Genomic DNA, 288358 nt, shown 5'->3' on the forward strand with positions numbered 1-288358 from the left:
GTGTGTTCAACTGAGGGGAGTGGGTGCTTCTCTCTCATAACTGATTTGTTCAGCTGTGTGAGATCGGTGCATATTCTCACCTTGCCTGTGCGTTTCGGCACCACCACCATAGGCGCACACCATTCAGTGGGCCCCTCCACCTTTGAGATAACACCCTGCTGCTCCATACGGTCCAGCTCCTCTCTGACCTTTGGCAGGAGTGGGAGGGAGATGCGCCTAGGAGTTGAGAGGGAGAAAGGCTGAGCGCCTGGTTTCAGTACTATGTTGTACTCGCCCTCCATTTTACCAAGTCCACAGAAAAGCTTTGGGAACTCCCTTTTTACTGTCTCTTTGGAGTCAAGGCTGACATTATTTATTCTTGCGACCAACTGCAGTGCCACTGCGGCAAGCCCGTCTAGCAGTGGTGTACACAGCCCCTCCACAACGTAAATTTCCTCTTTAGTACTTTTACTGTTTTTTCTGAGAGTGGCGGTGAACTTGCCCTTCACATCCAGACGAGTCCATCCTGGCCCCAGCAGAACCCTTGTTGACTTTTCCAGCTTGCTGAACTGGCCCTGGTTATACAGCGTTTCAGATATAGCGGTGACGTCCGCGCCAGTGGCGATTTTAAAGCGTGCTTTGAGATTCTCGACCTGTATGTCTGTCATCCATGGGCTGTCATTTGCATCTGCTGACAGTGAACCCAGAAATGCAACTTCCTCACCAGTGTCCTCAATCACTGTAGCTACATGCATTTCACACATTCTTTTGGTTTTGCACACTCTGGCATAATGTCCCTTTTTTCTGCAGTTATTGCAAATTACCTCTTTAGCTGGACATTGCTGTTGGCTATGCCATCTTGAATCACCGCATCTGCTGCATTGTGCTTGTCTTTCCTTCTGTTTTCTCTCTGTTTGTTTGTATTGTGGCTTGGGTTGTTTTGGTATGCTTTGTTTTGCGCGTGCGCCGATGCGCTGCCGCGCGTGCACGCTGTCGAGCTGAGCGTTAGATATCTCCGTTTTGAAGTTCATTTTTAGCATTTCTTGTTGCTTCTTCACTTGCTCGCTTTGTCTAGCTCTGTTAATTGCTTTCTCTAAAGTCAGTTCGGGGTCAAGTTGAAGCTGTTCTGACAAGCGTTATCTCTCAGACCCACAACAAGTCTATCTCTTACCATTTCGTCATGCAGAGCCCCGTATCCGCAGTGCTCTGCTAGACAGTGCAGCGCTGTGTGAAAGCTGTCTGCCGACTCGCCCATTTCTTGCTGCCTCTGGTTAAACTTTGCCCTCTCAAAGATCACATTTCTGCGAGTTACGAAATGAGCATCCAGCTTTCTCTTAACTGTCTCGTACTCACTCGCTTCCTCTGGGCTGAGGTGCAGGGAAACCAGTTTATCCTCCGCCTCCTCCCCCATTGTGTAAATCAGTGCATTCACTTGATTTTCATCCGCTTGTGTCTCCAATCCAGACGCGATGCGGAATCTGTCGAAGCGTTTAATCCATTTAGTCCAGTCTTCGGCTTTAAATGTGAACTTCTCTGGTGGAGAGACTTGAAACTGATTCATTTTGCCGTCCGTAAGCTCGCTAGCATTAGCGTTAGCCCTCAAAACTTCCGGTAATCGGCAGAGAGAAAACAAATAAACAACTAGCCTGTGTCCTGTGTTATCTCTTACTTGTTCGACGTCCGTTAATATTACGCTTTTACTTCTGACACAATGTTACGTCGTTTATATGTACATTATAAGGAGGCTCGACACAAGGAAGACATCCGTATCTCCATTGAACCCACGGCTTTATTGCCCCCCCCTCAACAACCACCTACACAAGGTTCCTACCCCAGTAGTTAACCTGATACTACACCTATCTCACCAAAATATTCCAGAATACAATACTTCATGGCATTTTTTGATTGACAATTATATTAGTGCTATAATTGCAATAATAAATGTTGATTGATGAGATGGGCTTTCCATGCAGAGTCTCCTCCCAAAGTTTCTTCCTATCTACTTCTAACATCTCAGGTAATCAGTTTTCACTGTTGCCTTTGGCCAGTTTAATGGGGAATTCGTAAGGCTGCTTTGGAATGATTTGGATTATGAATTATGATGCACACCACAAATACATTTGCCGAGTTTAAGCATGATTTTAGCTGCACAAAAGTTGATGAGGTTGCAATGCATAATGTAGCTCTGTTACACACTGTTAATCACATAATTTAAAGCAGAGGGTCAAATCCTGCGTGTGAAGTATGAATGTCTTGCAGAGGTTAGTACTAACTTGCCTGAAACACACTAAGTTCAAAGGAGTTCAGCACATTGAATTACCTTGCATTACAAGAATCTGATCATCTGGGTTTCGTTTATGATTCACAATGTCTGTATGTGCCATCGTTAAAAAAAGATTGTTATAATCACTCTTTTGTCAGTGCTAAGGTGTGCACATATATAATTACTTGTGTAGCAGTGCAGAAAAGGTGTATGTGAAAGTAGAGTTGTAAAAAAAATCTCAGCATTAGTGATTAGAGTCATTAGAGTGATTAGGGTCATATGCCCTGAGTTAACCCCCTGGGGACCAAGGTGTATTTGGGGTCCTTGAGATGTTCTGACAATCCCTGACATCTTTGTTTTTTTCAGCTGCTTATAAACATTTTAATGGCACAGGTGAAATTGCACTATATTTAGCAGAAACAGGGCAACCATGATATATGGGCAAAATGTTTGTACATGTTTGTATTTTTGAGAGAATATTGTATATGCGTGGTTATTGTAAAAACTAAAAATGAAAGTTTCTGAAATAAGGCCACAAAACACATGCTGAATATGCAACATGACGTCATGACTTTTGCGTAAACATATACGCCACTTTCGAGTCAGGTGACGTGTCATCTCTCCGCATTTTGAGCTATCCGCGTGTATCCGCGTGTATGTCTACGCCATTAACGCCCGCGTCATTCCGCGTGTCTGTACACGCAGTCAAATCTCCAGTCATAAATGCCATTAACCCCAGTGACGGTTAAGTTTAGGGATGGGGTTGAAGTAAGTCGTATCTTTTTTTTACCTAGGATGGTAAGGGAACAGTCATACATGCCATTAACCCCAGTGACGGTAAGGTTTAGGGACGGGGTTGAGGTAAGTCATATATTTATATAACGTTAAGTCAATGGCGTTCATAAACACGCTGAAAGGTGATTATGCTTCTTGATAGCACGCCAAAAATGGAAATACGAATTGGCGTGTCATACACACGCTACTTCATGAGATCAGTCTGAAATATGCATTCTCAAGACTTTTGACTAATTGATGTTGTTGCCTAGGGTTTTTTCTTCACAATGATCTGAAAATCGTCCTCCTAATCGTTCACATAAAACTCTGAATTGGGTTATATTGTGAAAAACATTTTTTTTGTTTGCCAAGGCAATATACGAATGGGCGTGAACAGGCCAGCCCCATCATGAATAATGAGGTGATTCTCACCTGAGAGACAAAGACACGCATAATAATGAGCCTTTCATTCAGGCAAGAAAAAAATGAAAGGACAACACACACACACACACACATATATATATATATATATATATATACACACACACACACACACATATATATATACACACACACATATATATATATATATATATATATATATGAGAAGTTCAGATGCAAAAGCCTCTAAGTGCCATTTAAAATTCCACAGGGGTGTCAAACTCATTTTTACCCCGGGCCACATCAGCATTATGGTTTGCCTCAAAGGGCCAGTTGTAACTATAAAACTGTGTAAATGTAGCTACTACTTAACATATTGTTAAATAACTCTTTCTGCATTTGTCATCCAGGTGGATGCTGCACATTAGTGGTGGTTGAGGTGATCCCCCCTTCAATGTAAAGCACTTTGAGTACCTGGAAAAGTGCTATAAATTATTATTATTATATTATTATTTGATTTGATAACTATGTATTCAAGTTTATACAGTAAATGCATTCAAATAAATGTAAAATATATGTAAGTAAATTGCTCTTTGTTATTTCAACATATTTATCTAAGTTATTTAATTTATCAGGTTAAGAAAAGATCATATTTGTCAAGTGAATAACAAAGACAATTAAAGCTGCAAGCAGCGATGGGCGGGCCCTCGCACCTGTATCGCGTCGGGGTGTGAGGCGGCCGCGTTGTATATTTTGCAGCTCAGCCGGTGCGGCTGTGAATTTGCTGCGCTGCTTCATTAAAGGTAACTTCCTGTTGCCAGCAGGTGGCGCTATGACTGTGGGTGAATGTCTGCATGTAGATTTGTTCAGGCCGGGACTCTTGTCAAATGTGTACAATTTCATGCAGATCTGGGCATTTACAGCCAAGTTACTACAACTTCCTGTTTCATGGCGAATCTTCGACGCTACGGACACGCCCGTCGATGAAAACGCGCAGATAGCACAATTTTACATCGTCAATGCCTTTAGAAGGGACAGCAGAAATTTGAAGTCGATCCAACTAAAGCCCTAGGAGGAGTTAGTTAAAGTACGTAATGAGTAAATCATCCAAAAATGGCAGTAAAATTCGGAATGGCCGACTTCCTGTTGAGTTTAGGGCATCGCTCCATGATACTTTTCTGTGCGTCTGGACATGGTAGATGTACCACAGAAATTTCGTACATGTCGGTCAAACGTGCGGCGGGGGCTGCTTTGTTAAAGGTCACTTCCTGTTGCCACTAGGTGGCGCTATGACTGTGGGTGAATGTCGGCATATAGATTTGTTCAGGGCGGGACTCTTGTCAAATGTGTAAAATTTCGTGCAGATCTGGGCATTTACAGCCAAGTTACTACAACTTCCTGTTTCATGGCGAATCATCGACGCCACGGACACGCCCATCGACGAAAACTCGCAGATAGCACAACTTTACATCGTCAATGCCTTTAGAAGGCACAGCAAAAATGTGAAGTCGATCCGACTAAATCCCTAGGAGGAGTTCGTTAAAGTACGTAATGAGTAAATCATCCAAAAATGGCGGTAAAATTAGAAATGGCCGACTTCCTGTTGAGTTTAGGGCATCGCTCCAAGAGACTTTTCTTTGCGTCTGGACATGGTAGATGTACCACAGAAATTTCGAACATGTCGGTCAAACATGCGGTGGGGGCTGCTTCTTTAAATGTTACTTCTTGTTGCCATTAGGTGGCGCTATGACTGTGGGTGAATATCGGCATGCAGATTTGTTCAGGGCGGGACTCTTGTCAAATGTGTAAAATTTCGTGCAGATCTGGGAATTTACAGCCAAGTTACTACAACTTCCTGTTTCATGGCGAATCATCGACGCCACGGACACGCCCATCGATGAAAACGCGCAAATAGCACAACTTTACATTGTCAATGCCTTTAGAAGGCACAGCAGAAATTTGAAGTTGATCCGACTAAATCCCTAGGAGGAGTTCGTTAAAGTACGGAGTGTGTAAATCGTCCCAAATCGGTCGCCAAATTCAAAATGGCGGTCTTCCTGTCGAGTTTAGGGTATGGGTTCTTGAGGCTTTTTTGTGCGTCTGGCCATGGTAGATGTACCACAGAAATTTCGTACATGTCGGTCAAACAAGCGGCGGGGGCTGCTTCGTTAAAGGTGACTTCCTGTTGCCAGCAAGTGGCGCTTTGACTGTGGGTGAATGTCAGCATGTAGATTAAGGGCGGGACTCTTGTCAAATGTGTACAATTTCGTGCAGATCTGGGAATTTACAGCCAAGTTACTACAACTTCCTGTTTCATGGCGAATCATCGATGCCACGGACACGCCCATCGACGAAAAAGCGCAGATAGCACAACATTACATCACCAATGCCTTTGGAAGGCACAGCAGAAATTCTGGAGCTCAGCCGGGCCGGCTGTGAATTTGCTACGCTTCATTAAAGGTCACTTCCTGTTGCCAGCAGTTGGCGCTATGACTGTGGTCTAATTTCGGCATGGATATGTGTTCAGGGCGGGACTGTTGTATAATGTATAAAATTTCGCACTGGTCTGAGGATGTACACTGAAGTCACAACAACTTCCTGTTTCATGGCGAATCATCAACGCCACGGACACGCCCATCGACGAAAATGCGCAGATAGCACAACTTTACATCATCAATGCCTTTAGAAGGCACAGCAGAAATTTGAAGTCGATCCGACAAAATCCTTAGGAGGAGTTATTTAAAGTACGTAATGAGTAAATCATCCAAAAATGGCAGTAAAATTAGAAATGGCCGACTTCCTGTTGAGTTCAGGGCATCGCTCCAAGAGACTTTTCTGTGCGTCTGGATATGGTAGATGTACCACAGAAATTTCGTACCTGTCGGTCAAACATATGGCGGGGGCTGCGTCTTTAAAGGTCACTTCCTCTCGCTACTAGGTGGCGCTATGACTTAGGGTGAATGTCGGCATGTAGATTTGTTCAGGGCGGGATTCTTGTCAAATGTGTCAAATTCCGTGCAGATCTGGGCATTTACAGCCAAGTTGCTACAACTTCCTGTTTCATGGCGAATCATCAACGCCACGGACACGCCCATCGACGAAAACGCGCAGATAGCACAACTTTACATCGTCAATGCCTTTAGAAGGTACAGCAGAAATTTGAAGTTGATCTGAATAAATCCCTAGGAGGAGTTCGTTAAAGTACGTAATGAGTAAATCATCCAAAACTGGCGGTAAAATTAGCAATGGCGGACTTCCTGTCGAGTTTAGGGAATCGCTCCAAGAGACTCTTCTGTGCGTCTGGACATGATAGATGTAGCACTGAAATTTCGTACAGGTCGGTCAAACATGCGGCCGGGGCTGCTTCGTTAAAGGTCACTTCCTGTTGCCAGCAGGTGGCGCTATGACTGTTGGTGAATGTCGGCATAAAGATTTGTTCAGGGCGGGACTCTTGTCAAATGTGTCGAATTTCATGCAGATCTGGGCATTTACAGCCAAGTTACTACAACTTCCTGTTTCATGGCGAATCATCGACGTCACGGACACGCCCATCGATGAAAACTCGCAGATAGCACAACTTTACATCGTCAATGCCTTTAGAAGGCACAGCAGAAATGTGAAGTCGATCCGACTAAATCCCTAGGAGGAGTTAGTTAAAGTACGGAGTGTGTAAATCGTCCCAAAATGGCCGCCAAATTCAAAATGGCGGACTTCCTGTCGAGTTTAGGGTATGGGTTCTTGAGGCTTTTTTGTGCGTCTTGATATGATACACATCCCCACCAAATTTCGTGCTTGTAGGTTGAATGTGGACAAGGGGCTAATTTTTAGCAATTTTCTAGGTGGCGCTAGGGAGCCATTTTGCCACGCCAACAGTTTCAATAGGGTCCTCGCACTGTTAGTGCTCGGGCCCAAATAATCCTAACAGTTTCAATAGGGTCCTCGCACTGTTAGTGCTCGGGCCCTAAAAATAACCCTAACAGTTTCAATAGGGTCCTCGCACTGTTAGTGCTCGGGCCCTAATAACCCTAACAGTTTCAATAGGGTCCTCGCACTGTTAGTGCTCGGGCTCTAAAAATAACCCTAACAGTTTCAATAGGGTCCTCGCACTGTTAGTGCTCGGGCCCTAATAACCCTAACAGTTTCAATAGGGTCCTCGCACTGTTAGTGCTCGAGCCCTAATAACCCTAACAGTTTCAATAGGGTCCTCGCACTGTTAGTGCTCGGGCCCTAATAACCCTAACAGTTTCAATAGGGTCCTCGCACTGTTAGTGCTCGAGCCCTAATAACCCTAACAGTTTCAATAGGGTCCTCGCACTGTTAGTGCTCGGGCCCTAAATATCATTAAACACAAGTTATCAACACAAGTAAATCAACTTTGTTCAAAACTTTGTCACAGTTGAGAGGGGCAGAAACTATCGGTCCAACACATCCAGTACCGTATTTTCCGCTCTTTAAGGGGCACCGGATTATAAGGCGCACGCGCACCTTCAATGAATGACCTTTTTTAGTGCAAAAGGCAATGTAGCCAGTGCGCGGTGCCGGAGGTGAGGCGTTTATTAGTTAAGGCCAATTTATACTTCTGCGTCGAGGGTACACCGTAGTGTACGGCGTTGGCTATGCACGTAGGCGACGCCTTTGTGAGCATTTATACTTCTGCGTTCAGGTCTTGGTTGCTCTGCAGTACTGCTCCGAAACGCTAGTTGGCGGCGGAGGGTTTTAATGTTCCACTGTTTAGATTCCTCGAGTTGCGGCTAGGTTACTACAAGCCTGAAAGAGAGCGGATCATGTTGGAGTTGGAGCTTATTGAGGTGGAAAAACAGTTAATTTTAGTGAAATTACTAAAACTGAAAGGCAGAAATGAGAGAAGACGTCGGAGGAGATGGTACGTGTGGAAATGCGTGAGAAGGTACGTGTGGAAATGTGTAGGAGGAAATGCGATGCTACCAAGCCGACCAATCACCGATCTTGCGGTCCGCGTCGTCGCGACGTGTAGTTACATTTTTGAGGACATGCGCGTCAGGCTACGGGCAAAGGGTACGCGGTATGGGACGCGTCTCTGCGTATGCTACGCCGTACCTACTGCGCGCACCCTATGCAGAAGTATAAATTGGCCTTTAGCGTGAGCGCGCTGGGGCGGGCACGTAACTTACATTCGCAGCCTGACTCATATGAGTATTCAATGTGCAGCGGGTCGCTGACAGCAACAGCTGGCTATTTTGAATGAGACGACCCGGTTACAGTGAACGGGGAGCGCTTTATGAACATTCTGTGAGCAGCGCGGGGGACAGTCTCTGTTAAGAGTGATCGCTCGTGAGCGGGCACGTGACTTAACACACATAACCTGGTTTATACGAGGTTGAACTGGCCGTGTGACAAAGCGGGCATAAGATGGATACAAGCGCGACTTCGCGGGCGAATTTAATAACACAGATACTCCCCCGGGGAGATTTTTTTCCCATTTACGTCAGCTAAATGCACTATTTTTTTCAGGCTGTTTGAGATAATAGAATGCCTATATATATATATATATATATATATATATATATATATATATTAGGGATGGGGCCGATCCGATCCAGTATCGGTATCGGGACCGATACCAGCGTAATTCATGTATCGGATTTTTCCGATCCAACCTGCGGAGAAATCCGATATTTATGAGCCATGTCTGCACTTTAACGTTGTTGCTGAAATGACTCCAAAAGTGATTCCCGCCGGGCCTGCTAGTCTGCTAGCTGGCTGCAAACTGTGGAATGGATATCCTGAACGGAGGTGCAGCTCAATCATAGACTGTAAAAAATAGCGCTCAATGAGACACCCCCGCTCAGGAAATCCATTCCGCAGTTTGCAGCCAGCTAGCAGGATAGCATTGAGCTTCCTACCAACATGTTCGCTGTGAGGAAATGCTACGGTGGATATACTTCACACTGGAAACATCGCAGCAGAACAAGACAGCAAAATGCAATGTTTGCAAAGCGATATTAATTAAACTATTTGTCTGTGATGCATGTTTGCAATTCGCAGTCCAGAAGAGAAAGAGAGAGATTTCACGCGGTGCCACAGCAAGCACAACACAACAGACAGCCCTGCTTAATGAGTGACGACAGAGGAAACGTAGCCTGGTTACACTTTAGATATGTGATAATACTCTGATTTCCAAAGATTAAAGAATATATTGAGGTAAAAAACCATTAAAAACAATAGCCGCATTCTGTCTAGCCAACTTCCTTCCCATCGCGGCGGTGCACTGTCATTTCTCCCTAAAACTCAAACTTTTAAGACAGAATCAGCACGATTGGTGATTGTTGTAAAATGCAGTCTCTGCTGTTGCTAAATGGCAGGATGCTTTTAATAATAAAAAGAGCTATTAAAAGCACAAAATTTGCGCAAGAGATTCTGTTCCCAGTGCGGCGCGCGCTCCGAAACAAACCGCAACAAGACAAGCAAATTATACTCTGGGCTTCATATGCGATTAAACGATCAAATGTAGCCTGCACAAGAAAAATGTCAAACCGACCGGCTTGGAGACCGTTTATGTCTAAAATGAACGTAGTTATGGAAATAGTTGGGAGAAAATATGGTGCATCAGTAGACTATGAAATCTGAACTCGTTCTTAAAGGGTTAGTTCACCCAAAAATGAAAATTAAGTCATTAATTACTCACCCCCATGCTGTACCAACCCCGTAAGACCTTCGTTCATCTTCGGAACACAAATAAATATATTTTTGATTGAATCTGAGAGCTGGATCAGTCCTATATAGACTGCCTAAAGGACTGGCTCTTGACGGCCCATAAAGTCATTAAAGAAAAGGTTTAAATATTCCATGTGCCTACAGCGGCTCAACTATAAGTTTATCAAGCGACGAGACTACTTTTTGTGCGAAAAAAACATAAATAACGACTTAATTCGACTATTCTATTACTTCCTAATTGGCGCATGCGCGAGAACTGAGACGAGGACGTTCTCCTTCGACTACTTTTTGTTACCGGCTGCTCCGCTTAGGAGTATTACCGCCCCCTACCGTATAAGATGATGTGCTGATATAGCTGGAAGCGCAAAACTTTCTGTTTACAAGCAGAGGAAGATGCGCGCTGTACATACGCTTTTCAATTTGCGTATTTTCCGCACTACAAGGTGCACTTAAAAGCCTTTAATCTTCTCAAAAAACGACAGTGTTCCTTATAATCCGGAGCGCCTTATATATGGATCATCATCTTATACAGTAGGGGGCGGTAAAACTCCTAAGCGGTGAGCAGCCGGTAACAAAAAGTAGACGAATAAGAACGTCCTCGTCTCAGTTCTCGCACATGCGCCCATAAGGAAGTAATGGAATAGTCGAATAAAGCCGTTATTTATGTTTTTTTCGCAAAAAAGTAGTCTCGTCGCTTGATAAACTTATAATTGAGCCGCTGTAGGCACATGGAATATTTAAACCTTTTCTTTAATGACTTTATGGCCCGTCAAGAGCCAGTCCCTTAGGCTTTCTATGTAGGACTGATCTAGCTCTCAGATTCAATCAAAAATATCTTTATTTGTGTTCTGAAGATGAACGACGGTCTTACGGGGTTGGTGCAGCATGGGGGTGAGTAATTAATGACTTAATTTTCATTTTTGGGTGAACTAACCCTTTAAAGGGGCAGCAGTATAAATGTGACGATTGCGACATTACTGAGAATCAAACAACAAAAGGAAAAGAGAAAATCAGTCACAGCTCTTGAATGAATTACTTCAGCTTTAATAAGCATAAATCTATTTATGATAAACTTTGCAGTGCCATTTATAGCCTACTTTTGATTACTTTATTATAATTCTTTTTAGACCATACCTGAATAATGTTAGTAGACCTTCCTGAAATTAAAGCACTGTGTAGGCCTGTATAATGTGTATCTTTGTTTAATTGTCTATTGTTTAATATATATATATTGACATACCTACATATCATCTTTGCCTGTAGAGAGGAGTTTATTTCAGCATCATATAAAATCAACAATAATGATAAATAAAATTAAAGCAAACACAGCTCTGGTATCGGAAAAGTATCGGTATCGGCCGATATCCAAAGTCGGGTATCGGGATCGGAAGTGAAAAAATGTGGATCGGTGCATCCCTAATATATATATATATATATATATATATATATATATACTATCTGGGAAAATGATGGTTAATCAGTATAAAATAATAATAATAAAAAAAATAAAATATATATAAATAAAAAAGCCAAGCTATTTTGTATTGCATATATATGGTTTGTTGTATTCCTTCCGCTAAAGAAAATAGTCCATTCCGTCTCTGAATGCGTCCATGGTAACCCTCTGTTTTTCATGGTAACGGTGTTATTGTCACGGATCCATCTGCGTCAGCACCAGATACCTTCACTCCGCCTACTCGTTCCGGTTCCCCTGACTACTAATCATCACCACCTGTCGTCACCACCTGCCACCACTTATCCGGACTATCATTCACTCCATATATACTCACCTCATTCAGTCACTCACTGTCTGGTCTCGTCTCTACCACGATTACAGACTCTCTATCGCTACCTTACGTTCCTGATTCTACTTACCTGCATTGTATCTCCAACCCGTCAGTCTCCCGTCTGTTCCTGTCCTTGGTCCCCGTCTGCTGCCAGTCCCCTTCAGTCTCCAGCTCCGCTGTTCCGGTCAGCTCTCCATTCTCCCGCTCCTGTTCAGATAAGGAAAACATCATCAGACTGTTCATAACCCTCATCAACTTCAACTAGCACTCTACTTACCATCCTGTGACTGTCATTCAATAAACCTTGCTCATACTCACCCGTCTGTGCCATTCTGTTCTGTGACAGAAGACCAGACCAACCTAAACATGCTTCAACCTACGCCCGCCACCACCACGGACACGAGTTCCCCATCGACAGCAACCCTTCCCCGGACTAGTGCATCTGTGCTCGCTACTTCCACCGTAGCCTTTTCCTCTGCCGCTGCCTCTGTATGTCCCATGGCCCAACCAGCGCCCTTCTCTGGCGAGGAGGAGGAGTGCAGCGGCTTCCTTCTGCAGTGCGAGCTCTACATGAAAATGATTCCATCCTCGTTCCCCACTGAAGAATCGAAGGTCGCTTTCTTTATCTCCCTTCTCCGGGGTCGGGCTCTTCAATGGGCTCATGCCCTATGGAAAGATCGTGGGCCCGTCACCAGAACCTTCGCCTCATTCTCCAATCACTTCCTGGAAGTGTTCTCACAATCTCTGCACTCGATCTCCGTGCAGGATCAGCTGTTTCGTTTGAAGCAAGGGAGATCGTCAGTGGCTGCATATGCTCTGCAGTTCCGGACCCTCGCCGCTTCGCTGGGATGGAATGAGTCTGCACTCATCACTGCATACCGCCACGGTTTGAATCCCGACATTCGTCTTCAGTTAGCCATCTACGATGACACAGTGGGTATCGAGAGCATTATACAGCGATCCATCCGCATCGACCAACGCCGCACTGCTTGCCAGCTAGATAGCCCTGCACCTCCGTCTCCTCGCCCATCTGCCGCTTACAGTCCTCCAGCACCAGAGCCGATGGAGATCGGGTCTGCTCGCCTACCGATCTCCGAGCGCAATCGCCGTATAACCAACGGACTATGTCTATATTGCGGAGCTGCTGGACATATGTTATCCACCTGTCCCATTCGTCCACCTCGACCCGCAGTGAGTACGGTTCAGTTACCCCTATCCATATCGAATATGAAATATACATCTGCTACTATCACTTATATGAATCGTTCCCTTCCAGTTCAAGCGCTAATTGACTCCGGATCCGCCGGTAACTTCATCTCACTCACCACTCTCCATCGGCTCCAAACGAAGCAACGTACCATTCCTCACACCCTTCACGTTCAATCCATCGTCGGAAAACCTCTTGGCCGTGGCCGGATTGGACACCGCAGCCCGGATCTAGGGCTAGAGATCGGCTGGCTTCACAAGGAGGCAATTTCCTTTCTGGTGCTGGAGGGCTCGACGGCCGAGATCATCCTGGGACGCCCGTGGTTGGAACTCCATTCACCACATATTCAATGGTCAACCGGTGAGGTCCTACAGTGGGGTGAAGAATGCCATCATCATTGTCTGCCTGTCATTTCCAAGTCCATTCTCCGTCCAGTCACTCCGGTTCAGAAAATCTCTCTCTCCGCCACCTCCGTGGAAGATTCCTCTGCTGTGTCCCTCACGGACATTCCTCCACCTTACCGGGCGTTCCAGGAGATCTTTGATAAACAGCTGGCAACCACTTTACCACCTCATCGGCCATGGGACTGTGCGATCGACCTGCTGCCTGGGGCGGTCCTCCCGCGAGGTAAGATCTATTCTCTGTCCATCCCGGAGCAGAAGGCCATGGAGGAGTACATCCAGGAAGCCTTAAGTCAAGGATTTATTCGACCATCCACGTCCCCTGCTGCATCAAGCTTCTTCTTCGTGGGCAAGAAGGACGGAGGCTTGCGCCCCTGCATCGATTATCGTATCCTCAATCAATCCACCGTCAAATACCGCTATCCCCTTCCTCTGGTCCCCGCCGCTCTGGAACAACTCCGTGGGGCTACTGTCTACTCCAAACTCGATCTCTGGAGCGCGTACAATCTCATCCGCATCCGTGAAGGTGACGAGTGGAAGACAGCTTTCATCACCCCTGCGGGGCACTACGAGTACCTCGTCATGCCCTTCGGATTGTCCAACGCACCCGCCGTGTTCCAGGGGTTCATGAACGAGATCTTCAGAGACTTACTACACCAATTTGTCATCATCTATATCGATGATATCCTCATATACTCTCCCGATCTACCCACTCATATCCGCCATGTCCAAACCGTACTCCAACGCCTCAGAGACCATCAACTCTTCCTGAAACTAGAAAAGTGCGAATTCCACCGAGACACCGTTCAGTTCCTGGGCTACCTCATCACTCCCCGCGGTATAACCATGGACCAGAGGAAGGTGGATGCCGTCAACAACTGGCCACAACCCACCTCTCGGAAAGACCTTCAACGGTTCCTTGGGTTTGCTAACTTCTATCGACGCTTCATCAAAAACTTCAGTCAGACCTGCTCCCCTCTCACTAATCTCCTCAAGGGCGGGGCCAAGTCTCTGTCCTGGAACACCGACTCCACACGGGCGTTTGACAGCTTGAAAAGGGCCTTCAGTTCCGCTCCTACCCTCTCCCTTCCCAATCCAGCTCTACCCTTCATCGTGGAAGTGGATGCCTCCACCTCTGGGGTAGGAGCGGTTCTTTCCCAGCGGCAGGGGACTCCAGTGCAACTCCATCCATGTGCCTTCTATTCCAAGAAACTGTCCCCGGCGGAGCAGAACTATGATATCGGCAACCGAGAGCTGCTAGCCATCAAACTGGCCTTGGAGGAATGGAGACACTGGCTGGAGGGGGCTCAACACCCGTTTACAGTTATCACGGACCACCGGAATCTCGAATACCTCCGGGAGGCTAGAAGACTCAATCCCCGTCAAGCTCGCTGGGCCCTCTTCTTCACCCGCTTCAACTTCTCCGTCACCTACCGCCCTGGACACAAAAATGTAAAAGCAGACGCATTATCACGACAGTTCCAGCCCAATTCTCCTCCTCTAAGTCCCGAGACCATCCTCCCTCCAGCCATCGTCGTAAGTCCCATTCAGTGGAGTATGGACGATCACATTACAGACGCCACTCAAGCCGAACCTGCTCCGCCGGGAGGTCCAGAGGGACGGGTTTACGTCCCGACACGTCTACGCCTGTCCCTCATGGACTCAGTACATACCTCTCCGGGCTCTGGACACCCAGGCAGCCAAGGAACTCTCTCGCTCGTCCAACAGCGTTACTGGTGGCCGGGTATGGCCCAGGATATCTCCCGATACGTCAGGGGATGCTCAGTCTGTGCCATGGCCAAGGTTCCCCGTCATCTTCCTGAAGGCAAGCTCACTCCCCTACCAATTCCCACTCGACCCTGGTCCCATCTGGGGGTCGACTTTGTCACCGACCTTCCCCGTTCCCACAATCACACCTGCATTCTTGTGGTAGTCGACCGATTCTCCAAGGCCTGCAAACTCATTCCTCTCCCCGGCCTTCCTACGGCCTTTGAGACCGCTGAAGCCCTATTCCAATACGTTTTCAGAAACTTTGGAATCCCCGAGGATGTCGTATCTGACAGAGGTCCACAATTTATCTCCCGTGTGTGGAAGGCCTTCTTCAATCTCCTGGGCGTTTCCGTCAGCCTTACGTCAGGATACCACCCCCAGTCCAACGGCCAGACTGAGCGGAAGATCCAGGAAATCGGGAGATACTTACGGTCATACTGCCACGACCATCAGGACTGCTGGAGCCGCTACCTGCCGTGGGCCGAGTATGCACAAAACTCTCTCCGTCAATCCACCACAGGGCTCACACCCTTCCAGTGCATACTCGGGTACCAACCTCCACTGTTTCCCTGGTCCGGTGAACCATCAGATGTTCCAGCAGTCCACCACTGGTTCCAGACGAGCGAGAGGGTCTGGGACTCAGCTCACACTCACCTCCAGCGGGCTGTCCGCAGACACAAGACCCAGGCGGATGTTCGACGTGCCTCAACTCCCCAATACCATCCGGGTCAACTGGTCTGGCTCTCCACCCGGGACATCCGTCTCCGACAGCCCTGTCGTAAGCTGAGTCCCAGATACATCGGTCCGTTCGCCATACAGAGGCAGATCAACCCCGTCACCTATCGACTCACTCTTCCTGCTCACTACCGCATCGCACCTACATTCCATGTCTCCCTCCTCAAGCCCTATACTAATCCTCTCACTCCTTCCTCCCCAGGGTCTGGTGCTGCGGACGTGCCCCCTCCTCCTGTGGATCCGGAGGATGATAACATCTACCAAGTGCGAGAAATCCTCGACTCCCGGCGACGGGGCGGCCTTCTGGAATACCTCGTCGACTGGGAAGGCTTTGGGGTGGAAGAGAGATGTTGGGTTCAGCGGGAGGACATTCTTGATCCCACCCTACTCCAGGACTTCCATTCGGCCCATCCAGGTCGTCCTGCACCCAGGGGCCGTGGCCGTCGTCGGTCCCGCCCGCCAGCTGGAGCTGGCCGTGGGGGGGGGGGGTACTGTCACGGATCCATCTGCGTCAGCACCAGATACCTTCACTCCGCCTACTCGTTCCGGTTCCCCTGACTACTAATCATCACCACCTGTCGTCACCACCTGCCACCACTTATCCGGACTATCATTCACTCCATATATACTCACCTCATTCAGTCACTCACTGTCTGGTCTCGTCTCTACCACGATTACAGACTCTCTATCGCTACCTTACGTTCCTGATTCTACTTACCTGCATTGTATCTCCAACCCGTCAGTCTCCCGTCTGTTCCTGTCCTTGGTCCCCGTCTGCTGCCAGTCCCCTTCAGTCTCCAGCTCCGCTGTTCCGGTCAGCTCTCCATTCTCCCGCTCCTGTTCAGATAAGGAAAACATCATCAGACTGTTCATAACCCTCATCAACTTCAACTAGCACTCTACTTACCATCCTGTGACTGTCATTCAATAAACCTTGCTCATACTCACCCGTCTGTGCCATTCTGTTCTGTGACAGTTATACTAAGCAGCATCTGTTCTCAAGAAATAACAGACCGCATTCTACATTAAATTTCTACCAAGCCATGTAATAAAGTAAAATAATGATGCGTTGTCCAAAAAGCTTACATACAAAATTGTGGATGGTGATATTAATTTAATTAGCAATACGCTGCTGCTACTATTTATTGATTATTACTGTTCACCATACCAATTTCTTTGAAAATACTAATAATACATTTATTACATTATTGCAGGCGCATCTCAAGTGTATTATAAATATTGTGCTGCACCACTAGAACAAGAATGAAAGATTAAATTCTCAGGAATCCTTTGTAGGTGTTTTAAGTTGATTAGCTGATTAGAGATCTTGTCAGGTCGCATAAAAAATTATTTGTTCTAAAATTCTAATACAATTTGAGATTACTAACGTTAGGTACTGGAATTTTAATTTTCATGAGCTGCATCCCTTATCATCAAGATTAAAACCATAAAAGGCTTGAAATATTTGACTTTTTTGTAATGAATGTAGAATATATTAAATATTTACTTTATAAATTAAAGTATGGGGGAAAAAATACTTATTAACGATATTGATGCATCTAACATGACTTGCTAATTGTTGTCATCAGGATGACTTTCTCATGTCTTCTTCTTTAGCAATATAATAATTCTCAATTTTCAATTCTCTCTTCTTATTCCACTAATGTGCAGAGATTACTGTAGATATGCCCCCAAATCATCAAGGTGGTTCGCACCAGTCTATGGTTCGCACCGGACGCGAATAGCGCGTCATGCAGGCGCGAGTGATTTCAATGTTAAAGGAACACTCCGACTTTTTGGGATTTTAGCCTATTCACCTTATCCCCCAGAGTTAGATAAGTCCATACATACCTTTTTCATCTCCGTGCGTGCTATAAGTCTGTTTGACGCACCCACCGCTAGCCTAGCTTAGCACAAAGACTGGATGTGAATGGTTGCAGCTTTCACACTAATCCAAATGAGTGACAAAATAACGCAAACGTTTTCCTATTTACATGTTGTGGTTTGTATAGTCACAGACTGTACAAATATCAAGGCCATATGAGACACAGACATCTTTTAACCGAATAAATACTATATTTTCTGAAGGCGAAGCACTGCTACTTGGGCAGAGTGATAACCATCACGTGAGACGCACCGTGACGAGGAGCAGAGAGTTCGCTCAGTGTTGCAGTAAAGAGTCCCAGATAGCAAACTGACATTGAATCAACGTGGAAATATGACATCGAAACAACGTTGATCTGATATTGTTTTGCTCATCAAATTAACATCAAACCAATTTTCGATTTTCATTTCACTTTGAAGAATGCCGCGTCTGACGTTGGTTCAACGTTAATTCGATGAGCAAAATCAACGTTGTTTCAATGTCATGAGAGATGTCGTTTCCACGTTGATTCAATGTCAGTTTGCTGTCTGGGAGTCAGCAATTACTAACGTTAGATAGAAAAGCATAGTTTATCATGGGTGTTTGCGAAAACAATATGATACATTTTTTGATAAATTATATATTTTAATTTAAAATATAAGCGATTACAAAGGAAATGTTTTGTTTACAGTTCATTTTTGTTTACAGTTCATTTTTTGTGTACAGTTCAAAATGTTTACAGTTCATTTTTTTAAATTTTATTTATTGTATGGAAAAATCCCGCCAAAAACAGACCGCCATTACATTTTTCCTCTCGCGCACCCCCTGGTGGCACCACAGTTTATCCCTGTTTAGAGTGTAGTATAGGAGAATTGAGATGCATCATTTGTACATGGTACTTTCATATTCTCTTTTTGTTAGTGTAAATATTAAGTTGAATGAGTTGATGATCTGTACACACATTTAAACAGTGGCTTACCTCCAAAAGCACTGCTATTTTCTCTTGGCAGATGGCAAGCCTAGCAACCTGTTTGTCCTGTTTTAGCTGAAGGTAAAAATTAGGTGGAACTTCATGGCTGTTTTCTGTCTGCTGAATAGCCACTCCCAGGCTTCTGTCTCAAGGGCTTTTGTGTTGGCAGATGACTCATTGTATTCAAAGACACTGTTTAAACACACACATAAACACACGAACATCCCCATAGACGCTCTAAATTGCACAAATGCACACAAAAGGTGTGAGATGGCTGTTTAGTTTTACACTTAAACCATAAAGGGTCATTTCCACAGGTGCTGATCTGACATTTTGAGAGCGCCGGCTAACAGGAGTGCAGCAACATGACCAAGGGCACATTTTTCCTGTTTCTACTTGCTGTGAGTAAACCTGAGTCAACTTTAATCACAATAGTAAGCTGTAATGAATGATTGATATCATACTTAATCGGTTTATTTGATAATGGTGACTACTGGACTTAATCTAATCCTTAATGTAATCTTTTTTTTAAAAGTCATTATTTCTTATTTTTTTGCTAAGGTTTTGAGCACTGTCTAATTGGAGCTTTTACAAATCTCACATATAATAAACCAGATAAATAAAATGATGTTAGATTAGGAATGACGTTAAAAATATGAAAGGTATTAGAGCAACTGGTAACACTTTATTTTGATGGTCCTTTTTGATGGTCCCTAATGTAATTTTGTCTATTGCAACTCCATGTTAACTGCCTCTCATTAGAGTATTAGTAGATTGTCTGCTTAATATCTCCTAACTCTTTCTTGTAATGGTCCTCCAACAGACAATCTACTGACTATACATAACTTTGCTTCGAAATTCACATTGTGATCTGTGTGAAATATTGGTGATCCAAAAGGTAGTGTTTCATGCTTTAGTAGCCTACAGCATGAAGCAGTTAAAGTGTGTCATAAAAGTTTCATAAACGCATTAAAGAGAAACTAAGTTATGTACAGTATGAAACACAGATTAATCCGTAGTTTATAAAACACATTTGTTGTTCTTATCAAGTGACATTTCTATAGTGACAGATGACATTTTTAGGTGATTTGTTTATCTGTGATGTTGCTTCCTTGTGTTTTGCATACTGTAGATAGTGCGGTGTGAGTCTTTTTTTGAGTGGTTTTTATGAATTAGCAACCATACATTTTTCTAAAGACTTCTATCTTGTAGTTCATCTTTAGCAGAAAGTATAAACAATAGTATTTAATCTGAGGGAAGCAGAGTGGTGTTGTCTTGCATGCACAAACACCATTCTCATTGTGTCACCTATGTAAAGGGTTACGTTACCCCAAAATGAGTCAGTAATTACTCTCCCTAATGTTGTTACAACCCCATAAGACTTTCGTTCATCTTCAGAACACAAATCAAGATTTTTTTCTGTCTATATTTTTCTGTTACTATAGAATTATTATTATTTTTGATTAAATCTGAGAGCTGGATCACTCCTCCATAGGCTTCGTAGGGATCGAAACTTGATGGTATCGTTAAAATAGTCAGAGTGACTACAGTGGATCAATTTTTAAGTTTATCAAGTGACAAGAATACTTTTTGTGCGCAAAAAACAATTATTCAACTATTAATTTCCTTCTCTGTGGGCCGTGAGATTTCACATAGTGAAACTGCGCAACACTTCTAGTTTGTACGTCACACGCATCACACACATGACCAGTTTCGGCCAATAGTGAGCCAGAGCCTATGTTTAACGTGCAACACAGAAGCGCTGTGCTGTACGTGAAATCTCGGTGCCGCAAAAGCACTTAAGCTTCAAATTTACTAAAACTTTAGATTTAAATTTTACTGTGATGTGGACAAATCAAATTAGTGTGTGTTCAAGTGCAGATATAATGTATAACCAAAGGCTCCACCATAAAAAGAATAGCAATGTATACATGAAACATTTAAAATTATTTACAAGTCATCACTTTTACAATTCGTTTGAATGAAATTTCTCAAATATATTGATACAATTTTTTTCCCTAGTAAATTTAATTATGAGTCTGCAGTTCCATTGCACGTATTTTGAAATACCATATTTTTGTCCCATGCTATGGTTATTATCCCTATAATTGCAATTGCAATTTCGAGAGTGAATCACGCATTTTTATGTGGATGTCACTTCCTAAACTTTGCAGCGTGTAATTGGCCATCAGTCCATTATTTCCGATTTGTTATAGGGTTTTGATAAAGCTCAACTTTAAATTAATCAAATCCAGTTCACTCAAAGTTAATTCAAAAAAAGAACAAGCTGCAAGTGACCTCAGTGCTTTTTCATGTTCACAATGGAACATCATACGAACCAAGTATTTTGTTTGTACTTGTTTTGTATGAACCATCATACAAAAAAGTACATACTGAAATGCCATAATTTTTCAATTACATTATGTACAAGAAATTGCTAATGATTTTGATGACAACAGCCACATCTGAACCATGTATGAATAATTTGAACAAATGTTAAATAATGGGTGTGAGCATTTATTTTTACAATGCCACCTATGTGAGTAAGGCATTTGGCATGAGGTTGTTTATGTATTGTTGTTTCTCGTGTTGGTCCTGATTCTCAGTCTTAAAACAAGCTAGACAACGTGACACAGTATTAAAAGAAAACAGAAAAAAAATTATCTCATTTGAATCAGACAAACACTTATTTATTTATTTTTTTATTTTTTTTTGGACATAGAAAGTTAAGTGGATGTTAACAGTGTATTATGTAAAAAATATTTACATACCAATACAACCTCAGGTGTTGAGAGGGATGTTCTATCACTATTGATTGTATGTTTTTCACTTAGCATTATCCTGTTTTTGTCTATTCATCAGCTTGTTGAAGTGACCGCTTCCAGCAAAAATTATTCCGGCAATCGTGAAAAGCGGGTAGGTAACCTAAAAAACAAATTCGAAAGTTATGTCTCAGCTCACTGTCTTGACTGAACATGTCCCTTAAAACAACAAATTCCCACCTGTCACCAGATCATAAAACAAGACTTTGTTTAGAATAGAATACATATGTATTACATCCTGTAACATAAAAACAGAGACATATACAGAAACATAGAGATAGAAATATGTTTTTTTAAAGACACATTCAAACTGGAGATCAGAGAAAATCATCAGACTTCATCCATAATGTCTTCCCATATTGGGTCCAATGAGTTATTCAAGGTCACTCAGGATCTGTTGAGCTTAATGTTTTCCTAATAATTTAAAGTAATTGCACTGTAAAAACAAACACATATTTTCAACCATCAAAAGAATGGAATTTTACTGAAATGTTTTTAAATGTATTTTTAATTTCCTTATTATTATTATTTTGTTATTATTGTTATTACTATGTAGCATACAATTTTTGGTAGTCTACTTGCTTTTTAAGTTATCTGTTCTTAAATATTTAAGTTAATTCAATGGGAAGATTGAAACAAGTGTGGTGAATGCAAGATACATAATTCACCTTTGTTAAGCGTAGTTCTATACACTGTTGGTTGTAAACACAGCACTCTGTTCTTCACGACTGTTAAGGGATCGCGTTCCCTTTAAATGCTCTGAACGTGTGTTCACGTGGGACGCATGTCAGCGCCATTGGCTATTATTATGTTTTCTTTCTAATAATAAACGACACACGCATTCGTGTGCTCAAAGTGAGAAGTTGTCTGTCGCAATTTACTGCAATTTCCACACTGGTGACCCCGACATTAGTCTGCTGGACGTATCCAGAGACACGACACGACCATGACCGCGAACGCTGTCACGCTTAAACTCCCCGAATTCTGGGAATCGTCAGCATCTGCATGGTTCGCCCAGACTGAAGCGCAGTTCGCGTTACGTGAGATCACCGCGGATACAACGAAATACTACTATGTTGTGTCGGCTCTCGGAAATTCAACAGCATCCAGAGTGGTGAGCCTTCTTACAAATCCTCCCGAAAATGAGAAGTATGCAGCACTCAAAGCCCACCTATTGAAAACGTTTGAATTGACGGACACTGAGAGAGCCAACAGGCTTTTCTCACTTCAAGGACTGGGTGACAGCAAACCGTCTGAGCTCATGGACCGCATGCTGGATGTTTTAGGTGAGCACAGACCAGATTTTCTATTCACACAGTTATTCCTGCGTCAGCTACCTACCCAAGTGAGAGCTGCATTAGCTAACACCACAATCACTGACTGTCGGAGACTGGCTGAAGAGGCCGATAAATTTTTTCTGGCGAGTCAAGGAGGGACGTAGGACGATTCCACACTCATCGGTGCAAAAACTTCTGGTCGGCAGCAGTCTTCTGGCCCCCAACAGCTTTCAGGCTTGTGTTTTTATCATGCAAAGTTTGGAAGTAAGGCTACCAAATGCCGTTCACCATGCAGTTTTGGTGGTTTGGGAAACGCCAGGGCCGGCGCTCAGTAGTGGCCATGAGTGTCGGCCGCGTAGACAGGCTGCTTTTCATCCGTGACAGCATCTCCGGACGCCGCTTTCTGTGTGACACGGGAGCACAGAGGAGCATCCTGCCTGCATCCCGTTTGGACATGGTGGCCGACAGCCACGGCCCCCCTATGGAAGCTGCCAATGGTAGCCCCATCCGCACATATGGAACGAGGTACGTCGAATTGTGTTTCGAAAGGAAAAGCAGTTCGGCTGGGATTTTGTTACAGCAAAGGTAGCCATCCCCCTCCTCGGTGCTGATTTTTTGTGTGCACATGGATTGTTGGTGGATGTTAAGAACCACCGTCTGATTGACGCCGTTACGTTCTGTTCATATACGTGCACGCTCAGCGAGGCCGACTCCATACGACTGTCTAGCATGCTTTCAGCTTCCGATGATTTCCACCGACTACTGGCCAGTTTCCCAGCCCTCACTCAGCCCACTTTCTCTGCATCTGCCGTCAAGCATGGTGTGGAGCACCATCTCGCCACTTCTGGCCCACCCGTCTACGCCCGTGCTCGGCGCCTTGACCCGACCAAGCTGGCCGTTGCAAAGGCTGAGTTTGCGAATATGGAACGTCTGGGTATAGTCCGCCAATCTGACAGCCCGTGGGCGTCACCCCTCCACATCGTCCCCAAACCGGGCGGTGGCTGGCGGCCGTGTGGTGACTACAGGCGTCTTAATGAAGTAACGACACCTGACCGATACCCTGTCCCGAACATACAGGATTTTTCTGCACACCTGGCTGGAAAGGTGATTTTTTCCAAAGTGGACCTCATCCGGGGATACCATCAGGTGCCAGTACACCCACGGGACATTCCCAAAACTGCAGTGATCACGCCATTTGGGCTTTTTGAGTTCCTGCGCATGCCGTTCGGCCTTAAAAATGCTGCCCAATCTTTTCAGCGCCTCATGGACTCTGTTTTGCGGGACCTGCCTTTCCTTTTTGTGTACTTGGATGACATCCTGGTAGCGAGCACGTCCAAGTCTCAGCACCTGGCACACCTCCGAACCCTTTTCGAGCGGCTTAGCCAACATGGATTAATTGTCAATCCCGCCAAGTGCCAGTTCGGTCTCTCCACCATCGACTTCCTGGGACACAGAGTCACTAAGGACGGGGCAGTCCCCCTCCCATCAAAGGTGGAGGCAGTCACACAGTTCCCACGTCCGCTCACTGTCAAATCCCTGCAGGAGTTCCTTGGGATGGTGAATTTTTACCACCGCTTCATTCCTCGGGCTGCTCAGCTCATGCGGCCCTTGCACGAGGCCTTGAAAGGTAAACCCAAGCAAGATGTGGACTGGACTGATAGCAGGGACGAGGCATTTGCTGCCACTAAGGCTGCCCTAGCGAATGCCACCATGCTGGCACATCCTTCTCCTACAGCCCCCATCGCCATCACCTCGGACGCCTCAGACTACGCTGTGGGTGCTGTTTATGAACAGTGGGTAGGTGGGGCCTGGCAGCCGCTGGCTTTCTTTAGCCATCAGCTGCGCCCCTGTGAGCGGAAGTACAGCACTTTCGATCGGGAGCTGCTGGGTCTCTACTTAGCCATCAGACACTTTCGTTCAATGCTGGAAGGCCGACATTTCACTGCTTTTGTGGACCACAAGCCACTAACTTTTGCCATGGCCAAGGTAGCTGAGCCGTGGTCCGCCCGCCAGCAACGTCAACTGTCCTACATTTCAGAGTTCACCACGGACTTGCAGCACGTTGCTGGTAAGAACAACTGTGTGGCGGATTGCCTATCACGAGCTGTGGCAGGAGCAGTCCATCTTGGTTTGGATTACGAACGCATGGCGGCGACTCAGTCCACAGACCCGGATGTGCAACTCCTGAAGACCTCAAATACAGGGCTGCAGATCGAAGACGTGGTTTTTGGTGATGCTGGCACTACACTCCTGTGTGACATCTCTTTAGGTAGTCCCCGGCCGGTCGTTCCCTCAGGATGGAGACGACAAGTTTTTGATGCCATCCATGGTCTCTCCCACCCAGGTTCAAAAGCGTCACAGAGACTGGTTGCAGCAAAGTTCGTTTGGCACGGTCTCAAGAAGGATGTTAGGGACTGGGCTAACACCTGTGTTGAGTGCCAACGTGCCAAAGTACACCGCCACACTAAAGCCCCGTTAGAGACTTTCCCGGTTCCTGAGAGGCGTTTTGACCATGTAAACGTGGACCTGGTTGGTCCTCTGCCCTCCTCTCATGGTTTCACGTATCTGTTAACCATGGTTGACAGGACCACCCGTTGGCCTGAGGTTGTGCCACTGACGTCAGTGGCGTCCGTCGAGATGACACGGGCATTTATTGCCACCTGGGTTGCCCGTTTCGGCACCCCTTCGGACATATCCTCTGACCGAGGTGCGCAGTTCACGTCTGAGCTGTGGGGCGCTGTCGCACGGAGCCTCGGAGTAAAACTCCACCACACGACCGCATATCATCCGCAGGCTAACGGACTCTGTGAACGTTTTCATAGGGCAATGAAGGCTGCCCTGCGTGCCAGCCTCAAAGACAGCAACTGGGTCGACAAGCTCCCGTGGGTGATGTTGGGCATCAGGACTGCACCTAAGGAGGACCTTCAGTCCTCATCCGCTGAGCTTGTTTATGGACAGCCGTTGCGGGTGCCAGGGGATTTCGTCCCTAACACCACAGTTCCCTGGTCTGCTACTCTTCAGCGATCTACTCTATTGGACAATGCGAGGCTTTTCGCACCTGTCCCAACTTCCCGTCACGGCCTCCCTCAGTCGCACATTCCTACTGGTCTTCAGACGGCTGACTATGTTTTCATTCGCCACGATGCCCACAGGGGACCGCTACGCCCACCCTACGAGGGCCCGTTCCGGGTTCTGGAGACAGGGGACAAACATTTTGTGGTGGACAGGGGTGGCATACCGGAGCGACTCTCCATTGATCGCCTTAAGCCCGCTCACTTGGACATAGCTAGGCCTATTGACCTGGCTCAGCCCCCATGACGTGGACGGCCTCCTGCTCTGCCCCCACCCCTTGCTCCCCTACATCCCACACTCAGTGCCCCACACCCGTGTCATAACGGGACGCAGGTTGCAGTGGGGTCTCCTCGACCTCCGGCACAGCGCAGCCGTTGTGGCCGGCTGATACGCCCACCTCCCCGTTGACTGTTTAGTTCTTTTCCTGATACGGTGAATTCTGGGGGGACGTGTGTGGTGAATGCAAGATACATAATTCACCGTTGTTAAGCGTAGTTCTATACACTGTTGGTTGTAAACACAGCACTCTGTTCTTCACGACTGTTAAGGGATCGCGTTCCCTTTAAATGCTCTGAACATGTGTTCACGTGGGACGCATGTCAGCGCCATTGGCTATTATTATGTTTTCTTTCTAATAATAAACGACACACGCATTCGTGTGCTCAAAGTGAGAAGTTGTCTGTCGCAATTTACTGAAATTTCCACACAAGTTTTGTTAGGCACTATTTTACTAAATTAAAATTAGGTAATGCGTTTCCTCAATTAATTTGAGTAGATAAGACTTTTTAAGCTTTACGGTGCAAAATCAGAAAGGAAACTGATCATCACTCAATATATCTCTTTCTATCTCAAAGGAAGCTGTTCTTATTCGTTCAAAGAGAAGATGGGTTCTGTCCACCATTGATCTTGAGGAGAACAGGCCTGGACCGTATCCCATTGAGCTTACACAGGTAACTTTACACAGTCACTGATTCCAGTGGTGAGTTCAGCCTTTTCCTGAAAACGTACAGACCTCATGAAATCTCTTGATGATAGAAGTTTTATTTTCTGTGCTATGCATGTTGGAGGGTTTGGGTAAGACAAATGTCACATATTGGTAACATTTGGGTGGGCAAAGTCAGATTTCAGAATTCAGAACTCCTATGCATCCCTAGATAATGTTTTGACATGATAACACTTGCCAACCCCTGTAAGTGGAAAAATGGCAAAAGTACCTTCCTCGGAAATAATCTGGTTCATCCAGTTAATAATTCATCAAGTAGTTCATTCATCACAAATAAAGTAGGTTCCAAATTAGTGAAATAATGAGATAAAGGCAATAATTACAAAATAAATGGCAAAAATTTTAGATTTAGCATGTCAAACCGTAATACCCCAATATCATGAAATAGTCTAGCCAACTAGGTGAACCTGGAAATGTTGAGTACACCAAAGTTTTATTGCAAAAATGTTCTGTATCCAGTATACAGAAACTGCCAGATGCTAATTTGCTATGTTGAGCAATTTGCATAATTAGCATTATAGGCTTAATCGTCCATTTTCACCAGATATTTTGCACTCTATGGTCAATTTCTATACAATATCTGGAATGTTGAAATGATGGAAATGATCTAAGATTATTAATAAACTGAATTAAGATTATTAACAAAGCAATCTTTAGTGGCAGAAGTGATAGGTCTAACATATTTGTAACACAAAGTCGGCTTTTCAACCTTGGCTAAAGTTTACATGAGACTAGATAATGATTTGAGATGTCATCACTCTGCTGCAGAATTTCAACGGCATCAACATTGATTCCATGTAACAATATTAGAACAGTGAGTAGGTCCTGACACGTGTTGTGTAACTCCAATAGAGTAAAGAATATCTTTAGATGCCAATCCCAATGGATCTTTTTCGTTATATACATGTATATTAAAATAACCAACAATTAGGACTTTATCTGCAGCCAGTCAGCAAATTCTTTGATAGAAAGTCAGCAAATTCTTTGATAAAGTCTGTATGGTGCCCTGTATACAAGAAAAAAAAAAGAAAAATTATCTCTTTATGTATATTTTAGGCAACAATAAAATGAAATATGCTACAACTCTGGCCTTTTTCGTCAAGAATAAAACTAAAAAACACCATTCTGCCTCATTTCATTAAAAAAACTTAAACATATTAGCCATACTGTTAGCCATATCTTAAACATATTAGCCTAATATCTTCACTGCATATATTTATATATTTGATCATTTAAAAACAAAAATGAAATATTGTTGATTTTTATTGACATTTAAAAAAACAGGGTTGTGTCATTTTATTTTATTGTACATATAGTGAAGATAATATTAAAATATATAAGTATATTAAATAAAATTACACAACCCTGTTGTGATGATTATTGGTTATTGAGTTCCTTATTTAAGCCTGAGTTTTCCCTGTGTCCCGTGCGAAGTCTTGTTACCCTGCTTTTCTTCGTCCGTACCTTACACCTGTCTCTTTTTGTTAAATGTCAGTTTTAATGATCAATAATATCTACACTCTAAAAAATAAGATGTTGTATTTAATTAATAAAGTTATGTCAACCGGTCCCACAAAACTTAGTTGCTTAAATGTAAAGGGTAATATACAATTAATCCTAACATAATGTTTTAAGTAAATCGTTCATAACTGTGTTAATTAAATGGAACAATGCACAATTATTTTGAATAAATGTAAATTATTGCCTTGCATTTAATGACTATAGCTTGAACTAACATGACCTGATTAAGTTAAATTTATTAAACAGAAGCTTAGCTATGTAGTCCATTTGTGTTGATTGTACTTAATGACTAGAACTTAGTTGCTGTTAAGTCAAGTCAAATTTATTTATATAGCGCATTTTACAATACAGATTGTATCAAAGCAGCTTCACAATGATAACATGAAATATACAACACAGATCAATAATATAAACTGTTAATAAAAATACTCAAGTCACTTTAACTTTATTCACCTTTGGTTTTGAAATATTAGTCAAAGTAATTTTGACCTTCAATGTGCATTACTATAGCTGGCACTGTCATGACTGACACAATTATGCAAAGTAAGCAAAACTTACAAATGCAAAGTGTACAAATAAAATTGAAGACACCAACATAAATACACATAAAATGCAAATAGACTAATTTAAATTAATCAACTACAGTCTTGTTTGCTTATTCCAAACATTATTGATCACAGCTTTACCTTGTCCAGCAGCAGTCCAAAAATAAAGCAGCAGTCAACAAAAGGCCAGGTCCAGTCTTGCCTGGTGCAGGTGATTTTACTCATGCAGTTTGTTTTTGAGGACCTGCACTTTAGTGGAGAGCTTGTTCTCATCCATCCATTTCCATTAACACTTCCTGAAGAAATTCGAAAGTATCGCAGCTCCATGGGATAGCTCAAGTTTAAACAGTAGATCAAGCCAAACAGGACTGCACATCCATTTGTAACCTCTCTCAGATCTCGCAGCACTGTGCAGCCTTCAATGACGATGCCAACATCCTCAGGTGGATCTGTAGCATCTGCTCCATCATGTCGAACAACATAGAGACCCAAAGCCAGTTTCTCCATTTCCGTCATTGCATCAATACCAATATCCTCGATAGCCTATGACAAACAAAGAGACCCATTATTAATTATGCATATTTGACACTAGTAACAAACTAAAAAGATGTTGAACATTCCACCATTTTTTATATTAAACTATGTTATTCCCTTAACTAAGATGAGTTGATGGATACCTCTCTCATCTCAGTGCTCAGTGCTCCTTAATAAGGCTGCCAGGCTTTTCATTTCAGTCCGTCGTACTTCAACACTGGGATTCTGTGGGAAACCAACAACTGATTTTGAACATTTTATTTGAGGAAACTGCCATTATCACATTGACAAATCTAGTATGACCTTATTCTACCAAGTTTTTAATTAATTGATTTATGCAATTTTAATTAAATATCAATTGTAAATCTGTAGTTTATTTGTCATTAATTTGTCAACTGCGTGATATACACACTCATTCCATTTAAGGATAATATTTTGAGAAAATAATTTCACTATTTAGCAAGCCCTAATTTACACAGATACCTCAAGTGTTTCTCAAGCTTATACCATTGACACATTGAAGGAGGCAGTATTGTTCAGTTTGAACTAAAATATACGTAATTGAATGGACAAATGAACAATTGCATCAGGCAATTCAGAAAAGCAGATTCAACATTTCACAAGCAGAATTACAGATGTACAACTGACATTTCATGATAAATCTGCACAGAATATAAAGCATCCTTTTCGTAAATTAAAAACATTTACAGAAATACCTCTATTTGTACAAATCATAGAATTTTGTATTTGTGATAGCAAGTCATATTTAGAGTAATTAGTTTTAATGTAGTAATTATGTTTAGAGTAAATGTTAAACCCCCAGGGTCAGAGCCCAAAATACACCCAAAACACATACCTTGTCCATTTCCACAATGATTATGTCGATATCGTGTCTTGCTGTTCCCCCCTTCTTTTTGAATACCCTCAATGGCTGGTTGGAGTAATGATCCAGTCGGGACATAAAGGTTGAGAACAGGGGGGCTGTGGTGATGAAGGTGAGTTCTGCATTTACCTGAAACGTATTAAAACACAAATTCAAGTTAAAACAAAATATGTCAAACTCTGTGGGCTACATCTGGCCGTGGTACAATTATATCCAGTTTGCCTCGATGGTGGAGCTGGCGTGGCCATAATAATAATATTAAGACAGCATAACAGTACCAGTTCTTAATTTTGGCCCTCTCTGTAACTTTGAGTTTGACACCCCAAGGGAACATGAGTTTGCTTTTGGCTAAATGTTTTTAGTTGGAGGTTCAATGTGGGCTATCTGTAACCATTTTATATGGATGTTTGTGTAATGTGCATTGTAGGCCTAATATAGAGCAGAACAACCATATGCATGGATTCTTACAACATTGCCTCCAAACCTTTGTCAATTAAATATTACTCATTTGTTTAAAATTAATACCCTAATACAGTATTTAGACATTAATTACACATATTTAAATTAAATACAGATGATGAATAATACTTTACCTGGCTCTCAGAAAACAGGGCTGGCCATCTGTTTTTGAACTCTGCTATGAAGGGCATATCTTTAACAACTTCCTGTCTTCTATAGGCAAAGGTTCTTTCCATTTTACTTTTGATTAGCTGTTGGTTGTTCTTCTTTTTCACCTCCAATATCAGTGCTTTCCTTTCTTCCTCAGACATAACAGACAGACAGCAGCACTTATTTAATAAAGAGCTTAAAAAACAACAAAAACAATATTAGTTTAATACTATAGCCTACTGGAGGTAAAAAAAAACATTAAAAAAGAATATATCTAGGCCATGTGTTATGTTAAGCTAAAGTTAAATGTCAATAAAAAAGTTTAAAGCTAAATTACAACTAAACTAAAAAAAACCCCCACCAAATTCTCACTATTTCCACTTCTAACACACTTACTATGACAAGGATACATGCTAATGCTGTGTAAATTAAGCTAGCAAGAGATCGTTTTAAAAGGTGTGCATGCTCCTGCCGATCGACTGTCCTGCACAGTTTAAAACCTAATCAAACACACCTGAAGCAACCAATTAAGGTCTTCAGGATCACTTGAATTCACAAATTCAAGGCAGGTGTGTTTGATTAGAATTGGAGATGAACTGTGCAGGACAGTCGATCGGCAGGAGCAGGGTTGGGCACAAGTTTACAGCTAAGCGCAAAAAACATCATCTGTTGTCACAAATGTAAAATTGTAAAATATATTACAAAAAAAAAACATTCTACTTACCAAATAGTTTATGGATGATAATGGATTCAAAAGTTGCCCAAGGACAGGTGGAAAATGCTATCTTCTCGTGCATCATGTGCGAGATTGAATGTACGGAAAGCGCTTTGGGACAATCTTCAACCGCTAGTTGGTTTAAAATGATCTGGTTACGTTGGTTTAAATCTGTGACATTTTGTTGACTTGAAATATTATACTATTAATTTGATGCTATGAAACTCGCTTATTTTTACTGCATAAACATAATACTTTTAGTAATTTTACCATAAAACTAGTATTTAAATTAAACTACACCCATGCTTCATTTCTTAGAGTGTAGCCTAAAAGGTATAGAAGCTACAATGTGAAATAAAGAAGGCAAACAATTCAAACTGTGTGGCAAACAATTGTGCAAATGTGTATGCAAATGTCCAGAGTCTCTCCCGCTCTCGCGTATAATCCTTCAGTCAATGCAGGAGTGCGCAACAGTGAGAAGTGAGGTTCACTTTCTCACAATAAGTAAGCTCTCTAATAGGCTACAAAGTTAAGTTAAAGAGCCTAAATATATAGTTATGAAACTTTACTTTGCCTTCAGCCATCAATATATTCTAAAACCATTAATAGGTAACCATAATCACCTGATCTCATTCCACTTTAGCTTTCTTTGCTACTATAAATGTGTTTGATAAATACACTGTAATAGCAGCCAAAGAAGATGATATGAGTTTAGAGCTCAACTAATGGAAAAACTAATCACTGTCGTGGTGACTTCAAATGAAACACATAGTTAAACTCCAGTTAATTCTCAATAAAACCTTTTGTAGACGTCAGACAGAAATAAAGTCAGTCTGGTTATTAATAAGTAAAACCTGTTATGCTATTTTTACAATTGAGTTGTTTAATCCTCCTCTGCTGAGATCTTTAGAGATTTAATATTTTCTTTTATCTTCAGTGGATTTCATCTAAGGCTGTTTCTGAAGTCATTTGTAGTTCTTGTGTTTCTGCTCATCTCTTTTTATGTTCTCGTCTTTCCTTCAGTTATTCTGCTTGTAACAGGTTTATTAAGGCTTATTAAGTCAAGTCACATTTATTTAAATTGTAGATGGTAAATGGACTGTATTTATATAGCGCTTTCATAGACCTAATGGCCACCAAAGCGCTTTACATTTGCCTCACATTCACCCATACACACTCATTCATACACCGACTGCGGTGTCAGCCATGCAAGGTCGGGAGCAGCTGGGGTTAGGTGTCTTGCTCATGGACACCTCGACATTTGGTCGAGGTGGAACCGAGGATTGAACCACTTGAATCACACGGTTTGTAGACAACCCACATGAACCACTGAGCCACTGCCGCCCCAATACAGATTGTATTAAAGCAGCTTATTAAAGGGCACCTAATATGCCCCTTTTTACAAGATGTAATATTGGCCTCTGGTGTCCCTAGAATGTATTTGTGAAGTTTCAGCTCAAAATACCCCACAGTTAATTTATTATAACCATTTGAAAATGTCATTTTGGGGCCTGCTTAAAAATGAGCTGTTTCGGAGGTATACGGCTTTAAATGCAAATGAGCTGCATATCCCCGCCCTGCCTTTGGATGAGGGCGTAACTTGATACCTATGGCAGTCGGTAAGCAGAAGGGGAGAGTGAGAGACGCGCTGTTTTGAATGTCATTCAGTTTGAATCGGAATATATAAACAGTACGAAGAGACTCCGGCAGAATAAACACAAATGAGAAAGGAACAGTACGTCTCGGTATGGTTATTTGATACATATGATACATACATATTATGTACTTTAGCGTTGTAATCGCATCCCCTTTGAAATGATGGGCCTGTGCAACACACACACACAGACACACATAAACACTAATCCTGGCGCAATTTTTTTTGAAATTACATACACATACTGTGATAAAGTTTGCTACGTACAAGCGAAATTACATTTATGCGAGGGACCTGTGGCCAGGGGCGGAGCTACATGGTGGCCAGGGGGGGCCACGGCCACCATTGGTCAAGGCTCGGCCCCCCCTCCCAACCTCACGGGAAAATAAATTTAATAATAATAAAAAATAAAAACTCCAGTAACGGTCTAAAAAGGAAGCTGAAATGTATGCATTTTTTAATCAAGTCATTGATTCGTCACTTGTTGGGTCTCGCCCCCATCAACAGTGCGAGGCGAGACGCCTGCATTCTGACAGCGCTTGGGCTGTTTACACCTGGCCACTTCGCGTCTTCTCAGATCGGATAGCTATCTGATTTATCAAAACGATTCCTAATTTCAAAATCAGCAAAGACGGTGATAAGAGAGAGCGGCAACAGAACTGGTAAGATCATTTCGTTTCTTTACTTTTAATGAAGATGGTAGTGTTAATCGTCTGCGACTTACTTTCACTTTGATTTGCGATAGATTGCGGCGCGTTGGCTTGCGTTCAGCCGCTCATCTGATCTGAGGTGATGATGCGCGTCGCAGTAGCGTCGTCATATCTGACTAAAATAGCATGACATGTAGCCTGTAACACGCTCTCACGCGTTTCTTTTTCTTTTCTTTTTTTAGCATTTTTGGGAGTATTAACATTTACATAGGCCTATGTGGTTTCAAGAACAAGATGCATTTACACTTGTCCAGTTTCGTCTGGAATGCGGCCCAGACCACCTTCTGAAGTGGTTTCACTCAAACCGTTTGAGTGATCGGATTCAAATCCGTCTCGAATGCGTTTCGGGGGGCATTTACACCAGGTCTTTTCACGATCTGATAGCTATCCGATCACAGAAAACGCATGAAGTGGCCAGGTGTAAACGGCCCATAGGGTTCTTTAATCAATTCCGAAGAACATTTTATGCTAAAAAAGGTTCAAAACTGACAAGAAAGAACCCTTTTGGCTCAAAGGTTTTTTAAAGGCTATTATTCATTAATATATTACATTATTCTGCAACATTTGTAGTTGTTATTAAATTATTGTTTATTAAACTGTTGTAGTAACTTAATATCACATTTTAATCATGCAGATTTTTAGAGGATAAAAAGTGAAATGGCACTCTTCGTCTGATATTGATTAATTACATTTTTTAACCACCATATATTGAATTTTGTGATCATTCACATGCAATGCATTTTAAGGGTTCCAAATACGTAACGCTTTAGAACCTTTTAAGGTTCTATATTGAACCTTTTCTTCTAAGAGTGTAATTGTTACAGCAGACACAAAGCGAACAGAACATTTCAGGGTAACACTTTAGAATACGGTTCCTTCGTTAATGAATAACTACACAAGAACTAATGAGTAACACAATATTAACGATCTTGTAACTATTATTAACTAACAAGAAACTCTGATTAACAAACTAGTAAGTAATAGCGCACAGATGAAAGTGGTAGTTCACTATTAAGTAATCAATAACTTCTATTTTTTAATACTTCCCAGAGAACTACTGAAAAAGTTTATTAACAATCTAGTAACTATTAACTAAAATAAACTCTTATTAACGAATTAGTAAGTAATAGCTCACAGAGGAAAGTGTTACTAGATACTTCTGTGGGAATTACTAATTATTTGGATCCGTATTATAAAGTGAAGATCATTGGAACTAACTAATGACTCAAGTGTTACTACATGATCTAGTCATGATCTGTGCAACCGTTGTAACTTGTTGTATTATCACAAATAAATTGGATGTTGCACTTAAAATGCAATGGTTTACCTAAATAAATTATCGCCTAATATGACAATTCATATTGTGTCTTTTTGTCATTTGCACTAAAAACATCCCTGTCTCATGTTAAGGTCCCTAACCCCTCACATAATGATGACACATTGCACTCGCACATTTATCAATTAGACATTATTAGTGTCATAAGGGAGTTCAATCCATTGTTTATGGCCTGACGAGCCGCATGTGAGTTTTAGTAGTAGTTTTTGACAATCAAGTGCCACCCCAAATAAAAGACTGGCACAAGCTGGCCCCCCCAGAAATAATGTCCTGGCTACGCCCCTGCCTGTGGCGTCATGTTTACTTGTCATACGGGTGCTTCTTTGGCAAATGTGAGGAGATGGCTAACGTACAGAACAAGAACATATATGCAGTTTTTAATACAATATCTTTAAATATATATAAACGTGTGGTTACACACTATACAAACAAGGTTTAAATTATATAGCCTACACAGACATCCTACGACGACAACAACTTTAGGCGCATTTGTTGTTGAATTGGCTGACATTGACTGAAAAGACTATTTGCTCAAAAATCATAAAACACACTTACTGTTACTGGATGTGACGGTGGATCGCAAACAGTAGATGACGATCCACAGTTGAGGATTAACTAAGCTACAACAACAGGATTAACCCACGAGTCCACGACAGAACACTTATGTTTCCAAGAGATATTACCGGCTGTCGTTGAAACAATGGAGGATGTGTGTACAGATCACCAAGGGCGGGGTCTATGCCACAACCACACTGTCAATCAAACCCCTTTCTCACTTTCTATGTCACAAAGAGCTGGATCTCAGAACAGCTCGTTCTGAGGCAGTGCATATGATTTATTGAGTAAAAAAAACACTGGGTGGATTTTTATCATTATAGGGTGTAGGGCTGAAACGATTCCTCGAGTTACTCGAGTTACTCGATTACAAAAATTCCTCGAGGCAAAAAATCTGCCTCGAAGCCTCGTTAAATTCTTATGACGTGCACTTTACGCGCACGCAGGGATCTGATTGTTTCACACGGACCGTTATTCAGGAAGCACACCATAGCGCATGATACATTTGACTTCATAAATGGCAGAGAATGTCTAAAGTTTGGGATCATTGTATGTTTATAAAGGGAGAGAACATGCAATGTGTCTGCAAAGTATACCTGGCAGGGCTGCCAACTCTCACGCATTCAGCGTGAGACTCGCGCAATTCGATTTCTCACGCTGAAGTGTCAATCCCTTCGGTCAAATGCCTGAAAGATGATTTCGTCTATAGATCTACCTGTTGAGCCACTCGTGTTCGACTAGTTTTACCGCCGCATATTAATTCGCAAGTTAAAATATCCTGTAATCTAGTGCGAGCGCGCATGCGAGATGTTGAGCTCCTAACCGCGCCTCGCGCACGACGGCAGAGAGGTAAGCAAGCGCGTGCACCCATGTCTCTCTCACGCGCCTGTCAGACCAATTGCGGCAATTCATCATATGCTTAAACTTTTATGTAGCCACGCAACAAAAATTTCAGCATACATTCACCGGGACGTGATGGAGGAACAAATATTGTGAGACACACAGACACACACTGATGTTTGTCTTGAGATTACAGTTGAAAAACTCTGATTCTTATTTATAATTGTTTTATTTCCATTTATTTTTTTTTATAAATTGTACACATTTGTGTACCTGCTTGGGTTGATATTTTATATTAATTTATTTTTGTTTCCAGGTGGGTAATTTGCAGAAGGTGCAATCCTTTTTTTGTAATGTTGTATTAAGAAGACAAAACTAAGGCCAAATGGGCTTTACTATTTAAGTTTTTGTATTCAAAGTTGTCCATGTTATGGGCTACATGTAACAGGTTTTACAGTAAATTGTTTTAACTGTATTGTTATATAATTGTTGGCACTGGCACTTATAAACTAAATGGGTAAAAATTGCAATAATTAGTTGTGGAGCCAAATGTTGCAGTTGGAATAAATACCTCTATTTTTTTAAAGAAATAAAAGCCAAACACCTTATCATTTTCGTAATACATTATTTGTTTTGGTTGCTTAAAAACACACATAAACAAATTATCCGATTACTCGATTAATCGATCGATTAAGTGCTAGATTAATCGATTACAAAAAGAATCGATAGCTGCAGCCCTAATAAGGTGGTTTTGCTCACACACTGCCAACACACATTTATGTTCAAACACCATGTAAAAGTGAATTTTCCATAATAGGTGCCCTTTAAGGCTGAGATGACTCCATATTGGATATACACAGACTTTGTGGCTCCGATAAGGTCCAGTTCTGGTTTATTTCTTTGCTCTTGGCTGATATGTGGCATTTACATGGCCTGCTTGTCGCCCAGATCTGGCAAACATTAGTGGTCCACACTGCATGTTGGCCAGATTAGTATTCCACAAGTGCCAGATGTGGGCCGGATCTAGGCCGAAACAATGTTGCTATCTGGGTAGGGTGGATAAATTAACGTAATTGTTTGGTTTTAGCTAGGTTTCTGTCAAATACAGCACATCTAGGGCTACGTTCACACTGCAGGCTGAAACGACCTAATTCCGATTTTTTTGCCCCTATGCGACCTGTATCTGATTTTTTCATGACAGTCTGAACGACACAGATCCGACCTTTTCAAATGCGACCCAGGCCACTTGGGTATGTGGTCCAAATCCGATATGTATCCGGTCTTTTGAAATGCGACTTCAATCTGAACGGCCAGGTCACATATGTCCGACCCGCACGTCATTGCACGCACCTGTAGCTAGCCAATACACGCTAACTCCAACGAGTTTCTGCACTGTTATGGGCCGCTGCAGACGACTCTCTTCCCCAGTGTTGTGCCTAAACGCGTTCAATGAACGAAAGTGCATGAATGCCTTCATAAACATACTGTAATACTGCCTGATGAACATTACTGTGAACATGTTCATTCTGGTGTCTGTGAACGTGCGATCTCTGTCAGTTTAACTTCGTACAGTAGGGTGCCAGATTTTTATAGAGCCTTTCAGGCAAAAACCTGGCTAAAACACATGTAAACATGCCTTAAAACGTAGCGAAAAAACACCCAATCTGGCAACACCAGCCACCAGTGTCGCACCGCGGCCGCCGGTGACAAAGCAAGGAGCGCCGAGGACACGCACTATCAATTAAACGGGTTTTATGACGAGGTCGGTGAGGATCTGAAAAATCGTACATTTACGTGCAAACTTTGCCCGTCGATAAAATAATTATTGTCTGTGTTTGTATATGGGCTGTGGCAATAATAATAATAAAACAAAAGCTCGCAACATATGGAAAAAAAGAACTATTCCGCAAACAACCCAAACAACAAGTGACGTCGCTGACCGTTGATTACTCTTCTGCGCATGTGGGTCACTTCTGGGTCATCACAAAAGTTCACACAGGAGATCACAAAAGGTCGCATTTAATTGGAAATGTGAATGGCCTTGCAAAAAAATCAAATTTTTTCAAAAAATCGTAATTGAGCATTAACCCTGCAGTGTGAACGTAGCCTAGGTTATTATCTGTAATCATGTCATTAACAGCTAGTACCCAGGGGGCAAAAGGGGGTTTAGCAGACATGGGCTGCTGTAAAAGGTTGTCATATAAAAATGAAATCTATGATGTCTGAGGATCACAACCTGGGTGGACAACCCGGTGAACAAGCTGCTGGAAACTTGTAATTAGGGTCAAAACAATGCTACCTCAAATTCTGCTTTAACTTCCCGGAATCACCCAAACATGCTAAAAAGATTTAATTATATTCATGAATCCTGAGCCATATCTCCCTGATACTTTTATGCTAGAAACAAACCGAGCACACCTTTCAAAAGAGTAGAAGGTAAGCTTTCATCTGATGCATTGACTGTACATGTAATTAGAAAGTAAGAGTGAACAATGCCTCTTAATTCATAGGTAGGCAAAAAAAAAAAAGAAAACAATATTGAACATTCCATTTGTAATCGGTAGCATTCCTTACCCTTTGTTGTTGTTAAAATAAACAAATTACCATGTGAAGTTAACTTTTCCTAGATGAAATCATATTTTGATCATTTTCACTAACCATACAGTCCCCCTGGTCCATAACACATTTAGAGGGAATTCAATTTCAAGCCTATAATAGCCTGTCAATTCAAACAAGTTCCCAGAAAGAAGTTTACCATTAACTGATGTTAATTGTATACTGCTCTGTTTGTACATTGTATAGTTTGCATATTTATGCAATATATATTATTTGTATTGCAATGTCTAGTATTTGTAATATTCTTTCACAAGTGGGATAGCTTTATTCTATCGAAAAAAAAAAAAGGATTTGAGGATTTTGGGTTAGGCTGGTTACTGTTCAATCCAGGTGTTTGGAGTGTGAGACAAAGGTACTGACAATAAATATTGAAATACCAAAACACACAGGAATCATGTGTGGAGTACTTTTAAAAGTATTTAATGATTAACTGTTACATTAAGTAGCAATTTGTAAATAATAATAATAACTAGAATGTACATTTCCAGAGGAAAATGTGAAGTGGTGCTTGCAGTGGCAAAACTCACCACCCGGTTGCTAGGGTGTTATGGCTGGTTGCTATGGTGTTCTGGGTGGTTGCTAGGCGGTTGCTAGGGTATTATTGTTGGTTGCTAAGTTGTTCTGGGTGTTGCTAGGTGGTTGCTATGTGGTTGCTAGGGTATTCTGGGTGGTTGCTAGGGTGTTGCTAGGTGGTTGCTAGGGTGTTTTGGGTGGTTGCTAGGGTGTTGCTAGGCGGTTGCTAGGGTGTTCTGGGTGGTTGCTAGGGTGTTGCTAGGCAGTTGCTAGGGTGTTCTGAGTGGTTGCTAGGGTGTTGCTAGGTGGTTGCTAGGGTGTTCTGGGTGGTTGCTAGGGTGTTATGGGTGGTTGCTATGGTGTTGATGGGCGGTTGCTAGGGTGTTCTTGGTGGTTGCTAGGGTGTTCTGGGTGGTTGCTATGGTGTTGTTAGGCGGTTGCTAGGCTATTCTGGGTGGTTGCTAGGGTGTTGCTAGCGTGTTCTGGTTGGTTGCTAGGTTGTTGCTAGGAGGTTGGTAGTTGTCACAGATGGTTACTATGAAGTTTGTAGCATTTTCTTGGCATGATTTAGCACTTAGCTAATCAATATTAGCATGTAGCTATTCTCTGCTAGAATGTGTAGCATGTAGCAAGTCATGTTTGCTAGCATGAGTAAAAAGAGCCAACCCCCATCTCTGTACGATGTTTTGATGCAGAGATGTAGGTCTTACAAAATGGTTGCTAGGGTACTCTGTTTGGTTGCTAGGGAGTGGCTTGGCAGCTGCCAATCATGAAGCTCCAAAGTCAATGTGAATGTATAAACCAACCCCCATCTCTATACGATGTTTTGATGCAGAGATATAGGTTGTGCAAAATGGTTGCTAGGGTACTCTGTTTGGTTGCTAGGGAGTGGCTTGTCAGCTGCCAATCATGAAACTCCACAGGATGCTTGTCAGTATGAATGATATAAACCAACTCCCATGCCTCTATGACATTCAGAATGGAAGATATCCCTCTTTGGATTTTGGTTGCTAAGGTGCTCTACAATGGTTGCTAGGGCGTTGCCAGTAAGTGTTGAGGTGATTCAGGATTGGCTGTTTGCTGGCCCAAGTCAAACGAGCCCACCCTCATGTTTCTATGACACTTATATCCTGAGATATCCCTTTGATCTATTTCAATGGAAGTCTATGGGAGTTGTTGCTAATGTGCTCTAAATGGTTGCTAGGGCGTGGCTTAATAGCTTCATAATGATCCTGAGAGACTGATTGGTCGTCTGAGTAAAATGAGCCTGCCCCCTTGTCTCTATGACACTGTGATCCAGAGCTATGTTCAATAAAAAATCCCTATGCAATTTACCATAGTAGGAAAAACACATGCATTTGATGGGACGTCCTTCACCATAGTAAGTCAATGGGGAAACTTTGGGCAGCTCCTGCCCCCCAGGGGTGCAACTTTTACCCCATTGTGTGGTATGTTCTTAAAGAGCCTGCCAGCCTCTTTAAATGTGGAAAATCTCACATTTGTCCGAAATCCTTGTTTGGAGCTACGAGTCGTCAAAGTTTGTCTCAATGTTAAGTCTATGGGATTTTTTGGAAATTTGTTCGCCCCTGGGTCGAACACCGTACCCCCGATCTCTGATAAAAGTGACAGGACACTTCTCTTCAATAGGCCGCACGATTTGATGCCTCATTCATGGGTCTGTGACAAAAACTGTGGACGTAGGAGTGCTCCAAACTTTTTCCTGGAATAGTAAAATGCTATACTAGAAATTTTTCAATGGGAAAAATTTGGGGAGCTCCTGCCCCCAAGGGGTGCAACTTTTACCCCATTGTGAGGTATTTTCTTACAGAGCCTGTCACCCTCTTCAAATGTGGTAAATCACAGGTTTCTGCGAAATCCGATCTCAGAGCTATGACTCGTCAAATTTTGTCGTAATGTTAAGTCTATGGGATTTTTTGGGCCGTTTTTCGCCCCTGGGGCGACCATCGTACCCCCGATCGCTTAGAAAAGTCATAGCACACCATTCCCGAACAAGCCGCACGTTTTGAGACCTCATTCATGGGTCTGTGACAAAAACTGCGGGAGGAGTAGCGCGCCGAAATTTGTACGGAATAAGAAGAAGAAGAAAAAGAATAACTAGAATGTACATTTCCAGAGGAAAATGTGAAGTGGTGCTTGCAGTGGCAAAACTCACCACCCGGTTGCTAGGGTGTTATGGCTGGTTGCTAGGTGGTTGCTAGGGTGTTGCTAGGTGGTTGCTAGGGTGTTCTGTGTGGTTGCTAGGGTGTTGCTAGGTGGTTGATAGGGTGTTCTGGGTGGTTGCTATGGTGTTGCTAAGCGGTTGCTAGGGTGTTCTGAGTGGTTGCTAGGGTGTTGCTAGTTGGTTGCTAGGGTATTCTGGGTGGTTGCTAGGGTGTTATGGGTGGTTGCTATGGTGTTGTTAGGCAGTTGCTAGGGTATTCTGGGTGGTTGCTAGGGAGTTCTTGGTGGTTGCTAGGGTGTTCTGGGTGGTTGCTAGGGTGTTGCTAGGTGGTTGCTAGGGTGTTTTAGGTGGTTGCTATGGTATTTTGGGTGGTTGCTATGGTGTTACTAGGATGTTGGTAGTGTTCATATATGGTTACTATAGAGTTTTTATAATGTTCATGGCATGATTTAGCACTTAGCTAATCAATATTAGCATGTAGCTATTCACAGCTAGCATGTTTAACATTTTGAAAGTTCTATGTGCTAGCATGAGTCAAAAGACCCAACCCCCATCGCGATACAATGTTCTGATGCTGAGATATAGCTGTTACAAAATGGTTGCTAGGGTACTCTGTTTGGTTGCTAGGGAGTGGCTTGGCAGCTGCCAATCATAAAGCTCCAAAGTCAATGTGAATGGATAAACCAACCCCCATCTCTATACGATGTTTTGATGCAGAGATATAGGTCTTGCAAAACGGTTGCTAGGGTACTCTGTTTGGTTGCTAGGGAGTGGCTTGGCAGCTTCCAATCATGAAGCTCCAAAGTCAATGTGAATGTATAAACCAACCCCCATCTCTATACGATGTTCTGATGCAGAGATGTAGGCCTTGCAAAATGGTTGCTAGGGTACTCTTTTTGGTTGCTAGGGAGTGGCTTGGCAGCTGCCAATCATGAATCTCCAAAGGCTGCTTGTCAGTATAATTGATATAATACAACTCCCAAGCCTGTATGACATTCAGAATGGAAGATATCCCTCTTTAAAATTTGGTTGCTAAGGTGCTCGATAATGGTTGCTAGGGTGTGGCCAGAAATTGTTGAGGTGATTCATGATTGGCTGTTTGCTACCCCGAGTCAAACGAGACCACCCTTGTGTTTCTATGACACTTCTATCCGGAGATATCCCTTTGATCTCTTTCAATGGAAGTCTATGGGAGTTGTTGCTAAGGTGCTCTATATGGTTGCTAGGGCGTGGCTTGATAGCATCACAATGATCCTGAGAGACTGATTGGTCGTCTGAGTAAAATGAGCCCGCCCCCTTGTCTCTATGACACTGTGATCCAGAGCTATGTTCAATACAAAATCCCTATGCAATTTACCATAGTAGGAAAAACACATGCATTTGATGGGACGTCCTTCACCATAGTAAGTCAATGGGGAAAAATTTTGGGCAGCTCCTGCCCCCCAGGGGTGCAACTTTTACCCCATTGTGAGGTATATTCTTACAGAGCCTGCAAGCCTCTTCAAATGTGGAAAATCACACATTTTTCCGAAATCGTTGTTCGGAGCTATGAGTCGTCAAAGTTTGTCTCAATGTTAAGTCTATGGGATTTTTGGGAAATTTGTTCGCCCCTGGGGCGAGCACCGTACCCCTGATCTCTTATAAAATTCATTTGACACTTCTCCTCAATAGGCCGCACGATTTGATGCCTCATTCATGGGTCTGTGACAAAAAATGTGGACGTAGGAGTGCTCCAAACTTTTTCCTGGAATAGTAAAATGCTATACTAGAAAATTTCAATGGGAAAAATATTTGGGGAGCTCCTGCCCCCCAGGGGTGCAACCTTTACCCCATTGTGAGGTATTTTCTTAAAGAGCCTGTCAGCCTCTTCAAATGTGGTAAATTGCAAGTTTCTGCGAAATCCTCGCTCAGAGCTATGACTCGTCAAATTTTTTCGCCATGTTAAGTCTATGGGATTTTTTTTGGCCGTTTTTCGCCCCTGGGGCGAACATCGTACCCCCGATCTCTTAGAAAAGTCATAGCACACCTCTCCTAAATGAGCCGGTCGATTTGACACCTCACCCATGGGTCTGTGACAAAATCTGCGGGAGGAGTAGCGAACCAAAAAGTGGCCAGAATAATAAGAAGAAGAATAATAAATAACATGGGGGTCAATGGGGGAAAATTTGGGCAGCTCCTGCCCCCCAGGGGTGCAACTTTTACCCCATTGTGAGGTATGTTCTTACAGAGCCCGTCAGCCTCTTCAAATGTGGTGAATCACAGGCTTCTGTGAAATCCTCGCTCGGAGCTATGAGTCGTCAAAGTTTGTCGCAATGTTAAGTCTATGGGATTTTTGGGAAATTTGTTCGCCCTTCGGGCGAACATCGTACCCCCGATCGCTTAGAAAAGTCATAGCACACCATTCCCGAATATTCCGCACGTTTTGAGACCTCATTCATGGGTGTGTGACAAAAACTGCGGGAGGAGTAGCGCGTCAAACTTTTGGGCCGGCTCAAAAAACACAATAGTAATAGTGTTGCCTTGCTTTCAGCAAGCACCACTAATAACTAGAATGTACATTTCCAGAGGAAAATGTGAAGTGGTGCTTGCAGTGGCAAAACTCACCACCCGGTTGCTAGGGTGTTATGGCTGGTTGCTATGGTGTTCTGGGTGGTTGCTAGGCGGTTGTTAGGGTATTCTGGGTGGTTGCTATGGTGTTGCTATGCGGTTGCTAGGGTATTATTGTTGGTTTCTAAGTTGTTCTGGGTGTTGCTAGGTGGTTGCTATGTGGTTGCTAGGGTATTCTGGGTGGTTGCTAGGGTGTTGCTAGGTGGTTGCTAGGGTGTTTTGGGTGGTTGCTAGGGTGTTGCTAGGCGGTTGCTAGGGTGTTCTGGGTGGTTGCTAGGGTGTTGCTAGGCAGTTGCTAGGGTGTTCTGAGTGGTTGCTAGGGTGTTGCTAGGTGGTTGCTAGGGTGTTCTGGGTGGTTGCTAGGGTGTTGCTAGGTGGTTGCTAGGGTGTTGCTAAGGTGTTCTGGATGGTTGCTAGGCGGTTGCTATGGTATTCTGGGTGGTTGCTAGGGTGTTGCTAGCGTGTTCTGGTTGGTTGCTAGGTGGTTGCTAGGGTGTTGCTAGGAGGTTGCTTGGATGTTCTGGTATAGGTGGTTGGTAGTTGTCACAGATGGTTACTATGAAATTTGTAGCATTTTCTTGGCATGATTTAGCACTTAGCTAATCAATATTAGCATGTAGCTATTCTCTGTTAGCATGTTTAGCATTTTGAACGTTCTATGTGCTAGCATGAGTCAAAAGACCCAACCCCCATCGTGATACAATGTTCTGATGCTGAGATATAGCTTTTACAAAATGGTTGCTAGGGTACTCTGTTTGGTTGCTAGGGAGTGGCTTGGCAGCTTCCAATCATGAAGCTCCAAAGTCAATGTGAATGTATAAACCAACCCCCATCTCTATACGATGTTTTGATGCAGAGATAATGTCTTGCAAAATGGTTGCTAGGGTATTCTGTTTGGTTGCTAGGGAGTGGCTTGGTAGCTGCCAATCATGAAACTCCAAAGGCTGCTTGTCAGTATGAATGATATAAACCAACTCCTATGCCTGTATGACATTCAGAATGGAAGATATCCCTCTTTAAAATTTGGTTGCTAAGGTGCTCGATAATGGTTGCTAGGGTGTGGCCAGAAATTGTTGAGGTGATTCATGATTGGCTGTTTGCTACCCCGAGTCAAACGAGACCACCCTCATGTTTCTATGACACTTCTATCCTGAGATATCCCTTTGATCTCTTTTAATGGAAGTCTATGGGAGTTGTTGCTAAGGTGCTCTAAATGGTTGCTAGGGCGTGGCTTAATAGCTTCACAATGATCCTGAGAGACTGATTGGTCGTCTGAGTAAAATGAGCCCGCCCCCTTGTCTCTATGACACTGTGATCCAGAGCTATGTTCAATACAAAATCCCTTTGCAATTTACCATAGTAGGAAAAACACATGCATTTGATGGGACATCCTTCACCATAGTAAGTCAATGGGGAAAATTTTGGGTAGCTCCTGCCCCCCAGGGGTGCAACTTTTACCCCATTGTGTGGTATGTTCTTAAAGAGCCTGCCAGCCTCTTCAAATGTGGCAAATCACACGTTTTTCCGAAATCGTTGTTCGGAGCTACGAGTCGTCAAAGTTTGTCTCAATGTTAAGTCTATGGGATTTTTTGGAAATTTTTTCGCCCCTGGGTCGAACACCGTACCCCCGATCTCTGATAAAAGTGATAGGACACTTCTCTTCAATAGGCCGCACGATTTGATGCCTCATTCATGGGTCTGTGACAAAAACTGTGGACGTAGGAGTGCGCCAAACTTTTTCCTGGAATAGTATAATGCTATACTAGAAATTTTAAATAACATTGGGGTCAATGGGGGAAAATTTGGGCAGCTCCTGCCCCCCAGGGGTGCAACTTTTACCCCATTGTGAGGTATGTTCTTACAGAGCCTGTCAGCCTCTTCAAATGTGGTAAATCGCAGGCTTCTGTGAAATCCTCGCTCGGAGCTATGAGTCGTCAAAGTTTGTCGCAATGTTAAGTCTATGGGATTTTTGGGAAATTTGTTCGCCCTTCGGGCGAACATCGTACCCCCGATCGCTTAGAAAAGTCATAGCACACCATTCCCGAATATTCCGCACGATTTGAGACCTCATTCATGGGTGTGTGACAAAAACTGCGGGAGGAGTAGCGCGCCAAACTTTTTGGCCGACTCAAAAAACACAATAGTAATAGTGTTGCCTTGCTTTCAGCAAGCACCACTAATAAATAACATGGGGGTCAATGGGGAAAATTTGGGCAGCTCCTGCCCCCCAGGGGTGCAACTTTTACCCCATTGTGAGGTATGTTCTTACAGAGCCTGTCAGCCTCTTCAAATGTGGTAAATCGCAGGCTTCTGTGAAATTCTCGCTCGGAGCTATGAGTCGTCAAAGTTTGTCGCAATGTTAAGTCTATGGGATTTTTGGGAAATTTGTTCGCCCTTCGGGCGAACATCGTACCCCCGATCGCTTAGAAAAGTCATAGCACACCATTCCCGAATATTCCGCACGTTTTGAGACCTCATTCATGGGTGTGTGACAAAAACTGCGGGAGGAGTAGCGTGCCAAACTTTTGGGCCGACTCAAAAAACACAATAGTAATAGTGTTGCCTTGCTTTCAGCAAGCACCACTAATTAATGAAACAGACAAACAGATTACAATTCAGGGTGATAACTAATTTCTGTAATAATGTTTATACAATTTGTTTAGCTGTTTTCGGAGTCACTGCTGCTGTCGCTGCTATCTAGTGTTTCAGCATGCTGTATCCTACTACATTTGGTTGCCAACCCCTGGCAACGGCATCCTATGTAGCATGGAATTGCCCTCTTTGCACAGGAGCAGTTCTTCTGACAACCTTTAACACAACCACATGATATTACCATGGCCAATGACTCAGGCCAGGCAGGCTGTGTAGATGGAATTGGAACTTCAACTCCTTGGCCCTCATCCAGAGACCATCCAAAATTCCTGAAGGGGGGGGATTTCTGGCTTGGCAATATGTGCATTCTTGTCAATAATGGTTGCCAGAGCTGCTCGTTTAAGATGGAAGAGAAATGCGTTTTCAGTCGGAGGAAGTAGCTTTAAGAGTGTTGATTTGTTGTTCAGGAACTTGTATGCTCTCAGTGTCCCCAGATCAGAATCTTCAAAGTGATCAGCTGAGGATGTATACACATCTATGATGAGGCCTCGTGCCTGGTGAAGCAGGTCATCTGTTATGTCATCAGTTGTGTTTCGACCAAACTCTTCAAGTGCAGGTATGTCCATTCTCATGCTGCTTTTGAACCAAGACTTCTTACCAGTGAAATAAGGATAACTAGTTGTATCTCTTCCACTAAGACTGTGGACAAACGGCAAAGCACAGCATAGTGAAGGTCCCAGTGCTGCTACCATTTCATGAATGGGCAGATAGGCATTCTGCGTTGTTCTCACCCACAGCTCTGGGAGAGTACTGAGGTATGTTGAACCATAGTACAGGCACATGACAATGATGTCTGTGTCATTGGCATGGATGACAACTCTGCCAACTCCTTCATTCTGGACACTGTAGAGGGTGTGGAGTATTATCCTTGTGTCTGCCTCCTTCTGTGTGGACTCAAGAGCAGGAACATCCCTGACAGAACCATCTGCAAGCACAACGGTCTTTGTCTCTTCTTTAAATCCACCACCCAGGTAGATACGAGTCAGGCCAATAGGAGGCTTGAGTTGTTCATGCTCACACCACCTCTCACAGAGGAATTGTAGGAGATTTGCTTTATTGGCTGATACAGAAAAAAACTCCTGTGGATCTGGAGCTGTGAACTGCTCACTAACTTCATATACTTTGGCAGATTTTGGTGTGTACCTCCGGCTTTGCTCAACAGACTTAAGGCTTGGTCCACTGTATCTGTCACAACAGAAGTGTATAATCTCAGTGCCAGCAGGTACATCATTCATCAGCATTTTTTTGTATCTATCAGCAATGTGTCCAAATGTTTCACCTTTGTGAAAAGACCAGTGGCGTATGGCACACATAGCGTCGATGACAACTGATGTTTTTCTGTCACTTTGAGGCAGATCAGGAATGATGGTCACTCTGGTCTCCTCTTTCAGGATCTTCACTAAGCTCGCCTTGGTACCAGTCCTCATACTGCCATCTTCCTGGAAGAGGGATGGGGGGAAGTCACTGCACTCATGTTTGCCAATAAAGTCAATAATGTTGAGTTCTCCACCACTGGCAATGATCTGTGTCATACGCAGAAGGACAGTAACTTCTTGGCTCTTGCCAGGTGCTGAAGATTTTCCACCAGATGTCTTTATTTTTTTGTTTTGTGTGTGGAATGTGTTGAGCTTCACGATGCTTGTTCTCTTCTGAACATTGGACAGTGACTCGGACAACGCATGTAGACCCAATTCCTTCACATGTGTTAAGTTGTCCTTGACTGTGGGTTCTGCACACTGTCCTGTTGATATGTTTATCAAGCATGGTGTGGCTACTGTGAATGGGTTCGTCTCCACTGCTGCAATAACCTTGATAACCATTTCTGCATCCCTGGTGACACGACTATGGCCAGATTCATGGTGTGGGCTGGATGAATGGAGATGTAACATGGACTTTAGCTCTGCAGAGACAGCTGCAGTGAGAGGTTTGGTGTAGACCCACTTTATTCGGGCTGCAGGGTTGAGTGTAATGCCATCTAGTCCACTTCCTTCCTTGGCATCTGCATTGTAAGTCTGCTCTAGAAGCATGTCTGGAGACACTCCGTTATAGCTACCGTCAGCTCTCCGTCCAACGAATGCCCCTGTCATCATAGCTGCATGTACCTCTGGGGCCGTTTCAGGCAGTTTCTTCATCTCGGCCAAATACAGAGGCAAAGACTGTTGCCCATATTTGTAGTGACCTGCTGCAGTGAGGTACGGTAGCATTCGCGCTGATTCACAGAGATGTCCTACCCAGTCACCCTCCCTCTCATAATAGATAAATCTATGCAGAATGTCTGACATCTCCAGAAACATTGACCAGAAGGTTGCAGTTGGATGTCCATGCAGTGATTTCTGAAAAAGCAGCATCTGTTCTCGTAGGATTGACAAGTGTGGGTGTGACTCTTGGATGACCTTTAGCTTCTGAGTACCCGTGGTGTCTTTTTTAAACAACATCTTCATGACTGTTTCTACCTGTGACTGCCAATGCTCTGTGCCTGTCTCTGTGACCCATGCCTCAAATGCTTCCCAGTACAGGCGCCACATGGCTTCACTGAGAATCCTCATGGCGTGTATAGTTTGGTAATAGTCAGCTTTTTCACCAAACATTTTCTTGATGGTCCCTTCCTGACACAGACCTGCTGAAACCAGAAGATCTTCAGCACCAGCATCCCTGATAATTTTGCAAACAGCCTTCATGTAATTGTGCGCTAGGTGAAATCCCCCCAGCAGTAAGACTACATTGCAAAACTCTTCTCTGTGTTTGTCTCTGATTGTAACTGCTAGTTCATATGTGGCCTGATCTCCAGTAATGATGGTATACTTATCCCCAAGTGCATGTGATGTCTTTACCAGCCTCTTCATCTCTTCTTTGAGGACAGATGGATCAGTTGGAGATGCTGGGATAAGAGGAAGATAACTAATGGTGCTGGCCTCTCTGTGTGGATGGAGATCCGCACAGAAGGCAGAGAAGCCCGGAATTACCGTTTCGGCCTCTGGAGGAGAATCCAGCAATTGTGAAGTTGTAGTTATCCTTGCTAGGCGCCACACAAGCAAAAGGTCTTCAGCTCTGCCATCTGAGGAAGTCATCACACTGTCAAGGCTCTTAATGTGTTCAAGTGACCTGGATCTCTGTCTGTCTTTAGTTGAAATGTGGCATATAGGAGCTGATCGGTCAGGGACATCAGAAAGGGTCTTTCTCCTGTCGGATGTTGAAGTAGGGAGTCTGACACCCTCCTGCACTCTACTACTCTCTCTATTTTCAACAATGAGTGCTGTTGTGGCATGGAAACTTCCCCCATCCAGCGTCTTCTTTTTCCAATCCAAATTGTCCATGGCAAAGACATGGGGAATCTTGCAGTTCTTGGTCATGGCCTCAGGAATATAGACACCATCTGTCTCTACCTGCAGCAGCACCTTTTCACCTTCTGCTGTCAGCTGACGTTGCAGACGCTCATAGCTGATCCCCAGCCCAAGTCTATTGTTCATTGTAATTAACGACTTGCTGCGTGTCTGATTGAATATATGGTACGCAGTGGCTATGCTCAAAGGTGTTGGTACTCCAAAGAAATTCTGCAGAATGTGCTGTGAGGTGATGAGGGATTTCTCTGTTGTTGCCTGATCGACAATGACTCTTCCTGCTTCAGAAAGTTCGAGCACCCGGTCATGGAGTAGCATAGCTGTAAAGTTGAATAATGAGTCTGGCACCATATGACTTGCAGATGTTAAGGATATGTCAGTTGAGTGCTTCTCACGACTTTGATTTTTGCACTTATGACAATCTGCACGAATGATCTTAGCTGCTTTCTGTAGGATGTGGTGTTTCTCATCCATATTACCCTCTAGTCGTCTCAACTTCTCAAGAGCATCACCAAGGGGTACACTGGATGCACATATGAAGCCTGAACCCCATGTCTGGTCAAGGACTGATATGCGTGATCCAAAGTGTCGCTGTAACTTTAATTTCAGTGTGTGGGTTCGGTAAAGATCTGCGGTTTTAACATTAAGCTCCCTCAGTATGTCACGGTAGTGTTCACATAGTGACTTCACATGGAATCCCGACAGGTCTTGGAAAAGAGGGGCCTCCAGTTCTGCAACAAGACGACTAAATGCAGCATCATGAGGGTTTGGCTTAGACTCTCCAGATGGAACACGCTGAGCCTTAAATTTATTCATGCATGAATTGTGATAGGCTATATCATTTGCTATCATGTCATGGCCTTGCCCAATCAGTCTTACTAATATGTCATTTCTCCCCAGTTTTTTTGCCTTTTCTTCTATGGCATTTTGGCTGCTTTTCGTAGAGACTTTAGACATTGGCTGCTTTCCCTGAAACCACTGTTTATTGCAGATGATACACATCGTCTTTGGATCAAATACCCCACTATTCTGCCTGGTGACCTTGACAGCATCATGCTGTGATGAACTGCATCCTCCAGTTGCTTCACCCAGTATCTTCCTCTCAGCATATTTAACGCTCTTCTCATTCAAATACAAGTTTCGACATTTCCTGTGCCATCTTGGTGCATTGTCTTCCAACCAGTCCTCCAAAGATGCGTCATGACACAATCTCAGAAATACCTCATCTTGCCGAGCATTCATGGCTTGGATGAAATTGGTTGTTGTCGAGGCCTGAATCGACTGCAGCTCTTTGGTGCACTGACCTTGACATATAATGCACTTGGTGTAGTCTGTGCGTGAAGGTCTTTTGACCTCATGCTTCAGTGACACGGCAACTTCTGCCACACGTTTCCTCTGGCTTGTCATAGTGCAGGAACCAAATCTGAAAATTGAGTTGAAATTAGCATAGTTATATGTGCAATGTGCATATGTTATAGTGAATAATCATATGTTCATTCGTATGTGAATATTTATAATGCTTGTTTATTTTTTTCCATTTAATTATGTAACAGTCTGATGCTTGTACTGTGCAAAAAAAAAGAAAAAAAGAAAAGAAAAGAAATTAGCATAGTTATTTGACTAGTTCAAGTCGAATAAATCGATAGCAAAAACATGAGGCAATTAATTTTCTGACAATAGTTAATGTGGTCAAGATATCAGTGTCAATGTTTATTGTACATGCTACTCTCTTATCTAAAGAGCCACAGGATTGTAGTATGCCTATTTTTCAGGATTGTAGTATGCCTATTTTTCTAGGTATAACTAGGCTACGCACACATTTCTTATGTGGTCCGGAGATTTGATCATTTAAATACAGTTGAATAGCATTGTCAAGCAACTACAGCCCACAATTAGGCTACAACAATCATGTATTAAATTAATGATAGGAAGGCTACCCTATATCTATAAGATACGATTAACTGTTAGCTAGCCTATAGCTAGCATTATGGGTAACATTAGCAATCTGATACTATCTTGAGGTAATACATTTTTAAATATTGAGTTAATATATTATGTCTAAAACACTAAGCCAATGTGTCTAGCAAACACAATGGATGTGGATGTCAGGACACATAACATGGCCATTTTAATTAGGATGGAAAGAAACAATGCCCCCATGGGGTATTTACGGGCTATTACTGTTTTTTTTTTTTTTTAAAGTCCGTGAAACACTGTTTTCGGTGAGGATCTAATTTTTTACTGCCCAAGCTATTCATCATTATTATAGTGTCCATATTATAGCGACTTGATATAAGATTGTTTGATAATGAAAACTGAAAAGCACTTACCATGAAATTCTTGACCTTGAATTTGCCAGCTTCTCGTATCGCTGCTAACGGTCCATAGCAACAATAAGTGGTTATTTAGTGCCATCTAGTGGTGTAATGAAAATTCATGCCTAACATGAGAGTTTCAACAATACAGGAAGTAACGTTAGCGTTAACACAATCGTGCAAACCACTGCAGAAGAAGTTGTGTTTTTGATGTGTTTGTTTGTGGACTAAATTCGCAGTAAAAGTGCAAGGATACAAAGACAGAACTGACTGATGTGTTATTTGTTTTAACTTTGCATGGTAAGGTCACCTTTTTATGGTAATTAAGTATAGCCTATGTAAAACTATTTGACCAATCAAAAACTATTTTCTATGCAGTAGACTAAGCTAGAACTAGTGCTAGTGGAGAAAGATGGAATACAATTATCAACAACATAAGTTCCCTTTCGTAGTCACTTCGAGTTACGTCAGAAGTGACGGAGATTGGGGGTTTCGCATAGAAAGCCAATCCTCTTCGAGTATTTAAAAACGAGCCAATGGCATGCAATGCCTTGGGGCTGCGGAAATTTGCATAGCGTACTCCGCCCTACTCCGTGAGTATAAAAGGAGGAAGTGAACGCAACCGCAGTATGTTTTCGCTTCGGAGCCAAGAGAACCTCTTCACTCCTGAAAGCTATTACAAGACTCTTCGAGACGAGCGTCCTCTTCAGTGTTGGTGTGACGGCGGTACCCAGCGAGTTTCTGCATTGCCTGCGATCTGTGCAGTGGTCTGCCAGACTTTGCGCTTCTCCCTGGTCGCCTCAGCGCTGAAAGAGTGAATTTCCTCCTCTCTGTAAAAGAGCTACACGCGGCACGTCTTTTTAAAGACGGTTCGCCCGTGTTCTTCTGGATGCGGTCGATTTCTGTCGTCATCTGATGGTCGCGATCGCTGCTCTGTATGCCTGGGCATTCAGCATGCAGCAGCAGCGTTCGTGGATGACTCATGTTCCTGCTATGGGGACATGACCATCTCCACACTGAGGTTAAAAAAAAAATATATATATATATATATATAAAAAGATATATATATATATTATATATAAAATATATATTTTTATATATGAAAAAAAAAAAAAATCTCACTAGAGTGAGCGCCCCGGTCCCCCTTACTCGATCGGCTTCCTTCACGAAAGGGGGCCCGTCGACCGGGGACCCGGCGAATTAACGGTGACGGTGTGGCATAAAGCCCCGACGATTTCTCGGGCCACACCTCCCGCCTCAGTGCGTGAGCCAGCGAGCGTTAGTTCGATTCAGTCGGCTGCCTCTTCAGTGGTACCGGCTGCTTCGAGCAGCGCTCCAGATGATGATGTGATGTCGATCGCAGCATCACTAGGCGGGCTACAGTCCTCGGGAGATGAGGATGCGGCTGCACTGCCCCCTTCGGGAGAGCCAGCGCTGCCCGTGTCGGATCCCGAGCTGACGGCATGCTGTCTCAAGCCGCTGGGAGTATTGGGTTAGAGTGGCATCTTCCATTCTCCCCCGATCTCTCACGGAGGGATAATTGGTTTTTGGACAAAGCTGCCGCCGCGAGGCCACGGCCAACTCCATTGCCTTTTTTTCCCCGAGCTGCATGCGGAGTTATCGCGCTCTTGGGGGACTCCTCTGTCCACTCGAGAGCGCGATCTCTCCCCCGCCTTTCCCCCCTCGATGGGGGGGCCGCCCGTGGGTGCACTGGGATGCCCCCGCTGGAGCGTTCTGTTGCGATACAGCTGTGTCCACGGAGCGCCTCCTCCGTGGTCCTCCTAGGCACCCATCCAAAGCCTTTAGGTTCTCGTCTGCCATGGCGGCGCGTTCCTGTAGAGCGGCGGGACGGGCGGCCTCCGCTTTGCATGCGATGAGCACTGTGCAAGCGCAGATGCTCAGAGATATGCTCGAGGGCGGGACTGGTCCAAAGGCATTTGAAGATTTGCGGTCCGCCACTGACCTTGCTCTCCAAAAGGGCAACGAAAGTGGCCGCTCGCGCCGTTGGTCAGGTGATGGCCACTAGTGTGGTCCAGGAGCGTCAACCTGGCAGACACTCGGAGCGCTGAGCGGATTCGTCTGCTCGACGCCCTTCTCTCCCAGGTTGGCCTTTTTTGGCGGTGCAGTCGAGAACTCTTGCCCAGCAGTCTCCACTGCCCAGGAGCAGACGGAGGCAATCAAACATGTTCTGCCCCGACGACCAGCTGCTGCCTCCACCCAGTCGTCGGCACAGATGCCTCCCGCTGCTCGCCGCCGAGGACGCCCCCCCGCGGCTCCCCTGCCTCCCGCCCCGCCCCAGCAGCAGCCTTCATCCGGGCCACGGCGTGGAGGAGGCCGCCGGCAGGCGTCACAGCCCCCTCAGGCCGCACACCCCGCTAAACGCCAGGTAAGCGATGATCCTGATACGGGCTGCTCAGTGATGGAGTTGAGTTTTTCCCCAGGAGGCGGGAGCAGGCCCCCTCCTGCCCCCGGTGGAGGGCCGGGGGGAAAATCTTTCGTTTTCAGTTCCCGCTGCTCGCCCACGGGTGGGCAGCGCCCTGAGTTGGTTAAGAAAGACTTGACATCATCACTGAGCCCACAGACTGGAATGAGTGCGCTCGACGTTCCAGTGCGTCAGCCCACACATTCCTCTCTGTCTCTGAGGGTGCGGAAGGGTGCGAGTGTCGTCCCTGGGCTACGCCAATCCCTTCCCCCTCTGTCGCCAGACCCCCGGCGGAACGGACCCCCGTGGAACGCTCCGCTTTCCCTGGTCCCTTCCGTCGGGGAGCGGGCTTCGACGCATCCGAGCGGGGTCATCCCTGCACGCGTGCCAGTCGACCCGCCACGCTGCCCCTCCGGGGGGACGTCTGTGGTTCACATGACCCCGTTGGCTCACTTCCTGGAAGCCTGGCTAGTGCTTCCCGGGATATCCCGCTGGGTCATCAGAACGATCAGATTCGGCTACGCGATTCAGTTCGCACGGTCTCCTCCCCGCTTCAGGGGAGTTCGCTCCACGATAGTTGGTGGCAATGCCCCACTCCTGAGAGCGGAGATTGCGACCCTGCTGGCGAAGGGTGCAATCGAGACGGTCCCTCCAGCCGAGGTGGAGTCCGGGGTTTTACAGCCCCTACTTCATTGTCCCCAAGAAGACCGGTGGGTCACGACCGATCCTGGACCTGCGCATTTTGAACCGTTCTCTCCATCGACTACCGTTCAAAATGCTCACGGCCAAACGCATTTTCGAATGTGTTCGGTATCAGGATTGGTTTGCAGCGATCGACCTGAAGGACGCGTACTTCCATGTGTCCATCTTACCTCGACACAGACCGTTTCTTCGGTTGGCCTTCGAGGGCCAGGCATATCAGTACGCCGTTCTCCCATTCGGGTTAGCTCTGTCCCCTCGCGTCTTCACGAAGATCGTCGAGGCAGCCCTTGTTCCCCTTCGCGAACACGGGGTTCGCATCCTGAATTATCTCGACGACTGGCTGATACTAGCACACTCTCGAGCTCAGCTTTGCGAACACAGAGACTTGGTGCTCCGGCACCTAGCCCGTTTGGGCCTTCGGGTCAACCGGGAAAAGAGCAAACTTTGCCCCGTGCAGAGGATCTCTTTTCTCGGCATGGAGATAGACTCGGTCGCCATGTCCGCGCAGCTCACGAACGAGCGCGCCCACTCACTGCTGACTTGTCTTCGACAGTTCGAGGGCAAGAGTGCGGTTCCACTGAAACTTTTCAGAGGCTCCTGGGGCATATGGCATCCGCGGCCGCGGCAACGCCGCTCGGTTTGCTTCATATGAGACCGCTTCAGCTGTGGCTTCGCGATCGAGTCCCGAGGTGGGCATGGCATCGCGGCTCGCCCCGAGTCCCAGTGACTCCGGCATGCCGGCGAACCTTCTTCCCGTGGTCGAACCTCAGCTTTTTACGGACAGGGTCCCTATTCAGCGAGTTTCCAGACATCTCGTCGTCTCCACGGATGCATCTACCACGGGTTGGGGTGCCATGTGCAATGGGCTTGCAGCCACCGGTTCCTGGACAGGAGCCCAGCGCCTCATGCACATCAATTGCCTCGAGCTGCTGGCAGTACGGCTCGCCCTGCACCGCTTCAGAGCGTTGCTCAAGGGCCAGCATGTGCTTGTCCGCTCAGGCAACACTACGGCTGTAGCGTACATCAACCACCAGGGGGGTCTACGCTCGCGCCAGTAGTCGCAGCTCGCCCGCCACCTCTTGATATGGAGTCAGAAGCACCTGAGGTCCCTTCGTGCAGTTTACATTCCTGGAGACCGGAACTGGGCAGCCCACGAGCTGTCTCGGGTCCGTTCCATCTCCGGCGAATGGCGACTCCATCCCCAGTCGGTCCAGCTGATTTGGGACCAGTTCGGGGAGGCACAGATAGACCTGTTCGCCTCTCGGGACTCGTCCCACTGCGCCCAGTTTATTCTCTGACTCGCGGCTCGGCTCGGATGCGCTGCCGCACAGCTGGCCACGGGGCCCACGCAAGTGTGCGTTCCCCCAGTGAGCCTCCTTGCACGGGTGTTGTGCAAGATCTAGGAGGACGAGGAGCAGGTCTTGCTGGTAGCCCCCTACTGGCCCACCAAGACGTGGTTCTCCGAACTCATGCTCCTCGCGACAGCACCTCCTTGGCCTATCCCTCTGAGACCGGCTACTCTCTCAGAGACGGGGCACTCTGTGGCACCCTCGTCCCGATCTTGGAAGCTGCACGTGTGGCTCCAGGACGGGACGAGGCAGGTTTGAGTTCGCTGCCACCTGCGGTGGTGGCAACCATCACTTCCGCAAGAGCGTCGTCCACGAGACACCTTATGCGTTGAAGTGGAACCTCTTCGTCAATTGGTGTTCTTCTCGCTGAGAAGACCCCCGGAGATGTTCGATCGGAGTCGTGCTTCCTTCCTGCAAGAGGGGTTGGAGCGTAGGCTGTCGCCCTCCACCCCTTGGATTTATGTCGCGGCCATTGCCGCGTCTCAGGATGCAGTGAAAGGTAAGTCTATGGGAAGCATGACCTGGTCATCAGGTTCCTGAGGGGAGCGAGGGGGCTAAATCCGCCTCCCTCCCCTCCTGCCCTCTGGGGACCTCTCAGTAGACCTGGGTGCTCTGCAGAGGCCTCCCCTGGAGCCTTTGCAGTCGGTAGAGTTTTGCCCTGTCCTATGTGACAGCACTCCTGATTGCATTGGTCTCCATCAGGAGAGTAAGGGACCTGCACGCACTCTCTGTTGACGAAGTGTGCCTGGAGTTCGGGCCGGCTTACTCTCACGTATTCCTGAGACCCCGGCCTGGATATATGCCCAAGGTTCCTACCACTCCCCTCCGGGACCTGGTGGTGAACCTGCAAGCGCTGCCCCTGGAGGAGGCAGACCCAGCCTTGGCACTGCTCTGTCCGGTACGTGCTCTCCGCACCTATGTCGACAGAACGCGGTGTTTCAGGACCTCAGACCAGCTCTTTGTCTGTCATGGGGGGAGCCAGAAGGGAAGGGCTCTCTCAAAGCAACGGCTGTCCCACTGGATAGTGGATGCCATTGCTTTGTCTTACCAGCAGCAAGGCCTTCCGTGCCCCCTTGGTGTGACGGCCCATTCCACTCGGAGTGTAGCCTCCTCTTGGGCTTAGCGCACGGCGCCTCGCTAACAGACATCTGCAGAGCTGCAGGCTGGGCGACACCCAACACCTTCGCCAGATTCTTAATCTGCGAATTGAGCCGGTATCCTCTCACGTACTCGTTTCGGCCAATTCTGGATCCGCTCAGGTGTCTTCGCTTGCTCGCCACTCCACTCCCCGGACTGGATAAGTGCGATATTTCCTCAGTTCTTCCATTGAAGTCTTGAGTCCTCCAGCACCGACGATGCGGGCACCACTGATGTTGCTCTGGAAGCTGGCTAGGTGCCTCCATGCGCACGGTTCCCCTTGGTAACCGTCTCATGTGTATTTTCCACTGTAAGCCTCTCTGAGCATGTGTCTTCCCTTGGCAAGCCATCTGCCACCCCTGGAGTTGAAATTAGTAGCCACCTGCAGTTGGTACTCCAGTGTTCCATATGTGTTCCTATGTGGCCATATGTGTATTCGTAAGTCCTCCCTTCGGTAGGCAGCTGGTAGCATGTCCCTTCCGGGATATGTTTCCCAGTGTACCTTGGTAATCCTGTGTCAAAGTCGGATCCCCAAAAAAAAAAAAAAAAAAAAAAAAAGAGGTAAGTCTCGGGGGTCCAGACTTTCGCAGGGCACTGGAAGACAGCTCGAAGATGGCGTGATGGCACAGACCCCCAATCTCCGTCACTTCTGACGTAACTCGAAGTGACTACGAAAGGGAACGTCTCGGTTACGTATGTAACCCTCGTTCCCTGAGTAGGGAACGGAGACGTTACGTCTCCCTGCCACTTCTGCTGTATCGCTGGGTAGACGCCGAGTTCAGTCTTGGCTCCTCAGCGAAGACATACTGCGGTTGCGTTCACTTCCTCCTTTTATACTCACGGAGTAGGGCGGAGTACGCTATGCAAATTTCCGCAGCCCCAAGGCATTGCATGCCATTGGCTCGTTTTTAAATACTCGAAGAGGATTGGCTTTCTATGCGAAACCCCCAATCTCCGTCACTTCTGACGTAACGTCTCCGTTCCCTACTCAGGGAACGAGGGTTACATACGTAACCGAGACGTTTTTTAATGTAGCCTACATGAATCATGATCACAACTTTATTTCGTACTGCTTGTACAATCAAGATATCGTTTGAAAGCTGTATTCCCGTTGTGTCGGTAGGGCTGCTGATTTCATAAATAAAATGATCTATAGCAGAGATATGAAAGCAGTTATGGATGATGGCATCTTCTGCTAGCTGCATGGTAGGGAACTGCGCGAGTTCAAAAGCGATTTTTTTTGCGGGGGGACACGCATACTTTGAACACATCCAACAAGTTTCCAGCAGCTTGTTCACCGGGTTGTCCACCCAGGTTGTGATCCTCAGACATCATAGATTTCATTTTTATATGACAACCTTTTACAGCAGCCCATGTCTGATTTCCTAAAAAACAGGTGTTTTGCCCTCTGGGTATAGTGCTTTTAAAGTAAGGGATTGAATATTAAAGGAGGGGGGGGGAGGAACTTTTTTCATTTTTAATGAACTTTTTTCATTTTAAATAGTGTGTAATGTATCTGTTGGTGCATGAACAGTATCTGCAAAGTTGCAGCGCTGAAAGTTCAATGTAAGCAGAGATATCGTCTTTTAAAAATCAGGAAGTATATTGCCTACAAAAACGACTCGATTGGGACTACAGCTGGGTTTTAGACGTCACTAACCCACACATTTACATCAACCCCTCCCTCCGGAATATGCAGAAAAGGGCATGATCATATTTCTGCGGGCTCGTCGAGTGTGTTGTGTATGTCTGTTCACCCAGCTGTCAGGTCTTCTGTGTTTCGGGCTTCCCACGGACGCTGTACTTCGTCAACAATGGATACAATTTATGTTTGATTATGTTCCTGAAAATGACGATCGTAATCTAGCTCTCTGTGCTGCGCATTTACGGAAGACAGCTTCCAGAATCTCCACGAATTCAATGCCGGATTCAACAAGACATTTTTTCTAAAACATGAAGCAGTTTCAACTTTAAAACCAGAGGCAGTAGTTGTTGGGCCACAACCTGTAAGTAGGCTAAGACTTAATCAGTTTAAATGTACTGTATGTATTTGCATGTACAATTTCAGATGTAAAGTTTTAGTTTTGTCAAATGCCAGCGCTGGCTTTATATCCACTTAGTTATGCTATTTTGTGTCTACGACAAACGCGTACAAACATTTTGGACCTGAATTTGTATATGTACTCATTTTATAAATGTATTTTTCATGTATATATACACGTTATCATTGCTTTGTGATGTAAGAACAGGTTTGCTATGTGTGGGTGATGAAAGGAGACAGGGTCAGCGAATACTGGGACTCGTGCACTTTCATTTACACCACTCTTTTCACAGCACGAGGTCGTGTTCAAATAAAGTTAACTCAGAATGTCAAAGGCAAAAATAAATAATAGGTGATAATACTCTTCCCACTGAACACAGCTTTGCTGAACACGGTTGCAGTGAAAACTCTTCCCGCTGAATACAGCTTTCAAATGTCACACGTTCGGTAACAGGATAGGATACGAGCTGCCAGTCTCTCTCTCTGTCAAACTGTTGTCCGCACGGCCCGCTTATATGCGCTCTCCTCACGCCAATCACTGAAATCACAGACAGGTGTTTGTCATTTGAACTTATTTATTTATTTATTTATTTGTTTCAAGGATAGCCCTTGAGATGAACTCATTTTCGAGGGGGTCCCTTCTTTACAACAAACAAGATCTTAATAGAAGTTCATAAATAAAGTAAATACAACACAAAACTATTACAAACATTTAAATACATTGACATTCTCATACATACACACACACTTTCAAACAATGCTCCCATAATACTCCCTTTCCCTTTTGTCCCCTACCATCATCAAAAACAAGTCAAAAAACCATCTGCGAAAAATAAAAAAAATACACAATCAAAATAAGGATATGCTTACAAACATCCATAAACCCATACAGGTTTCCCCGAGAGAAAAAAAAACAAAACAAAATAAAATAAATAAAATAAATAAATAAATAATAATAATAAAAATAATAATATAAAAATGAAGTTAATAAGTAAAAATGAATCAAAAACAAGAACATGTTGTTTGAAGATAAGTAAAAAGTGATGATTTAAAAACATAAAAAGAAGATATAGATCTGAGCGAGCAGGGAAGATTATTCCAATCTGATGGAGCGTTAAACTTAAACGCTCGACGACCAACTCCTTTATGAGTTCTAGGTATATGAAAAAATAACTGTACTCTATGCCTTAAATTGTATTGAGTGTTGAAAGGAATTAGGTACTATTTCAAGTATGAAGGGAGATTAAAATGAATACATTTAAAAATAAGTAATGACCAATGAAATTGCCTCCTTGACTTGGGTGCCAGCCAGTTCAAAGACTCATACAATTGACAGTGGTGAGTTCTGTAGGGACATCGGAGCACAAATCTACAAAGACTATTATATAGAACAGAAATAGGTTGAAGATTTAAGTCAGTGGTGTTCCCATAAATGGCATCCGCATAGTCAAGTATTGGGAATATTAAATGAGTAATAATTCTTTTGCGAACCTGTTGTGAAAAGCAATCAGCAGAGCGATAAAGTGACTTCAATTGCCCATATACTTTCTTGCAAATAGAGTTAATATGAGGTTTGAATGAAAGCTGAGTATCAAGCCAGAGACCCAGATATTTAAATTCTTCAACTTTTGATAAAGTTGTTCCATCCTGTAAACTAATTGACCAATTATTCAATAAATGTAACAAATTACGTCGAGTGCAAAACAACATACTTTTAGATTTGCTCCTGTTCAATAAAAGTTTATTGGAGAAAAAACATTTCTGCACTAAGTTGAAGTCCAATTGTAAAGAATGTTGAATTTGTAGAATGTCAGAGCTGGAAAAGTATAATACAGTGTCATCTGCGTATAGATGAATTGAACTGTTTGAACAAATTTGCGGTAAATCATTAATAAAAATAGAAAATAAAAGAGGACCTAGAGCTGAACCTTGTGGAACACCTTTATCTATCATTTTGAAGCTTGACTGACTGCCTTGGATAGTAACACACTGACTTCTGTGATGAAGAAAAGAATTAAAGAATAATAAGGAGTCAGAAGAGAGTCCAATAGCATTCAATTTATCCAAAAGAAGGTAATGATCAACCATATCAAATGCTTTGGTAAGATCAATAAATATAGCTCCTGTTGGCATATTACTGTCTGATGCTGACAATATGTCATTTGTGAATTTTAGAAGAGCAGTGGTGGTTGAAAAGTTTGATCGAAAACCTGATTGATGTGGAGATAATAGATTTTGAACATTGAGATATTGAGAAAGTTGGTTAAAAATTATTTTTTCAAATATTTTTGCTACACAATTGATAATTGAGATAGGTCTGTAATTATTAATATCTGTAATATCACCTCCTTTAGGAAGAGGAATTACTCTGGCGCATTTCCATGAATTGGGTATTTCACAAGTTGCCAATGATAAATTAAATAATTCAGCCAGTGGAAATGATAGAACACAAGAGGCAAGTTTATAAAACTTAATCTCCAGCCCATCTGGGCCAGCACTGCATCCAGAGTTTATACCATCAATAACCTTCTGAACATCCGCGGGAGTAACAGTATAAAAGCAGAAGGAACTATTGCACCTGTTCAGGGTCACAAAAGAATCCAAGTAAGAGGTAAAGGAGGAAGAACTGCCAATCGTAGAGAAGTGCTGACTGAAAGCTTCTGCAATTAATAAAGGTTCACTGATAGTATCATTATTTACTCTTGTGTGAGAAAAAAGACTTTTTGTGGGTTTATTGGTTATAGAATTGATTTTCTTCAGAATTGCTTTGGATTCTTAAAGTTAGTTGATAAACAGTTATTGTAATAGTTTGCTTTGGCATTTCTAGTATAAGTTTTACATTTATTTCTTTATTCTTTGTAAGCACCCCAATCAGCAGGATCATTGGATGAACGATATTTTTTCCATGCCTTATCTCTTTGTTTGAATAAGCATATGAGATCTCCTTTGATCCATGGTAAGTGTCTACCCTTAACTCTAATTGATGTCCAAGGAGCATGTTTATCTATTATCTCAACAAATTCAGAGTAAAAGTAGTTCCACACATCTTCAGCAGATGGAATTAACTGAAATCTCTCCCAATTTATGTTTATTATATCTTGAATAAAATGTTCAGGAATAAAATTATTTGATTTTCTTACTCTGATTAATTTAGGATGAAGATTAGGCATTTTAATTTTCCAGATGCAAAAAACTATAGAATGGTCACTAAGAGAATCAGATAATACCCCAGATTTTAAAATTCTATCAGGATGAGAAACTAGAATCCAGTCGATCAAGGAAGAAGAGCTATGACCAATTCTGGTAGGTTCAGTTATAAGTTGAGTTAAATTTATACTGTTAAAGAGATTGCGGTCTTTATTAGAAGAATGAGCTAACCAATTAGAGTTAAAATCCCCCAATAAAATGTTCTCCTTAGCACCGTTTAAAGAGTTAACGGTAGACAGAATACATTCAGTGGTTTCAGCTGGAGCATTTGGAGGTTTATAAATATTTCCTATGATAAGTAGTTTATTTTCATGAAGAATTAATTTAACAAAGAGACCTTCAAAGTGCTGAGGATTCACAGTTGGCACTACAAGTTCTGCAGTCAAATTTGAAGATACATAAGTTAGAAGGCCCCCACCTCTTGTGCCCCTGTCTTTCCTGAATAAAACATAGTTATCAAGTTTGATTTCATCATCAGAAATATCACTGTTTAACCAGGTTTCAGAGAGAGTAATTATATGTGGTTTATTGTAAGTGAGCGAAACTTTTAATAAATCAATTTTGGATGGCAAACTCCTAATATTCAAGTGAATAACTAGTAAACCTATAGTGTTGGAAGTCATTACTCATAAATAATAGGATACATACGTGTAAGTAAAAATGCATATAAAGCAACAACGCAGATTATAGTATTGTAGGGCAGATGAAGAGGAGGGCAATAGGAGACCAAAAAAAAAAACACACACACACATACACACACATACCCACACACACACACACACACACAAAGAAAATATATACATAAGTGTGAACAGAGTGCACAGCTCTGACTGCCTGCCCCATTAATGTATAAAATAAAAGTTCTAGGTCTATTAAAGCTAGCATAGTAGCATAATTAATACTGAATGAAATCATCGGAAAATAACAGAACCTAGGCCTATCAATAGTATAGTGCTAAAGATCGAAATAAGAAAATACAAAAGGAGACTAGATGCTATACTAATTAATATGTTAAATAATAATAATAATAATAATATATTTAAAAAAAAACTTGACCCACTTATTCACCGTTCGGCTCCGTCCGTCCATGCTCTCCCACAGTCCCACTACAGGACCTGTACATCGGAGCGCAGGCACGTTTCGCCTGTAAAGATAATAGGCGTTAACCTTCAGGACAACGTGAGCAGACAGTTTAGCCAGAGTTTGGCCATAGTTTTAGCCAGACAGAGGAGAACGCGGCTTACAATAAAGGTGAAGTTTATGAAATATAAGACTTTTTAAAAAAGAAAAACCACGAATACATGTTATATTGCACCCCATAAACAAAATCATGCAAAGAAAAAAAGCAGTCAACCCCCCCTTTAAGCAACCCTAGCTTTATCATTTGCTCAATTGTATTATATCTGTTCTTTATTTGTTGAACTTCCATTAAACCCTTAGATAGGTTTGGAAGTTTTTTGTATTTTCATAATTTGGTGGGTGTGACGTAACTGGCGGGAGAGCGGTCAATTCAAACAACAGGAAAACAATGGATCACAATGACCTTTCGGACGCTGAGGAAATTGTTCATAGTTACTCGTATAACGGACCACAGCCATACAATTATAACTCTGCTATGCTGCCTAGAGAGCAGGGATATGCCAGGATTAATGTTAGACAGAGCGCTTTAGAGACAAATTGAGTTGTGGTGTGAGGAGAACCAGAGGAGAACAGGGCAGGTGTCTTGGTGCTTATAATATGCATCCAAATTGAATCAAGATCGGAATAAAACCACAAGAATTAACTTGAAATTGTAAAATTTGTATCGAGCAATAATAAAAGCTGTAGCCTATAGCAATTATTGCACCATGCTGTCACTAAACTTAATAAAAGTATGTGTAGTTAGGCTACCAAATGTTTTGAAAACGTCTCGGGTTATGACTATAACCCTTGTTCCCTGAGAAGGGAACGAGACACTGCGTCGATAAAATCGACTCTTTGGGGACGCTCCCTAAGCGTGCGCCTCTGAAGTATGAATGAAACTAATCCAATCCTGATTGGTGTTGCGTCGTGACGTAACATGTGACGGCATACCCGGAAGTATAAAAGTGACGCTGTCACAACACACACTAGCCTCGCGATGAAGCAAGACGCTCAAGGGTCTGAAAAGGGGGCGTGGCAACACGACGCAGTGTCTCGTTCCCTTCTCAGGGAACAAGGGTTATAGTCATAACCCGAGACGTTCCCTATCGAGGGAACTCAACACTGCGTCGATAAAATCGACTCTTTGGGGAACGAGTACCCACTAGGCCACGCACCGAACAGACCCGCCCCAGAGTGAAACTGATTAGGCACTCAGCAAGGGCCGAGTACGTGTGCACCGGGCGTACTGGGAAGGCTGAGACTGTAAAACCTGATGAAAGTATGCGGGGTAGCCCAGCCGGCTGCCTCACAAATCTCCTGCAGAGGTACTCCCGACAGAAGGGCCCTAGAGGAAGCCATGCCTCTAGTCGAGTGAGCCCTTAAGGCCAAAGGTGAAGGAACCCCACGCACCTTGTAAGCCTCAGTAATAGCCTGGACAATCCAGTTACTTATAGTTTGTTTGGTCGCCGGGAGCCCCCTCTTAGGTGACCCAAAGCATACTAACAACTGGTCAGATCTTCTCCAAGAAGCAGACTTTTCCAAGTATACACTCAAAGCTCTGACGGGGCAGAGCAAGTGAAGCCTCTCTTCTCCCGCCGACACATGAGGTGGAGGATGGAATGCCTGAAGGACTACAGAGCGAGCCGTACTCGAAGGAACTTTAGGCACGTAGCCCGGACTCGGGTGCAAAAAGGCCTTTACTTTGCCAGGGGCAAACTCCAAGCAAGCTGGCGTTACCGCCAGGGCCTGGAGATCTCCCACCCTCTTAAGAGAGGTAATCGCTAAGAGAAAGACCATTTTCAACGTTAAGTCCTTAGGCGAAGCCGACTCTAAAGGTTCGAAGGGAGCGAGGGACAACCCTTCCAGAACTATTGCCAGATCCCAGGCAGGCACCCTGGACCTGATCGCCGGCCTCATCCTCCAAGCACCACGGAGAAACCTAATGACCAACTGGTGCCTCCCCAGAGGTCCACCATCTACTGGCGCGTGGAAAGCCGAAACGGCAGCCACGTACACCTTAAGAGTGGACGGGGAGAGACCCGCAGAGAAACGATCCTGAAGGAATTCCAGAACTGAAGCCACTGGGCAGTTTACTGGATCCAACCTTCGTTCTCCACACCAAGTGTGAAACACCTTCCACTTGAGGCCATATAATCTCCTGGTAGATGGGGCCCTAGAGCTAAGTATGGTTTCAACCACCTCAGCTGATAAGCCAGCATTTAGGTACTGAACCCCCTCAGAGGCCAGACCCACAGCTTCCACAACTCTGGGCGAGGGTGGAAGATTGTGCCCTCCGCCTGAGACAATAGATCCCTCCTCAGAGGAATCGGCCATGGCGGAGCTATGAGGAGTGATATTATATCCGAGAACCATACTCGTGTCGGCCATCTCGGGGCAACCAGAAGTAGACTGATGCCCTCTTGACGGACCCTCTCCAGGACCCCTGGGAGCAGAGCGATCGGGGGGAAAGCATACAGGCGAAGCCTCGGCCAAGCCTGTACCATGGCATCCAACCCCAGCGGGGCTGGATGTGAGAGGGAGAACCAAAGTGGACAGTGGGACGTCTCTCGAGACGCAAACAGATCCACTTCCATCGGTCCGAACCTCTCCCATATCGACTTCACCACATCCGGATGAAGTCTCCATTCCCCGGGCCTCAGCCCCTGCCCCGACAGGATGTCTGCTCCCCGATTCTGAACCCCTGGGATATACATTGCCCTTATTGACAATATCTTTCCCTGGGACCAAAGGATAATCTGATGCGCCAGTTTGCACAGAGGGCGCGATCTGAGTCCCCCCTGTCGGTTCAGATAGGCCACCACTGACGTATTGTCTGTCCGTATAAGGACGTGGCGACCCTCGATGTCTGGGAGGAAGCTCCTCAAAGCCTTGAATACCGCCATCATCTCCAGGCAATTTATATGCCAAGTGCGATGATGGTCCTGCCACAGACCCCTGGTAAAGCGGCCGTCCATGACCGCGCCCCAGCCCGTAAGGGAGGCGTCTTTTCCTAGAGGGCCCCGTTGTGAGAACAACCTCGGTTGTCTCACTGCGGAGGGGGCAGCCCTCTGAAGTCCTGCCTTGGCTAGGACCTCTTTTCCGAAGTCCTCTTAGCCTGAATGACGTCCCTCAGGTCGCCCCTCTGGCTGGAGGACTTCGGTTTTTGGGAGCGTTTCCTCTGTTGCCAAGACCCCGGAGGGGGGGCTCTAGAGGAAACGCTCTCCTTCTGCTCTGCCCTGTGGGAGGAGCTGGCTGATGGCTGGGGCTGATTGCTTTGCCCCCCCCTACTAGATTTGGCCTTCGCTTTCCGGGGGAGGTACTGCTGGAACGCCGCAGATTGTTTTCTCGACTCCTGAAACCTGTCGACAACCGAATTAACGGCGTCGCCGAACAGGCCAGAAGCCGAAAGCGGCGCATCCAGCAGGAAGGACCTATCCTTTTCTTTAATACCGGATAAGTTCAGCCACAGATGCCTCTCCGTGGCCACCATGGCCGCCATAGAGCGGCCAATAGCGCTGGCCGCTTCCCTAGTGGCCCGGAGAGACAAATCTGCGGCCTTCCTCAACTCCGCGACATCTTCAGGAGTAGGCCCCTCCCCCTCATCCAAATCTTTCAGGAGGTCGGCCTGGTATGCCTGCAAAATCGCCATTGAGTGCAGACACGAACCAGCCCGACCCGCCGCCATGTAAGCCCTGCCCACCAATGCAGATGTCTCTCTGCAGGGCTTACTAGGCAACACCGGGGTCTTTAGGGAAGACGCCGATTCGGGAGAGAGATAGCTCGCTAAAGCCTCCTCCACCTTCGGCATCTTCCCATATCCCATATCTCGAGCCCCCATAACATTGCTGTAATCTATTACATTGGGACTCGAAATACGGGACGAATGCGGTCTTTCCCACGTTCTCGAGATCTCTTTATGGAGATCAGGGAAAAACGGCAGACCCCGGCGGTGAGGCTGTGACCTGCGCTGCAGGTAACGCTCGTCCATTTTACTGGTGACTTGCGTTTCCTGCTCATGTTGTGGCCAGCTGATGTTTAGTCTGGCCACAGCGCGTGTCACAACCTCCACCAGCTCCTCATAACCCAGGCCGCGTGATGGCGTGCTGAGATCACGGTCGTCCGCATCGATGCTGAGCACGTCCCCTTCCTCAGAAGTAGACAGCTCAAGCACCGGGACCTGATCGCGGGTAGGAGAAACCGCAGCGCGGGCTCCCACACCACTCTCAGAGGCTGCGGGACCAGCCGATGGCGAGCGAGAAAATGCCTCAGCATTCTCACTCTCCTCCGCCAGATCCCGCTGCGAACCCCAGGATCTCAGTCGCCGCATCGCCTCGACATATGCGGGACCGGAACCCTGGGGAACGCGAGCCTGACCGTGCTCGTCAAAGCACGCCAGCCGGGAGCGCAGCACTCTAATAGGCAAAGCCTCACACATTTCACAAGCAGCCCCCTCGAGAGCTGCCCGTGCGTGCTGCACTCCCAAACAATACACACAGAGAGAGTGTGCGTCCCCACCCGTGATGAAACGAGGGCAGGGATGCACACACCTCTTGAATTGTTCACTGGCCATACTTTCTTTCAATAATAAGACAAACAACACCAAATAAGACAGACAGTTTCAACATAAAGCGCTTGCTGAAGAGCGAAAGCTAGTGTGTGTTGTGACAGCGTCACTTTTATACTTCCGGGTATGCCGTCACATGTTACGTCACGACGCAACACCAATCAGGATTGGATTAGTTTCATTCATACTTCAGAGGCGCACGCTTAGGGAGCGTCCCCAAAGAGTCGATTTTATCGACGCAGTGTTGAGTTCCCTCGATAGGGAACCACAATAGCCACAACTTATAGTGATGCAAATTTTAAAACAAATTTTTTACATAGACTTTTTTTTAGAAATATCTTTGTTCATTTTCAATCGTGTCTAATCGTACTCCATGGGAGGGCCAATTTCCTGCACAGTTTAGCACAAACACACTTGGCTGGAAGTTTCTACTGATCCTAATGCTAATACTACACTAAAAGTGGATGTCTGTGAATTTTCTGTTTCTAAATGAATCTAAAACGGAAGTGATGTTATTTGGTCCTTCTGAGTCTGCAGACTTAGCTAAAATAGAATTAGGTACACTATCCCCTTATCTGAAACATCAAGTAAAAAATCTAGGTATAACTTGTGATAGTGCTTTAAGATTCGATAAACAGATCAATCTAGCAGTTAAAACGAGTTTCTTCCAGCTAAGATTAGTTGCTAAAATTAAGCCATTTGTAGCACAGAAAGACCTGGAAAAAATGGTTCATGCGTTAATTTTCTCTGGACTGGACTATGGAAATGCATTGTACTACGGTGTTCAACAAAAAAGTTTACATTGATTATAACTGGTACAAAAGGCAGCCGCTAGACTCCTGACAGGCACTCGAAAATTCGAGCATATCACTCCAATATTACAAAAACTACATTGGTTGCCAGTGCCATACAGGATAAATTTTAAAATACTTTTATTTTGTTTCAAAGCATTACACGGTCTTGCCCCTACTTATATAGCGGATCTTATCCAGGTACATAAACCAAAAAGAACCTTGAGGTCAGAATCAACGAATCTCCTGGTGGTACCGCGTACATTCAGGAAACTGAGAGGAGACCGTGCTTTTACAGCAGCTGCCCCCAGGATGTGGAATTGTTTACCCCAATATATCAGGGAATGTTCCTCCATCAATGATTTTAAAGGTCACTTAAAAACGTACTTTTTTGCATTAGCGTTCGACTGTCCATGAGTACGTGTTGATGTAACAGGTCGATGAGTACGTATTGGTGAAATTGGTTTTTTTATTGAGAGGTTGTGATGTCCATAGAAAGGCGTAGAATTTAACTGTGATTCACTGATTTTTTATTTTCTTTTATTTTTTATCTTCTGTACAGCATGTTATGTACAGTTTATTTTATTTTATCGTATGTACAGCACTTTGGTCAACTCCTGTTGTATTATAATGTGCTTTATAAATAAATTGAACCTTGAACCTTGAATCTACTTGACCCTAAACCTTACAGACATAAACTAAAAGCCATACAACTCCAAGTATTCGACTGTACTAAAGCATAAAATATATATGTTTGCAGATATTTAGGAAGCATGCTTAGCATACAAACTTGTTTCTCTGACAAACAATGATACAGCAGTTATTCTGAAATGTGCCGTGTCGGAATATCTGTTTTTATTTTAGTCTGGGTGAATTAAAAATGAATTTATTTTGAATAATGCATGTTTTGGCTAAAAAGTGAACAAATACGTAATCATAAATGGTACATGAATCTAATTATTATTTATTTACTTTTTAATTGATATAGCTGTTCAATGACAAAAAGGAGGACAACACCGTCAAGTTCCGCCTCCAAGGAGACGGGGTGACAAGAGAGCCATTTGGTTTGTTTTCCATTAACGAAAACACTGGGGTTGTATTCGTACACAAGCCCATCGACAGGGAAATCAATCCCATCTTCCATGTAAGATTTCAAGGCGGGATTTGATATGACACTAATTCTATCAGAATAATACAGCGGAATTCAAAGAATGGACTGATTTAGTTTATGTTGATGTAGTTCAGAGTGACATTTTGATTCCTTTGTAGGTGGACTTTGACGTGTTGGACAGGCAGACTGGAAAAGAGTTGGACAAAACACTGTCATTCAACGTGGAAATAAAGGACAAGAATGACAACAAACCCGAGTTCCCGCTGGAAACTATCCGTATATCAGTTCAGGAGAACACTGTTGAAGGTTCAGAGAACACGTATTACTGCATATATGCATACGTTTTTTTCTGTTAAAATGCTTTCTGTAAAGAAACTATTATAAGTTAGCTATTTGTAAGGTGACTTCTCCTGAAAAGTGTAAACATAGACAGAACATTGCTCTATTTGTTTGAGCATCCAGACCAGCTCAATACAACAACACTGATTAAACCTACAGCGAGATTGTGGGGGAGGAATTAACTATTTTGCTGGCCAATAAGAATTTTCTCTCAGACTTTTCTTTATAGACCTTTATAGACTTATTGTTCTTGATTTTTTCATTTCAGATAAAATAATTCACTGATATTTGCAAGACAATAACTTGAAGGGACACTTCACCCATTTGCATTAAGCTTTGTATCTTTAGAAACCCAATCATATTTTTAAATCGTCATGGTTTATTCCCTTATTTTCCACCTGAGATGGGAGAAATAAGAATTTAAATGTTTTACTTCCTGCTCATTATGATGTATAAATCGTCATTTTGCATCATAATAAGCTGGAAGTCACATTTCATTAAAAAGTGTAGAGACTACAAACATTAGCTCATTTTTATTCAAGGATGTGGGACCCTACAGGCCTACAGATCAGTGGGTGGGACTTCACTTGCAGATACTGAATCAATATCAGCCATCTTGTTTGGAAGCTAAGCTAACAAGCGCTGTGGAGATAGGAAGTATGATAATGATTGAAGGAACGTCCTCGGGTTACGACTGTAACCCTTGTTCCCTGAGAAGGGAACGAGAACTGCGTCCAAGTGACACTTTGGGGGAACGCCCCTCAGCGTAGCGTCTCTGAAGCATGAATGAAACTAAGCCAATCTCCGATTGGATCAACGTGATGACGTGATGTGTGACGACACATAGGCGGAAGCATATATAAGGAACCGGCACACACAACATGTCAGCTTCTGTGATGAAGCAAGCGCTCCCAGGCAGGGGAAGGCGTGGCCACGAGACGCAGTTCTCGTTCCCTTCTCAGGGAACAAGGGTTACAGTCGTAACCCGAGGACGTTCCCTATCGAGGGAACTCAAACTGCGTCCAAGTGACACTTTGGGGGAACGAGTACCCACTACGCCACAACGCGCCCTGCCTGTCCTGGTGTGAAGCTGCTCACAGGCACACTCAGGACGCGAGCACAAGAGAGCCGGGTGTCGACGGAATGTCTAAGCTGTAAAACCTAATGAAGGTATGTGGGGTAGCCCATCCAGCTGCATCTCAGACTTCCTGGATGGGGGCCCCTGCGAGAAGGGCCCTAGAGGATGCTATGCCTCTAGTGGAATGGGCCCTCACAGCCAAAGGTGAAGGCATACCGCGCACCTGATAAGCTGTGGAAATCGCATTGACAATCCAGTTGCTGATGGTTTGTTTTGAGGCCGGAAACCCCTTTTTGGGCGACCCGAAACATACCAGCAACTGGTCCGCCTTCCGCCATGAAGAGGACCTCTGAATATATATCCCTAGTGCTCTGACAGGGCAGAGCCTATGAAGTCTCTCCTCATCCGCCGTCAGGTGAGGTGGGGGATGAAATGACTGCAGAACCGTAGGCCGTGCCACATTAGATGGCACCTTAGGCAGATAGCCAGGCCTAGGGTGAAGGATGGCCTTAATGTTGCCTGGAGCAAACTCCAGGCACTCGTTAGATATGGAGAGCGCCTGAAGATCTCCCACCCTCCTCAGAGAAGTGATGGCCAACAGAAAAGCGACCTTCAGCGTTAGGTTCTTGGCCTCAGCCGACTCCAGTGGCTCGAAGGGGGCCTCAGCCAATCCTTCTAGAACTACTGCCAGGTCCCAAGAGGGAACCCTGGTACGAGCCGCAGGTCTCATCCTCCAAGCTCCACGGAGGAAACGTACGATCAATTGGTGTCTCCCCAGAGACCCATCACCCAACGGAGCGTGGAAAGCCGCAATGGCAGCCACGTACACCTTGAGCGTGGACGGGGTAAGACCAGAGGAGAAGCGATCTTGGAGGAACTCCAGCACTGAAGCCACTGGGCAGTTAACTGGGTCAACCTCACGCCTCCTACACCAATCAATAAACACATTCCACTTTAAACCATACAGTTTCCTCGTGGAGGGAGCTCTAGAGCTGAGTATGGTCTCCACTACTCCAGCTGACAGGCCGGCCTCTAGGTACTGTGCCCCCTCAGGGGCCAGACCCACAGTTTCCATAACTCCGGCCGAGGGTGAAATATTGAGCCCCCCGCCTGTGTCAGCAGGTCCCTCCTGAGGGGAATCTCCCACGGAGGGCCGTCTAGGAGCAATATTATGTCCGAGAACCATACTCGGGCCGGCCACAACGGGGCTACCAACAGTAGACTGATCCCGTCGCGACGGACCCTTTCCAGAACTCCCGGGAGCAGAGCGATCGGGGGAAATGCATACAGACGCAGCCTCGGCCACGTCTGCACCATAGCATCCAGCCCCAGTGGGGCTGGAGGGGTGAGGGAAAACCACAGCGGACAGTGGGTCGTCTCTCGAGACGCAAACAGGTCCACTTCCACAGGGCCGAACCTCTGACATATCGACTCCACCACCTCGGGGTGAAGTCTCCAATCCCCGGGCCTCAGCCCCTGTCTCGACAGGACGTCTGCTCCCTGATTTAGACTTCCCGGGATGTATGTTGCTCTCAGAGACAACAGTTTCCCCTGGGACCACAGGAGGATCTGATGCGCCAGTCTGCATAGAGGGCGAGACCTCAGGCCCCCCTGATGGTTTATATAGGCCACCACTGACATGCTGTCTGACCTCACGAGGACGTGATGACCTCTGAGGTCCGGCAGGAAGCTCCTCAGAGCCCGGGAGACCGCCAACATTTCCAGGCAGTTTATGTGCCAGGAGGAATGATGGTCCCGCCATAGGCCTGTCGTGAAGCGGCCGTCCATGACCGCGCCCCAGCCCGTGAGGGAAGCGTCTGTCGAAACGGTTTTCCGGCGACATGGCGCTCCCAACACTGGACCTTGGGACAAGAACCAAGCTTTCTTCCACATAACCAGAGAACGAAGGCATCTGCGCGTAACTCTGATTGTGCGGAACGGGTTTCCCCTCGGGGAGAACCCCTTGGTTTTTAACCACCACTGGAGGGCCCTCATGTGCAGCAGGCCAAATGGAATGATGTTGGACGCTGCTGCCATGAGTCCCAGCACTCTCTGGAAATGCTTGACAGTGACGGCTTGGCCTAGCTTTATCCCAGCCACTGTGGCCAGAATGGACTCGACTCGCGCAGGCGACAATCGTGCCCGCATTACGACCGAATCCCATACCACTCCCAGGAACGTAGTCCTTTGGGCTGGTATCAACACGCTCTTCTTCGTGTTTAGTCTCAACCCCAGTTTCTGGATGTGGGCAAGAACAACATCTCGATGCTGAACCGCCAGCTCTTGAGACTGGGCCAAAATCAGCCAGTCGTCTATATAGTTGAGCACCCTGATGCCCTGGAGCCTCAGAGGTGCTAGAGCTACATCCATACATTTGGTGAATGTGCGGGGAGAGAGAGCTAGGCCGAATGGAAGAACCCGATATTGGTACGCTTCGCCCCCGAAAGCGAACCTCAGGAACTTCCTGTGGGATGGAAGGATGGATATATGAAAGTATGCGTCCTTCAGATCTATCGTGACGAACCAATCCTCGGATTGGATCTGACTCACGATCATGGGAATAGTGAGCATCTTGAACCTGAATCTCCTCAGAGAGCGGTTCAGATATCTGAGATCTATGATCGGACGCAACCCCCCATCTTTTTTGGGAACTATAAAGTAGCGGCTGTAAAACCCGGACTCCCTGTCTAGTGGAGGAATATGCTCTATGGCCCCCTTTGCCAGCAGGGAGTTTACTTCCTGTTCCAATACCCGACCCTGCGTCGGGTTGACTACCGTCCAGACCACCCCGTTGAATCTGGGTGGGTGGAACCCGAACTGCAGCCTGTACCCGTATTGTATCGTGCGCAGCGCCCACGGGGAAATATTCGCTAGATTTTTCCATGCATCGAAATATTTCGCCAAGGGAACCAGGCTCTCGAGCCTGGTTTCGGGTATTAATCGGGATTCGTTCTCGACCGCCTGAAACGAATCTCCGGCAGGACTGGACCGAAAACGATTCTCGATGGGCGAACGCAATCGCTGCCCGTCCGCAGGCTCGTGGGGCGGACAAAGCAGCTTGCGATCGCTGGAAACCGATGCGTCCCGAAACGTACTTGACGGCGGGAGAACAACATCGATTTCCTGCGGGCTCCGCGAGGGAGACGACCTCAGTCGCTCCATCACGGGTGGGGCCGCCCGCAGAGATCCTAGCACTGCTAGGACCTCTTAGATGTTTTCTTAGCCTGCAGGACGGCCCTCAGGTCGCCCTGCTTGGCTTGCGGCTTAGATTGAGAGCGCCGTCTATGCCCCCAAGCTCCGTGAGGGGGGGCTCTAGACGCGACGCTCTCTCTCTGAACCTGCCTGTAGGTGGAGGAGCTGGTAGCTGGCTGAGGCTGCGACTGCCCACTGGGGGCAGACTTCCCGGATACTGAGCGACGAGGGAGAAATTGTTTGAAGGCCGCTGATTGATTTTTCGCCTCCTGAAACCTGTCGACAACGGTATTAACAGCGTCGCCGAACAGGCCAGAAGGCGAAATCGGGGCATCAAGGAGGAAAGCCCTGTCTTTCTCCCTGATGCCCGTCAGATTTAACCATAAATGTCTCTCCGAGACCACCATTGCCGCCATGGAGCGACCGACAGCGCGGGCCGTCTCTTTGGTGACTCGGAGAGACAAATCAGCGACCTTCCTCAACTCCGCCACATCTTCCGGAGTTGGTCCCTCGCCCTCATCAATATCCTTAAGAAGGTCGGCCTGGTACGCTTGGAGAAGCGCCATGGTGTGAAGACTCGCACCAGCCCGACCCGCAGCCATATATGCCCTGCCCACCAGTGAAGATGTTTCTCTGCATGGCTTGGTGGGCAGCACCAGGGCTTTAAAGGATGATGCCGACTCAGGTGATAAATAATTAGCCAAAGGCTGTTCAACCCGCGGCATCATCCCATAACCATTCTCTCGTGCCCCCCTGATATTACTATATTTTAATATAGTGGGATTGGAAACACGAGAAGAATGGGGTTTCTTCCACGATTTACACACCTCAGTATGCAAATCGGGAAAAAACGGTAAGCCCCGATGATGAGGTTGTTCCCTGTGCTGCAGGAAGCGCTCATCTAATTTGCTTTTAACTTGCACTTCCTGCTTTTCTTGTGGCCAATCGATCTTTAAATGAGCCACTGCACGGGAAACAACCTCTACCAGCTCCTCATATGCGGGGACACGGGGTGGCGAGTCATCCCCGAAGTCCCCGCCCCCTTCGATGCTGAGCACGTCCACCTCCTCGGAAGCAGACAGCTCAAGCATCGGATCCTCGACTCGCGCAGAAGAAGCCGCCGAGCGGGCTTCTGCGCGAGGCTCGAGGGCATCGGAACTGTCCGATGAATCCCGAGAAGGTGCCTCAGCAGCCTCGGGATCCCCAGACAGATCCATTTGCGAGCCCCATGAAGAGCGTCGCCGCGCCGCCTCGGCGGACGCGGGTCCCGCACCACGGGGCTCACGAGGCTGACCCTCTTCATTGAAAAGGGCCAGCCGGGAACGCAGCACGCGGAGCGGTAAAGCCTCACAATGCTCGCAAGCAGCTCCCTCGAGAGCTGCCTGCGCGTGCTGCATTCCCAGACAATGTGTACACAGTTGGTGTGTGTCCCCGCCCGTGATGTAGCGAGGGCAAGGGTGCACACACCGCCTGAAATTCACACTCGCCATTATTTAGATTTTAGGGAGATATGCTTAGACAGACAAACAATAAATAAGACTGACAGTCACAGAGAGCGCTTAGCTGAAGAACAGAAAGCTGACATGTTGTGTGTGCCGGTTCCTTATATATGCTTCCGCCTATGTGTCGTCACACATCACGTCATCACGTTGATCCAATCGGAGATTGGCTTAGTTTCATTCATGCTTCAGAGACGCTACGCTGAGGGGCGTTCCCCCAAAGTGTCACTTGGACGCAGTTTGAGTTCCCTCGATAGGGAACTAAACATTATATGGAAGAAGAGGATATTGAAATTCTGCTGCTCGAATCCGATGTTCGTGGCTGTCTTTACGAGCCGCAGTATAGTGAAGAGCAGCTGAGGCTGATGGAGGAACCGGAGGCGGCTGCCTGTCGCGGTCGAGGAGCCCGGACTGGCTCGAGCTGAGGCGGACTGCTGGTGCCCGTGCTCTCGGTCGAGGAGCCCGGACTGGCTCGAGCTGGGTCGGACTGGTGGTGCATGTGCTCTCGCTGTGAACTACAAAAACATATAGAGTCCGTCTGCTGCAGAGAATTTCAACAATGGCAATTTCTCCTGAACGAAATCTCTGAATGAGACGAGCAGACAGACGTTTGTGTTGTGATGTGAACCATCCTAGTTTCGCCTGACTGAATATCCAGATATCATGGAGTAATTCACCATATATAGAAATAAATAAAAACGAGGAGTAATTCACTAATGAGTTTGCCAATGTAACGTTAACAGGGTTTGTTGTGGGAAGAAGGAGGTAGGAACCGGCGAACATTTAAATAGTAATTTAATAGTAAAATGAAGAAATACAAAACGAAAGTATAAGCTAGATGCCCCTCATTGACGACTGCTGTAACGTTACACACAACAGAAACAAAACGCATTATAAAATTAGGCCTGTTTCTGTCACAGTCTGTCGTCTTCACCAGTGTGTCCCGTCATCTGCACCACACTTCCCCGGATCCTTTTGTTCCTCTCCCGGACTCACTCCCCACTCAGCCACCTGTTCCTCGTCCTGTCATTATCATTTTCACCTGTGTTCACCTCATCTAGCTTACTTCCTCTGTGTATTTAGTTTGTTCAGTTCCATTCAGTCGTTGTCGGTCAATGTGTAATGTTACCCGGTGTACCCCGTCTTCCTGTCTGTATCTATGGAATAAACCCTGTTCTCCCTGATCCTACGGTCTCCTTGTTCCTCTGCCTGCTCCACACCCGTGACAGATTGACCGACCCAAAACTGCAAAAATGAACGCCATATGTTTCCAGGGGAGAATCTACCCGGTTCTGCGACCCCGGTTAATTCTCGTCCCCAGGAAACCTGCGTTCACCGTCAGCCCTGCAAAGCTCGAGCTCTCCTCTCCGCTGGTTCCGTCCAGCCCCGCCGAGTTCGAGCTCTCCTCTCCGCTGGTTCCGTCCAGCCTCGCCGAGCCCGAGCTCTCCTCTCCGCTGGTTCCGTCCAGCCCCGCCGAGTTCGAGCTCTCCTCTCCGCTGGTTCCGTCCAGCCCCGCCGAGCCCAAGCTCCCCTCTTCGCTGGTTCCGACCAGCCCTGTCCAGACCGTCCAGCCTGCCACAGAGACCGTCCAGCCAGCGCCAGAGACCGTCCAGCCAGCGCCAGAGACCGTCCAGCCAGCGCCAGAGACCGTCCAGCCGGCGCCAGAGACCGTCCAGCCGGCCCCAGAGACCGTCCAGCCAGCGCCAGAGATCGTCCAGCCTGCCCCAGAGACCAGGATCCCACCCAGCCTCCCTCCCCCGCCTCTTCTCTTCTGTCCTCCCTCTGCTCTCCTGCCCTTCAGCTCCCCGAAACCAGCCTGGTCTGTGTATCCCCGGTTTTCGCCTCCCAACTCCTCCACATGGACTCTTCCTCAGCCCTCGGTCCCATTGGCTCCCCCGTGGCTCCTACCTCCCTCAGCTCCTCCATGGCCCCTCAGTCCACCAGCTCGACCAGGCTCCCTCTGTCCTCTGGATTCCCTTCACTCCCTCGTCATCCTCCCCTCACCTATGGACTTCCTTCCTCTGGCTCCGCCCCGTTATGTCACCCCTCCGGTTCAGTTGGACTCCTCACTCCCTCCAGTCACCCGTCAGCCCTCACTACCGCTGACCTCACCGTGTCCCTCTGTACCCCTGTCATCACTTCAGTCACCAGAGCCTGCGGTGTCCCCATGGTCCCTCGGTCCCTCCTCAGCACCCAATGTCGTCTGTCCCTCAGCTTCACCCTGGTCTCCTCTCCCATCTGCTCCGCCCCTGTCAGTCGGCCCCCTGGTGTCGTCAGCCCCAGTTCCATCGGCTCCACCAGGGGTCCTCCCTCCATCTGCTCCACCCTGGTCTCGCCCTCAGCCTGCTCCGCCCTGGCCACGCCCTCAGCCTGCTCTACCCTGGCCACGCCCTCAGCCTGCTCCGCCCTGGCCACGCCCTCAGCCTGCTCCGCCCTGGCCACACCCTCAGCCTGCTCCGCCCTGGCCACGCCCTCAGCCTGCTCCGCCATGGCCTCGCCCTCATCCTGCTCCGCCCTGGGGGGGGCTTCCTCCCTCCTGACCACGCCCTCCACAGCCTCCAGGGCGCCCACCCCCCCTCCCCATTGATGTTACGGCGTGAGGCCACGCCTACCGGGAGGGGGGAGTGATGTCACAGTCTGTCGTCTTCACCAGTGTGTCCCGTCATCTGCACCACACTTCCCCGGATCCTTTTGTTCCTCTCCCGGACTCACTCCCCACTCAGCCACCTGTTCCTCGTCCTGTCATTATCATTTTCACCTGTGTTCACCTCATCTAGCTTAATTCCTCTGTGTATTTAGTTTGTTCAGTTCCATTCAGTCGTTGTCGGTCAATGTGTAATGTTACCCGGTGTACCCCGTCTTCCTGTCTGTATCTATGGAATAAACCCTGTTCTCCCCGATACTACGGTCTCCTTGTTCCTCTGCCTGCTCCACACCCGTGACAGTTTCTCTCTCGATCTGCCATCGTCGCTCCTCATTTTATGCTTTCGCTCGACCGTGAGAGACGTGAGACCGGTGTGTCTCACACAGGTGTCTTTCATTACGTTTCTTTACGTCCCTCACCCTCGATCATCCTGCTCACCACAGCCAACTAAATATAAATTTTGTGTGAAATGAATTTCAAACTCTGGTGACAGCTAATGTTAGCCTTGTAGATGGAAGAGTGATTTCTCTGATGTGTGCGCAGTTCTGGATTAGTGGGTGTGGCTTGCAGAGCTGTGCAATGTGGTGCATTGTGGGACTTGTTGTCTTACATACAAATGCACCCCTCGGTTATTTTCTGTCTTTTCTCGGTCAAGAGGGCACCAAATTCAAAAATTCTTTACATTTCGACTACATATATGATCAATAAAGATTAATGTTGAAATGGGTGAAATGCTCCTTTAAAAGTCAAAACTTCCTCCCCAGTTCATAAAGGAGTAGTAATTAGAAACTAAAAAAAAGAAAAAGAAACTAAACTGTTAACATTAAATGCCAAGCATAGATACAGTATGTTCTCTTTTTTAATCATCCTTGTTTGACTTGTTTGAACAGGCATTCTGCATGGAGCAATTCAAGCTCATGACAAAGATCAGGTGGATACTCCTAATTCCCAGTTCACCATGAGGCTGGTGTCACAAGAACCTGCATTACCAAAAATTTCCCTGAAGGACATACCTGGGACCCCTAAAATCAAACAGCTCGTCTTCACGGGATGCTTTGACTATGATGTGAGTAACTAACGAAAAGGCATGTTTTGAGCATTTTTCAGTATTTTTGATCTCTGTCTCTTGAATTTTAGATTGCAAAAACATATGAAGTGCTAGTTGAAGCGAAGGATGAAGGGACACCTGCAATGTCTTCAACTGGAACTGTTTTTCTGGACATCAAAGATGCCAACACCCATCCACCAGAATTCAGTTCTACCACGGTGAGTCAGGCTGGAAAGTCTTTGTAGATTGGTGTGCCAAAAAAAAAAAAAAAAGCTTAAACTCAGTGACCAGGGTTGCAAGGGACCCACACCATGATGGTAGTTGAACAAACTCTGTAACAAAGGGTTAAGGGATTAGTTTCAAGTTAACAAAACCAAACCAAACCTATCCATTCATGGAAGAAAATATGTTGTTATATCTGTGGAAGTGAAATTTGTGTAGTTAGTTTATGTAGGTATGCAGAAACTTGAAAAGCACACATGTAGTCATTTTTAAAGCTTTTGTCTATCGATTCCACATCTTATTTTATATATTATTCATTTGAATTGGATCAGTAATTCATCTAAACTTTTGAAAGCAACTGCCATAAAGCATGGACCATGCTGCATGGTCTTCATCAATTAATCAAAGATCCCACCAGATTTGGTAAAGCACGGAATTCTATTTTGGACCTCATTTTCACTAATCAACCTTCTAAGTATAGTATGTTGAGTGATAAATACAGCAGTTTCAGATCATTCACTATGTCATTAGAAAATGTCTTAAACAGCCAAAATATCGTAAAAATAGTTACATTAAAAAAGTACCAAATTCAAAATTGTCTCAGTTTAATGCTGAATGTGCTGATACTGATTGGAGTAAAGAGATGTCTTTGCAAGATCCTGATCATGTTCTGTCAAATAAATGTACTACTACTTGTAAAATACATATCAAGCAAAATACAATACCTTGGGTAACTCCTGACATTTTGCAGCTTTTAAAAAAGAAGTGGACCTGGACCTAGACTTAAGATACTCCGTCATTAATGGTCAAATAAATAAAATTAATACATGATTATAAACTAGAGGGTCTTCTTTTTTGTGTACACTCTTGTTAACATCAAAACCTTGTGTTTTTGTAAAATAAATCAAATGTACAGGGTGCGCTTTCAGCTCACTCTGTCTCTGCAAAAATCTTTCTGAAATGTGTATGAAAAATGAACTGTAACCTGTAGCGGAGACGGCCGCCCCAGGGCCCCGTACCAATTAGGGGCCCCTCAAATGCCACCGATCTTGCAGGAAAGGGGCCCAAGCAGTGGCGTAGCAAGTCAGTCCCGGGCCCATATGCAAAATAAAATGGTAGGGCCGACTCAGATTCACAAACCTGCAGAATTGCGAGACACCCCTTCCAACGCAGCGTTATTCTCCTTACCGTCCAGATCCAATGCTACGACATCTTTAAATTAGGCCTACTATTAGTATTACTTGAGGTTATCATTATAAAATATGTAGACACACCACAAAACTAGTTGAGGATAAATTATTTAAAATTGGGGAATTCCAGCGTTATGGACGTAGCATTTGCAGTCAAAACTTGAAATAAAAATTCTCAGAAAAATCATTAATACCAATATATTGAAACATCTGTTTATCCATGCTACTCCCTTAAAGGAGTCCAGACATTAGAAAAATATCAGTCTACACATGCATTTTTATGTTTAAAATTAAGGAAATATATGCATTCATGCGTAACAAAAAAATCTTTAACTTAGGAGGCAAAATATATATTTTTGTAATTCTGTGAATTACACTGCACAAATCGAATGAGGAAGGGCTGGCTCTCCACAGAACATAAAATATTCATTAGGGCCCGAGCACTAACAGTGCGAGGACCCTATTGAAACTGTTAGGATTATTAGGGCCCGAGCACTAACAGTGCGAGGACCCTATTGAAACTGTTAGGATTATTATTTTTTAGGGCCCGAGCACTAACAGTGCGAGGACCCTATTGAAACTGTTAGGATTATTATTAGGGCCCGAGCACTAACAGTGCGAGGACCCTATTGAAACTGTTAGGGTTATTTTTTAGGGCCCGAGCACTAACAGTGCGAGGACCCTATTGAAACTGTTAGGATTATTTTTAGGGCCCGAGCACTAACAGTGCGAGGACCCTATTGAAACTGTTAGGATTATTTTTAGGGCCCGAGCACTAACAGTGCGAGGACCCTATTGGAACTGTTAGGATTATTTTTTTTTTTCTTTTTAGGGCCCGAGCACTAACAGTGCGAGGACCCTATTGAAACTGTTAGGATTATTATTAGGGCCCGAGCACTAACAGTGCGAGGACCCTATTGAAACTGTTAGGGTTATTTTATTTTTTTTTTATTTTTTATTTTTTCTTTTTTCTGCAAAGTAAGCGCCATTTTCGGGGCCGCAACATGCTCAAAAACTCACCAAATTTGGCACGCATGTCAGGACTGGTGAAAAATTTCGTATTTTGTGGGTTTCGCAGATGGGCGGGGCAAAATGGCACGCTAGCGCCACCTAGAAAATTGGAAAAAATTAGCCCCTCGTCCACGTTCAACCTACATGCACGAAATTTGGTGGGGACGTGTATCATATCAAGACGCACAAAAAAGCCTCAAGAACCCATACCATAAACTCGACAGGAGGTCCGCCATTTTGAATTTGGCGGCCATTTTTGGACGATTTACAGACTCCGTACTTTAACGAACTCCTCCTAGGGATTTAGTCGGATCGACTTAAAATTTCTGCTGTGCCTTCTAAAGGCATTGACGATGTAAAGTTGTGCTATCTGCGCGTTTTCGTCGATGGGCGTGTCCGTGGCGTCGAAGATTCGCCATGAAACAGGAAGTTGTACTAACTTGGCTGTAAATGCCCAGATCTGCACGAAATTTTACACATTTGACAAGAGTCACGCCCTGAACAAATCTACATGCCGACATTCACCCACAGTCATAGCGCCACCTGCTGGCAACAGGAAGTGACCTTTAACGAAGCAGCCCCCGCTGCTTGTTTGACCGACATGTACAAAATTTCTGTGGTACATCTACCATGACCAGACGCACAAAAAAGCCTCAAGAACACATACCCTAAACTCGACAGGAAGTCCGCCATTTTGAATTCGGCGACCGATTTGGGACGATTTACACACTCCGTACTTTAACGAACTCCTCCTAGGGAATTAGTCAGATCAACTTCAAATTTCTGCTGTACCTTCTAAAGGCATTGACGATGTAAAGTTGTGCTATCTGCGCGTTTTCGTCGATGGGCGTGTCCGTGGCGTCGATGATTCGCCATGAAACAGGAAGTTGTAGTAACTTGGCTGTAAATGCCCAGATCTACACGAAATTTTACACATTTGACAAGAGTCCCGTCCTGAACAAATCTACATGCCGACATTCACCCACATTCATAGCGCCACCTAGTGGCAAGAGGAAGTGACATTTAACGAAGCAGCCCCCGTCGCATGTTTGACCGACATGTACGAAATTTCTGTGGTACATCTACCATGTCCAGACGCACAGAAAAGTCTCTTGGAGCGATGCCCTAAACTCAACAGGAAGTCGGCCATTTCTAATTTTACCGCCATTTTTGGATGATTTACTCATTACGTACTTTAACTAACTCCTCCTAGGGCTTTAGTCGGATCGCCTTCAAATTTCTGCTGTGCCTTCTAAAGGCATTGACGATGAAAAGTTGTGCTATCTGCGCGTTTTCGTCGATGGGCGTGTCCGTGGCGTCGATGATTCGCCATGAAACAGGAAGTTGTAGTAACTTGGCTGTAAATGCCCAGATCTGCACGAAATTTAACACATTTGACAAGAGTCCCGCCCTGATCAAATCTACATGCCGACATTCACCCACAGTCATAGCGCCACCTGCTGGCAACAGGAAGTGGCCTTTAACGAAGCAGTGTGGCAAATGCACAGCCGCACTGGCTGAGCTGCAGAAAATGAAACGCGGCCGCCTCACACCCCGACATGCTACAGGTGCGAGGGCCCGCCCATCGCTGCTTGCAGCTTTAATTTTTTTTTTTTTTTTTTTTTCTTTTTTCTGCAAAGTAAGTGCCATTTTCGGGGCCGCAACATGCTCAAAAACTCACCAAATTTGGCACGCATGTCAGGACTGGTGAAAAATTTTGTATTTTGTGGGTTTCGCAGATGGGTGGGGCAAAATGGCACGCTAGCGCCACCTAGAAAATTGGAAAAAATTAGCCCCTCGTCCACGTTCAACCTACATGCACGAAATTTGGTGGGGACGTGTATCATATCAAGACGCACAAAAAAGCCTCAAGAACCCATACCCTAAACTCGACAGGAGGTCCGCCATTTTGAATTTGGCGGCCATTTTTGGACGATTTACAGACTCCGTACTTTAACGAACTCCTCCTAGGGATTTAGTCGGATCAACTTCAAATTTCTGCTGTGCCTTCTAAAGGCATTGACGATGTAAAGTTGTGCTATCTGCGCGTTTTCGTGGATGGGCGTGTCCGTGGCGTCGATGATTCGCCATGAAACAGGAAGTTGTAGTAACTTGGCTGTAAATGCCCAGATCTGCACCAAATTTTACACATTTGACAAGAGTCCCGCCCTGAACAAATCTACATGCCGACAATCACCCTCAGTCATAGCGCCACCTAGTGGCAACAGGAAGTGACCTTTAACGAAGCAGCCCCCGTCGCATGGTTGACCGACATGTACGAAATTTCTGTGGTACATCTACCATGTCCAGACGCACAGAAAAGTCTCTCGGAGCGATGCCATAAACTCAACAGGAAGTCGGCCATTTCTAATTTTACCGCCATTTTGGGATGATTTACTCATTACGTACTTTAACGAACTCCTCTTAGGGATTTAGTCGGATCGACTTCAAATTTCTACTGTGCCTTCTAAAGGCATTGACGATGAAAAGTTGTGCTATCTGCGCGTTTTCCTCAATGGGCGTGTCCGTGGCGGCGATGATTCGCCATGAAACAGGAAGTTGTAGTAACTTGGCTGTAAATGCCCAGATCTGCACCAAATTTTACACATTTGAAAAGAGTCCCGTCCTGAACAAATCTACATGCCAACATTCACCCAGAGTCATAGCGCCACTTAGTGGCAACAGGAAGTGACCTTTAACGAAGCAGCCCCTGCCGCATGTTTGACCGACATGTACGAAATTTCTGTGGTACATCTACCATGTCCAGACGCACAGAAAAGTCTCCTGGAGCGATGCCCTAAACTCAACAGGAAGTCGGCCATTTCTAATTTTACCGCCATTTTAGGATGATTTACTCATTACGTACTTTAACTAACTCCTCCTAGGGAATTGGTCGGATCGACTTCACATTTCTGCTGTGCCTTCTAAAGGCATTGATGATGTAAAGTTGTGCTATCTGCGCGTTTTCGTCCATAAGCGTGTCTGTGGCGTCGATGATTCGCCATGAAACAGGAAGTTGTAGTAACTTGGCTGTAAATGCCCAGATCTGCACCAAATTGTACACATTTGACAAGAGTCCCGCCCTGAACAAATCTACATGCCGACATTCACCCACAATCATAGCGCCACCTGCTGGCAACAGGAAGTGACCTTTAATTAAGCAGCGTAGCAAATTCACAGCCGCACCGGCTGAGCTGCAAAATATGCAACGCGGCCGCCTCAAACTCCGACGCGCTACAGGTGCGAGGGCCCGCCCATCGCTGCTTGCAGCTTTAATTTTTTTTTTCTTTTTTCTTTTTTCTGCAAAGTAAGCGCCATTTTCGGGGCCGCAACATGCTCAAAAACTCACCAAATTTGGCAAGCATGTCAGGACTGGTGAAAAATTTCGTATTTTATGGGTTTCGCGGATGGGCGTGGCAAAATGGCACGCTAGCGCCACCTAGAAAATTGGAAAAAACTAGCCCCTCGTCCACGTTCAACCTACATGCACGAAATTTGGTGTGAACGTGTATCATATCAAGACGCACAAAAAAGCCTCAAGAACCCATACCATAAACTCGACAGGAGGTCCGCCATTTTGAATTTGGCGGCCATTTTTGGACGATTTACACACTCCGTACTTTAACGAACTCCTCCTAGGGATATAGTCGGATCGACTTCAAATTTCTGCTGTGCCTTCTAAAGGCATTGAGGATGTAAAGTTGTGCTATCTGCGCATTTTCGTCGATGGGCGTGTCCATGGCGTCGATGATTCGCCATGAAACAGGAAGTTGTAGTAACTTGGCTGTAAATGCCCAGATCTGCACGAAATTTTACACATTTGACAAGAGTCCCGCTCTGAACAAATCTACATGCCGACATTCACCCACAGTCATAGCGCCACCTACTGGCAACAGGAAGTGTCCTTTAACGAAGCAGCCCCCGTCGCATGTTTGAGCGACATGTAGGAAATTTCTGTGGTACATCTACCATGTTCAGACGCACAAAAAAGTATCTTGGAGCAATGCCCTAAACTCAACAGGAAGTCGGCCATTTCTAATTTTACCGCCATTTTTGGATGATTTACTCATTACGTACTTTAACTAACTCCTCCTAGGCATTTAGTCAGATCGACTTCAAATTTGTGCTGTGCCGTCTAAAGCCATTGACAATGTAAAGTTGTGCTCTCTGCGCGTTTTCATCGATGGGCATGTCCGTGGCGTCGATGATTCGCCATGAAACAGGAAGTTGTAGTAACTTGGCTGTAAATGCCCAGATCTGCACCAAATTTTACACATTTGACAAGAGTACCGCCCTGAACATATCTAAATGCCGACATTCACCCACAGTCATAGCGCCACTTGCTGGCAACAGGAAGTGACCTTTAATGAAGCAGCGTAGCACATTCACAGCCGCACCGGCTGAGCTCCAGAATATGCAACGCAGTGGCCTCACACCCCGACGTGCTACAGGTGCGAGGGCCCGCCCATCGCTGCTTGCAGCTTTAATTTATTTTTTTATTTTTTTTATTTTTTCTGCAAAGTAAGTGCCATTTTCGGGGCCGCAACATGCTCAAAAACTCACCAAATTTGGCACGCATGTCAGGACTGGTGAAAAATTTCGTATTTTGTGGGTTTTGCAGATGGGCGGGGCAAAATGGCACGCTAGCGCCACCTAGAAAATTGGAAAAAATTAGCCCCTCGTCCACGTTCAACCTACATGCACGAAATTTGGTGGGGACGTGTATCATATCAAGACGCACAAAAAAGCCTCAAGAACCCATACCCTAAACTCGACAGGAGGTCCGCCATTTTGAATTTGGCGGCCATTTTTGGACGATTTACAGACTCCGTACTTTAACGAACTCCTCCTAGGGATTTAGTCGGATCGACTTACAATTTCTACTGTGCCTTCTAAAGGCATTGACGATGTAAAGTTGTGCTATCTGCGCGTTTTCGTTGATGGGCGTGTCCGTGGCGTCGATGATTCGCCATGAAACAGGAAGTTGTAGTAACTTGGCTGTAAATGCCCAGATCTACACGAAATTTGACACATTTGACAAGAGTCCCGCCCTGAACAAATCTACATGCCGACATTCACCCACATTCATAGCGCCACCTAGTGGCAAGAGGAAGTGACATTTAAAACGAAGCAGCCCCCGTCGCATGTTTGACCGACATGTACGAAATTTCTGTGGTACATCTACCATGTCCAGACGCACAGAAAAATCTCTTGGAGCGATGCCCTAAACTTAACAGGAAGTCAGCCATTTCTAATTTTACCGCCATTTTTGGATGATTTACTCATTACGTACTTTAACTAACTCCACCTAGGGATTTAGTCAGATCGACTTCACATTTCTGATGTGCCTTCTAAAGGCATTGACGATGTAAAGTTGTGCTATCTGTGCGTTTTCGTCCATGGGCGTGTCCGTGGCGTCGATGATTCGCCATCGAACAGGAAGTTGTATTAACTTGGCTGTAAATGCCCAGATCTGCACAAAATTTTACACATTTGACAAGAGTCACGCCCTGAACAAATCTCCATGCCGACTTTCACCCACAGTCATAGCGCCACCTGCTGGCAACAGGAAGTGACCTTTAATGAAGCAGCCCCTGCCGCATGTTTGACCGACATGCACAAAATTTATGTGGTACATCTACCATGTCCAGACGCACAGAAAAGCCTCTTGGAGCAATGCCCTAAACTCAACAGGAAGTCGGCCATTTCTAATTTTACCGCCGTTTTTGGATGATTTACACACTCTGTACTTTAACAAACGCCTCCTAGGGATTTAGTCAGATCGACTTCAAATTTCTGCTGTGCCTTCTAAAGGCATTGACGATGTAAAGTTGTGCTATCTGCGCGTTTTCGTCGATGGGCGTGTCCGTGGCATCGATGATTCGCAATGAAACAGGAAGTTGTAGTAACTTGGCTGTAAATGCCCAGATCTACACAAAATTTTACACATTTGACAAGTGTCCCGCCCTGAACAAATCTACAGGCCGACATTCACCCACATTCATAGCGCCACCTAGTGGCAAGAGGAAGTGACTTTTAACGAAGCAGCCCCCGTCGCATGTTTGACCGACATGTACGAAATTTCTGTGGCACATCTACCATGTCCAGACGCACTGAAAAGTCTCTTGGAGCGATGCCCTAAACTCAACAGGAAGTCGGCCATTTCGAATTTTACCGCCATTTTTGGATGATTTACTCATTACGTACTTTAACTAACTCCTCAGGGCTTTAGTCGGATCGACTTCACATTTCTGCTGTGCCTTCTAAAGGCATTGACGATGTAAAGTTGTGGTATCTGCGCGTTTTCGTCAATGGGCGTGTCCGTGGCGTCGATGATTCGCCACAAAACAGGAAGTTGTAGTAACTTGGCTGTAAATGCCCAGATCTGCACAAAATTTTACACATTTGACAAGAGTCCCGCCCTGAAAAAATCTACATGCCGACATTCACCCACAGTCATAGCGCCACCCAGTGACAGCAGGAAGTGACCTTTAACGAAGCAGTACCCGTCGCATGTTTGACCGACATGTACGAAATTTCTGTGGTACATCTACCATGTCCAGACGCACTGAAAAGTCTCTTGGAGCGATGCCCTAAACTCAACAGGAAGTCGGCCATTTCGAATTTTACCGCCATTTTTGGATGATTTACTCATTACGTACTTTAACTAACTCCTCAGGGCTTTAGTCGGATCGACTTCACATTTCTGCTGTGCCTTCTAAAGGCATTGACGATGTAAAGTTGTGCTATCTGCGCGTTTTCGTCAATGGGCGTGTCCGTGGCGTCGATGATTCGCCATGAAACAGGAAGTTGTAATAACTTGGCTGTAAATGCCCAGATCTGCACAAAATTTTACACATTTGACAAGAGTCCCGCCCTGAACAAATCTACATGCCGACATTCACCCACAGTCATAGCGCCATCTGCTGGCAACAGGAAGTGACCTTTAATGAAGCAGCGTAGCAAATTCACAGCCACAACAGCTGAGCTGCAAAATATGCAACGCGGCCACCTCACACCCCGATGCGCTACAGGTGCGAGGGCCCGCCCATCGCTGCTTGCAGCTTTAATTTTATTTTATTTTTCGTCTTCGCATTTACTAGGAAAAAACAATGTTACAGACGTGACAGTTCTCCGTTATTCAGATGGGCGCTCTGAAGCGGCACTAAAAGACAGATTTAAAACTTCCACAGACCTCAAACAGAAAAGCAAAGCCTTCATTTAAAGTAAATTTCGTTTTCCTTTTACTTTTATCTTGATTTTAATCAATGTTTCATCAACCAATTGCCTGGATTTAAAGGGTTAGTTCACCCAAAAATGAAAATTAAGTCATTAATTACTCACCCCCATGCTGTACCAACCCCGCAAGACCTTTGTTCATCTTCGGAACACAAATAAAGATATTTTTGATTGAATCTGAGAGCTGGATCAGTCCTACATAGAATGCCTAAGGGACTGGCTCTTGACGGCCCATAAAGTCATTAAAGAAAAGGTTTAAATATTCCATGTGCCTACAGCGGCTCAATTATAAGTTTATCAAGCGACGAGACTAATTTTTGTGCGAAAAAAACATAAATAACGACTTAATTCGACTATTCTATTACTTCCTTATGGGCGCATGCGCGAGAACTGAGACGAGGACATTTCGAGGACGTTGGCTTTTCTTTGTGTTTTATTTAACACATTTACTTGCTTCAACAAGTGACACATTCTTACATATGCAATGCATTCATCAAATATTTTACGTTTTTTTAACGGTTTTAATTTTAAAATGACTTGTAGCAGAGGGCCCCATGATGAAGCTCCGCCCCCACTGTACTGAGAGTCTAGCTCCGCCCCTGACTGTAACTCAGTAAATACTTGTCACAGAGACAAAAAAAAATTCTCTTTATGAAGATAAAATTCTCTTCTTTTAAATGAAATATAAATATAAATTATAATTATAAAATTAAAGCTGCAAGCAGCGATGGGCGGGCCCTCGCACCTGTAGCGCGTCGGGGTGTGAGGCGGCCGCATTGCATATTTTGCAGCTCAGCCGGTGCGGCTGTGAATTTGCTACGCTGCTTCATTAAAGGTCACTTCCTATTGCCAGCAGGTGGCGCTATGACTGTGGGTGAATGTCGGCATGTAGATTTGTTCAGGGTGGGTCAAATGTGTAAAATTTTGTGCAGATCTGGGCATTTACAGCCAAGTTACTACAACTTCCTGTTTCTTTCCTACAACTTTACATCGTCAATGCCTTTAGAAGGCACAGCAGAAATTTGAAGTCGATCCAACTAAATCCCTAGGTGAAGTTTGTTAAAGTACGTAATGAGTAAATCATCCCGAAATGGCGGTAAAATTAGAAATGGCTGACTTCCTGTTGAGTTTAGGGCAACCCTCCAAGAGACTTTTCTGTGTGTCTGGACATGGTAGATGTACCACAGAAATTTCGTACATGTCGGTCAAACATGCGACGGGTACTGCTTCGTTAAAGGTCACTTCCTGCTGTCACTGGGTGGCGCTATGACTGTGGGTGAATGTCGGCATGTAGATTTTTTCAGGGCGGGACTCTTGTCAAATGTGTACAATTTTGTGCAGATCTGGGCATTTACAGCCAAGTTACTACAACTTCCTGTTTTGTGGTGAATCATCGACGCCACGGACACGCCCATTGACGAAAACGCGCAGATACCACAACTTTACATCGTCAATGCCTTTAGAAGGCACAGCAGAAATGTGAAGTCGATCCGACTAAAGCCCTGAGGAGTTAGTTAAAGTACGTAATGAGTAAATCATCCAAAAATGGCGGTAAAATTCGAAATGGCCTACTTCCTGTTGAGTTTAGGGCATCGCTCCAAGAGACTTTTCAGTGCGTCTGGACATGGTAGATGTGCCACAGAAATTTCGTACATGTCGGTCAAACATGCGACGGGGGCTGCTTCGTTAAAGGTCACTTCCTGTTGCCAGCAGGTGGCGCTATTACAGTGGTTGAATGTCAGCATGTAGATTTGTTCAGGGCGGGACTCTTGTCAAATGTGTAAAATTTCGTGCAGATCTGGGCATTTACAGCCAAGTTACTACAACTTCCTGTTTCATGGCGAATCATCGACGCCACGGACACGCCCATCGACTTACATGCCTACGCAGATAGCACAACTTTACATCGTCAATGCCTTTAGAAGGCACAGCAAAAATGTGAAGTCGATCCGACTAAATCCCTAGGAGGAGTTCGTTAAAGTACTGAGTGTGTAAATCGTCCCAAAATGGGCGCCAAATTCAAAATGGCCGACTTCCTGTTGAGTTTAGGGTATGAGTTCTTGAGGCTTTTTTGTGCGTCTTGATATGATGCACGTCCCCACCAAATTTCGTGCATGTAGGTTGAACGTGGATGAGGGGCTAATTTTTTCCAATTTTCTAGGTGGCGCTAGCGTGCCATTTTGCCCCGCCCATCCGCGAAACCCACAAAATACGAAATTTTTCACCAGTCCTGACATGCGTGCCACATTTGGTGAGTTTTTGAGCATGTTGCGGCCCCGAAAATGGCACTTACTTTGCAGAAAAAAAAAAAAAAATTAAAGCTGCAAGCAGCGAAGGGCGGGCCCTCGCACCTGTAGCGCGTTGGGGTGTGAGGCGGCCGCGTTGCATATTCTGCGGCTCAGCCGGTGCGGCTGTGAATTTGGTTCGCTGCTTCGTTAAAGGTCACTTCCTGTTGCCAGCAGATGGCGCTATGACTTAGGGTGAATGTGGGCATGTAGATTTGTTCAGGGCGGGACTCTTGTCAAATGTGTAAAATTTGGTGCAGATATGGGCATTTACAGCCAAGTTACTACAACTACCTGTTTCATGGTGAATCATCGACGCCACGGACACGCCCATCGACGAAAACGCGCAGATAGCACAACTTTACATCGTCAATGCCTTTAGAAGGTACAGCAGAAATTTGAAGTTGATCCCACTAAATCCCTAGGAGGAGTTCGTTAAAGTACGGAGTGTGTAAATCGTCCCAAATCGGTCGCCAAATTCAAAATGGCGGACTTCCTGTCGAGTTTAGGGTATGGGTTCTTGAGGCTTTTTTGTACGTCTGGTCATGGTAGATGTACCACAGAAATTTCGTACATGTCGGTCAAACAAGCGGCGGGGGCTGCTTCGTTAAAGGTCACTTCCTGTTGCCAGCAGGTGGCGCTATGACTGTGGGTGAATGTCTGCATTTAGATTTGTTCAGGGCGGGACTCTTGTCAAATGTGTCAAATTTCGTGCAGATTTGGGCATTTACAGCCAAGTTACTACAACTTCCTGTTTCATGGCGAATCTTCGACGCCATGGGCACGCCCATCGACGAAAACGCGCAGATAGCACAACTTTACATCGTCAATGCCTTTAGAAGGCACAGCAGAAATTTGAAGTCGATCCGACTAAATCCCTAGGAGGAGTTCGTTAAAGTACGGAGTGTGTAAATCGTCCAAAAATGGCCGCCAAATTCAAAATGGCGGACTTCCTGTCGAGTTTATGGTATGGGTTCTTGAGGCTTTTTTGTGCGTCTTGATATGATACACGTCCCCACCAAATTTCGTGCATGTAGGTTGAACGTGGACGGGGGGCTAATTTTTTCCAATTTTCTAGGTGGCGCTAGCGTGCCATTTTGCCACGCCCATCCGCGAAACCCACAAAATACGAAATTTTTCACCAGTCCTGACATGCGTGCCAAATTTGGTGAGTTTTTGAGCATGTTGCGGCCCCGAAAATGGCGCTTACTTTGCAGAAAAAAGAAAAAAAAAAAAAAAAAATTAAAGCTGCAAGCAGCGATGGGCGGGCCCTCGCACCTGTAGCACGTCGGGGTCTGAGGCGGCCGCGTTACATTTTCTGCAGCTCAGCCAGTGCGGCTGTGCATTTGCTACTTTGCTTCATTAAAGGTCACTTCCTGTTGCCAGCAGGTGGCGCTATGACTGGTGGGTGAATGTCGGCATGTAGATTTGTTCAGGGCGGGACTCTTGTCAAAGGTGTGAAATTTCATGCATATCTGGGCTTTTACAGCCAAGTTACTACAACTTCCTGTTTCATGGCGAATCATCGACGACATGGACACGCCCATCGACGGAAACCCGCAGATAGCACAACTTTACATCGTCAATGCCTTTAGAAGGCACAGCAGAAATGTGAAGTCGATCCGACTAAATCCCTAGGAGGAGTTAGTTAAAGTACGTAATGAGTAAATCATCCAAAAATGGCGGTAAAATTAGAAATGGCCGACTTCCTGTTGACTTTAGGGCATCGCTCCAAGAGACTTTTCTGTGCGTCTGGTCATGGTAGATGCACCACAGAAATTTCGTACATGTCGGTCAAACAAGCGGCGGGGGCTGCTTCATTAAAGGTCACTTCCTGTTGCCAGCAGATGGCGCTATGACTGTGGGTGAATATCGGCATGGAGATTTGTTCAGGGCGGGACTCTTGTCAAATATGTAAAATTTCGTGCAGATCTGAGCATTTACAGCCAAGTTACTACAACTTCCTGTTTTATGGTGAATCTTCGACGCCACGGACACGCCCATCGACGAAAACGCGCAGATAGCACAACTTTACATCGTCAATGCCTTTAGAAGGCACAGCAGAAATTTGAAGTCGATCTGACTAAATTCCTAGGAGGAGTTCGTTAAAGTACGGAGTGTGTAAATCGTCCGAAAATGGCCGCCAAATTCAAAATGGCGGACTTCCTGTCGATTTTAGGGTATGGGTTCTTGAGGCTTTTCTGTGCGTGTTGATATGATACACGTCCCCACCAAATTTCGTGCATGTAGGTTGAACGTGGACGAGGGGCTAATTATTTCTAATTTTCTAGGTGGCGCTAGCGAGCCATTTTTCCCCACCCATCCACGAAACCCACAAAATACGAAATTTTTTCACCAGTCCTGACATGAGTGCCAAATTTGGTGAGTTTTTGAGCATGTTGCGGCCCCGAAAATGGCGCCTACTTTGCAGAAAAAAAATAAATAAATAAATAAAAATAACCCTAACAGTTTCAATAGGGTCCTCGCACTGTTAGTGCTCGGGCCCTAAAAATAATCCTAACAGTTTCAATAGGGTCCTCGCACTGAAGTGCTTTGTTCTAATCGTGTTATTGAATAGTGTCTGTAAAGTGCATAAAGACTGTTTAAATATTAAAGTCCCTGTAAAGTCAAAATTAAGTATGTGTTCTGAGTTTGTCACACCACAGAAAAATATGTTATTAGCCACCCAGCCAAATTTGAATGATAAAAAAGCCGGCAAGTACATAAAATAAGCTATCAAAATCTTGAAAAAATGAGCAGTTATCTCTGTTCTCAAACGCTGGGGGCGTGTCCGCTGGCTGCGCTGAAACCAAGCCCACTCGCGGGAAAGCTGTCGACGGTGATATTAGCTGATACTGCTTTCGGGACGGGAGGATGAACACTGAGGCGGGAGATAGTCGTTTCGGCCCTGTTCACCAGTAACAGCGGATCATCAGTGAATCCCCGTTGTCTCTGAGGAAAGTTTATAAAACTATCCAGTGTAAAATGATCACTTCAGAGGCGGGTGTTGACGGTGATCCTCAGCTCTTCACCAAGGTTGGTTCTCTAAAAACCTCTTCTTGATGTGATCGATTTTATGGAATTCAAATGAAGATACTGATCTGTTTTGTACATGATCGCATCCAGGTAGTAGCCTATGCATTTCTGTGTCGAAAACTGTAGGCTCAGCTGTAGTTGTACTGACAGTCACTCGCGATTGAGCAGTGAATGCGAATGTGCTCGGGGAGTGTTATTGTGTGTAAGGGGAGAGATCAGACTCTGTGCGTCATCAAATAGGGGCGTGTCCAGGAGCTCTTGGGCTCCAGTGCATCATCGAGCCCTGTTTTAGCCCCGCCCAAACAATCAATAAAATTGCAATGGTGAAAAACTGCTTAACGGTCTAACTCCACATTTCAGTACTTTACAGTTCACAGTCTTTGTAATATGTTTTAGCAATACATATGCAACATTTATAATGTGTTTAGAACTTTTTTGTAGAATTGCCTTTACAGGGACTTTAAATGCGTGCACAGACAGACGCGCACGTGCTGGACATTCATTCACACTCGCTCCTACATTAGTAAGACTACTGAGATTTGTTTAAATATGAATCGGGTGTGTGAACGAAGGAACGCACAGATGCATAGCCTACTGTTACAGACGAAATAGATTATAAAGTTTTTACTATAAAATAGACATCAAATAAGCTTTAGTTAGACAGTTTCTGCTCATATGTTAAATATATAGTATGTTTTGTCAAAAATTAACTAATCGACTGTTATCCAATGCAAGCTTATGCAATGCACATATCAAAATAATGAATCCTTACCTTTGAAATAGGCCTATGTATGATAAACTTATTTTAAAGAGTAACTAAACCCTAAACCAACTTTTTTTAGATAATGATCTGTAAGAATGGATTTTTATTAATACCAGTCACTGATTCGAGTAACTTTTTTGACATTTGTTTATAAAGTGTTTTATTTCTACAATATATGGTGTAAAAACGTCTTAGTGCTGCCCTCTTCAGGTTGAACGGTGGCTACTGCAGTTGAATTTTCCTATTAGATGTTCCGCACTTCGTGACGTACGCAGGTTTCAGCTCACCATGCTCTTGGTACGAGCTACGTCCTTTGGCAGTATAAAAACCAGCTTGTTTCGTCAAAACCAGTCAGGAGTTGGAATTGCGACTATTGAAAACAATCAGGATAAAGTGTTTTAGCATCTATTTCTTCCCCTCTATCTCCGATGGGGTCCGCCCACTTTTTCAGCATTTTTCAAATATTGCCAGTGGGTGGAGTCAGGCTCTGACCAGGGGTTTAGTTACCCTTTAACACAATATAACCAAATTCACAGTTTTATGTGAACGATTAGGCAGGATGATTTTCAGATCATTGTTAAGAAAAAACTCTAAGCCACAAAAGTAATGTGGACGCATATTTCTTTCATATGTGTTTTGTGGCCTTATTTCAGAAATGTTCATTTTTAGTTTTAGTTTTTAGTCAAAAATGCTAAATATAGTGTAATTTTACCTGTGCCATTAATATGTTTATAAACAACTGAAAAAAAAGCACAAATGTCAGGGCATGTCAGAACATCTCAAGGACCCCAAATACACCTTGGACCCCAGAGGGTTAAACCACATCCCTCTAATGTCTGAATGTTTATTTTTAAACCACAACCTTCTAAACATCATCTTCAATGTGTGCTTTTTTTACAGAGATATGCAAATAACCAACGCACAGACAGACATAGATATATGTGTGTCTGTTTGTGCAAAATCAGTTTTTGTGTGTGTTTTTAGTAATTCTTGGTTTGATGTGTTTGAGTGCTCATTGTTTCAATTACACAGCAAAAGTTCAATAACATTTTTATTTGTGCATGGTAGAAAACAAATACTGATACTGACATAATGACTTACAATAAATATGAAAAAATTAACTACATATATGACTAATTACTGACAACTAACTACTTCTGAATAACTACAATATATGCAAGTAAGCAGTGTAGCTGACTTAATGTTTAGCTGACAGTGTCTGAAAGGCACTCAGCAGTACGGGCTGATCTCATTAAAGATTCTTTAAATACATAGTCATAGTCATGTCATAGTCAAATACATAGACATCTCTGAGACAGAAACTTTGTTCACGTGGAAACATTTGCTAACAATGGGAATTTCCATTCAGAGTTTTCACCTTTTGAGAGCAGAATGACATTTGCCAGCAAGACACACCCCCAAGTTATCAGAAATTTTTGTTTATTATAGTTTTGTTTGGTAAATAAATTAATTATCTTTTAATTTGATCTTTTGGTTATTTAATATTTAACAGTATTATTGATCTGTGTTGTACTACTTTCATGTTATCACTGTGAAGCTGCTTTGATACAATCTCTATTGTGAAAAGCGCTATATAAATAAATGTGACTTGACTTGACTTAAGTTTTCGCGTCGTGCTTCCTTGTCAGTAACTCTGAGCCGGGTTGTGACAACTCTTAAAAACTTTATTACCTGTTGGTTTACTTCTGTGGAGAATGAGACATTTGTGCCAGTTGCACTGAGACATTTCAAATGATCCCAGATATAATAGTGTTGTATGATAATTGTTCACATAAAACCATATAGATTTTTTGGGTGAATTTCAGGTGATCTCAACATGAGAGAGAGAAGGAATGGGGCGTTAAGGGAAAGAGATGTAGATTCGGATTGTATAGGTGAGACTTGCGTGTCGAATGGTGATGCTAATTTCACGAGAGAGACCAAATATTAATTTCCAGATAGGTCTTGTCTTCTCAGGAAGTGGTTGTTCTTCAACCAGACTGCCTGCCATTTTCAAATTTTTGAAGTCTTACATGCCTAATACCAAGAGTTCACGCAAACTAAATTGAAACAGATGTTTGGTTGACCAATGACAGAAGGGCAGTATGTATAGGAAACCTGTTTGTAAACAACTTGTTGCTTGTTAAGGCAAGGCAGCATAGCAACTCAAAACCAATCACAATTCCTCAGCAACCGCATCACACTCATGGTGTTTTTGTACGGGCAAATCAATTTTTTTTTCAGTTCCAGTTAATGTTGCTTGTGGTGCAGAAATGACCCATTTTTCCCCTAAATAGATGGCTTTATTGAGTAATTATGTCTAAAGCTTGTGTGATATGATATACATGAATGTTTCTGTGTGAAACAGTACAACACTCAAGTGAAGGAAATGGAATCAAACAAGGAGATCCTAAGAATTGGCGTCACAGACAAGGACACACCGAACACGGCTGCATCAAGAGCGGTGTTCTCCATCCTGAAGGGCAACGAAGATGGGAATTATAAGATCGAGACAGACCCCAAAACCAATGAAGGTGTGCTGTCTGTTATCAAGGTAAATGCGACTGTTCACTTTAACATTTCATTAACTTCTAAGAAAAGTTTAAGTTTATTCAAAGAGATGTTTATTCAAAGAGACGTCAAGTCGTCACCTCAATACACCTTTATGTATTGTTAAACGAGTATGATCAATGATGCGAACAGAATTCAATCATTGAATAGAAAAAAAAAGACAGCCGATGTGTCCTCTCAATGTAATTGTATTTCACAGGGGAAGAATTTTGAGAAAACTCAGATTACAGAGTTGGAAATAGCTGTTGAGAACGAGGAGAAATTATTTCAGTGTGTCAATGGAAAGCCCGTAACAGGATCCACAAAGCCAAACTCTGTCAAAGTGGCAGTGAAAGTCATTGACGCGAATGATCCCCCTCAATTTAAGAAGACTACTGAAATAATTTACCGAAATGAAAATGGAGATCCAGGAGATGTGTTGTTTGTTCCTGAAGTCAAAGATGAAGACTCAGACTTAAGCAAAATCAGGTGTGATTGAGTTGCGCAACATCAAATTACACATCATTAATTATTATTATTTTTTTGTGGATTTAATTTTTTTTTTATCCTGCTTTCATTTCACTTTTATCATACTATAATATAATTTTGCAAATGTTTGTGGTTCGTAAGATTTTTAGTGTTTTTGTGATTTAAAATGTTGAGTCTCTTATGCTCACAAAGGCTGCATTCATCTAATCAAAACCACTCTAAAACTCTACAAAAATATTACAATTTAAATTGTTTTCTATTGTAATACATTGTAAAATGTCATTTATTCCTGTGATCAAAGCTGAATTTTAATATCACTCTAATATGATGATTTGATGCTCAAGAAACATTTTTGATTATCAGTTGATGAAAACAGCTGAGCTGCTTCATATTTTTTGTGGAAACTGATTGATTCTAAAAAATAATTATTTTGTGACAATGTAAAAGTGTGTACTGTCACTTTTGATACATTTTTGCAACCTTGATGAATAAAAGTATTAATTTCTTTAAATAAAACTTACTGACACCAAAATGTTTAATTCACTGCATATGACATAATATGTACAGTATATTATAAAATTGTATTATATATGGCAAACTAAATTCTTGGATGATCACATTAAGTAAAAGTATCATAATATCTGTGTATATATGTTTAGGTATGAGTTAGTACAAGACCCAGCCAAATGGGTGAGTGTTGACCCGAAGACAGGAAAGATCACCACAGTTCAGAAGATGGACCGGGAATCTCCATTCATCAAAAATGGCACCTACACTGTTGTAGTCCAGGCTATAGATGACGGTAAGCGCCGAGATCTGTTTTCAGTATGACCAAACAATTCAAACCAGGGGCGTAGCCAGTATTGGGCCAGGGCGGCACGGGCAAGTTTGATAAAAAAATGTAGTTTGTTTTTATTATTCAAATGTATTTAAGAAAATATATTAAGATAAACCAGATTTATTGTTGACTGGTGTGTGTGTTTAATGTTTCCTGGCTGTTGAAGCAAGTTCTCTGGAACGTTATTGGTTGCTATGGTTGCTGGGGATTCCGAAAGGGAAACTCTCTGAGCGGCGTCGGCGCCATAATAATGGCTAAACAACTTTCTTTAAAGGGGGGGTTGACTGCTTTTTTTCTTTGCATGATTGTGTTTATGGGGTGCAATATACCATGTATTCGTGGTTTTTCTTTTTAAAAGTCTTATTTTTCATAAATTTCACCTTTATTGTCAGCCCCGCTCTCCTCTGTCCCTCGAACGAGCGGTTGACTGATTCTATGAAAACACTCCCTCAGAAACACGTAGTGGGCCCAGATTGGTTAGTTTGGGCCGGTGTGTTGTGATTGGCTAAACTGTCGCTCACGTTGTCCGGAAGGTTAACGCCCATTACCTTTATGGGCGAAACGTGCATGACAAAGGTCCAACCATGTAAATAAAGGTGACGATACTATGGTCGATACTGCAGTATCAGTTTGAGGCAGAATCAGACCGAGAAAGCGGCGATAAAGAGAGTAAAGCAGAACCTCACCACACAATGCTCTTACTAAACGTTTATGAATGATAATTTGCTACATTTTTTTAACTTTATACACGTTTGTTTTACACAATAGCATCTGATTGGCAACAATAGCAACTGACTGGCTACTAACGTTATACTCAAACAGCGTGGCATTAGTTTACGTTCTTGATCAAATCGAAAATAACGTCATAAAGCATATATACATGAAAAACACGTTTAAAACATTAGTAGGCTACTTATACAAAATTCAGGTCCATAATGTTTGTACGCGTTTGTCGTGGACACAAAATAGCATAACTAGTAGCCTATAGAGGCTATAAAGCCAGCGCTGACATTTGAAAAAAAATAAAACACAAGGCTACGTCTTGAATTATACATGCAAATACATTTAAAATGATTAAGTCTTAGCCTACTTACAGGTTGTGGCCCAACACTGCTGCCTCTGGTTTTAAAGTTGGAACTGCTTCATGTTTTAGTAACAGTTTCTTGTTGAATGCGGTGTTGAATTCGTGGAGATTCTGGAAGCTATCTTCCGTAAAATGCGCAGCACAGAGAGCTAGATTACGATCGTCATTTTCAGGAACATAATCAAACATAAATTGTATCCATTGTTGACGAAGTACAGCGTCAATGGGAAGCCCGAACACAGAAGACCGGACAGCGGGGTGAAAATAGCACACATTAGACGGCATGGCTAAAGTTAGCTCTCCCCTGTAACTCTTCCTCTTCGGCAAAGACGCAGATATATGCGCATGCCCTTTTTTGCGTATTCCGGAGGGAGTGGTTGATGCAAATGTGTAGTGACGTACCATAACCCAGCTGTAGTCCCAATCTAGTCGTTTTTGTAGACGTTTACACTTCCTGGTTTTTAAAAGACGATATCTCTGCTTACATTGAACTTTCAGCGCTGCAACTTTGCAGATACTGTTCATGCACCAACAGCAACATTACACACTATTTAAAATGAAAAAAGTGAAATGGCAGTCAACCCCCCCCCCCCCCTCTTTATGTGCTATTTGAAAAAAGCGAGAGTTGAGGAAGAAGACACGCCACTGCCTTCATCTAGCGAGTCCACAGAGCCCAGTTCTTCAGACTCAGTAAGATTCCAGAAGGCTACTCTGGTCCTAGCGGTGGCCGCTTCTTGCTGTCTCTCTCCCGGTCAGCCTGACGCCGATCTAACTGCGATATTATTATTTTAGCTTATTTTATTTTCGGGTGAACTGTCTTTGCACTGCTGACTAGCCTGCATAAAATAGACAGTACTGGTTTGTCCAGCCTTTATTGAGCTCTGTTGGTTGAACATGATGATTTGCCGAATAGCTATTGCAAAATAAAGGTGTAACTGTTTTTGCTGTTTGTCTATTATCTTTAAGGTTTCATTATTATTTAAAGTCCCTATAAAGTCAAAATTAAATATGTGTTCTGAGTTTGTCACACCACAGAAAAATGTGTTATTAGCCACCCAGCCAAATTTGAATGATAAAAAAAGCCGGTAAGTACATAAAATAAGCTATTAAAATCTTGAAAAAATGAGCAGTTATCTCTGTTCTCAAACGCTGGGGGCGTGTCCGCTGGCTGTGCTGAAACCACGCCCACTCGCGGGAAAGCTGTCGACGGTGATATTAGGTGAAACTGCTTTTAGATACGGGAGGATGAACACTGAGGCGGGAGATAGTCGTTTCGGCCCCGTTCACCAGTAACAGTGGATTATCAGTGAATCCCAGTTGTCTCTGAGGAAAGTTTATAAAACTATCCAGTGTAAAATGATCATTACAGAGGTGGGTGTTGGCGGTGATCCTCAGAACTTCATCAAGGTTGGCTCTCTTCTTGATGTGATCGTTTTTAGGGAATTTAAATGAAGATACCGATCTGTTTTGTACATGATCGCATCCAGGTAGCCTATGCATGTCCGTGTCGAAGGCATAGCTAGGTAGCAAACTGTATGCTCAGCTGTAGTAACTAATAGTACTGACAGTCACTCACGATTGAGCGGTGAATGCGAATGATGTGCTCTGGGAGTGTTATTGTGTGTAAGGGGAGAGATCAGACTCTGTGCGTCATCAAATAGGGGCGTCTCCAGGAGCTAATGGGCTCCAGTGCGTCATCGAGCCCTGTTTTAGCCCCGCCCAAACAATCCGTAAAATTGCAATGGTGAAAAACTGTTTAACGGTCTAACTCCACATTTCAGTACTTCACAGTTCACAGTCTTTGTAATATGTTTTAGCAATGCATATGTAACATTTATAATGTCTTTAGAACTTTTTTGTAGAATTGCCTTTACAGGGACTTTAAGTCTTTATTTTTTTCTAGGAAAAATAGGCCCAGTCACTTTTTCACTTGCCCACCCAAAATACAATTTCTGCCTACGCCACTGTGTGGCACAAATGTGCAGTGGCGCAAAACAGTGGTTATGCGCTATATTTGGGTGCCAAAGCGATGGTAAAAAAAAAAATATATATATATATATATTTAGTATTATTATGTATCTGCTGTTGTGTGGCACCACGCTAAATCATTTCTGCGTTTCAGAGGACTAACGGGCTAGAGTCGGCGCCCTCATTAGATTCCAGAATAGAATCATAGGGGGGTAGGCTAATATCATGAGCGGCCGGGGGCGCCGTGAGCGCTGAGCGAGCAGGGAGCCTACAAGTTAGTTGTCATCCAAAAAAAAAAAAATGGGTAAAGCAAAAAAGCTGTCACGGGCTAAACATCAAAAAAGAAAGAGGGAAAATTAGATGGCCTGTCAAGGGATGCGACAACAGCTAAATAGCCTAAGTATTAAAAAATATATTTTTTTAAGTAGAAAAAAATATATATAAAAGCTAACGTATGATTTAGGCTATTTACATAATACGACCTAGGGAGCTGTTTTGCTGAATATTATCACAAAGTAGGCTAGCCTATTTAATTAACATAAATGTTTACTAAACAAGTAGCCTGTAGGCCTATATTAGGTTACTAACATTTTAGACACATTATTGACTGTTTTAGTTATATTTCACCTACCAAAATATTTCCAGAGGAAAACAACAATCAGTGTGGTGTTTTGTTACTAAATTACTCATTCTGCGTTTTGAACAAATCGTTTGAACGAATGACTCATCTATTAAGATGGCCACTTGCCACCACCTACTGGCGGTTTAGTTTCATGTTTAACCGGAAAGCGGTTTTGCTTTGAAAAACATGTCTTTTAAAAGTTTAACTTATTTTAACTTGAGTACCCCGTTTTTAGGGATACATTTCTATCTAGCGTGTGTTCAAATTGAAAATTAAAGTAGTGCAGTGGAATGGAAAAACATGATTATCTGGTACAGGATGAGAGCTTATTAATTATGAAAACGATTATTTATTTTTGCTAATAATTATTTTATTTCAGATAGGTTTTCTGTAACTGTTGTTAGTTTTGTTTAGTTCCCTTTCGTAGTCACTTCGAGTTACGTCAGAAGTGACGGAGATTGGGGGTTTCGCATAGAAAGCCAATCCTCTTCGAGTATTTAAACACGAGCCAATGGCATGCAATGCCTTGGGGCTGCGGAAATTTGCATAGCGTACTCCGCCCTACTCCGTGAGTATAAAAGGAGGAAGTGAACGCAACCGCAGTATGTTTTCGCTTCGGAGCCAAGAGAACCTCTTCACTCCTGAAAGCACTGTTCAAGACTCTTCGAGACGAGCGTCCTCTTCAGTGTTGGTGTGACGGCGGTACCCAGCGAGATTCTGCATCGCCTGCGATCTGAGCAGTGGTCTGCCAGACTTTGCGCTTCTCCCTGGTCGCTTCAGCGCTGAAAGAGTGAATTTCCTCCTCTCATTGAAAGAGCTGCACGCGCACGTCTTTTTAAAGACGGTTCGCCCGTGTTCTTCTGGGTGTGGTTGATTTCTGTCGTCATCTGATGGTCACGATCGCTGCTTTGTATGCCTGGGCATTTCAGCATGCAGCAGCAGCGTTCGTGGATGACTCATGTTCCTTCTGTGGGAACATGACCATCTCTAAACTGAGGTCGAGACTCAATGATCTCACTTGAGTGAGAGTCCCGGTCCCCCCCGCTCGATCGGTTTCCTCCATAGGGGGCCCGTCGACCCGGGGACCTGGTGATTTTACGGTGATGGTGTGGGACAAAGCCCCGACGACTCCTCGGGCCACACCTCCCGCCTCAGTGCGAGAGCCAGCGAGCGTTAGTTCGATTCAGTCGGTTGCTTCTTCGGTGGCACCGGCTGCTTCGGGCAGCGCTCCAGATGATGATGCGATGTCGATCACAGCATCACTAGGCGGGCTTGACTCCTCGGGAAGTGAGGATGCGGCCGCGTTGCCTCCCTCGGGAGCGTCAGCGCCGCCGTGTCTGATCCCGCGATGATGGCCGTGCTATCTCGGGCGTCCGTGAGCATCGGGGGGGGGGTGGAACTCCGCCCCATCCCGATCTCTCGCGGCTGAATAATTGGTTTTTGGGTAACGCTGCCGCCTTACGGCCACGGCCAACCCCAATTTCCTTTTTTCCCCGAGTTGCATGCGGAACTGACACGCACTAAAAAAATAAATAAATAAATAAAAAAAAAAAAAAAAAAAAGGCGTGCTTTAGTTCCCCGCCCTTCCTCCCCTCGGCGATGCGGCTGTCTGTGGGTACGCTGGGGCTCCCCCGGTCAACCGGCGGTTGCTCTCAGATGCCCCTCCAAAGCCTATGGGTTCTCGTCGTCTATGGCGGCGCGATTCTGTAGAGCGGCGGGACAGGCAGCCTCCGCCCTGCATATGATGACCACCTACAAAGCTAGCTGCTCAGGAATGTGCACGAGGAGGTGACGGACCAAGCGAGCTGCGAGCCTGCCGCCTACCTTGTCCTTAAACGGGTCACGGAGGCGGTCGCTCGCTCCCTTGGTCAGGTGATGCCCACCGCTGTGGTCCAGGAGCATCATATGTTCGGCGGTGCGGTCCAGGACTTTGCCCAGCACTTCTCGACCGCCTAGGAGCAGACGAAGGCGGTTTCTCTGCCCCGACGGCCAGCTGCTGCCTCCAACCAGCCGTCGGCTCGGACGCCTCCACCAGCTCGCCGCCGAGGACGCCCCCCTGCGGCTACCTTCCCTCCCACGCGGCCCCAGCAGCAGCCTTCAGCCGGTTCGCGCCGCGGAGGAGGCCACAGGTAAGCGCCCCCCCCCCTCAGGCCGTGTGCCCCGCTAAACGCCAGGCGAAGCGATGTTCCTGAGGCGGGCCGCTCAGTGATAGTGTCATGGTTTTTCTCAGGAGGCGGTGGCAGGGCCCCTCCTTCCCCGGTGGAGGGCCGGTGGAGAATCTTTTGTTCTAGCTAGCTCCCTGAGCTGGTTGAGGAAAAGCTGACACTGTCATTGAGCACACAGACTGGAATGAGCGCGCACGACGTCCAGTGCGTCGCCCCGTTCATTCCTCTCTGTCTCGGAGGGCGCGGAAGGGTGCGTGTGTCGTCCCCGGGCTACGCCAATCCCTTCCCCCTCTGTCGCCAGACCCCCGGCAGAACAGACCCCCGTGGAACGCTCTGCCTTCCCTGGTCTCTTCTGTCGGGGAGCGGGGTTCGACGGTGCATCCAGACGGGGTAACTCCTGCACGCATGCCGGTCGACCCGCCTCGCTGCCCCTCCGGGGGGACGTCTGTGGTTCGCATGACCCCGTTGGCTCACTTCCTGGAAGCCTAGCTAGCGCTTCCCGGGTATCCCACTGGGTCATCAGAACTATCAGATTCGGCTACGCGATTCAGTTCGCACGGTCTCTTCCCCACTTCAGGGGAGTTCGCTCCACGATGGTTGGTGGCAATGCCCCAGTCTTGAGAGCGGAGATTGCGACCCTGCTGGCGAAGGGTGCAATCGAGACGGTCCCTCCAGCCGAGGTGAGGTCCGGGCTTACAGCCCCTACTTCATTGTCCCCAAAAAAGACCGGTGGGTTACGACCGATCCTGGACCTGCGCATTTTGAACCGTTCTCTCCATCAACTACCGTTCAAAATGCTCACGGCCAAACGCATTTTCGAATGTGTTCGGTATCAGGATTGGTTTGCAGCGATCGACCTGAAGGACGCGTACTTCCATGTCTCCATTCTCCCTCGACACAGACCGTTTCTTCGGTTTGCCTTCGAGGGCCAGGCATACCAGTACGCCGTTCTCCCATTCGGGTTAGCTCTGTCCCCTCGCGTCTTCACGAAGATCGTCGAGGCAGCCCTTGTTCCCCTTCGCGAACACGGGGTTCGCATCCTGAACTATCTCGACGACTGGCTGATACTAGCACACTCTCGAGCTCAGGTTTGCGAACACAGAGACCTGGTGCTGCGGCACCTAGCCCGTCTGGGCCTTCGGGTCAACCGGGAAAAGAGCAAACTTTGCCCCATGCAGAGGATCTCTTTTCTCGGCATGGAGATAGACTCGGTCGCCATGTCCGCGCAGCTCACGACGAGCGCGCGCACTCACTGCTGGCTTGTCTTCGACAGTTCGAGGGCAAGAGTGCGGTTCCACTGAAACTATTTCAGAGGCTCCTGGGGCATATGGCATCCGCGGTACGCCGCTCGGTTTGCTTCATATGAGACCGCTTCAGCTGTGGCTTCGCGATCGAGTCCCGAGGTGGGCATGGCATCGCGGCTCGCTCCGAGTTCCAGTGACTCCGACGTGCCGCCGAACCTTCTTCCCGTGGTCGAACCTCAGCTTTTTACGGACAGGGGTCCCTATTCAGCGAGTTTCCAGGCATCTCGTTGTCTCCACGGATGCGTCTACCACGGGTTGGGGTGCCATGTGCAATGGGCATGCAGCCGCCGGTTCCTGGACAGGAGCCCAGCGCCTCATGCACATCAATTGCCTCGAGCTGTTGGCAGTACGGCTCGCCCGGCACCGCTTACGAGCGTGCTCAAGGGCCAGCATGTGCTTGTCCGCTCAGACAACACTACGGCAGTAGCGTACATCAACCACCAGGGGGGGTCTACGCTCGCGCCGGTTGTCGCAGCTCGCCCGCCACCTCTTGATATGGAGTCAGAAGCACCTGAGGTCCCTTCGTGCAGTTTACATTCCTGGAGACCGGAACCGGGCAGCCGTCGAGCTGTCCCGGGCCCGTCCATCTCCGGCGAATGGCGACTCCATCCCCAGTCGGTCCAGCTGATTGGGACCAGTTCGGGGAGGCACAGATAGACCTGTTCGCCTCTCGGGACTCGCCCCACTGCGCCCAGTTTATTCTCTGACCCGCGGCTCTCTTGGCTCGGATGCGCTGGCGCACAGCTGGCCACGGGGCCCACGCAAGTGTGCGTTCCCCCAGTGAGCCTCCTTGCACGGGTGTTGTGCAAGATCAAGGAGGACGAGGAGCAGGTCTTGCTGGTAGCCCCCTACTGGCCCACCAAGACGTGGTTCTCCGAACTCATGCTCCTCGCGACAGCACCTCCTTGGCCTATTCCTCTGAGACCGGACCTACTCTCTCAGAGACGGGGCACTCTGTGGCACCCTCGTCCCGATCTTGGAGGCTGCACGTGTGGCTCCAGGACGGGACGAGGCAGGTTTGAGTTCGACTGCCACCTGCGGTGACGGCAACCATCACTTCCGCAAGAGCGTCGTCCACGAGACACCTTTATGCGTTGAAGTGGAACCTCTTCGTCAATTGGTGTTCTTCTCGCTGAGAAGACCCCCGGAGATGTTTGATCGGAGTCGTGCTTCCTTCCTGCAAGAGGGGTTGGAGCGTAGGCTGTCGCCCTCCACCCTTTGGATTTATGTCGCGGCCATTCCCGCGTCTCATGATGCAGTGAAAGGTAAGTCTAGGGGAAGCATGACCTGGTCATCAGGTTCCTGAGGGGAGCGAGGGGGCTAAATCCGCCTCCCTCCCCTCCTGCCCTCTGGGGACCTCTCAGTAGACCTGGGTGCTCTGCAGAGGCCTCCCCTGGAGCCTTTGCAGTCGGTAGAGTTTTTGCCCTGTCCTATGTGACAGCACTCCTGATTGCATTGGTCTCCATCAGGAGAGTAAGGGACCTGCACGCACTCTCTGTTGACAAAGTGTGCCTGGAGTTCGGGCCGGCTTACTCTCACGTATTCCTGAGACCCCGGCCTGGATATATGCCCAAGGTTCCTACCACTCCCCTCCGGGACCTGGTGGTGAACCTGCAAGCGCTGCCCCTGGAGGAGGCAGACCCAGCCTTGGCACTGCTCTGTCCGGTACGTGCTCTCCGCACCTATGTCGACAGAACGCAGTGTTTCAGGACCTCAGACCAGCTCTTTGTCTGTCATGGAGGGAGCCAGAAGGGAAGGGCTCTCTCAAAGCAACGGCTGTCCCACTGGTTAGTGGATGCCATTGCTTTGTCTTACCAGCAGCCAGGCCTTCCGTGCCCCCTTGGTGTGACGGCCCATTCCACTCGGAGTGTAGCCTCCTCTTGGGCTTTAGCGCACGGCGCCTCGCTAACAGACATCTGCAGAGCTGCAGGCTGGGCGACACCCAACACCTTCGCCAGATTCTATAATCTGCGAATTGAGCCGGTATCCTCTCACGTACTCGTTTCGGCCAGTTCTGGATCCGCTCAGGTGTCTTCGCTTGCTCGCCACTCCACTCCCCGGACTGGATAAGTGCGATATTTCCTCAGTTCTTCCATTGAAGTCTTGAGTCCTCCAGCACCGACGATGCGGGCACCACTGCTGTTGCTCTGGATGCTGGCTAGGTGCCTCCATGCGCACGGTTCCCCATGGTAACCGTCTCATGTGTATTATCCACTGTAAGCCTCTCTGAGCATGTGTCTTCCCTTGGCAAGCCATCTGCCACCCCTGGAGTTGAAATTAGTAGCCACCTGCGGTTGGTACTCCAGTGTTCCATATGTGTTCCTATGTGGCCATATGTGTATTCGTAAGTCCTCCCTTCGGTAGGCAGCTGGTAGCATGTCCCTTCCGGGATATGTTTCCCAGTGTACCTTGGTAATCCTGTGTCAAAGTCGGATCCCCCCAAAAAAAAAAAAAAAAAAAAGAGGTAAGGCTCGGGGGTCCAGACTTTCGCAGGGCACTGGAAGACAGCTTGAAGATGGCGTGATGGCACAGACCCCCAATCTCCGGCACTTCTGACGTAACTCGAAGTGACTACGAAAGGGAACGTCTCGGTTACGTATGTAACCCTCGTTCCCTGAGTAGGGAACGGAGACGTTACGTCTCCCTGCCACTTCTGCTGTATCGCTGGGTAGACGCCGAGTTCAGTCTTGGCTCCTCAGCGAAGACATACTGCGGTTGCGTTCACTTCCTCCTTTTATACTCACGGAGTAGGGCGGAGTACGCTATGCAAATTTCCGCAGCCCCAAGGCATTGCATGCCATTGGCTCGTGTTTAAATACTCGAAGAGGATTGGCTTTCTATGCGAAACCCCCAATCTCCGTCACTTCTGACGTAACGTCTCCGTTCCCTACTCAGGGAACGAGGGTTACATACGTAACCGAGACGTTTTTCATTTATGTTGAACTTTCTATTTTATTTCAGTTTACGAAAAAAATAAATAAAATTGTTTTGCTTTATTTACTGCTTAAGCTATATTTATTATTATTATTATTATTGTGTTCTTATTTGAAAGAAGATTCCTAAGAATATTTATGTTCCTTTCGTTTTTCTTAAGTTAGAAAATAAGAAGTTGCCAGTTAAGAAGAACTTTATTCTAAAGAATGTTTTGTGAATCCGTAATCCATAACATAATCCTCTATAGGGCGATTCCCCTAGCGCAGGGGTAGGCAAGTTCGGTCCTAGAGAGCCGCTGTCCTGCAGAATTTAGTTCCAACCCCAATCAAACACACCTGAACAAGCTAATCAATGTCTTCAGGATTACTAAGGAGAATTTTTTCAGTGTTGGAGTCAAACTCTGCAGGATAGCGGCTCTCTAGGACCGAACTTGCCTACCCCTGCCCTAGCGTAAACACAGGAGAGCAACTGATCTGAAGACGTATTTTGTTGTTCATAAAAATACTAAATTAATCTTTGTACACAACTTTTTGCCTAAATGCTGTTCACAGGAGAGCCTCCAGCTACAGGGACATGCACTGTTGTGATCTTCATTGGTGACGTGAATGATAATGCCCCCTATCTCACCTCCAAAAACATGATCATGTGCGGTAACAAGGTCGACCGTGTCAATGTGATTCCAGCAGACATTGATGGTCCTCCATTTTCAGCTCCTTTTACCTTCTCTCTGGGAGGAGGAGAAGAGCTTAGGAAACTCTGGAAGCTGGAGCCTGCCACAGGTCAGTCACAAGCATTTATTTTACTTCAGGGACGTCCCAATTGAGTATTTTGAAGCGCCAATCTGTGAATATTGAGTCCTTATCTAATACTTTATAGATGTAAACATCTGTTACAATTGTGATTATGAATATGGGACTGATATAAACTTGTTGTGTTTTTACTTAGTCAAGTCAGAAGGAAACCATATAGCAATGCATTATGCCAATGATGTCTCAAAGAGTCTGACAGCAGATAGAAGTAAATAAATTACTTCCGGTTAATTCCTTGCAAAAGTGTGCATTAAATATGCTAAACGCGGAAGCTTGAACGCATGCATGTGTGGTGTCATAGAACAGTCCTTGTGACTTTTAGACATATACTCGCAAACTTCCCTAATTACTTTCCCTCAGCAAATCCCTGCCTCCATTTTGAGGTGCATTCAACTTCGTCAAGTGGGCGAGGGAAGTTTGGGACGGACCCTCGACCCCTTGATTTTGACAGTGGGAGTGAGTCAATTCATGTACACTTCAGGCAGATGCCAGACCACAATGCAACTTGATTGTGACATAACAGCAGATAGTGCTTAATTTACCCCCACCCCACACAATTAAGTGTGTGATTTTGGAGTTATTTTGTCATTTAACCGCATTTAATATTTGTACCTTCCTTAAGATGACCGTTATAGTTAATTGTATTGTTATCATTTTTGTTTGTGTAATTTTTTATATTTTCTCAAACAGCACAAGCATACATACAGGCCTATAGAATAGTGTGTAAAAGAGATTCATACGAAAAAAAAAAAAAAAATTAAATAGTAAATCAGCTCCATAGCAGATTCCAAGTGATCAAGCCTAGTGCGGTCCATGCAACCATTTATAGCACCCTTGCAACTGTATAGTAAATCAAATGGTTCATATCTCTGGATCAGAACAACAAAAAAACATAGGGGTGGGCCCTTTTTCCACTGACTGCCATGTAGTCTTTAAATGTCACCCTGCCAAGCAATTATTAGAAACTGCATAGCAACATAAACAAGGCAAATCTCAGCATCAGAACATTGTATACACATGGGAGTTGGCTCTCTAACAATCACGCACGTCATGTCTAAAATGTTCAGTATTGTTTCCTGTTGGAAGTTGTTATGTTATGCACTGCGAGTGACAGATTATCGTGCCTTTAAGGCTGACAACACTGATTTACGGCAGAGACTCAATACTCTCTGGCTCTATAGAGGACACTTTAGTAATTGGAAAGCAGTAGAGCACAAGAGCTGTAGCAACTGTGGCTCCCTTAAACATGCAACCAGAGATAAGTCATGATCAGTCATGCTACTGTCGTTCTCCCCTGCTTGCCATGATACTGCGGCTACCCCCATAAACACTGTACAGACCTCACAGCCTTCATTCAAGCTCTGCACATGCCATACGGGCACAGCTCACTCTTCGTGGACACGGGCGAAAGTGTCAATTCTGAACAAATGCACATATGACCGCTTTTTTGATGATTTATTTAATGGATAGCACATTCACTTCTGGTTGTCTTGCTGTCAATTTTAAATAAATGTAGAGCAAAGTAGCTGATCAGTCTATGCTCGTTTATTCAAACTAGGTTGTTCTATAAGAGACGAACGCCGCTCTGCATTGGTCATCTCCTTCATCGCTCTGATTGGTTTTAGGTCTATCCAATTGCGCCTAGAGGCATTTGAGCTACGTCCGTTGGTGACAACCCTTTGGAAATTATGAAGCTTTGCAAGACCAGAACTCAGTTACAAATAAGAATGGTCTGGTTTTAACCAGGCTAACTAAAAACAGCAAATATACATATAAACAACATTAAACTTTTTCTACACTGTAATTACCCTGTTTCACACTATCATTAAAGTTTTGCTGGGTTTATTTCTTATAGGAGCAAACACCTCTCTGATAAGTTTGACGTCTCTACCATATGGAAACTACTCGATTCCTTTGAAGATGCAGGACCAGCAAGCACTGCAGTCAGAAGAGGTTCTGAAAGTCGTTGTGTGTGAATGTAATGGAGGAACCGTGTGTCGTGGGGCTCTTCCTTTCTCCTCGAGGCTGGGTCCAGCAGCCATCGGTCTCCTGTTTGCCGGACTTCTCCTTTTGTCCCGTGAGTTTTCAGACTAAATAACAAATCAAACACAGCCAACTACAACAGTTATAGGCATAACAGTTATAACGTTTACACAACACCATTTTCAATTAAATACTTTTTATGCATTTTGGCTGTTCATTTATACGACAACATGAAAACACAAGCTTTTAAAAACAGGTTTCAAAGTGTACGTTTTTGAAAATGATACTATTATCATCTCCATGTAAACAAGCAAAAATGTGAATTCATGAAAATGGTGACATTATGCACATTGCGTGTTTAGTCTATAGGTGTGAACGTTTCTTTACAAAGTCACATCGCCATCTACTGGCCTGGCATGAATAATACAGCGTTTTAAATCGTTTTCACAGATCCTTGTGAATGGGGATTGTTTTGAAAATGTTGCTGTCTGTGTTACCTTACTATTTTTAGTATATTGTTTTCTTGTAAACATACCCATAGTCCACTTGATCATTTAAACAATGTGCAGTTCATATAATATCACTTACTTTTAAATCGGAATTATTTTCAATGTATGCAGATTAATGCAATATATAATACAATGACACAACTTGTTTGTTTGTTGTTTTGCAGTTCTTATACTCTTTTCTTTATTCTGTGACTGCCAAACCAAGAGCTTTCAACACATACCTCTGAACCTGCATAGCGAGGGCAGCCAAACCCTTGTCAAATACAACGACGAGGGAGGAGGCTCAGTCTATAAAGTATGTGAAACTGGTCATGTTCAGAGTTCAAAGTTATGAATTTAGTAGAAGCAAGTAAAAACTATTAGCTGTGTTCCTGACTTATATGTCTTAATAAGAAGTATAATTTAGAATTTGTTGTCCCTTATTTATGTGGCTTGTACTACAAGCCTTTTTTATGTGGCTTGTGCTATATACATATATTAAGTGCATTAACATATGTATATAGATATAACATATGTATATAGATATAGATGATATGTATTACATACACTCATATTCAGCAGTTTGAATTAAATTTAATCTTAATTACTTGTTTTTAAACATTTTGAAAACTATAACTTGTGGTATTTTTGAATTAGACTGATTTGTGAATGTGTTTCGGATTCAAAGCTTATATGATAATTATTTTAAAAGAGTATTTAAGATAATTATTTTAGAACAAATCTAATAGGTATTTTTTATTATTATTAATAATTATTTGTATTAAGATTAATATGCAAGCTCATTATATTAATGCACTCTCCAACTACAAATAAACAGGCTATTTGTATGTAATCACAGCGAGTTTGAGGACACATGTCCTGATTTCTGAGTTAGATGTGTTCCTGGGTCAACACATTCTTGCAGGAAATGTAATACTAAATCATCCCTACCCATACACTATCCCTAAAATCAGTGAATAACACTGATGTAGAAGCATCTAATGTTGTAAGCCTAAACTTGACATAAACTGTAAACTGTAAACATAAACTGTCACTCAAATCTGATTGGTTGTTTGGAATGTTGTTCCAGGATCAGCAAAGTTGTTGTTCCAGGAACATGTTGCATTTGATGAAAGCAAGTTCTGTGTTTGGGTACATTCCAAAGTATCGGCAGTTATATTTGCATTTAAGTCTGAACTTGTTTATCTGAGAATATTTGGTGCAGTTTTATGAGGAGCAACATCTGTGGTCTTACTGTGATGAATAATTTTGCCTGTAATTTTTTTTTCTCCTCAGCCCGAGTACACAATTACTTCCAATTTTGGTCTGATGGAAAGCATAAAAATTGCATCTGCACCGGTACATGAATGACCCCCCCCCCCCCCCCCCCAATTATTCTTATTCTTTTTCTTTTTCTTTTTTGATAATAAGACCTCTTTTAGATTTCAAAAGAAGCATTTGAATGTGTGTGAAGTTTCAGAAAATTAAAAAATAATTTACCCTAATTGGTCAGTAATAAATGACAAAACCCTAAAAACAAAGGTTTGATTTTAAAAACTAATTTGGACATTGATTTTAGCCTTAAATGTATGTAAAATATAATTTCATTTATTTTTTCTAGCTTGGATTTCATAATTATTCCTTTACAGGGGTAATATGAGGAGAAGCCATAGGAATAGAGGGGAAGCCATAGGAATAGGATTATGTTATATCACTGAGAAGTAAAGAGCTTCATGTCGCTACATGCACTCTGTAAGACTAGCACTTGAAAGAAGGTTGTTTGCTCAACTGCATGTTAGTGAAATACACTTGCAGGGCTGTCAAGCTTAATTTACAAGTTAGGACCTGTTATGCCAAAATATCATAATATTCAAATGATTTCATGTGCAGTTATACGGCACTAAGCACCTTCTTATTGCTATTGACTGGCACCAATAGCAGGTTTTTCCTCACAGTTTAGTGGTGACTTACTACATATCTTTTATTTTAACTGTAAAAGTAACAGCAGGACCTATAAGAAAGTGCTGTGACATGGTCCTTTAAATCTCATACTGTAAGCTACTAACAACCTGCATATTACTGTTTTTGCAGCCTGAGTCCCTGGTTACAACTGATGGATACAGGAGGGCTGATAGTAGTATGCTGAGAATCTCTTCAGGGGTGAGTGTCAAATCAAGTCAATGTGTTGACTGCCAAGAATTAAGCCTAGATCATTCTGTTGGCATGCATGGAAAAGTTGACTACACTACACAAGCTGTTAGGTGCCCTCTGGGATAAAAAAATCGAATCATTCACCATATTCCATACCAGATGGGGGTAGTATACCTCCAGAAAAATACCTCCGCGGCCGCGCACACTCATGTCTTCAAACAACACGGGCGAGCGGGTCTCCCACGCGCATATTAGTCAGTAAAACTAATAGTAAAAGGTTGGAAGACTGCAGTTTCACGTGGATCATTTGGAGATTTTCAGAGATTAGAGACTAAATGAACAACATCTCAATACTAAATTATTAAGGCCGTCTCATAGACAAGCTGGTGCATTTCGACGATATGGGAAAATTAAAGCCCAGGCATTTTTAGTTTATGGTATTCGTTTTGCTCATGTTACATTTTTTTATCATTAGTTTGAATTAATTTGACAGACAGCATTCCCTGATGTGGACCAAGCTAACGCCTTTCAGAGCTGCCAACTCTCACAAATTCACCGTGAGACACACAACTTTTCACACACTCTCACGCCACATCCATTTTGTCATGCACAGAAAAGGACACAGAGACCGATCTCAGCTCTCAGATTCTGTTCATTTTATTACGCAATTCAAACAATAAATGCAGTTTTGGCGCTTGTAAATGTTAGACGACAGATCCCTAGCGCACGTGAACCAATCATCTCTACTAGCTAATGGTAAAAGAACACGAACACTGTTGAAAGATATGTTACAACTTACCAAAATGTATTCCTCATGCATAATATCGACCAATCATTTATTTAACTCATCCCTGAACTGAAATTTAGTAGTGGGCTGTATTTCCACACGACATCACGACATGACATCAGGTTCAAGTACACACAAGCCGGCGCGACTTACTCGTGGTTACTGCAGTTTGGCTGGTGGTAAGGTTGCCCGCCTGCATACCGCCTCCCATGGCCGAAACTGGTATTACGACACCTGCCGGGCCGGGGCTAATAATTTAGCATGCTAATTTAGGTTATTTCTCGGCAGCACTATAACTTGTCAGTTTTTTAATGACATCATTGCACTTATTTCTTCTCATTCTTTTGATGTGTGTAGCTCATTTTTTGGATATTTTTACCTCAATTATTCCATATGGCACCTTTAAATGGATTTATATGGTTACATTATGAAATGAGATTAGTTCAAATATTTCATTCCTTGTATGTGACATTTTTTATCATTCAGAAAAAAATGTTGTTCGTAATTCCACTGCTCGAAATGCCAACGGAGAATGTAAACCAAAACAAACACTTCGTAATGAATACAGGGCAAAAGGCATTTAAATAGACAGGATAATGAACTAAGAAAAAAACACACAACTGAAATAGGTTAACTTATAATGACCAGAGAGGACATCGGGAAATGTAGTCCGACCAGGAGTAATAGCGTCTGCCGTCTTCTGGAACTTAAGGTTACCGCAGCTCCCAGATGCCACACATTGGCCCACCTTAAACTTTTATCCTATAGTTATTTACAGTAACAGAGTGTGGGAGTGGGAAAGAAAAAAAATATTTGATAAAGCATCCAAAAGATCTCAAATAAAAGGCAAGTTGAGACTGGTTAGGTTTCTTAGTTTTTTCACTTCAAATGTGACTAAAAAGGCACTGTAAATGACTCAGAAATGAGTGTTGTGGTTTGTGCAAAAACATGAATTTCAGAAAGAAAAAAGCAGGAAACCTAAACCTAACCATCAGTTGGGCGTAAGAAGACCACGGGGTGGCAGTGGCTCAGTGGTTATGTAGGTTGTCTACAAACCAAAAGGTTGGTGGTTCAATTCCCACTTCCACCTGACCAAGTGTCAAGGTGTCCATGAGCAAGACACCTAACCCAAGCTGTTCCTGAAGATCTGGATGGCACCTTGTATAGCTGACACCGCTGTCAGCATTGTTGCCAAGTCTACTTATAATACGCGACTTTGGGCTTGTTTTTTTAGTGAGTTGCATCAAAAGAGCATGAGTTACGGGATTTTTTGGGCTTATTAATAAAAATATGCTTGCTTGATAGGCAAATCTGACAAGCAACTTTATTTTCTTTACATCTATGGTTACGGTTGCCGTTTTCTCAATCTCCGGTACATTGATACACACTTTCTGCTCACAACTAATCAGTGCAATCATTTAACATCCCACCGAATCCGCCCCCTTGTCCCCCTCATTAGACAAAAATATCACGTGCAGGCATGCGCGAGTCCCACGACGCTGTAATCTAAAATATGATATCATAGATTTCAATTTCTACAATGGCTCCAAGTCAAGAAATGTTGCAGTGCTTCAGTGTTGGGATGTACTGAAGTGGAGAGGAGAACGCTGGGGAGATGATGGACAGTGCAGGGGAGGATAGGGATGACCTTCTTTTGTAAGAAGTATGTTGGAGAATGGGTGATGGTGGAGGGAACAGTGCTAAAGACATATATTGTGTATGTTAATATATTTTGGGTGATGCTAATGTCATCTATTATTTATGTTAATAAATTTTAGGTGATGGTGGAGGGAACAATGTTAATGCCATCTACTATTGATGTCTGTATAGGGGGCAGATAAATATAAGAATATTATTCTTCCATTTGCTCCTTTCTGATCATGGAAATGTAAAGGAAATTTCCAATGAATTGTATGTGATTGGTATAAATAATGCATTTTCATGAAAAGAATAAAGAAAGAATAGAAGAAGAAGAAGGTAAATTTGTAATTTTTACAATGCTTTTTGTAATAGATACATTATCACATGCTTGAATAAAAAAACAGAATATACATATGGTTCAAATTTTTAAGCTAAATATATGTTACAGCTCCCCTTAATCCTCTTGTCTTTTCCTGCTTGTCTTTTTGTCCTTTTCCATCTCTCCGGAGATGAGGTCCGAGGATTTTCCGCTTTTTTGCTGTAATAAATATATTGGGCTTCTTTTGGGCTTGTTTTTGAAGCTCCAGTTGCTTATTTGTCTCGCGAGAGTTGGCAACTGTTGGCAACGGCCCGTCAGTGTATGAATGGGTGAATGTGAGGCAAAATCTAAAGTGCTTTGGTGGCCATTAGGTCCGTGAAAGCGCTATATAAATGTAGTCCATTTACCATTTACTATTTACCATAACAATATAGGCCTATCTAAAAGTGAATGGCTTTTGCTAGACACCTGTGACTTTTTTCTTTGTTCAAAAATGTAAATTCAAAAACAGTTCAAAAATGTAAAAATACAAAGTAAATATCATATGTCATGTTAAGTAACAGTGTTCTTTTGGTAATGTAAAATATTAACGAATTTATCATATCTCTCACATTATCAGTATAACTCCATTATGTCCAATGGCGGAGGTGCGAGGAGCATGGTGAGTGACTGCATCCATCAAACTGAGATATGGCTGACTGACTGGGACAGACTGGGAGGGGAAGAGTTCTTAAAGAAAACAGAAATTTATGATTTTTGTACCTTTTACCTTGACATGAGTCAAAGTTTCAAATGTCTGAGACCACAAACTCTGCTAAATATGTTTAGGTTAAAACTATGTAAAAATGAAAAAAAATAAAAATAATAATAATAATAAAAAAAAATCATTGTGCACTTTTTTCTTGATAGTTAAGCAAATGCAAATAAATGGTAGATTTCCTTGCATTCATTATACCATTGAACATAAGTCTGATTTACCATGGCAACTTTCAGCATAATTACTCTAATCATTGTAAAATTCTGATTTGGTGGTCAAGTAACATTTTTTATTCTTATCATTTATTAAAATTTTTAAAAAAATATGTGTAATGTGTCCTTGAGATGAATCTAGTTCAGTCATGACAACTCTCGAAATTATTTTAGCATGTTATTCCCTTAAATCACGCAGACGCCATTTTGAAATGGAAAGCGAAGCTCCGGTGGGAAGAAACCCGGAAGTACAACAATGCCTTGGAGCTGCTGCTGCAATTTACACTATTAATAATATCCAATATATATATGTATAGCCTATAGTTTGTTCCTGCTTCTTTTTTTACCTTTGGACTTATATATAAAAAATCTATATATTTATAAATGAATTTCACTGTATAAAGTCTAAAGTATGAAAGAAATGCATGCACAGTTTTAGAATAACTCTACATTAAGTATTCTACATAGAATAACTCTACATTTCTACATTAAAGCCAACAATACGCCATTGCATTTGCGATTCTCCTATGATTAAAGGCGACACTATCGGTTTTCTTCCCACCGGAGCATTGCTTTCGATTTCAGAATAACCACTGCGTGAAATAAGCTTATTAATAAGGCAATGTTAATGTATTTGCGTAAATATACATCCATAAATGCAGAAGCAGATCTAGGCAGATGGAGCTGGGGAGGACGATGGGGTTCAGAGGAACTCTAATAGCAGGACTAGCCTACAGCAAACAATGAAATTTAAATGTTGAGCAAGCAAATTCATTGGCTGCAGGATCAGCTTGTGGCATGTATTGATGTGATTGCTTGTAGACTGCATGTAAAGGACCGCAGATCATTCTGTGCCCTCTAGAGTTTCATGACTGAACTAGATATTGATTAAAAAAAATCTTACTGACCCCAATCTTTTAAACAGCAATGTATATAAAGTAAATAGGAGTCATATTTCATTATAATGGATATTAAATAATATTTGTTTTCCTCCTCTCTTAGTCAATGGTCCGAGGGGAAAGCAGAAAGTATATGGTAAGCTTTTCAAATAATTCTTATTTATTACAAAAAAGTTGGATTTTTAAGAAAAGATTTTTTTAACACTTTTTTACAGGTTTTGAAACTTCTTAATGTTACATAGTCATAATAACATTTATATTGTAGTAATGGCTAAACTTGTGAAATACAGAAATAACAAATACAATTAAATTAACATTTAAAAACAAAAAAGATAGTACCTGTTTCAACTAAAGTCTAAATGAAATATCACACTTGTTTTTAAGAGTGGAGGCAGCCAGATGTTCCGATCAAACACTCAAACACAAAGAAAGCTGGGAGGACAAATCGAGAGGGTGAGTCCACTACACAAAACACTAAACTGGCATGATTTTCAGGAAACCTGTAGAAAATATAAGAGAGGAAGAAATAATTTAATTTTCAGGTAGCCTATAATTTATACTGATATAAAAACAAAAACAGACAAAGTTTGGTTAATTAAAATTAAATAACTAACCGTTTTATAAAAAACATATAAAACATCAAAACTTCAAAACAAAATATGGTCAGTCTTCAGCTCATTTGTAGGAGCTGCAGAATTGCATTGCATGCTCCTTACAGATGTAAATGCCACATTTTGAGCAGGTGATGGAGATTTTTCTTTTATTGTTAGGGCAGAAGCTGCACCCCCTTCTCTTCTTGTCATGGGTGTCTGCAGATCCATAGCTTTTCTTCATCTTGTCGAGTTTGAAATTGCCACACCAAAGATGTGCATAGCTTTATAACTTTTGCATCAACTACACTTGTATGAATGGCAGACTTTGTTTTGGATCCTTCGCAACTACCTTTGTGTTGCTGCAAGATGAAAGGTGTTATCATTTTCTAAGGACTGAATGCATGGCTGTATTTGCAACCCGGTCTCATCCCAAGACGTCATATAACTGACGTTTTGGGACGTCTTTTGACCATACGTCAATATTCGCCTTTTTAGGGCCCCCTTAACCCCTTAACGCCCACTGTCGCAAATATGCAACAAACGATTTGACTCAGTCAACCAGCCGAGATAACGTCTGCATTCCCCCAACTTATTTCCTGTTTAGGCACGAGGATTTCTCCGTCAGGAACATTTGCAACATTTGCAACATACCAAATTGACCATTATGCCCGTTGTTGCAGATTTGCAACATACCAAATTGACCCAAATTGACCATTATGCCCGCTGTTACAGATTTGCAACATACCAAATTGACCATTATGCCCGCTGTTGCAGATTTTCAACATACCAAATTGACCATTATGCCCGTTGTTGCAGATTTGCAACATACCAAAATTTCTATTTATTTGTTGTGCAAAAGTGAAATTGATAATCTCAACATTATTTACCATCTACTTAAAGGCAAAAACACACATAAAACATTTTTTTATATACAGCTATATAAATTCAGACGTTAAGGGGTTAAACGTCAGTAGATGAGGTTATGGGATCCTAACTCTACCCCAGACCTAAACCTAACCCGTCACCTAACTGACGTTAAAGGTAAAGCGTCAGTTGTATGACGGCCCGGGATCGCCATCTACCGACGTTTAAGAGGGCCCTAAAAAGGCAGATATTGACGTATGGTCAAAAGACGTCCCAAGACGTCAGTTATATGACTTTTTGGGATGAGACTGTGTTAGTATTTGTGCCTCTACGTATGTGAGAAATTATCAGTTAAAGGGATACTCCACTTTTTTTGGAAATACGCTCATTTTACAACTGTTGAGTTTTACCTTTTTTGAATCCATTCAGCCGATCTACGGTTCTGGCGGTACCACTTTTAGCATAGCTTAGCATACATTGAAGTACACAAGATCACTGATACACAAGTGTTTCAACATTTTTCCTATTTAAAACTTGAAAATTGTAAAGTTGCGATTTTCTAGGCTGATATGCAGGGAACTATACTCTCATTCCTGCGTAATAATCAGGAAACTTCACTGTCGTACCATGAGTGCAGCAGACGCAATGACTACACAAACTTAGTCCCGGTCACGTAGGAAGCTGGGCACTATTTTCAGGCGCTGCGTCATAACATTACGCCTCCTGCACTCATGGTGCTACAGTGAAGTTTCCTGATTATTATGCAGGAATGAGATTATAGTTCCTAGTCAGCCTAGAAAATCGCAACTTTACATTTTCCGTCTGTCTTAGTGCACGATGTAATTATAGAAGAGTCAAGTTTTAAAACGGAAAAATATCGAATGTAGCAAATGCAACATTTAATAATATACATAAAATGTATTTAAGGGGGCCGAAGGCCAATTTAGCTCAAAGGGAAATGATTCATTGATTTGCAATGAATCTATGGAACCGAATCACTGAACCGAGCAAATGACTCGCTTAGAATTCATTTGAACGGGCCGTAATTATAACCAAATCTATAGTGAAACACTATGTCTTAGCAAGGTAACTTTAAATCGAACAGTACAAGACATTAAATGTGCAAACACGACACAAGAAGATTTATCTTTTCAAATATATGGAAGCCTTTATTAGCTATTCTAAACACAACTCTAAGGTCTAAACATAACTAAACATAATCACGCACACACACATTCATACAGTCGCGAAAGGGAAAGAGTGAGTTGGAAAGAGTGAGAGAAAGTTTCAACTTTCTATATGCACGTAAGACATCACCTGAAAGGACCTCCAAGCATTAATTTGAACCTTCATTTCTTAGAGAGGTTATTCAATTAACATTAAAGCACCAGTTCAGTTAGAGCCTGGAGTACTTGCGCTTTGTAGTGGCTGAGGGAATTCCCTTTGTCTGCGTCGCGTTGAAGGGGGGTTTCCCGGGTCCTCGTGGCGGGTTGTCTTTGAAGTGCAGGGATGGAAGTTCCGCCGCTGGTCACGTGTGATTAGCAAGCGAATGAGAGTCTTTTCCAATTCGAAGCGCGTTGCAAACTTAACTTTGAAACAAGAGTTTTACGAAAAAGGAAATAAAGGAAAGAAATGAAAGCAAGGCGAGTCGGATGGCTTGACTGAGCTGAATTGTAACCCTGATCTTGATGGGTTACTCGTCTGCTGGTCGAATTTGGTCTAGTCGATGTAGAAGCATGTGGACATGTTCTTTGTTTCAGAGATAAGCACGAACAGAACACTCTCTTGCTGGTTTTAGAGAGAGGCACGGACTTAACAGTTACAGAACTGAACGAAAATCTAAAATCATCTAGCAAAATCCGCACATGAGGTCCTTTGTTAGGATCTTTAACTTAAACTCTAGTCCAGCCTCCTAGGAACTTCTGGCCAATTGGAGGCAGATCTATTTCTTGCTTATCATAATTTATGCATGGTCTGTGAGCTGGTCTCCAGCACTTAGCAGAGAACAAGAGAACACAGTTTAAGATTATATATTATAATCATAAAACAAAGCATTTTAGACAGATTTCAGTCAAACCATCTTTTGAATTACGAGGATACGGTTCGTTTAAGAGTAAACGAGGCATTCACACTTCTAATGGTTGTATAACAATTACAAGAGTTACTAGTTAACAACAATTACATGATTATTATGTGATCTAAGCATAATAACACATGAAGTGTAGGAACAACAACAATTATGATTGGTTATAGGTCTAAGAATTGTTCTGTGGTGAGTTTATATGATTTTATGTGTGAGATCTCCGATCTCAACAGTGAGGTCGTGGTAGGTTCAAGGAGTAGGGGTAGAGGAAGGTGTTCTGTGTAACATCTCTGTCAGGGGATCAAAGAGGTCTTTGTTGTGAGCCTCTGTTCCACCATTTTGGAGCTGACCTGTCCCAGTAAAACATTAACATATTGACACGTTCGTCCTGTTTAGTGCCCCTCTCTTGGGCCTGTGGGGCAATAAAAGTCCTTATCTGCAGACAGCACGGAGTCGTTCTGTGACTCTGGAATGTGGGCTCCAGAACTTGGAGTGTTGAAGCCATGTGAATTAATCCCATGAGAGATTAATTTGATTAAGTTGTGTTTGATTCGCCTTGATTCTCTACACGAAACACTTTGGTAATTTTTTTGGGAGAAATGCTAATGGTCTTGTGCACTTCAATGATGTTTGCTAAGCTATGCTAAAAGTGGTACCGCCAGAACCGGAGATCGGCTGAATGGATTCAAAAAAGGTAAAACTCAACAGTTTAACTCTGGGGGAGTTGTAAAATGAGCATATTTCCAAAAAAAGTGGAGTATCCCTTTAACTTTGAAACATAGAGTGCTAAAAAAAACCTCGAAGCTGTGTCAAAGGTTCATGTCTGTGCGTAAAATACGCATGAATCAGACTGAAAGAAAACAATGCAGTGAGAAGCGCTTTCTCTTGCTAAATACACACACACACACACACACACACACACACACACACACATACATGCAGCCACACACGCCTACACACACACAGAGAGAGAGAGAGAGAGAGAGAGAGAGAGAGAGAGAGAGAGAGAGAGAGAGAGAGAGAGAGAGAGAGAGAGAGAGTAGACAGAAAGGGTAAAATGCTTCATAAAAAAGTCAGTAATTCCCCAAGTGGAAACCAGGAAAATAACAGTAAAATAACCAGAAAATTGAACATAAATCATGATTCATGTATTAATGACAGACCCGGCTTTAAACAACGTTTTAATGGGTTTCAATGGGCCATTTTTGGTCATTACAGTGCTGAGTGTTACTATTTGATCTACACAGTGTGTTATAAAAGTTAAATATTTCGCAAAATGGAATCTATTTTTTTTTTCTATTTATCCAACAAGTCCAAATTTTGTTACAAATTACATTTGCATTGAAACAGCCAAAATGGTAAAAGAAATTAAACTGCAAATGACCAAAAATGTCCCTAATGCAGCACAAGGGTTAAAGAATGCTTAAATGTGGGTAAATGTAAATCAACATACAGGTTAATTTAATGTGCTTGTATGTCAGTTGTTGTGGAAACAAGAACATTTGAACTATCATTGCACTGCACGACTTGCCTTTGGCACACTACTGGTGGAGAAGAGAGCTTGATTTAACTTGTTCCGAGTTGAAAATCAAGTGCACTGTCGCCACCTGTCGGCTAGATCCTTCATTGCACAATGTAATATTGATGTACGAAGATCTGCACACCATTTGGTCACCTTGTGAAATCACATTCTATCAGCTATCAAAAGTTTTTAAATTGTTTTTTTTCTGATTCCATTATTTTATTTTATAGAAAATCAGCAGACTTGCGGAAGCACAGGAAAACTATCCTGCATATTCCCCATATCCATATGAATATGAGGGGAAGGGCAGTGATTGCCAGTCACTGGATCAGCTGACTGTTAGCAACCTTGGTGATAACATGGACTTCCTTCAGGACCTTGGGCCAAAGTTCAGCACTCTGGGAGGGATTTGTCAACAGCCAGTGGAGCGCAGGAATGTCCGACTGTGAAAATAGATGATAAGTTGAGACTTGAGAGAGCTTCAAGCCTTCAGCTTTATCCCGTTTAATGATTGTTTCACATTTCTATATTTCTACATTTCTATGGTTTCAGCTTAGCTGCAAAGGGGTACCAGGGATTTTTTTTGTGCTGTTAGTTTTATTTTTTTGGAAGAGAGTGCTCTAGGTCAAGGCAAGCCTTGATTTTGAGCACCATGAAATCTGCACAGGAGCAGGGTGATCATGGATAAGCTGTGAACATGACGTCTACCGCGCTAAGACTGGCCTCAGGGAACTAAGTGAAACTGATACAGTATGCATTTGTGCCCATGATATATAAGGGATATAATATGCATAAGGAAGCATGTTGAGTGCTTGAATTGAAAACTGCTAACTTTACCTCAGCTTATACCTGCCTGTTTGATCGGCTTTCATCTGAAATTCATCTTTTTTTCCTCAGCAAATGTAAAGCCACACTTTCCCAACCCCACTAGTCTAAGCCATGCTGATTTGTGTAAGCGAGTTTTTGTCTGGGGTTGTCCTGCACATGATGCTATTATTGGGACGCTGACTTTAGGTATTGTTTTGTGCACTTTACTAGGATGACTTTGCATTGCAGAATCTCTTGAGTATTTTAAAGCAATAGTCCAGCCGAAAATGACAATTCTCCTTTGTCCTTCACATTGTTCAAATCATATTGAAGCTTATTTCTAGGTAAATGTGAATTTTTATCAAGATATTCTGACAATCCTTTCAGAATTCTGAGTTTACATCTTGCAGGTCTAATTTTTTTTCCTCTAAATCCTGAGCTCATTCAACATGCAATATTTTTACCTGTCCGTATGCACATGCAGAATTCTGGGAAATTATGAAATATGTTATGATGTAAACTTCAGAATTGTGAACAAGTCACAATATATATATATTTTTTAAATATTTTTATTCTGTGACGAAAATAAGCTTAAACACAAACCTGCATGACCCCCCCCCCCCCCCCCCACACACACACACACACAAACTAATTATTACATCTCTCCACATATTTTTGTTCCCTCTTCTTAAAGGGCTTTTTTGTTCTCCTGGGTTTTTCATTGTTGTTAGGCTTAAGTGGCTGGATTTATTTTTTTCTTTTATTATTATTATTATTGTAATGCTATATTTACATTTTGTAAGAGTGAACATAAAAGAGTTCAACAAACAGTTTATTCCATCAAACAGTTTCAGTTTTCCAGTCTTACTCAGTGTTCATCTATTTCTTTTATATTCCTCTTTGTATTGTAAATAGGTTTTATTTGTTTCATCCAGAATTATTTTTAAGAAAGGATTTATGATACATAAAAAAAAAAAAAAAAAAAAAAAAAAACGTTATCTGGATGGTTTTGGTTCAGAGGTGCTGAGGGCGACGATTTGCCATCATGGAATTTTCTGGCTGTATGTGTATGAGTGGGCTGAGGGAAAACGGTATCCCTACCTATCTCAAAGTTATAAGGTGCGAGCTTCGCGACCCAGCGCTGTGCACCGGCATCAAGCTTCGGTTTACTCATTATATACATCTGCGTTGGAGGATTTTTTTATGTCTGATTTATTTGTCAATAAAAGTTCAATCAAGCACAATCAAGCCCAAAAGACCAATTAATACACATTTTTAAAAAACTGTCGAGGATAATATACACACACACACACACACACACACACACAAAAACAGAAGCTTATTTCAGTTCATAATGGGAAATAAAACAAACAAACAAACAAAAAAACACATCAACTTATCACATAACTTCTAGAAACAAAAAAGCCATTTCTTATCTTTCTTCTTGAATTTGTTTTAAGCAATCAGGCAATTCATTCCAAACAACTGCGCTAGAATACAAAAAATAATTCTTCCTAAATAAACTCTGTTAAAGGGACACCAGGCAAGAATGCTGTTTTTGTCAAACAGCGACCCCTAGAGTAACTGTGGAGTACTTGTTTTTAACGTTACTGTCATAAATATCACTCACGGAGGGCATGACGTGTTACATAGTATACAATAGTACATTGTGTTTAATTTGTCGTTTAATGAGATTTAATATATGTTGTTAGTGGTGAGAATTTTCACGTGAATAAATACATATCCCCATGAACTTTAATGGTCCAGAGGAAGAACTTTTGCCATGTGTGTCACAGGTTCTGGGTTCCAATCCTAACTAATAGTATAGTTTATTTTCCTCATCAACACCGATTGTTTATTAGTGGCTGTATTTCAAGCAGGGACATGTTTTTTATGCATTGAGTTTTGTGATTTCACCATAATGAGTCTCTCAGTCCCCACAACGGATTGAGCAATGAGCGCGCGTCCGTTTGAATATCACAACAGAACACTGAATCCACTGAAACTGATCGCAGCGGTAATGAGCACTTTGGTCACTTGATTTCAAAAACAACACATTTCAGATCGCTTCTTATTTAAAAAACGAAATAAATGAATCTACTAGAGTTACCTGGAGATGTTTTATTTGTTTGTATTGGTACATCCGTGCTGCGAGATGTTTCAATGAGGACATATCACACGCAAATTACGCCTATGCTCGCGTCTGACTCCTCGCTCGGTCAGTCTGCTGTTTCCTCTTTCTCTGTTCCTCCGACAATGCTTTCCTAGCTTTCCTATCTTATATGCCGGCTTCGCCATGACGATAGTGTGACAAACTCTATCCTTCTCGACCTTGTTCCTGGATATGTGCAGTGTTGCCGCAAAGGAATATGTTACATCGCGAAAGCTGATATCACGCGATACTTCCTGATGCTGAGGCTGGCGGCTCGCCTGAAACCCCCATTCAACCCGAAAGAAGTCATATAACCATTTCAATAACTCTGAAGCTGTTAAATTAAGCTAAAATAACTGCATAGTGTCCCTTTAAAGGGATACTTCACTTTTTTTGGAAAAAGGCTCATTTTACAACTCCCTCACAGTTAAACAGTCGACTTTTACCATTTTTGAACCCATTCAGCCGATTCTCTGATATTTAGAAGAATATCAGTGACGATATAGTTTCTGGTCTCATTGACTTCCAAGTTATCCTTGTTAAGTTATCCATTGGCAAGTTATCGTTGTCCTAGAAAAAAAACAATCTCTTACGAAAACATATTCATACAAATATTTTGGAACATTTCTCTGCAGTATTTTGTACACCTTCATCAACTTAAAGGATAAGTTCACTTTAAAAAAAAAATCTTTTACTGATAATTTACTCACCCCCATGTCATCCAAGATGTCAACTTCTTTCTTTCTTCAGTCGAAAAGAAATTAAGGTTTTTGATGAAAACATTCCAGGATTTTCTCCATATAATGGACTTCTTTGGGAACCAAACGGTTCAAGGTCCAAATGAGAGTTTCAGTGCAGCTTCAAAGGGCTTTAAACGATACCAGATGATGAATAAGGGTCTTATCTAGGAACCTTCGAGTCATGACTCGAAAAAAGATTTGTTCATTTTGATGAACGAGTTTGAACAGGAGAGTCACAAACTTTTTTATTTATTTTTTAAATGACCGATCTTTTCGCTAGATAAGACGCTCATTCATCGTCTGGTGTCGTTTAAAGCCCTTAAAATCTGCACCGAAACTCTCATTTGGACCTTGAACCGTTTGGTTCCCATTGAAGTCCATTATATGGAGAAAATCCTGCAAAGTTTTCAGCAAAAACCTTAATTTCTTTTCGACTGAAGAAAGAAAAACGTGGACATCTTGGATGACATGGGGGTGAGTAAATTATAGCAAAAGTTTCTTTAAAAGTTAACTACTCCTTTAAGAAAAATAACCATTTTGTCCACTTGTAAAAACGTCTCGGTTACGTATGTAACACTCGTTCCCTGAGTAGGGAACGGAGACGTTACGACGGATGACGGAGAAAGGGGGTTTCGCCTAGAAAGCCAATCCTCTTCGAGTATTAAAAAACGAGCCAATGGCAAAGAAATGCCATGTTTATGCAGAATTTGCATAGCGTATCTCCACCTCACCCCGTGAGTATAAAAGGAGGAAGTGGACGCAACTGCAGTATGTCTTCGCTGAGGAGCCGAGACTGAACTCAGGTGTCTACCCAGCGGTACAGCGGAAGTCGCAGGGAGACGTAACGTCTCCGTTCCCTACTCAGGGAACGAGGGTTACATACGTAACCGAGACGTTCCCTTTCGTAGTCACTCCGAGTTACGTCGGATGACGGAGAATGGGAGTCCCCCTTGTAATCACGCCACCTTCACAGCTGTCTTCCAATGCCCTGCGCAAGTCTGAACCCCTGTCGCACTTGAGCGAGTACAAGAGAGGACACAGGCTCCACTCGGAGGTTATGGAATCTTGCGAATGTGTTAGGTGTCGCCCTGCCTGCAGCTCTGCAGATGTCTGCTAGCGAGACGCCATGCGCTAGAGCCCAAGAGGAAGCCACACTCCGGGTGGAGTGGGCCGTCACACCAAGGGGGCACGGTCGACCTTGATGCTGGTAAGCCAAAGCGATGGTGTCCACTATCCAGTGAGACAGCCGTTGCTTTGAGAGAGCCCTTCCCTTCTGGCTCTCACCATAACAGACAAAGAGCTGGTCTGATGTCCTGAAACAGCGCGTTCTGTCTACGTAAGCCCGGAGGGCACGTACTGGACAGAGCAGTGCCAAGGCTGGGTCTGCCTCCTCCAGGGGCAGCGCTTGCAGGTTCACCACCTGGTCCCGGAAGGGAGTGGTGGGAACCTTGGGCACATATCCAGGCCGGGGTCTCAGGATCACGTGAGAGTAAGCCGGCCCGAATTCCAGGCACGCTTCGTCAACAGAGAATGCGTGCAGGTCCCCTACCCTCTAGATGGAGGCCAGTGCAACCAGGAGCGCTGTCTTCATTGACAGGAACTTAATCTCAACTGATTGCAGAGGCTCGAAGGGAGGCCTCTGCAGGACACTTAAAACCACTGAGAGGTCCTAAGAGGGTACGAGAGGTGGGCAAGGAGAATTCAGTCTCCTCGCTCCCCTCAGGAACCTGATGATCAGATAGTGCTTCCCCAATGACTTACCTTCAACTGCTTCATGAAATGCGGCAATTGCTGCCACATAAACTTTCAGGGTGGAGGGAGACAGCCTTCGCTCCAACCCTTCTTGCAGGAAGGAAAGCACGACACTGATCGAGCATCTCCGGGGGTCTTCTCGGCGAGAAGAGCACCAGTTGACGAAGAGGTTCCACTTCAACGCATAGACGTGTCTAGTGGATGACGCTCTAGTGGAAGTGATGGTAGCCGCCACCGCAGGTGGCAGGGTACTCAAACCTGCCTCGTCCCATCCAGGAGCCACACGTGTAGCCTCCACAGATCGGGACGAGGGTGCCACAGGGTGCCCTGTCTCTGAGAGAGAAGGGCCTTCCTCAGAGGAATAGGCCAAGGAGGTGCTGTCGCGAGGAGTACCAGTTCGGAGAACCAGGTCTTGGTGGGCCAATATGAGGCTACCAGCAAGACCTTCTCCTCGTCCTCCTTGATCTTGCACAGAGTGCGATAAGGCTCACTGGGGGAAACACATACTTGCGTAGGCCCCGTGGCCAGCTGTGTGCGCTGAGGTGTCTGTGCCGAGCGTGCCCTCGGTCAGAGAGTAAAACAGGGCGCAATTGGATGAGTCGTGGGAAGTGTGACTCTCTGTGTGTCCCCGAACTGGTCCCATATCAGCTGAACCGACTGGGGATGGAGTTGCCATTCGCCAAAGACTGGACGGAACCGCGACAGCTCGTCAGCTGCCAGGTTCCGCTCTCCTGGAATGTAATAGCATGAAGGGACCTCAGGTGCTTCTGACTCCATAAGAGGAGGTGGCATGCGAATTGCGACATCCGACGTGAGCGTAGACCGACGGTTGATGTACGCTACTGTTGCGGTATTGTCTGAACGGACTAGTACGTGTTGACCCCTGAGCAGCGCTCAGAAGCGGTGCAGGGCAAGGCGTACTGCCAGCAACTCGAGGCAATTGAAATGGATAAGGCGCTGGGGTCCTGTCCAGGAACCTGTCCGTGGCCGCCCGAGGGGTCTCCACCGCCGTGGCCGCCCGCACAACCTGCTCCGTCCGCTCCGCCCTGGTTGCCTGCACAGCCTGCCCCGCCCTGTTCGCCTGCACAGCCTGCTCCGCCCTGGTTTCCTCCACAGCCTGGTCCACTGCAGTCTCCAGGTCCTCTTCCGCTCCACGGGCCTGGCCCTCCAACCCGTCCCCAGGTCCGCCTCTGCTCCATCTCCCTCCTGGACATTTTTGAGGAGCGTCTGGAATCCGCTCCTTAAAGGGGGGGCTATGTTACGGTCACTAGCTGGAATGCCCTTTTGAGCCAGCAGAGGGCACTCCAGATAAGACTATTATCACTCACAAACTACAGTTCCCAGAACTCACTGCCCGAACTCATCATCACTGATCACATTCACCTGTACCTCATTCACTGATTGCATTCACCTGTGTCTCATCCTGTTAGTCTGTATATACCTTGTGTTCACATTCACTTTTTGCGAAGTCTTGTTGTACTGTGTGTCTGCATTTCTGAGCGTTTTTTTGCTTTTGTTTTCTGGTTTTTGATTTTGTATTGTTCTTGGACTCTGATTATTGCTGCCTGCCCCGACCTCTGCCTGTTTCTTGGATTCCCTTTATTTATTCTCCATTGTCCTGTCTGCCGATTCTCGACCCTGCCTGTACGACTATTCTTAATAAAGCTGCATTTGGATCTACGCCTCAGCCTCAGAGCAGTTCATTACAGAAACTATGTCTATCACACTGTTATTTAATTCCTTCTGGTGAAATTAAATAACTTGAATCCTGGGAAGTCACCTGTGGGAGAAAAACAACAACAACAACAACAACAACAACAAGACTAATTTGAATGATATGCATCAAAATATTTTGTTTATTTGTGATAATCTTATCACTTTATTACTAGTACATTATTAGTTAGTAGGATATATCGAGTCATTACGTCACATCTGTACACATAAAGAAGAGTCTTGGCTAGTATAATGGATGTGAGAGGATGTTGAAGGTAGAGATTAGTAGCCTTTTCTCACAGCACTTGATATAATGAATCCGCCAGATTCAGAAAGGTTCAAACGACAATAACCAATGACAACAGATTCACCCGCTGTAAAATGCAAAAGACTTTCGGACTTCGGAGTGGCTACAGAAAAAAAGAGACTGCAATCAGACCCATGCAAAAACAAGGATACATTTATTGGAAGGACAGATACATATAGATTACATGTAGTCACGCAATGCTGACGTTGTAAACATTAACAATTTGAGAACAAAGTATAATTTGCATGGTTTTGCGTGATATGATAACTTATTAGCAATTTTTAGATTTAATCAGCGCGATTTGCTGCAATGTCAGAACAAGATCAAAAGTGGATGTTTCTTACTAGTTCAGATGACATTTATGTTGCTCATACTTCCAAAAAGTAGAATCTGTGATTCTGAATGCCAGAATTGACAACGGTGTGGTGACAGACACACACACGCACACACACACACACACACTCTCCTCAAACAGTGTGTTAATCTGCCCTGTGCCGTGTCGAGGGTGTTGAAGTACAACTCACGTAAAATTCTGCGAATGACTGCAATTGCAGATTTCGAACAGAGATCGCGACAAAGAGGAAAAATTGCGGACTGCAGCTTTAAGAATGGTTTGAATTTTACGTTCATGCCTTAGGCTACTCTAAAATGTGCTTTTAGTAAAACAAATAATTATGTGAATTCAGTCAAATGTGCACTGGCTGTATCTGTTAAATATAATATTCTATATAATCTGTAAAATTGTGAGCTTTTTTGAAGGTGAGATTTTTGAAGTTTTGATATGTCATTAAAGAGATAGTTCACTTTGAAATTAATTTTTGGTAAGTTTTAGCTTACCTCAAGGGCATCCAAGATGTACTAGGTGTCTTTGTTTACACAGTATTGCATTACAGACAAGAACGGTTTTACCTAAAAATTTCAAAATTAAAAATACTGTGGAAACAAAGACACCTACATCTTGGATGTCCTTGAGGCAAGCTAAAACATACCCAAAACTTATTTCAAAGTGAACTATCCCTTTAAGGGATAGTTGTGCATTAAAGTACCATTTCGGCAATGAGAACATTTCTGAGCCAAATAAAAGGCTTGTTTGAGATGAGCAAATTCTGCGCAGAATCGATCACCGGTGATCAGCGCGAGATGCATGCCGGTTAGAAATGTGTCCGAGAACGGTCCGCCTGGCTCTGATGTCATGCCGACGTATGTCAAAAAACTCTCGCGAGCGCAAGGCGGAGGGGTCGGATTCTGCAGTTGCTCTCCACCGACTGCGCTGATCAAAAGCATGATGGGAAACGACTTGCTGACGACACAGCTTAATGCTCATTGGTTTAAACAACAGTGATGAAGGTAAATTCCATATTCATTAAGCTAAATTCTCCAAATCAAGGCCTTGTTTTATTTTTTATTTTTTTATTTTTTCAAATTGAAACTGATATATATATTGTGAATCTCTTAAACGGGTTAAAAATAAGAAAGCTATAGTCAGTAACTCAAATATACTAGGCCTACTCTAAAATGTTCAAGTGAAAAATAGCTCTCATTTTATAGATGATGAAATTTGTAAGTCTGTCTATTTAAGCTAAGCTTATTTTGATTTATTTATTTATTTTATTATTAATTTTATTCTGATGTTTATTTATTTGTCGCTGTATAATAGGTCTATTTGTTTCACGAATTGTGGTGCTTGTAGGTAGGCTATGTTTGTAACTTGCATTCTAATAAAAAAGTTAAATAAATAAAAATAAAAATAAAAGAACAACAGATGAATTGTTCTCTTTTAAAATGTTTGATTTTAAAACTGATATCATGTTTTATGTGTATGCATATGGGTGAATAAACTCTCTGACAGTGCCATATGGGTTATATTTCATTTTTGTTAAAACAATAGGCTATATAAAAACACGTCTGTATTAAAGAAAAAGATTGATAAACACATATTTGGAATGTAATTAAATAACAAGTACTTTGGGTGTCTTGTTCATTATATTTATTTTTATATAAAAGCAACAGAACTTAAATCACATCCAGTTTATTAGCAACACGTGCACGAGCGTGAATCCCGTTAATCCCGCGATATCCGCCTTTGATCTCACAGGTGTCTGATTCACTGCGAGAACCGAGATCTGTCCGGCTTTATTGCGCTTTTTTCACTCCTCCCCTCACTGCAGCCGCTTACTCTCGACTACATTGCAGGCGAGGCGCATCTCAAACAAGCCTAAAGATAAAGATGTGTTCTGGTGACAGGCGTGTTTATTGAATCAATCAGATCTGAGTAAAACGATTGTCAGCGAGAAGCTCATCTGATTGGCTACATGATCAAGATGGACCCGCCCTCTTCTTCGTGCATGCAAAACGTCTCGGGTTATGACTATAACCCTTGTTCCCTGAGAAGGGAACGAGACACTGCGTCGATAAAATCGACTCTTTGGGGACGCTCCCTAAGCGTGCGCCTCTGAAGTATGAATGAAACTAATCCAATCCTGATTGGTGTTGCGTCGTGACGTAACATGTGACGGCATACCCGGAAGTATAAAAGTGACGCTGTCACAACACACACTAGCCTCGCGATGAAGCAAGACGCTCAAGGGTCTGAAAAGGGGGCGTGGCAACACGACGCAGTGTCTCGTTCCCTTCTCAGGGAACAAGGGTTATAGTCATAACCCGAGACGTTCCCTATCGAGGGAACTCAACACTGCGTCGATAAAATCGACTCTTTGGGGAACGAGTACCCACTAGGCCACGCACCGAACAGACCCGCCCCAGAGTGAAACTGATTAGGCACTCAGCAAGGGCCGAGTACGTGTGCACCGGGCGTACTGGGAAGGCTGAGACTGTAAAACCTGATGAAAGTATGCGGGGTAGCCCAGCCGGCTGCCTCACAAATCTCCTGCAGAGGTACTCCCGACAGAAGGGCCCTAGAGGAAGCCATGCCTCTAGTCGAGTGAGCCCTTAAGGCCAAAGGTGAAGGAACCCCACGCACCTTGTAAGCCTCAGTAATAGCCTGGACAATCCAGTTACTTATAGTTTGTTTGGTCGCCGGGAGCCCCCTCTTAGGTGACCCAAAGCATACTAACAACTGGTCAGATCTTCTCCAAGAAGCAGACTTTTCCAAGTATACACTCAAAGCTCTGACGGGGCAGAGCAAGTGAAGCCTCTCTTCTCCCGCCGACACATGAGGTGGAGGATGGAATGCCTGAAGGACTACAGAGCGAGCCGTACTCGAAGGAACTTTAGGCACGTAGCCCGGACTCGGGTGCAAAAAGGCCTTTACTTTGCCAGGGGCAAACTCCAAGCAAGCTGGCGTTACTGCCAGGGCCTGGAGATCTCCCACCCTCTTAAGAGAGGTAATCGCTAAGAGAAAGACCATTTTCAACGTTAAGTCCTTAGGCGAAGCCGACTCTAAAGGTTCGAAGGGAGCGAGGGACAACCCTTCCAGAACTATTGCCAGATCCCAGGCAGGCACCCTGGACCTGATCGCCGGCCTCATCCTCCAAGCACCACGGAGAAACCTAATGACCAACTGGTGCCTCCCCAGAGGTCCACCATCTACTGGCGCGTGGAAAGCCGAAACGGCAGCCACGTACACCTTAAGAGTGGACGGGGAGAGACCCGCAGAGAAACGATCCTGAAGGAATTCCAGAACTGAAGCCACTGGGCAGTTTACTGGATCCAACCTTCGTTCTCCACACCAAGTGTGAAACACCTTCCACTTGAGGCCATATAATCTCCTGGTAGATGGGGCCCTAGAGCTAAGTATGGTTTCAACCACCTCAGCTGATAAGCCAGCATTTAGGTACTGAACCCCCTCAGAGGCCAGACCCACAGCTTCCACAACTCTGGGCGAGGGTGGAAGATTGTGCCCTCCGCCTGAGACAATAGATCCCTCCTCAGAGGAATCGGCCATGGCGGAGCTATGAGGAGTGATATTATATCCGAGAACCATACTCGTGTCGGCCATCTCGGGGCAACCAGAAGTAGACTGATGCCCTCTTGACGGACCCTCTCCAGGACCCCTGGGAGCAGAGCGATCGGGGGGAAAGCATACAGGCGAAGCCTCGGCCAAGTCTGTACCATGGCATCCAACCCAAGTGGGGCTGGATGTGAGAGGGAGAACCAAAGTGGACAGTGGGACGTCTCTCGAGACGCAAACAGATCCACTTCCATCGGTCCGAACCTCTCCCATATCGACTTCACCACATCTGGATGAAGTCTCCATTCCCCGGGCTTCAGCCCCTGCCTCGACAGGATGTCTGCTCCCTGATTCTGAACCCCTGGGATATACATTGCCCTTATTGACAATATCTTTCCCTGGGACCAAAGGATAATCTGATGCGCCAGTTTGCACAGAGGGCGCGATCTGAGTCCCCCCTGTCGGTTCAGATAGGCCACCACTGACGTATTGTCTGTCCGTATAAGGACGTGGCGACCCTCGATGTCTGGGAGGAAGCTCCTCAAAGCCTTGAATACCGCCATCATCTCCAGGCAATTTATATGCCAAGTGCGATGATGGTCCTGCCACAGACCCCTGGTAAAGCGGCCGTCCATGACCGCGCCCCAGCCCGTAAGGGAGGCGTCTGTCGAAACGGTTTCCCGGCGACATGACACCCCCAACACTGGCCCTTGGGATAGGAACCAAGGCTTCTTCCATATTTGCAGAGACTGAAGGCACTTGCGCGTTACTCTGATCATACGGAACGGATTTCCTTTGGGTGAGAACCCCTTGGTCTTCAACCACCACTGGAGGGGCCTCATGTGAAGGAGGCCCAGAGGAATAATGTTGGATGCCGCTGCCATGAGGCCCAGCATCCTTTGAAAGTGTTTCACAGTGACGGCCTGACCTAGCCTCACCCTGGACACCATCGCCAGAATTGACTCGATACGTGCGGGAGACATACGTGCCTGCATTGTAATCGAGTTCCACACGACTCCCAAAAAGGTCGTGCCCTGGGACGGTTCTAGCACACTCTTCTTCAAATTGAGTCTCAACCCCAATTTTTGAATATGGCCAAGAACGACATCTCGATGCCGAACTGCCATCTCCCGAGACTGGGCCAAAATAAGCCAGTCGTCGAGATAATTCAATACGCGAATCCCCTGAAGTCTCAGTGGAGCAAGGGCCACGTCCATACACTTGGTAAATGTGCGGGGAGAGAGTGCTAGGCCGAACGGAAGAACCCGATATTGGTATGCTTCGCCCCCGAAAGCGAACCTCAGGTACCTCCTGTGACAAGGAAGGATGGAGATGTGAAAATAGGCGTCTTTCAGATCTATCGTGACAAACCAGTCCTCGGATCTGATTTGACTCACGATTGTTGGAATGGTCAACATTCTGAATTTGAACCTTCTCAGAGACCGGTTCCACACCCTGAGATCCAAAATTGGCCTTAACCCCCCATCCTTCTTTGGAACTATAAAGTACCGGCTGTAAAACCCGGACTCCCTGTCTACCGGAAGAACACGTTCTATGGCTCCTTTCGACAGCAGAGTCTGTACTTCTTGTTCCAACACCTGAGCCTGCTCTGGGACCACCGCAGTGAGCACCACCCCAGAGAACTTGGGGGGGGCGGTGCGCGAACTGCAGTCTGTACCCAACTCGTATTATCTGCAGGACCCATGGAGATATGTTGGGAAGATGATACCATCCCTCTACAAAATCTGCTAAGGGTACCAGCCTCTCGAGGCTGGCCTCTGGTGTCTTTTCGCTGGAAATTGATGCGGCCCGAAGCGCTGTTAACGGCGGACCTGCATCTTTTCCTAGAGGGCCCCGTTGTGAGAACAACCTCGGTTGTCTCACTGCGGAGGGGGCAGCCCTCTGAAGTCCTGCCTTGGCTAGGACCTCTTTCCCTGTGGGAGGAGCTGGCTGATGGCTGGGGCTGATTGCTTTGCCCCCCCCTACTAGATTTGGCCTTCGCTTTCCGGGGGAGGTACTGCTGGAACGCCGCAGATTGTTTTCTCGACTCCTGAAACCTGTCGACAACCGAATTAACGGCGTCGCCGAACAGGCCAGAAGCCGAAAGCGGCGCATCCAGCAGGAAGGACCTATCCTTTTCTTTAATACCGGATAAGTTCAGCCACAGATGCCTCTCCGTGGCCACCATGGCCGCCATAGAGCGGCCAATAGCGCTGGCCGCTTCCCTAGTGGCCCGGAGAGACAAATCTGCGGCCTTCCTCAACTCCGCGACATCTTCAGGAGTAGGCCCCTCCCCCTCATCCAAATCTTTCAGGAGGTCGGCCTGGTATGCCTGCAAAATCGCCATTGAGTGCAGACACGAACCAGCCCGACCCGCCGCCATGCAAGCCCTGCCCACCAATGCAGATGTCTCTCTGCAGGGCTTACTAGGCAACACCGGGGTCTTTAGGGAAGACGCCGATTCGGGAGAGAGATAGCTCGCTAAAGCCTCCTCCACCTTCGGCATCTTCCCATATCCCATATCTCGAGCCCCCATAACATTGCTGTAATCTATTACATTGGGACTCGAAATACGGGACGAATGCGGTCTTTCCCACGTTCTCGAGATCTCTTTATGGAGATCAGGGAAAAACGGCAGACCCCGGCGGTGAGGCTGTGACCTGCGCTGCAGGTAACGCTCGTCCATTTTACTGGTGACTTGCGTTTCCTGCTCATGTTGTGGCCAGCTGATGTTTAGTCTGGCCACAGCGCGTGTCACAACCTCCACCAGCTCCTCATAACCCAGGCCGCGTGATGGCGTGCTGAGATCACGGTCGTCCGCATCGATGCTGAGCACGTCCCCTTCCTCAGAAGTAGACAGCTCAAGCACCGGGACCTGATCGCGGGTAGGAGAAACCGCAGCGCGGGCTCCCACACCACTCTCAGAGGCTGCGGGACCAGCCGATGGCGAGCGAGAAAATGCCTCAGCATTCTCACTCTCCTCCGCCAGATCCCGCTGCGAACCCCAGGATCTCAGTCGCCGCATCGCCTCGACATATGCGGGACCGGAACCCTGGGGAACGCGAGCCTGACCGTGCTCGTCAAAGCACGCCAGCCGGGAGCGCAGCACTCTAATAGGCAAAGCTTCACACATTTCACAAGCAGCCCCCTCGAGAGCTGCCCGTGCGTGCTGCACTCCCAAACAATACACACAGAGAGAGTGTGCGTCCCCACCCGTGATGAAACGAGGGCAGGGATGCACACACCTCTTGAATTGTTCACTGGCCATACTTTCTTTCAATAATAAGACAAACAACACCAAATAAGACAGACAGTTTCAACATAAAGCGCTTGCTGAAGAGCGAAAGCTAGTGTGTGTTGTGACAGCGTCACTTTTATACTTCCGGGTATGCCGTCACATGTTACGTCACGACGCAACACCAATCAGGATTGGATTAGTTTCATTCATACTTCAGAGGCGCACGCTTAGGGAGCGTCCCCAAAGAGTCGATTTTATCGACGCAGTGTTGAGTTCCCTCGATAGGGAACTCAGTTAGAGAGAGAATCGTGCCAAAACTGGAAGCGCAGGTAAAAGAGAGACGCAACTGAACAGATCGGGTTATTTCGGGAACTTTTTTGCCCCATGCACACAAGAAGTCATTCAGACATTTGCAACAGTTAATTTTTTTACAGAAAGTTTAATTTTGCGCAATTCATCTGTTTTGCAGTTCCTGCCTCGGTTGTTTTCGCTTGCAGATTGCTGTTAACAGACTTGCCACTTGCAACTTTTTGCCGCATTTGTAAGCGCGGAAAAAAAAAAGAAAAAAAAAATGAAAATCTGAAGAATACTGCTTATTTATTTCGCATTAGCATGAAGCTGCAGCTTCAAAATACATTAATTACTCTTACGAATAACAGTTAAATGCTGCAAACATTTTCTTACACTTGAGGGGCGATTTACACCTTTACAAATCTTACTCTGCACATGCGATTCTTTATATCATTATTTTACCTTCATACAATCCTCCACAAGCAACCTTGGGATATTTATTTCAAGGGGAAGAACGTGGTAGTTAAAGCCACACTGTGGAACTTTTTAACCTTTAAAATATATTACCAAAACCCATTGAGATGGTACATCGACTTACAATAGGTTGAATGACATGTCTGCCGTAGCCTGAAGGTGTCTGTATCGCTTTTACTAGCACTTTGTAACTTCGCGTTTTGGGTAGGAAAGAACTACAAAAAGAACCAGAAAGAACTACAAAATTCAACAGCTTTACAGCATACGTCACTTCCCCCAACACCCCAACTTCCTCAGATTCTGACGTTAGTGCTCAACTTGCGTTTGATTGCCGTCTGTATGTTTTTGTCATGACCGAACAACAGAGACAAGGAAGAAGGCAACGGTTTTATCAGAGGAAACTAAAAAGAGAAAAGGGGAGAGTGACAAATTAAAAGCCAGGACGAGGATCAACATTGGTCCAGCTTTCGCTTGACTCGCTGGCGTGAGCAGAAGGGTGCTCGACCGCTGTGGACGCTTGCCTGCACACAAATGCCGTTTCCAAGGTAACCTAGATAAATTCATTTAAGCAGTGTAGTATTTTCTGGTATTCCGGCCACAGCCGATAGTGTTATGGGTGTAATAAAATGCCCACAGCCCACTGTTCATTTCTACACAGAAAAACAACCCGCATCAGAGCAGGGCTCGCACAAATAAAATCGACTCATGTCAAATGTAACGTTACATTTGTAACGTCACGACTCAGTAGTTAACACTAACGTTACACACCACTTGTGCAGACTGCTATGAGGGAATCGAGTGCGGCAAGGCTGCCCGGCCCGCCTCAAATACCGCAAGCACACACAATCTAAAGACACGGGAGGCTGACCGGTTGACTGTTTGTTGACTTTAATTTGCAACATTGCTGAGAAGCTTGTGGCCTCTAGGGATGCTAGACGTGAAAGTTCAACACATTCTCATCCTTTGGCATCATATAGGTGACGCCACATTTTGTTGAAATACTACGCACATGGCACGCTTTAGCGTCAATATAACATGCACCCATGCTACCCATGTAATGGGTAGGTTAAGGGTCTGGGGTAGGGTCTGTGTCTCAAATTGACACTAAAGGATGCCAGTCACCTGTATGACGCCTTGGGTTCTGCGTGTTATATTGACGCTAAAGGGTGCCATGTAGTATTTCAAAAGAAATGTCATAAGGCGTCACCTATATGACGCCAATGGATGAGAACGGGCTCGAAAGTTACAGGTCGAGCGCCACTAGTGGCCGAAAGTTCCGCAGTGTGGCTTTAAAGGGGAAATGAAGTGGTGAATCAAGTTTACATGATTTACAAGATGGATTTCCAATATAATCAACAATTATATAAGAAACATTACAAATGTAAACATTTAGAAGAAAAATAGAAAAAAAATCTTTCGCCGCCAGGGCGCCGCCATTGTGCAGGTGACGTCACAGGGTTGGTTGGCTCAAGTTTAACAGGCTCTGGGCATTGAAAATCGCGACATCAAACTGTGTTTATACCAGTGTTTTGACCGCGAACGACTAATGTATTAAAGGCTCATTCAGTCGGGACTTTTATTCTGAAACCGTAGTCATGGTAACCTGCAGAACTGTGTACAGTTGTCAGTTCAATTGCCGCTATCTGCTGAGTGCATGTAATCTGTGAGAGCTGTCAGCTGTAATGTTGATTCCTGTTCGTTCAGGGTGATTGGTGCAACTCTAATATTGTGATGTTAGTCATTGCCCTCAAAGTAAGTCACTTTTATTATATTTAGGTTGATTTTGAGTTGTGTAACTTGATCTGTATAGAGTTAAGCGTCCGTGACATAAGTGCATGTCCGGACATGTCCTGTATAGATCGTTCTGTGTTATTCAGATCGGTTATAGGCTAGTATTATTATTTAATATTAGGCTATTCCTTAAAGTGTGACGATTCATTCTTTATTAAGCACCATATCAGTGGTATGGGTTATTAATGAGGTGCTGTTAGTCGGTCTGTTAAGATGTTCTAATACTAGACGATCAGCGTCATGTTTGTCTGTATGCTCTGCATATGAGCCATACGATTATCCATATATGGGCACTGAATGTTATTGATGACAATGGCCCTCGCCGTGTGTATTTTTTTTCCTGTTTAATACTTCGTTTCAGTTTATTTAGCTAGATGTTTCGTAGAGAAATGTCAATAATGAGTATTCTGGATAATCATTTAATTATGTAACAGTGCATGCTTCTTATTGTATATTTAGTTTATTCATTCTCTTTATTGTACTTATTTTTCAGACTATGTACATCATTGAATATACAGTTGTGGCCCATCCATCTATCTACAATACACCAAATTAATCTGACCACCTGTCTCCTCATTATTTGTGCTCTTACCGGCACCCAGAAGGGTTTACTCATCCATTACCTAATCCAAACCTAACAGTCCAAAGCCTCTCCAACAAATTGGTCCTTCGAGCCGGAGTGAGTTCTCCCTTCTGAAGTTATGGACTCTGATGAGGAGAGGATTGGAGGCACTCGCCCTAAGCGCAATACTCGTCCTCCAGCTTACCTACAACAGTATGAGGTACATTATCCCCGAGGCCGACCTGTCACTGCGCATGATGTTCCACACACCTGGGAGGCACCTGTCCACCGGACTCCTCCCCCATCCTTCCAGCCATACGCCTCTGCCTCTGGTGGTGACTTGGTATGTTCTGGTGGCTCACAGATCATGTCCTCTAGTTATATGCCTCCACAGCATGTTGTTTTTCCTCGGCAATCCTTCTTGTCGCCTTCGGCAGCTGATTTTACTACCTCTGTACATGTCAGTGATCGACAGCACTTGCGCCAGGAGCATGCTCAACTAATGCAGACACATCAGGCTTTCCAGGCTGACTTAAGGGAGTTGAGAGAAGTCCGAGCAGAAGTACGAGAATTAGTTCAGGTGGCTCAGTCCCTTCGAGTAGATCTCAGTAAAGCTAGAGGAGAGAACTTATCGCCAGCACAGCCGACAGCGTCTCAGTTATCCAGCCCTCTCCTGAGGCCATATGAATCTACAAACCTAGTGGAGGATGGACATGTCACTGAGCTTCCCCCACCACCGTGGCCTGAGCCTGATGTTGACCTAAGCACACGGTTGGATGACCTTGCTTTGTCTGATACCGGTGCCACAATTCACCTACCTGTGATGCCAGGGACCAGAAAGTATTCCTTTGTTTCCCCGGCTACTCAGTCACGCCCTCCTAAACCTTATGCTCCTGATGTCTGGGGATTTCCCCCTCCTCCTACTCCTAAAGAGCTCCAAGAGCTGCTAACACCTGCCGCCATGCCTTTACCTGCTAGCCGCACGTCGGTGCCTATCTCCTCATGGTTCAGCTCTATGCCTGCTTATTCGATTCCTCCAAATTTAGCGATGAAGGTAGAACCCAATCAACCTCCTGCAGCATCTAGGTCTGAACATGTGTACAGAGGACCTACCCCTACAATTCCTAAGTTTAGCCGGCCTGATCCGGGTGAGTTTGCCCGACTTCGGATTGCTTTAGAGAACCTGCTCCCCCCTGACGGGACGGAACTTTTCAAATACCAGATCTTAGTGGATCATCTCAAGCTTGAGGAGGCTAGAATGATAGCGGACGCTTATTTGAACTCCCTTACCCCATTCACTGATACAATGACTGCACTTCATGAGAAGTTCGGCCAACCGCATCAGCTGGCCTTAAGGAGGATCGCTGTTGTTCTAGAAAGTCCTGACATCAAGCGAGGTGATATATCTGCCTTTCAGAGGTTCGCGCTCCAGGTACAGTCGCTAGTAGGATTACTGACAACCTTGGGACGCGACGGTGAACTGGAGCTGAGTTGTGGGTCCCATGTGGCGCGACTTCTTAGTAAGCTTCCACCTGAGCTGCGTGCTGACTTTCGTCGCCATATGTTCCACCAACCTGGCACGACCCCTAATCTGGTTGACCTTTCGAACTGGCTCCGTTACGAAACATGGTGCCACAGCTACGATGCCGAGCCGATGTCTAAAGTCTTTCACGCCAAGCAAGAATCTGGAAAGAGAACTGTGACCATTCTGCATGGGGTTAAAGAACCCCCGGTGGAGACTCCCATTTCTCGCAAGGGTCTCGTTTCACAAACTAAACCTTCTAAAGTGAAACGGTATTGTCCATTCTGTGATAAGACTGAGCATTACCTAAGCCAGTGTGCATCCTTTAATAAGCTTACCTCTGACCAGGTCAGGACATGGATTCGGAGTAACAATCGTAGTTGGCGATGTGCTAGGGCACACCATGCTGCTCAATGTGACCTTAAGAAACCGTGCAACCTCTGCCAAGGCACACATCTCTGCCCTCTTCATGAGGTGAATTTTGGTCTATCCCCGAGGGAGGATTCAGCTCAAGTGGAGAAGAGTTGCCTGACGAATTCCTCTCCTGATCGATTCTTCTTCGTCATGCTCAAAGTGGTTCCTGTAAATCTACATTATGAAGATCGCACCCTTGACACCTTCGCTCTTCTTGATGATGGCTCGGAGAGGACTATTCTGCTCTCCCCTGCAGTTAAGGCCTTGGGGATCAAGGGTGTTCCTGAGGATCTTCCTTTACGGACAGTGAGAGACGATATCCAGGTCCTTCATGGTTCTTCCATATCCTTTCGGATCTCTTCCATCTGTAAACCCCAAACCAGTTATAAGATCAATCATGCCTTCACAGCAGATCGTCTTAACCTATCTCGCCAGTCTTACCCAGTAGAACAGCTACGACAGAAGTACAGACATCTGCAGGGTCTTCCAATCAGTACACTTACTGAAGTCCAGCCTTTACTTCTCATCGGTTCCGATCAGCCCCATCTCATAATTCCGACAGAGCCTGTTCGTTGGGGCGGCCCGGGTGCACCAGCTGCAGTTCATACACGCCTAGGATGGACGCTCCAGGGCCCCATTCCTTTCATGGGGCGGCCTCCTGCAGCCCAGCAATGCCTGTTAACTACCATGGATCCAATCCAGGATGAACTCTTCCAGAATGTTCAACGCCTGTGGCAGTTGGATGTGGGTCCGCAGTGGGAGAGTAAAGATGTAACCCGGTCCAAGCAAGATCATGAGGCTCTTCAGCTGCTTGAGATGGAAACTCGCACTCACCATGTGGAGGGCATCAATCGGTTAGCTACGCCTTTACTGCGACGTAAGGACATGCCTTGTTTGAATGCACCTAAGGAGTCCGTCCTACCTACCCTTCGCAGTGTAGAAAGGCGTCTGTTGAAGGACCCTGTTAAAGCTGAAGTCTATAAAGAGGAAATGAGGAAATTAGTCGAGACAGGAGCTGTTCGGGAAGCGACTGACCCTTTACCTGATTCGGCTGAGTGCTGGTACATCCCTCACCACATTGTTAGTCACAATGGGAAGTTCCGCATCGTGTTTAACTGCTCACACCAATATCAAGGACATAGCCTCAATCAGTACCTGTTGCCAGGGCCCACCCTTGGCGCCTCGTTGTTGGGAGTTCTTATCCGCTTCAGGGAACATCCCGTGGCAGTGAGTGGGGACATCAAGGCGATGTTCCACCAGGTTCGCCTTCTACCTGGGGACCGTCATCTACTCCGTTTCCTTTGGCGGGACCTGAAGATGGATGAGGCACCAAGGATTTTTGAATGGCAGGTACTACCTTTTGGCACGACCTCCAGTCCATGCTGTGCAACCTACGCACTACAACGCCATGTACAGCAACATCCCCAGACGGATGAGATGATTCAGTTTTCAATGGAGAAGTGTTTCTATGTCGATAATTGCTTGCAGAGCCTGCCTACTGTTGAAGCAGCGCGAAGTTTGATTGATCGACTACGAAATATCCTCTCTGGAGCTGGATTTGACATTCGCCAGTGGGCCTGCAATGATCCTAGTGTGGTGAGTCACCTACCAACCAATGCTCGAGCTGTGAGTGTGGAACTGTGGTTGACGCAGGAGAAATCCGATCTCTCTGAATCAACGCTAGGTCTGAGCTGGAACTGGCAGGCGGACACTTTGTCCTACAAGCACCGACCTGTGGTATATAACACTCTTACATTGAGGAATATCTACAAGGTACTAGCTTCCCAATACGACCCTCTTGGCTGGCTTCTACCTTATACGACTCGAGCGAAAGTGATCATTAAGCAACTGTGGAACAAGCAGAGAGGGTGGGATGACCCCAACCTACCACCTGAGCTCCTCCAGTCTTGGAATAATTGGGAAGAGGAACTCCAATACCTACCTTGTATCACCTTTTCCCGGCCATATCTCCCTCCTGAAGTTGAAATGAGTGGAGCTACTCATGAGGTACATGTCTTCTCGGATGCTTCTGAGCAGGCATATGGAGCGGTGGCTTACCTCCGGACTACTGACCAGGAAGGTCGGACCTATCTGTCCTTCATCATAGCACGCTCGCGTGTCACTCCTAGACGAGCTCACTCTATTCCAAGACTGGAACTCTGCGGAAGTCTAGTCGCAGCACAGTTGGCTAAGTTACTTGAGAAAGAGTTGACCCTACCTATCAAGTCTACTTCCCTGTGGACAGACTCTACCACGGTCCTTCAGTGGTTGAGTTCTGAGTCCTGTCGATACAGAGTCTTCGTAGGAAACAGAATTGCTGAGATCCAGGAGTTGACGGCGAAGTGTTCATGGCATTATGTAAGCTCTGCAGACAACCCGGCGGATGACCTCACGAAAGGAAAACCTCTCCAATACCTTGCTGTACCAAACCGATGGTCTCAAGGACCCTCCTTCCTCCTCCGGGATGCCAAGAATTGGCCAGTATTTCCTAAGACTGAGAACATGGCAGACAAGGCGGAACTGCGGAAATCTGCCTTTTGTGGGATCAGTACCTGCCCTCCCTCTTCTGGCAATACTGACAGATGGAACTACCATACCTGGCAGGAACTATTAGATGTGACAGCCCAAGAACTTCGAACTACCATTTCTCCTGGAACTTCTCCCCAGGCTGAGGATTACCATAAGGCTGAGCTCCAAATTCTCAGACGTGTGCAACAAGAATCTTTTCCTGAGGACTTTAAATTGTTAGAGAGCGGGAAGTCAGTCCGGTCCAAAAGTCGTCTAATTACCTTAGCCCCTGAAATGGATCTGTCCAGTGGTCTTATCAGGGTAGGAGGTCGTTTGAGGAGAGTTGCAGGCATTGAGGACTCTGTTTTGCATCCTCTGGTTTTGGACCCTTATCACCCAGTCACCCGTTTGATCATAGACCATTATGACCAGAAATTACATCATTCTGGATCTGAACGGCTGTTTGCCGAACTACGGAGATATTACTGGATTCTTCGTGGCCGCGAAGCTGTACGACGGTTTCAACACGAGTGTCCAGAATGTCAACGGTGGAGGGCCCAACCGACAATTCCTAAGATGGCAGATCTTCCCTCCGCTCGTCTTCGGCTCTACAAGCCTGCCTTCTATTCTTGTGGAATGGACTGTTTTGGACCATTGCTGGTCAAACTCGGAAGACGTACAGAGAAACGTTGGGGTATTCTGTTTAAATGTTTGACCACGAGAGCAGTCCATTTAGACTTACTTCCAAGCATGAGTACCGACTCCTTCCTCATGGCTCTTAGAAGGTTTGTCTCGAGGAGAGGGACACCGGCTGAGTTGTGGTCGGATCGAGGTACGAACTTCCGCGGGGGTGAAAGGGAGTTACGGGAAGCTTATGCCGCATTAGTTCCTGATATACAGCATCAGCTTGCTCGCCATAAGATCCATTTCCATTTCAATCCCCCGTCGGCCCCCCACTTCGGTGGAGTCTGGGAACGGGAGGTGAGATCTGTTAAATCAGCCTTGTACACGGTTTTGGGTTCACAGTCAGTTCCCGAGGAAGTGTTGATGACTGTCTTGCTGGAGGTAGAGGCCATCCTGAATTCAAAACCCTTGGGTTACGTATCGTCCGATATTGCAGATACTGACCCAGTGACGCCAAATAGTTTCCTCATGGGGCGGCCGGATGGATCTCTGCCTCAAGTCATTTACCCAGAATCAGAGATGCTAAGTCGCCGGCGCTGGCGACATTCCCAGGTCATAGCGGACCAATTCTGGTCAAGGTTCATCAGGGACTATCTTCCCAGCCTTCAAACTCGCCAGAAATGGCAAGCCTCTCCCCCTAACTTGAAGGAAAAAACATTTGTTTTAGTTGTCGACCCCCAATTACCTCGTGGTTTATGGCCTGTGGGACAAGTTATCAAAACTCATCTGAGCCTGGATGGTCAAATCCGTTCAGCGGACGTGCAGATAAAGGACCAAGTTTATACCAGACCAGTAGCCCGCCTAGTCATCCTGCCAGCCTTACCTAAGGATGATCCTGATGCTTCTAGCAGCTGATAAGTGAAGTCGCCTTTCATGGCAGCAAAGATGCTCCACATCTTTGGGGGCGGCTGTATTAAAGGCTCATTCAGTCGGGACTTTTATTCTGAAACCGTAGTCATGGTAACCTGCAGAACTGTGTACAGTCGTCAGTTCAATTGCCGCTATCTGCTGAGTGCATGTAATCTGTGAGAGCTGTCAGCTGTAATGTTGATTCCTGTTCGTTCAGGGTGATTGGTGCAACTCTAATATTGTGATGTTAGTCATTGCCCTCAAAGTAAGTCACTTTTATTATATTTAGGTTGATTTTGAGTTGTGTAACTTGATCTGTATAGAGTTAAGCGTCCGTGACATAAGTGCATGTCCGGACATGTCCTGTATAGATCGTTCTGTGTTATTCAGATCGGTTATAGGCTAGTATTATTATTTAATATTAGGCTATTCCTTAAAGTGTGACGATTCATTCTTTATTAAGCACCATATCAGTGGTATGGGTTATTAATGAGGTGCTGTTAGTCGGTCTGTTAAGATGTTCTAATACTAGACGATCAGCGTCATGTTTGTCTGTATGCTCTGCATATGAGCCATACGATTATCCATATATGGGCACTGAATGTTATTGATGACAATGGCCCTCGCCGTGTGTATTTTTTTTCCTGTTTAATACTTCGTTTCAGTTTATTTAGCTAGATGTTTCGTAGAGAAATGTCAATAATGAGTATTCTGGATAATCATTTAATTATGTAACAGTGCATGCTTCTTATTGTATATTTAGTTTATTCATTCTCTTTATTGTACTTATTTTTCAGACTATGTACATCATTGAATATACAGTTGTGGCCCATCCATCTATCTACAATACACCAAATTAATCTGACCACCTGTCTCCTCATTATTTGTGCTCTTACCGGCACCCAGAAGGGTTTACTCATCCATTACCTAATCCAAACCTAACAGTCCAAAGCCTCTCCAACAACTAATGTTAGGTACAGATATTAGACAAAAAGACGACGTCTCATGTTATATGTTGACAAACTGCACATAGAAACATTGTTCGGGATGTCTGCCGTCAGATATTCCCGTCTCGTCAACACCATGTAAGTTACGTTGCTGTGTAGAACAGTCAGTGGTGGTTTGGGGCGGAGAGCGGGTTTGCAACGCTAACTTACCAGGTGTCAGTGTGGCTGTTGTCCTGCGATGCCCTCCGTGTCAGAGTCCATCTGTTGTCAAGAGGTTGATCTTGAGCATGTGTTGCGTGGTCAATTCTGCATCACCGGCGCGCACGTTTACCATGCTGTGCCGGGAGTTAGACGTGTGGAAGCGGCGATGCTTTCCCTGAAGGATGTCAGAGCGGAGACACTTTTTCCTAGTATATGTAGGCTGTAGCTAACGTCACTACCAATGTGAAAATATGGACGTTTCATTTCCCCTTTAACAAATACGTGCTAACTTACATGTTATTGACGAGACGGGAATATCTGACGGCAGACATCGCGAACAATGTTTCTATGTGCAGTTTGTCAACATATAACATGAGACGTCGTCTTTTTGTCTAATGTCTGTACCTAACATTAGTCGTTCGCGGTCAAAACACTGGTGTAAACACAGTTTGATGTCACGATTTTCAATGCCCAGAGCCTGTTAAACTTGAGCCAACCAACCCCGTGACGTCAACTGCACAATGGCGGCGCCCTGGTGGCGAAAGATACAAAGTTTTTTCTTTTTTTCTTCTAAATGTTTACATTTGTAATGTTCCTTATATAATTGTTGATTATATTGGAAATCCATCTTGTAAATCATGTAAACTTGATTCACTGCTTCATTTCCCCTTTAAGTAGGTAGTTTGTTTCTTATGGCCTTTAAACCTTTTTTAATCCAAGACATTTTTTGGACAATAACCCACATGTTTAGCTGCTAGACTAAATCACCACTCTATAAGAATCACACTGACTTACTAAAATGAGAATCTCCTGCACATAAAATAGCAGTCACGTCTAGTCTGATGAAGATGAATCAGTTTCCCAAAAGGTTGAAATAACAATATAAATTATTAAATAAAACAAACAGAGGAGACATCACTGCTGCGGCAGTGGAGAAACTAACCTGGAGAAAGACCTTCTGCGGAAGCAAAGGAGACATCACTCCTGGAGAAATTGAGGAAATTGAGGGAGCTCCTGGAGAAATTAAGCTATTTTTTTCCGTTTATTTTCATCATTTCTATGGGTCATGCCGATTTGTTTCTTCTGAATCAGAAAAAAAACAATAGTGTGAATCTGTGGGTTTAAATTACCTACTTCCGTGGTGTATCCAGGACATTTTTGGGGGGGTGGCCAAGATGGGACACAAAGCTAGTCTGGGGTGACCATGGCATAGTGAAGTTTAATGCATAGATGTAAGCAGCCGACCATAGTTCGAATCCCGGTCTTTTGCACGTCACATCCTCTCTCTCTGAGAACATGATTTCCTGTCTCATAACTGTCAAATAAAGGCCTATCCTGTTAAAAACAATCCTAACCACCTATCACAGTCCTGAAGTATCTCTGGTTATTTCAACATGTCTATTTTTAATCAGTAATTATAGTCAGGATAGGGTAAATATTTTCTAAGAACTATTTTCTTGTAGTGGATTAACTTGTCTCTTCACAAGTTAGATTAGATTACCAAAATTAAGCTGCTCTTAACTCATCCTATAGAATAACATGTATCAGTCATCAGCTTATCATCTGTGTCATCTGTATTGTGTAAGAACTGATTTTCCTGCTAAAGACAAAAGCTGAGATAAAATTCAGCATAAAGCAAAAAAATGCACTCTGGACAGAAGATCGTAAAGAAAGAGCACAGGACATTGTCCTGTCCAAACGTTTCTTCTACCTTATTTCTGCATCCAACTCTCTCCTCCCTTCCTTTCCCCCTGATTTAAAGTCACTGAAAGTTCACTGAAAATGTCTATATATCACATATCACAATCTAATGTTTTTCCTTTTCGTGTTTGGTATCATTTTAAGTGTCTCAGTGTGATTGGTAAAATGGTCTTAATTTCATTGCAGTCACTGGGAATAGGAGAAAGACCAAGAACTTAGGAGAATCCTGTCCCCCTCAATGGGTGATGTCTTTTCAAGATATCTTCCCTCTCCCTCGAGACCAGGTGTTACCCCCTGGGGTAGGAATTGACCCAAAACAAACTTTGAAAAATATTGGTAAAACCCTTTTGTTCTGGTCTGGGTATTTAAGGCTAGGTAACAGAGCAGTCTTCGGGAACCTGTAACCAGGAAGACCCCCATACAGTGCTGTGTCAGTGTTTTCCCAATGGAAAGCACCCACACACTACTGTGTGTCTCTGTCAGGAATGCATTGCTTACTTTTAGAATCATCTTTGAGTAATTGATGTAATGTATTTATTATTTCTGAATTGGCTGTTTTCTTGTTTTATTTATTTCCTGTTTTATTTTCTTGTGTATTTGGCATGATACATTTTTACCTGAAAAATAAATGTTATATCTTTATTCATTCTGAAATATTCTGAAATATTTATTTTAGTAGATTATAGGGGGCTGGTGCTACCGCAAATCTTACAGGATAGGTCAAACCAAAGACAAGGTGTGAATGGAGCAGTAGGCACATCCTCTGGAGACCTTTTGATTTCTGTCTATCACTGATTTAGCAAGTTGTACCGAAATGGCTTTGTACATTCTTTGTACAAGTGAGCAGTAGGCAACTGACTTAAGAAGTATTAGCTAACCCTGCACCCTCTGACTAAATTCAGAACTGGCAAGGTTTGTGTCCATGAGAAACACAATCCGGCCGACATGATCTCTGTGCGGCAGGGGCGTAGCACCAAATTCTGGGCCCTGTAGACTCTCAATGTCAGTGGGCCCCCTTCATATGCCATTGTACGATACGGGTTAGCAAAATGAAAATTCAATTTTGAACGAATTTTTTTTTTAAGTTCCCACAATAGGGCATGTAATGGATTTTTTCCCTGAACCTGACTACTCTACAATAATACTCACTATAGTTGGCCAAGTCTTATACTTTTACCAGCGCATCTACACATCGACGTCCGCTGAGTCAATTAAACCTACCCTCTACCCTAGCGCATCTCCAGTCGACATCCGCCGGGTACTAATCCTATAACCCTGGCGCATCTCCAGTCGACGTCCGCCGGGTTCTAATCCTATAACCCTGGCGCATCTACAGTCGACGTCCGCCGGGTGCTAATAATTCTAACTTACTTGTTCTTGCTGCACAGCTTAAATAACAGACAGACTCCAGCAAATGTCCTTTCAATGCTTTTAATTACGGCCAGGAGAGTTCTCGAGCAATACTCAGAGAACTTCCCAAGTAAAAACAAGGCCGGTGGATCTCAGACAAATTCCATTGAGAATCCCCCCGAAAACACTGATACAACAGTTTTTATACAATATGGAGGCATGCCATAATGACATTAATTTAATTGGTTCGTCATAGGTAGACTGTTTTGTTACTGGGTAGAGGAGACTTTGTTTTAATGTTTCTAACTTAGTCATCTGTCTAGTTCCATTTCCCATATTTGTTATTTATACACAGTCAGGTGTTTGACACACATACATTCATCTGAAGTACAGAATGCCTTAGTACATTTTCTCAGATATTCAGCTGGTTAAATGAGGTCAAATGTTAAAACATGGTTAGCTTAATATTCAGTTTAAAATTTTCCACCACAGGCACTTAACAGAGCTTGAAATCTACCATTACGAACAAGTACAAAGATAACATAACTATTAATTGGTAGGGTTGCAAAGGGTAGGAACATTTCCGGTAAAATTCCAGTAAATTTCCAGAAACATACCATGGGAACTTAAGCTGGGGAATTTTGGAAATATTCAAATATCAAAAATTATTTTTTTTAAATCGTAAAGCAATGTAAACAACACGATCTTTTATCAGATTTATTTTAGAGTAGAACTTTAAAACTTTAACTCTTGTACTGAACCATTCATTCTTCCATGGAATAACAAAAACATGAATGTTGAGTAACATATTACTCATCATTATACTTTATGTAGTTTGCAATCTCAAGTGTGTCCTCACTCTCAGTACTCCAGGGTTGAATAAATCATCAGTGCATGGAGGAATGTGCATGTAGGGGCGTGGCCTCAGTAGCCCTGCAGTGTGCATGTGATTTAATCGCAGAGATATTTAAGTGTGCTGCATTAAATCTGCTTGTTTTAGCCAAGATCATGCTACAATATATTTTTTCTCAACTTTTAACTTCCCTGTTAAAGGAATAACCTTTCAGTTTTGTAAATTCCCAGTAATTCCCTTTGGGACCGTTCGGTATTTATGGAAAGGTCCACCAGAGGAAAATAGGGGAGGGTCATGTCTTTTTATTCTTAACTTTTTTTAGTCTATAGGGGAGGGTCACCCAACTTTTGTATTTATCAAAACAGGTAAATTTCAAAGTGGCTTGTTTGGTGCATATTTTTTCCATGTAGCTCTCTCGGTCTCGGCCCCGGGGCTATCGCTGTCAGATGGGTCTGACCCAACAAAAATCTGAGTGGCGCAGTGTCGCTGTTTGACAGTCCGCGCGCTTCAGTACGCGCTCAAAAAAAGTGCATTAGAACAGAACGGCAAAGAAATGTTTGTGGCAAAGTGCATTGTCCTATGTGTGTAACTCTACTGCTGCATTAACATGTAATGTGAATGTACGTCGAATGTATTGGGACTGAGGCGCCCGAACTGCAGCTGATATAATGTGCGCGCTGTAGCACGATACGACCATATTTTAGTTTCCATTCTTATTGCGTTTCCAGAACAGTGTTAGTAAATCTGAGCTGTAGGCTTGAATTCGTGAGGTGTGTGCGCTTTGCGGTTGAATGAGCCGGTTTGTCGATCTATCTGAATTTTGATCAATCAAGAGCTGATGAAATCCACAGAAGAAAGACGAAAATGGCTGTGAATTTGGACTATTGAAAGGGAAGCGTATGATTTTAGTATCATAATGATTAATAAATGCAAGCATACAATTAGCCTATCAGTGAACTTGATAAATGTTGCAGATATGTTTTACTATGCACAACATGCCTTTCAACTTGAGCGCAAAATTGCATGTTACATAAACGCGTCACCACTGTATCAGCACCGAAAACATGATTAAAAAAAAAAAAATTCAAATCAAAACTCGTGATACGGACCAAATTGTAGGTTTGGTCTATCGTTACAGCCCTAATAAGATGAGAAAGCAGGAGTTTAGTCGTTTATCATGGCTATCTGAACATCTTTGCCAAGCGCAAACCAGTACAGAAGTAATCAATAAATTATCGGGGAGGGTCATTCCTTTTTTCACAATCATTTTGGAGGGTGATAGAAAAAAAATATTGCTGGCGAGGGAGGGTCAAGTCTTTTTTGACTACATATCTCAAATCTCCTCCGGTGGCCCCTTAAATAAATAACGAACAGTCCCTTATATATTCCTGTTAACTCCCATGGAAATTTTCAAACTTTGAAAATTCCCAGAATTTTGGAACCCTGTTCATTGGCTTTGCTAACATCATGAATTTATTGAGCACTGTGCTGCAATGCTAGGTCTTTTCACCAAACAAAAATGATAATTTGCTTTATTGCTCAAAGTAATATTACCTGTGTGCTAGTCAGTGGTGGAATGTAACGAAGTACAAATACTTTGTTACTTTACTTAAGTACATTTTTCACGTATCTTTACTTAGGTAGAATAAATAGTGCATACTTTTTACTTTTACTTCGTTACATTTTGCAGCAATTATTATACTTTCTACTCCACTACATTTCTACAACTTCTGTTACTTTTTCATTACATTTTCTGATCAGTTTTTCCCCTGCCAAAACCGTCCGTCCGTTGCACGTTTGTCTCACCAGTGACGTTTGGTTGCCATATATATCAACCCGGTCAAACTAAATGCGTCTCGCACGCAGTGCGTTCGGTTTATAGTGCAATTTATACGCGAAAATTACGTGCATAGGAAACCATGTAGAATATTCGTTTGGTTAGGATTATGGCAAGCCAAGAGGTTCAGAATTACACCATAAATGAATCGCGTTTACTGCCATAGTTATTAATATATAGTAAGGATAAGCATGATGTGTATATTGCCTAATTGCAAGCTTGTTTCAGAAATGGTGACATTTTTTCCATCATTATATAAGTATTAGGTTGAATGAGTTAGAATTAAATGTTTTATTAATCATTATAAAATAGACATTAAGAAAATAAATTATGCAAGTACTTTTACTTTTAATACTTAAAGTACATTTAAAATCAGGTACTTTTTACTTAAGTATGGTTGTCATTGTGTTACTTCTACTTTTACTAAAGTAAATATTTATTTGGTTATTTGTACTTTTACTTAAGTACTGAAATTCAGTACTTCCTCCACCACTGGTGCTAGTGTGTTCTCAAGTGCACACAGGTAATATTACTTTGAGCAATAAAGCAAATTATCATTTTAGGTAGGCACATCTACATGTGCAGAAATATAGGCAGATAATTTATTAAGGAGTTTGAGAATATATCACACATTATAAGCAATAGTAGGGCTAGTAACTTACACAGTACACTGTGCTGCCACCATTTCCAACACTCCAATAGCACTAGGCAATAGCACACAGATTGAATCAAAAGGCTTACTTATTTAAGGTAAACAAGTCACAATTAGGAAGCAAGGGGGAGCCAGAGTGTCTGGCACTGAGTTCATTCTCTCAGTTGGTGCTTTCAATATATTTTGAAATGAATAATGGCATAAATTGGAGGGCCCAATTAATTCGAATTAGGTTACAAAAAAAAGTACCAAAAAAAAAAAAAAAAGACAGGGTCCTGCAGGCTTGTGCACAATTCAGAATTGAATTGAGAATGACTACTAAATTCCAATTCAATTCTTGAATTTGAATTGAATTTGAATTGATGTCAAAAACAGGATCTAGAATTCGAATTTGAATTAAAGGAAGCAGAATTGCAATTCAATAAAATTATAATAAATTCATATAGATAAGTGAAATGTTTAACAATGTAGCTTTACAGTATGTTATATGATTGCATTACATATTATATATATTATATTAGTTTGAACTACCAGCAATGATTTCCCCCAGCAATGAATGTTAAAAGCTTTAGTCACAGAACAAATATCACTGAAGTAAGATATCACTGAACATTTATTTAACCATAAAGTACATTTCCTACTTAAGTTAATTTTTCATCACTATATTTTTTTTGTTTATTTAAAATTAGACAAATCTGATATTATTTTAATATCCAATCTGTTGTTTAACAGTTGATATAAGTTCTTTAATGCTTCGCTAACAAGCAGAAGACAGGGTTTAAACCCCAGTTGTGCTGTCACACTGTGTTACAATGTGCCCCTTAGAAATATGCTATTCTATAGTTGTATGAATTATATTGAGAAAACATGAGAAACATGTAAATAAAGACTGAGAGTCAATGTTCAGAAATTATTAATTATTATTTTGTTTTGAAATATGCTGTATAGCTGTGTTTTCCCATGTGATTGTAGTCAAACTCCAAAAATTGTTTATTTTTTTGAATTATTTGAATTATTAAAAACTGCCATTATTTTATATGAAAAAGTTAATAATTGTATTTTATTAAGAAAATATTTTGGTTTGACTTGTATATATATATATATATATATATATATATATATATATATTTATTTATTTTTTTTTATTAGATGAGATAGCATTTTAAGCTGCCCCTCACATCAGTCATGTTACAATGTACCTCACCTATGGGGCATGTTGTCATATTTCAACATTTCTTTCAGGGTAAATCAAGAAAAAAGTATACACTGTATTAATAAAATCCACATAATTGTACTAGACATGTGGGAAATTAATGTGGGAAAAAATAAATAGTCTACATAGATTTGCACAAACTGAGAAAGTCAAAAAGCGTTATGTTGTGCCCCCCTTTCCCCTATGTGAGATTCAACACATTCTGTCTGTTGTGTGATTGTGTTGAATTTCTTTGAATTGCCATGAATTTAATTCCACTTCCTGTCATTCTAATTCCAATTCAAATTCAAGTTTGAATGTGGGGCGGAGTCAATTCAATTCAAATTCCAATTCATGAACTGAATAGTGGCCAATTCTGAACTTCAGAATTTTGCACAAGCCTGGGGTCCTGGGTAGTCAGGTCCACTTTTCCCCCCACTACCATGCCCCTGCTGTGCCACATCGGGTCCATAATGAATTAACAACTGAAAGTGCAAGAAACTCAGAATAATCAAAGATCTAAATTAAATCATAATCATTTATGACTATTTTCTAATAAAAAAACACAATCTAAATTTGATTACCAGTCAAAATTGGAGTCCAATTAATCGTAGAGCTAAAGTAATATTGAAACCTAATTGTAATAAATTAAGTGAACTTCACTGGAGCGCTGAAAAGACATACATGCATTATGGCTTCGCCCAGGCCGTTGGATTCCATCTTTGGACTAATGGGTGGTCCTTACAATTGCTACGCGAGTTTGCTTTACTAATTGAGGCACCATCTTGTGGTTACATAAAAACACAGAAATCCAACAGGACAAACCAAAATGCTTAAAGATAGGACCTTATTAAAAAGTGTATCTGTAAAAGCAAAAGAAAAAACTAAACTTGTAAGAAAAAAACAAATATTTGTTGGTCCTTTCATGTTTAGTTTATGTTATTATTTAGCTCAGATATAACTTGTTAGAGATACTGGAATTTGAATTTCTTAGTTTGTTCTTGTCAGGTGTGTTTTTATTTAACCACAAGAGGGGACTTAAATTAGTAAAGCAAACATGGGTAACAATACAGGTAACACAGATGATGGCCTGATGACTGAATAATGTCATTAGGATGTCTTGTGATGTATGAAAATGTGCAAAAAGTGTTTTTCAACAAAGACGGTATTCATGTCCAAGGCCCCGATGAAGGTATAAATTTAAACATTGGCTTTTATTCAACATACATTAATACGTTTATTTAAATCAAACAGTTAAGACTTAGAATCATAAATGGTCAAGATGATTAAATTAACTTATGACATTTGTGCCATTTGAATGCAATTTGCTCTGCCTATTTAAACGTCTGAAAATATGTGGACTGTGAAGATCAGCGAAAACGTGGTGATGGGTGTCGACCCGGAGTAGTGCAACAAGTAAGCACGCTTCACCTTTTTAGCCAGGTTGTAGATAACTAAAAGTCCATTAAAACAAATCTGACTTTAATCCAGACTCAATGCAAGACAGAGCCAGATTTTAAAATGCCTTCTTAAAGTAAAACGTCTCGGTTAGAGACGTTACCGAGTAGGGAACGGAGACCTTACGTCAGAAGTGACGGAGAATGGGGGTTTTGTCACGGGTGACAAAATCGCTTGGCCATCGGAACTCTCCTCAGAGTCGCAAGTTCCCTAGGGGAACGGATTGTGTGCAACACACCACTGCGGTTCCGGGCGTGATGGAATCATGCCCGCTATGATTAGCGCTAATGCACTGCAGGTGCGAGAGAGAGAGGAGCGGCACTCACACAGGTTTCCTGTTTGACGAGTCAAGATAAACAAGATAAAAGGAGACAGACAGAAGGGAGAGGAGGGCTCAGGCGGGGGAGACACAGACGGGGAAGGCTCAGATGGAGGAGGCTCAGATGGAGGAGGCTCAGATGGAGGACCCACTGTCAGGGAAGGGACAGGGGAAAGGGAGAGACGCCCATTTAAGCTTGCTGGATCAGAGTAATCGTTTGTAGGAAGACTGCTGGACTGAGCTATCGACTGGTTCTGTGCTGGGAAAGGAGAGAGCAAAGATAAGTGAACTGATTTTATCTTATGAACATTTAAACCGCTTGAAGAGGATACAGTGAGTGTGGATCTGACTGTTGGAGGAGCTGTGTGTTTCAGAGTGTGTGGAGGAGGAATTGAAAGTGAAACCCCATGTAAAGTGAGCACAACAAACAGAGCGAGGCCTCTGATCAGCCCTACCGTGTGAGTGAATTGCAGTGCTTTTGCCTTATTAATACACATTGATTTTTGGCTGTGGAATTGAAGTGAACGCGAGTGTGATGTGTCTTTGCTGAGAAGTAGCCCTATCCATGCTTACACGTTCGTGGAAGGATATTATATCTACCCCCGTCAGAAGCCCAGAGTGATATAGTGAACTGAAGAGAGAGTACTGTGTACTGTGAATGTCCTCACCTGTTCTACTTACTGTTTAAGCCCAGAAGCATACAGCATCGCTGGTAAAGTAATCGTTTGACCCACTGTCGCCCTACTGTGAACTGAAGAGAGAGTACTTTGTACTGTGAAGATCCTCACCTGTTCTACTTGCTGTTTGAGCCCAGAAGCATACAGCACCGTTGGTAAAGTAACCTTATGACTCATTGCCTCCCTATTGTGAACTGAAGAGAGAGTACTGTGTACTGTGAATATCCTCACTTGTTCTACTTACTGTTGAGCCCAGAACTATACAGCAATGCTGATAAAGTAATCGTTTAACCCACTGTCGCCCTACTGTGAACTGAAGAGAGAGAGAGTACCCTGTACTGTGAAGAATCCTTACCTGCCATACTTATTGTATGAGTCCGGAAGTCTGCAGCACCGCTGGGGGAAAAGTAAGCTTTTAATCTACTGCTTCACTACCGTGCACCAACGAGAGTACCCTGTACTGTGAAGAATCCTTACCTTCCATACTTACTGTATGAGTCCGGAAGTCTGCAGCACCGCTGGGGGAAAAGTAAGCTTTTAATCCACTGCTTCACTACCGTGCACCAACGAGAGTACCCTGTACTGTGAAGAATCCTTACCTTCCATACTTACTGTATGAGTCCGGAAGTCTGCAGCACCGCTGGGGGAAAAGTAAGCTTTTAATCTACTGCTTCACTACCGTGCACCAACGAGAGTACCCTGTACTGTGAAGAATCCTTACCTTCCATACTTACTGTATGAGTCCGGAAGTCTGCAGCACCGCTGGGGGAAAAGTAAGCTTTTAATCCACTGCTTCATTACCGTGCACCAACGAGAGTACCCTGTACTGTGAAGAATCCTTACCTGCCATACTTACTGTATGAGTCTGGAAGTCTGCAGCACCGCTGGGGGAAAAGTAAGCTTTTAATCCACTGCTTCATTACCGTGCACCAACGAGAGTACCCTGTACTGTGAAGAATCCTTACCTGCCATACTTACTGTATGAGTCTGGAAGTCTGCAGCACCGCTGGGGGAAAAGTAAGCTTTTAATCCACTGCTTCATTACCGTGCACCAACGAGAGTACCCTGTACTGTGAAGAATCCTTACCTGCCATACTTACTGTATGAGTCTGGAAGTCTGCAGCACCGCTGGGGGAAAAGTAAGCTTTTAATCCACTGCTTCATTACTGTAAACCAACGAGAGTACCCTGTACTGTGAAGAATCCTTACCTGCCATACTTACTGTATGAGTCTGGAAGTCTGCAGCACCGCTGGGGGAAAAGTAAGCTTTTAATCCACTGCTTCATTACTGTGCACCAACGAGTACTTTCAGGATTGTTCCGTTCTATGTTTCTGTGAAACGTGGCTCGGACAGAGGACCCCCGATGAAGCCATAACACCGGCAGGCTACACTGTCTACAGAGCCGACCGCAGCGCAATGGAAAGCGGTAAAACTCGCGGGGGAGGAACGGTTATCCTCGTCAAACAATCCTGGAGCACGGATAACACGGTAATATCACAGTCCTGTTCTGAAAACGTGGAGTACATTACTGTGAAATGTAGGCCGTTTTACCTGCCTAGAGAGCTACAGTGTGTCATATTAAGCACAGTGTATATTCCTCCTGCGGCTAACGAGCAAAATGCACTTAAAGAACTGCACAATATGATCAGTAGGCACGAAAATTCATATCCAGATGCTGCTATGGTGATATTAGGAGATTTTAATCATTGTGATCTTAGAAAAACTATTCCCAGATTTTATCAGTTTGTTAACTTCCCCACTAGGGGAAATAGCACTTTGGATAAATGCTATAGCAATATCAAAAGAGCCTATACTGCTGTCTCCAAGCCACATTTTGGAAAATGTGATCACCTTGCTATCCTGCTTCAGCCCATTTACATCAGGAGGCTCAAAGCAGATCCAGACACTGTTAGAACTGTGAATATGTGGACTGATAATGCTTTGATGGAACTGCAGGGCTGTTTGGAGGCCACAGATATGAACATTTTTAAGGAAGCCACAGATAACATTCATGAATATACAGACACTGTTAGCAGGTATATTGACTGGTGCACTTCCATCTGCATCCCCTCCAGGACTATTAGAGTTCTCCCTAATCAGAAGCCCTGGTTTAATGCGGATGTGCGTATTAAAATTAGAAACCGGAGTACAGCCTTCAAATCAGGTGACAACATGGAGTATAAGCAAGCTAGATATGAACTCCAAAAATCCATCAGGGCCGCAAAGAGGGCATACACCCAGAGACTTGAGAACTGTTATAGGGAAAATAACACCAGAAGGATGTGGCAAGGAATCCAGACTGTCACCAACTACAGAAAGAATGCAAACAACAGAACTGTTATTCAAGACTCCTTCCTACCGGACAACCTTAATGAGTTCTATGCCAGATTTGACCAAAATAACAGAGATATACTCTCAAAAATCGCCCACAAATCAGAGGAAACTGCACTGCAGGTGACGCACTCACAGGTCCTTAAAGCTCTGCGGAAGGTGAACCCCCGTAAGGCTGTAGGACCTGATGGGGTGGCTCCGAGAGTCCTTAAAGTTTGTGCTGAACAGCTGGCGGAGGTGTACACTGACATTTTTAATACCTCTCTCCTCCAAGAAACTGTTCCACGTATTTTTAAATCTTCTATTATAGTGCCGGTTCCGAAAACAACAGATACAACAACAATGAATGACTTTAGACCAGTGGCGCTCACTTCGGTTGCCATGAAGTGTATGGAGAAGTTGGTACTACAACATATTAATTCTGTGGTTCCAGACACAGTAGACCCTCTTCAGTTCGCCTACCGTCCAAATAGGTCAGTGGATGATGCGGTGGCACTGGCACACTACTACATTCTGCAGCATCTGGACAAGCACAATACATATGTACGGCTGTTGTTTCTGGATTACAGCTCCGCCTTTAATACGATTCGGCCAATGAAGTTGACTAGTAAACTGATGGAACTAGGAGTACCAACGACCACCTGTAACTGGATCACAGACTTCCTCACAGACCGCCCACAGGTGGTGAGGATGGGAAAGAAGATCTCAGCTGAAGTTGAAGTGAGCACAGGAGCACCACAGGGCTGCTGTCTCAGCCCTAAACTTTTTTCACTGTACACATACGACTGTGCCACTAACTCAGAGAATAATGATAATATTATCATTAAGTATGCAGATGATACAACTATCCTTGGCCTCATTAGAGAGGATGACGAGTCATCATACAGGGACATGGTCCATAAGGTCACCCTCTATGGGGAGGACAATGATCTTGTCCTCAACATCAACAAAACAAAGGAAGTTATTCTGGATTTTAGGAGGAGAGCCCCCTCTCCACAGCCTCTCACCATTAAGGGGATTGAGATAGAGCGGACTGACAGCTATAGGTTCTTAGGACTCCATATCTCAGAAAATCTCAGCTGGGCTAAAAACACTTCGACAACGGTGAAAAGAGCTCAGCAGAGACTGCATTTCATCAGAGTATTAAAGAAGGCCGGACTGCAACGCCAACCACTAACCCATGTTTACAGAGGTCTTGTTGAAAGTATCCTTACCAGTGGTATCACAGTGTGGTATGGTAACACCACCCTGGCTGAAAGGAAATCACTGCAACGGGTCATAAAAACTGCAGAGAGGGTTATCGGCTCCAACCTCCCCTCTTTGGACACTATATACATCCAGCGCTGTAGAAGGAGAGCACAGGGCATCCTTAAGGACAAACATCATCCAGCTTACACCTTGTTTAAATGGGTGGACACAGGCTATAACTTGAGACATCGTAGGCCTGTGAGCATCAGTACCCACAAGGCCCGTCTATGTAATAGCTTTTTTCCAGCCACTGTTAGGCTAGTGGCACAGGATATTAAGGAGGGCAAAAAGTATCCTATTCCATGTTTTTAAATTGTATAATGATTAGTGTGTATATATATATATATTTAAATTTTTAGAGTTTCTATTTTTGTATGTGCTATATTATTACTATCTACTATAATGTGTATTTATCTAGTTAGATTATTCTTACAGTCCTCGGTAGTTTAATTGTGATGTGAGATTTATAGTTTCATGTTATTTTATTTTATTTATTTAAAACCTGACTCTGAGAAACGCACAAGAATTCCAATGTACCTGTACTGAAACGTACCTGTGCAAATGGCAATAAACTTTGAACCTTGAGAGTATCTTAAACTGTGAGAAACCCTTGGTTTAATAAAGATTGTTACTCCTTTGAAACTTGTCTCTGTGGTCCTCTGTTGTGTGCCTGTGGTGTAGGCTCCTCATGGTGGTGACTCGGTTAGAGGGGGGGTGGTTGGTCACCCGAGCGTTCCTCCCCTCGAGCTGTGACAGTTTCGCATAGAAAGCCAATCCTCTTCGAGTATTTAATAACGAGCCAATGGCATGAAAATGCCTTGGGGCTGTGGAATTTGCATAGCGTCACTCCGCCCCACCCCGTGGGTATAAAAGGAGGAAGTGAACGCAACCGCAGTATGTCTTCGCTGAGGAGCCAAGACTGAACTCCGGCGTCTACCCAGCGGTACAGCAGAAGTGGCAAGGAGACGTAACGTCTCTGTTCCCTACTCGGGGAACGAGGGTTACATCCGTAACCGAGACGTTCCCTTTCGTAGTCACTTCGAGTTCGAAGAGCACCAGTTGACGAAGAGGTTCCACTTCAACGCGTAAAGGTGTCTCGTGGACAACGCTCTAGCGAAAGTGATGGTTGCCGCCACCGCGGGTGGCAGCGAACTCAAACCTGCCTCGTCCCGTCCCGGAGCCACACGTGTAGCCTCCAGAGATCGGGACGAGGGTGCCACAGGGTACCCCGTCTCTGAGTGAGTAGATCTTGTCTCAGAGGAATAGGCCAAGGAGGTGCTGTCACGAGGAGAATTAGTTCGGAGAACCACGCCTTGGTGGGCCAAAAGGGGGCTACCAGCAAGACCTCCTCCTTGATCTTGCACAACACCCGTGCAAGAAGGCTCACTGGGGAAAACACATACTTGCGTGGGCACCGCGGCCAGCTGTGCGCCAGTGCATCTGTGCCGAGCGTGCCCTCGGACAGGGAAAAAACTGGGCGCAGTGGGATGAGTCCCGGGAGGCGAACAGATCTATCTGTGCCTCCCCGAACTGGTCCGAATCAGCTGAACCATCTGGGGATGTAGTCGCCATTCGCCGGAGATAGGGCGAATGGCGCCCTATCGCCATTCGCCCGGAACCTGGCGGCCGTGACAGCTCTGGCGGCCGTGACAGCTCGTCGGCCGCCAGGTTCCGGTCTCCTGGAATGTACACTGCATGAAGGGACCTCAGGTGCTTCTGACTCCATAGCAGGAGGTGGCGGGTGAGCTGCGACAACCGACGTGAGCGTAGACCACCCTGGTGGTTGATGTACGCTACTGTAGCGGTATTGTCTGAACGGACAAGTGCGTGTTGACCCCAGAGCAGTGCTCGAAAGCGGTGCAGGGCCAGGCGTACTGCCAGCAGCTCGAGGCAATTGATGTGCATGAGGCGCTGGGGTCCTGTCCAGGAACCCGCGGCTGCATGCCCATTGCACATGGCACCCCAACCCGTGGTAGATGCATCCGTGGAGACAACACGATGCCTGGAAACTCGCTGAAGGGGTAAAGCTGAGGTTCGACTACGGGAAGAAGGTTTGGCGGCACGCTGGAGTCACTGGAACTCTGAGCGAGCCGCGATGCCATGCCCACCTCGGGACTCGATCGCGAAGCCACAGCTGAAGCGGTCTCATATGAAGCAATCCGAGCGGCGTTGCGGATGCCATATGCCCCAGGAGCCTCTGAAAAGTTTAAGTGGGACCGCACTCTTGCCCTCGAACTGTCGAAGACAAGTCAGCAGTGCTCGTTCGTGAGCTGCGCGGACATGGCGACCGAGTCTATCTCCATGCCGAGAAAAGAGATCCTCTGCACGGGGCAAAGTTTGCTCTTCTCCCGGTTGACTCGGTTGATAGTGTCAAGTTTTTCCTCAACCAGCTCGAGTGAGCAGCGGGGAGCTGGGAACAAAAGATTCTCCCCCGGCCCTCCACCGGGGGAAGGAGGGGCCCTGCTACCGCCTCCTGTGAAAAACCGTGACACTATCACTGAGCAGCCCGCCTCAGGAACATCGCTTCGCCTGGCGTTAGCGGGGCATGCGGCCTGAGGGGGCTGTGGCCTCCTCCGCGACGCGATTCAGCTAAAAAGACTGCTGTTGGGGCCGCGTGGGAGGGAAGGGAGCCGCAGTGGGGGGGGGGGGGTCTCGGCGGCGAGCAGGCGGAGGCGTCTGAGCCGACGGCTGGGTGGAGGCAGCAGTTGGCCGTCGGGGCAGAAGTGTAAACCCACCTCCGTCTGCTCCTAGGCGGTCGAAAACTGCTGGGCGAAGTCCTGGACCGCACCGCCGAAACATAGATGACCCAGCATAGATGAGGAGCTAGCGTCGGGGGTTGTGCCACACAATCACCGTCATATCACCCTGTCCGCGAGTCGAAGAGCTTCTAGAAGAAGAAGCAGAACGAGTAATGGACACGGGGACTCTCACTTTATCAGATCATTGAGTCTAGATCACAGTGTAGAGATGATCGTGTTCCCCTTATTCAGAAGGAACATGAGTCATCCACGAACGCTGCTACTGCATGCTGAAGCCCAGGCACACAAAGCAGCGATCGTGACCATCAGAAAATGACATGAATCGATCGCACCCAGAAGAACACGGGCGAACCGTCTTTAAAAAGACGTGCCACGTGCAGCTCAGATCGCAGGCAATGCAGAGTCTCGCTGGGTACCGCCGTCACACCAACACTGAAGAGGACGCTCGCCTCGAAGAGTCTTGAATCAGTGAGAATGGCTTGAGGAGTGAAGAAATCTCTTGGCTCCGAAGCGAAAACATACTGCGGTTGCGTTCACTTTCTCCTTTTATACCCACGGGGTGGGGCGGAGTGACGCTATGCAAATTCCGCAGCCCCAAGGCATTTTCATGCCATTGGCTCGTTATTAAAAACTCGAAGAGTATTGGCTTTCTATGCGAAACCCCCATTCTCCGTCACTTCTGATGTAACTCGAAGTGACTACGAAAGAGAACACACAGTTTTTAAATGTGCAAAAAACTGCAGGTCAGACAAGACAAACACAGTGCTGTCATATTGGATTCGTCATTCGTCCATGACTGCTGAGGCCACAATATACCTCCAAAGTCTCATTTAAGACCATCGTACACTCTTCCTAGAGTTGTTCCCTCGCTTACATTTAAGACCAAAACACCATTTCATGGTTCACTATCCATCCGCTTTTAGAAAGATAAGATCCACTTGTCAACTTCTGGGCCATGAGATTTTAAGCTAAACAGTTTTTTTAAAAAGTCTAAACCATGTCACTTAACCATGTAATTTTAAAAATGTCACAAAAACCATCGAATACGGGCACCAAATGATGCTGTGCTTTCAGCTGTTTACAGGCAGGTTGTTCAAGTAGGAAATCGAGATTGGTTCAGTTCAAAAATATGTTCTTCTGTCAGTCGAGGGTGTTCAAGATATTACTGGTAGTTTGGAAGATTTTCCCCGTTCCAGTGAGGATTATATCTCCTCATGGGTCAAGGTTAGTAATAGTTATCTGAAACAACATTACATGGGGAGATGGTGGAGAATACATTTGTCATGATATACAAAAATGGACACAAACTAACCAAACCAGAACAGGGTTAAAGAGCACATTGCAGGTAAATAAATAAAAATCTAAATTTTATATTTAACCTTATAACAGTTCTAGTAAACTGTTACCTGTCTCCTATGTTAAATGCAAGTTGCAATTTCACACCCAGGCATTAGAGGGCACTGGGGAGCCATTATCTGGGAGATCTCTCTAGACCAGAGAGTGAAAGGAGAGGGAAGTGTGAGCAGAGAATAGCTGTGTCCCAATGTGAAGGCCAAGGGGGTAATCCATCGACCGGAAGTTGAAGCCTCACGGGAGCTGACATCTTGTAGCAGAACTTCACTTGCGTTAGCATTCCCATTGACTCCCATTCATTTTGGCGTCACTTTGACAGCGAATAACTCTACATCTGAGGCGTTTGAAGACCCCATTTGTCCTTTATTTATTTCTAAAGAAACACGACAATGTATAAATAGCTCCATTACCTTATAGCTTATGTTATGGCCCCGTAGAAGCAGTTTTAGTGAAAGTAGGCTAACGATTGCGTCATACCCACGCGACTCTCTGCCGCACAGGAGAGAGATTACCGTATGTACAGGAGGAGAATCTCGTGCGCAATCGGGGAAACGTGGAGGCAAAATGACAAAATAATTAATCAGAATACCTAGGAAAAGTGTCTCCTGCTCCTCGCTCATGGACAGCTCCTACTCACACTCTCCGCCTCTGCAAGTTTCGGAAGGGAATGATTCAGATTTCCTATGCCACTGCACTAGACTGCACTATGCCACTACACGGTTTGCTCTCGTCACATCTACGTCATCAAGCTCTGTTTGAGTCTGCGCGCCAGGGACGGAAGTACTTAAAAATCGCCAAAAACGGGCTTTAATCGTCTCAATGGAGTTCCAATGAGATGGCTCTGTCCATTTCTTTTACTGTCTATGTGTGAAGGTTGCGTCCTTCGAAGGACGTGTCCTTCGAAGGACCCAGCCTACCCAGCCTTCGGAGGACACTCCGAGTGTAGCCTTCGTGGGATTTCTAATTGCGCAACCAGGTGTTCCCTATTACCGCTCCTGGCGTGGCGCCAAGCAACAGTGTGAGAGTAGGCTACAGCTACCACCCTGATCATTCATTTAATAAAATTGAGTAAACAGCTATGGAGACAGAATTGGCTATTGTCATTTTTGTTTTGTTTTATAGGCTATTTTTAATGGATATTTTATGTTTTATATTTTCATGTCGTATATATATATATATATATATATATATATTCTCAAAAAAATATTTCGATAGGCTATATGTTTTCGGCTTCAGTTGGTGAGAGCTGGTTTACTGCGCATAGAGGCTGCGTCCTGAATAGCCAGATTACACTCTGAACTGTTCAAATATTTGGTGTTAACTTACGTAAATGATGTAATGAAATAGCCTAAAAATATTAATAATGATAAAAAAATATATAGGCACATAGCCTATATTCAAATGTTAATCGTACCGTGATGCGATTTTGTAGGCGATTTTATAGGGTATTATTTTTATTGTCTACAGAAATGGATCATGATGAATATATTTATACAGGCTGTCAATCCTATTTGAATATTTTAAAGCAGATGGATATAAAAAGTCCAGTGCAAACGTCCTTACTCCCGCTCGTCTTCATCAGCTGTCAGTCACAGACAGTTGCTAGGCGACAAGAACAACGCAGGCTAGACCGGTCAGAGCGCTTCAGGTGCGCGCTTTGATATGGGATTGCAACAATTTGTTAATATTGTGACAATGGACAAACATTTTGTTACTTTAATTTTTAAAATAACCAGTGGGAGAATGTAAGGAACTTCATAATGCGTTCGTATTCATGTACAAATGTGAAGTAGGCCTAGCCTTTTCCCAGGACAGCAACATTTTACTTTAAACTACACAAAAGAATATCATTTAAATGTATCTACCTTGCAAACACTCAGAGACCCTTACAAAAATAATAAAAAATCGAGAGCCACGAATTCTCTTTTATGTAGGCTACACATTTAAAGTTGGATAAAATATTGTAATGTGTTTTGAGTTTTAGGGATAGTGTCTTGGTAACTAATTAATGAGACTGATTGAGAAATGAGGAACACCGGGGCGGGAGCTGTGGATTGAGAGACGGGGAGTGGAAGAAGGGATATATGGGACCAAAAAGACATTGGAAGGAAGCCCAGACACAGTGTGGAGAACAGGACGGCGGTACTCACCTTTTGTTTGGGAGGGGGGTGTCGTTCGCGGTCGGTTAGGGCCGCCGGCGATGAAGATAGACAGAGAGTGGGTGTGGGGAAAGATTATATAGATGGGAGGTTAGGAGTGCCGTCGTCGCTACTGTTCGGATTCTGAATGCTGATACCATTGAATCAAAAGAGCCGGCTGGGCTTCGCCCGTTTGCAAGGGACTTACAGTGGGATTTCCCTGTTCATGAATGACTCCCCGAGGTCAACGTGAGTGTTAAGGTGACGACACACCACGGCGATTGCTCGTATTTCCCTAAACAGGACGGTGCGTGACTTCCTCAACCCCCCCCCCTCCCCCCACCCCCGAATGGGAGGGACAGGACGTCGCTGTGGGCGAGTTAAGTGATGTGTTGTTTGGATGCTTTTTTTAAATCTGCTATATTTATTAAACTGATGTATGGAATAAAGTTGTGCTTTATAGTGATAGAGGGGGGTAGTAAGAGTGAGTTAGACTAAAACTGAGAAGGTTTAGGGAACAACCTTGAGTACCCATTTTGTTGCACATGCATGAAGTTGAGGTTTTAAAAGGATTTGAAGTGTCACTGTAATTTTGGGTGTTGTCACCATGCAATGAAGTGAGTGAATGCACGTAGTACACTGTGTAGTTCTACGGCTTTTTAGGTTGAGTTGAGCTTGTCCTTCTGGTCCCCTCTGTTAATAAAACTGCTAGTTTTGATTGAAGTTGGTGGTGAGTTGTCTTTTTCTTGCCAGACCATACTGGCTTAAATAACTAAAGGTGGTGGCAGCAGCCTATTAGTAAGAGTAAATACTACACTGGTGGCAGCGGTGGGATGGTGGCCTACCCCTAGGACGCAGACCAAAGTGAGGAGCTTTTTAGGTTTGGCCTCTTATTATAGACGGTTCGTAAGAGGGTTTGAAGACATAGCATGTCCATTGCATCAGCTGGCTGAGAAGGGGAGGAGATTTAGGTGGAGTGAGGAGTGTCAGGTAGCCTTCAACCAGTTGAAGACTAGTTAAATTACTTCCCCCGTGCTCGCTTATCCTGACCCCAAAAGAACTTTTATATTGGACACTGATGCTAGTGATGTGGGGGTAGGAGCTGTGCTTTCGCAAGAAGAGGGTGGGCTGGAACGAGTAATTGCTTACGCCAGTCGGGCCCTTACTAAAGAGGAACGCAAGTATGCTACTACAAAGAAAGAGTTGTTGGCAATGGTGACTTTCACAAAGTACTTTAAGCATTTTTTGCTTGGTAAAGAGTTTGTGTTGCGCACAGACCATAAATCCTTGAGATGGTTGCACAACTTCCAGGGCCTAGAGGGACAGCTAGCTCGATGGGTTGAGCAATTGGCAACTTTTCACTATAAAATTGTACATCATCCGGGAAAGCAGCAATGGCAATGCAGATGCCTTGTCGCGGCTACCAGCCTACGGGGAAGCGAAGGAGAAGGAAGGCTCTAGTCAGGGACCAGCTATATCAGTGTGTGCTGATAAGGAGGGCCCCCAGGTGGTGCAGAAGAAAACTAATGTTGGGGTGGGTGATAATTTAGCACAGGCTCAGCGAGATGACCCAGAATTGGCCCTCTTAATTAGTCTTAGACAGGACCCAAATGATAATGCTGCAGAAATGCAGCAGAATGCTGCCCTGAAGAAGTATAGTTCTGTTTGGGACCAATTGCAGTTGCGAGACCAGCGGTTGGTACGAGTGCCCCCTCCTTACTCAGATGCATCCTCAAAAGTACAGGTGGTTCTCCCTAAGGTGCTGATAGCATCAGTGTTAAATCAACTGCATAGTTCGGTAACAGGAGGACATTTGGGTATTCAAAAATTGCAAGAGAAAGTAAGAGATTGTTTCTATTGGCCAGGTTGGTTTGCAGATGTAAGACAATGGTGCAGGCAATGTGTAGACTGTGCTTCACGAAAGACACATGGAAAGGCCCCTTGTGCTCCAATGCAGTCCTCAGTTACATCTCGTCCTCATGAACGTATTGCTTTGGACATTTTGGGCCCTTTACCTGAGACGCCAAGGAAACATAAATACATCCTTGTTGTAAGTGATTACTTTTCTAAATGGACTGAGGCATTTCCCCTTCCCAACCAGGAGGCACAGTCAGTGGCTTGTGTCCTGGTGGAGGAGTGGATATGTCGCTTTGGCACTCCCCGTAGTATTCATTCCGATCAGGGGCGAAATTTTGAGTCTGCTCTGTTTAAAGAATTGTGCCGACTGCTGGATATGAGTAAGACTCATAGCTCCCCATATCATCCCCAATCGAATGGTTTGGTGGAGCGATTTAACCGGACTTTGTTGTCCATGTTGAGTTTGTATGTCAATGAGAACCAATCTAATTGGGGCTGCCTGTTGCCATACGTGTTGATGGCTTATCGGAGTAGTGTACATGCCAGCACAGGGTTTACACCTTACAAGATCTTGTTTGGACAGGAAATTGTTCTTCCTCTGGACGTGATGCTGAATGTAGGTTATCCTGAGAAGTTTGTGTCTGCCAGTGAGTAAGTGACTGGGTTGGCAGACACATTATCTACAGTGGTAGAAGCAGTAAAGAGACATCAGGCCAAAGCCTCAGGACAGCAGAAGGGGTCATTTGATCTCCGGGCTAATTTTCAGTTTTATTCTGTGGGGGAATTGGTGTGGGTACGGAATAAGGCAAAGAAAAAAGGCATTTGCCCAAAATTACAAAGGCGTTACAGAGGCCCTTATAAAGTTGTGGAACGCGTTTTTGATGTTTTGTATCGCTTGATGTTAGGGGATGGGGGGGCAGAGATAGTGGTGCATTTTAACAGAATTAAACCATATGTTCTCCCTTCTCTCTCAGAAACGGCAGCACCCTTGGTCCTTCCGCAGGATGGAGCTGAAACCCAATGTTCAAGTCAGAGGGGGGCCGGTCAGTTGGATGTCCCTTTGGGGGGCAGTTGGGAGCACTTCTCCCTGCACAGCTCTCTCGGAAGGTGGAAACTGCAAAGGAAGAGTCTGCATCAGAGGCTGCTGGTCTTGTACGACAGACTGTTCAAGAGGCAGATAATCAACCAAAGGACCCTGACGGCCTGCTGGGTGGCTCTACTGGGGCAATGCATCAGTCAAAGTTACAACGGCCAGTGCGAGCACGGCGTCAACCTGGGTGGACACGGGACTATGAGATGGACTCAGTATGACTCAGGGACGAGTCTGTTCCCTTGGGGGAGGGGATAGTGTAATGTGTTTTGCGTTTTGGGGATAGTGTCTTGGTAACTAATTAATGAGACTGATTGAGAAATGAGGAACACCGGGGCGGGAGCTGTGGATTGAGAGACGGGGAGTGGAAGAAGGGATATATGGGACCAAAAAGACATTGAAAGGAAGCCCAGACACAGTGTGGAGAACAGGACGGCGGTACTCACCTTTTGTTTGGGAAGGGGGTGCCGTTCGCAGACGGTTAGGGCCGCCGGCGATGAAGATAGACAGAGAGTGGGTGTGGGGAAAGATTATATAGATGGTAGGTTAGGAGTGCCGTCGTCGCTACTGTTCGGATTCTGAATGCTGATACCATTGAATCAAAAGAGCCGGCTGGGCTTCGCCCGTTTGGAAGGGACTTACGGTGGGATTTCCCTGTTCATGAATGACTCCCCGAGGTCAACGTGAGTGTTAAGGTGACGACACACCGCGGCGATTGCTCGTATTTCCCTAAACAGGACGGTGCGTGACTTCCTCAAACCTTTTTCTTGCCAGACCATACTGGCTTAAATAACTAAAGGTGGTGGCAGCAGCCTATTAGTAAGAGTAAATACTACAATATTGAAATAATGAATATAGGCCTAATACAAAAATAATGTAGCTACATAGGCTATAATGTCATTTTCGCGTTTCCACATGACAAATGAAGCATGCAATGGTAAATGAGTTAAGATGAATAAGAACAAAAAAAAAACGAAAGAAAAAAAGGCCGCGGACTGCGGAGGATGCAGCCTATTCGCACCTTATAGCCTACCCTTCGTGGGATTTCCTAATTGTGCAACCAGGTGTTCCCGATTACCGCTCCTGGAGCCAAGTAACAGTGCGAGAGTACTTCTGCCACCCGGATCATTCATTTAACAAAATTAAGTAAACAGCTATGGGGACAGAATTGGCTATATATATATATATATATATATATATATATATATATAGGCTATATATATATATATATATATATATATTTTTTTTTTTATTGACTGTGGAGACTGAGAGCCAACCCTCCTTCTGTCACCACCCTTGGACTGTCCGTGTGTTTTGATTCTCCACGTGTTCCCCTCGTCTGAGTTCTCCGCCCTCATCTGCTACCATGGACACTAATCACCTCCCGCACAGCTGATTGTCATTTGTTAATCACCGTCACTGTGTATTTAAGTTCCTGCCTGTCTTCACTCCCTTGTCCGGTATTGTTTGTGTTGTACATGCTGTCAACCTGTTCCTGAACTCCATTTATTAAAATTAGTGTTTATTCTACTCTCCTCCTCGTCTTCCCTGGATTCCCCCCGTGACACCTTCATCTGGTGGATAGTATTAGCCTACTGTGGTTTGCACAGTGTAATTCACAGGCTACATTGATGTGATTTCATAGGCTAGTGCTTTTTATTGTGTACAGAAATGGACCATGGTGAATATATTTAAACAGGTTTTCAACCCTATTTGAATTATTTAAAACCAGTTGAATATAAAAAGTCCAGTGCAAGGTAACGTTACTCCGCTCGTCATCGGCAGTTGGCGACAAGAAAGAACAATGGACCGGTCCGAGCGCTTCAGATGCGCACTTATTGGGGGACACAGCTGTAGTTAACAACAATTCGTTAATATTGTGACAATAGACCAACATTTTGTTCCTTTAATTTTCAAAATAACCAGTGGGGGAATGAACTTCACAGCCTACTTCATAGGCTATTCACATAAATGTGAAGTAGCCTACCCTTTCCCCCCACTGACTTTATAGTTTAAATGTATCAACCTTGCAAACACTCAGATGCCATTACAAAAATAAACGCCCAGGGCCATGAATTATTTATTTAACACATTTAAAGTTGCATAAAATAACAAATTTTGAATAATAATGTACATGTTTTTTTTTCCACAAGACAAATAAACCCACACAATGGTGACGAATGAGTTGATGAAAAAGAAGAAGAAAAAACTTTTGGCTGTTAACACTGGTTTCTCTGGCTATTTGATTAATGAAAACAAACAATACTTTTACGTTTAGCCTAAATGTGAAATTGCCGTCCGTCCACCACCGAACTCTCGGCCGCTTAAAAAAAATAAATAAATAAAAAAATGCTGTCGTCACCAGCGCAATGATATTTTATTTTAATAAGAAGATATTTTATACACACAGTCAACTTCGCGAATACAGGAAGAAGCCATCTTTGAAAAATATTCTCTACCAGTCGATCTACGAACGCCGATCCAAGTCAAGTCAAGTCAAGTCACATTTATTTATATAGCGCTTTCCACAATACAGATTGTATCAAAGCAGCTTCACACTGATAACATGAAAGTAGCACAACACAGATCAACAACATTGCTAAACACTAAATAACCCCAACTGAGCAAGCTCAAAGCAAGCCAAAAGCAAGGCGACAGTGGCAAGGAACCAAACTCCATCAGATTGGATGGAGAAAAAACCTTGGGAGAACCCAGGCTCATTCGGGGGCCAGTTCTCCTCTGGCTTACATTCATATTGTTTAAATATAAAATTAAATATAAATATTGTTTATGAATAAAACGGCGCCATAACATATCGCAGGCATTGAGTCGTCTCTTCACAGGCGTTGAGTCGTCTCATCACAGGTGTTGGGGCATCCGAAATCCCCGTGGGAGGCTGGACACAAAACTGGACCTGACGAACGCCATTTTTCTCGGGACAAGCGTCCCGAGATAACAGCAGAAAGGCAGATGGGAAATAATTAGCATAGCTGATGTTCATAATGATTTCCGTTATAACTCACAAACTCTCCGTAACCTGAACTCTCCGCAACCCAACCATACGCGCTGACCCGTTTGTCTAAAAGGCTGTCGACAAGCGAGGTAGCGCCGGGATTATCCATGATATTATCACTGTTTTTTTTTTAAACAGCGTGATGGTGTTGTGTAATACACGGCTGTTTTAACAACAGCAATAAGAACAGTTCGTTTTTAAGCGATAAGATACCGACTGTCAGAAAACGTGACAGGAAGGAGACAGGGTTGAGACAGTGCAGGAGAGGCTAGCTAGGATAAATAGGCTAAACTTTCAGCCAACTCCCCTCAGAAAAGTCTGTTCCTATCATTTTACCACAGGTTTCACACATAATCTGTGTGCAATGCGTGTGCGGTGTGTATACGGCACAGAAGCAGGACGCAAGTGCTTTAAATATGTTGCGTTTGCAGTACATAACTGATCCGCGGCTGTACCACGAACACCCCGGTACTCACTATTTTTATTTTAACACATACTCATTATTTCAACAATGTAACGTAATAAACGGCAATTATTCCATGCATTACTTTTATATATTAAGTTGCTCAAGCAAGTGGTCAAATATGTAACCATGTACTTATATTAAAATCACAAACATTTTAAATGAAAACTTAAAATTGACAAAAACAACCGACTCTCATGCCTTTTCTTTTGCACTTACATTTTAATATAACAAATCTTGCATGTCACAAAGCACTTGTTTTTCCACCTCCACGAATGAGACGAGTGACGTTCATGTTGCCTTGTTGAGGTAAATTGTATTTGTACGTTATACGGATACTGTATGATCGAGATCATTATAAATATTCGGATAGGTTACGGCTGGCGGACGGATCTTTACTTAATGCTATTATTTAATTTTGATGTGGGTCCACACACCAATCAAGCTTAACTTCTCTTGATACCGACGAGATGAAGCTCCCCCTCAACTCAAATCTGCGCGCTGCTAAGGGCAGCAGGACAGATGTCATGTCAGCAACATGCCGCGGTTCGCTACTTCTGGTATTTGCGAATAAGGTCTATATTCAAGACATACAGGTGAAACGCAAGAAACAACAAGGCATCCAAATAGAGGTAAAAGCATAACGTTCCCGGTTACAGATGAACCACCGCATATCCTACTAATCGAGACGGAGGCTGGGACTAAAAATATCAGGGAGCAACACTGTTCATGCAAAGCTGGGTAGGTCTCTATTCACTTCTATAATCGTTATTACAAAGTAAACGGACTACACGAGTATAAAGTTGTATTTATTAGCAGTGTGTGCTAGCGTATCAACAACCGTTATGAGAACCGAAATAATAACCTAAAACATTACAAATTGGTCTAACTAGTATAACTTCACAGAAAGGTTAGAAGCAAAAAAGATGTGCTTGTTGATCTTTGAGTGGTTTAGCTGACTGAGGACGTCCATACAGTTTAATCCAAAGACGACACTTGTCAGGATTTTACTTCGGTCTTGAGAATGGAAAAAACTGACACCCCCCTCCAACCTCTCTGGGAAACACGTATCTGTGTTACAAATGCCCCAGGCACAACGTTTAACCATATTTTGGATAAAACTACGACGGTAATAGCCCGCTGAGACCAAAATATGAGATGTCTGTGTTGAAAGCCAATGGAGCGCTGTGAAAAAGTGTCGGACTTCTGTGGGTGCTCGTTCTTGGCCGCGCTGTGATTGGTCAATCTACATTCTAGGGCGTGGCTTTTCAAATGCTTTGCCTCATGTAATTTTGTCAAGACATTTTGCATGATCAAAAAATTGTACTTTACTTAAGGGAAATATAACTGTTGGTAAAAGGTGACTGATCCCTCTTCATTTATTTATGTCCAGTAGTATGCGTCAACCTCCCTGCAGCACTGACTTTCCTCGGCTTTGAACATCGCCTTGCATTTCCCACACAAGCACAAAAACATGTATCAGAAATACAAATATCTCTCTGCCTCTCGATGAAAAAACGCTACGCTATATAATGTTAGTCAGGATGGATATTAATGAGCATGACATACGCCTGATCAAAGCTTATTAGTTTCGGTTATTGGAAAGTTCCAATACTCCTAGATGATCAATAATAGCCTTGCTAATAACTGATATATGAAGGTAATAATCTCTATAATAATAATAATATGGTATAATAATATGGTAATAATCGAAATGTCATTGCGATCCATTGTTTTCCTGTTGTTTGAATCAACCTCTACATCAACCTGTTATGTCACGCCCATTTTCAGATGCGGAAGTACATTTTTCACACAAAAACATTATAGTAGTATATTTTAAAGAAAATCTTGTTCCCACATTATTGTTCCACACATTGACTCGTTTGGTCCTCTAACCTGCAATATGCCCAAATGCTGTAGTGTGGACGAGTGTCAGTATTTGACAAAATAGCTGGCTAAATAAAGTTTGAAACAGTATTTAATTTTACTTTACTGAGATTAACGGAAAAGATGAAACTCCAAAAACAGACTGGTGGCACTTGAACAAATTGTAAGCTGCAACAGAACACACACACACACACACACACATATGTAAGTATCATGATTTAATATAATATATAATATAACAATAATATAATAATGTCACCGCTGACCTTCTGGCTGCAGCTTTCCACTGTGCGGAGAATGATTTAGTTACTCGACGGTTGAAATAGGCATGTTTGGTCAGCAAATCCGCTCAGTGTCTAAAGCAAGTCCGCAAGTTTACAGTGCACATGGTCAAATTGAGTCTGAGAGAACAACGAACCTGGGGACTTGAGGGCAGAACCACCCTGGAGTCTATTGCTATCAGGGTAGTGCTAATGTTCAATAATTTATGCGTTAACACACAATTTACGTTTTAACACATAATAACGTGTGTACAGTTTCACACGTTTTGGCCCATTTGGCCTTCCATAGTTCTATAACATATGAGTGCTATAAAGACGCATTTAGTGGGACTGGGTTGAACACCAGCTATGGGTGAATAAAATTAAAAAATAGCTAGGTAAATATCACAAATTAACCATTGTCACAGTCCTCCGTCTGCACCAATCTGTCTCGTCATCTGCACTACAATTCCCCGGATCCTTTTGTTTCTACTCCCGGACTCACTCCCCAATCAGCCACCTGTTCCTCGTCCTGTCATCATCATTTTCACCTGTTTGCACCTCGTTTAGTTTGATTCCTCTGTGTATTTAGTTCCATCTCCTTCAGTCTGTCCTGGTCGGTCAATGTTAATGTTACCCTGTGTTCCGCCTGCCTGTATCCTGTTTGTTTGTGATTAAACCTTTGTATTGGAGCTTTTTGGACTCTGCCTGTTCGTCTGCCTGCATCCACCCCGTGACAGATTGACCGACCCCAAAGAAACATGGACGCCGTGACTTTTCTGGGGATCCTCCACCCAATTCGGCGACCCCGTTTGGTTCTTGTCCCCAGAAAGTCGGTGCTCCACATCAGCCCTGCAAAGCTCGAGCTCTCCTCTCCGCTGGTTCCGTCCAGCCCCGCCGAGCTCGAGCTCTCCTCTCCGCTGGTTCCGTCCAGCCTCGCCGTGCCCGAGCTCTCTTCTCCGCTGGTTCCGTCCAGCCTCGCCGTGCCCGAGCTCTCTTCTCCGCTGGTTCCGTCCAGCCTCGCCGAGCTCTCCTCTCCGCTGGTTCCGTCCAGCCTCGCCGAGCCCGAGCTCTACTCTCCGCTGGTTCCGTCCAGCCCTGCCGAGCCCAAGCTCTCCTCTTCGCTGGTTCCATCCAGCCCCGTCCAGCCCGCACCAGAGATCGTCCAGACCGTCCAGACCGTCCAGCCAGAGACCGTCCAGCCAGAGACCGTCCAGCCAGTGACCGCCCAGACCGTCCAGCCAGAGACCGTCCAGACCGTCCAGCCAGAGACCGTCCAGCCAGAGACCGTCCAGACCGTCCAGCCAGTGACCGCCCAGACCGTCCAGCCAGAGACTGTCCAGACCAGCCAGCCAGTGACCGCCCAGACCGCCCAGCCAGAGACCGTCCAGACCGTCCAGCCAGAGACCGTCCAGACCGTCCAGCCAGAGACCGTCCAGACCGTCCAGCCAGTGACGGCCCAGACCGTCCAGTCAGAGACCGTCCAGCCAGAGACCGTCCAGACCGCCCAGCCAGAGACCAGGATCCCACTCAGCCTCCCTCTCCCGCCTCCTCCCACTATTCACCCATCAGCCCTCCTGTCCCATCGCCATCAAGACCCAGCAGGGTTAGCGGATCCCCGGCCTTCGCCTCACACCTCCTCCATCTCGACCCTTCCTCGGCCCCCGGTCCCATCGGCTCCCCCGTGGCTTCTACCTCCCTCAGCTCCTCCATGGCCCCTTTGTCCACCAGCTCGTCCAGGCTCCCTCGCCCCTCTGGATTCCCTTCGGTCCCTCATCACCCGTCCTTCAACTCTGGACTTCCATTTGTTTGCCTTGCCCCGTCATTTCACCCCCCCACTTCAGTTGGATTCTTCACTCCCTCCAGTCACCCATCGGCCCTCACTCCCTCACTGTCCTCACCGTGTCCCTCTGTACCCCTGTCATCACTTCAGTCACCAGAGCCTGCGGTGTCCCCATGTTCCCACGGTCCCTCATCAGCTCCTCACGTCGTCAGTCCCTCAGCTTCACCCTGGTCTCCTCTCCCATCTGCTCCGCCCCTGTCAGTCGGCCCCCTGGTGTTGTCAGCCCCACTTCCATCGGCTCCACCAGGGGTCCTCCCTCCTTCTGCTCCGCCCTGGTCTCGCCCTCCATCTGCTACGCCCTGGCCATGCCCTCAGCCTGCTCCGCCCTGGCCACGCCCTCATCCTGCTCCGCCCTGGCCACGCCCTCATCCTGCTCCGCCTTGGCCACGCCCTCATCCTGCTCCGCCTTGGCCACGCCCTCATCCTGCTCCGCCCTGGCCACGCCCTCATCCTGCTCCGCCCTGGGGGGGCTTCCTCCTCCAAACCACACCCTCCACAGCCTCCAGGGTGCCACCCCCCCTCCCCATTGATGTTACGGCGTGAGGTCACGCCTACCGGGAGGGGGGAGTGATGTCACAGTCCTCTGTCTGCACCAGTCTGTCTCGTCATCTGCACTACACTTCCCCGGATCCTTTTGTTTCTACTCCCGGACTCACTCCCCAATCAGCCACCTGTTCCTCGTCCTGTCATCATCATTTTCACCTGTTTGCACCTCGTTTAGTTTGATTCCTCTGTGTATTTACTTCCATCTCCTTCAGTCTGTCCTGGTCAGTCAATGTTAATGTTACCCTGTGTTCCGCCTGCCTGTATCCTGTTTGTTTGTGATTAAACCTTTGTATTGGAGCTTTTTGGACTCTGCCTGTTCGTCTGCCTGCATCCACCCCGTGACAGCCATATCAGTCACTTTCTTAATAAAACTGTTTTGTGAGAAATAAAATCACAATTGTGAGATATAAAGTCAGAATTGTGAGATAAAGTGTCTTTGTCTTGCAATTGTGACTTTATTTCTCAGAATTGCGACTTCATCTCTCAGAATTGCAACTTTATATCTCACAATTGTGATTTTATTTCTCGCAATTCTGAGATTAAATGTCGCAATTATTATTAATTTTTTTTTTATTCACTGGTGGAAACAAGCTTCCATAACAAATCAATGCTAGTTTTACAATCACACAATAGAACAAATAAGGACTGCTAAAGTAAAATTTGTAAAATTCAAATAATGGACTAACATAGACTCACTTAGCGTGTGCTAACTTGCCAAACCTGTTCTGTTCTCAGGAACCATGCAGTGATGTGTAGTAAAAGTGCAGGCAAGTGCTCTGAATGACACCATCTAATTACATTATTGTTGGTATAGGTGTGTCTTTGTATCAGATCATTTAGATAATGTACTGTTCGACAAAGATTCCAAAGATGATGCTCGTAAATATCCTCAAGCAATGTTAGGAAGGGAAACATCACAGAAAGTTTGATTTATTAATGTGATTGCTGGCCAAAAATAATAAAATCCCTGCCAGACTAAATGAAGGGACTTTTAACTTAACACAATAAAGAATCCTTTATGCAAACATCATTTACTCTTCACAAGTTGTCCTTAGGTACAAATCATATTTTAATTGCCCTGACTATGGCAATAAATTCAAATGATTTTAATCAGCGTGTCAAAACTTAATCTTCTAACTAATTTAATTTTCTCATAAAAATGGTTATCAGAAGAATCAGAATCAGAAAGAGCTGTATTGCCAAGTGTGTTTGCACACACAAGGACTTTGTTTTGGCGCTGAGGCTTCCAGTGCATATACAAATACAACAGGAAACACAGTAATTCAAATTATAATAAAAAAATGTAAAAAATAAAAAATATGAGAATAAAAATATCACAGTTGGGGTTAGTCAGAATAAACATTTTCAAATTTACAGATTATGAGCATATTTACAGTGTTTCAAATATTATAAATTATCTACATATATAAATATATCCTGAGTTTTAAAGTCAATGCAATTTGAGGACTACATTACAAATTTAAAACCTACTTCACTGTAAAATAAAACAAAGATAATAGTATTTCAATATTTTTTAACTTAAATTCACACTTAATTCAATGTTACTTGCCATTTGTTTGTCATTATGTGTGAAATTTATTGAAAAGTATTAATTTTGCTGTTATGAACATTCAGTGCCATCGTAGGTGGGTTGCGAGGCCCTGTGCGAAATTGAAATGCAACCCCCCCATTGTAATTTAATTAATTAAATTAATTATAAATAAACATAAAAATTTAATAGGCTATTTGCAGTATATTAAATTGTTATTGACCTAATTATTTGGCACTGAAATGTCGGCTCTGACTGCGTTGAAACACGTGCATTTGCACAATATAGCCTATGATTTCCAAAAATAGTTCTGTGTCAACTGATATCAGCACAAGAACTGTTGAGGAATATGCAACATAATTTAGCCAATTTTTTTTGTCATATGTTATAATAACTGACAGACACTATCATTTAAGCCTCTCTGTCCATGTCCTCAGACAGAGAGAGGCTGAAGCTTTGCGGCTGAGACACGAATAGATGTTTTGAATGTCTGCGAGGCGTCTGCGACCGTCTTTGATACGTTGTTGGCTCTTTCATACTAACAAACTAGCGAGCGTTCATCCCCCGATAATCCCCCGCGGTTTGCACGCGATAACCCTGACCTGACGGCAAGCTCAACGATTTGCAAATCGGGCTTAAATCTGGCTTAAAATCATGTAGTGTGAACTATGCTTTAGCTCACTGTTTTTCAGTGAAATGCCATATTTGTAGTCATACTTGCGACGGCTCTGTGAACATTTTTGCAAAGTAAATACTCACAAATACTCATTTATTACAGTGTTTCTATTTCCACAAAAACATTTAAGTTTGTTTCTTTGTCTTTTACATGACATTACAACCTTAAGTCCTCCTCAAGCAACCTAGGGTTATTGGCTTTTTAGTTTGTTTGTTGAGGCCTTTAGACATTTTCAAACCAAGAAATATGTGCAGGCAAGTGCTCTGATGACACCATCTGATGACATTATTGTTGGATAGGTGTGCTTTGTGTCAGATAATTTTCACAATTTACTGCTCGAAAATGTTTTCAAAGAATTCTAAATAAGTGTTGTTGTTTTTTTCAGCTAGTTGTCAAAGCAATATTTCTCATTTTGGTTTAGTTTAAGATAAGGACTAAAATAACTAAACCTAAATAAACTAAAATTCAATAAAACTAGACATATTAAAACACACAAGTAATTCAAAATATGAACTAAAACTATAATAGTTTATCAGTGATAGTAAAATAGCACCGAACCAGTCCCTGCCCTCCCTGATTTGAATATCCCCTCCCCTCTCCCATCTGTTAAATGAGCAGTGAACACTATTGCTCTATGAGAAAGAAGGAAACTCAGATTCATTCACACTGGATTTCTTGACGATCTGCTTCAACATGAAGACCCTTCCTGTCAGTTTGCTCCTGGTGCTGGTGAGTTCAAGGCCTGTGTGATGTGATACAGGATACAGCAATTAGCCATTACGCCAGCTCATGTTCCTCTGCTCATATTCCACAGATAGTGTTCATGTTGCAGAAACCTAGTGTATCACACTGTATAAAGTCAGGTGAAATCTGATTATTTTTCCATGTCTCTTATAGTAAAAACTGCATGTTTATTTAATTAGTTCTGTTGACTTGGAGTAATACGAAGCCCGGGAAGTCAGCTGTGGTAGAAAAAAAAAAAACAATCCGTGGCAGCGATTTTGCAATCCGTCCGCTCAGTTTATAAACCATACTCACAAATTCTCAAACTGTTCGGTTTAACAAATCATCCCCACAGATTAATAAACCGTAGATAGCACACGTACGTCTGCAAGGTGTCTGTTAAAGATCACTTAATCTGGAAAGCATCTGCTCTTTACTAACATCTGATAGTTTAACTGTTTAATGATTTTACATCTTAAAGACATCTTCTAAACGTCTATTTGACATCTGACAGGACGTATTGCAGATAAGCAAACACTAAAATACGTCTTCTAGATGTAAATATGCACATCAAATAGATGTCTCCGTGATGTACTGTACATATGTTTGCTATCTGGGTACCCACGAGCTTCTTATCCGCGCTTTCAGATTTGTAAATCGTGCCTTCAGTTTTTGCAATCTGCACCCACAAATTCATAAACCGTGCCTTTCGCTATACGTTCCCACGGGTTTGTAAACTGGACTCACGGATTTGTGGCTCGCCCTTATTTTAGAAGAACACCAGAGGTCCGTTGTTAACGAATCTTATGGTATATTGTTTTATTGTGTATTAAGTGGAATACATCGATAACTTAAGTAATTAATAGGTAATTATCAATTGTAGCAGGTATGGGGTGGATGAATTGAATATTAAATTTTTTTATGAATGACGTGTATTAAAATATTTTGTTTATTTGTGATAATCATAGCACTTTATTATTATTGTCTAACCTGTATTATGACTTATATTTGACAAATTGCTTTGTTCCTTTTTTTGTATGTTTTGGACAAAGGCACCTTCTAGATATGTAGCCTAAAATGTAATAATAATATAATTGTTATTATTGTTATTTGAGTTTATATATAACTATATATGACCCACTTCATGTTGTTAAAAATATGTATATTTTTATTTTTTCTTTCTCTTTGTATTTTTTGTTATATATATATACAACATCAACATGATAAAGGATTTTACTCAAATCAATGTGAAAAACAAGTTAGGTCAAAAGTAATCTAAAAGTTAGCAGATTATATTACATGTAATTTGATAGATTACATTACTAAATACAATAAATTTATGTAATTTGTATTTAGCGATGAACTACAATTTGTAACCTAACCAGCACTGAAGGTAATGAAAATGTTGGTAAAATAGGACATGTTATGGCCGGAATTTGTGAGATTCACGCATTGATAACCTAACCTTGATAACAACTTTCATAACATGACTTCTTTTTTTTATCTCAGTTTACCTGGACTGTGTGTGTGTGGGCTGACAGGGGAAGACAGAAGCGTGCATGGATCATCGAGTCTTTCACGATTGAGGAAGAAAACCCTGGTCCATTTCCATATAAACTAGGCAAGGTGAGTGGAGTTAGAAACAGTTACCGGTTTTGTTGTTGAATTCCATTTCATTTGTATTGTGTTTTTCACATTACGTATGTGTACAAGTATTGGATGCTCATGATTATGTGAACATTTAAGTGTGCATGTTGTTTGTGTTTCAGATTGAATTTGAAAGGTATTATTTAGTCAGATACGAGCTAAAGGGTCAGGGTGTGGATTTAGAGCCAAAGGGTATTCTCGATATTAATAACGAAGGATATGTTTTAGTATATGGTAAGGTGGACTTTGAAAATAAACAAGGAGTGAAAGTTCTCAAAGTAAGTACTCCCAATTTCAATACTATTAACAAATCACTCATTTCATAATAGCATTGAAATTCATGTAAATACACTGCAAAAAAGGCTTGTATAATGACATGCGCTGGACTCAATTACAGTTGACATTTGAAGCAAGAGACAAGTCAAACAATGAAGTGGAAACAAGACTCGGGGTTCATATCCAAATATTGGACATAAATGATCACGCTCCAAAATTTCAGCAGTCGGTCTACCAAGTGACTGTGGATGAGTCAGATCCTCAAGGTAACACAGTATAGTTCACTTCACTAATATATTTATGATATTGTCAAATTGATTGATTAGTTCATCCACAACAATACATTTTTAAAAATGTTAACGTCGTTGCAGACCACTATATTTATATATAAAAATATACATCTTATAACACAGAAGCAAACATTTATTTATTACTAGAATTATTACACATGACACAACTTTTTTATACAACCAAAGTTTAAATTAATTTGAGGCATGTAACATGGTTATTGCAAAATGACGGAGGGCCAGGCCCGTGCAGGGAAATGGGACCAGGAGGAAGCCAAGGCGGGCCTGGGTCACAGAGCTTAGGCAGAGCAGGATGAGGCGAAGGCCGGGCGGAGCAGGATGAGACGAAGGAAGTGACAATGGCTTAAGTGACGTTAGCTGTGTCGCATTTGAAGGTCGATTACGTCACCGTGGCACAATGAAGGCTGTCCCAATTCAGTTCAGTTCAGTTCAATTCAGTGTGACGCCAAATGCACCCTTCGTTTCCCCGTAAAAGAGAGGATACATAAATGGATCCTACGCTGTATATCCTACCCCTTAATCCACTGCGATTTTTTTAAATTCACATTTAAATGTAAATGTATTATGTTTTCATTTCCTCAAATAGAGAGTTAAAAGCCACAAGTTTTTTCTTCTTATTCATCTTAACTCATTAGTCACCATTGTGTGGCTTCATTTGTCATTTGGAAACGTTGAAAACATGAAAAATGTTTTTATGGCTCTGGACATTGTTTATTTTTGTAATGGTATCTGGGTGTTTGCAAGGTTTATACATTTAAACTATAGGCTATAGCCTACTTTAGTGCAGTTTAATGTAAAACAATGCATGTGGTGTTGCTGCCCTGTGAGGGGAAAAAGTAGGCTACGTGAATACTTAATGAAGTACATGAATACTTAATGAAGTAGGCTATGAAGTTCCTTACTTTTCCCCACTAGTTATTTTGAAAATTAAAATAACAAAATGTATGTCTATTGTCACAATATTAACAAATTATTGCTAACTACAGCTGCATCCCATATCAAAGTGCACATCTGAAGCGCTCGGACCGGAAATAGGGTTGACAACCTGTATAAATATAGGCCTATTCACCATGTTCCATTTCTGTACACAATAATAAGAATACACTAGCCTACAAAATCGCATCAAGGTATGATATAAATGAACATTTGAATATATAGGATATATTTGCCTATGTATGTTTTTTTTTTCATATTTCATTAAAATTATTTACATAAGTTAACATCCATTACTTGAACAGTTTAAAGTGTAATCTGGTCATTTAGGACCCAGCCTCTGAATAGGTACGCAGTAAACCAGCTCAGGCCAACTCTTGGTTAAGCTGAAAATACATGACTTGGTGGCGCTGGGGCTGAAACATCCTCCCATGCAGTGGCGTAGCCACCTATGGTAGCCTCAGATTTATGATAAAAAATAAAAATAAAAAAAAAGAAAACAAGAAAAAGCAAAAACAAAACAACAACAGCCTCTCAGAATTTTACATTGCTATTCTATACCTCCTCTTTTCTTAGTCTTTTATTAAGACATTTCCAAGTCTACCACATTTTAAAAATGATCTGAAAGATCTCCAAACTCCATCAAAAATTGTATATTTGTCCCTTAAAATATAAGTGTCACGGTGTGTGTTGGAGTGCTGGCAGAGGAAGACAGAAGAGGCAAATGCTCCAATGGGCTATATGCACGCATAAGTTCCGCATTTGACGTAAGGATGCTCGTCCATTTCCGGTTGTGTAGATTAAAGCGGAGGAAAACCGGAGAAAACGGGATTATGGCAGAGTCTTCAATATTTACTGTCCTCCCGTCTTTGAAACGAAACGTACATATGTTTAGATGTAATTTTATATATAGTTATGTTTATTTAATATAATTTTAAAAAGAAGCATAAACACAACGAAGGGTGTCTGTTTTATCTGTTTTTGTGACTAACGTTTCATTAGTATAACCATGGAGTATAAAATTCAATATAAATTCTCGGTATTGCATTGGACTCTATGATCGGCGGAAGTTATCGAGCATCCTTAATCCTTCACCGGAAATAACGCCGTGCATAGAGCCCATTCAATTACTTTAGTTAAACTCAAAAACAGGTACAGGCAAACAGGCAGAAACACTCACTAACTCAGGGTAACACTGACAACGACCGACAATGAATGAAGGAACACAGGCAAACTAAATACAAGAATGAATCAAACATAATGAGGTGAAAAACAGGTGAAACAGATGATGAGGATGATCAACAGGTGGATGATTGCGGGAGTGAGTTCAGGTGAGGAGACAAGAGGATCCTGGGAAGTGTAGTGAAGAAGACGTAGACAGAACGGTACAGACGGAGACTGTGACAATAAGTCATCTTTTCCATTGACATATTTGTTACCATTTCTTTTAGCCAACGTCCTATACTTGGTGCACAAATACTCTTCCAATTTAAAGAAATAAGCCGTTTTGCTTGAAGAATGCAAATATTTATAAATATATACTCTTTCTTTTTTAACTTGATCTCCTTAGGAAATAAATGTAATAGAAAGAGTAAAGGTGACAATGGAATGTTAACATCAAGGATCTTCTCTATTATTTTTTTCACACCTTTCCAAAATGTTTTAACTTCTTCGCACTCCCATATGCAATGATATAATGTACCTTTAGCCTCACTGCATCTCAAGCAAGTGTCAGGAACATTTTCATTATACTTATGAAGTATAACTGGAGTTATATAAATCCGCATCAACCACTTGTATTGTGGAAGTTTCAGATGGGTGTTCATTGTTTGTGATTGAGCCTCTTTACATGCATTCATCCAGTCCTCCATATGAATATCCTCGTTAATATCCAGACTCCAAGCTTCCAATTTGTAGTTTGAAGAGTCCTTAGATCCTGACACCAGCATATTGTATAAAATATTGATTTAATTTTATTTTTCGTGTTTGCATTTATGAGGAAAAAACAATGTTACGGACTTGAGCGCTCTGAAAGCGGCACTAAAAGATGCTTCACAGAGACATCAAACAGAAAGTACAAAACCTTTCATTAACCTGAATTTCGTTTTGTATTAATTGTATCTTAATTTGAATCAATGTTTCATCAACCAATTTCCTGGATTTAAAGGTGCCCTAGAATGTTTTCTAAAAAAATGATTTTATAATGTTTCCTGGGTTGCCCTTATAATGTTAGTATGTTTTTTTTTAGATCAAAAATAGTCATAATTTAGAAATAAAAGGCATTTACCTAGACTGATTTTAGCCTCTGATTTGAACGCTCTGTTTGAAGGGGCGTGTCTGCTGTGTGTAACTGGCCTCTGCTGTGATTGGCTGAAATGCTTGCATATGAAATAGCTATGTATTACATGTGAAACTCTCTCGAATAATTTTACTGCAGCTATTATACGTTTTTACTATTACAGCTATCGAGATTAATGAATCGTAAGTTGTTTTTGAAGTATTTAGATCTATTCCTATCACATAAAATGTTGCTGTGATGAGCATTCAGCAAGCAGAGGACAGTCTGTCGATCACGATCTTATTGCAATGCAGTTTCTGCTCTCTCTAATGCTTTCACCAATGCAGACACGATCATGTAAATACAGCAGGAGGGTAACACTTTAGAATACGGTTCCTTCGTTAATGAATAACTACACAAGAACTAATGAGTAACACAATATTAACAATCTAGTAACTATTATTAACTAACAAGAAACTCTGATTAACGAACTATTAAGTAATAGCGCACAGACGAAAGTGGTAGTTCACTATTAAGTAATCAATAACTACTATTTTTTTAATACTTCCCAGAGAACTACTGAAAAAGTTTATTAACAATCTAGTAACTACTAACTAAAAGAAACTCTTATTAACGAATTAGTAAGTAATAGCTCACAGATGAAAGTGTTACTAGATACTTCTGTGGGAATTACTAATTATTTGGATTCGTATTATAAAGTGAAGATCATTGGAACTAACTAGTAATTACTCAAGTGTTACTAAAGACATTTTCTAAAAGTTACTAAAGTTCACCAAAAAATCTCAAACATTTGCACAAATCATGACTAGATCATGTAGTAACACTTGAGTAATTACTAGTTAGTTCCAATGATCTTCACTTTATAATACGGATCCAAATAATTAGTAATTCTCACAGAAGTATCTAGTAACACTTTCATCTATGAGCTATTACTTACTAATTATTTGGATCCGTATTATAAAGTGAAGATCATTGGAACTAACTAGTAATTACTCAAGTGTTACTAAAGACATTTTCTAAAAGTTACTAAAGTTCACCAAAAATCTCAAACATTTGCACAAATCATGACTAGATCATGTAGTAACACTTGAGTAATTACTAGTTAGTTCCAATGATCTTCACTTTATAATACGAATCCAAATAATTAGTAATTCCCACAGAAGTATCTAGTAACACTTTCATCTGTGAGCTATTACTTACTAATTCGTTAATAAGAGTTTCTTTTAGTTAATAGTAGTTACTAGATTATTAATAAACTTTTTCAGTAGTTCTCTGGGAAGTATTAAAAAAATAGTAGTTATTGATTACTTAATAGTGAACTACCACTTTCGTCTGTGCGCTATTACTTACTAGTTCGTTAATCAGAGTTTCTTGTTAGTTAATAATAGTTACTAGATTGTTAATATTGTGTTACTCATTAGTTCTTGTGTAGTTATTCATTAACGAAGGAACCGTATTCTAAAGTGTTACCCAGCAAGAGCTTTGTTGTGCAGTGTAACGTTGAATTCATAACGAGTTTGGCAAGTGTCCAGATAAACTCGCGCTGTGTGGAAAGATTGTTCTTTGATCGCTTTCTGTATATAATTTATTCACAATTTAAAAAAGTTTTTTTTTTTTCAAAAGAAACGATGTGAAGTTGATATTTTAGTCACTGTGCGCCAGAACGCTCACCACACACCAGCTTACTGGTGGAGAGGAGACAGTGATGAAGCCAATTGGTATATATGGGGATGATTAGGAAGCCATGATGGACAGAGGCCACTGGGCAAATTTGGCCAAGATGCCGGGGTTACACCCCTACTCTTTCGAAAGACATCCTGGGATTTTTAATGACCACAGAGAGTCAGGACCCTGATGCATAAATAGTATTGAACGATTTTGAGAGAAAGATTACCTGTCTGAACTTGAACAACAATTACACATCAGAAAGTGTACTGGTAGCTCGATCCGAGGTCAGCTCTTGGCCCAAGTTGAGGAAACAGTCGTCGGTGAAATGTTTGGAAATTTCCAGAGAAAATAAAATTAACCCATTGTTTCAGAGGTACGGATGAAGGAACTAAAATGCTTTTGTGTTCATGTGTACATCCAAACACTGAGCAAATGCCATGCTTCGGCTCCGCAGTTCCACCTGTCATTGAACGTGGACTGGCAAATGCAAATTTTTGGAGTCGTACATATTAATGATCCCGATTGTTGCGTCACAGTCGGTGTTATGTGGAGATTCGCCTATTTTTCAGGGGTGTTTTTCAAAAACGAGATTCAAAGCTACACTGTGTGATTTTTACCTCCATCTAGCGGTGAAAAGGTATATGACCATCCAGTGAATATTATGCTGCGTCCCAATTCGCATACTATCCGTCCTAAATAGTATTCGAAATAGAATTAGTACGTCCCAAATCGTAGTATGTTGAAATGAGTGTTTCAAAGATACCCGGATGGTCTACTATATCCGGTCAGAATCCGAAGTGTAGATCGATGCACACTCTAACAGCTGATATTGCCCACAAACCATTGCACGGTGGACGAGGATTTGGTTAGAACTACAAACACGAGTAAAAAGTGTTAAAAAAATACAGACATTGAGGACGCGCGAGTCCCGCACTGGTCCCGCGGCTGTGTAGAGAGGTTTAGATAAAGAGCTTTGAGTGATTAATTATCAGTATCTAACCTGACGAAAATGAATTTATTCAATGTTGTCCACATTATATTGCATATGCAGCAGTATTGTGAACTTTTGTAAAGATACGTTTAGCCATTACTTTTTAAATGCATCATTATATTCAAATTGCAAACACGAGGAGAGTCTCCTCATGAAATACCCACGACTGGCAGATGAACGTGCTCCGAAACGGTAGAAAGTCAAATTAGATTGAATGGAGGATTTCAACTGTGACAAGATGATTGACAGGGCAGTTTACGGTGAGGATGCACGCAGCACGCGACAGAGTCGTCTGTTAAAGATGACGTGATAGTATGTCCCAAAGCTTGCCTACTCTTTTGCTACACAGTCAAAAGTATGTACTTTTTCTTCACAAAAAGAGTACATACTTTTAGGGCGTAGTATAAGTAAGTGAATTGGGACGCAGTCTTAATTTCTGTTCCTCTCAATTCCGATTTCGTTTTAAATCCTACAGTGGCCAATGTAGTCCAAAATTAACATGGCTTCCAGTTTGACCTCGTCCCTGAGTGTTCCTTCAAGTGATGAGGTTATTTTAGAAAACTATTATAATTTGCAGTAATTTAATTTAGGTTATGGCATCTATGTAAAATGAATAATAGTTTTATGTTTTCGTTATTTTTTTTTACCATTGCAAAACATCAGTTATCAGGTTCCCAGATGAATGCAAGTTAATCTTAGTAAAGTAACTTTTATCAGTGCTATCATTATTCTTTATGTTGTACGACATCACTAGCGCAAGGAAAAGTTTACATTGTAGGCTTTAACATTTTCATTCTGAAGTGTAGGCTAGTCATAGTAAGTTCTCATAGTGTGAAAAATATTTAGATCATAATACGTCTTAAATGAATAAGATTACAGGACAGATGTGAAAGTGAAAGTCTTGATTAACTAATGCTGCGTTCCAGACAACCTGTAACCTGTGTTTTTCCAACAGTTGGCTACCCTTGAAAGTGCACTGGAACGGCAGTCAAACCCTTGACTGTCCCACCCGTGAACTCGTACTAGACCGATGTTAAATTGTTTCTGTTTTATAAAATTTAACCAGTCCCAATTAAAATAAAATTGAAGATTTTAGATGCAAAAGCCTCTAAATGCCATTTGAAATTTTCTTCTTTAATGATGATTTTTATCAAACTTGTATATTTAAGTTCAGTAATTTCACTTAAATGGCAATGATAATTACCTATTAATTGTTATTTAAGTAAAATTACTGAACTTAAATATACAAGTTTGATAAAAATCATCATTAAAGAAGAAAATTTCAAATGGCATTTAGAGGCTTTTGCATCTGAACTCTTCAATTAATGAATTTGAATGGATGAATAAAGAAACATGTTGCCCAATTGTTATTTTTTTTTATTTGACTTTATTTATTATATTTTCAATGAACGATTAGTTACCTTTACATCATTAAAAATGGGTGTCTGTACCATGGTACTGTCTCAACTGTACCACATAAAAAACAACTTACTTTTATGAGCTAATTGTGGAAAATATAAACTACTTATGAGTAATATTGATTGGTAATATCTTATAGTCTAAAAGTCTATAGGTAATATCTATAGTCTAAAAGCTAATGAAATGTCGTGTGGCAATGTCATGTGGAAATTTACATCTTTTCAATATCTATTTTTGTGTGAAAAATTAAAACACAAAAAGTGTCTCAACTGTACCCAGTCTACCCTACTTTCAAGATGGAGGGGCAACATGGCGACCCGACATTAGAACCCCTTCCCCGTATGTATTTTCAATGGCATATTATACACTCACGAGAATACTTTATTACTTGAACAAAGTAAATATACATTAATGAGCACATATATTTTTGAAGAACTAAGTGTTTTTAGCTAAGAATAAACTAAAAAAGTTACACAGTGTAGTTTAAGTAAGAAGGAGAAAACAGTAGTGTTTGAGACTGTAGGCTATGTCATGTCCATGTACTGAACTCTTGTTATTTAACTATGCCAAAATATATTCAATTTCACATTCTATGGCACCTTCAATAAATAAGAAGTTCCTACTTCTATATAGCAGACAATTGATAAGAAACGGAGGCGCCGGCATGTGAACTGGAGCTCGTCTCATAAATGAACGAAACTCAGCGTAAAAGGTAGCCTACTTGCCTCACATGTGTACTTTTAAACAGATCAATTCAAAACAAAAGAAAACAGACTACAGACTGCTCTCTGCTTATGTAATCCTTATAAAATGTGCATTTCTCTCTGGCGCGTTCACTACTGAAGATAGCGAGTCAGCATCGTCATTGTAATGAACCACAGGGAACAGAGGAATCCATTTGCAGCTTTATTAAACAGAGTCGTACAGGCAGGGTCGAGACGAGGCAGACAGAGCAATGCAGATTAGGGAGGTCGGTGATGAAGTCTATGGCGATGTGTGACCATGGTCGTTGAGGTGTGGGAAGAGGACAAAGCAGACCAGCAGGTAATTTTCGGGGAGACTTGGAGGTTTGACAGTCGGTGCAGTTTTGAACATGGTTTGTGGTATCAGCTGTAAGCGTGGGGCACCAGAAACGATTTTGGAGAAGGTGGATTGTGGCATTGTTTCCGGGGTGACCAGAGCTGGGGTTTGAGTGGACTTGATCAAGGAGACGGGGTCGAAATGTTTCTGGAACAAAGATGAGGTCGGCCGGACATTCTGCAGGGGCAGGAGTTTGGATATTGGCTTGCTGGATCTCGGTGATGACATCCCACTGGACAGGAGCTACTAGTAAATTCTCACATAGAATGTTTTCTGGTTTGGGGTTCTGGTTTGTTTCTTCAGACTGTCGGGAGAGAGCATCTGCTTTCGTGTTCTCGGAGCCTGGACGGTATGTAACAGTGAAATTAAATCTGGTGAAGAATAGCGCCCATCTGGCTTGACGGGGATTGAGACGCTTGGCAGATCGCAGGTACTCTAGATTCTTGTGGTCTGTGAGAATGATGAAAGGTTCGGATGCTCCCTCCAACCAATGACGCCACTCCTCCAGTGCCAACTTCATGGCTAAAAGCTCACGATTTCCCACATCATAGTTGCGTTTAGCAGGAGAAAGTTTGCGGGAGAAGTAAGCACATAGATACATTTTGGCTGGTTCTCCTTGGCGTTGTGATAATATGGCCCCCACCCCTGTATTGGAAGCATCCACTTCTACGATGAACTGGCGTTCGGGATCTGGGTGACGCAGGATGGGTGCAGTGGTGAAACGTTTCTTTAGTTCTTGAAATGCTAGTTGAGCTTCGGGGTTCCAGGAAAGAGCTGTGGCGTTTGGTTAAAGCGGTTAAGGGAGCGGCAATGAGGCTGAAGTTTCTAATGAATCTTCTATAGAAGTTTGCGAATCCCAAGAATCTTTGCAGTTCTTTCACGGTTTGTGGTAATGGCCAGTCTACTACTCCCCTCACCTTTTTCTCATCCATGGCAACTCCGTCTTGACTGATTACATAGCCCAGGAAAGAAACGCTGGTTTGGTGGAACTCACATTTTTCCATTTTAGCGTAGAGATGAAATTGAATTAATCGTTGGAGAACGGATCTGACATGTTGGACATGTTCTTCAAGTGAGTCGGAGTATATCAGGATATCATCAATGTAAACGATCACCCATCGGTCCAGCATATTTCGGAAAACATCGTTCATGAACGCCTGGAAAACGGAAGGACTGTTAGACAAGCCGAAAGGCATAATCAAGTATTCGTAGTGCCCACTAGTGGTGGAAAAGGCAGTTTTTCACTCATCCCCTTCTCGAATGCGAATCAAGTTGTAAGCGTTACGTAAGTCGAGTTTGGTATAGTACTTGGCCTGGCGGAGCTGTTCTAATGCTGCTGGAACAAGAGGCAGTGGATAACGGTATTTAACTGTGATATCATTCAATCCACGGTAATCAATGCAAGGTCTGAGTCCCCCATACTTCTTCTTTACGAAGAAAAACCCGGCAGCGGCTGGTAAAGTGGAAGGTTGAATGAAGCCCTTAGCGAGTTCTTCTTCGATATATTGTTTCATTGCTTCAGACTCTGGTTTGGATAAAGGGAAAATTCTTCCTCTTGGGGGAGTCGCTCCGGGGATCAAATCTATGGCACAATCAGTTGAACGATGTTCAGGGAGTTGAGCCGCTTTCTCCTTGCTGAAGGCTTCAACCAGATCCGCATAAACAGAAGGTAAATTTTCGAGCTCAGGTATAATACCTGATTGTTACCAATAATTGTTGTGCAAGACGCTGGTATGGATCGGGTTACTCGGGTAACTTTGGACAGACAGTGACTCTTACAGGTTTCATCCCAGCGAATGATTTGACCCTCTCGCCAAGAGATGTGAGGATTATGGTTTTGAAGCCATGGATGTCCCAGAATGATGGAATGATGTGGAGCGTGAATGACACAAAAAAAGAATGTTTTCAGAGTGAAGAGATCCTACGTGCATCTTGATCTTTTCCGTCATACACTGGATCTTTCTCTCTCTGATGGGGTGTCCATCTAGCGCCTCCACTGTTAAGGAAGAATGACATGGATTCAGTTTGATGTTACACTGTTCGGCAAATGTTTGAGAAATGAAATTTCCTGCTGCTCCCGAATCAATGAAGGCTGTGGTTTCAAACACTTTATCTTGGATGGTCAAACAAACTGGAATTGTGAGACTATTAGTGGAGACTCTCCCTTTATCTTGAGAACTCACCGATGGATTATGAGTGGAAGGTCAAACAGGACAGGAGAGCTTCATGTGTCTGGGTTGACCGCAATACATGCATAATCGGTTCTGGAATCTACGTTCTCGTTCCTCTGGAGTGATATGTATGAATCCCAGCTGCATGGGTTCGTGAGTGGTTGTTGCCCTGAATGAAGTACGGATTGCTGCCCGGGGATTGCGTCTGGAACGCATCAGATTGTCGACTTGAATGGCCAGGGCGATATAATCGTTTAAATTCCTCCCCTCATCGCGACAGGCTAGCTCGGACTGAAGTTCAGTGGTAAGTCCTCTCCTGAAGAGCGTTTTCAGTGTATCTTCGACCCAGTTAGTTTGTGCAGCGAGTGTGCGAAAAGTGAGAGCATAATCAGCGGGGGTTTCTTTGTCTTGTGTGAGATTTGTGTGCGGCATCTCCTTCTCCGGTGGTATGCTCAAAAACTTGACGAGACTGTTGGGTGAATTCTTGGAAAGTGGTGAACGTGTTTCCCTCCGGCTTCCAGACAGCCGTAGCCCACTCCAATGCTCTGCCGGTCAGTTGTTCGGTGAGAGTGGTCAGGTGACTGAGCTGTTGCAGATCCAAACGAGAAGCTTGGGTTATGAGTTTGGTGGTTAACTGCTTGACGGCTGCTGGATTAGAAGATGGCGAAGTCTTCTGTAATGAACCACAGGGAACAGAGGAATCCATTTGCAGCTTTATTAAACAGAGTCGTACAGGCAGGGTCGAGACGAGGCAGAGCAATGCAGATAAGACAACAGGGTAATCCGGGAAACAGGCAGAGATCAGGGCAGGCAGCAATAATCGTAATCCGTAAACAGTCCGAGTTCAGGCCAGGCAGATATCAATCGAAGAAGAGTCAAACAGTCCAAAGTCCAAAACCAGAATATAAACGCTCAGAAATGATCACCGGGGCAAATCAAGACTTCGCACTGGTGTGGTGTGTGAAGGTGTCTTTTATGGGTGTGTGTAAATGCAGTGCAGGTGTGAGACGCAATCAGTCCCAGGTATGAGGCATGATGGGAATTTGAGTTTAAAGCCAATGATCAATATTCCGGGGAAGGCTCCCTCTGGTGGCGGAGAGGAGGCGGAGCGGGAGCCTCCACTGTAACAGTCATCTTCATCTTAGCTGACAAAGAAAACACTTGTTTATTAATAAACAATTAAAATATATCTCTGCTATATTTATACATATTCATAATCATTACTTTTGCCGGTTCTTTGTGACAGCTTTTAGGTGCTTTATTGGCAACGCCACCCTTACATGTTATGAGTCGCCACCGCTTCACCGCACCCACCAGAATAGGCCTGTATATATACAATTCTGGCTATATATATATATATATATATATATAGTGAGGAAAATAAGTATTTGAACTCCTGAGAAAGACAATGTTTATATTTGATACAGTAGCCTGTGTTTGCAATTACAGTAGTCAAAAGTTTCCTGTAGTTTTTCACCAGGTTTGCACACACCACAGGAAGGATTTCCAGGCAATTTCAGATCCCTCCATTATTTCTAAGTGGGAGAACTTGCAAAATAGTAGGGTGTTCAAATACTTATTTTCCTCACTATGTATATAGTGGTATGAATAAGTTTTGGGACCCATGCTAAAGAGGAATAAAAAAATCATCTTTTGGATATTGATCTTAATGCCTTAATTAGAAAAATGAGGAAAACTCCAACCTTTAAGGACACCAATTTTCTTTGTGAATGAATAATGTATCATAAATAAATAAATGTTTTTACTTAAAATACAGGGTGCATAAGTCTGGGCACCCCTATGTTAGATTCCCATAGAGTCAGGCAGATTTTTATTTTTAAAAGCCAGTTATTTCATGGATCCAGGATAATATGCATCCTGATAAAGTTCCCTTGGCCTTTGGAATTAAAATATCTCCACATCATCACACACCTTCCACCACACCTAGAGATTGGCATGGTTTTACTTCAGTTAGCCTAATAGCTGGTTTGATTTGCATTGAAAGATGATCTTATGGAAAGTACCCCATGCCAATCTCTAGGTGTGGTGGAAGGTGTGTGATGATGTGGGGATATTTTAATTCCAAAGGCCAAGGGAACTTTATCAGGATGCATATTATCCTGGATCCATGAAATAACTGGCTTTTAAAAAAAAAAATCTGCCTGTGGACACAGCTAATGGCTCTGGAAATGACAATGGCTCTGGAAGTGAAGCGCGGGCTTGTCGGGGCTGTATATATACAGATAATAAAAAAAAAAAGATTATTAGTTAAAACATTGTAAAATGCACCTGCATACTGTTTTTCCAGTCATGAATTTGGTCATTGAGGATTTCTGAAAAATTGTGCAAAAATCTCGCAAAAATATATAAATATATATACTCTACATATAGATAGATAGATAGATCGATACCAGTTTAATACGTCTAGATGTCATTACAGATGTAATTGCATGCAGGTAATTGTACAATTGTATGCAACAATATAATACAATGTAAAATCATATATGTCTTCAATATTAAATAAAGTTAGAGGGTGAAGAAATTACTTTACATTCACATTTTTTCCCTAGGTAAAGATGTACTGACAGTACTAGCATTTGATGAAGATGATTCGAGTACAAACAATGGAACATTTGATTTAACAATCAAGTCTTTCACACCAAAACCGGATAATGTTGAATTTTATATTCAGCAGCAAAAAGGACAAAGTTCTGGGACAGTTTATTTTAGAGGGTGTTTGGACTATGAGGTATGAAACTAATTTCTTTCATTGGTAATAATGATTTACCTGTTATTACATTCAGATAACATGCATTTCTATTAGTGATTTATAAATATTTCTCCATTCCTACACAAGAAATATTTTAAATTAATCTTTTCCAGAAAGCTCAGAAATACACAATCCTGGTTGAAGCAAAGGACAAAGGGGAAAAGATACAATTGTCGAGTACAAGTACAGTGATAATCAATATTTTGGATGAAAACAACAATCTTCCAGGTTTCTCTGGCAAAACAGTGGGTTTCATATTGGACTGGAAGTTTTCAAGTTTTAATATTTAAATACAGATTGTTCTATAAAACCCAACCAAATATTTGACTTGTGTTTCAGGGATCTGGGAAGGTCAAGGAGCGAGAAACTGGAGTTGAAGTTCTGCGACTGCAAGTAACAGACAAAGACACATATGGTTCAAAAGCCTGGAAAGCCAAATACACTATCTATGGAGATAAAAAAGAGCAGTTCAAAATTGAAACAGATCCTAATACAAACGAGGGGATTTTAACTGTTGTTAAGGTAGGCAAAATGTTTTGATCATGTTAGAATCAGAGTTTGCACTGACTTTGTCGTTATATAGTTGCATCTGCTGGGATAGGAACTATTTTGAAATAAAAAAAAAAACATATGAAAAATATTCACACGTACATTCATGTTGACACTTCTCTAAACTATCTTTATTTTTTGGCTCATTCCTACATTACAACACCTAGCAAATGGACTATGAGGAGCAAGCATACCAAAATCTATCCATCAGTGTGCAGAACGAAATTCCTTACTTTTCATGTAAGGTCAAAAAGCAAGTACCGAATGCTATGTGGGAGCTCGACAAAATACCCCAAAACTCTGGCATGAGTGTTGAAAACCTCTATAATACCATTCCAGTGACCATTTATGTTGAAGATGTCAACGACCCTCCAGTATTTACACCCTCTGTTAAACACGTTCACATAATGGAGAACATAGCAGCAGGAACAAGTCTTGCAACCTTCACTGCTAAAGACATGGATGGAAGCCATATAAACACATTTAGGTGCGAAAAGCTAATAATACGTGTAAAACTAATGCCACTGTAGTTTTTTGGAGGTACAAGATCACATATGAACAAAGGTGAATTTATCTGGTGTTTCTTCGATTCTCAGATTTGTTAAAGGTGAAGATATTGATGGGTGGATAACTGTTGATGCAAAGACTGGACTAGTATCCACAAGTAAAATTCTAGACAGAGAGTCGCCATTTGGTATAAACAGCACCTACAGAGCAACCCTATATGCTGTGGATGATGGTAAGATTATAGTTTTTTAAAGAAATTAATAATTTTATTCAGCAAAGATGCCGTCGACGTGACGACGTTAGGGAATTACTTCAGGGAGCCCTATCAACTTCGAGTATCTACAGAACGAGCCAATGAACGTTGGCGTGCATGAGAAGTGTCACGTGCCCTGCCCCGCAGTGCAGTTATAAACAGGAAGCGGGCGCACACACTCAATGTCTCTCACTTCGGAGCCGAGATTTCATTTTGACTTCATTTTCATTTGAGTTTCTACACAGAGGCGTAGCAAGCTTTTGAAAAGTGTGGGGGATGGATGTGTCATTTAAATTTGGGCATGCCGCATGTTACGTAGACCCCTGTCCCTCTAGGGGGGTTCGGGGGCATGCTCCCCCGCAAGAAAATTTGGTACATTTTAAGGTTAAATGCATCAATCTGGAGCACATTGAGAGCTCAAAATTAAGAGCTTCAACTGGATTCGACCCAGGCCTGTGCACATTGAACAACGAAAAAGCATTGACTTGTAGCTTACCTAAAGAGGGCTCAAACATCTTTATAGTTATGATATAGAGTCTGTCATTATATTATATATTACGTTATCAAAATTACAATACTTTTGTCCTAATTTCTTCACTTGTAAGAAATAAACCCTTGAGCTTTTATTTAGGAGAAAACACAGAACACCATGCTGATCGTGTGAGCAAAGAGCGCGTTTTTTTTTATTTTTATTTTTATTTTTTTTATAAATCACGCAGCATTACAAACAGAATGCCTAACGCAAGTCTTGTACTGTTTGTCCAAAAATACGAAATATAATAATGAAAACACTGGACATGTCAATAAAACATAAACATAACATCTTCCCAAACACATATCGAGCTTATTTAAAAACCTCGAAAGCATAAACACTCAGTTTATGAGTACACTCAAAGTACCTGGAAAAGGGAGATGTAAACAACCATAAGTTCCCGCCTCCTCAGCACGAGCTGACCGATACATCTAACACATCAAGAGAGGCGGGACTTAAGGCAAAACAGCCAATCATCAGCCGGACACACTCAAAGCCGGTGTCATGTTTGAGAGGAGACAGCCGCAGCGAGCGCACACACACACACACACACACACTGAGCGCCAGAGCAACAGAGGAGCGACTGTAGGAAGGCGTTTGTGTAAAACTGCGGAAAAACGGCAGAAAAAGTGCGGGTGTTGAACACTCTCACCGGGAAAAGTGTGGGTGTTAAAACACCCACATCCCCCACGGTTGCGACGCCCCTGTTTCTACAGACTGCTGAATAGTTGGAGACTAAAGAAAGGAGAATACTCTGTTCCAGTGCTGGTGTGAAGGCGCGATCAGCAGTGGGCGCGAGCATTACAGCTCACATCTGCTGTTTTCACAGCATTGTGTGTGTGTGTGTATGTCTGTGTGTGTCGGTCTCGGTGGGCGCTCGGTGCATGGTCAGGGTGATCTGAGGATTGCCGTGAGGGCTTCCCCGCCGAGGCAATCTCCGTGGGTCCCTCACGCCTCATGAGCGCCATACACAGGGACATGGTTCTCAGTCACCTCAGCCACTTAGGGCTTCGGGTCAACTTGGAAAAGAGCAAACTCATCCTCTGGCAGACGATCTCTTTTCTCGGTATGGAGTTGGACTCGATCAACATGACAGCTTGCCTAACCGAGGCCCGCATCCACTCAGTGTTGAAATGCGTGAGCACGCTCAGACACAGAACAGCGACACCACTGAAACTATTTCAGAGACTCCTGGGTATATGGCATCTTCAGCCGCGGTAACGCCGCTCGGATTGGTTCATATGAGATCGCTACAACACTGGCTCCACGATCGAGTCCCGCGATGGGCGTGGCAGAGCGGCTTGTGCCAGGTCCAAATAACCCCGCACTGTCACCAAACTCTCAGCTTGTGGTTGGACCATTCGTTCCTGCGGGCAGGTGTTTCCTTTGAACAAGGGACCGTGTCATCCCTTGGCAGAGTCTGCTCTGCCGTCACTGTCCGGTGTAGCCTCCCCCTTCAGGCTGGAGCCACCCCAGTGACATTCCATATGTTGCACTGCCCCTCCGGCCAGTCCATATGTGTATTGTCCACATGTTACCTCCCTTCAGGCAGAATGTGACACGGGAGACGTGATGTCCCACCGCCACAGTTGCTGACCATCGCTGTACGGCCGTCACAATCTTGGCTCCTCAGCGAAAAAGATTGAGTGTGTGCGCCCACTTCCTGTGTTTATCCACGCTGCGGGGCGCGTGACGCTTCTCACGCACGCCAACGTTCATTGGCTCGTTCTGTAGATACTCGAAGTTGATGGGGCTCCCTGAAGTGATCCCCTAACGTCGTCACGTCTCCCGTTCCCTTCTTCAGGGAATGAGGGTTACCTCAGTAACCAAGACGTTTGTACTCCATATCAATTTATGTATAAGCCCATGTCTACGATTGGCAGGTGTCCCACCCCTGACAGGGACTGGAACTCTATTTATTCACCTGAATGATCAAAATGATAACGTACCAATGTTGGAAGTGAACGCAGTCAACATGTGTCTGGATACTGAGCCCACAGTGGCCAAAATCACAGCTGTAGACCTGGACCTTCCTCCACATAGTTCACCTTTTCACTATGAGCTTTTAGGAGATGTTAAGGACAAATGGAGAGTTGAACCAAACTATGGTAATGCGACCATCTACTTTACTCATCCCAATCCACCCTATACTATTCCTCACTGAATGTGCTGAGAATGTTTCAATCAGAAGTAAAATAAGTTATGTGAACAGTGTTATGTTATGTTATTTATATCAGGGGTGCCCAATCCTGCTCCTGCCGATCGACTGTCCTGCACAGTTCATATCCAACCCTAGTCAAACAAAAATGCCTTTCATTTTTCTTAAAGCCACACTATGCACTCTCTGTTTTTTTGTAAAACAGTCACCTCTAGAGCCACTGTGGTGTACTTGCACTGTCGTAAACAACCGTTATTCCCCTGTTACTGCATATCTACTGAACTACTGTCAAGTGTTAGACTACTTTATAATAATAAAGTTGCCTATCGCGTTTGCTGGCTTATAACGTTCCCTTTCGAGGGAACTCTACACTGCGTCGAGAATCGACACTTTGGGGACGCTCCCTAAGCGTGCGCCTCTGAAGTATGAATGAAACTAATCCAATCCTGATTGGTGTTGCGTCGTGACGTAACATGTGACGGCATACCCGGAAGTATAAAAGTGACGTTGTCACAACACACACTAGCTTTCGCTCTTCAGCAAGCGCTTTATGTTGAAACTGTCTGTCTTATTTGGTGTTGTTTGTCACTCAGTTTGAACTGGAAATGGCCAGCGAACAATTTAAAAACATGTGTGCATCTCTGCCCTCGTTATGTCACAGGTGGGGACGCACATGCTTTGTGTGTAAATTGTTTGGGAGCGCAGCATGACTTGTGCAGACTGTAAAGCACTTCCTATTAGAGTGCTGCGCTCCCGGCTGGCGTGCTTTGATGAGCACGGTCAGGCTTGCGTTCCCTGCGTTTCTGGTCCCGCGTCCGTTGAGGCGGCGCGGCGATTGAGATCGTGGGGTTCACAGCGGGATCTTGCAGACGAGAATGAGACTGCTGAGGCACTTTCTCATTCATCGTCTGATGATCCCGTAGCCCCTGTGAGTGGCGCAGAAGTCCGCGCCGCGGCTTCTTCTGACCACGATCAGGTCCCGATACTCAGGCTCTCTGCTTCCAAGGAAGTAGACGTGCTCAGTATCGATACGGATGACCGTGAGTTAGGCGCGCCAGTTCACGGCCAAGCATATGAGGAACTGGTGAGGTTGTGACTCGTGCCGTGGCCAGACTGAACTTCAGCTGGCCACAAAATGAGGAGGGAACGCAAGTTTAAATAAATTGCGTTTCTTGCGGCACGGGTCACAGCCTCAGCGCCGGAGTTTGCCGTTTTTCCCCGATCTCCACTAAAAGATCATGAGATCGGGGGATGAACCGCATTCGTCCCGTGTTTCCAAACCCAGTGTCCTAAATTCTTGCGTTTGCCGAGGCAGCGTGTAGATTACGAGTCTACTCTGCAATAAAGATTCTGTGACTGCAGCGCATAGATTTAAGGTCTGCATTGCAATACGGAAACTTTGACTCGGATCTCTCGTTTGTCGAGGCAAATTTTCTCTCGTGAAAATTACGAGTCTCCTTTCCAATAAGGGAAACTGGCCTGTTCTCCGGCGCTGTAACTTCAATCGTCGACAGGTTTAGGAATAAATAAATAATATATATATATATATATATATATATATATATAGTAAATAAATAAATATATATAAGATATATATATAAAATATATATGTTGTCCCGCCGTTTTGAACGTTTCGGGCTACATCGATTTCCAGCGAACGCACACTGTGTCGTTCACCCCGACTGTGGTCACAAAATTTTTCTCGACTTTTTCCTGCCGGTCATCCGCTTCAGGGACTCGAAAGACACCCGAGGTCGGTCTCAAGGGGCTGGTTCCCTTAGTAGATTTTGCAGAATGGCTACACCTTCCAATATATCTATATGGGGCCTGAATATTTTTAAACAGGAAACGATGTATGTTGCCCGCCGTCAGCGACGCTTCGGGCCACATCGGTTTCCAGCGAAAATATTATAACGAAGCATCGTTTATGGTCAAAACATCCATATCGACTACAGCCTGCCGGTATTCCGCTTCAGGAAGTCGAGAAAGATGCTCTCGAAAGACAAAACAGAAAAAAAAAAAAAAAAAAACCAGAGGCCACTCTCCAGAGGCTGGTACCCCTAGTATATTTTGTAGAGGCATGGTATCATCTTCCCAACATATCTGCATGGGTCCTACATATAATAGAATCAGGGTACAGACTGCAGTTTGCACACCGCCCCCCAAGTTCTCTGGGGTGGTACAGACTACAGTGGTCCCAGAGCAGGCTCAGGTGATGGAACAAGAAGTTCAAACTCTGCTGCTAAAGGAAGCCATAGAACGTGTTCTTCCTTCAGACAGGGGGTCCGCGTTTTACACCCGGTACTTTATAGTTCCAAAGAAGGATTGGGGGTTAAGGCCAATTCTAGATCTCGGGGTTTTGTACCGATCTCTGAATAGGGAGGTGCAGGTTCGAACGGTTAACTCCAGTAATCGTGAGTCAGATCAGAGGACTGATTTGTCACGATAGATCTAAAAGACGCCTATTTTCACTCCATCCTTCCATGTCACAGGAGATAACTGAGGTTCGCTTTCGAAGCTTACCAATATCGGGTTCTTCCGTTCGGCCTAGCACGCTCTCCCTGCACATTCACCAAATTTATGGATGTAGCCCTTGCTCCACTGAGACTTCAAGACATCCATATATTGATTTATCTCGACGACTGGCTCATTCTGGCTCAGTCTCGGGAAATGGCAGTTCGGCATCGAAATGTCGTCCTTGGCCACATTCTGAAATTGGGGTTGAGTCTCAATGCAAAGAGGAGTGTGCTAGAACCATCCCAGTGTACGACATTTTTGGGAGTCATATGGAACTCGATTACGATGTAGGCACGCATGTCTCCCGCACGTATCGAGTCAATTTTGACGATGGTATCCAGGGTAAAGCTAGGCCAGGCCATCACTGTGAAGCAGTTTCAAAGAATGCTGGGCCTCATGGCAGTGACATCCAACATCATTCCTTTGGGGCCTGCTACACATGAGGCCCCTTCAGTGGTGGTTAAAGACCAAGGGGTTTTCTCCCGAGGGAATCCGCTTCGTATGATCAGAGTAACGCGCAGATGCCTTTGTTCTCTGAGAATATGGAAGAAACCTTGGGCCAGTGTTGGGAGTGTCATGTCGCCGGGAAACCGTTTCGACAGACGCCTCCCTCACTGGCTGGGGCGCGGTCATGGACGACCGTTTGCCAGGGGTCTATGGCAGGACCATCATCTTTCTTGGCATATAAACTGCCTAGAGATGATGGTTGTGTTCAGGGCTTTGAGGAGCTTCCTCCCAGACATCAAAGGTCACCACGTCCTAGTACGGTCAGTGGTAGCCTATCTGAACCGACAAGGGGGAATCAGATCGCGCCCTCTGTGCAGACTGACGCATCAGATTATCCTTTGGTCCCAAGGGAAAATACTCTCTATCAGAGCAATGTATATTCCGGGGGTTCAGAATCAGGGGGCAGACATCCTGTTGAGAAAACCATACTTAGCTCTTGGGCTCCATCCACCAGGAGATTATATGACCTCAAGTGGAATGTGTTTGTCACTTGGTGTAGAGAACTTGGGTTAAATCCAGTAAACTGCCCGGTGGCTTCAGTTCTGGGATTTCTCCAAGATCGTTTCTCTAAGGGTCTCTCCCCGTCCACGCTTAGGGTGTACGTGGCTGCCATTGCGGTTTTCCACGCACCGTTAAGTGATGGGCCTCTGGGGAGGCACCAATTGGTCATTCGGTTTATCCTTGGTACTTGGAGGATGAGGCCGGCAGCCAGGTCCAGGGTTCCTGCCTAGGACCTGGCAATAGTTCTGGAGGGGTTATCCAAAAGTAGAGTGCCCCCTTCGAACCTTTAGAGTCGGCTTCGCCTAAGGACTTAACACTGAAAATGGCTTTTCGCTTAGCAATTACCTCACTTAAGAGGGTGGGAGATTTCCAAGCCCTGGCAGTAATGCCAGCTTGCTTGGAGTTTGCCCCTGGCAGAGTGAAGGCCTTTTTACACCCGAGTCCGGGCTACGTGCCTAAAGTTCCATCGAATACGGCTCATTCTATAGTCCCTCAGGCATTCCATCCTCCACCTCATGTGTCGGCGGAAGTGGAGAGGCTTCACTTGCTCTGCCCAGTCAGAGCTTGAGCTTGTACCTTGAGGGGTCCTCTTCTTGGAGAAGGTTGGAACAATTGGACTAGTATGTTCTGGGTCACCTAAGAGGGGGCTCCCGGCAACCAAACAAACTATTAGCAACTGGATCGTCCAGGCTATTACTGAGGCTTACAAGGTGCGCGGTTTGCCTTCACCTTTTACCTTGTGGGCACAGTCAACTAGAGGCATGGCTTCCTCTAGGGCCCTTCTTTCGGGAGTACCTCTTTAGGAGATCTGCGAGGCAGCCGGCTGGGCTACCCCACATACTTTCATAAAATTTTACAGTCTCCACCTTCCCAGTACACCCGGTGCACAGGTGCTCAGTCCTTGCTGAGTGCCTAGACAGTTTTACTCCAGGACAGGCCTATTCGGTGCGTGGCCTAGTGGGCACTCGTTCCCCAAAGTGTCGATTCTCGACGCAGTGTAGAGTTCCCTCGAAAGGGAACGTCTCGGGTTATGACTATAACCCTTGTTCCCTGAGAAGGGAACGAGACACTGCGTCGTTCTGCCACGCCCCCTTTAGGCCTTAGAGCGTCTTGCTTCATCGCGAGGCTAGTGTGTGTTGTGACAACGTCACTTTTATACTTCCGGGTATGCCGTCACATGTTACGTCACGACGCAACACCAATCAGGATTGGATTAGTTTCATTCATACTTCAGAGGCGCACGCTTAGGGAGCGTCCCCAAAGTGTCGATTCTCGACGCAGTGTCTCGTTCCCTTCTCAGGGAACAAGGGTTATAGTCATAACCCGAGACGTTTTTACATGATTTCTGCTAAGTCACAAGTAAATAGCCTATAGTGTAGGACTAATGTATAATTTCATTTGGGTTTTTTGATTTTAATGTAAACATTACAAAATGTCAGATGACATCAATAAAGTTAAATGTACGTCGCATTATTTCATAACATTGGTCGTTATGATTTAATTAGACATGATTATTACAATTTATCATAATATTTAGCAAATTGTGTTCAATTACACTATTTACAACCTCTAGGCTTATATAAGTCCTAATATATGTCCTCATGATAATCACAGGAATCAACATCAACAGCGTCAAGATTTAATTGATTCATAATCAACACAATTTGAAGAAAAATTACAGTCGGGAAGTGCACTGTTAGTCAGATAAAGTTTATATAACAGTAACTTACGCACGACATAAGAAATCCGAACCAGACACAGGACTAACGTTACGTGATACACATCACAACACCTGAGTTCAGCTGGCAAACTAGCTCTTGTGGCAACCTCGGCAATAAAACATAACGAAAAAAAAAAAAAAAAACTAAGAGAAACGACTGTTTGTTAGGAAGTCTGTTATAGCTTTGGTAAACGAAAGCTAGCTAGACGTGTGGGAATTATTGAACTGGTCTAATTATCAACAACGGATGAATGAACAGCACCGTAAAAAATGACAAACTACAAGCTAGTGCAGCAACATACAACATAGAACGCAAACAAGTTTACAAATAAGAGATTTACTTACAACTCCATCACAAGATCGGCAGGTCAGCGTCGCAGTTACAATCCAGTGCTGCTTTTTAGCTCGCGCCAACGAGTGAAAGCCTGACCGAGTGAACTCCTGTCCGGTTTCTAGCACGGTCCGATTCTCTTTTCCTTTTTCTAAACATTTCTGACCGAGTTGTCTTGGATGCGCGGAAGTAGCTTCACACAGTATGTTGTTGTTGATGTATGTGACGTAGTTGGCGTAAACTATTTCGTGATTCTCGCGAGATGTGTCAGGGGCGCCGCTCTCAAACTTGCATGGCTGGTTTTTCTGGCGGCGTCCCCCCCAAGCTCTACTACCAGGATGATTCGCCCTACTATGACTTTGTTAGCCACCGAAACGACTTTGAAGCTGTTATATTAAGGTACAGATCTTGCATAGAGTGCCTTTTATTTGTTACTTCAGGTGTGTTTGATTAGGGTTGGAGATGAACTGTGCAGGACAGTCGATCGGCAGGAGCAGGATTGGACACCCTTACTCTAGGCAAGTAATGCCAGAGATCTCTTAGAAAGACAGGGCTCTTCCACCACCTCTTTGGGGTTGTGTTTTTGTATCTTTTAGCGGTAGCTAACAAGTAACTTTTTTTTTCTCTTGAAGGCACAACAGTGAGTCTTGTAAAAGAACACAGTGTGTATTCAGGTCATCACCTCCTACAGATCAAAATATTAGACCAGCAGGGATTGTCCTCCATCCAAAACCTGTCTGTCACAGTGTGTGACTGCTCTATCGCTCCCAACTGCCATGTCAGGATGGCTCGGATGGCTCAAATGGGACCTGCTGCAGCCTGGATTGTTGTTCTTACAGTTCTGATCTTCATTGGTAATGCAGTGATTTAAAATGTTTTGATGGTATTAATAGTCCTAATAGATGATAAAAGATTTCGCGAACAGTTTCATAATATTAAAAACCCATCTTTCTGTACAAGTCAATCCAACCATTAAAGATGTGGTAAAACAACAACAAAAATGCTGTGAAAACCTGTAGAGACCGGTTTTTAAATGACAAATGCTTTTGAGAAATACACATCTATTTTATTGGTCCAGACCACCAAAGATGGTGAATCATAGTGGAAAAGTTTGTGCACTAGCATACATGTATGAGAATCCCATATTGATCCAGTCACACTCTTATCGATGACATACTGGAATCCATATATGCTATCGTTTATCATGGTCTGCTTTGTCATTCTCACAAAAGGATCATGCTTGAATGTGCACAGATTGTTTGGCAATCCCCACAGTGAATTTATCTGCATGGATTTATCTGACTTGAATGACTTATTGGTTATTCAGGTTTTCTCGTCTGTATATAGGAAAAATGCCCTTCGCCACCGTTGATGCCACAGGGTCTGTGACAGTCCATTTTTCAGTCTCTCAGATACAACATTGGAGGGACATTACATTTACATTTATGCATTTGGCAGATGCTTTTATCCAATTGCATTATAAGCTATTCTTATCAGTTCTTGGAATTAAACACATGACCTTGCGCTGCAATCGGCAACGCTCTACTGCTTGAGCTATAGGAAAGCTACAGGAGCACTACAGGAAAACTGTACAGCTACAGGAAAACATTACAAACATTGTGTGGCTCCTCGATACACTAGAAAACAGTTATTGTCTTCAAGTCAATAATAGACCCCTGTTGTGTACCTGTATTGGCCCAAAGTAGTTTGGGACCTTTGCCAGGCTCTTGCTTCAGATCCAACCCAGGGGCTTCCATTCAAAATACTTTATTGTTCAGTTACAGGATGGGAATTTCAGACCAATCCTTGGCATCAGATGCTCAGTCACCCCAGACATCTTCCTTTCTGCATGTTATCTGCATGTTATGCTGTGTGGTAGATGTATTGCTTGCTGCTGAACCCGGCATGTAGGATGCATATTTGCACATCCAAATTACATTCAGGCATTCCAGGGCAGAACATACCAACATTGTGTCCTTCCCTTTGGACTTTCTCTTTCATGTGTGTTCACACAATGTATTCAGGTAGCATTTGAAGCTACCTCTGCAGAGGAACGAGTGGGATTCTACACATTGACAAGCAGCCAACAACAACACACTGCACCTACTTGTTGTAGGTTGAAGCCTTAGGGCTGAAGATGAATCTGCAGAAAAGCTGTCTTGTTCTTTATCAGTCAATGTATTTTCTGGGTATGCACCTGGATTCCAGATCAATGAGGGCAGCTCACGCAGTGAACAAAAGGCTGTAGCAAGGTTCCAAGTTCCCAGAAACTCTATATCAAATTCCCATGACTGAACTGCTGCCTCAGCAGTCCTTCATCTACTATGGCAGGGATTCCCAAAGTGTGGTACACGGACCCCCAGGGGTACACGATCTGCCACCAGGGGGTGCGCGAGAGTAAAAAAAATGGCGGTCTGTTTTTTTAAGTGGGTTTTTCCATACAATAAAAAAAAACCATGAACAGTAAACATTTCCTTAGGAATCACTTTTATTTTAAATAATAAAAAAACTATAATTTATTAGTTTTTGATAGAAACGTAGAAGACTGCTCTGCACTGCATCCACTAGGCTATATGTCACGTGATCAACTTCTAAATTCAAATGTGCTTTTGCACGTTGGCTGGCGCTGAGCCAGTGCTGTCATATATTGTAACTAGTGAGTGTTTTCAACCACATAAAGATTATTTTAGGTTTCAGATATTTCAACACACATAAATGATTTTGATTTTTGCTGATTTTTATTTATATAGCTAATACATTTGTGAATTTTTGGAAAAATTAAATATAGGAGATCATCATTCATTCAGTGCTGTGTTGTGGTTGCATTGTGTCATGTGATAAGCAATGACACATCACCATTGAAACATTATGATTAAAGTGACAAGTTCTAAATAATGGTCGCCTTGAAAAACTCAACTTCATGACTGAGGGTATGTAATATCAATCTGTTTGAGTTATGGGTGGAATTTATTACCCTTTATCTTTTCAGACAGGGACTTGCAGGAGGCAGATACTAGTGAAAACATACAATATCATATTAGTGTTTCTCATCAATCATCAGCATTGTTGCTTCTTGCAGACAGAAACCTGCCAATTAGAGCAATAAATATTCCTGGTCAGACCAAGAGTTTATCGGATTCCCTTTCTCGCTGGAGCCTGAGCTCAGTGGATGGGTGTCTCTACAGAGCAGTGGTTTGATCAATTTGGGAGAGATATGGGATGGTGTCATTGAACCTCCTTGCCAGCAGGACAATAACACTTTGTTACCTATGGTTGAGAAGAATCAAGTACTAATTCAAGTACAAGCCCTAGCTCATGTGTGGCCAGATCTCCTGCTATATGCTTACCCTCCTCTTCCTCTGATCTGGGCATTCCTGAGACGTGTGCAGGAGAGACAGCACAGGCTACTAATAGCTCCCTATTGTCCAACAATGTTTTTTTTTTTTCTCAGTTTCCTGGTTACCAGGAGACTGAACGGCTCCACCTCATCCGTTGCCCCTTTAGGGACCTATTGTCTCAGATGGATGGGACAATATGGCACCCAATTCCACGGAGACTGAAGTTGTGTGTCTGGACCCTGGGGCTCCGGTACTAATTGAATCAATGCAAGATTCTCTGTATGGTGCATAAACACTCAACCTTTCCACTATGACTAACCATCTCTGGCAGTCTTCCACTGATTATCCAACCACGGTTGTACCAAGGTAAACAGAAATTCTCTCTTTTTTCAGCAATGTGCTTAATGGTCCTTCTGATCTCCTGCAAGGCAGATAAAAAAATTATTGAAATGGACGATGGCGTTGGTTGTCTCATCAAAACAAATACAGAAAATCCAGGAACAGACTGCATGGTAATTTCATTACGCAACCCACAGTAGTGGTCCTTCAGTAATATTTGAATTGGTGCATTTTATTCAGTTTTAGGCAACACTTTACAACAAGGTTATATGTCTAAATTACATAATAACATGAAATAATGAACAGTTTTTTTTTTACAGTATTTGTTCATTTAAAGGAGCTGTGTGCAAGAAATGTATTTCAATTAATCATATTAATTTTCGTAAAGGCCACAAAACAGTACCAGTTCCCTTTCGAAGGGAACTCAACAATACGTCGAATGACGCTATGGGGAACGCCTCAGGCGTGACAGGTGTCTGAAATCAAATATCAACTCACAGTAATCAGGTTGACCGGCGACAGCCCGTGCATCATCAGCTTGAATGATGAGCGCGTCAATCTGGATGTATAAGAAGGGCGCCTTGAAACCGTGACAACATCTTTTCGTCTTCAGGGACTGTTTGTCTGTGTGATAGTATCAACGATTAAACGCGCAGAGACGTGGAGAAACACTTTGCGCGAGTGTGCCGACTTGTGTCCAGATATTTGACACCGGAGGATTCACACGATCTGTGCGTGTTCTGCCTGAGAGAAGAGCATTCGCGGGAAGCTCTCGAGGGAGTTTTTTGCGCGAACTGAGAGTTTTTCCTTTCAGAACTCTCTGCTCTCGTCTGACCCACTTCTCGAGGGAAGTGGGCGCGGCATCTGAACCCCGCGGTTCCGGTTCCCGCTTGGGCTGAGGCTCAGTGGCGGTTGAGCTCGTGGAGCTTTCAGATGGAGCTGGCAGATTATCGGGAGAGGGGCGTTAACCTCGCGGATGATCTACCAGCTGACGAGGGTGAGTTACAGATTAATGTTGAACATCTAAGAAGAGAGAAAATGAGCGCTCTCTCTCTTTGGTGAATCTGTAACTGTTCTCTTTGGGCAGGGCAGGAGTTGGCTGTAATATATATATATATATATATATATATATATACATAGAAAAGGATGTCAGTTTGGTTGAGACCGAATCATTTCAGCCCTCCTGCCCAGTGTACGCTGAGCTGGTTGACATTATGGGGCGCGCCTCAGACAGATTGCTGTTGCAGTGGAGGCGCGTCTGGGAGGAACCCGCTCATGGTATTTTGGATGGCTGGTTCCTCCCCACCCATAAGCCACCAGCCCGGATGAGCCTTCCATTCGTTTCCGATCTCCACGCTGGGATCGAGAGGGTATGGAAGAATCCGTTCTCCTCACGTCTCTATCTGCATCAGCGGGCTAGTTTCGCTGCTGTGGAGGGAGCCGTGGAGAACGGATAAGTGTCGAGGCCGCCAGTGGACGAGACGTTGGCTAACTATCTCGTCTCTGGTTGGTCCTCTTCACTAAGAGCTCTGACACTGTCATCCAAGCTGCTCAAGACATCTTCATGCTTGAATGACAGAGCGTACACGGCAGCAGGTCAGGCAGGTGCGGTTCTGCACGCCCTTGTGGTCCTCAGGCCTACCAGACCGATCTGTTGCGGGACTCCGGGCCACCAAGCAAGCTGCTGTTCTGTCGGTGCTATGGTGGCCACGGAGAGACATCTGTGGGAGCTCCCACATACTGTGGTTGCCAGGTTACAGGCCTCACCAGGCCTTCCTGGTTATGAGCTCCCACTGATTGTGGTCACCGGGTTACAGGCCTCACCAGGCCTTCCTGGTTATGAGCTCCCACATGCTGTGGTCGCTGGGTTACAGGCTTCACCAGGCCTTCCTGGTTATGAGCTCCCACATACTGTGGTTGCCAGGTTAAAGGCCTCACCAGGCCTTCCTGGTTATGAGCTCCCACACATTGTGGTCGCCAGGTTACAGGCCTCACCAGGCCTTCCTGGTTATGAGCTCCCACATACTGTGGTCGCCAGGTTACAGGCCTCACCAGGCCTTCCTGGTTATGAGCTCCCACATACTGTGGTCGCCAGGTTACAGGCCTCACCAGGCCTTCCTGGTTATGAGCTCCCACATACTGTGGTCACCAGGATACGAGCTCTCACGTACTGTGGTCGCCAGGTTAAAGGCCTCACCAGGCCTTCCTGGTTATGAGCTCCCACACATTGTGGTCGCCAGGTTACAGGCCTCACCAGGCCTTCCTGGTTATGAGCTCCCACACATTGTGGTTGCTAGGTTACAGGCCTCAAAGGGGCCTTCCTGGTTATGAGTTCCCACTTTCTGTGGTGGTCAGGTTATAGGCCTCACCAGGCCTTCCTGGTGAGGAGCTCCCACACATTGTGGTTGCTAGGTTACAGGCCTCAAAGGGGCCTTCCTGGTTATGAGTTCCCATATACTGTGGTAGTCAGTTTACAGGCCTCACCCAGCCTTCCTGAATGTGGGCTCCCACATGATGCGGTAGCCAGACTACAGCCTCACCACCTTCCCTGAGCACTTTGCTCCCACTCTGTGGTCACCAGGCTTCAGGCTTCATTGGCCTTCCTGGTTGTGAGTTGTCACATGTCAGGTTGCAGGCTTCACCAGGCCTTCCTGAATGTGAAACCCCCACTTTTCGTGGTCGCTAAGTTGTAGTGGTGAGTCTTCACATGTCAGGCTGCAGGCCTCAGCGGCCTTCCTGAATGTGAGCTCCCCATGCATTGGGACTATCGGGTGTTAGGCCTTGTCAGGCCTTCCTGATTATGGGTTCCCACTTGTTGTGGCTGCCAGGTTACAGGCCTCAAGTTCGGCCTTTCTGAACTCAGAGTGAAGTACACTAACCCCTACTTCACCTATTATTGTGGTAAATCACATGACGGGATGTCTTGTGTACTTTCTAAAATCCATTTTGTATGGTAAGGGTCACGCGTGGTATGCTTCGGTCCCTTCTTATGTGGCTCAGACCCCGGTCTTCCCTTGGGTCCCACTTTAAGTGGCGTCCTGTCACTGGCTACAGGGACGCCCTTCTCTGGCTAACTTCTGGAAGAAGTAGCTTCCACTTGGTGGAGTAAGCTCCCACAGGTTGTGGTCACCAGGCTGGGTCTCACTGACCTTCCTGAGTACGAGCTCCCACCCAATGTGGTCGCCAGGTTACAGGCCTTACCAGGCCTTCCTGGTCATGAGCTCCCACACACTGTGGTCGCCAGGTTACAGGCCTCAACAGGCCTTCCTGGTTATGAGCTCCCACATATTGTGGTTGCTGGGTTACAGGCCTCACCAGGCCTTCCTGAATTCAGAGTGAAGTACACAAACCCATACTTCACCTATTATTGTGGTAAGTCACCCGACGAGATGTCCTGTGCACTTTTTAAAATCCATTTCTTATGGTGAGGGTCACGCGCAGTATGCTTCGGTCCCTTCTTATGTGGCTCAGACCCCGGTCTTTCCTCGGGTCCCACTTTAAGAGTTCTTAAGAGCTAACTTCTGGAAGTAGCTCCCACTTGGTGTGGTTTTTCAGGTACACCAGGCTGGGTCTCACTGACCTTCCTGAGTACGAGCTCCCACCGGATGTGGTCGCCAGGTTACAGGCCTCACTAGGCCTTCCTGGTTATGAGCTCCCACATACTGTGGTCGCCAGGTTACGAGCTCCCGCATACTGTGGTCGCCAGGTTACAGGCCTTACCAGGCCTTCCTGGCCATGAGCTCCCACACACTGTGGACGCCAGGTTACAGGCCTCAACAGGCCTTCCTGAATTCAGAGTGAAGTACACAAACCCATACTTCACCTATTATTGTGGTAAGTCACCTGACGAGATGTCTTGTGCAGTTTTTAAAATCCATTTCATATGGTGAGGGTCACGCGCGGTATGCTTCGGTCCCTTCTTATGTGGTTCAGACTCCGGTTCTTCACTTTGGGTCCCACTGTAGATGTGTCTTTGTCGCAATACATTACGACAGGCACTTCCCTTGTTCAAGCTATCTCCCACAACTGTGGTTTTAGGTCTGATTAGACCTTTTTCGAGGTAGCCCAACATTGTGGGTCTGTCAGGTTTCTAGCCTCTGGCTTTCCTGAAGGATGAGCTTCCACATGCTGTGGTCGTTGGGTTTCAGGCCGCACAACGTACGGCCTTCCTGACATGAGCCCTCATGTATCGGAGCTCCCCACACATGGGGTCATCAGGTCTTAGGTCTCTTTGACCTTCCTGATTTTTGATCCCTCTCTTACTTCCTCAGTGCTCAAAAGCGAGCACTGGGTGGAAACTCGTGGATTGAGTGTACGATTCCCATTGGTTCGAGGTTGAGTCACACTCTCCGGAGGATCCCGTCTCTGTGATCCGAAACTCGATGGTTTCCGCCAGCTTCGCGGGCCTTCAGTTTTTGGATGCCTTTTCTATGCAATTTCCAGAGGCTCTGTCTTGGACGGACAGGCTATGGCCAGACTGTGTGTCTTAGTACAGATCACCAGGCCAGCCTGGGGGCATTTCAGGAGGAGTGTTCTCCTGAATAGTGACTGGCTGGGGGTCTCTTTGGCCCCCTAGCCACACTCCCTAGAAGGGACCCCTTCTATTTTGAAGTTGTGGTCCTAAAGCCTTTGAGCTGGCCCTGATTTACTCACGTTATTACGTTCTGGTTTTTCTTGGTTCATTAGCTTGGGCTATGACCGGTAGGGAGTGCTGTCACTGACAGCCCGATGTAACATAGGGTGAGTGGTTTCAGTGTTTCTTGGAATTACTGGTTCTGACAGTTGTCACTGCCTTTCGGCATGCACTCCCCTCAGCATGGCGGAGTGGGTATTTCGTTCCCCATAGCGTCATTCGACGTATTGTTGAGTTCCCTTCGAAAGGGAACGTCTCAGGTTACAACTGTAACCTATGTTCCCTGAGAACAGGGAACGAGACAATACGTCTCGTTGCCATGCCTCGGGGCCTGCCTGCAACAGTCCCTTCAGACGATAGGATGTTGTCACGGTTTCAAGGCGCCCTTCTTATACATCCAGATTGACGCGCTCATCATTCAAGCTGATGATGCACGGGCTGTCGCCGGTCAACCTGATTACTGTGAGTTGATATTTGATTTCAGACACCTGTCACGCCTGAGGCGTTCCCCATAGCGTCATTCGACGTATTGTCTCGTTCCCTGTTCTCAGGGAACATAGGTTACAGTTGTAACCTGAGACGTTTTGGCCACAATCTTGCGGCTCCTTTAATGATAATTTTAAAATACTAAATTGTAAAATACTTTCCAATGTAAATTATTCCTATGATCAAAGCTGAATTTTAAGTCTTCAGTGTCACATGATCCTTCAGAAATCATTTTAATATGCTGATTTGATGCTCAAGAATTGCTACTTGATATGACATTTTTTGACAAGATTGAAATTATGCATAGTTCTTGTTATTTGTATAATACAATTACAGTAACTAGTGTGTAAGAAACACTGTAAAATAAAATGTTACCACATTAAGTTTAAAAACTATGCTGTAATGCTGTAAAAAAAAACTATTGTTCATTGTACATGCTACCTAATTCATTAACAAATAATAATTAAGCGAACCTTATTGTAAAGAGTAAAGTATTGATAAGTGTAACTAATATTTATAGACAATTTCACAAGATGTAAACAACACTGGTCCAGAAGCACTTCCTGTTTCAGTTTTTTAACAATACATAAAAGCTGGGATAAAATACAACCAACAGAACATTTAAAACTGAATCAAAAAGTTAAACAAACATCTTTAAGATGTTTTCTTTACATGTGAAATAAAGAAAACAGTTGCAAACTGAAACGGGAAGTGTTTCTGGACCAGTGTTGTTTACATCTTGTGAAATGATTCATTGTTGTCTTAAATGATTGTTTTAATTTAAATCATCAGGATGTCTTCATAAAGGTTCCTTCCAGTATAGGCATTCAGAAAACAGATTCTTCCATCGTAAATACTTGCATAAATGTGTCTACAAATGTAAATTCAAGCCAGACGGTCACATCACAAACCGTGAGTAACAATATATACAGCTCTTCATGTTTGACTTTGGGGTTAATTAGAGCATTAAATAATATTTATCTTTCAAATTATTTCAAACATAAATAATATCTGACATTTCTGGAAATGTTTCTGTATGTTATGTGTATGATTATTTGTTCTTGAGTAATTCAAACTGAAAAATTCAAATGAAAATACAGTTAAAAGCAGTTAAATTTTATTCCTTTAAAGTGAAATTCTGCATCCTGTTTGCTATCGTACAGTATACTGTACAGGAGATGTAACTTTTCTTGTTTCATGTTGCTTCAAAATATCCAGGTGATACATAAAAAACAAGAGGCTGTACAGCCAGTCTTCACCGATCAGATGTTCAGACGCTCAATACATAGAGTGAGTATTACAACCACATAACAGCAAGTTTCCAAAGTTTTTGGTTATGTCATTTGTTTTGTGATGGTCTGTGTCTGCCATGTGTGTTTTCTAGAGTTCCACAAGAAGTTCATACAGAGAAAATTTCAAAGTAAGAATGAAGTGACAGTAATAATTAATAACAAATGCAAACATCAGTTCAGCCTTTCTTACATCATAATCTGTGTTTTTTTAAGCAGCGATCGAGTATCAGATCAAGGGCTTTTTACGGCAATGTGGCTTCCCTGAGCAACAACCTTGCTGTTGTGATCAACAAGGTGATTTTATGCTTCTTTAAACATACACTACTAATCAGAGGACTGTACACATTCTTATGCATTAAGAAATTATGCAAACCAAGCAAACAATACTTAAACAATCAAAAATAAACCGACGTCTTGGGAAAAAAAAAAACACTCGTGTGTTGTTACTAAATAAAATAAATAAATCTGATTTTGAAATAAAGATGAACAAGGGAAGGTTAAAGAGGAAAAATACACACACACACACACACACACACATATATATATATATACTGTATATACAAATAAAAATGTGTGAGAGAGGTGGAAACGAAAAGAGCCGAAAAGAAGCATTTAAAAACTTTAGAGCATAAGAAACATGTCCAAATGTTTGACAGGATGGTCAACCATTTTCATTGCGCTTTCCTTCCCCGCTTCTTCTCTTCAGAAACTACTTGCCCTCCAAACCCGTGATGAGGAGTTTGTTGTTTATGAGCCGCACTGCTACGCAGATGAAGGACAAGCTATGGACAATGCCGAACTGGATGCCCTCTCTATTCCAGAGAATGAATTTCATTCAGAGATGCTTAATCTGGACAACAGGTTCAGTCAACTAGCAAAAATTTCCAGACCTCACCTGATGCAAAGTTAACAGTTATCTCAAGAAGTGTAGCAGATCTTTTGAAAACGAGATACTGAATGAAAACATGAAATCAAAAACATTAATACAGAATATTGGAAGATAAGGGATGCTGGGTTAAACATTCAGGACAAATGGTTCTTCAAAGATTTTTCTACTGTATAATAGTGTTATTGTTTTAGGTACTGTAAGCTCAGTTTTTGGGTTTTGGGTCAGTGTAAATTAATGTTTTGAAGTGACCGTCAGCTCTATAATAATATAATTCAGATATAAAATATATAATTCAGAATATAAAATATATAATTCAGAAAGAAATATTATGTTCCGAAATAGTATGATGATGTTGTCACTATTTTTGAATGTTGGACATTCTAGTTGAATTTTTAAAAATTTGAATTTTATAGTATAAATCATACATTTGAATGGAGTCTGTGTACGTTAAATGGGTTTAAATAATTGCAGACATTTAACATAAAAATAGAAAATTAATGCTTTAATCTGGAAAAAAAAAAAACCTGATAATGCAGTTTTTGTTGCTGATAAGCATGTTGGAAGAGAAAGACTGTGACAGTGTTATGCAAAAACCTGTGACATATCTGGGTCTGTTCCCTTGATTGCAATATTTGTAACTAGAATAACTAGGAAACAAGGGTTGCTGGTTTAGGTGTTTCTTTTAACATTGTTGTAAAAATGTTTAACTGTGACCCAATTTTTTTTAAAGGGGTGATGAACTGAGAAATCAAATTTTCCTTGAGCTTTTGACATCTAAGAGGTCATCATATTATAAGACTATCCTGTAAGTTTCAGAACTGAAAAAGTCCTTGTTAGTCCAATAAAAGCTTTTATTGACACCAGCCTCAGCAAACGACTCGTTTTTCAAAGTGGGGATCGAACTATGCAGCCCATTCTCCAGCCCATTCTCACTCCCATGCTTCTCATTTGACCATGCTTCAATATCTGACGCTTTAGGCGCCCTTTAGCGTCAGTTAGATGACGCCCTAGGATCGCGTGTACCCTACCCCCACCCCATACCTAAACCTAACCGCGTCCTCTAACTGACGCTTTCCTTTAGCGTCAGTTAGATGACGCCGTAGGATCGCATCATGTAAGGGTGCCTAAAACGTCAAATATTGAAGCATGGTCAAAGGTGACGCCTTGGGGTGAGAATGCATTGAACTATGACGTAAAAGAGGATGAAACACCACCCCCGCAGCAGTTATACTATGACCTTTTCTAAAACCAAATTGGAAGTCAGACAACACATTATGACTGAAAAAAAAGTTATTTAACTGATCACTGACAAGGGATTCTAGAATCTTGACCAGGACAGTTTAAAGATTGGTCTGTAGATATTAGTGATGGCCGGTTCGTGAACGAATCGTTCTTTTGAACCGGTTCTTTTTAGTGAACCGGTCAAACCAGTACACTAAATCGGACTGAATCGTTTGATATAGTTCGCGTCTTGCGTCAGCGCTAAAGTCAAGTCAAGTCACATTTATTTATATAGCGCTTTTCACAATACAGATTGTATCAAAGCAGCTTCACAGTGATATCATGAAAGTATTACAACACAGATAATAATAATATTGCTAAACACTAAATAACCCCAACTGAGCAAGCCAAAAGCAAGGCGACAGTGGCAAGGAACCAAAACTCCATCAGATTGGATGGAGAAAAAACCTTGGGAGAACCCAGGCTCAGTCGGGGGCCAGTTCCCCTCTGGCTTACATTCATATTGTTTATATATAAATATTAAATATAAATATTGTTTATGTATAAAACGGCGCCATAACATATCGCAGGCATTGAATCATCTCTTCACAGGCGTTGGTCTTCTCATCACAGGCGTTGGGGCATCCGAAATCCCAGTGAGAGGCTGGAGACAAAACTGGACCTGACGAACGCCATTTTTCTCGAGACAAGCGTCCCAGGATAACAGCAGAAAGGCAGATGGGAAATAATTAGCATAGCTGATGTTCATAATGATTTCCATTATACGGGAGTCGGTGTTAGAAACCACTATCTCACAAATTCTCCATCAAAACAAACCATACGCGCCGACCCGTTTGACTAAGGCTGTCGAGCCCCACTGTCGCGGAAATGCGTTTCAGTGGCAAATGGTTCCGTATGGCATAACAGAGGACTGAAAGGTAAGCATTATGTGAATGCTTGACTAAAGAGATGCGTCTTTAATCTAGTTTTAAACTGTGTCAGCGAGTCAGAGCCTCGTATCGGGAAGGCTATTCCAGAGTTTTGGAGCTAAATGCGAGAACGCCCTCCCTCCTTTAATGGACTTCGATATCCTAGGAATGACCAGAAGACTTGAATTTAGTGATCTTAAGGAACGCGGTGGATTGTAGGGCGAGAGAAGGTCCGTTAAGTACATAGGTGCTAAACAGTTTAGGGCTTTATAGGTTAGTAGCAGTATTTTGTAATTGATACGGAACTTAATAGGTAACCAGTGTAGAGATGATAAAATCGGTGTTATATGATCATATTTTCTTGACCTAGTAAGAACTCTAGCAGCTGCATTTTGTACTAACTGTAGCTTGTTTATTGAGGATGCAGGACAACCGGCTAATAAAGCATTATAGTAATCTAGTCTCGAGGTCATGAATGCGTGAACTAATTTTTCTGCATCAGAGATAGATAGCATGTTACGTAGCTTAGGAATGTTTCTAAGGTGGAAAAAGGCTGTTCTTGTAACATATGAAATATGAAGACAAGTTACGGTCTAGTATAACACCCAGGTCTTTTACTGTAGTGGATAAAGTAACAGGACATCCGTCTATATTAAAGTTGTACTGTAAGAGGTTTTGTGAGTAGTTTTTTGGACCAATAAGTATCACCTCCGTTTTATCTGAATTTAATAGCAGGAAATTATGCGTCATCCAGCATTTTATATCTTTGAGACACTGTCATTTTAGATGAGATAGTGTTTTCATCTGGTCGCGATGAAATATATAATTGAGTGTCATCAGCGTAACAGTGGAAATTAATTCCATGTTTTCTTATAATATTACCAAGTGGCAGCATATATATTGAGAATAGCAGAGGGCCTAAAACCGATCCTTGCGGTACTCCATAGTCTACTGACGTTATCTTTGATTTTTTTCCATTTAAACAGACAAAATGATAACGGTCCGATAAGTACGATCTAAACCAGCTTAATGCCTGTCCCCGAACACCAGTGTAGTTTTGTAGTCGATCCAAGAGTATTTTATGATCTATAAACCACAAGTTACTAAAGTTACTCATTTTCAGACATGCCTGACAGTCCCTCCGAATCGAAATAAACCAATATCCAGAAGTATATTTTATTCCAGTAACTCAAAAAGTTCACTAAACGGAGACATATGTTGGTGCTGAGAGAAGTGATGAGCACGAGCAGATGATACTGCGCATGCGTATACCACCGAACGTACAGGTACAGCGGTTCTCGGATCACCAGTACAGAACCTGTAATGGCAATGGCAATAAAATTTCCTGCTAGCTTAAAAGGTAGGGATCCAGTTTGTCAGGGCCTTGGTTGATTTGGTTGTGTCCAAATGCTTGAAGCTTTATTTACGTATGAGACTTTGATAGGACTGAAACTAAAAGACAGAATAGGAGGGTCAAGACTAACAGTCTCAACCGTAGAGGAACACACACATGTTGAGGCCCGAATGGCTGAAATAAAAATCCCGAGGCTTTAAAATGTTCATTAAAACAATCAAGCATTTTGGCCTTGTCTGTAACTTTTAGAGAGTTTGTGACAATGCTTGAGGGAAGCTCTTGGCCTTTACTGTTTTCTGATAACGATTTTATAATTTTCCAAAATTGTGAAGGATTATTCAAATTATGAGTGGTTTGAGAAAGAAAATGATCAGATTTAGCTTTTCTTATTTTGAGGGTACATGTATTGCGCAGTTGTCTGAAGACCAGCCAGTCAGAGTTCAGATTAGATTTTTTTTGGCTTTTGCCCATGCCACATTGTGCTCATGAAGGATATTTGCTAAATCAGGAGAAAAACAAGCATTGTTTCGGCCTTTGACTCTACACTTCTTTAGTGGGTTATAGTTATTAATTATAATGGTAAACCCCTCATAAAATAGATTCCAGGCACTTTCAACATCTGTACTGATATAATTTTTTTCCCAGTCATAATTAGATAAATCATGAAGAAGTCTTGTTCTGAGAAGTGCTTCATATTTCGCTTAACAATAATGCGTGATTGAGTTTTAGGCATTTTAGTATTTTTAACTGTTGCTATGACATGGTGGTCATTGATGTCTTTTGCAAAAATGGAAGCTGTTGAATATTTATGAGTGTAGTGAAGTCGTGTGACGTCAGTACAATTTGGTAGGTGGCCAATTAGTAATTGCCCATTTGGGGTATATAAACCTTTCATTCAGGCATCTTGGGGTGCGTCATGGTTGAAAGCCCGCCCCTTCCGTTGTAAACACCGACTGAGTGTCCTGCTGCGTTGCTGAGGGTTTGTGCGTGTGGGTTGCTGCTTACTCCCAGGTAGGCTTGGTACCATCCCGGGGCGTAGGGGGAAGTTTTTTTTTCTCTCCCTGATTTGGATTGTGGCAATTTGTTCCAGTATGATGTGCCTTCAGCGCTTCCATCGTTGTGGCATCGCAATTTAATTGATCGGAGCACCAGCTGTTTCAGTCAACGAGCCTGTTAAATGATTCTCTGGTATATGTTGACGTGTAACTGGATCGTACTCTCTGGTAGGTAAACTGGGTTAGTATTTTGTGGCATTATCGGGTGGGTAACTGGTCGATCACTTCATTAGTTATAATCCTCCTTGTTTACTGTTTTGAAGGTTTTCGTAGACTCTAAAGTGGGCTAATTAAGTGAGCAGTCGCATTAAACGGTGCGCTCTCCCTCTCCGTCACGCTCTCTCTCTCTCTTTGAAGCCACGCTGCTACTTTCTCCACATCGATACGCTTAAGTCGAGCGTGTACGTGGGCCTGAGGATTAAATTTGCTCTTTTTTTCTATTAGTTGGCATTTCTTTACTATTGTTTTCTTTGGTTGACCAGTTTTCAAGTTATGTAAGTTTGAGTGACTGTCTGTCTGAAATCACTGCTGGGTGTGTTCCTGCAGCGGTCACAGTGTAACGTATTTGTTTATTGTTTGGTTGTAGAGTGTTTAGAGTTTTCTTTACTTTGGGTTTGATTTGAGGGAAATATTTTCTTTATTATTATTTTTTTTCGTGTGTGTGTGTTGATTATCATGGACTAAGTTAATTAGACCGATTGTGAATGTGGTTTGTTTATGTTTTCCTTGTTAAATTAATGTGTCGTGCTATCAGGCATTTATTCGATTCTGATTGATTCTGCCTGTAGTAATCGCTGGGCGTGTCCCTGCAGCGGTCATTTGAAATTGTTTCAATTGTTCTTTTTTTTATTTTGAATTGTCTGTCTTTAATTCGTTAATAGTATTCCTATATTGTTTGTCTTTTTTGGTGTGTGTAAGTGTTTTTCTTTCTTTGGTTCTTGCTACGTTAAAGTCAATAAATCGACTTTGAATATTGTTTTTTTCTATTTTTTCAGTTTCTTATCTATTTTCTTTTTCTCTTTTCCTTTAGGAGCTGAGGCCCTCCTGGAGCGGGCCGGTTGTCTGTTTTACAGCAGGTTTTGTTCACTGAGAATGTTATTGCAGTTTCATTATTGCCGTGTCACTATCTTTGGCTATTTGCAGTGAATTGGGTGCGTGTAAGAGTGGTTGTCGTGTTTCTTATGGTGTACCTGCTGCTGGCACACTAGCCTGCTCCTGTGCTGAAGCCTCAGTCTCCGACGTTAAGTCAAGTGTGTTATTAATTTTGTAAAAGTGTATTGAGAATCTGGTGAGCTTATAATAAGCCTTGTGGAGGTTTATTGTAAATTTTGTTTTTTTTTGTGCTTATTTTCTCGACCGTATTTAAGCCAATCATGACCTTTGAACTACTGTTTTTAAAGCACTGTTGATCAACTTTTAACGTCAATAAAACAATTTTTGTACGGAAGCCCATGCCTCTTGCCTTTTCTAGGTGGAACGTATTTGTGTGCTATATTTGTGCTTATTTGCTTATTTTCCCCGTTAACCTGGGGTGGCGTAGTCACTAAAATTGAGCCACTTGCTACATGAGGAGCGTGAGATATTTCTGCTATGACAACCTGAACCACTGAGCCACTGCCGCCCCATAAAAAGGCAAGGAGCAACCACTTCTTATTCTACATGCCCTACGCACCATCCAGACGCGGAAAAACAAAATATAACATGGGACCCCGACAGCCAAGAAACAGGCCCAAGTATATAACGATGTCCAGGTCAGTGACAGAAGAAATCCAGTATAAATCCAAATTTCACCACGACGAATGATGATGTAATGTGACGTCACTCAAAAAACAGGAAGCATTCTGCGAGTATTCTGCTTTTAGCTATTATGCTGGAACCAGCTTCCAGTGGAGATCAGATGTGCTCCTACAGTAGTCACATTCAAATCCAGACTCAAAACACATACGTTTAGCTATGCATTTACTGAATGAGCACTGTGCCACTGTTCGTCCGACTGTTTTTACCGTACTTTATTGTTATTTTTTATTCTAAACTGTTTGAATTATTCTTATTTGTTTTGATTATATTAATTTCTTCTATGTAAAACACTTTGAATTACCATTGTGTATGAAATGTGCTATATAAATAAACTTATAAATAAACTACTGTATATTTGTCATGATTCTGCCTTCTTGTCTTTGATTTTCTCTAGTCGTGAGGCAGGATCATGACAGAATCATGTTTTGTGTGCAAGCGCATGGCCAGTTTGGGCCATGTGCTTGTGTTGTCTCGTTACGTTACCCTGCCCCCTTGTTATCCTCGTCTTGTGATTATTGTCTTGTCAGTTTCACCTGTCCTGGTCATTAGTGTTCCCCTTTATAATCCCCTTGTGTTTGCTGTCCTGTGTCGGTTCATTGTGAAACCTGCTGTGAGAGCTGTTTGATGGTGTGTGAAGTTTGCAGTGAGTAATTCCTTGAGTTAACTGTTAATCTAGAGTCTGTTCGCGTCTTAGTATTGTTCCTGTCTTGACCTCAGTCTAAGTCTAGTGTTTGCAACCCAGTCTTGTTTTGCCCCCTTGTGGGTTTTATTTTCTGTTTTGTCTTGAATAAATTCTGTGTTGAGCAATCAGTCTGCTTTTGGGTTCGTCTATCCTCCCACTTCATAATAATATTTAGAAATGTAAATAAACAGCCCGGTTCTGTCAACCCTGTATTGGCTGCCTATTAAACATCATATACATTTTTAAATATTGCTGATTACTTACAAAGCACTAAATGGTTTAGCTCTGCAGTACTTGAGCGAGTTCTTAAAGCATTATAGTCCTTCATGTCTATTGCAATCTCAAAACTCCGGCCAGTTGGTAATACCAACAATATCAATAATCCTTGGTACATCAAAAGAAGGATGGCGTATTACTTTCTCTGTAGTGTCTCTGTTTTTCTTAGTTTCTCCCGAAGGACCCTCTATGGTGAACCTGCGCCTGGACCCATCCCGACTCATCCTTAAGTGCCGGCCTCATCGACACGACAGCCATCGGCACTGATCCTCAAAATCTCGTCTCCAAACCGGCATGATTACTTCGACTTCCAAAGAGATGGAAATGGACATTCTCTTAATGTTTCGATCCAATTTGTTTTGTAATCACTGTTCTTTCGTTGGCCAGAGGAGAACTGCCCCCGACTGAGCCTAAGGTTTTTTTCTCCATTCAATCACCTGATGGAGTTTTGGTTCCTTGGCACTGTTGCCTTGGCTTTTGGTTTGCTTGGGGATGTAAAGTGCGGCACGAAATCGACCCATTGACGGAATTCGATTCGTGATGAAGGTTTCAAGTGTGTTCCGTCTCTTCCATGGCAAAGTGAATTTTAGTTAAATGCAACACATGTAATCTTATGTGTTAACTCGTTTCATCTGACTCCATAAAATGAAAAGGTTTATCAATGATATCTGTGCATCATTAAATACACGTTAATGTTTGACCATTCCTTTTAACTCTAATGAAAATAAAGTCAAAGTCTCTTAGAATAGTGTAAGACTTAAATGTAGCACATTATATTGAAAAGATTAATCCTGATGTTTTATTTGAATATTTCACTGTTAATTCATCAGTATATTGTGTTAAAGTGGATGTTGTTGGACAGACTTTTATTATGACGGGGGTACAGAGAGAGGAGAGCGGAAGTAAGAGGAGTTAATAAAAAGTGAGAAAAGAGCTCGTCCGTGTCCGAGGGTTTATTTGACATATTCATAAAGATATCTTTATATTAAAGCCCCGAAAGCACCCACGATCAAATATTACACTGGTGGCAGCGGTGTTTTTCGTCGGATATTCGAGTTTCTTTTTTTGTTTTCCGTCTAACGTTACACTTCGCGCGAATGCAGTCTGTACATTACTGCGATTTCAGCGAGACGCTACGAACGTTGATGTGCCGTGAATAAACTTCAGCGATGTCATCAGACGAGGAAGCACTACCGCCGCGGGAGAACAATGCGCGGACGCGCCGCGCACAAACGCCAAAGGACATTCCTTTACCGCCGCCATTTCGCAACGATGGCTCTGAGTCTTTTCAGCTGTGGGCCCGTCGTTATGAGGTAATTCAAGAGGCTCGCTATAAAGATAGCGGTGTTGATTTTGATACAGTGTTAGCAGCAGAGCTGCCAACTAGATTGCCACCTGAACTGTTTATTGTTTGGGACAATTTTCCATCCGAAATTCAGCACTCTTTTGCTGCAGCGAAAAAACAACTACAAGATGCTTTTGGTCAGAAGGATGTAATTGCGTGTTTTCAAACATTTCCAAATTCACGACACAAATTGCCTAATGAACCAAAGGAAGTGTACGCAGCAGACATATGTAGACTGGTCAAAGAAGCTTTTCCAGATTTTGAGCAGAATGCTTCTGAATACATGAAACTGTCGAGATTTCTTGCTGGTTTAGATCAAGAACTCCAGATTAAATGTCATGAGAGGGGCGTGAAAACGTTTAAAGACGCCTTTCAGATCGTGGCGGCAGTGGCTCGGTGGTTCATGTGGGTTGTCTACTAACCGAAAGGTTGGTGGTCAAGTGTCGAGGTGTCCATGAGCAAGACACCTAACCCCAGCTGCTCCCGACGAGCTGGCTGGCGCCTTGCATGGCTGACACCGCTGTCGGTGTATGAATGAGTGTGTGAATGGGTGAATGTGAGACAAATGTAAAGCGCTTTGGTGGCCATTAGGTCTATGAAAGCGCTATATAAATGCAGTCCATTTACCATTTACTTTTAAGTCGCTACTCAAGCTGAACGGGCGCGCCAGGCCGCCAGATTGGTGCAGCCGGTTCCATCTGCGGTCAGAGGTAATTCGGCAGCACAGACAGTGAATGTTATTTCTGACACTGACACTCATTTTCTGAAGCAAGCGGTTGTTGATCTAACTAACACAGTTAAAGACTTGAGTAAGGATGTATCAGCATTGAAACTGCAGTTGCATGATGAACGCAGCCGATCTCACCAAACCCCATCACCACATCGGTACAGTCCAACGAGATATGCTATGGCATGGAGTGCACTTTATGGACGTTCACCAACCAGACATTCAGATGCTTGTTCTCCTTCACCTGACAGCTACAGAAGATTTCCCAGCCGTCGCAGAGACCTTTGCAGACGCCGCAACGACACATACCAGCATAATGTCAGAGTGGATTTTTCGCCTCACCGTAGGGAGCGGTTCAAGGATTGCTATTCTCCAAAATACTGCACTGACTACTACGAGGACGACAGACGGAGACAACTAAATGACACCATGTCTTACAACCGTTCGTCATTTCAACGACGCAGTCCAAGCCCTCATCACAAGCGTGTCACCTTCGAGGAGTACAAAGCCCCCAGACCTCAGCATCCAAGCCTGGATCCTCAGAGTGGTCCACATGATGTCTACCCAGATCATCACAGCCATCATCAGGGAAACTTCCACTAGCTGATGCGGCGGGGCACACATCAGCTGTTTCACTACCAGCCCCACACGACACCGTACGGATAACAACCACAGACACCAGCCATCCAGAGACTGAACACTGCCCTGCTACAAACATGAAGGACATTTGTACAGCACACATCAATGGCATTGTTGAAGGTACTGACATGCACATCATGATAGACACTGGCTCTAGTATTTCATTCATTAATGAAACTACCCGTATGGCAATTCCTTCATTGTCCAAAAGACCACTAAAGGGTAATTTCATTCTGTCAAAGTCTGTAACTGGTCAGAATCTAGATACTCTGGGAACTGTGACTGTTAACCTGAGATTTGGTGCACTGACGTTACAGCATGCCATGCAGGTCATTAGAAATTTGAGTCAGGGTATCGTACTTGGTTGGGATTTTCTCCAGAAGCACGAGGTAATCTTGAATGTTGGTAAGGGGCTATGTTGCCTTTATGATCAGACTTTACGATTGTTAAGCACATCTCAACTTGCCCCTGTACATTGCACAGCTCAAATTACTGTGACTACTACCATTACTCCCCAATGTGAGATGCACTGTACAGCTCAGCTTATCCCGTTTGCTGTTAATGCAGATTTAGCAGATGGTTACAGTGAGTTGCTTGAGCCATATCCATCTAAGTTGGATGATATTGTAGTTGCACGCACCCTCACAGTAGCTGAAAATGGTCAAACTGTAGTGCGAGTCATGAATCCAACAAATAGCCCTTTTGTACTGCAACCAGGTATGCAGCTGAAGGAATTCACTCCGATAAACCAAGATGATGTTGTTCAGCACTCAGATTCTGTATGCAATGTGTCCACCCCTTCTACACAGGTGCCGCCTCTTCCATTTGAGATTCAGAGTGGGAATCTTTCTGACCCTCAGGTGAACGAACTACACTCACTGTTGCATGAGTATTGTGATGTGTTTAGTAAGAACCCTACAGATTTTGGTAGCACGAATATAGTTAAACACAAAATCAATACCGGCAATGCAATTCCCATTAAAAAACGTGCCTATCGTACTTCTCCTCTGATGCAAGAGGTGATTCAGTCACAGGTTGATGACATGCTGGCAAAAGGTATTGTGGAAGTCAGTCACAGCCCTTGGGCTGCACCTGTTGTTATGGTGAGGAAAAAAGATGGCACCTGGCGCTTTTGCGTAGATTATAGGGGCCTTAATTCTGTCACCATTAAGGACGCCCATCCTCTACCCAGAACAGATGACACCCTGGATGCACTTAGAGGTTCCTCTATATTCAGTACCATGGATCTTTCATCTGGATATTGGCAAGTGCAGCTCAACAAGGCCGACAAACCAAAAACAGCCTTCAATACTGGTCGTTCTTTATATCAGTTTACAGTGATGCCAATGGGTCTTGTCAGTGCTCCGCCCACCTTTCAGCATTTGATGCAGCTAGTGTTGCAGGGTCTGTCTTGGAAGATATGTCTTGTGTATTTAGATGATATCATCGTCTACAGCAAGAATTTTGCAGAGCACATTTAACACTTGAGGGAGGTTTTGCAGCGTTTGAAAGCAGCAAACTTGAAGCTGAAACCAGCTAAATGTTCTTTTGCCCAACAGCAAGTGACATTCCTGGGCTGGTCTTCAGCCTGATGTTAAAAACATTCAGAAGGTTAAAGAATGGCCTACTCCTGGAAATCCTGCGGAAGTTCGAGCCTTCTTAGGCCTGTGTTCATATTACAGGCGTTTCATTCGCTGCTTTGCTAAAATGTCACAGCCACTGCATGCTCCAACACAGAAAGCAAAGTTGTTTGTTTGGACTGAGTTTCTTTTCTGCTTTCAATTCTCTGCGACATGCACTTACCAATGCTCCAATTTTCTCCTACCCAGACTTTATTAAAGGAGTTTTTGCTCTTCACAGACGCTTCCAGCACAGCTATCGGAAGTGTTCTCTCCCAGATGAATGCTGTCGGCAAAGAAAGTGTCATCGCTTATAGCAGTCACATCCTGACACCTACTGAGAAACGATGGTCAACATATGACAGGGAGTTGTGGGCTATTGTTTGGTCCATTCGTCACTTCCGTCAGTATCTTATGGGTCATTCTTTTCGAATCATTACTGACCACAAGCCCTTGCTTAGTCTGAAAAGAATGGTTTTAGATGGTGATCCATCGGGGCGCAGAGCTAGGTGGGCTCTGGAGATCGACCTCTATGACTGGACTATTGAGTACCGACATGGTCACAAACTGTGCTGATGGTCAATGCTGATGCCATGTCTCGTCGACCTGACAGGGAGAGCAACAGTCCCACTGACTTGGAGAACAAGCCTGTCTATTTCGTTTCTGCTTTGACGCAGACTGAGGTAGCGGAAACACATCCTACTTCTGCACAGCCTGTTTCTTCTGGAGTAGGTTCTGGGTTTGAGCCTTCAAATTCTGCGTTTTCTACCTTTTCCAGTGTTACATGTCTGGGTATGGATAGTGACGATATGCTACAAGCTCAGAAAGCTGACCCTGTTTTGAGTATTGTCTCTAAATGGGTATCAACACAGAAAAGACCCCCATATGCAACGCTCAAAGGTGCTGCTAATGGATTTAGGCATTTCTGGAAAGAGTTTCCAAGGCTTACCTTTGTAGATTCTGTCCTTTGTCGAAGAGTCCGACCTCCACCGGGTGAACAGATTCTGCAGGTTGTAGTTCCACCTGAACTACAGCGTAACGTGTTTGAGACTTTGCATGGTCATTCACTTTCTGGACATTTCAGTGCACAAAAGACATTGCAACGTGCTCTAGTGAGATGCTACTGGCCCCACATGTCTAGGGACATTACACAATGGTGTGCCCAATGTCAAGCTTGTGAATCAAGGAGACCACAAACACCTCATCAGCAGGCCCCAATGCAAAACATAGTCACTAGCATGCCTTTTGAAAAAGTTGTTGCTGATCTAACGGAGTTGCCCATTACACAGAAAGGTAATCAGTATGTTCTTGTAGTAATGGATTACTTTACCAAATACCTCAATTTCTATGCAGTTACTGATCAACGTGCAACGACTGTCACCAAATGCTTGTTTGAAGACTATGTGAGCCAACATGTGGCGCTTTTCCACTGCATAGTACGATACGGTTCGGTTCGGTACGGCTCACTTTGGCGCTTTTCCACTGCATGGTACAGTACGGTTCAGTTCGGTACGGCTCACTTGTGGTGCTTTTCCACTGTATGGTACGGTACAGTACGATTCGCTTCGGGTCACTTTAAATGGTACCTGGTCTGTTGAGGTTCCAAGCGTACCGTACCGGTACTAAAATGTGACGTGAAACACTGCAGATCACTGATTGGTCAGACAGAATCGTCACTACCAGCGTCACTACTAGCGTCATTGGATTTGCGACACGAGACACTTTTTTAGCAGTATTTTGTTTTGCTGCCATCAGCCTCATTTTAAACACATTTTTCCGTCTAGCAGTTAAAAACAACCACATACCGAGAATACGGAACACCATCCCCTCGATAGTCTCCATTGTTCCTGCGTTGTGGGTTTGAAAATGTGGCGCTTTTAAGATGATGTCATGGCAGTAGAGGCGCGCGCAAATAACGATCAGTCCCACACACTTTGAAGGGGTACAACTGCAGTGGAAAAGCAACAGAGCTAAGCGAACCGAACCCATCCGTACCGACTCAAAACGTACCACGCAGTGGAAACGCGAAGCGAGCCAAACTGTTCCGCGCAGAGTCGAACCGTACTGAGCCGAACCGTACCGTACTATGCAGTGGAAAAGCACCAATGGTGTGCCCCAGAGTTTGCACACTGACCAAGGCCGACAGTTTGATTCGGATTTGGTAAAAGAACTGTGTTCTCTGCTTGGAATTCGTAAAACACGGACATCCCCATATCATGCACTGTCAGGTGGTATGGTAGAACGTGCCAATAGGTCCATAAAAGATCAACTTGCAAAATATCTGTATACCAAAGGTGGGGAATGGGATGACCACAAGTTGAATTTGCCTACAATACTAGTATTCATTCCTCAACCAAACATACGCCTTTCTTCTTGGCACATGGCAGAGAAGCTCGTCTACCTGCTGATTTTCTTCTTGGTGTATCCCCAGCAACTTCCAGGGCTACACCCGGAACCCCAACTAAATATGCACATTCTATGCTGGGACGACTACGCTCTGCTTTTACCACTGTTGCAGATAACATCCAGACAGCGGGAGCACAGCAAAAGCATTACTACGACCGCCATGTCCGACATGCGGCTTATCAACCTGATGATCTTGTATGGGTTGATCATCCAGCTATGTCAAGACACAAACTCTCTCCGAAATGGACTGGTCCATATAAAGTCTTGAGCAGGTTGGATTCACCGACCGGTGACATTGGAGTGACATATAAAGTGAAAGATCTGCTTGATTCAAGGTCAAAGCCTAAAGTGATTCACTATAATCGGCTGAAACCTTATCACTCTGTGTGGTCACCTGATCCACGTCCAGTTATGACATCCCCTCATATGGGACGCCCTCCACTTACAGCACTCTCAGGCTCCAGACCTTATGTTTTTCCTGACTATGTAAGGCCAATTAAACAGATTCAAAGGCGAGATGGTTCATTACCTCCTGTTCAGGCTCAGGTTGAAATTTCAGAGGGTTCTAGAACTGAACCCAATGTAGAACTCCCTACAGAACAGCCAGCAAATGGCGTGAGAACAAGGTCAGGACGTTCTGTCCACCCTCCATTACGGTATAGGGATGTATAATGTCTTTACTATCCATCTCCACCTATTCTTGTTCATATACAACTAAACTTTTTGAGTATGGGATTGTATAACACTTAGTTGAAAGAGTGGAGTAATGTCAAATGAGTTCAGAAAAACTGACGCATTTAAAGTGTTATTTGTATTTTGTTAAAGATACATGTTCGCATTCTGAATTGTTTTTCTCTCTCGCATTTTTTTTTTATTTTTTTATTATTCCTGTACCCCAAAGTGTTTTGTTTTGAATTACAAATGTAAGGAAAGCATATTTTATTAGATGTATTGTTTTCTGTTTTGTATATCAGGAAACGAGGACGTTTCTTTTCATAAGGGGGAAGTAGTGTAAGACTTAAATGTAGCACATTATATTAAAAAGATTAATCCTGATGTTTTATTTGAATATTTCACTGTTAATTCATCAGTATATTGTGTTAAAGTGGATGTTGTTGGAGACACTTTTATTATGACGGGGGTACAGAGAGAGGAGAGCGGGAGAGAGAGAGAGGAGAGCGGAAGTAAGGAGTTAATGAATTATGCACTCTCCTCAAACACCCATCAACCAGACTGAGGCAACGTTGACTCATTAAATGAGATCTGGAGTTCGAGCAGAGTTCGAGCCTTCTGAAACCCAAAGCGAAACTCGCACGTGATCGGACAGAAAGTGAGGCTTCATTTGTCATCGATCACATGACTCTGGGAAAACCAATACACACTCACTACGCTACAAATTGTGTCGCATATGTGATACACGCATCGAAGCTTCAGTGTCATACGTAACATCACTACGTTGTACATTTAAACTGACTTTAATTATCTTATGTTGTTCATTCTTTGTCTTTAATATATACATCTTTATTTGAAAATCGAATAATCCGCGTGGTCTCCCCATTCCGTTGCATAAGCCGGCGCTGGCAATATGTAACAGATTGGTGGCTCGTCAAGGGATTTGCGGCGAACCATTGTCGTGTGTCTGCACCGTGCATACAAGATTGAGGTTATTGATAAAGTATTCGTTAAGATAATTATCGGAGCATCGCGAGTGCCTGTTAAGTTAAATGTTCCTTTGTTATTCTCGCTTGTTATTTTTATGCAATCCTGGGCAGAGGGCACCGTCGTGGATGCCTGCTTTAACGGCATTTTGTCGGGGGAGTTAAGGCAACGCTGATATAGTGTATTAAAAAATATATTGTTTGTTTTACAGGGCAGCTCCGTTTTGTCTCGTCTTGATGCACAGTGTTGTTGCCACATTTATAATTTGAAAAGGTGAGCATTTTCTCTTTTGTATCTCTAAGAATTGTATTCTCTAGAGTTCATTTTTATGGCTAGTTTGGAGGATTTTTTTGTAGCTCCATCTGTGAAAGTTCTGAATAAATTGACAAAGGATCAGTTGCGTCAAGTTTGTGAACATTATAACTTTCATTTGGGTTTACCTAGAACAGCGAAATTAGCCCAGATTAGAGTGTCAGTTCGGGCAGAATTGGTCATTAGGAATATCCTTTCGTCAGCTGCATCTCTAATTATGGAGGAGTTAGAGTTTGTAGGAGCAACGTCGACACCTCTTTCGACTGAGTTTTCTAAAATGTTACTTACGTTTGAGCAACAAAAGGTGTTGATAGAAATGCAACAGAAATAAAGAGAAGCTCAATGTAAGGCAGAGCAGGAAGAGAGAGAAGCAGAACGTCAAGAAAGAGAAGCGGAACGTCAAGAGAGAAGCTGAACGTGAGGCAGAGAAAAGAGAAAGAGAAGCTCAACGTGAGTTAGAGATGGAAAGAATAAAAAGTGAACGTGATGTGGCTTTAGAACGGCTGAGACTGAGCACTAAAGGTAGGCTTCTAGTTGATGGAGATGAGGGTACTGCTCCTAGGGGGTTTGCGCATTCCCCTGATATATCTAACATGGTTAGGTTGCTGCCGAAATTCAATGAGAATAGTCTGACTCTGAGAAGACGTTGTTAATCCAAAGTGTTCTTGTAGGTAGAGCACAAGACGCGTTTATTTCGTTGCCCATGTCAGATAGAAAAAAATATGTCAAAGTAAAAGAGGCAGTGCTTAAAATGTATGAGCTAGTTCCTGAGGCTTATCGTTTGCGGTTTCGCAGTTGGAGAAAAGGAGACAAACAGACCTATACAGAAGTGGCGAGGGAATTGAATGGCCATTTTAATCGTTGGTGCTCTGCAGTGGGAGTCACTACTTTTGATGAATTGTCTAATCTAATTGTTTTAGAACAGTTCAGAAATATTCTTCCTGAGCGTGTTGCTACACATGTATTTGAGCACAAGATGAAAACCGCAGCAGAAGCCGCAGTTATGGCTGACGATTTTGCGTTGACATCTAAGTATAGTTTAAAAGAAAACAATACAGGTAAGGTTCATCAGGAGCAACGTTTTAGACGTTTCAATAGAGTTTTTGGGTCTTCTTCGTTGGGTCCATTGGAGTCAACTACTCGGAGGAAAATAGATTCACACTCAAATCAGTCACACAGAGGTGCTGTTGGTTTTTGCAGAGACTCTAGGTATTCTGCGTTTACACCTGGTCAGGCTAAGAACGATGCTGATGTGTGTCGATACTGTTTAAAAAAGGGGCACTGGAAGATAGACTGTCCTGTTTTAAAGGGAAAAAAAGTCAGAGAAACGGCACTGATGTTGTTAGAGGGGTCAATTTAGCTGTATCTGATTCAGTTATGCCTGCTAAAGTTTTGGTGGGTGAGACTGAGGCTAAATCTGAAGGTGTTGTAATTTCATCTCAGTAATTTCATCTCAGGCATCAGGCCTGAGTTCTGCTGAGGTTAGTGAGAGAAATGGTAGGGCTGATTCAGTTGTAACGGATGGAAGTGGTTACTTTCCTTTTGTTACAGATGGCTTAGTTTTACTGGTGGGTGGTTCCATCCAGGTTCCAGTTAAGATACTTAGGGACACAGGGGCTTCTAAGTCTTTTATTTTGGAGTCTGTTTTGCCTTTCTCTGTCGACTCAAGTACCGGGAACAATGTTTTAGTCCGGGGGATTGGGTTGCAGGTTGTTTCTGTTCCTTTGCAGAGAGTTAATCTGCAGTCTGAGTTAGAACAGGGGGATGTAGAAATAGCAGTCTGCCCTTCCTTACCTATAGAGGGTGTCCTTCTTCTTTTGGGTAACAATCTGGCTGGAGGGCGTGTCTGGCGTGATATACTACCTCCTGTAATTGTTAAGAATGTTCCCTCTATTGCAGATGATTGTGACGTTCATGGTCAGAATGTGTCTGTCTTTACAGCTTGTGCAGTGACACGGGCTATGAGCCGTGCTGTTGATGATGTTTCCCAGACAAGGGAGTTTAAGTCTGTTCTTGTGCCTAATCTACCACCTTCTCTCTCTCATAGTGATTTTGTTGCAGCTCAAAAGGAGGATGAGACTTTAATGATCTGTTTCTTGGGGTGTTACCACCTGAGGAGTTGCACAATGCAGCAAGGGGTTATTTTGTTCAGGACGGGTTGTTGATCCGAGAGTGGTCTTCTCACACTGACGAAGGGGTTGAGGATCCGGTATTTCAGGTTATAGTACCAGTTAAGTTCAGAGAATTGGTCCTACAGACAGCTCATGGGGAGGTAGCTGGGCACTTGGGGGTAAGAAAAACATACGACCGTCTTATGAAGTACTTCTATTGGCCTCGCTTAAAGAAGGATGTAGCATCCTTCATTAAGACGTGTCATGTATGCCAGTTAACAGGGAAGCCTAATCAGGTGTTGAAGCCAGCTCCACTTTATCCTATTCCAGCTGTAGGAAAACCATTTGAATACCTGTTAATTGATTGTGTGGGACCATTGCCTCCATCTAAGTCAGGGTGTGCTTACCTGCTGACAGTGATGTGTCAGTCTACCCGATATCCTACTGCATATGCTTTGTGCTCAATAACCACTAGATCGGTGGTGAAAGCCCTTTCACAATTCATTTCTATTTTCGGTATCCCTCATACTATACAGAGTGACAGAGGATCTAACTTTACCTCACGCATGTTCAGAGAATTGCTCGAGCAGTTGCATGTGAAACCTCAACTTAGTAGTGCTTATCACGCCCAGAGCCAAGGGGTTCTGGAGCGTTTTCATCAGACACTGAAGTCGCTTCTAAGGGGTTATTGTGTTGAGTGTAAAGACTCTGGGTCGGTTCTGATCAGGGGGGGGAATTTGCATATCATAATTAATAATTGATAATTAATAATTATTCATACAGATTTGGATCAGACCGGTCTTACATGTTAATTTATTAATTTTACCCATATGCATACATGTGCATCCCCGCAATCAACCACCAATTAATTGTTATTGATTGCAAGGACCACGTTTTACAAGACAGGTAAAATCAATTAGCTCAATAAGTTATATAGCTTGTGAAAACAAATTCTGTGGCCACTAGAATCTGCCTTCCCTGCTCTATAACCAAATACCCTCTTAGGTATTTATAGTTCTGTAAAGCGTGTAGCTTTAAATTGACATTTCATTGACCCGTATTATGAGCAAGACAATCAGTCAAGGTAAGCATATTTTGCATTTAATAAAGTTACTACTTAAGCATTCACTACGTTACAATGATACATGTATTTACAAACATTAAAACACAAACTAAGACGACGCAGAGCGTTTAGACAATGGATACGCGCAAGTTAAGTGAGTTTGAGAGAGAGAGTGAGAGAGAGAGTGAGTTGTGAGAGAGAGAGAGAGTTACGTTCATCAAAACAGTCAGTTAACCTTTCTGGACACCCCAAAAACATCTTCTTAATGCTTCTTAGAAGCTCTAAAAGAAGGTATACTTGCAAGGCACATGTGGTCTGTGTGAGTCGTGGGCTCGTTGCTCGACCCGTTCGGGCCACGTGTCGGCTAGAGGTGCGCCGGTCCGGCGCGCGTGCGTCACGTGAAGCGCGGCCGCGGCATGTTTGCGCGGCCCGTCCCGGCTCGTTCATGGCTGCTTTGTTCCGTGGGGAGTCACGTGGCGTTCGTCGGCATTTAGCGCCAGTGTTTGAAAGGCTGAGAGTCTTTGAGGTGACGTTACCCGAGGAGATAGTTCGGCAAAGTCCACTTCCTTTCCTGGAAGACGAACTTGGTAGTCCACTTGAGGAAAAGATGAAACTTTTAGACGAACGAAAGGAAAGACCCATGGTTGGATCAGAGTCCCGTGAGGTTTACATGTTGAGCGCTGGAAAGTTCAGAAGAGAGAGAGGGCGGACCTGCGTTCTCACATTTATCACCTTGGAGAAATCCATCCCCTTCCTGTTGGCTTGAGCCAATCGGAGAGTGGATGTTGCACGCGGGAAGCTTTCTTTTGTTCCTCAGCGAGCGCTTCTCGTGGAAGGGGGTGTGTTAAATGAGGGTTTTGCAATAGCAATTTGATCTTCATTGGCAGTACAACGAATTAAAAATACACTTTACTTTACATCTCTATGCATATTCGAGTGTTTCATTCAATAAGCATTCTAGAGATATCAAGGAACATTATGTTATATCAAAGGAATATACACTTATGTTTCAAATGCATGACGAAGGTATTTTTAATTCCTATTTAAACTGTGACCAAACAAAGTTATTTCACTGTGACATGGGGAAGACACATATACATAAAAACCATTGAAAACATTTTGTTGAATGTTTTTAAACACCAAAAGTCCTTCTCTTTGTTCAAAAACATTCCACACATTCCGATGTGTGGGGGAAGTGAAAGGTTTGTGTGTGTGTGTATGTGTTGATGTAACTCGCCTGGCCAAGATTCATTACATCTCCCCCTTTTCGTTAGGTGAAGTCCTTGTGTGACTTCATCGAACGACACCATCGCAATGGACGGATGGCAGGTGAATCATGAGGGTCAGGTGGCAGGCGGCGGCTAGGCTGAGGTAGGGGCTCAGCTTGCTGAGGTTTGACGCAGTCTCCAGCGTGGTACCCTCTTCCTGAGGGTCCCGTGGTGGCTGTGGAGGTTTGCATTTCCTTGCCTCTTGTGCAGCGTGGATGTCAAGTGTCAGGGTGTGGTTGATTACCGTAGAGGTACCCAGTGCAGAATCAGCTGCAGTCCAGGATTGGACTACCGGTGAGGCAGTTGTGCAGTACAACAGGTGTGCAGTTGAGACACAGCGGTCACTGGGAACAAGTCCAGTTTGGCTGGACCCCTTCTATCATCGTTCATAATTCCAGTTCTGGAATCAGGGTGAAATCGTGGGTTTCGTCCTGGCTGGGACTTGACTCAGGCTCGGTTGCAGCAGGGTAGCTCGGGTCTTGGAGCAAAGGCTGCTTGGTGAATTTTAGCAAAGTCATTCTGGCAGACAGTGAACAGTTGTCTCGCTGGAGCTCACTTGTCTGGTTCAGTAGAATGCTGTGTGCGTTGCGGATTTATCACAGTTCCTTTCAATTTCTTGATGGTCTGTGAGGAGGCACTCTGTGTTGTGAGTTACCTTTTGGCTGTGGAATTTCAGTTCGTTTGGTTGCTGGACAGGCCGGTGTTTGACTGCGTACTGACAGCAGCGGCGTGGGAGTCCATTTAGCTCTGCTTGCATGGCAGTCGACCATATGCTGCCTGATGTCGGACCCGGCGGTGAGGCGGTCGACAGTAGCTGTCCTCTGGTTGGCTGGAGGCACAGGAAGACGACCACAGCAGCATCCTGTAACAGAGACAGGGGAGAGAGAGAGAGAAAGGGAGGAAAGAATTCAGCGGCTGTCGGCTGGGACAGTCTGATGCCTTTGAGGATGCCGAGATGTCCTGGTGCTGCGGTGTGCAGCCCACATGGTGCGTGACTGGGCATACACTGGCATATCCCCCTTTCTGCACCGTGGCAGCACAAGCCGTGGCGAAGTGATGTCACGAGGTGCATGAAACTGAGTTGTAGGGCCGTTGAGCAGCATGTTCTTGGTGTGCTGCCTGATGTGTCCGACGGCAGGCTTGGGAGGTTGGAGGGGTAAAGAGGTGGTAGTTTCAGAGTTCATTTGGTTAGTCAAAGTCTTTAGTGAGCTGAAAGGTGCAGAGTAGCAAGTTCACCTCTCCATTTGGTGCTGAGGCTGTGCCTTCATGGCTGGCTGCGGGAGTTCTTGTGACCTCTGTGACCTGCCAGTTAGGTTCTCTTGACCTGTATGACTGGAGGGGGAGGGGTTCTTGAACTTGAGCTCAGGCATTCAGTTGTTTAAAGTCTATTAAAGGCTCAAAGCGATCTAACAGATCTTGGGCAATCAGAAGTGGGTACGTGATCGTTCGTGATCGGTACCCTGGGTGAATCAGGCTCATAGGACCAAATGGATGAATGGGAGCAACCTGTTTTGAGCCAGAAGTTGTTTTGGCTGTAGGGTTTTCATTCAGCTCACATGTTTGGGCTTTGAGAGTGCGTTCTTGACTCTTAGCTTTAGCGGTGAGTCTTTCGAAGAGTTGGGCTGACATTAGCGTGATGTTTGAGCTAGTGTCTGAGAGGCCTTCGAGGCTCAAATGATTGTCTCTCGTGGTGGCTATGTAGAGTCTTTTGTGCCACCCCCCTTTTGTTTAGGGTTCCCAGAAGTTTAGGCATCTGGGCTGGTGTTGTGATCGATGAGCGGTTAGGACCGGTCTTGTGTGGGACACCGGACTGTCATGCTCAGGTTGTGCAGCTGTCAGTTGTGGTGGCTGCTTGGTGTTGTCGCTTTGTGATGCGACCGTGAGCTCTGTGGTCTGATGCTGACGAGCAGTGTTCTGGGTGTCTGGCTTGGGTCTTGCGCTGAGACATAGGATGTCTGACTTGTCTCCTTGTGATGTCTCGTGCAGAAACGCTTTCAGCACCTTCAGGATTTCTGCCGTCTGTGACGTGGCTGCACTGTTGTTATCTGATGTGTGCTCAGACTTGTGCTTACCAGTGGCGTGTTGAGAGGGTACCGCTCTGGGCTGGTTGGGCTTGAGTCTCTTGGTGCTGGGCGGTCCATTCTGGGTCGCCGGCTGGCTTCCAGAAATGTTTCAGAGCTCTTGCTCTGGGGCGTTAGATGAGCACCATGACTGTTGTGTTGCCCTCTGCTGGCCTGGAACGGTTTAACTCTCAGTGAAGGTGTTAGTGATGTATGGGGTGCCTTCTAGGGGCAGCTCTGAGTCGTGCTCAGAGACAGGTTAGTCTGAGGGTTTTTACACAGTCTTTTCGGACAAAGCCTTTGCTTAATGTGAGCTTTGCGGGCCCAGTCTCGTAGCTGAGGTAGACAGGCTACAAGCACAGGCCAGGGTGCTTATCGACTAACTCACTGTGGGATGCAGGTTTTAAGGGAACAAAGTTCTGAAACTGGTATCCTTTTCATACCTGATGGTTTGCTTCTCGAAGTAGGCTTGCCGAAGTCGGTGGAGTTTCAAGTCGGTCTTACTTGATGTCCACGGTGGTGATAACCCTTGGTCTGATTCTGGATCAGGGAGTTAAGCGATCAAAGCTGATTGCAACAGCTGGTAGTCCATTTTGACAGTCTCTGTTTGACGATCTAGGAAGCTGTGCACCTCGCGACTGGACGTAATCCATATCACGCAGAATCTGTTTCATGCAGTCATGTTGGTTAGACAGTTTGCAAGTGAAAGTCTTGTCTGCATGTCGTGGGTAGATGCAGGGTCCTGAGTGAATCTTGGGACCTTTCTGGTTTGCTTTGTTGCATCCTTTTTGGAGCCATGCCGTGGTTTGGGGCAGTGGTTCCTTGGCAGGTTGAGGTCTGTTTAAGCAGGGGCTCTGTGGCATTCTGGCACACTTGTTGTGAGTGACTAATGCATGGCCCTAAAAGTTCAGACCTACTGCTTAATAAGTTAGTTAAGTGTTTAGCATGAAGCTATGTGTCTCTTGTGTCCTTATCTTAGCTGTCAATGTTAGGGCTAAGTTTTGTGTGGTTCCGAGCGTATTTCCTGGAAAGGACATATCCGAGATGAAATAAATAACGTAAGGTGGTCCTTATGACTAAATTATTTCTCTGGACTTAGCTGGTGGTCCACTATGGCTCGACGAAGTGAACAATAATAGGAAAAGGACCGCTTTCTTATTTAAATTCTGCTTATTATCGACCCTCAGGACTCTAGTAGTGCCCTAGTAAATTGTTGAAATTACTTGCGTTGCAGGGTCACAAACGAGTGCATTGGTTGAAACTAAGCCAAAATAACAAATAAGGGGGTCTCTGTTTCCTTTCTGGGCCCTATTGGGAATAGAACCACACTTGGACAAGAGAGGAAATGAAATTAAATCATATAGATGACCTAAGGGAATAGCTGCTTGCTATTATCATCAAGGTCGAAGGAAAGAAATAATCAATGAGGCAAAATAAAATTAAAATTAAAGCAAAAGGAAATAAAGTGATCAAAACACGGGAATGATCTGAGGTCAAGAGTGTTCAGTGGCATTAGTGACTAAACTTTGGATTTGCTTTGATCAACACTATAGTGGGTTGTAGCGGTTAGGTGTTCAAAACCACATTGTGTGTCCCTCCAAAGCTTTAGTCAACATGCCGATGAAAATTCCTACGGTTACACGCGTTATTCTGTAGTTAGTTACGCAGTTTTCATGTAGTTAAACTTAAGTTTAATTAACAAGGCATCTGCGAAGTTCGTCCTTAACGGTTAGCAAGGAGTATTCCTAACCCTGTGAAGGTAAACTTTAGCTAATAAGAATGGTAAACATGGAAAGTGAGTAATTTAAAACCCTAACTGGTGTTGAGAAAGTATTCTAGAATACTTTGCACTGTGGAACACGAGCGGTGAGTAAGGGTTCACGTAAATGATGCTAACTCTTAACTGTGGAGGTTATTCAGCTTAGCTTATGTTGGATGGGAGCTAGGTAAGGTTAGCTTAGCCTAAGTTAGCTTGATGCTAAGCTAGGTTAGCTTAGCCGGAGTTAGCTTAGTGCTGGGTTAGTTTAGCTTAGCCTAAGTTAGCTTGATGCTAGGCTAGCCACCCAGGCTGGTTTGCTTACAAAAGTGACATTACAAGGTAACACTTCCTGTGACAAGTTGTTGTCATGGGAACCAGAGCGTGTCGCTAGGCTAGGTTAGCTTAGCCACCCAGGCTGGTTTGTTTACAAAAGTGACATTACAAGGTAACACTTCCTGTGACAAGTTGTTGTCATGGGAACCAGAGCGTGTCAGAGCAATTCAACAGTATCTGAAGAATGTCTGTATATTTTACATGAATCATGCACGTTTTAATGGGTTAAAAGGAGGCGCCTATACTTTATGATTTTCAAGAACTTTGGTTGCATTCAGTAAAACGCAAATGTGTTTTGGCATTTGCTGATTTTCTCATGGAACTCTGTTCTTTACTTTACACGTCTTCTATTTGTTTACAAAGTAAGGAAATAGATTTGCTGCAAGTCAAAGCTTGTCTTGTTCTATTTGTTTACAGAGTAAGGAAATAGGTTTGCTGCTGAGTCAAAGCTCGTCTAAGCATATATAGGTACGTCTCTCTCATGCATGAGTGTTAGCTCTTCCGCGAGTAACTTGTTTTGATCGTTTGGTGGCTTTCTGCTTGTCGATGCAGCTAAAATTTAGGTGAATTACATCAATCTAACAATAACATTAAGGCCTTTACTTCGTAGAAAGGGGGAGCGTCTCCCAGGTCTACCTACATATAACTCTGTCCTGGGCTTCCTTCGTCAGGAACAGGTTTAGTCATACCGCGATTTGGATTTCTTTTTACCCAAAGCAGAATAGATATCGGTACAGATAACAAGCTGCTGGGGTGATACCTTTGTTACACAGACTTACGCTTTAATGCTGAAGTTCTTGATATCAGTTGGGACTCTAAGGCTGTTTTTTTTAAAGTAGAGATGTCAATTCCAGCTATTTGTTTTATCTGCATTTAGATAAGCCAGCGATCAAGATGCGTGTTGCATGTTGCGTTTTAGTTGGGTCGCGATGATCGAGTGCACGCCTGTAGGTTAACAATAGTTAAAACTTGGGTGATTTTACTACACTCTGTCGTCAGGGTAACGTACTGTATGCCCTGTTCGGAGTTGGTGTTTTCTGTAACTCTTCACTGTCATGGAACCTAATGTTTAACGGTGCTGATTTAAACAACATCTAGAAACTGTCTGTTTCAAAAGAGTCGTGCATAGTCCGTCGGCCGTTGAGGCTTACATGCCTATCTCAGATTCCTTTAACTTAGTAAAATTCTAATTCTACAAACGCAGAGTCTTGCACGGTGTTCGTGCTGTGTGTCTTCTGGTTCTGCAGTTCAGAATAATTTGGGGTTTGAGGAATTTTTACTGGGGGCCTTCACGCCTCGTTGAGTGGGCATGGTGTGGGGCCGAGAGAACTATGGTGACTGACGGGTTTTTGGAGGGAAAGTTTCTTGAAACTGGCGTCCTCCTCAGTTACATGTTCGTTATAAGTTCCACAGAAAACTCGTTCGGAGCCGGTGGTGATGGTACAGGCCCTCCGGGGTCTGTCTTGCTGGGTGTTGGTGTCGCGTTCACCGGTTGGAGACAGCAGGTTGTAGATTTAAAATCTTCGTTTCCCCTTGTTATTTAATTTAATGAAAAGACACCAGTCATTCTGCCAATATATGTTATTTATTTTACCAATTTATATAAGACATAAGGGAGAGAGAGTGGACCAGCAAAGATCGTCCTTCTGCTTCTCTGTATTTTCTCCCCTCTCTGTCTCAAACAAAGAACTTACACAGTACATATACTAACATCTGCTCTCAATCAATCACCGAAATGTATATTCTGCTCCACGGAAAGAAACATAATACACTCAACTTCCCCCCAAGTCCCCCAAACTCTAAAAGTCTTCCACATACAGAATTCAGAAAAGTTTGATTCATAAAAATGTAGATTATAAATGATTATGAATATATATGAAAAGTATAAAAAATGTATATGAAAAGTGTAAATCACATGCATAATACTAATGATTATAATTGTTAATAAAAACAATAAAAAAACTAAAAACAACATTAAAATGATGAGATTGTGAATCTTCAGTCCCTCCTCTGGAACTACGGCCGTCAGTTCCACACCATCATCTCCAGGTGGCCAACCTATTGAAGTGATAGTGCTGAGGAGAAATAGTAGACCAAGACATAGACATAGAAGACAAAAGAATTGAAACAGAAAAGAAAAGAAATAACAAACAAAAACCCAACCCATGGTATGTCCCCGTATGCTATGTGTTATTTAACATCTATGTGTAAGCATTTAAAATGAACCCCAATCATCTAAGAAAAGAAAAACTAAAAAAGTCTTCTGCCCGTGCCTGGACTCATTAATTAATTAACTCGTTAATTAATTAAATCCTCCAGTTCCGAGCCAAAATAAGAAATCAAAATAAACGTTGATGTTAAAGGGTCCTATCCCTTGGGGTTGCAAATCAGTAAGCGGGTGTTCATTGTTTGTGAGGTTGTGTTTTGTAAGTAGTGTAGTGTAAAAAATCTCCTATCTCACTCCGAATTTTCCATTCTCGGCTCTATCCATTTTGTCAGTAATAACCAATCTAAAAGGTTTGGTACTTCTCTTTCTTATCACATATATGATAAGTTTTATTACTAACAGAAACACAAAAACTCCTACCATAGTCAAAACTATCCATTCCAACCATGTTAAATTCCCTGGAATTCGAGCTAATTTCCTCTCAGACATCAATTTAGCTACTCCATTCGCTACGATAACATGACCCATTGCTTGAATTCCCTCCTCTTGAGCTGCCTTAACGCTTGCTTTAACTCTCTTGACCATTTCAAAGAGTTCATAATTCCTCTCTTCCACCAAATCATTATTCCACCACTGTGGATCTAACTGCAACAATTGTACATGTGGAACATGAATTCCACCCAATTGAAGAGGATAGAGAATCTCAACGCAAAATGGATCAGAAGGAATTGGACATAGCTTTCCTCCGTATATCATATTTTCATTTATTCCATCATGTAATATACACCACTGTGCTTCTGACACCTGCCATGCACCTGTGGCTTGATCTAAAGGAACTACTTCCCAAACTGCAGATCCATTAAGAGACAGACTAAACATTGTAGAACATGAGCAAATTACCCACTCATGTTCCTCAATACAACAGTCTGTAGTAGAAATCATTGGTGTTTCACCTTCAGCCCAATATCCATTCCTTCCCAATCTAATTACTGAATTTCCTTGTCTAACCCCCATTGATTGGAATCGTCTAACTGTCATAATATTGCGTTTCCCATATTGAGGCCAGACCATAATCAAAGGTAATGTTCCAGAACCTGACAACGAATCTTCATTGATTGCAATTTTAACTAATGGAGCATGTTTAGCAGAAGTCAAATTAAGTTGTTTTCCAAAAACCCATAACAAAGATTCCGCTATTCGCTCAGGAACTTGCCCCATTCGAATAACCTGAATATCCTCTACCATTTGATCCTTCAAATTCTGAGCCAAAAATAAACACGCTGCACGATGTGTCTCAAAATTAGACGATTTCACTAATGCATCTGCCAATTCCCTCGCTGCGTCATTAAGATGCTGACCCGCTGCTATAATATGTAGAGAACCTTGAAGAGTCTCAGTAAGTCCTTTGCCGGTCATTGTTCCCACCCACTGAGAGTACTCACTTAATTGGTTCAGCTGAGCAGTATTACTAATTGAATTGACAGAGCCAAATACCCCCGCTATGTCTCCCCATATACTTCGAGGTTTGCGATTTCGACTTCCAAGAGGATCCTTAGAGGTATAATATTTAATTTCTTTTTCCAACCAGCTCCTAATTTTTGTGAAATTTCCACAATAGGACTGATCATAAACAGTAAGAAGAGACATCAAGTTATAATTAATGCGTTGTCGCACCATATGAGCTTCGTTTATCAAGGTTTTGGTTTCCTTTGCTAGCAATATACCATGAGCTGGTGCAATAGTTGTACTTGGGCATGTTTTAGCTTTGTTTGTCTTTCCCGCAGAAAGATAAAAACACCGTCCAATTTCCCCAGTTTCTAATTCAGTCTCACAATATTCATTCGCATCTTCCGAATGCCAAACTCGTATGTAATTTCCCTTGAATCTAGTTGTCCTGGAGGTAGCATCCCATAGAAACCCCTCGCATGGTAACACTATGGGATAGATACAGCCTAGGGCTAATGAATCCCATATTGTAAGCATGTGGGTACGATTCAAAATGAAATTAATTTCCACATCGGTAGATGTTATGAGGTTTAACCCCACAATTTCACATTGTTCTTTTGAACAAATTTCTCGTCTTTGAGCACTACCGGTATACCCCCCATCTTTCACCGGCCAAATTACTCTGCTTTTGTAACATTGGTGGTGAAAGTTACATCCACCGTAGATGCCCACTCGATATTTAGCAAGGTCTTTATCATTACGTGGCACCCAATCCCATAATCCCCATCTGGAAATAAAGGGTAGGGTAAAACGTTGGCCAGATTTCAGGGTTGCATTCCGAGTAATTTCTTGAACTCGAGGAGTCCATAAAGCTTGGCTTCCTTGGTAAATGCCAAGTAAAATTAAAAACAAGCATACCATTGTCGTTGTGTATCGAGAATAACTTGCGACCATCTCTAATCAATGTCAATGGAATTGATTCCTGAAATGGAAGCAGAAAAATAATTAATCATCACTCCTTTTTCCCAAAGTTAATGAGTGAACAGTGCTCAATCTCAGGTCCTAAGCCTTCATCATTTTGTTCATTCACTAAGCAAGGTTTAACTTGTGACCAATGATACCATCTATCTGTTCCTACACCCTTCCCTTTTAGGCAGACACTTGTATCTGTTGTTAAGAGTACCTCATATGGCCCCTCCCACCTAGGTTCTAAACCTTTCCTGGGAATACGTTTGACCATAACAAAACTGCCTAACTCAGGAATGTGTGGAATGTCAGTAGTGGTATGTTTTTCATCCCATTGCTGTTGAGCTTCTCGCACTTTCTTATTATTGTCTTTGATTGCTTTGTCCAGCATTGTAAGATAGCGTCGTAGCTTCTCTTGGAACAAAGTAGAGTCTCCTCCTGTTCCCGCAGGCGGCGGAGCATCAGGAGGCAGAACCATTGCTCTTCCAGTCATCAGTTCAAAAGGAGTCAGTCCCGTTACTCTGTTCGGGGTTGCTCTCAGATTCCACAAAATTGCGGGTAACAACTTGTGCCATCCTTGGCCAGTTTGCAGAATGGCCTTGGTGAGAGCGGTTTTCAACGATCTGTTCATCCGTTCCACTAGGCCTGAACTTTGAGGTCTGTACGGGACGTGAAACTTCTGTTTAATCCCCATCAATTTCATTGCTTCCTTCATCAGTTTTCCAGTGAAGTGAGTTCCATTGTCAGAATCAAGTTCATATGGAAGACCCCAGCGAGGAAAGACTTGTTCAACCATCACTCGTGCGGCTGCTTCAGCAGTGCAGGTTTTTGTTGGGAATGCTTCCACCCATCTAGTAAATCTGTCCATGATTACTAGAATGTATTGGTACCCTCCACTGGGTGACAAAGGTCCTGTGAAATCGATTTGGAGATGTGTCCATGGACCTGTTGGTCTGGGTGCATGTGACATCCGCACCTTTACAGATTTTCCAACATTTGCTTTCAGACAGATCAAGCATCTTCTACAGTAATCATCAATGTCTCTCATCATTCGTGGCCACCACCACGTCTCGCTGATTTGAGCTTTCATTGCTTTTGCTCCAGCATGTACTTTTCCATGATACAGCTGCATTAGTTCTCTTCTTGTTCCGATAGGCATCACCACTTGTCCTGTTGGAATTCTCCAGATACCTTGATCATCCTCTTTCGCTCCCGCTTTTATCCATTGTTCTTTCTCTTCATCTGTCTCAGTTTGATATGACAGAAGGCGGAGCTCAGGATTATCTTTGCTGTTTTCCTGTACCAAGGTAACAGGAGTAAGAGGAAGTAGTGCTGCTTCTCTGGCCGCTGCATCTGCTGCCGTGTTTCCTTGACTTTCTTTGGACTTGTCAGATTGATGTGATTTTACTTTGATCACGGCTGCTTCTCTGGGTAGGTGACATGCTGCAATCAAACGACGAATTATGGAAGCATGTTGTATTTCGCTCCCATTGCTGGTGATAAGTCCACGTTTTTTCCACAGGGCAAGGTAGTCATGGACCACTCCAAAAGCATAACGACTATCTGTGTAGATGTTGACTCGTTGTCCTTCCGATAATTCGAAAGCTTCTGCAAGTGCTATGAGCTCAGCTACTTGTGCTGAAAAATGCCCAGAAAGAGCTCCTTTCTTCATGACATTTCCATCAGCTTCCACTACAGCCCATCCAGTATGTCGTTTTCCATCAACATAGTAACTGGATCCATCGACCCATAACTCCTTGTCTGGATTTTCAAGAGGTGTTGGATTAACAGGACCAAGACTTTCTTCTTCTACTTGTTTTTCACACTCATGTGGTGTTCCCTCGTGTGGTTCGATCATCATCGTTGCAGGGTTAAGGGATGTGTCTCTGATGATTTCCACTCTCAAATCCTTGTTCAACAAAGTTGCTTCCCATTTTGCTCTCCTTGCATCAGTAATGGTCTTGATGTTTGTGTTGTTCAGCAACGTCACTATACTGTGTGGAGTATGCAATATGATTGTTTGTGCTCCTATCAAATTTTCCACAGCATCCACTGCCCATGTGGCACCATCGAGAGCTTGTATACATCGTGGTTGACCAATCATTGTAACAGGAATCTTTGTGGAAAAGTATCCAACTGGTCTGTATCGATCACCTGGTTTTTGACACAGTACTGCTGAGTACGTCTCATTCCCCACCCTGGTCCACAAATGAAATGGCAATCGTCCATCAGGAAGTCCCAAGGCTGGGGCTGAAGTCAGTTTTTCTTTCATTGAAGTAAATGCTTCCTCAGCTTCCAGTGTCCAGTTTATCTGTTCCATTCCAGGCTTTCCTCCCTTGTACAAGTCAATGAGGGGGCTGGTGATGCTGGCAAAATCAGGAATATACTGACGACAATAGTTGAAAAGTCCCATCACTTTCCTCATTCCTGTAACTGTTAGAGGTTTTGGAAGTTGCCGTAATGCCTCCACACGCTCTATTGTCAGTCTCCTTCCCTCGACAGATATTTCTTGGCCCAAGTAGATAACCTTGGTTTTGGCCAGCTGTGCTTTGTCGGGGTTGACTTTGAATCCTCCTTTCTTAAGGGCTTGTAGGACAATATTCAGAGCAAATATGTGGCTGTTTTCATCTGGGCTTGCAATTAACAAGTCATCCACGTATTGGAGGCAAACACTTCCTGAACTCTCAATTTCAGCTTTTTGCTCAGTTAAGAACTGATCCAAAGTTCTGTGAAATACCACAGGAGAAATATTAAGTCCTTGTGGGAGTCTGTTCCAGACATACTGTTTTGCACCCACTGTGAAGGCAAGTTTCTCTTGAGATTTTTCGTCAATAGGTATAGACCAGAAAGCAGACAGTACATCTAGTACTGTGAAAATCCTTGCATTTCCTGGAATATCATTCAGAATGGTGGCAGGATTGGCCACAATAGGATGCGGTTTTGGTGTTACACTGTTGAGTCTTGTGTAATCAATGGTTAATCTCCATGAGTTATCCGATTTCTTGACAGGCCAGACAGGACTATTAGTAGTTGATGAAGTTTGTCTGATGATCCCTTCAGCTTCCAAGTCTGCCACTATCTCTTCCACGGCTCGTCTTGCTTCAGGTCGGATAGGGTATTGTTTATGAGGGGCATGTGTCGGCCCTTCAATAACAACAGGGTCAATGTTGGCTTTGCCACAATCAAATTTGTGTTTAGCCCAAACTTCTGGATGTAAACTGCACAGAAGACCCCACACACCGTCTTTGGTCCAGTCTCTGATAATTGGTTTTGCTGCACCAACTGAACTCAAATTACATGTGCGATCTTCGTGTGGTATTATCCCAGCTGTTGTAGCGATTTGACGACTGTCAGTGAAGATGATCATGTTCAACAATGGAAGTATGTCCATGCCAATGAGGCTTCCTTGTGAATTCGGTCCCACCCAGAAAGATGTCCATACGACTTCATCTTCATGTATTTGTAGTGGAACTTGGATACTTTTACGAAATGTTGTGATACCTCCTCCAACTCCTTCAACTTCCATAGCTTCATCTGTTGTAGGTAGGTTCAGATCTGTTATTGAAATTGAGGCTCCTGTGTCAACCAGGATATCACATGGGTGGCCCCCTATTAATGCATTGATGAAAAGGCGATTGTCTCTTTTCTTACTAATACAGGGGGCCGCTGATTCCTATTGCGGACGCATAATTCCCTCTATGAGTTGACGGACTTGTGCTTCTGTCCATGTCTTCCCTTGAGAGGTTTCATCATGATTTTTCGCAGTGACTTGTTTAAATGATGGACCTTGACCTTCTGCTCCACCACCTTTAGCCCAGCAGTCTTTTCTTGAGTGGCCACGCTTTCCACAATTGCCGCAAACAACAATCTTATTCTTTGTATCCATGTTGTATTGAGCTATTGCCACTCCTTTTCGATTTGTCTTGTTTCCTTCTTCCTTGTTTGATCTCATCGCCATCTCTAGACGGCCAGCCCATTGCATAATTTGGTCATATGTTTCGCCTGGATTGACTCCAAGTGATAACGCTTGTTGGTATTTAGAGCTAAAGCCATCCACAAGTGTGTCAGTGAATTGTACATCATCTCTGTCAGGTTGTTTCTTAGCGCAGAGAGCCCATCTCTCATAAGTGTTCCACTTACGCAGAGCATATTCGTCTGGAGATTCATCATCCTTTTGCTTAATCAATGTCACTGAAGTGAATGGAATTTTACCGCTTCCCAAGATTTCTTGGATTTCCTTTCGGAATACATCTAATGTTTTCCAAAGGCCCAGGGGTCGTCCTTGGCCATCAACCCACAAGTCTACCCATTGGGCTGTTGTTATCGACGCTGGCAGGCGTTCCCATCTGTCTCTTGGGATTTTAGCTTTCACAATGGTGTGAATGTCTTTTAGTGTCATTTGATGTGCTTCAACCAGGGAGTCTAATTCTCGCCAAAACTCTGTGTTTGGATCTTGTCTCTTCAGAGGAGGCAAGGCTGAGAGAATGGCTTGTCGTTCTCCTGGAGTAAATGGTCTTTCTTCGGTCATCATCTCAGGTTGCGACTCTTCCCTTTTAATCACAGGTGAAGAAAATTCAGGACCGATTTTGTCAATTGTAATCACGTCATCATCTCTTGTCTCATCACCCCAGTCAGATCCATAATTATGAGCTGGTGTACATCTCATCATGTCTCTGCTTGGCTGGGCTGATTTAGATCTTGTTATTATTGGAGCTGCTTGTGCAGATGCAATATACATTTTGTCAACTGGACCTCCGTTTGATCTTGAAGCTTGAGGCTGTGTCAGAGGTTTAGATGAACTTGTATATTGTTCAGGCAAAGGTGGATAAATTGGTTTGTAAGGTGGAGGCGTTATTGTTGTCGCGGATTTCACTGGTGCTTGTGAATATTTCCTTTCAGCTTCAGTTATTATATTTGTCCAATCTGGATCAAATAAATCATCACTGGTTGTGTTTTCCTTCTCTGGACATGTGATGGACATTATTTTGTTTAATTTGTGGTATGCTTCAAGCTGAGGCTTCATAACTTCAACAAGCCGTACCGGACCTCCATGTAAGTCACAACAAATTCCACCTTGTTTCACAATCCAATTAGCTGCTAAAATTGGAAATGCTTTTGATTTTATCTTGTCTTTTTGGGACTCGAACCAGCTTAACTGCTCATTCATAGATGCATTAATGTCCAGTCCTTTTTTCAAAAGTTTAGTTAGTTTCTTGTTCTTCTTCTTTTCAAGATACCATTCAGCTATTGTGCTGCTGGTACAGACACTTGCTGCCATCTTCAAGTGTTAAAAGTCTGTGCAACTCAGAACAGTCTGTTAACTCAGAACAGCAGGGATGTATGTGTGCCTATATGTGTGTGTGTGTGTGTGTGTGTGTGTGTGTAAATTATATGGGGGGGGCTATGTATGTGCGTCTATGTTCAGAAACTGCAGCCTATGTGATGCGTATGTGTGTGTGCTCAGAGCTGCAGGCTGTCTGTATATGTATGTGTATGTGCTCAGAGCTGCAGCCTATGTGTGTGTGTCTAAGTATGTGTGTGTGGGGCTGCAGGCTGTCTGTATATGTATGTGTGTGTGCTCAAAGCTGCAGGCTGTCTGTGTGTGTGTAAGTATGTGTGTGTGGGGCTCCCTGCCTCTCCCCCTCTCCAACTTGATGTGTGTGTATGAAGGTACAGGGCAATTCTGAAGGGAGGGGCTGCTTCACTCTCTTTCTCTGACCCTCACTCACAGAACAAAAGAAAAATGTAAAGAAAAGTTAACTCTAATGCTTTTCAGTATTTTAGTTTTCTTTTTAAAACTCAAAACAGTTTCTTTTTTTTTTTTCTTTCCAAATATTTTGGATTTATCTCAGATTAATTTCTTTGGTATTTATTTTTTCCTTAAAGTTAACTCGGATCAGTCTCCTCAAATATTTGAACAGCTTTACGGTCAGGTTCAGAATGCCCACGATCCTAGCTAGTTACAAGGGCGCCTTTTATACTTGTATAACTCTAGCGTGTTACAATGTTTTAGGGATTACTCTGCCATCATTTTTAAAACAGTCCCGCCACATTTAACCGCTTTGGTCAATCAAGTATCGCCTGTGTTACAACTTCCCTCGTCTCCTACTGAGAACGAATCTTCGGTGTGCTGGATGTTTTAGGGATTACTCTGCCTTCTTTAAACAGTCCCGCCACTATCCAACCACGTCGCAGTTATAACCAAGCAAATTTTACTAGCTTAACCGTTTTACAGCTAATTCCAAATTTCTGACTAGATGGTCTTTTTTCTAAAAAAGATCCATCTCTATCCCAGCATTTCAAATATTGTCTGAGGTTTACTTTTCAGAGAACCTTAAATAAGCCTAATTCAATTTGATTATTTAATCTGGTTAATTTTTATATAATTTTTCCTTATGTCCCATATTCATTGGCAAAACAACTGGTACTTAAAATAACACAGTTCTTTTCAGCATTTCAGTCACTGTCTCTAATCATCAGGCAGACTTAAACTTTTTAGAAAGGAAAAAAAGTCTTACCTGAAATGATTGAGACGAATGCCTGGGTATGCGATCCTTTTCGTGTGACGCCAAAAATGTAGATTTAAAATCTTCGTTTCCCCTTGTTATTTAATTTAATGAAAAGACACCAGTCATTCTGCCAATATATGTTATTTATTTTACCAATTTATATAAGACATAAGGGAGAGAGAGTGGACCAGCAAAGATCGTCCTTCTGCTTCTCTGTATTTTCTCCCCTCTCTGTCTCAAACAAAGAACTTACACAGTACATATACTAACATCTGCTCTCAATCAATCACCGAAATGTATATTCTGCTCCACGGAAAGAAACATAATACACTCAACTTCCCCCCAAGTCCCCCAAACTCTAAAAGTCTTCCACATACAGAATTCAGAAAAGTTTGATTCATAAAAATGTAGATTATAAATGATTATGAATATATATGAAAAGTATAAAAAATGTATATGAAAAGTGTAAATCACATGCATAATACTAATGATTATAATTGTTAATAAAAACAATAAAAAAACTAAAAACAACATTAAAATGATGAGATTGTGAATCTTCAAGGTGAAAGGTCACCGTCTTGTAGATTGTCAGAGATGTTGTGGAAGGCGGGCTTTTCCACCCCCCCTTTTTCAGCTCTTGTGCATTGGCTGAAATGTGCAGACTGGTCAGGGGAAGCTTGTGGTGTGTGTCCTTCCCTTTCCAGTTATGCTGCAGTCTATCAGAGTGTTGCAACTCTGTGGGTCAAGTTCGTGTTCGAGATCTTGTCTCTGCTGAACGAGCTTGTGGGTGGTCGCACGGGCCTCTTGCGCAGGCCGTGGCTTTTGAGTCTCTTTCAGTTCGGTCTCTGCTCTTTGCAAGAGACTTCACTTTGTCGGAGTTTCTCGTTGAATTCTTTTTAGTTCTTTTCTCTGACTATTCTTCTTCAGTCTATGTAGAAAATTAGACAGGGCAGTTTGAAGTCTTTCCACTTCCTTCGGTAGCTCGGGGTAGTTGTCATCCTCGGCGTTACAACCTTGTGCTCCAGGGCGATGCGGCTCCTTTCGCGGAGGCGTGCGTGTGCGTTGAGCTGGTGAGCGAGGTTGTGATGTGTCTGGCCCAGTCTTTGTCAGCTGCTCTTGGCTCGGGGCTCTGAGTCGCTGGTGGCTTTGGGCAGGGATGGAGAGGTCATGAATCTCAGCCATGTCTCCAGGTTGTCCCAGGTCGTCCCAGCGGGTTGTGGGACTGTAGGACTGGAACATACTGCCTTCACTGTGGACGAGAGGAACACAACACACACAGACAGACCAATGCCAGTTCGACTACTTTTAACGAGCTATAATACAGGCTAAGCCGTGTATGAGAATTTTGGTTAACTGATGCAGACAGTTAAACCGTTTGGTGGGACAATTTGGGTAGGTCATCATGGGTCTGAATGAAGGTTTTTGACAGGGCGCTAGCTTAGGGGTCACCTGTTGGTGCTAACGACTTGGTTGTCAAACTATTCTTCAGCTTTCCTTGGTGTGTCAGAGAGGTTCTGTCTCTAAGTGAACTGAAAGGAACAGAGCACAACAGAACAGAGCAATGGCAATCTAGCAAAGTTTGAAGTAACATGCAACCATCAGAGATGGGGAGGTCTGTACTAAAATGGCAGTAGTACACCAGCAGTGTTAGAAAGGGGAAGAAGAGAAGGCCTAGGCCTGTTTGGAGCCGGTTTGTGGCTCGGAGAGGAGGAAGCCAACCACTTCAAATTACCAGGGGAATCTCTAGGTTCTGTGGCAAATAGTAAGTGGATGGGTTTTAATACCTTTTCTAGTTTGCCTGGGGTGAAATGAGGTCATTCTGGCCGGAGTCAGCATCGTGGTTGGTCCTTCTGTCGCCCCACACATGACAGCAGTGTCCCGGGCCTTTCGGTGCATCTATACAGAGGTGCGCCCTCTCAAGCAACTTGACCTTGAACACAACCGGCGGTGCCAGATTGGTGATATCGTGTTGCGGGCCGCACCAACAGAAGATACAGAAAAGTCAGAGACTCGCGCTCAGTCAGTGATGGTGACGCAGATCAGACGAACCAGCTCGCTGGACCCCAGGCAGAGATGACTGTCAAATCATCACAGCACGAGAGAGATTTCTACTTGCAAACACAAAACAGGATGAAGAACAAGTGTACTTCAATGTGAATTAAAGCTCCTTTATCTAAATCAAATTGAGTGTCTTTTTTGTAGAAAAATCAAAGGCAACAGCTTTACTAAAATTATGGTATAAACAAAAAGGAAATTATGACAATGTTACTTATCAGAATAACCTAGCCTCCATTCAGGAAAGGGATAGAGTGCCGCAATGAAGAACACAGGAGGAAGCGAGCTGTAGTGGCGGGTTTTGGCCACTAAGGGTTTTGGGCCACTTCCTGCTAGTGTTTCACCGGGCTGACAGAGAGCTTGATTTAAATTGCATTCAAACTGATTTAAACACAATTCAAATTGAGCAAATGCATAGGGGTTAAGTAACCATTAGATTAGTAAGGATACAGTTGTACCGAGACCAGATCAAAATTATTAAAAATAATTTGAGGAGGAAATATAGAAATAAAGCCATAAACAATTCCCAATGGGAAATGAGAGAATTAATTCAAATTAACTTCGAAATTTGTCTGTTTCAAACCAAATTTGAATAAGTGTAGGAAATTAAAGGTTGGTGTCATATTTGATGATAATCACGATTACGGTGAGGGATCAGTGATAACCAGAATACAACCAACAGAGAGAGCCATGCAAAAACAGAGTGATGTTAGCTGATGACTTAGCAAAAGGGGCTGCCACAAGGGGGCGCTTTCCTCTAAGTGGTCATCAGAAGCTGCTAAGACTTAATTCTGAATTTTAAATTCAAACGTGGTTTGAACCAAATTCAAAACAAATGCACACAGTCAAGGTAAAGAAAATCATGTTATTACAACGAGGCTGTAAATTGCACATGCATTGAAAGTTAGAGAAACTAGTTCAAAATTTCAGTAAGAAAATAGGAATTTTCTAACAGAGAACTTTGAGGAAAAGATGACCTAGCTGTTAGTGTCCACACGATGGCGCCACTGCGCTCACACGGGGTAAAGTCAGGACACCGGTGGAAATTTGATACTGCAAAGCACTCAAGGGCGCACCCTAGTGTCTGGCAGTAGTATTACAACCAGCCCCCTGACCCGGTGATTTATTCAGAGGGAGTGGAGCGTTACCACCCTCCCTGCTGTATAATCACAAATATTACGGAATTTTAAATCTCGACGGATTTCTTTCCGGTACTATATTTTACAAGCACGTTTGGCAGGATTTTTTTTTTTCACTGCGTTGTGCAAAAGAAAACAGGAATTACTCGTCTGTTTCAAAACTCCAAATAACATTTATCACAACTAGTATTAATGATTGGAATGTTTTCAGTTTTGGATTTTTTTGGTGCTATATTTGTTTAAAACACGTTCGCAGGTTTTCTTCGCTGCATTGTGCAAAGGAAAACAGGAATTACTCGTCTGTTTCCTGCTCCAACAGGCATATATCAAATAGCACTTATGATAATATGCTTGACGGTTTTATACATTGAGTAGCTAAGTCAATGTTTTTTTCAACCAGGAGCTTATCGTTACTCTAACGATTATAATAAGGCCTTTTAAGAACAGTAAAAGAGTATCGTTTTACCGTATCTTGTCTTCGACACTATTCGGAGAATTTCGTCCGGACAGTGGAGTTAAAATTATTAAAAGTGTCGTTTATGCACAGAGGTTTCTCTTCCATCTGTGCCAGAACAAATTTAATACTATGGAAACTGCAGTTTATTTTTAACAATTAACAGTGACTAAAATGTTTGAACATTTAGCAGCTTGTTAAATGTGCTTGACTGAGGCGGCTTTCGTGCCCAGCTCAATCATATCGTGAGTTCGCAAAGCGTTCACTCCGATGCGCGCGTGTAATATTAAATATTACATAAACAATATTAAATAACAATATACACATTAGCTTGAAATTGATTGCTCATAAACAAGTTTGAAATGCCCGCATTCTCCACCATAATGTAAAGACTCTGGGTCGGTTCTGATCAGGGGGGGGAATTTGCATATCATAATTAATAATTGATAATTAATAATTATTCATACAGATTTGGATCAGACCGGTCTTACATGTTAATTTATTAATTTTACCCATATGCATACATGTGCATCCCCGCAATCAACCACCAATTAATTGTTATTGATTGCAAGGACCACGTTTTACAAGACAGGTCAAATCAATTAGCTCAATAAGTTATATAGCTTGTGAAAACAAATTCTGTGGCCACTAGAATCTGCCTTCCCTGCTCTATAACCAAATACCCTCTTAGGTATTTATAGTTCTGTAAAGCGTGTAGCTTTAAATTGACATTTCATTGACCCGTATTATGAGCAAGACAATCAGTCAAGGTAAGCATGTTTTGCATTTAATAAAGTTACTACTTAAGCATTCACTACGTTACAATGATACATGTATTTACAAACATTAAAACACAAACTAAGACGACGCAGAGCGTTTAGACAATGGATACGCGCAAGTTAAGTGAGTTTGAGAGAGAGAGTGAGAGAGAGAGTGAGTTGTGAGAGAGAGAGAGAGTTACGTTCATCAAAACAGTCAGTTAACCTTTCTGGACACCCCAAAAACATCTTCTTAATGCTTCTTAGAAGCTCTAAAAGAAGGTATACTTGCAAGGCACATGTGGTCTGTGTGAGTCGTGGGCTCGTTGCTCGACCCGTTCGGGCCACGTGTCGGCTAGAGGTGCGCCGGTCCGGCGCGCGTGCGTCACGTGAAGCGCGGCCGCGGCATGTTTGCGCGGCCCGTCCCGGCTCGTTCATGGCTGCTTTGTTCCGTGGGGAGTCACGTGGCGTTCGTCGGCATTTAGCGCCAGTGTTTGAAAGGCTGAGAGTCTTTGAGGTGACGTTACCCGAGGAGATAGTTCGGCAAAGTCCACTTCCTTTCCTGGAAGACGAACTTGGTAGTCCACTTGAGGAAAAGATGAAACTTTTAGACGAACGAAAGGAAAGACCCATGGTTGGATCAGAGTCCCGTGAGGTTTACATGTTGAGCGCTGGAAAGTTCAGAAGAGAGAGAGGGCGGACCTGCGTTCTCACATTTATCACCTTGGAGAAATCCATCCCCTTCCTGTTGGCTTGAGCCAATCGGAGAGTGGATGTTGCACGCGGGAAGCTTTCTTTTGTTCCTCAGCGCGCGCTTCTCGTGGAAGGGGGTGTGTTAAATGAGGGTTTTGCAATAGCAATTTGATCTTCATTGGCAGTACAACGAATTAAAAATACACTTTACTTTACATCTCTATGCATATTCGAGTGTTTCATTCAATAAGCATTCTAGAGATATCAAGGAACATTATGTTATATCAAAGGAATATACACTTATGTTTCAAATGCATGACGAAGGTATTTTTAATTCCTATTTAAACTGTGACCAAACAAAGTTATTTCACTGTGACATGGGGAAGACACATATACATAAAAACCATTGAAAACATTTTGTTGAATGTTTTTAAACACCAAAAGTCCTTCTCTTTGTTCAAAAACATTCCACACATTCCGATGTGTGGGGGAAGTGAAAGGTTTGTGTGTGTGTGTATGTGTTGATGTAACTCGCCTGGCCAAGATTCATTACATGAGCTTAACAGAGAGTGGGAAGAAGGGCTCCCATGGCTAATGTTGGCAGCATGAGAAGTAACCCAGGAGAGTACAGGGTTCTTGCCTAATGATCTGGTCTTTGGCCATAGAGTTCGTGGGCCTTTAGCAGTCTTACAAGGGGATCTGAAGTGTCCTGAGTCTCCTGTTAATCTGTTGGACTACGTTAATGGTTTTCGTCGTAGGTTGCTTTTAGCCTGTGAGATGGCAAAAGACCACCTGACTAAAGCCCAACAGAAGATGAAGAGTTGGTATGATCGTCGAGCTGAACCAAGGGTCTTTAGTCCAGGTGATCAGGTTTTGGCCTTGTTGCCAATAGTAAACTCTCCTTTCCTTGCAAAATATATGGGTCCTTATAAGGTTATTCGACAGGTGTCAGACCTGAATTATTTACTTTCCACACCCAATCGTAGGCGTCCTACTCAGCTCTGTCACATAAATCTGTTGAAGTCCTATTATAGCAGGTCTTCAGTCTCTGGGACAGCAGAGGCTAGTGACTTGGTGATGCCTGTTTCCTTAGCTGTTGCTGTTGAAGCTCCTAGGGCCTTGGATACTCCCTACATGGTGGCAGCATGTAATGGTGAGGATATGGTAGGTCCTGATGACGGTATGTTGAAACCTTGTCTGAGGAACTGGGGGAGTTGAATACATTGTTTGGACATTTGCCACAGGAATGTGCCTTAGAACTGTCATCTTTGTTGTCTGATTTTCCTTCGTTATTTTCAGATACACCATCATGTACTCATTTAATTGAGCATGATATTGATGTTTGTGACGCAGAACCAATAAGACAGCGGTTCTATCTGGTGTCCCAAGAGACAGCAACATCTAGAGGCAGAGGTGAAGTACCTGTTGGATAATGGGTTGGCTAAGCCTTCCTATTCGAGTTGGTCTTCTCCCTGTTTATTGGTCAGTAAACCTGATGGGACATATAGATTCTGTACTGATTACCGTAAATTGAATAACATCACAAAATCAGATTCTTTCCCACTTCCCCGAGTTGAAGATTGTGTTGATCGTGTAGGATCCGCAAGGTTTGTGAGTAAGTTTGACTTGCTGAAGGGTTATTATCAAGTCCCTTTGTCACCTCGAGCTCAGGAAGTTTCAGCTTTTATAACATCATCTGGGTTATATTCTTACTCTCTAATTTGGGAGGGAGAGTTCGGTTGGCGGGAGAGTTTCGGTTTGCGAAACGCTCCCGCCACGTTTCAACAACTTATGAATCGTGTCGTATCTGGGTTGCAGGGGTGTGCTGTGTACCTTGATGATGTGGTTGTGTATAGCGAGGAGTGGTCTAAACATCTGGACTGTGTTCGGGCTCTATTTAATAGACTTGTTGATGCTCGTCTCACTATCAATCTGGCCAAGTGCGAGTTTGCCCAAGCTACAGTTGCATATTTGGGGAAAATTGTAGGGCAGGGTCAAGTGAAGCCGGTCCATGCTAAAGTGGTGGCTATTGATAAGTTTCCTGTGCCTACCACCAAAATCGAGTTGCGGTGCTTTTTGGGGATGGTAGGGTATTACCGTAGTTTTTGTTCCAACTTTTCTACGGTAGTAGCCCCTTTGACTAACCTGTTAAAAGCTTAAGTTTGAATGGACTGTGCGATTTAAACCAGGACGTACGTTTCACCTACGGAAAGGTTGTTACCAAACTACATTTTAGACCTGTGAAACACCAACCGTTTTAAAATGGCTCATCACGCACCGTACAAAGCGGATCCCGAACGCTACATATCATACTACAGGGCTCAGGCAGGTAACGGCCTTCCGGGTTACGCAGGGGGCGGAGTTATGTACGGCTCCGGTTTTGCTTCAGGAATCGGTGGGCTTTTTAAAGGCCTTTTTCGAATGGCACTGCCTTTTTTTAGAAGGGGGATCATTATAGCAAAACCACATCTAAAGCCAGCCGCTAAAAACATAATGAGTGATGTTGTCACCAGTGCTCTAACAAAGTCTTATAATAATAATGATGAAAATGGACAGGAAGGCCACGGCCTGATGGTGATGTCACGTAAACCACCGGGTAAGAATAGGGTATAAGAAGAGGGCGTGTCCTTTCTGTAAAAAAGACTAGCCGTTCTAGCAAAACACGCTCAGTTACAAAAAGCAAGCGAAGAACTAGCACAAAACGGGTGAAAAGATCTGCAGATTTAAAAAGACGGGGTATCACTATTTTCTAAAAATGTCTCTGCTACACTGTATGTCTGATGAGTGCATTAAATCAGAGCTGGATCTGTTTACGGTCCCTTTGACACAAACAGCTATTGAAAAAAATATGTATGTGGAGATAAGCCCCGTGTCAGCTTTAACAGACGCGTGTTTTGAATAACATCACAAATCAAATTCTTTATAGCGGGGACCGGTGAAGATTACACAGACCTGAATAACACGTTGCTATACACGCGCGTCAAAATAACCCTACCGAACGGAAATGACATTCCTGACGGAGCGCCTGTGGCTTTAATTAATTAGCCGGGATCGACGATTTTCTCACAGGTTGACGTCTCTTTAGCGGACCGGCTTGTGAGGCACAGTAGTAATACGTATCCCTACAGGTGTCTCGTTGAGGCGCTCGTTAATTATGGAAAAGACACTCTCGAGAGTAACTTTTCAGCGGGTTTATTCTACAAAGATTCTTCAGCTCACATAGATGCTGCGGATCCTGGAGGGGCGAACGCGGGATTAACAAAGAGAGCAGCGTTCACAAATGCCAGTAGTGTTGTAGAACTACTAGCTCCAATTCACAGCGAAATCTTCTTTCAATCGAAATTATTATTGAACGGAGTGGATATACGGATTCGGTTAACTCGTGCGAAAGACGAGTTCTGTCTGATGCGTAGTGACGCCATCAATTATAAGCTTAATATACTGTCGGCTTCACTTTTTGTGAAAAGAGTCACCGTATCCCCTGCAGTGCGTTTGGGACATGCGCAAGCTCTTCTCTCGAACACAGCTAAATATCCCATAGATAGAGTCTGTGTGAAAAATTTCTCCGTACCGGCAGGGGCAGGTGTATCTAACCATGAAAATCTCTTCCTCGGGTCGCTACCGAAATCCATCATTTTGGCCATGACGGAAAACACCGCCTTTTCTGGTGCTTATGACAGGAATCCTTTTGCCTTAAAACACTTTGACCTTGAATACTTGACTCTGACCTGTGACGGGCACCAGGTCCCTTCGCGTCCTTTTCAACCAGAATATAATAACGGGGCTGCCGTGAGAGAGTTTTATCAGCTAGTGACAGCCACGGGCAGGCATCTAAAGAATCAGTCTATGATCATAGATCGTGAAGATTTCCTACATGGATACACTCTCTATGACTTTAATCTGACACCCGACGAGGAGTGCGGTCAACACGTTTCACTGATTAGATCAGGAAATATTAGATTAGAAGCACGCTTCAGAGTACCCCTCGCACAACCAATTAACATTTTAATATATTCAGTCTTTGACTCAATTATAGAGATATCAAATCGGAGACAGGTGTTCGCAGATCACTACTGAATACAGCTGTAATTAATACCGTGCAACTGACGGGACTGATGGATAAAATTTCCTGTAACACAAATTTTTTAGGTGTACTACCGTGCAATTACCTACCCGAAGACCCATTAAAGGATATCCCGTGCATGCTAATCTCGAATACGCAATCTTCAGACGAACCGGGGGAACACTGGATTGCCATATACATACGTCGAGATGGCGTCAGCTGTTTTTTTGACAGCTTTGGTAACGCACCGGATGCAGATTGCTTTCCTGCATCTTTTCATAACTTTCTAAAAAACAATTCTACGGTCGTTCAGTACTCGGACAAACAAGTTCAAGATTATACTTCTGATACCTGTGGACAACATTGTGTGTTTTTTCTATATTATATATCAAGAGGTTATGAATATGAGAATGTTATAAAAATGTACCATAATGATTTGTTAAAAAATGACATTATGGTCTCTCTCTTTGTGAAAAAATTGAAACCTAGTCTCTGTAACGGTAAAACATTTAAATGCATTCAGTGTGTACAGTCCGGTAAAACATTTCAGACGTATTAATGTGATGTATTGTTTATGTGTGTGTGATGAATAAACAAACTTGTAAAACAGATTAAACGTTTTCTTTGTCTTTATTGGTATCAGACATTAGTATACAACTTAATACACTTACATAATTATGATATACACAAATTTACATTCAATAATATTTGTAAAACATATAAACACCCCCAATTATAACGATGCAAATAATTGTTAAAAATGTAGCCATTGTTTTGCATCTAATTTAGGCGATTTAAATACACCCGTATCAGATGTGTCTGAAGAGGGACGTGGTGGTGAGCTGTGACGTCCTCGCTTTTTCAATGATTTCATCGATGCTGACGCAGGGGTGGCACCGGTTGTTTTTCTTTTAAGTGAATCAATCACGCGTTTAACATGATAGTTACTTATAGTTGAGTGAGGTATGTTTAAAGAGGAAAACGCTTCAAGAAATTCATTCCATCCTGTCGGCCTACATTTGTCATGTATCGTTTGAGGCATTGTTACGCTTTTCAACCGATCAAGCATATGAGATCCTGCAATGATTTTCCCTTTATAAACAAATTCTCCGGCGTCTGTCCATGAAGACAACTGTTTGGCCCTAGACATTTTATCCAAAATGTATTTTACATTTTTCAAGCTTCTCTGAGGGACGTTGTTTAGCACCTCTGATACGATTACGTCTTCAGTGACGGGTGCTTCTTCATTTTCACCATCCTGACTCGGCACTGTTAACGTTAAAGCGTTGCTCTCCACACCGTTATGCTTTGACTCAGACAGAAATCTCTGTAACATGTGTGTGTATAGTTTTGCTTTTTCATGTGGACCCAGGTCATGTCTTTGTAATATCTCCCTTATAGATGAATCCAGGTTTTCCTACACGGACGTATTGATATTTTCACGTGGCGGTGCATTCCTTAGTCTATGCATTTGGTGCTTTGGCACAAGATACAATTTTTCAGTATGCTGCATTTTTTCTCTTCAGATTCAGTTTCTAGTTATCAGGCTAGTTATGAAAGGTAAAGCTATGCTTAAAAGAGGTAGTAAAAAGCCTCCTTTTTGGTTAATCATACGTCTTTTTCTTGCAATATTGATCTTTTTATTAGTAACGTATTTTATTTCGGCCTTTCTCCTTTTTAAAGATCCGTGCTGTTTTGCAGTTAGTGGGATCTTGCCGTGAAGAATATTGAGGGCCACTTCACACAGAGCCAGTATGAGTTCGTCAGGGGCTGAATGCAAAATAACCTTCCGTTGTTTGGGCGAGCTCTTGTATAATAACTTTAAAAGGTAAAGATTTCTGGAAAGTCTCGAACTCATTTTAAACTCCCTTCTGGACGTAGACCACTGGATATTCAGACAGTAAATCTGTTCTGAGTCGAAATCTTTCAGGAGTCTGTGTTTTATAATCTATTAGTAGGTAGCTGAAAGGAAGACTAGTTGCATCCTGGTAAGCTTCAATAAAAAACTTTGTATTACCTGGAAACATCTGACGACCCAAAACACCTATCTGTTGCTTATCTCGGGGATTTTTAAATATTATTAAATAATTTGCATTAAGTCCTATTGTTCTGGTAGATTTTCCCTGGAAAAATAGATTCTGTATCAGTAGCAAACAACTCATATTTTTATGATGGACGTATTGCGTAAAAATCTTTTTCGACTTCAGAATTAGACGCTGCTTGACCCATAATGTCGTCCAAAATTAATAGGGATCTTTTACCAGGTGGGAATAATGAAACATCATCCAATTTCTTTGGGATGTTGTCAATGAATTTAATATCAAAAGCATGTAACAGTTCATCATATAAAGGCTGCCAGCATGTATAAATGTACACATAATTATCAAACTTCACAGAACACATTTTGTCCGAATTATACATTACAGTCTTTACAAAAAAAGTCTTCCCACTATTGCTTGGACCACTAATAACAGCCGAAAACGGGTGTTGCAGTCTGCACTCAAAAACATCTGTTTCACACATTTTCAAAGTATTGTTAAAACCCGTAAGGCTAGGTCGTATAATCTGGTTGGAGTACACGCTTATTGTACACAAGTCTGAAAGTTTCACGATTGATCTATTGTGCAATGTGAAAGTCCTCTTATTACACGTAATTGTATCTGTGTGGGGGAACAGTTCCTACGTGTCATAGACTATAAACGAATGCTCCAACACCTTCACCATCCATAGATGATATTAATGATGGGTAATGTTTAACAACAAACCATAGCGGTAATACAAATAACAGTCAAATTAATAAAAACAAATCTAACAAATTGCGGAAAGTTTTGATTATATTTCGTGAAGATACTGGACAAAGAGTGTTTTGACACCATGTAGGCTAAGTAAACTTTTTTCATCATAGATTTTTTTCAGTTTCTGAGTTGGGTGTATATACGTTTCCAAATATAACTTTATATCGCCTTAATCACTGTGTTGTTGGCTCAAACATAGCACCGTTTGAAACATGTCAGGAATTCCTAGCGACTAGAGTTAAAATATGAAATACACAATGGGGTTAGTTAAAATATGAAAAACTAGAGATTGTAAGATTTCAAATGATATGCGGTTTGTCAAGAATAGTCTAGCTTTAGTATAGGATATTACTGAATTTAAAATGAATAAAAATAATAACAATCAAATTAATAAAAAAGAAATCAGTAATTATGATATATTGCATAACTTGCGTTGTGTCTTTTCCATTGATAATCTGGATAACATTCATTTAAAAGGTGCTTTGTTACCAATATTAGCTGCTGTCAGGGGTTTCTCGATTGTCCTTCAGCGTGGTTAACAACATCCTGTTATAGAAATAACAGTCAAATTAATAAAAAACAATCAAACTAATAAAAAGTAATCATCAAATATTAAAACTAGAGATAGTGAGATTTCAGATGATATGTAGTTTGGACTTAGAATACATTATTACCGAATATAAAGGTAATCTACAGTTCACACCAATAATACAACAGTCAGGTGAATAAAGTTAAATCAATATTTGTATAATAATTGTTACCTTTATCAGCTGTTGTTCATGTTGTATTTCACAATTCTCCTCTGGTGTTAAGGATAACAACAGTTCATGCTGTAATAGAAATAACAGTCAAATTAATAAAAAAACAATAACAAATATAGCTGCGAGCAGCGATTGCGGGCCCAAGCCGGTGGCACCGCAACCCCGATGCCTTTAGTTACCCAAAGGCACCGGGATGGTGGTACCGCCGGCTTTGGCGCTTTATCGCTGCTCACATCTATATTTATATTTAATATAAAGCCGTGGCACCGCCACCTTGGTGCCTTTAGGGTTATTCTGTACGACGTGTAAAAACGTAACCCCCGCTTTGACTATCAAAAAGAAGTGTATTGTAGAGCTTGCATCAATGCGGACTCGATGCGCTGTGCGCTGTAACTCCATGTGGCTTTAAGCGCATCATTCTCCACTCGGGATGCGCATAAGCGTTTTGTGCCACACTGTACTGAGCCTTTCATATCATAATGCAGTGACGCAATGACAGATTATTAATTGCCTTTCTTGTTCTGTTCTATCTAATATATGTTGATAATAGATAGGACAGAGCACTAAAAACCTCAAACAAAGCACTAAAAACTTAAGCTGTTTGCTGTGTAGTCTGAGAATGAGCTGTTTGATTTGCACCCTCTTCCTCTTCACTGTCCTCCATAAAAACCAGCTATTCAGGTCCATGTTGTTCTAGAAAGTTTGTATGTTGCTGCCTCAATTAACATCTCTGCTATACATTTAAAACATGGCTATATCTAAAATAATTTATCTTTTTGATTTTTGTTATCTTGTTTTTCATGAATATTTTACAACAATACAAAGAGCAATGTGTATTTTCCATTAATATAGTTTGTAATGGCTTTTTTTGTCATAGATTATAATCATATATTTTTTGGATTTGTTATTTATTTTTATAATGAAGTTGTCTGTATTAAGTAGATTGTGTTTAACACACACAAGAGTGATTTATTAGTTCAACACATAGTTATAGAAATTCTACTTTATCTAAAAAAACCCCTGCACTTTATACACACACACACACACACACACACACACACACACACACACACACACACACACACACACACACGCACACACACACACACACACACACACACACACACACACACACACACACACACACACATAAATACATGTAAATAAAAATCCAAAAAAAAAAACATCAAATGTGTTTTTAGTCAGAGTATTATTTTATACAGAAACAAATATTTGTAATTCAGATAAGAATGAAGTTAGTGTTTTAAAATCTTAAGGAAAACAAATATATTGAAATATAGCACATGAATTTTAAATTCATTCAACTTCAATTACAAATACAATCTTACTTTTATTTAAAGCAAACTATACATTTAAAAGATGGGGGTTATATGCCTATTTTGTCATTTAAAAATATTGTTATGCAAAATTGTTATGCAAAAAGACAAGGACTTAGAGACAAGGACTTGTAGGAAAAATCGCAGCCAGCCACACACACACACACATAAACACAGACAACAGCCCTCCCCTCCCCTCCCCACACAGACACACACACACACACACACACACACACACACACAGAGAGAGAGAGAGAGAGAGAGAGAGAGAGAGAGAGAGAGAGAGAGAGAGAGAGAGAGAGAATCGCAGGGGAAATAAATCCATTCAAACTACAATATCTGACTTTCTGTTGCTCAGAGCGAATGACTTTAAATTGGAAAGTTGATCGGCTTGACGAGAACAATATACGTGGTAAGTTTTGTAACTGTAGGTAAATTGAGCAAAGTTATAACACACTTTATGTGTCCTTTTTTAGTCATAAAATTCATTTCCTCGCCACGGCCAGACCGTTCGAGATATCAAAAATCCGTCCGGAATTGAGCATCCTCAATGTCTTGACTTCATGCACACCGAGTTTGGTTGTGATTGGTAAACACATGCCTTGTGATTTGATGTATTTCTCCTAGGACAATTATTCAAACAACCCATAATTCACAATTCATAAATAACTTCCATTTGAACTGTCATAAAACTTAGAGCACGAAAGTTGTTTGGCCTGATGTGATCTTTAATTGTACCGAGTTTCATATTAATTCATGCAAGTGTGTTTGATTTATGGACAAATTTTTGAATCCCAGTCCAGGGGGCGCTGTCGAGCCGCCCTGCCACGCCCGGTTACCAGCTTCAGCCCGGCCCTGATGGCCATGGGTTCTGACCCGTGTGCAAAGTTTCAAGAGTTTTAGAGGATGTTAAGGCCCCCGAAAATGCCAGAGAAGTTGCACACAGCAAATAAAGGGTTAAAATTAACCTGACAGGCGCCCCTCCTCTCACTCACACAGAGAGACACTGAGAGACTGGCAAAATTCTGAGATTTTCTCTACATTCAAACAAACATATCTGACTTTCTGTGGGTCCTAGCTAATGAGTGTCAATTAGAAAGTTGTCCGGCTCGAGGAGTACAATATACATACTGATTTTTGTAACTGTAGATAAAACTAACAACCCCACTTTTGTCAAAAGGTGGCGCTACTGAGCCCTCACCACACCCGTTTCTGAAACGTTGCACATGTCTACTGGCTAATAAATGTGATGTGTCTGTCGAGTTTCATGCAATTTGAAGCATGCTAAGAGTCTCAAAAGCATCCTAAAAGAATGGTAAAGTTTGATGCGTTGCCACGGCAACAGTTTCAAAGATATCAAGAATCCATTTACAGGTCTTCATCTGCCATGTATTTGCATTATACAGATGAAGTTTGAAGCAAATCGAGTTAAAATTAGAGGGTGATTTCAAAGCATTTTGAAAATGACACACTTCCTGCTGCCAGTTGGTGGCGCTATAACTTTGACTCACAATAGTCACATCCATGTGATCGTCCTCTTACAGCGAACACACTGCTGAAGTTTCATCAAGATCGGTTGATGTGTGCTGAAGTTATGATACACTTCCTGTTTCACGTTTCTCGCCATAATTTTGTTTCCTCGCCACGGCCAAACCGTTCGAGATATCAAAAATCCCCTCGCAAACTTTCATCCTCAATGTCTTGACTTCACGCTGACCGAGTTTCGTCGGATTTGGATCAAAGCTCTAGGAGGAGTATTAAAAATTCCATTGCGAGTGTTTTACGAACAACCCTAAATAACCGACTTCCTGTTGGGCTGGGGTAAAAAGTAAAAGCACGAGGTATAGATGAAACGATGAGATCAACATGTGTACCGAGTTTCATATTATTACATGCAAGCGTGTTTGATTTATGGACCAAGTGTTCGGACCCCGTTCCAGGGGGCGCTGTCTAGCCCCCCTGCCACGCCCGGGTACCATCTTCAGCCCGGCCCTGATGGCCGCGGGTTCTGACCCATGTGCAAAGTTTCAAGAGTTTTCGAGCACGTTAAGGGCCCCAAAAATGCCCAAAAGGTTACAAAATAATAATAATAAAATATAGCTGCGAGCAGCGATGGCGGGCCCAAGCCGGAGGCACCGCAACCCCGGTTCCTTTAGTTACCTAAAGGCACCCGGGTGGCGGTGCCGAAGGCTTTGGCCCTTTCATGATTAAATGTTAAAACGGCTTGCCATACTCTGTCATTTCGACTAGTCACAATTATGTTACAGATATCTTAAATGATAATACAAACTATCCAAAGTGTAACGACTAGACAGAAAGACTTTGTTGATATCTACAATGTTAATTCCGGACAGGCAAACTTAGCTTTTAAATGTTAAAAGGGCTTGCCATACAGGGACGTAGGCTCAGAGAGAGGCTCACCATATTCAGACCAAAATATCTGACTTCCTCTTGGTCTGAGCTAATGACTATGTATTAGAAAGTTGTACGGCTTGAGGAGTACAATGTATATACCGATTTTTGTAACTGTAGATAAAACTAACAACCCCACTTTTAAGTATATATATGGTGCCTTTAGTGTTATTCTGCACGACGTGCAAAAACTTAACCCCCGCTTTTTTAAGTATATATATATATATATATATATATATATATATATATATATAAAGAGGGTTATTCTGCACGACGTGCAAAAACTTAACCTCCGCATTGACTGTCGAAGAGAAGTGTGCAGAAGAGCTTGCATCAGTGAGGGCTTTGCAAAATATATATACATACAAACACACACACACACACACATATAAATGAGGTTAGTGTTTTACAATATTAAGGAAAGCAAATGTATTGAAATATAGCACATTAATTTTAAATTCATTCAGCTTCAATTACCAATTTGTAGTTTACCAATTTATCTTACTTTTATTTAAAGCAAACTATACATTTAAAAGATTAGGGTTATATGCATATTTTGTCATTTAAAAAAATACAAAATTGTTATGCAAAAAGATAAGGACTTGCAGAAAAAATCTACAGTCAGCCACACACACACACACATAAACGCAGACACCAGCAACCCCCCCCCCTCCCTCTTCCCCATACAGACACTGATAGAGACAAGATACACATCCAAACTGCAATATCTGACTTTCTTTTGGTCTGAGCTTCTTACTGTTAATTAGAAAGTTGATCGGCTTGACAAGAACAATATACGTGGCATGTTTTGTAACTGTAGGTAAAACGAGCAAAGTTAACACATTTTATGTGTCCTTTTTTAGTCATAAAATTATTTTCCTCGCCACGGCCAAACCGTTCGAGATATCAAAAATCCGTCCGGAATTGAGCATCCTCAATGTCTTGACTTCATGCAGACCGAGTATGGTGGTGATTGGTAAACACATGCGTTGTAATTTGATGTATTTCTCCTAGGAGATTTATTCAAACAACACATAATTCCCAACTTCCATTTGAACTGTCTTAAAACTTAGAGCAGAGATGGGCGCAGGTCACGCAAGTCTCAAGTAAGTCTCAAGTCTTAACCGTCAAGTCTCAAGTAAGTCCCAAGTATTTTTTGGGGGGGGGGCAAGTCAAGTCAAGTCACAGGCTATGTCAAGTCAAGTCAAGTCTTGTAGTAGGTTAAGTCAAGTGCAAGTCAAGTCACCTTATTATTTTAATTTTACATGCAGAATCTGATCTTAATAAAATGAAAAGACAAGATAAGTATTTGCCAGTAAATTACAATAATTTGCATTGTAAATACTCATGTTCAGTAAAATACACCATGGAATCAAACTAAATTGTAACTTCATAAAATTATTTATTTTTCACTTCTGCCAACAGTGTGTTTGAAATGTTTTAAATTTTCAACATTGAGTCCATAAAACAAATAACAGCTTAACATCCTACAGACTCTCTGAACACCTTCCTCTCTCTCAAACACAGTTTACAAACAATATTAAACTTTGTTACATTTCTCCTCTCTCTCTCTCTCTCTCTCTCTCTCTCTCTCTCTCTCTCTCTCTCTCTCTCTCTCTCTCTCTCTCTCACACACACACACAGTGGCGGTTCTAGACCATTTCAACTGGGGGGGCCAAGCTGGGGCCAGTTGTACTGTTAGAGGGGCCAGTTACATTTAGACCTTATCATTTTCTGCACTGCACTGAATGCATAAATAAGCAAAATACCATGTTTATAATTATCCAACAATTTGCATTTGCATTATATTTTTACATTTGCATTACATATATCAGTCTGTATTTGAATTTCCATTTTATTTTTTTACATTGAATATACAGTATGTATATATATATATATATATATATATATAATTTTTACAAATTAATCTACGATTTTTGTGGGTTTTTTTTTTTTTTTTTGCAAAAAGATCAGCAAATTATCCTCTAAACTGGCCTTTTTAGGGGGCTTTCCTCTCAGGGTGAATGAGCTTTTTTATAATTGTTTTTTTCCTGACATCTTTGAAAGACAGAAGCAATAATTAATGCATCCTTGGCCAGGATATAATTATAAAATATGACATGATTTTAAAAGTGACCTATAATATCGACTATGCAATACACTTTAATTTATCTAGTGCTAATAAAATTATTAAGCCTATTTGGAGAGAGAGATGTTTATAATGTGACAATATGTCAGTCATCGTGATTCGTGTAATAAGATGACTAGGCCTAGACTACTTGTTCTGAGCAGGTGTTGTCAGTGAACAGGCTGTAAAACTGTTGTCTAAGTTACAGACTGATACTAATTAAATGGGAAACGAATCGATTACCTAACGTAACCTCGGTTCTCTCTAGATGAGGGAACGAGCATTGCGTAAGCTAGCTTACGCTACGGGAAAGATTCATCTTACATCAGTCAAGTTGTCATAGTTTTTGTCAAACAAGTTGTGAATTTGTTGTAACATTAAAACAGGAGATCATGACTTACTCCGTGCTCCAAGTGATGTTCGGAGCTCTAGTGACTAGTTTCATCTGTGGGACGGGTGAAGAAACTTTCGGAAGATGTTGTAACAGAATCATATGAACAATTCCAGGATATGCTTTTTTTCATTGGTTGTTGCGTTAAATTTTACCCAGATACAATAGTGCCCTTTTCTGATTGGCTATTAAGTAGCACTTCTCTTTTTTTGATTGGCTGATGCGTAGCAGGGTCGACTGCTGAACTCCAGGCGAGACGCGCTTGATTCTCACGTGAGAGCGGCGCGGCCAGAGAAATTGCGTATATTAAATATATTATTAAGTTTTTCCGCATGAGAAATACAATGTGTGACGGGAGTGTGAGACAAAAGACTGAAACGAGTGACTGTCATGCTCAATGCGTGACACACTATAAAAAAAATATTTCACACTGACTCCACATTTAGGGGGGCCACAAGGGGGTCCAAGCTTGTTGTCGCAGGGGCACTGGCCCCCCCAGGCCCCCGCCTAGAACCGCCACTGCTCACACACACACACTTTCTCTCTCTCTCAAGAAGCAAAAACATGACTGCTAAAGGTTGTATCAGCGATGGCGGGGTAACATCACTTAACATCACGAGTGATATTCCCTTAGGCCACGCCCCCTTGTCTCCCCAAAGTATTATAAGCAATCATGCGCATCCCGTGTGCAGAACGATGCACTTGAAGCAACACCAAGTCACAGCACGCAACGCTTCACATTGAAAAGAACATAGCGAAGGGATGGTATCTATAATCTATGCTTAGTAGGGCTGCACGATTTGGGAAAATGTCATATTGCCATTATTGAGCCAATATTGCAATTGCGATTTGCGACTCCGATATAATAAAATGGTTTCATGAGTCCAACTTGCTTGGTTCTAAAGTAAAATGCACACACAGATTAATGTTTATTTCTCAACTCAAACTAAAAACAACAACAACAATAAATGATTGATAACACCTATAATGATCAATAAACCATCAACCAAACCAACATTACAGTGATTCCATCAATTGAAAGCCATCAACTTTTTAAAAAATTATTAGGCTTAAAAAAAATATATAACAGCTTTTAAATTAAGTGAACTTCAAACAATCCCCACATAAACCCATAATAAAAAACATATTTACCTGTGCCCTTCCTGTCTTAACAGGTACAGAAATTGAATAAAGTTATCAAACAGTCTGCGCTGCCTGAATCATAAATTATATATATAATAATCCTTATTAAAGCTACAAAAGTTCTTTACTCAAGATCAGTGAGTAATTTTCTAATTTCCCTTTGTTCTTTTAACTTTACTGAAAGAACGCTTTATTCGCTGCTGGCCCTTTAAGAGCACCCGTTGCCGAGACGCGGATCTCACACGCGCCTCATAGCACAACTCACAACTCTCACATTTTGGCATAATTGTGTGTGCTATTGTTCGTTCAAGCTCGAAAGAGAACTGTTTATTCTGGGCTGGCACACGGTCAGTGCATGCGCATTATGCGAGTCTCATCTATTCTAATCTAGGGCACTCACAGGCAGCTTTTCACTTCTTGTCGTGCAAAATGCGAAAAGGCATTTGAACCAATAAGAGGGGGATCTTGTAACACTAGTCAAAGGATGACAAAAAAGAAGAGATGCTGCGCTAATAGCCCTACTTTGTTTATTTCATTTAAAATCGCGGCATTTTGCGTTATATAATTGCATAGGTTTGAGATCGCTATTACGACTGCGATATAATTAATCGTGCAGCACTAATGCTTAGTGTATTCTAAAGGGCAATAAACTCCACTCCAGCAAGATAGTCATTTTATGCAAATCATAGACCTTTATGCCTTATCTACAAAGAAAGTATAATATTGGGAACATTGATCTTGAAGAGAGTGTCGTCGTGTTACTGTCGCAACCGAACGCGACGCGCTAATGCTGATGCATGGAGAATGACTGAGGCGAGATGACTTTCCGTTAACTTTAACTTAGAGACTAAAATATTAATTTTACCACACATTAAGCTATTGAATGACTTTAGAAGTCTTGGAATATAGTGTGAAAACTTGATTGTGCTTTACAGTTTTTTATGCCTTTAGTGGGGCTTAACAAAATAACACAATATGCAGAATGTCGGACGTCACTTATAGGCTAAACTGTTTTTATAGATAAAACTATTTACATTCGGCAGTCATGAAAACAAATCTCAGATAACGGTTGACTAGGTAACAATGTGTAATTTTGCGCCGGAGTTCTCCTTTAACTTACATTAGCTAGCTAACTACGAACGAGCTAACCAGATAACATTAACAAATTGACAAGCACTTACTGGGCAGAATATGGCTCTTCAAATGACGGACGAAATTGGAGGTTGTCATCTGACTGTCGATCTTAACGTTGCATGTCTTGCAAAGCGCTGTTCTTTTGCCATCTTGTTGTAAGAAATTCTTGAATCCAAAAGCGACGACGACCCTCGTTATCCCTCCGGCTGACATGTTGATGTGATCTGATGTAAGTGGGCGTGGTGTGCGCGTAAGGTATGAGAAGGCATGACTGATGATCTCTGATCCAGTCATGACAGAGCTATTCTCAGCCTGCGCTCCAGCTGGATCAACTTTATTTTTTTTTACATAATTTATATATTTTATATTCAAACTGAAAACATGATGTGATTAACACTCAAGTCATATTATTACATGCAAGTGTGTTTGATTTATGGACCAAATTTTCAGATCAAGTTTATGGACCAAGTTAATTTAATTAATAAACTAATTATATAAAACTATTAATGCACTACAATTAAACTGGTTATATGCCTTTACTTATAAAAAAATAAAAAACTTATTTAAAAAAATACCAGGCTTAAGGCATTTATTTTTTATGCAGGCCATACACACAGGAGTGAAATGGTTAATACCCCTCCCCCTACAAACACACACACATACACAGACAGGCAAAGACAGCAGGCTCAGATTGAGCAAGACCAAGTTATAATATTTGTATAATTTAATTTAGAAACAAATGATGTATAATTACATTTTTAGAAGATATGAGGCTTTTAGTGTTTACTTTTTTGACATTACTTTAATCTTTTGCCATAGTTGCACATGTCTATTGGCTAATAAATGTGATGTATCTGTTGAGTTTCAAGCAATTTCAAGCAAGCTAAGAGTCCCAAAAGCATCAAAAAATAATGTTAAAGTTTGTTTCGTTGCCACGGCATTTTGAAAGTGACACACTTCCTGCTGCCAGTTGGTGGCGCTATAACTTTGACTCACAATAGTCACATCCATGTGATCGGTCTCTTACAGCGAAAACACTGCTGAAGTTTCATCAAGATCAGTTAATGTATGCTGAAGTTATAACACACATCCTGTTCCATGTTTCTCGCCATAATTTCGTTTCCTCGCCACGGCCAAACCGTTCGAGATATCAAAAATCCCGTGGCACTTTTTCATCCTTAATGTCTTGACTTCACGCTGATCGAGTTTCGTCAAATTTGGTTCAGTGCTCTAGGAGCAATAATTTAAATTACATTGCATGTGTTTTAAACACAACCCTAAATAGCCAACTTCCTGTTGGGCTGGGGTAAAAAGTAAGAGTGTGAAGTATATATGAAACGATGAGATCTATATGTGTACCAAGTTTCATATTATTACATGCAAGTGTGTTTAATTTATGGACCAAATTTTCAGACCAAGTTTATTGACCAAGTTAATCTGATTAATAAACTAATTATATAAAACTATTGTCAATTCACTACAATTAAACTAGTTATATGCCTTTACTTATAAAAAATAAAAATAAAAACTTATTTAAAAAATACCAGGCTTGAGAAATGTATTTTCTTTATGCAGGTCATACACACAGCAGTGAAATGGTTAAGCCCCCTCCCCCTGCACACACACACACACACACAGACAGCCAGCCAGCCAGCCAAAGGCTCAGAGTGGCCATATTCAAACAAAAATATCTGAGTTTCTGTGGGTCCTAGCTAATAAGTGTCAATTAAAAAGTTGTCCGGCTCGAGGAGTACAATATACATACCAATTTTTGTAACTCTAGTTAAAACTAACCACCCCACTTTTGTCAAAAGGTGGCGCTACTGAGCCCTCACCACGCCCGTTTCTGCAACTTTGCACATGTCTACTGGCTAATAAATGTGATGTGTCTGTCGAGTTTCATGCAATTTGAAGCATGCTAAGGGTCTCAAAAGCATCCTAAAAGCATCCTAAAAGAAGGGTAAAGTTTGATGCATCGCCACGGCAACAGTTTCAAAGATATCAAGAATCCATTCACAGGTCTACATCTGCCGTATGTTTACATTATACATATGAAGTTTGAAGCAAATCGGGTAAAAATAAAAGGGTGATATCTAAGCATTTTGAAAGTGACACACTTCCTGCTGCCAGTTGGTGGCGCTATAACTTTGACTCACAATAGTCACATCCATGTGATCGTCCTCTTACAGCGAACACACTGCTGAAGTTTCATCAAGATCAGTTAATGTATGCTGAAGTTATAACACACTTCCTGTTTCACGTTTCTCGCCATGATTTCGTTTCCTCGCCACGGACAAACCGTTCGAGATATAAAAAATCCCCTCGCAAACTTTCATCCTCAATGTCTTGACTTCACGCTGACCGAGTTTCGTCGAATGTGGATCAAAGCTCTAGGAGGAGTATTTGACATTCCATTGCGAGCGTTTTACAAACAAACCTCAATAGCCGACTTCCTGTTGGGCTGGGGTAAAAAGTAAGAGCGCGAGGTATAGATGAAACGATGAGATCAACGTGTGTACCGAGTTTCATATTATTACATACAAGCGTGTTTGAGTTATGGACCAAGTGTTCGGACCCCGTTCCAGGGGGCGCTGACGAGCTGCCCTGCCACGCCCGGGTACCATCTTCAGCCCGGCTCTGATGGCCGCGGGTTCTGACCCGTGTGCAAAGTTTCAAGAGTTTTCGAGCACGTTAAGGGCCCCAAAAGTGCCCAAAAGGTAGTAAAATAATAATTATTATAATAATAATAATAATAGTAAAGAAAAATAATCCCAAGGAAAACAATAGGGCCTTCGCCCTTTCAGGGCTTGGGCCCTAATAATCCTTAGGAAAACAATAGGGCCTTCGCCCTTTCAGGGCTTGGGCCCTAATCAAACAAATATGAAAAACTAGAGGTAGTCTGACTTCAAATGATATGTAGTTTAGATTTAGTATAGGATATTACTGAATTTAAAGGTAATGACTACAGCCTATAGCATTAATATATATATAAAATAACAATCAAGTGAATAAAAATAATAATAACGGTCAAATTAATATTTGTATAATATTTGTTACCTTATTAGATGTTGTCCAGAAACGCTTTTTCACGATTCTCCTCCCATGTTTAAAAGACCGTTACAAGTTCTCTGTTTACATCCAGTTAACGTTGCGCCCTCCTCAGATCAGTTAAAATTATTAAAATTTCCCACGATCACGTGACCAGTCCAGAAGTGGGGTGGTGGTGAAGGGATGGTGGGGGCGGAAAGAGGAGGGGGGACCGTGGGAATTTTCCCACGGTGTACGTACAGTCCATAAATTGGAGGGGTAAAAAGGGGCGGGGCTTATTTTTATGGGGGGCAATAAAACTGTCACTTTCAGTTTGATGAAAAGTGCCCCATATACTCTCTCATGTGGAAGTTACTAGCAGGAACCATGCACACGGAGGCACCTAGCTGACGTCCAGGCAAAGACACTGGCGCCAACATCAACAGTGCTGGGGGAACTCAGCTGAGGAATAATCGCACTTATCCATGGCGAGCAAGCGAAGACACCGAATGAGTTGGGTGTCGCCCAGCCTGCAGCTCTGCAGAAGTCTGCTGGCGAGGCGCCATGCGCTAGAGCCCAAGAGGAAGCCACACTCCGGGTGGAGTGGGCTGTCACACCAAGGGGGCACGGTCCACTATCCAGTGAGACAACCTCTGCTTTGAGAGAGCCCTTCCCTTCTGGCTCCCACCATAACAGACAAAGAGCTGGTCAAAGGGCCTGAAACACCGCGTTCTATGTAAGCACGGAGGGTGCGTACTGGACAGAGCAGTGCCAAGGCTGGGTCTGCCTCCTCCAGGAGCAGTGCTTGCAGGTTCACCACCTCTTGCAGGAAGGAAAGCACGACACTGATCGAGCATCTCCGGGGGTTTTCTCGGCAAGAAGAACACCAGTTGACAAAGAGGTTCCACTTCAACGCATAGACGTGCCTCGTGGACGACGCTCTAGCAGAAGTGATAGTAGCCACCACAGCAGGTGGCAGGGTACTCAAACCTGCCTCAAACCATCCAGGAGCCACACATGTAGCCTCCAGAGATCGGGGCGAGGGTGCCACAGGGTGCCCCGTCCTTGAGAAAGGAGGTCCTTCCTCAGAGGAATTGGCCAAGGAGGTGCTGTCGCGAGGAGTATCAGTTCGGAGAACCAGGTCTTGGTGGGCCAGTATGGGGCGACCAAAATTACCTGCTTCTCGTCCTCCTTGATCTTGCATAGAGTAAGTGCGAGAAGGCTCACTGGGGGAAACGCAATTTACGTAGGCCCCGTGGCCAGCTGTGCGCCAGTGCGTCTGTGCCGAGCGTGCCCTCGGTCAGAGAGTCATACAGGCCGCAATGGGATGAGTTGTGGGAGGCAAACAGATCTATCTGTGCGTCCCTGAACTGGTCCCATATCAGCTGGACCGACTGGGGATGGAGTCGCTATACACCAGAGACTGGACGGAGCCGAGACAGCTTGTCGGCTGCACAGTTCCGCTCTCCAGGAATGTGGATAGCACGAAAGCAGAGGTTGTCTCACTGGATAGTGGACACCATTGCTTTGGTCGGACCTCCGGTGCTTCTGACTCGATAAGAGGAGGTGGCGTGCGAGTTGCGACATATGGCGAGAGCGTAGACCCCCCTGGTGGTTGATGTACACTACCGTCGCGGTATTGTCTGAACGGACTAGTACGTGTTGACCCCTGAGCAACGCATGGAAGCGGTGCAGGGCAAGACGTACTGCCAGCAACCCGAGGCAATTGACATGCATGAGGCACTGGGGTCCTGTCCAGGAGCCCGCGGGTACATGCCCATTGCACATGGTGCCCCAACCCGTGGCAGAGGCTTCTGTGGAGACAACAAAATGCCTGGACACCGGCTCGTAGAAGCTGAGGTTCCTCCACGGTATGAAGGTCTGACGGCAGGTCGGAGTCACTGGATCTCTGAGTGTACCGTGATGCCATGCCCACCTCGGGACTCGATCGCGAAGCCACAGCTGAAGCGGTCTCATATGAAGCAATCTGAGTGGCGTTGCCGCGACTACGGATGCCATATGCCCCAGGAGCCTCTAAAAAAGTTTCAGTGGGACCGCACTCTTACCCTCGAACTGTCGAAGACAAGTCAGCAGTGAGTGTGCGCGCTCACTCGTAAGCTGCGCGGACATGGCGACCGAGTCTATCTTCATACTGAGAAAAGAGATCCTCTGCACGGGGCAAAGTTTGCTCTTCTCCCAGTTGACCCGAAGGCCCAGACGGGCTAGGTGCCAGAGCACAAGGTCTCTGTGTTCGCAGACCTGATCTCGAGAGTGCGCTAGGATTAGCCAGTCGTCGAGATAATTCAGGACGCAAACCCCTTGATCATGAAGGGGAACAAGGGCCGCCTCGACAATCTTCATAAAGACGCAAGGAGACAGAGCCAGCCCGAATGGAAGAACCGCGTACTGATAGCCTGCCCCTCGAAAGCAAACCGAAGACACGGTTTGTGTCGAGGAGAGATGGAGACATGAAAGTAAGCGTCCTTCAGGTTTATCGCTGCAAACCAATCCTGGGGCCGAACACGTTCGAAAATGCGTTTGGCCGTGAGCCTCTTGAACGGCAGCCGGTGAAGGGTGTGGTTCAAAACGTGCAGGTCCAGAATCGGTCGTAACCCAACGGTTTTCTTGGGGACAATGAAGTAGGGGCTGTAAAACCCTGACCTCATCTCGGCTGGAGGCACAGCCTCGATTTCACCCTTCGCCAGCAGGGTGGCAACCTCCGCTCTCATGATCGGGGCATTGCCAACAACCATTGTAAAGCGGACTTCCCTGAAGCGGGGAAGAGAGACCGTGCGAATTGAATCGCATAGCCGAGCCTGATAGCTCGGGCGACCCAACGGGACAGATTGGGGAGCTCTAACCAACCCCCCAAAACTGATCCAGTGGAATCATCCAAGCCACAGGCGTCGCCCCGGAGGGGCAGCGGGTCAGAGAGATCGGCACAGGAGAGGGTGGCATAGCGACCTTGCGCGCGCGTGTGCGTCAAGCTCCGTGCCCTGACAGAGGAGACCAGGGAAGGACCAGCGTTCCACGGGGGTCTGCTCTGCCAGGGGTCTTGCGATAGAGGGGGATGAGAGTGGTGTGGTCCGGAGACGACGCGCACTGCCATCCGCACCCTCAGAGAAAGAAGAGGACGAGAGTGGCGAGGCACAGAGGTGTTGCGCACTGCCGTCCTGCTCTGTGTGCTCAGGGATGGAATGCAGCTCTTTGGAGAAAAGATTCTCCCCCAGCCCCACACCAGGGGAAGGAGTGGGCCTGCAACAACTCCCAGGGGCGCCTCCCTGCGACCACCTCCACGGCACGGCCCGGTGCTGCTGGGGCCGGGCAGGAGGGGGCGGAAGTTGCAGACACGTCAAACAGCGCTCGCGCCCATCAGCTGACTCTGAATACCACACTCAGGCATGGGCAGATCGTCTTTAGAAAGACGCGTCTTTAAAAAGACGTGCCGCGTGCACACTCTTTCAGTGAGAGGAGAAAACTCTGTGGATGTTGAAGCGACCAGGGAGAGACACACACACTGGCAGACCACTGCTCAGATCGCAGGCAATGGGAAACTCGCTGGGTACCACCGTCACACCAACACCAGAGAGTTCGCTCGTCTCAAAGAGGGGAGTCACAGTAGTAAACTCAGATTGTGTGGCTTGTGGAGTGAAGAAGTTCTCTTGGCTCCGAAGCGAAAACATACTGCGGTTGCGTCCGCTTCCTCCTTTGATACTCACGGGGGTGAGGCGTAGATACGCTATGCAAATTCCGCAGACCCATGGCATTTCTTTGCCATTGGCTCGTTTTTTAATACTCGAAGAGGATTGGCTAGGCGAAACCCCCATTCTCCGTCATCCGACGTAACTCGGAGTTACTACGAAAGAGAACTCTTTTTTCTGTAGCCACTCCGAGGACCAAACAAAGTCTTTTGCATTTTATGCCCTTATTGCCTGCATTTACTGTAAGTGGATATTTTGATTTAAATCATAGAAAAAAATCTTTCTCACCCGAAAGTATGAGTAAAATTACTCTGTCATACACGTTGAAAGTATGAGTAACCAAAGAAAAAGCAGAACCAGTCTATCAGAAGTCACGGTTACAACACCGTGTAAATTGAGAAATGCAAATACTTTGACAGGAGTTTGGCAATCGTTTTGAGTGACTTGTTGGAACAGAGATAGATGATAAATGATTTGCATATTCAAACTTCAGAGCCTCCTCTGCAAGACTGTGTGACCTTCACTGACAATTTTTGAGCGCAGACTTATCCCAGAATCAACCCCAGAGGACATGTATGCTGATTTCACGCAGCCGCAAGTCTTTTACAGCGGGTGAATCTGTTGTCATTGGTGATTGTCGTTTGAACCTTTCTGGATCTGCCATCAAATTGATAAGTTTAATTATATCAAGTGCTTATATCAACTGGACCCATGCGAAAACAAGGATACACTGACGTTAACATTGAAAATTTGATAACACTATAATTTGCACGGTTTTAAGTGATATGATACGATTTTTAGATTTAATCAGCTTTAATCAATTCAATCTTTCTCACCTGATCGTTAAAAGTATGAGTAACCATAGAAAAAGCAGAACCAGTCTATCAGAAGTCACGGTTACAACACTGATTAAATTAAGAAATGCATACACTGTGACAGGAGTTTGGCAATCGTTCTGAGTAACTTGATGTCTGAACAGAGATTTGCATTTTCAAAAATTCAGAGCCTCACCCGCAAGACTGTGTGACCTTCACTGCATGAAAAGACTCAAATCCGGCAATATCCGGGCATGGTAAACTCCTGTGCAATTTGATGTTTGCTGGATGTATGTGGGAAAAAGCGGATCAGAGTAACACGGAACAGTATATTTCCAGACAAACCCGGAAACCTCACCTACGCGGGCATATACAGGAATCCGTGAAATTTTACGGACATATACAGCTGAAACACTGCTGGGTGTGAGAGGTGTGAAGAAGACCTTTCATATGTTAATGACTGACACTAAGGGTGCTGGCTGTTCTCAGAGGGAGGAGTGGCAGGGGACTTCAGGATTGAAAATTATCTCTGGTCAACAGCAAACAAGTTTTTTTTGTACAGAAAAATAAATAAATTCTTAAGGCCCTGAAACAGAAAACCGACGTCAAAGAACTAGCAATGACTAAAGCCAACTCTAGGGTTGGCTTATGTCGCCTGTGTCAGGGCCTTAAAACTACTGTATGAAAAAAAGTATCCTAATCAAATATTCTTTTATAAAAACAGGACAAAATAAACACCATGAATATACGTTCACAAAAACATCTGAATATTTAATTAAATAAAAAATACAGGGAAACATTTCAGAATATCTAAATTTTTATTGTGAAGTTTTACAAATTGCAGACAACAACATTTGTCGCCATTGGCTTTGCTTAGTTGGGGACATTTTTATTTAATATTCAACAATGTTATTGAACTGCCTGCATTGACACCATGCATTATATGAGATCTGAACTGAGATGGACAATGACATCACGGTTTTGGCTTGGAGTTAATCCATGCTTCTTTGGGCATGCATGATGTGAAACGAGTGGTCGCAAAACCACCGGGCTTTCCCGTGTTATTGTCAGCAGCTGGTTATCCTTCCATGTTGAAAGGTCCAGCTGCATCATATTTATTCACAAAATTAAATAGATTCACTTGCAACGCGTCATACCGAGGTTTGTGGTTTGAGTAAATAAGTCCTTCCGCAAACAAACAAGCTGCAAGAAAAGGGGGCGTTTTGAGGTTTGAAATTCACCACTCACAACCATAAACACAACAAATGTGGTGACGTAATGGAGGTGCAACCAATAACGTTAGTGTATTGCTTCAAGCGCGAGAAAAATACTTTAAAATTACAGCATTCTTTCCCGAAGCAAAGAGAACAGTTCAAGGTTTGGAAACAGTTTTCTTCTATTCACCTTATTTTGCACGACAAGGGTGACGCCATTGCGTTCGTTTTGTCATCTTACTCCCGTCTGAGAAAGACTTCAACTTCCGGCTCATGAGAGGGATGAGATTCTGCGCTAGTTGAAACGAACGGTAAAATATGGCAAGTATTAAATGTTCAGTTAGGTGCTGCCATAACAGTTGGATTAAGAGGAGAGAACAATTGAACCAACGGTGTAACGAACATAATGTGAGGCGGTCAGATTGTTGTTGTGGTGCACTTTACGATTTAGCTACACCCACCACCTAAAGACGAGGAGCACCGGAGGCAATGGCGGAAGGCACACATTTGGAAGCATAGGCTTGAAAGTGCCCGATTCTGATGAGAAAACGCAAAAGTGGCGTTGCGTCATCTTTTTTTTTATTCTGCGCTTAGACGAGCGTTTTGTGTGAGAAGTCGCGTGCAAATGGAGACGCAAAAGTGTGTGAAATTCAATGTAGTATGCACTTCAGGCGGCTAGGAGTGCATATACTACAACAACACTAAAGGCCAATTTATACTTCTGCGTAGGGTGCGCGCAGTAGGTACGGCGTAGCATACGCACAGACGCGTCCCATACCGCGTACCCTTCCGCGTTGCCTGACGCGCACCTCTTCAAAAATGTAACTACACGTCGCGACGACGCGGACCGCAAGATCGGTGATTGGTCGGCTTGGTAGCGTCGTATTTCCTCATACGCATTTCCGCACGTACCTTCTCACGCATTTCCACACGTACCATCTCCTCCGACGTCTTCTCTCATTTCTGCCTTTCAGTTTTAGTAATTTCACTAAAATTAACTGTTTTTTCACCCCAATAAGCTCCAACTCCAACATGATCCACTCTCTTTCAGTCGCTATTGCTTGTAGTAACCTAGCCGCGAGGAATCTAAACACAGTGGAACATTAAAACTCTCCGCCGCCAACTAGCGTTTCGGAGCAGTACTGCAGAGCAACCAAGACCTGAACGCAGAAGTATAAATGCTCACAACGGCGTCGCCTACGTGCGAAGCCAACGCCGTACACTACGGCGTACCCTCGACGCAGAAGTATAAATTGGCCTTAAGTCCACGCGCCTGCGTACAACTTTCACCGTCAAGCAAACTTTTGCGTTTTTACCGTTACACGGGAACGCGGAGGTGGAGCGTTTTTAAGATTTCCACTCTGGAGGGTGGTTTCACTTTTTTTGCGTTTTTGAGCCTCAAAAACGCCATCGCCGTGTAAACGAAAGGCACATCCGATAAAATATTTTTACTTTTTCACCCGCGAGCGTTCTCGTGTAAACAGGGCCTAAGGACGGGAATCCGATTGAGGAACACCCCAGAAATGGCTCGGCTACGATGTTCCGATAAAGAAGTCACGCCGGGTGTTGAATATTGTCAGATTCAGGTAAGCTAACTTGCCTAACTGTTATGTGCTTGTTTGCCTAACTTTAGATTCGTGAAGTCCGTTCTATGAATGCATTTAAGATCAGTAACAAGCCGTAAACAAAATACAATGAATCTTGCA

The 288358-nt window shown here is 43.5% G+C and overlaps 5 protein-coding genes and 1 long non-coding RNA gene across 11 annotated transcripts in view; 4 read left to right on the forward strand and 2 right to left on the reverse strand.

The window, feature by feature from the left end:
* The first annotated feature begins 18990 nt into the window (after window positions 1-18990).
* Window positions 18991-128228, forward strand: cdh26.1 (cadherin 26, tandem duplicate 1). The gene is made up of 19 exons (XM_039654827.2): window positions 18991-19225; window positions 21687-21740; window positions 26850-26945; window positions 71447-71602; window positions 71728-71875; window positions 81212-81387; window positions 81459-81587; window positions 99484-99669; window positions 99886-100154; window positions 100814-100956; window positions 111621-111848; window positions 113734-113955; window positions 114535-114665; window positions 115646-115708; window positions 116441-116509; window positions 119867-119908; window positions 121219-121251; window positions 121500-121568; window positions 126408-128228. The coding sequence occupies exons 1-19, from the start codon at window positions 19190-19192 to the stop codon at window positions 126624-126626; spliced, it is 2469 nt and encodes an 822-aa protein (XP_039510761.2). The 5' UTR covers window positions 18991-19189; the 3' UTR covers window positions 126627-128228.
* LOC120474743 (uncharacterized) lies at window positions 28824-32123 on the reverse strand. The gene is made up of 5 exons (XM_089124527.1): window positions 31815-32123; window positions 31075-31238; window positions 30455-30610; window positions 29742-29823; window positions 28824-29607 (listed from the first exon to the last, which is right to left on the reverse strand). The coding sequence occupies exons 1-4, from the start codon at window positions 31888-31890 to the stop codon at window positions 29752-29754; spliced, it is 468 nt and encodes a 155-aa protein (XP_088980653.1). The 5' UTR covers window positions 31891-32123; the 3' UTR covers window positions 28824-29607; window positions 29742-29751.
* A 14974-nt stretch (window positions 128229-143202) lies between the features above and the next one.
* Window positions 143203-150848, forward strand: LOC148970537 (uncharacterized). Its single transcript, XM_089124316.1, has 3 exons — window positions 143203-143313; window positions 143846-150156; window positions 150689-150848. Exon 2 carries the CDS (start codon window positions 144054-144056, stop codon window positions 149895-149897), a length of 5844 nt encoding a protein of 1947 aa, XP_088980442.1. The 5' UTR covers window positions 143203-143313; window positions 143846-144053; the 3' UTR covers window positions 149898-150156; window positions 150689-150848.
* A 32548-nt stretch (window positions 150849-183396) lies between these two features.
* LOC120465188 (cadherin-like protein 26) lies at window positions 183397-221787 on the forward strand. 4 transcript variants are annotated; one of them, XM_089124172.1, is made up of 17 exons: window positions 183400-184821; window positions 186325-186441; window positions 186585-186740; window positions 186860-187004; window positions 200178-200356; window positions 200491-200622; window positions 200717-200899; window positions 201094-201413; window positions 201523-201665; window positions 204102-204326; window positions 210585-210806; window positions 213684-213802; window positions 219541-219660; window positions 219967-220038; window positions 220133-220168; window positions 220254-220334; window positions 220747-221787. In XM_089124172.1, the coding sequence occupies exons 1-17, from the start codon at window positions 184786-184788 to the stop codon at window positions 220948-220950; spliced, it is 2490 nt and encodes an 829-aa protein (XP_088980298.1). In that variant the 5' UTR covers window positions 183400-184785; the 3' UTR covers window positions 220951-221787. The 4 variants fall into 4 exon arrangements, with proteins under 4 accessions (XP_088980301.1, XP_088980300.1, XP_088980298.1 ...); XM_089124173.1 differs by having other exon boundaries at window positions 220257-220334; XM_089124174.1 differs by lacking the exon at window positions 204102-204326 and having other exon boundaries at window positions 183399-184821.
* Window positions 221788-247056: 25269 nt separating this feature from the next.
* On the reverse strand, window positions 247057-250111 carry LOC148970538 (uncharacterized). Its single transcript, XM_089124429.1, has one exon. The coding sequence runs from the start codon at window positions 250109-250111 to the stop codon at window positions 247997-247999; it is 2115 nt and encodes a 704-aa protein (XP_088980555.1). The 3' UTR covers window positions 247057-247996.
* Window positions 250112-287923: 37812 nt separating this feature from the next.
* The window catches only part of LOC148970539 (uncharacterized), a 2714-nt gene continuing 2279 nt past the window's right edge, over window positions 287924-288358 (forward strand). The window contains exon 1 of one of the 3 annotated variants that reach the window (XR_016148115.1): window positions 287924-288238. This is a non-coding gene — a long non-coding RNA (uncharacterized LOC148970539). The remainder of the gene's footprint in view (window positions 288239-288358) is intronic. The other 2 variants (XR_016148114.1, XR_016148116.1) reach the window with 2 other exon arrangements.

This window comes from Pimephales promelas, chromosome 20 (genome assembly GCF_988280905.1).
Source record: "Pimephales promelas chromosome 20, fPimPro1.hap1.1, whole genome shotgun sequence".
Taxonomy (NCBI): domain Eukaryota; kingdom Metazoa; phylum Chordata; class Actinopteri; order Cypriniformes; family Leuciscidae; genus Pimephales; species Pimephales promelas.

Excerpts from the sequence above, each read along its gene's own strand:
- cdh26.1 (XM_039654827.2), top strand. The coding sequence starts at position 19,190 with ATGACCAAGGGCACATTTTTCCTGTTTCTACTTGCT. Across the intron at positions 81,388-81,458 it reads CGGGATGCTTTGACTATGAT|ATTGCAAAAACATATGAAGT; the intron begins GTGAGTAACTAA and ends CTTGAATTTTAG. Across the intron at positions 81,588-99,483 it reads CAGAATTCAGTTCTACCACG|TACAACACTCAAGTGAAGGA; the intron begins GTGAGTCAGGCT and ends TGTGTGAAACAG.
- LOC120474743 (XM_089124527.1), bottom strand. The coding sequence starts at position 31,890 with ATGATGCACGAGAAGATAGCATTTTCCACCTGTCCTTGGGCAACTTTT. Across the intron at positions 31,239-31,814 it reads TATCATCCATAAACTATTTG|AAAGGAAAGCACTGATATTG; the intron begins GTAAGTAGAATG and ends TGTCTGAGGAAG. Across the intron at positions 29,824-30,454 it reads TCATTGTGGAAATGGACAAG|AATCCCAGTGTTGAAGTACG; the intron begins GTATGTGTTTTG and ends GGTTTCCCACAG.
- LOC148970537 (XM_089124316.1), top strand. The coding sequence starts at position 144,054 with ATGGACTCTGATGAGGAGAGGATTGGAGGCACTCGCCCTAAGCGCAAT.
- LOC120465188 (XM_089124172.1), top strand. The coding sequence starts at position 184,786 with ATGAAGACCCTTCCTGTCAGTTTGCTCCTGGTGCTG. Across the intron at positions 187,005-200,177 it reads GGATGAGTCAGATCCTCAAG|GTAAAGATGTACTGACAGTA; the intron begins GTAACACAGTAT and ends TTTTTTCCCTAG. Across the intron at positions 201,666-204,101 it reads CCTATATGCTGTGGATGATG|GTGTCCCACCCCTGACAGGG; the intron begins GTAAGATTATAG and ends TACGATTGGCAG.
- LOC148970538 (XM_089124429.1), bottom strand. The coding sequence starts at position 250,111 with ATGGTCGCAAGTTATTCTCGATACACAACGACAATGGTATGCTTGTTT.